General features: G+C 40.7%; 3 protein-coding genes across 3 annotated transcripts; all 3 read right to left on the bottom strand.

The window, feature by feature from the left end:
* Positions 1–20,021: 20,021 nt before the first annotated feature.
* On the bottom strand, positions 20,022–27,647 carry LOC143521112 (uncharacterized). The gene is made up of 5 exons (XM_077013677.1): positions 27,629–27,647; positions 27,469–27,534; positions 27,338–27,373; positions 26,971–27,240; positions 20,022–26,881 (listed from the first exon to the last, which is right to left on the bottom strand). Exons 1-5 carry the CDS (start codon positions 27,645–27,647, stop codon positions 26,160–26,162), a joined length of 1,113 nt encoding a protein of 370 aa, XP_076869792.1. The 3' UTR covers positions 20,022–26,159.
* Positions 27,648–47,214: 19,567 nt separating this feature from the next.
* Positions 47,215–190,292, bottom strand: ppp1r16b (protein phosphatase 1, regulatory subunit 16B). The gene is made up of 11 exons (XM_077013718.1): positions 190,152–190,292; positions 150,073–150,438; positions 116,054–116,124; positions 86,999–87,144; positions 86,824–86,927; positions 76,857–76,981; positions 54,442–54,567; positions 54,210–54,285; positions 53,876–54,005; positions 52,425–52,563; positions 47,215–48,355 (listed from the first exon to the last, which is right to left on the bottom strand). The coding sequence occupies exons 2-11, from the start codon at positions 150,332–150,334 to the stop codon at positions 47,936–47,938; spliced, it is 1,599 nt and encodes a 532-aa protein (XP_076869833.1). The 5' UTR covers positions 150,335–150,438; positions 190,152–190,292; the 3' UTR covers positions 47,215–47,935.
* A 64,713-nt stretch (positions 190,293–255,005) lies between these two features.
* LOC143521111 (uncharacterized) lies at positions 255,006–267,330 on the bottom strand. The gene is made up of 9 exons (XM_077013676.1): positions 267,267–267,330; positions 265,449–265,488; positions 263,570–263,662; positions 263,334–263,384; positions 262,254–263,079; positions 260,517–261,035; positions 255,683–260,402; positions 255,376–255,438; positions 255,006–255,080 (listed from the first exon to the last, which is right to left on the bottom strand). Exons 3-9 carry the CDS (start codon positions 263,660–263,662, stop codon positions 255,041–255,043), a joined length of 6,312 nt encoding a protein of 2,103 aa, XP_076869791.1. The 5' UTR covers positions 265,449–265,488; positions 267,267–267,330; the 3' UTR covers positions 255,006–255,040.
* Positions 267,331–288,358: the final 21,028 nt, after the last annotated feature.

The raw sequence follows: 288,358 nt of genomic DNA, 5'->3' as shown, positions 1-288,358 counted from the left end.
CTGTGACACAGCCTGCTTGCCTGTGTCTCTCAGCTCGCCCCCCTTTTGATATCCTGTAACTGTGTGTGTGCGACTTCTGCTTCATGCTGTGTGCAGTCTAACAGGAAGTTGACTTCCTCTCCCCCTTTTCCTGAAATCACATTCAGGACTGTGTTTCAGAAACTTCTAAGAATGGTACGTTTTAATCAGCAACTGCCAAGTCCACGGCCTGTGCCAATGCCTGTTTTAGTTTAATGTATTGTCTTTCTCTGTAGTGGCAAAATACTATAAATTTAATAAACTAGGTATTAAAAGATTTAAATTAGCTCACTCTTCAGAAAGTTAGTTGTTACCCAATGCCTTGCTGTACTCTGTAAAAAATTATTTTTGACTTTGTAAATATAATTAAGTTCATTTAAGTACTATCTAAAAGAATAATATATTCCCGGCTGGTGACTTAAGAATCTCACATAAAATTATATACAATACTTTGTGTTTCTTTATAATAGTTTGTCTTCAAATACATTTGTATATTTTAGTCTAAATAGCAAAGTAAACCATAAACATTTTGTAGTTAAATACACTGAAATTATGAGTAAACATTACTTAAATATATACTTTGTTAAATTTACTTGCTGTTTCTACGTGGAAAAACATTTCTAAGTTTTTTTTTTTTTTTTTTTTTTTTTTTTTTTTAGTAAACCATACTCCAAATTTTTCAGTGTACTGGCTCTCCTTATCATGCTTACCTACTCCTTTCCCATGTGACCAGTGTGTGAAGCTAATGAGATGTGTGGAGTGGCTGAATCTCCCATCATGTACCAGCACTGCTGGGCATGTCTCAGCTTTACAGGGGTTGCAGCACCCCCAGGCCCCAGTAGCTGTTCCTCAAATTCCTCCCCATGAATTGGATCCCCTCCTGTGTCATAAAACAATATAACATGAAGTGGGTCGGGTGGCAGGACATTCAATCAAAGTGATCCGGCTTCCAGGAAATGAACTGGGAGTGGACGCCCCTCGCGGTTCATGAGTGAGGCTTCAGGAGACCCCTGCAGATAGCAACCGTGGAGGCCAGTCTGTGGACATCAGGTGTCTGCTGTCTGTGAACAGTGCATTTGTAATGTCTCTTCCACAGGTTAACAGGTGCAGTCTTTGATCTCAGGAACCTGTGTTTAGTGGCCTGCTGGCCACATTGTACAGTCATTTGAACAGTTCTGTGCAGACTTTGATATTCTCCAGCCAGAAATGATAGTCTTTGAGTACCGCCAGTGAGGGACAACATAGGGTTTGCCGTAGCTTTGCTGTCCAAGTTCTCATCAGGGCCCCGCCATTGCCCTGGTGCTGCTGAAGGGTTTGGTGCTGGACCTCTGACCTCTGGCCCTCCTTCATCCTACGGTTTTGTGGGGACTCTCCTTCGCCAATGACTCTCCTGAACACAAAGAGAAAGCATCCACCCCACCTGCCACAACGAAGTTGCCAGGATCACTGTGACCTTCCTTGCCCCTTCCCAAAACCCCTTCCTCTAAAATTTAGGTTAGACCCATACTGTTGATACTACTGCATAAAATAATACACTTAGGGGACATATTGAGGTCTCTGGGGCGGACCCCTGCTCTGAGGACTGTTGTAGTGCAACAACATGCTCAGAGACATTTCATCTCTGCCCAGCTTCAAGAAGAGTCTCAAAACCTTCCTGTTTAAATCTGCTTTTAATTAAGAAACTCCAACTCTGTTCTAATTGCCATCTTATTTACTTTATTGCAATATTTTCTATTATTTTATAATTTGTCACTTTATTACATTATTTTATTAGGTTTGATTCCTTTTTATCTTTAATTTCTTTTAACATTTTCTTTTTGTCTTTTCTCTTTACTCCCTTTTAATGTTTCTTTTATTATTTTTTTTTATTCTATAAAACACTTAGAGTTGCATGTATGCATGAAAGGTGCTATACAAATACAGATTATTATTATTAATTGTTCCCTAGTCACTTTAACTGGCATCAGGTTCCTCATATTGAACTGACAACTCACAGACCCATTCCAAAAATTAGAAAAACATGGAAACATTGATTAATATCCAAAAAACTACTTTCATGGATTATATATTCAGGGCCCGCAGTGTAAACGATTTCAAGTATTCATTTTTATTATGTTTATTTATTATTATTATTATTACCCCTCCTCTAAGTCTCCCAGAGCCAAGCTCTTTCCTGCTGACAGCTTGTCCAGTTTAGCTAGCCAACTGCCTCCTCCCTCACTGAGAGGGGGAAGTTGGTCAGACAGGGCAGTGACATCAGTCAATGGCAGAGACTAATATTCTCCAAGGCCAGTGGGCCTGTGCACAAATGGCATGTTTAAAACTTCCTATAATTTTGATTCACTTTTCCTAGATCTAGTGCCCTGGTACGGGCCTACAGACTCATCAACTCAGAACACTCTAGTGCAAAATGCTGGAGTGAGAGAAGCTGTTCTGTGACATTACGTCATTCTTCTCTGGCTTCTATCAGTTCCTCTACTAGGGAGACACTTCCTGATTTCAAACCATTGCCCCGCATTGTTTCTCTCTCCGACATGTTACCTTCACTCTCTTCACTTACCCCTGTGTGTGTGCTATATATAACTAACTCCATCCAAGTTCCTTCTAAAACGCAGTTAACACTTTTTACCCCACGGCACGAGTTCCCTTTTTCTAGCCTTAAGTATTAATATCTAGTATCAAGGGGCGGCTCGCGCTTTTTAAACTCAACGACGTCGGTTTTATCTATTAGGACAGTTTTTACTATTACATTAATTCCTGAATAAATTCCTTTTGCTGCACGTTTATGTGTCTCAGATCTAAATCTTTTCCGCGTTTGATAATTTTGCGAGTTAAACGTGCGCACTTTTAACCAGTCGGTCTATTTTCCGAAGATGTAACGATTCTTGGTTAGGAGGCGGATGCAAATACACGAATGAAATGTAACTTTTAGAGCGGCGGGAATGCTTGTCTAAGCACACTGTCCTCACGCGACAGGTGCACGCGCGGCGAGGCACTTTTTCTCAAGACGTCCAACTAAGATTGATTACTTTTACTAAATACAGAGGAAGGACAAAACCAAGGCATAACTACAAAAAACAATCCTCATTTCAACACCCACTTACAATTCAAAACTAGAACACCTCAGACAAAGAACAGACTACGCTATTTGTTTAACAACGAAGGAAGAAATTGAACAGATGACTCAGCCAATATATAGATGGGATACAGAGAAACCACTAACATTTAACAGGACAAACCCAACAACCAATTAAAATATAAAAGACCGTCAGCATATCAAACCCAACTAATCAACACAATAAACGACACACGCACTAATTGACAACCAGACTTGATTTATGATCCCTAAGGTGTAGTCTGAGACCAAAGCAAACTACAACGTAGACGAAAAGAACTCATACGAACGCCAGACCAACGAATGAAAACACTTAACCAAACACAATATGTGAACCTCAAAGGTATAGTCAGACTAGGGGAAGGCCTGAAACGTAGACGACACTCAAACAATGACAATATATGAATAAAACAGACTTAATTTATACACGAAACATGAGGGAAGGGCAATAACACGACAACACTACACAAACATGGCATGAAATAATTCACACAGTACAACTACATAAACTGATGAAGGGAAACTTAAACCAACGCACATAATCAAGTACACAAATCAATCAACTTAGATGCATAGACATCACATTAACAGAGAACGATACCGGAGTCACAAGGACTCATGGGAAGCAGCGCTGTCCCCCATTGGACCGACGCCTCAATATCAAAATATACAACACTAATAGTTGAAATTAGCCATAATCTCCGAATCGTCAGAACACATATTTCAACGCTACGGTTATACTTAAACTATGATCGTGAATGCCAGACACCTGCTCTAGTGCTACAGTTGTGATCAAATTTATTCAACACCCAATGCTGCGAAGGGTTTTATGGAATTCAGTGCACATTTGTAATTGTGTTCATAATGAAATCTTACAAGGACTTGTTAAAGAACTAAATGCAACTAAGATAGCATCAATTTTTTTTGTCATAAAGTATTAAATGGCCTTTTTGTGATTTCTTCATTGACACAATTATTCAACCCCTTTACGACTACCACTCCTAAGAACAGAGGTTCATTCCAGTGTTTTCCATCAGGTATTGAAAACATCTGTGGATGTCAACAAGCAGCAATCAAGCATGATAAGCACTAATTAGGCAGATTTAAAAGGACTGTGATACTCAGCTCCTTCTAGACATCTACTGGTGTGTTTCCAAGCATGGTGAAGGCAAGAGAATGGTCCCAGAAGACAAGAGAAGAGGTTATTGCTCTTCACAAGAATGGCAATGGATATAAAAAGATTGCGAAGTTGTTAAATATTCCAAGAGACACTATCGGAAGTATCATTCGCAAGTTCAAGTTAAAGGGCACAGTGGAAACGTTACCTAGTCGTGGCAGAAAGAAGATCCTGACCGCGACTGCTGTGCGCTACCTGAAGCGTAATGTGGAGAAAAATCCCCGCGTGACTGCTAAGGAACTGAAAAAAGACCTGTCAGATGTGGGCACTGAAGTTTCAGCTCAGACAATAAGGCGCGCACTGCATAACGAAGACCTCCATGCCAGAACGCCCAGACGCACCCCCTTGCTGACTCCAAAGAACAAGAAAAGTCGACTGCAGTATGCCAAAAGTCATGTGGACAAGCCACAAAGGTTTTGGAACAGTGTACTGTGGTCAGATGAAACTAAATTAGAACTGTTTGGGACAATGGACCAGCGCTATGTTTGGAGAAGGAAGAACCAGGCTTATGAACAAAAGAACACCTTGCCTACTGTGAAGCATGGCGGGGGGTCAATTATGCTTTGGGGCTGTTTTGCTTCCAATGGTACAGGAAAGCTTCAACGTGTGCAGGGTACCATGAATTCCCTTCAGTACCAGGAGATCTTGGAGGAAAATGTGATGGAGTCAGTCACAAACCTGCGGCTTGGGAGATGTTGGACCTTCCAACAGGACAATGATCCGAAGCACACATCCAAGTCCACTAGAGCATGGTTGAACATGAAAGGCTGGAACATTCTAGAGTGGCCATCACAATCACCAGACTTAAATCCAATTGAGAACCTCTGGTGGGACCTAAAGAAGGCAGTTGCAGTGCGCAAGCCTAAGAATGTGACTGAACTGGAGGCTTTTGCCCATGAAGAATGGGCTAAGATACCCATAGGTCGCTGCAAGACACTTGTGTCAAGCTATGCTTCACGCTTGAAAGCTGTCATAACTGGAAAAGGATGTTGTACTAAGTACTAAAAAATAATGTCACTAGGGGGTTGAATAAAACTGATAATGATGTGAGCACAGTAAAGACATTTGTGGTTATTCCATCATAAAAATTATGTTATGTTTGTCAAATTTATAAGTGCCTCTTTGATATAATTGTAAATAAGATGACTGAAATGATCAAAATCAATGTCAAACTGGCCAAAACACTTTATTTCAGTGGGGGTTGAATAAATTTGATCACAACTGTACACCTGTTTAACTTAACAATTCAGTAAGCGATTGGCTAAGGCAGCATTATGATAGCCAATCAGAGCCAGTGTTTTTACATGCGCGCCGAAGCACGCCAGTGACACGACACAAACGGAGAAGAGGCCGAAATGGCATCAGGTGCAAGCCGAAGAAAATTTAGCATTTTCAAGGCGATATAAACATTATTTAAGAAAATACTTGAAGTTCCTGAATGTCTACCAGACTGGATATTTGATTTATTTAATTAAGAATAGAGGTTTTATTGTTGTTAACTTCTGTTGTGAACAAACCAGTTGTCTCAGGTTGAGAGAATTTAATTTAATTTGATAGATGTAAATGCACTTTATATAGTGTAACTGTTTACTTTTGCTTTTTTTTTTTTTTTATACAAAGATTTGGTATTTTAAAGGATTTTTATCCTGCACTGGTTTGTGGATGTGCAATAAATATCAAAAGTTAAACACCTTTCTGATCTACTCATTTCAACTGACTGTAAAAACTGCTTTTTCAAAAACATCCTTATTTATTGGCATATAACCTTCTTTTAACTGTAACGCAAATAGTTACTTTCCCTGGTAACGAGTTACTTTTATTATAGAGTAATTCAGTTACTACCTCAGTTACTTTTTTGAACAAGTAGTGAGTAACTATAACTAATTACTTCTTAAAAGTAACGTTCCCAACACTGCTCTTTAGCCACTTTCGCAAAAGATGCGTCGGAAACGTCTAACTCTTGAAATATTGAACATGGAACAGAAATACTTTGGATTTTTTTAAATGGATTTTTTCCATGAAACATATCTGCCTACAAATGGGGAAAGTTTGAAGGGATTTTGAGATGGTCAATCTAAATTTTGGTTGATTTGACATGGAATGACCCTAGTCCATATGGAGTTGGAGCAGTAAAGGAAGCATTGAGCATAATTTTCGACATCACAAGTTCCACAAATACCTATACGGAAGGACATTTGTGCTTCTGACAGATCACAAACCTCTGTTGACAATATTAGGTCCAAAGTCTGCAGTACCAACACTTGCAGCTCTGCGTATTCAACGCTGGGCCTTAATCCTCTTGGTAAATAATTATGACATCCAGTATAGACGTTCCAGTGATCACGCAAATGCTGACACATTATCACGTCTTCCTTATGAACGGCACACGCATTATGACATGGATGACAAGGGAGTATTCTGTGTTTCACATGTGGATGAGTTGCCTGTCTCTCCCAAGGATATAGCAGAGGAGATTAGACTTGATCCAATCCTTTCCAAAGTTCTGGACCTGACGTTGTCAGGCTGGCCAAAGTACGTACCAAACCCAGACCTGAAACCCTTCTACATGAGAAAGGACCAATTATCCATGGACCAGGGATGTGTTCTCTCGGGGTCAAGGGACATCATTCTGCCGAAATTCAGTAAACGACTGAATGAATGTTGTCTGATATTCATGAGGGACACCCTGGCATAACATGTATGAAGGCATTAGCCAGAAGTTTCTTATGGTGGATTAGATCAGGAGATTGAGACCTACGTTGGCCAGTGCACAGCGTGCGAGATCACTCTTAAGAAGCCTGCCGTAGCACCTCTCCATCCATCGCCGTGGGAAAGGATACATGTCGATTTTGCTGAAATCAACAAACAGCACTACCTGGTGGTCGTTGATGTCTATTCCAAATGGTTAGATGTTCTACCCACACAGTTGACAACTGCAGAAAAGACAGCTAACCTGCTGAGAAACCTCTTTGCAGCCTATGGTTTACCCAAAGTGCTGGTATCGGACAATGGTCTGCCTTTTACATCTAGGAACTTTGAGCAGTTTCTCAAGAGAAATGGTATTCACCATGTACTTACACCACCTTATCACCCTGCATCAAACATGCAGCAGATCGAGCTGTACAGACATTCAAGAAAGCCTAGACACGACTCGAGGCTCAATCAGTGCTACCCCGCAACGGCTTGCTCAATTTCTGTTCACATACAGGAATATGCCTCACACACTCACCGAACACACCCCAGCCAAACTGTTTTTCAACAGACAACCATGCACGCACCTATCACTACTGAAGCCTGGTCTGTCTCAAGTTGTAGCCAAGTATCAGTTGCAGCAGAAGAAGACTCATGAAAAGTGGACAAGGCCTCTCTGGATGTTTAATCTGGGAGAGAGGGTGTTAGAGATTTCAGACATCCAAAAAACCTGTGGGTTCCAGGGACAATTCAAGAGACCTCTGATTTATGATGTACAAGTTGGACATCGCAAAGTCAAAGAGCATGAGTAGTATATATCCTACACTACCTGTCAAACACCTTTTTGAGTGATTTATGACCCTTGATTTATGACTCCTTGAGTGACACGTTTGATTGACAGGTCACCCCCCCTCACCACAGGGGCAAGTCTGGGGTGGGGGCATCCCCCACAGATCACACCCCTACGTCATCCGTTGGCATATAGATGTTGCATATAGTATTTAAACTGGCATGGTGGTTTATATGGCTACCTCTTAAAAATGTCTGCTGCGTGTGTGAATCAGGCTCTTTTTAGAGATTCAACAGTTACGCCAATGGTTAGTTCTAGTGGTGAGGCCAATTTGTTTTTAGTGCCAAGGAAGAGACAGTATGTCAAAGCATTTGGTCAAATGCGTCGCGAACACTTTAGGGATGTTAAAATTAATCTATTTGATTCTCTGGCTTATGACGTTTGTGGGGTGGTCAAAGAGGATCACCGCTTACCTGAATGTGTGTTAAAAGAAACACAACTCCACGTCGTGAGCACACAACATCAAGAAAAGGTCAACATGCAGGCCCGCGTGTTTGAGGATTTTCATCCAGCAGACCAGCCGGATGCCGGTGAGCGCGTGTGGTATAGAAACTACAGAGGCCAGGGCCTTGAATATACGCCGATCGACGCCGGTCGTAGAGTTGTGGACTACAGCTATGATGAATCAGCTATGAACAACACAGGACCGGACAATAGTATGTTGGATCTTGGATATGTGAATATGACCTCCCCATCGGATAAGGTGATGGATTCGCTGTGTGACTGGCTGGCGTCGTTGGTTATCAGCGATGTGGATGAGCAAGTTGAGGCTCCTGAAGACACAACCATGCCTGAACAGCCCGATGATGTTGACAGCCGAGTGTGTACTACGGCGTTGAAACTGATAAAGTCTGCCATTGTTGTAATTCTGCAACACATCATAGATCGCAAGTTAAAGGAAATGTGCCTCGGTTGTGAGGTGAATCACCCCAGCCAGCGTCGACACACGTGCCTATTTGAGCCGGATATCTTCTTTTTTGAAAAATACTATAAAGATATAACACAAGCATTGTTCATACCCGAGTTAAGAGAAGCCATAGCGGGTCTTCTAAAGTGTTTTGGAATACAGCTGCCTCTTCAAAAAGTGCAAGGATATGCTGAAACCGTTGTCTGTGAATTGCGGTGTGAGCCGTACATTGTGGAAAAGCTGCAGGAGCTAAGGGGAAGTCTGGTTGATCAAACATCCGAAAAATTCGTCTCTGACGCTATTGACTGTTGGGAAAGTGGTTCAAAGACTCATAGTACTGTTTAAGTCGAAAATGGGTCTGGCTTGTGTGCGCCAGAGTTTGTCAGAACGTGTGATGAATGATCATGTGTACTACGAATTGACACATTTGTTGTATAATTGTATTGGTGATAGTGTGGATGATTTTACACTTTTTAATAACATGAACGCTGATGATGTTAAACGTTTACAAAATTTCAAGAATCAAATGAATGTTGTCAAAACAACAACGGCGCATGATTGGCGTCATTTGGCTCAGTTATGTGTAGATTCTAACGAAACGCCCCATGTGTCTATTAGCAAATTGTTGGTTCTCATGCCTAAGAGCGACCATGTGCTTTGCCTGTGTACATATATAATAGACATTTGTGTGGTAAAACTTTCAACAAAGAAACAGATTAATGTTTGCAAGGTGGTTGATACACTTGTTGAATATCTAGTTGAGAAAAATGTTGGTGTGTGTGGAATTTCTAGATTTCATTGATGCGTTGTAACCTTTTTGAATAAAACATCCGACCAAACAAATCTTGAGGGTCATTATATTCATCAATGCTTTCTATCAACATGGCAGACCTTATGAGAGCTGCTTATTACACGCTGTCTAATTCTGGTGGTAGAAATCGTTTGAAACGGGGTGTTTTAGAGAATACCGGAGTGCGTCTGTCTGATCAACAGGTTTCAGACTGGTTAGCAGGCGAGGATGCATACACGCTCCACAAACCCATACGACACAACTATAAAAGAAACAGGGTTATAGTATATGGTATTGACGCTCAATTCCAAGCCGATCTTGTTGATATGAGCGCTTATTCTAGGGAAAACAACGGTTATAAATATACAGTGGGTTGCAAAAGTATTCATACCCCTTGAACTTTTTCATATTTTGTCACATTACAACCATAAACATAAATATATTTCACTGGAATTTAATGTGAAAGACCAACACAAAGTGGTATACAATTGTGAAGTGGAAGGAAAATTATACATTTTTTACAAATAAAAAACTAATAAGTGTGACGTGCAAAAGTATTCAGCCCCATTTTCCCTGAGTGCAACCAATTGCATTCAGAAGTTGCCTGATGACTGCTAATGACTCAAAAGGGTCCACCTGTGTGTAATCTAATCTCAGTACAAATACAGCTGCTCCGTGACGGCCTCAGATGTTGGTTAAGAGAATATTGGGGAGCAAACAGCATCATGAAGTCCAAAGAACACACCAGACAAGTTAGGAATATGGTTTTGGTGAAGTTTAAAGCAGGCTTAGGTTATAAAAAGATTTCCCAAGCTTTGAACATCTCATGGAGCACTGTTCAATCCATCATCCGGAAATGGAAAGAGTATGGCACCACAGTAAACCTGCCAAGACAAGGCCGTCCACCTAAACTTACAGGCCTAACAAGGAGATCACTGATCAGAGAGGCAGCCAAGAGGCCCATGGTGACTCTGGATGAAATGCAGAGAGCCACAGCTCAGGTGGGGGAACCTGTCCACAGGACAACAATTAGTCGTGCACTACACAAATGTGGTCTTTATGGAAGAGTGGCAAGGAGAAAGCCATTGTTAAAAGAAAACCATAAGAAGTCCCGTTTGCAGTTTGCCAGAAGCCATGTTGAGGACACAGCAAACATGTGGAAGAATGTGCTTTGGTCAGACGAGACCAAAATTGAACTTTTTGGCCACAATGCAAAACGCTATGTGTGGCGGAGAAATAACACTGCACATCACTCTGAAAACACCATCCCCACTGTCAAATATGGTGGTGGCAGCATCATGCTCTGGGGGTGCTTCTCTTCAGCAGGGACCGGGAAGTTGGTCAAAGTTGATGGGAAGATGGATGGAGCCAAACACAGGGCAATCTTGGAAGAAAACCTGTTGGAGTCAGCAAAAGATTTGAGACTGGGGCGGAGGTTCACTTTCCAGCAGGACAACGACCCTAAACATAAAGCCAGAGCTACAATGGAGTGGTTTAAAAAAAAGAATATTCATGTGTTAGAATGGCCCAGTCAAAGTCCAGACCTAAACCCAATTGAGAATTTGTGGCAAGATCTCAAAACTGCTGTTCACAAACGCTCTCCATCTAATCTGACTGAGCTTGAGCTGTTTTGCAAGGAGGAATGGGCAAGAATTTCAGTCACTAGATGTGCAAAGCTGGTGGAGACATACCCTAAAAGACTTGCAGCTGTAATTGCAGCAAAAGGTGGCTCCACAAAGTATTGACTCAGGGGGGCTGAATAATTTTGCACATCGCACTTTTCAGTTTTTTATTTGTAAAAAAAAATGTTGATTCATGTATAATTTTCCTTCCACTTCACAATTGTAGAGATTTTCCACCTGTCTAAAAATGTTCCCCCCTACAGAAGCTGGTCTCTTGCACTCACTGAAATGAATCAAAGCTTGTTTTAATTATTAGTGAATACATGTTTCACTCACACCAGTTGTGGATCCTCAGTGTGTACAGTAAGTTAAATATGGCAGGGGAACGGATCTAGACAAGCTATTCTACCTATCTGAAAATGTTCCCCCCCTACAGAAGCTGGTCTCTTGCACTCACTGAAATGAATCAAAGCTTGTTTTAATGATCAGTAAATAATTGTTCCCCCCCTAGAACCTCGTCTATTATATGAACTTAATAAATCCGAAATAAGGACATGTTTTTTCCTTTATGAGAATAATCTCGAAGTAATATTACATAGCCGCGTGTAAACGTTTCATTCACTTAAGTTGGCTAACGTTTACCAATATTAAAATCCATACGTGTCTCCTTTAACATGTTTGTTGTTGTCAGTAAAACGCGCAAATCACGCCGTTAGCTTTTTGGTTGCAATAGTCAAAATTATAATAAGGAAATACCCGCATAAATCTCTGTCAAAGCAGATTTCGTAATAAACCGCATCTTGTTCTGTTTCGGCTTCCGTAGTTTCAGGAATCTGTCGCTCGCTGAATTTTTTCGTGAACGCGCGCGGCCGCGAGCACAAGAAACATGAATTGGAGGGGGAACTGAATCGGACACAACACCTGTTTCAGCGGGATTTTTAGAAATTTATTCAGAATGGCCATACCTCTGATCAAATCGGGTTTTAATATAGCCAAACCACATCTAAAAACAGCAGCTAAAAACATTGTAAGCGACGTTGTCAGTAACGGTCTGACGCGTATGATGGCGCATAATCAAGATGGATCAGGCATGTAAGAGGCGTGGCCGCCCGGCTAAGAAAACCAAGCGTAAGGTGAAAAAACATAGTGTCGAAAAGAAAGAGTAGGCCTAAGGGGAGACAGTCAACAACACCATCCTGTAGAAAGGCTGTTAACACCATTTTCTGATCATGGCCCTACTTCATCGCATGTCTGAAGAGTGTATTAAATCAGAATTGGATTTGTTTACAGTACCTTTAACACAAACAGCTATCGAGAAAAACACCTATATCGAAATTCCGCCTCTCTCTGCAATTTCTGACACCGCGCCATTGGAGTTTTTTATAGCGGGGCACGGTGAAGATTATGTGGATCTAAATAACACTGTATTGTACCTCCGGCTTAAAATCACAAAACCTGAAGAGATATTGATGATGGAGCCGCTGTGGGGTTGATAAACTATCCAGGAGCTACAATATTTTTGCAGGTTGACGTGTTGGTAGGCGACAGGCTGGTATCGCAGAGTTCGAGTACTTACCCATACCGCTGCATGATAGATTGTCTGGCTAACTATGGTCGCTACACCCTGGAAACAGTGTTCTCTGCAGGACTTTTTTTATCTGGACACCGCCGGACATATGGATGAAACAGACCCTGCTGGGGCCAATCTTGGATTGACAAAGAGGGCCGCATTCACAAATGCTAGTAATGTGGTGGAACTATTGACACCGATTCATAGCGACATATTTTTTCAGGAGAAATTGATGTTGAATGGCGTAGATATAAAAATACGCATGCCACGAAGTAAAGATGATTTCTGTCTAATGCGGCATGATGCACTAGCATACAAAGTAAACATTTTCACAGCATCATTATTTGTCAAAAAAGTATCGGTGTCACCAGCTGTGTGGATGGGTCATGCTCAGGCATTGTTGTCAACAACTGCCAAATACCCTATTGACAGAGTATGTCTAAAAAAATTTTCAATACGCGTGTTTCTAACCAGGAAAATTTGTTTTTGGGGACTCTACCAAAGTCTATGATAATAGCGATGGTTGATAATGATGCGTTCACTGGTGCTTATAATAAAAACCCTTTCGCATTTAAACATTACAACTTGGAATTTCTTGCCGTCTATTTAGACGGTCAACAATTTTCAGCTAAACCACATCAGCCCGATTACCGTACCGGTTCCGCCGTTTGCGAATTCTTTCGGCTGGCACTTGCGTCAGGAAGACATCTGAAAAACCAAGCACTGCCTATTGATAGACAGGAATTCCTACAGGGGTACACTCTGTATGCATTTAATCTAACACCTGATGAAGAGTGTGGTCAACACGTGTCTTTGGTCAAATCGGGTAATATCAGGCTGGAGACTCGTTTCAGAGAACCGCTCCCACACACTGTACATTTGGTTGTGTATGCAGTTTTTGATAGCATCATTGAAGTATCGAACCGTAGGCAGGTTTTAGTGGATTTTTACTGATGAATACTTTAGAGCTGTCAGCTGTAATTGTCAGGGTTGGACCCAGGCACGTGCCTCCTGCCGCCACTAGGCGGAGCCCGCGAGCTGGTACCAGGGGTAATCGAGCCCGATAGATTACACCTGTTGGGCTGCCTATTTAAAGCAGGTGACTTCAGCAACGCATTGCTGAAGTTGTCTGTAGTCACGCACTCTCACAGCCTAAGCCAAGTTCTCTCTTCTTCTTACTACGATCTCGTTGCTCTCTTTCTCTCGTTTTCCCCTGAGTGTTCTCAGGTTGGTTTTGTTTCTTTTTTGTCTTCTCCCTCTGTTCTTCGTCGGTTGTCCTCCAGTGTTCTGGTTGACAGTCTGACAGGTAACCTGGTAAGAAGCCGCTGGTCTTGTACCAAAGCTTCGTCTTTTATTTTGTGTATTTTTCTCCTCTCCTTCTGACACGTTGAGGTTTCTCCGTGTGTTTTTCGTTTTCCTGTTTTTTTCCCTTATTAGACGCGTTGTATTTCTTCCGCGTGTTTTTCGTTTGTTTACTTACCTGTACACGTCGAGTTCCTCCGTGTTATCCTTCTGTTGTTACCCTTGAGTTTTATTTTCGTTTTTTCCCGCATCTGCGGAGGTTTCAGTTGGCTGTCTTTTTGCCGTTTTATTTTTGGTTAGCGTTTGGGTTCTCACCACGTTTAAACCAACGCGTCACCGCCGTGATCGGCGGCAACGCGTTACAGAACAACTTCAGCCTATTATGGACCCAGCTAACCCTGACGCCGACGACATGCGAAACGCCCTTGCCATACAAGGGCAGACTATTGGCAGGCATGAGCAGGCGTTGCAGGAAATTCACACTCAGCTCCAGGCTATCGCTCTCGCTGTCCAAAAGCCTGATCCGCCTGCTGCGGCTCCCAGCCCTCTGGTTTCCCCCGGGGCTGTTGGGCTGCCTGCTGACTCTCGTGCTGAGCCCGCATTGCCCGCTCCGGCGCGTTATAACGGGGATCCCAACGAGTGTAGGGGGTTTTTGTTACAGTGTTCTCTTATCTTTGAACAACAACCGTCCCGTTTTCCCACCGAACGTGCTAGAGTGGCTTATGTTATGGCGTTACTCTCGGGGAAAGCGTTACGGTGGGCTACACCGGTATGGGAGAACCAGCCGGAGCTCTGTTCCTCATACGAACGGTTTTCTCGGGCTATGCGGCAGGCGTTTTTTCATCCTGCTTCAGGGGGTATGGTCGCTTCTAGGCTGTTACGTTTGCGACAGGGCAGGTCTACCGTGGCGGAATACTCTCTGGACTTCCGCACACTGGCGGCAGAAAGTAATTGGGGTTCGGAGGCGCTGGGGGCCGTTTACATAGAAGGCTTGAGCGAAGAGATCAAGGACGAACTGTCCCTCAGGGAGCCTCCTAGCGGTCTGGACGACGCTATAGACCTCACCATTAAAATAGATAATCGGTTGAGGGACCGTAAACAACACCGCCGTTTGTTCACTTCGCCCAGTGTTAAGGCAGTATCCCCTGTGCGTAAGACCACACACGAGGAGGGCGCGTCATCGGAACAGCCCATGCAATTAGGGCACACTCGTCTCTCCCGTCAGGAAAGACAAAGCCGCATACGAGAGGGCAAGTGTCTTTATTGCGGCAGAGCTAACCACCGTATCGCCGAGTGTCCTGAGTTACAGGGAAAAGGGCAGACCCGTCGGTGAACGGGGTTGCACCGACGGGTCATGGCACTTATTTCCCCGCATGTGGACTGATGCCTCATGTAGTGGTGTCATGGAGAGGTTCTGAGGAACATCGGGTCCTGGCTCTCGTTGACTCAGGGGCCTCTGGTAATTTCATAGACACCGCTCTCGTAGCCTCACTCTCCATACCTCTGGTTCCTCTAGAAAAGCCCATCTCTGTGTCCGCTGTGGACGGTAGGCTGCTCACTTCCGGGGACATAACCCACCAAACCGTTCCTCTGAACATTTCTATAGGGAACCACCACGAAACACTCACCCCCTATGTCATCGCTGCACCCAAACTACAGCTGATCCTAGGGTTTCCCTGGCTCCAACGCCACAACCCCGACGTAGATTGGCTTAATCTGTCCATTAACCGATGGAGTAAGGTCTGTGAACAGTCGTGCTTGGCGCCCCACCGCAGCAAAACCGGGGAGAGCCAAGAAAAGATAGCGTTCATAGAAAAGGTTCCTGCTGTCTACCACGACCTCAAAGACGTTTTTAGCAAACGCAAAGCAGGCTTCCTACCCCCGCATAGAGCCTGCGATATCGCTATCAACCTCCTGCCCGGTACTACTCCCCCTAGGGGGCGTTTGTTTTCCCTAGCTTTGCCTGAACGCAAGGCTATGGAGACCTACATACAGGAGGCGCTCGCGGCTGGTACTATTCGTCCCTCTACCTCTCCCGCCGGGGCTGGATTTTTCTTTGTGGGGAAAAAAGATGGGGGTCTCCGCCCTTGCATCGATTACAGGGGGCTTAACAAGATCACCATCAAAGACCGCCACCCCTTGCCTCTCATGTCCTCTGCCTTCGAGGCCCTTCAACGGGCGACGGTCTTCACTAAGCTAGATCTGAGAAGTGCGTACAACCTGTTGCGTGTCAGGGAGGGCGACGAGTGGAAAACCGCCTTCAACACGCCCTCCGGGCATTACGAGTACTTAGTCATGCCGTTTGGTCTCATGAACGCACCCGCCGCTTTTCAGCGGTTTGTTAACGGCGTCCTTAGGGAGGCTTTGGATAACTACGCCTACGTCTACCTAGACGACATTTTAATATATAGCCGTACTGTCCAAGAGCATCAGCAACACGTACGCCGCGTGCTCCAATTGCTGCTCGAGAATCACCTCTATGTTAAATTAGAGAAGTCCCTGTTCCACGTCGCCGAAGTAGCTTTCTTGGGGTTCATCATTGCCAACGGTAAACTGGCAATGGAACCCGCCAAGATTAAAGCTGTGTCTCAATGGCCCGTGCCCACGTCCGTGCGTTTGGTCCAACGCTTCCTGGGGTTTGCCAATTTCTACAGGCGCTTTATTAGAAATTTTGGCTCCCTCGCGGCTCCGCTCTCTGCTCTCACTAGCAAAAAACTGGGGAAGTTCACATGGACTCCAGAAGCCCAGAAAGCGTTCGAGACCCTTAAGGGCCTTTTTACTAGTGCTCCTGTACTGCGGGTTCCTGACCCTGAGCTTCCCTTCGTTGTTGAGACTGACGCTTCTGATCTGGGTGTTGGGGCTGTTCTCTCGCAGCGGGTCGGGGTTCCTCCTAAGCTGCATCCCTGTGCTTACTTTTCACACCGGTTCACCCCCACGGAAAGACGGTACGACGTAGGGGACAAAGAACTCCTGGCCGTTAAAATGGCCTTAGAGGAGTGGCGACACTGGCTGGAGGGGGCTCGCCATCCTTTCCTGGTCTGGTCGGACCACAAAAACCTGACCTATCTCCAGCAGGCCAAGCGCCTCAATGCCAGACAGGCCAGATGGGCCCTGTTTTTCAGTCGTTTCGACTTCACTCTGTCGTATCGTCCTGGCTCAAAAAACACCAAGCCTGACGCTTTGTCCCGACAGTGGGAGCCACCTCTCGTCGACAGTCCCCCTGAGACCGTGCTTCCCCCGGGAGTCGTTGTCGCACCTATCCGGTGGGGTATTGAGAAAGCAGTACAGGATGAACTCGCTAACGAACCCGGCCCTAGCGGTGTTCCTCCTGGCTGTCTCTATGTGCCCTCGACCGTCCGGCGTAAGGTCCTCTTATGGGGACACACCGAACGGTATGCGGCGCACCCCGGTGCTAGGCGGACCGCCGAGCTCATAAAAAGGAGGTTTTGGTGGCCTGCGATGGATCAGGAGATCCGTGACTTCGTGGCTTCCTGCGAGGTGTGCACCAGGAGTAAGGCCCCTCATAACAAGCCCAGGGGGCTGTTGCGCCCTTTGCCTATTCCCTCCAGACCATGGTCCCATATCTCCCTAGACTTCATCACCGGTCTTCCATCTTCCAAAGGGCTGACCACCATTCTCGTGATTGTAGACAGGTTCTCTAAGTACAGCAAATTCATCGGCCTGCCTAAGCTACCCTCCGCCCGAGAAACTGCGTCTCTATTACTGGTTCATGTAGTCCGTAACTACGGATTTCCTCAGGACGTGGTGTCCGACAGAGGACCTCAGTTCGCCAGTAGCTTCTGGAAGGCCTTTTTGACCCTCCTCGGTGCCTCCGCCAGCCTCTCATCGGGTTTCCACCCCCAGTCTAACGGTCAGACCGAGCGAGTCAACCAGGACCTGGAGCAGACACTCAGGTGCCTGGCGTCCTCTAACCCCGCGTCCTGGGCCGACCACCTGTTGTGGGCCGAGTACGCCCACAACACGCTATGGCATTCCGCTCTGGGTATGTCGCCCTTTGAATGTTTGTTTGGGTATGCGCCTCCCCTGTTCGCTGATCACGAGCAGGCCGTAGCTGTGCCTTCTGCTGTGGCTCAGTTTCGGCGCTGTCGCAAGGCTTGGTCGCGTGCTCGCTCGGCCCTGTTGAAGGCCTCCTCCGCCTATTGCCGCAGCGCCGACAAGCATCGTCTCCCTGCGCTGTCCTTCCGTCCTGGTCAGCGGGTGTGGTTGGCGGCGGGTAACTTACCGGTGCGGGGCGGCACCAAGAAGCTGGCTCCTCGCTTCCTGGGCCCATTCAAAGTCGACCGTCGCATCAACCCGGTCACCTACCGTTTGGTTCTCCCTCCGTCCATGCGTGTCCACCCGGTGTTTCACGTGTCCCATCTCCGGCCTTACTTATGTGGTTCTTCTCCCGCCCCGGCTCCTCCTGCGCCGCGTATGGTTGGTGGTGGTCCTGTTTACACGGTGCGGCGTCTTTTGGACGTCCGTCGGGTCCGGGGGCGGGATCAATTCCTGGTGGACTGGGAGGGTTACGGTCCTGAGGAGCGGTCTTGGGTTCCCAGGGCACGCATCCTGGATCCTTCCCTGATCGCGGCCTTCTACCGCGACAGGGCTGTTGCCCTGGGCCCGCGGGGTCTCGGGCCTAGAGGGGGGGGTTCTGTCAGGGTTGGACCCAGGCACGTGCCTCCTGCCGCCACTAGGCGGAGCCCGCGAGCTGGTACCAGGGGTAATCGAGCCCGATAGATTACACCTGTTGGGCTGCCTATTTAAAGCAGGTGACTTCAGCAACGCATTGCTGAAGTTGTCTGTAGTCACGCACTCTCACAGCCTAAGCCAAGTTCTCTCTTCTTCTTACTACGATCTCGTTGCTCTCTTTCTCTCGTTTTCCCCTGAGTGTTCTCAGGTTGGTTTTGTTTCTTTTTTGTCTTCTCCCTCTGTTCTTCGTCGGTTGTCCTCCAGTGTTCTGGTTGACAGTCTGACAGGTAACCTGGTAAGAAGCCGCTGGTCTTGTACCAAAGCTTCGTCTTTTATTTTGTGTATTTTTCTCCTCTCCTTCTGACACGTTGAGGTTTCTCCGTGTGTTTTTCGTTTTCCTGTTTTTTTCCCTTATTAGACGCGTTGTATTTCTTCCGCGTGTTTTTCGTTTGTTTACTTACCTGTACACGTCGAGTTCCTCCGTGTTATCCTTCTGTTGTTACCCTTGAGTTTTATTTTCGTTTTTTCCCGCATCTGCGGAGGTTTCAGTTGGCTGTCTTTTTGCCGTTTTATTTTTGGTTAGCGTTTGGGTTCTCACCACGTTTAAACCAACGCGTCACCGCCGTGATCGGCGGCAACGCGTTACAGTAATGGGTAAAGTGGCTATCAACACACATTTTCTTGGCGTGTTAGCATGTGACCAATTACCACCGAATGTCATAAGGAAATTACCGGCTATGGTGATTATTAATACACACCCGTCTGATCTTCCTGGTGAACACTGGCTTGCTGTCTACATAAGCGAAGATCGTGTGGGATGTTTTTTTGACAGTTTTGGAAACGCACCCGACTATGACAAATTCCCTAAAATGATTGGCAATTTTCTTAAAACAACATGCACGACAACGTTGTATTCTACCAGACAAGTACAAGACTTTACATCAACCACATGTGGCCAACACTGTGTGTTTTTTCTAAACCACATGGCTAGACGATGCAGTTATGAAGAGGTGATGGCCAAATCTAGTTTTAATTTGGTACAAAATTATTATATGGTTTCAAACTTTGTGAAACGTTTGTTTCCATGTATTTGTAAGAACAGAAGGTTTTTGTGTGTGCAGCATGTTCAAAAAGGTTCCATGTTTATTGTGTAACACAAGACCACTGTTATGTAAGATGTCAAATAAAAACAAAGATTTAAACATTAACTTATTTATTTGTTTATTTAGAAACACAACAATAATAAACAATTGACAATTTAACAATGTGCATCATTCATCATGTAAACAATAATCAAATAAAATAAAATAAAAATAAATAACATTTCAGAAGTTTAACCAAACACTTCTATTTAGAAGGGGTGAAACAAATTTGGGGGTTTCAACACTCTTCACAGATGGTTGTAAAACATCTCTTGATGGTGTCGCATAGTCGGCAGGCTTTTTCAACAAATACATTTTCTGCCTGACATGCTTGTTTGGTATGGTGGAAAGAGGGATGTTTAAAACAGCAAAAGCCTTTAGAAACTCCCCCCACCCCAATGGTCTGCGATCATCGCTAACATTATGTGGTCCGGTGACACTTTTCACCAAGTCCAGTATGTGTGACCCCGGGACAGCTCGTCCATTTAAGACAAATTCGCCTGATTCGTTCCAGGAAGACACCTCTTTTGATTTAGACATTTTATTTAAAACATACTGAACATTCCGTCTGCTTCGTGACGGTACATTTTTTAGAACATCGTCGATTATTGAACGTTTGTCACCCGTCTGAACAACAACACACGTTTCTTTATTAACAACATCCGCAGGCAGTAATGACAATGTTAATGTGTTGGTCTCCATATCACCATGTTTAACAATGGATAAGTATCTCTGTAACACAGTTGTGTAAAGTTTGGCCTTCTCATGGGCGTCAAGATCCCTCCTGGCCAAAATATTTCTAATCGACATGTCCAAGTCATTTTCTACAAATTGTCTGATAGACCCCTGGTTGTTCTCGCTCTTTAACTTATCCAACTGGTGTTGTGGCACCAAAAACATTTTTTCAGCGAACTCCATCTCTCCAGCTTATTTGGCAGTTATCAAACTTGTTATAAACGGTAAAGCAACGCTCAACAACGGTAGAAGAAAACCCCCTTTCTGATTAATTATTTTCTTTTTCCGTGAAACACCAACCTTTTTATCAGCGATAAATTTTATTTCAGACCTCTTCTTCTTTAGGCTGCAATATTGCGTTGATGTGAGAGGTATTGTACCATTAACTACGTTAAGAGCGAACTCGCTCAGTGTTAAAATTAGCTAATTAGACGCCGTTTGTAAAATAACGCGTCTCTGTGCCGGTTTGGCTTTAAATAAAAGTTTAAGAAGTGGCAGGTTTCTATGTAGTCTGTCTGACATGTTTACACTACTGGCGTTGTCTCTGAATGTAAACAACAGGCATGTTTGAAAGCAAATCTGTTCTGAGACGGAAGTTTTCATGGGTCTTTGCTTTATAATCAATTAAAAGGTGACCGAACGGATTACTTACGGCATTTTAAAAACACTCCATGAAAAATTTGGTATTGCCCGGATACCTCTGTCTACCCAACACACAAACCTGATTGTTGTCTCTAGGATTTTTAAATAATATGAGGTAGTTTGTGTTCAAACTGATTGTCCTGCTAGACTTTCTTTGAAAAAACAAATTTTGCAATAGGTAAATGGCACTTAAATTACGATGATGCACATACTGTGTAAACACTTTTTCCACCTCGGCATTATTACTAGCATCTTTCATAACGTCATCAATTATTAACAAATTATTTTTGTTAACTGGTAGAAGTGTATCATCACATAGCGATGTTGGTATCCCTTGAACAAAGACAATATTTCTTATCTTTAACATTTCATCATAAAGGGGTTGCCAGCAGTCATAAATGTACACTATATTTTCTATTTTGTTTGAAGCCAACTCATCAGCACGCTCAATCAACTGTTTAACAAAAAATGTTTTTCCCGAATTTGATGGCCCACTTATTACACATGAAAACGGGTGTTGTAATCTAAAATCAAACCCATCAACACCTATTACGCTGCCGCAGCGACCGACATGGCTATCTTTAGTACCCATAAGGTAGCGTTGAAAAATCAGACAACAGAACGCGTTTGTTGTATACAACTTTAAAACGTTTCACCACTGACTTGTTTTTCAGTGTGAGGTTCTTTTTATTTCACACAATGCCGTCTGCACAAGCAAGTATGTGATAGTTACTGTCACGATTCACCACATAATGATCAACAAGGTCAATCAATGTGTCAAGTCTGATAACCTTTGAGTTTTCAGAATTGAGTGTGATGCCTTTTGCTTTCATGCATGTTTTACCACCTGCTGTAAGATAACCATGTCTTCGGACCGCCCGAGCAGAACTCTGTAATGTAATCGCCGCCGCCGATCTCGTCGGTCAAATCGCCTAAATAAGGCCCCAGAGGGGGTTCCCAATCACCTTCGCGAGAAACAAATATTACGCTGTCAGTGTCGCTGTACAGCAATCTGTCACCCAATCTATCCATTAGATTATAGTTCTAAACGGCATGTGCCGTTGTAAAGGCACCGAGGAACACATTAATGTCGCGTGTCAGACAACTGTTTCCGGCGGAATAGCACCACTGAATCAAAGCAGCTGTGTCGGATACAAATGAAAAGTGTTTGATGTCCTAACCATCACCAAAGATGTGTTGTGAAAACTGTTCAGGGTCCGTCAACACTTCAGACACTGGCAAGTTTTCCCTCATTGAAAAGCGCCCCCACAGGCTGTTTAACAACAATTTGTTAATAGAACGATGCGCCGGGTTAAGACATATCTTGTCAGGGTTCATCTGGATCTTTTCTTTTTCAAAATAATCCCTGATGTACTCAGCCCTGTCTTCCTCTGTGACCACATGCGCGGAGTAGCCACTGGCCTCCTGCTTGTACTGTAAAAAGGTCTTTACATACTCGCAGAACAATGTCTCCGAACTGTCTGGGAAATGCCACACCTCGTGGATTTTTGCAACCACATACCCTTTCTCAACAGCCTTCATCAGATCAATACTGACCCATGTCCCTGTGATGGATCTCTCTTCATCACTATGCGTGCATGACTGGAGCTGGTTTTCCTGCTCTGCGCATAGGCGACATAGTGGAAACATCAACTTCCCATTACAGCGGTATGGTAAAACAGGGTGTAGGAGTTTTCTTGGAGGATATACTGTAGCCTTGACCAAACCATAGTATTCCTCAAGAGGTCGAAAGTCTTTGAAAAATATTTCGGGATGCCCTACAGGGTATTTCTTTCGGGCTTGGCAGAATGGATATAGACTGGTGAAGTCCAAATATCTAATTTTCTCACCAGCCTTTGCTTTGTAGTGTAAATTATACGCATTTGTTCGACCACCAAAGAGCGCATCTCTTGGCTTAAGTCTTTCGGGCGCGGAGTAGTTGGACATGAAAGCCGCAACACCCGGATCACACCTCTTAGTCGCGGTCCATTGGCATTCCCACATAACCTCCACTTCTAAACCATATGCGTGAACAAGTGTCTCTACCTTGGTGTCAAACTGTTTCCGCAAATCACCATACAACACCTTTGACATAGGATGTACCTGGTTTGGATTGTAACGACATTTGTGACCATGATGCATACATCCGTTAAATTCGAAGACTTTTCGCACACCATCTTTTTCATAATACCTGTCCACATAATATGCGCCAAACTTCATTTCCCCATGGGTTAGGGCGTGGTGCACATCAACATCTCTCACACACCTGACATACTCAAGCCATTCGATAGACGCGTTAGAGAATGTCTTGTGTTGATTAACGTACGCATTGTTGTGTGTCAGCGCTAGCGTGTCTTTGGGTAAAAAATGTGTCTTGTACACGGCCATACAGCATGATGCCAATGTCGTGTAATTAAACGGGTCCAGTTTTGTACACTGGATGAACTCGTCGCGATACTTGATGCACGCTTCCCGCAGTAAAACAACATCGTTCCTGCCGTAAACATACAACTCCTTTTTAAAGTCAAACACGCCATCAGAGACCGTGTTGTACCATTCGTCAAACTCTTTTCTGTCTTTGTCACTCATTGTGTCATATCCGTAAAAACTCTTTCCAGGGTATGGGCCCACATAGTTCTCATTTTGTTTTAAATTGAATTTGTGTGGGAAATGTCCTTTGTCAGAACATGTTAGATTAAAGGCTGCTGTGGTTTAACCAGACACATCGGTATGAAAGAATATGAGTCTATGTAGCGCTGTTTGTATGCTTCATCATACATGGAAATCAGTCTACACCCCATCATAGTGATTTTCACAGCAATCCCCACTCTAGAAAAATATTCCAATAACAGGAAATTGTCAAAACCGGCCGCATTGTGCGCCAGCCATGTGTAACCCACATATTTTGGGTTTCTAAACTTTTTGATGAGGCGGTCTATGCAGTCAGACCCTTCTGCTGTGAATTCAACACCGTCAAATGTGATAGCACAGACAAAATTTGCCTCGTGCTTCCCGTTTTCAAAACGTGTCTCAAAGTCAAAAAATATGTAAGAGTCGCTAGGCTCTTTAAATTTGCTCGGCTGTATGTAACACTGATGAATGGTGTCTGATATTAAATCTTCACCGCAATGAACACAACGGCCCGACACACACTTGTGGGGTTTAGGCTTTGTTAAACTAATGTGATAACGTCGTCCACATTTTTTGCAATACTTAGTTACATTGCATGAAGATGCCATCGCGTCTGCGATAGACAGTTGTTTCGGTTTCTTATGTTGTTCATAACAATATACGGACTTACAGTAACGTGAACAGTCGTCACAATATTTAACTTGTCTGGGGTATTTGTGGCACATCACATCGTGACACACATCACAACTACATTTACAGCTGTGATCTCTGGCGTTGGTGAATCCCTTATAACAAAACCTACAAACATACGGAACACCCATGAACGCTTTTAAATTTTTTACTAAGTAATAATGACCGTCATGGAGGTACAGGAACATTGTCTTGGTGTGGGGTTTGTCATTTGTTTGATATTTCTCCAAGTCACCCGAAGGAGACTTGTGGAAAACAACTATTTTAACACCATACTTGTTTTCAAAACGCCCAATGTCACCAAACCCAACTCTATGGTCACGTGTATAGCCAATGCTTGTCAGTATCTGTTCAGCTATAGATTCTAAAGTGTTGTGTGGTGCGTGTGGGTTTAGAAAAAGAGCCACGCAGATTGCAAAACACATGTTATTTGACACGTTTGTTGGGCAGAAAAGATTTAGTCTGTTCTTCTTGATCACCTGATCGTGTACCAGGTCGCGCAGCTTGCGACGAACACCACCGTTTTTACCCATGGCTATCGAAACCGTCAACACCAAACTATCGTCCGTTTTAATGCAATTGTTACTCTGCATAACCCGTTCAATAGCATCTGAAAACTGATCTACGCTATAACCATCTCTTGAAGACAACACTGCGTTTACGTCAGATGTTAAACTACTCCCCCTTAGGGTAATGTCTATAACGCCGCCATCGTCAGCCAGCGTCCTGGAGAATGCCACAATTTCTGACAACACATTGTGTATATAGGCAGCATATGACGCCAGGTCTGTGGTTGGGGCGTTGTGTAAATTCAGCGACCTGTGTAACACAATGCTGTTAAACCTAATTCTAGGCACAACTGTATAATCATTTACAACACCGCCAACTCTCACCAATTCTGTTATGTTACCCGCAGACAAACCAAAGTTAGGTGCTGTCGGGTCAAGTGTTGGACGGCCTTTGACCTGCACACCACACCCCGTCTGTTCTGTGTTTATGTGTTGTGTGTTATTTTGCATGTCGCTTTCTAGGGTCGTTATAGCAGACATATACTCGTCATTAAGACATTGTATTTGATCGCTTAGTGACAAATGATCCCACACTTCATACACGGGATCATTACACAATAAATCAGGCGATTGACTGACATCGTCACCATCACACCTATATCGTTTTGCTGGCTGTGTTAACCAATTATCTAATGTGGTTTGTAAAAGACTGTGCACATTGCTGACATTAGTGGTTACATCGTCTTGTTGGTTATTAACAAGTTCATCAATAGCTGTCTCATACTCGTCGTTTAGACATCGCATTTGATCGTTTAGAGACAACTGTCCCCATGCATCAAATACATCACTATCGCGCTGATTGTTGTTTGACCCCCAACACCTTTTAGATGCCATGACTGTTTAGCCCCCCGCAAAACAAATTGTTTTACCACAAAGATTTTAAATAACGCCAGTACTTTCGAGCTTGTGCTGATGAGTTGATTTATTTAACACGCGTCCTGAACAATGCTAAAGATACTTTTCTGAAAACAACAAATGTGTAAGCCCCCAGGTATATATCAATATAAATTATACTGTTATCTGGTAGAAGAGGGACCAGCAACAGGTAGCAACGAGGGTAATTTGAGTTGTAAAAACCGATTCAAATTAAACATCAGGTCTACCACTTTTTTACTGTGCGTAACATGGTCCTTACACATTTCATGAATTTCTTTAATTAAAATAGAATTATCTGTATTGTCTTTACACAAACCCCCAATACGTTCAACCTGTTTCAAAACATCAACCCTATCGTTTACAACACATTGTCTGCGTTGCACGTCTTTGTGCAAAGCCTCAATACGCGCAACCTGCCTCTGAATAACGTTATCGCGTCTGCGGTTTAGAGCGGCCTGTCTGCGTTGCTCGATGGAGATTCTCGTGATCTCCTGCGACATCTGTCTCACCAATGTTGTGAGTTCCCCAGCATTGTCAGAATTAACATATTGCCCAACCTGATATTGCCACTCATGCTCCTGGTTGGGTTTTAGTTCATCCCAAACGTCTCTTGACCCTGGCAAGGCAGCATCTAGTCCATCATCCCATACGGCTGTGAAGACGGCGCTTAGTCCATTATCCGGTGCAGCACCAGTGACGGCATTTAGACCACAATCGTCTGGCAAAACAGCAACAATGTCGTCCGCCTTTAGTGTAAAACTGGTATCGTTCCATGTCTTTAGTAACTCGTCAGACCAGGCAATGACCCCCAGATCAGGATCAGAGCCGACCTCATACACTGACAGATCGCTGTTGCACAAATCTGTGAAAAGATTTCAAGTTATTAGACAAGCGTGCATACAACACAGTGTTATGATCAACACGATAGTGATTTAATTTGTGTTTCATTACCGATTGTTTTGTAGTTGTCTTCCAACCTAAACCGCTTTCTACATGAGCCGTCGGAGCCAAAATTAACGCGTTTTCCACGTGAATCAGAACCTCTAGGGTCTCTTGGGACGACCCCAGGACCGCTTGTTAAACACGGGTTAAATGTCGTAGACGCGTGACGGATGTCACCGGTCGCGATGTCCTTGGGGTATGCGGCCGATGTGCTGGGGACAGCATCGAACCCCGGCGGCGTTAAGAGGTTAGTTGCTTCAACCAACCGCGTCAGCCCCACTACAGAACACACACAAACACACAAATTAGAAGTCGTTGTGTTACACACACACAGTTATGACACAGTTACCCCAATATTAATGGTCAAGTAACTCACCAAGAGGGTTCAAATACCCAGACGTGTTCACAGTTTCTGTAGAAATGTGTGAAATAAAATTGCTTAACAACAACAACAACAACAAACAACAACTAACATTAAAAGACAAATAAAAATAAGAAGAAACATACTGTCACAAAGTTGTGATAATCTTTCAATACTTCTAACGGCCTGTATTGTTTCACGCTCTGGTGTACCTACACAACAAAATCCCTGTTAAGCAAGAAAATGATTACAGCACTGAATTCTTACTATAAATAGGTAAAAGTCTGTAATACAAAACATACTTACTGAGAATGTGGGATTCCATTGTCCAAAATAGTGTCTGAACGGAGTTTTGTCACACTGAGGGTCTTGTCACACTGAGGGTCGTGGGGGCCGTCTATATATACCATTTTAAAGAACAACGCCTCTTAGCATCTACATATTTAAATGTCTCGTGTCTGATTGACTAAACTGTGTGACATAGACGTCAAGGCGTCATGCGCCAACAGGTGAGGTGTGACAGGGGGTGTGAGCTGTAGGGGGACGCACCCCAGACTTCCCCTTGTGGGGGGTGGCCTGTCAATCAAATGTGTCACTCAAAGGTGTCATAAATCAAGGGAGGTGGAGATGGGTAGGACAAGCCCAGACTTGCCCTTGTGGGGGGGGGGGGGGGGGGGGGGGGGGGTGACCTGTCAATCAAACGTGTCACTCAAGGGGTCATAAATCAAGGGTCATAAATCACTCAAAAAGGTGTTTGACAGGTAGTGTAGGATATATACTACTAGCATGTGGATGGCCTGCGCGCATCCAAGGCACCCTGTCCAAGTAGAGAAGAAGACAGAGTTCCTTGACTACGCAATCACATCTGAAGATCAAGCAGAAAGCGCTGAACCTGCAGATGTTTCTGCTAATCCATCCCAGGAAGTTCAGCCTGAGTGTCGCTATCCTGAAAGACAACGTAGGGCACCAACAAGACTGAATCTGTGAAAGTTGAGGAGTGAAAAAATCAAAAGTAAATAAGGTTATACTGTTACTGGTATGTTCATGAAGTTCTAGTATGTAAAGGTACAGTATAAGAGTACATTTAAGTTTAGAAAATGTGTTACCAAGATCTAGTAGTTGGTCTAGAATGGGTTATTATTTAGAAGGGAGAAGTGTAGTAGTTCAGAGTAGTAGAATAACTATGGTTGAGGCTGTCTACTATAGTGATTACGGTACTGTGCGTGTTCACAGCAGTGTGTATGTGAGAGCGTCCGAAGTAAAGCAGTTAAGTTGGGATCTCTGTCTCTGATAATTTTCTCAAGAGCAAGTATCCTGTAGCGATACTACAATATCAAGGCTATAAATAGAGCAAACAATTAATCTTTCACATGTTATTCAAAACCATGGCAAACAAGCAGAGAAAATGAAACATTCTGTCAAGTCAACTGAGCCAAATGGTAGACAAAGTAGACAAAAGTATACTGTTTTCAAAAGCTCGAGGAAGTTCCTCAAATTCAGAAAAAGCTAAACAAAATGGGATGATATTGCCAAGAATATCAGTGCATGTAGTGGAAGTAAGAGATCAGGCGTAGCATGTGGCATCATTTCTCTAGTCAAGCCATACTTAAGGGTGCAGAAAGGAGAGGGCTAAGACTGGTGGAGGTCAAATGTGCCCTTCCTATAGAGTAGGAGAAGACACTGGGGATACTGGGCCCCACAGCTACTGAAGGGATACCAGGGGGTATAATGTGTCTCTGGGTGTGTTTCCATCTAGCCTGCCTGAACCTACATACCCAAGACAACCTTCATGTAGCAGCAGTCCTGAGGCATCTCCAGGGCCTTCCTGAGCTCAGGCCAGAGAGAGAGAGCTTCACCTGAAACACTTGCACCACAAAATACCTGCAGAAACCCACCTGTGGCATAAAATCAGAAGGCTATTATCAGTAACTGCACCGTGGGGCTTAGTTCTAAATTTCTCCTCGTTCCTCTAGTTGGCACCTCCTGCACAAGTTCAAGGAGGGCCATGATCTCCCCCCTACGCAGCCGGAATCTGTCACATAGCACATAATCTGGAAGATCTAGGGGGTTCGTATTTAAACGCTGTTCTGCATTTAGGAGAACTACATGGTTTCGTGGATTAGCCTACATCGTCTTCTTAAATTATGTTTTCTATTCAAAGCCAATTCTCTTTGAAGAGTTGCCATGTTCATCACACAAGCACAATTGCTAGCCTTAATCCAAGTTACTTATATATGCTACTGATTAATCAATCAATTTGATTGGTTAAGTTAAAACAAGCTTAATAGGCCAACTTCTAGCCATTTCTTATTAACTGTGAAAGTTTGAAATGCTATTAACGATGATGAACCGAAAGATCTCATTAAATATTGGGAACATATCAGCTAATGCTAAATCATTCAAAGTAGTACATTTGATTTTTGTTGACAATGTGGTATATGCGATGTAATTACTTCAAAAGAAAATACTAGGCTAATTATACACAAATGTTATGCTGTGCTTAAAACCAGTGCAAGTGAAATTATGCAACCTTTGTCCTTTTTAAGGTAGAACTGCACGTGAGCTGCAAGTTAAGAAATACTTAGGGAGTTACGCATTCTTAAGTTTCTTATTCTTAAGTTACGGACGACTATAAGTATGACGCAAGTTATGAAGAGTTTCGGGAAACACTCGGAAATGTAAGAATATTCGTAAGTATGAGGTTACGAAGTATTTAGAGTTACAAACGTTTTGGGAAATGCAGCCCTGCTTAGCAACCCTTCACTCACGTTTTCTCTGGCACTGCTTTCCAGGGTTCCCACACCTCGGTTAACATCAAATTCAAGGACCTTTCAATGACTTTCCAGGACCAACTTCCTCAAATTCAAGGACTGCACCTGGCACCATTTACCTACTGTTACCCCTGAATATGTTGTCAAAAAACAATGTTAATTCAATGCAAATTCAAAAAACCGAATGCCATTTCAAGCCATGCATCCTGAAATGTTCTGTGCATGACGTTAAGCACTGATTAAACGAAAACTTAATTCACACACAACATGTCTGGCAATTAACCCTTCGGTTTTGTTGACCTCACGTTTTTTACTTTAGTGTTCCCGGTCTTCAGAGACCGGTCTGTTTTAACACACAAAAAAAAATTTCACCACCTTGCAAACATAGGCATAACGTGTGTGTGTCTGTAGGTGTGTGTGTAGGTGTGTGTGTGTGTGTGTCTGTGTGTGTAGGTGTGTGTGTGTGAGTGAGTGTGTGTGTGTGTGTGCGTGTCTGTGTGTGTTTAGGTGTGTGTGTGTCTGTGTGTGTGTGTGTTTAGGTGTGTGAGTGAGTGAGAGTGTGTGTCTGTGTGTGTGTGTGTGTGTGCACGCGCGCATGTGAATTCATGCACATGAGTGGCATGTCACACTCAGATCAGTGTGCCTTGCAAACATAGGCATAACGTGTGTGTGTCTGTGTCTGTAGGTGTGTGTGTATGTGTGTCTGTGTGTGTAGGTGTGTGTGTGTGTGTGTGAATTCATGCACATGAGTGGCATGTCACACTCAGATCAGAGGGGCCTTGCAAACATAGGCATAACGTGTGTGTGTGTCTGTGTGTGTAGGTGTGTGTGTATATGTGTGTGTCTGTGTGTGTGTAGGTGTGTGTGTGTGAGCGAGCGAGTGAGTGAGTGAGTGAGCGAGTGAGTGTCTGTGTGTATAGGTGTGTGTGTGTGTGTGTCTGTGTGTGTTTAGGTGTGTGTGTGTGTTTAGGTGTCTGTATAGGTGTGTGTGTGTGAGAGAGCGAGTGTGTGTGTGTGTGTGTGTAGGTGTGTGTCTGTGGGGGTGTGTGTGTGTAGGTGTGTGTCTGTGTGTGTAGATGTGTGTTTGTCTGTGTGTGTAGGTGTGTGTGTAGGTGTGAGTGTGTATGGGGATGTTTTCTGTCTCATAGATGAATATATTCTGAATACCCATTCACTTCCTGTGACGGTCACGCTTGACCGGCAACAACACAGATGTAAAACATTGGTTTAAAACACTCAAAAGTCAATGAAAAAGATGATCATCACTTTTATATGTTCCAGTGCATAGTGTGGAGGATGGCATAAGGCCTTGTAGCAATCAGATGTAAAACACAATATTTATGAGTGGTTTAAGTTGTAAATCGGTCAGATTTGACCCGAACACGACAGGAGGGTTAAGCAGTGTACCTGTGAGAAGGTGACATTCACGTAAAGTGGCTACACATACGTTAACTACCTACAGGAAACACTAGCTTTCGGTGCTGAACAAACAAATTTCTCTATAGGAGAATGACCAAACTTTTGCAAAGTAAGTCAGCATAGGCCCTATAGAATCAATATAATTTTAAATGAACTTGTGCTGACACGTTGACAGTAGACAAATAATGATAATAATACACATATGCATATACACATACAGTACATACATAAAACAGAGGAGCAAAGCCATATAATGAGATTAGATTAGAGAAATCTGGTGTAAGATGATTCTTGCATTTTTCAAGTTTTTTAATATACTTAATGATTCTTAATTAATTCAATCATTAAGAGAAAAGAAGGCTTTTAACCACTCCACTTACTGTAGTGAATGTGGTATTTTGCTAAAAGTACGACTACATTTATGGCATCAGAGAAATCCGAACTTTTCCGAAGTTTTCTGCATAAAGTAAAATGGTATCAAAAGAAAGAATGTTAAGTTTGAGATTAATTGAGTTTCTAGTGTCCATGCAAAAACTTTGTGAATATTGACATGAAAAAACTAATGCTCCTGGAATTCATCTTCTGACTTACAAAAGGCACATGAATCCACATCAAGTTTATATCTTCTTTCAAGAAACATGGCTACAGGATATATCTTATTTATTATTTTGAAATGAGTCTCTTTTACTTTAGAAGATATGGGCCATTTGACAAGCCATTGTGGTTTTATAATTTGTATTAGGATGTTTCTTTAAAGAATCTCATTCATTCAACTCTGAATATAAAATTACATTTTTGATTAATTGAATTAATGCTAAAGGAATCACTTTGCAGACTTTCTTAAAATATTTACAATAACTATCATATCAGATCATATTTTTCAACAAAGGATGAGAAATTTAAAACATTATGACAATCTTTTTCATAGCAATCATTTGTAAATATTGACTTCCCACCAACTATGCCCTATTATTCCTTGACTGCGGCACCAACAAGACTGAATCTGTGAAAGTTGAGGAGTGAAAAAATCAAAAGTAAATAAGGTTATACTGTTACTGGTATGTTCATGAAGTTCTAGTATGTAAAGGTACAGTATAAGAGTACATTTAAGTTTCGAAAATGTGTTACCAAGATCTAGTAGTTGGTCTAGAATGGGTTATTATTTAATAATAATAATAATAATAATAATAATCTTTATTTGTATAGCACCTTTCATACATACATGTAACTCAAAGTGCTTTACAGTATAAATAAAAGAAACATTAAAAGGAGATAAGACAAAGACAAAAAGACAAGAAAATTTTAAAAGAAATTAAAGATAAAAATATTAAAATAACATAAAAAGTAAAAAGTGAAGTAAGTAAGATAATAAAAAGTAAAGTAAATAAGATAAGAAACTCTATCTTAATAGTTTTAACTAAAAGCGGATCTAAACAGGAATGTTTTGAGACTGCTCTTAAAACTATGCAGGGATGAAATGCCTCTGAGCTCTTCAGGAAGAGAATTCCAGAGCTTTGGGCCATAGTGGCTAAAAGCACCCTCGCCAATCTTTAATCGGCTTTTAGGAATCACCAGTAGATTACTGTTTGAAGACCTGAGAGACCTGACTGGAACATATCTAACCATCATTTCACTTAGGTAAAGAGGGGCAAGACCATGAAGACACTTAAAAACCATGACTAGAACCTTAAAATCTATTCTAAAGCTGACAGGTAACCAGTGCAGTGAGTGGAGTGCAGGTGTAATATGATCTCTCTTTCTCCTGCGGGTCAGAACCCTTGCAGCCGCGTTCTGAACTCGCTGTAGGTGCGAAATAGAGCTCTTTGGAAGAGCAGATAGAACAGCGTTACAATAATCTAGCCTTGATGTGATAAATGCATGGACAAGTTTTTCACTGTCAGCAGGAGAGAGCATATCTCGGACCTTAGCGATGTTTCGAAGATGAAAGTAAGCTGTCTTGCATGTAGTCATGATGTGTGATTTGAAGCTGAGCTCATTATCAAAGGTGACGCCCAGGTTCTTAACACATTGTCTGGCTTTCAGATTCATTTGATTTAAATAAGTCTGGACATCATTCCTTTGTGAATCACTGCCAAGAACAAGAACCTCTGTCTTCTGTTTATTTAACTGCAGAAAATTGTCAGACATCCATGTCTGTATATCATCTATGCAGTCAAACAGTGAGCAAATTGATTTTAGGGCTTTAGGTTCTAGCGAGATATAAAGTTGAGTGTCATCTGCATATTGATGATAACTAATACCATGTTTATTAATGATGTGTGGTAATGGAAGCATATATAGGTTGAATAGTAACGGCCCAAGAATTGATCCTTGGGGGACACCACAAGTTATTTTTTGACGTGTGGAGGAAGAGGTACCTAATGCTACATAGTAATCACGCCCAGTTAGGTACGATCTAAACCAGTCTAAGACTAAGCCACTAAGGCCTACCCAGCTCTGTAGTCGATCAAGAAGTATTTCATGATCAACGGTGTCAAAAGCGGCGCTTAAATCTAGCAGAAAAAGGACTGAGAGTTTGCCTGCATCCTTATTCAATCTCAAGTCATTTACTACCTTAACTAGGGCTGTTTCAGTGCTGTGGAGAGCTCTGAAACCAGATTGAAAAGTGTCATTTATTTGATTTACTTTGACATAGTCATTCAACTGGATTGACACTACTTTTTCAATGATTTTGCTAAGAAAGGAAAGGTTAGATATAGGTCGATAATTATTAAGAATTGTGGGATCAAGATTTCTGTTCTTTAACAGTGGTTTAACCATTGCAGTTTTAAAAATTTTAGGGAATTCACCCAATTGCAGAGACTGATTAACAATCGTTAGAACTTCATTTGCTAATGAGCTCAGAACCTGCTTGAAAAAGCTTGTTGGTAAAGGGTCCAGTTCACAAGTAGAGGATTTTAGTGATGAAATCACATCAAGTAGTGTTACCATGTCAACTTCTTGGAAATAAGACATATTAAAGTTAGGCTGAGTAACTGATATAAGGGTTGATGGTCTATTAGTGCTTGTTGCTATGTTCTGCCGTATACTAGTAATCTTGTCCTTAAAAAATATAGCAAACTCCTCACATTTTTCAACTGAAACAGTCTCAGGGAAGCCACAGGAGGTGGGGTTTACTAGCTGATCTATGCTTCTGAACAAGACAGCTGAGTTATTATTGGATGAATTGATTAAGGTAGAGAAATAGTTTTTCCTTGCTGATTTCACTTCACTGTTGTAATTCTGCAATGTTGTTTTATAAATATGAAAATGTACTTGCAATTTTGACTTTCGCCAACGTCTCTCAGCCTGCCTACAATCTTGCCTAAATTTTACAATAGATGGAGTGTTTCTCCAGGGCATCTTAATTTTACCAGAGATTATTTTAGTTACCTTTGGTGCCACAGCATCAATACAGTTCCTAACTCTGTGTGTGAATGTTTCAACTAGCTCATTCCCATTTTCTGAGAGGGGAGGGAGGGACTGTATCATGTCTGTGAAGGCCACGGCACTGCCAGCACTGAGATAACGCTTGGTTATTGTGCGCTTTTCACTGAGTGTTCTAGTAGATAATGACATGTTGAAAAATACACCAAAATGGTCAGAGATTGCAACATCAGTAATTTCAGTATTATTAACCTCTATACGTTTAGAAATGACCAAATCTAAAATGTGGCCATGCTTATGAGTTGGGCCTGATACATGCTGTATGAGATCAAAAGAGTTAAGCATCCTCATGAATTCTGAAGTGATTGGATTTGTGGATATATCCATGTGAATATTAAAATCCCCAGCAATTAAAACATAATCAAAATCAATTAAAATCCTTGAAAGCATTTCTTCAAAATCTTCAAGAAAATCTGCATGTAGTCTGGGAGGATGATAGATAACAATCAAAAGAACTGAATAAGTACTGTTGAGTTGTACTGCCAGATATTCAAACGTAGGATGTTCCCCTAATGAGATCTGCTTACATCGGAATGCTTTATGGTAAAAACATGCAACACCACCACCTCTCTTATTTACTCTGGAGACATTAAAATAGTTAAAGTCGGGAGGTGAAGCTTCATTTAGCACTATTGCTCCATTGCTATCAAGCCAAGTCTCTGTTAGAAAAAGAAAGTCCAGACAGTAATCTTCAATTAATTTAGCTATTATAAAAGACTTGTTTGTGAGTGAGCGGACATTTAGTAAGGAGACTTTGAAGACTTGATGTGTTTGATCAGCATCGCTTACATCACTTGTGCATTTCACTGGGATCAAATTTTGTTTGTTACAATGTTTTGTACCCTTATGTTTTCTTCTGATTACATTTTTATTTAGACTCTGAGAGCCATGCCACCGGCTATTTAAAATAACTGGAATGTAGCACTGACTAGGAGCATGGGTTCCAGTGTGTCAGACCTGAGAATTCACTGAGTGTGCAGGAGAAGTGGGTGAGTTCCTGCAAGACAGCAGACTGTAGTGTTGCAGAACCTCTTCAATCTCCTGGAGTTTACCTCTGAGACTGTGGACAGATTCTCTGACAGGAGATGGTGGGCTCCTTTGACTGACATTACTGACGTTACTGCTGGCGGTTGGGTGCAGATTCCGCATGTGAGTGATTCCATACATTAGATTGTCCACAAGCATTTGAGTCCCAGCCCTGTTAGGGTGAAGCTGATCAGGTTTAAAAAGCTCAGGACGCCTCCAAAAAATGTTGAAATTGTCAATGAAGTTTACCTTCCGATGTGCACAGGCTGTAGTGAGCCAGCTGTTTAGAGCCAGCAGTCTGGTAAAGTGACCACTGCCTCGACGTGCAGTTGGTATCGGTCCAGAAATGAACACTTCACACCGGGAAAACTCCAGAATGTCGAGCAGATGGTTAAAATCCTGTTTCAGTATCTCAGACTGTTGTTTGTAAACATCGCTAGAGCCGACATGTACAATCAGTCTTTCCGTAGCTGGATGGTCATGCAATATGTGTGGAATCATGGGTATCACTTCACAGACAGTAACACGAGGAAAGCAAAAGGCCTTAATACTGTTGCTCCATACATCTCTGATGACTGAGTCCCCGATTAGCAGCGTTTTGGGCTGTGGCGGTGTTCCTCGTCTTCTTTCACCGTTAATGCCTCGGCGGCTAACATGGTTACCACCCCGATGGCCAACATGGTTACCACCCCGATGGCCAGCATGGTTACCACCCCGATGGCCAACATGGTTACCACCCCGATGGCCAACATGGTTACCACCCCGATGGCCAACATGGTTAGCATCCCGATGGCTAACCCTCTTAGCATGCTTGTTAGCATGCTGCTGGCTAACACAGTTGGCAGCCTGGTGGTTGGTCCGCGAATGGCCAGAGTTATTTGCAAGCTTAGCAGCCAGACTGGAGTCGGATCTCTGATGCTGATTGGGGTGCGTTTGATGTCCTTGATGTCCTGGAGAGGGAGGCAGTATGTTGTGATGAGACTGCTCAGTTTCTGCTACTTCAGTTGAGGCAAGAGCTTCATATCTGTTATCGAGAAGAATGTTCTGTTCTGAAGATTGCTGCTTGCCGCCGCTGCTGTGCTGGTTTCTGCTACGTTCCTTCCCCCGAACAAGAGTCCAGCCCTTATCATTGTTGTTGTTAACAGGATTAGGAGTTGAGGCCAAGATGAGCTTAGGCTTTGCCCCCAGTACATCCCAGCGACAATGGAGAGAAACGTCTCTTTCTTTGCCAGTCACAGGGACGGTTTTGTCAGCGGTTTGTGTGGCAAGAATCGAGTCCAGATATTCTTCCTCCTCCCTTATAGAATGTAAGGTATGGATTCTTTCCTGAAGTTCTGCAACCCTCTGAGACAGTTTGATACACTCAGAGCAAATAGATGATGTGGAAGCATGAGGCATAATCGCAAAAGCACCGGGCACAAGGCTCAAATATCCAAGTTAAAAATCCAAAGTGCAAAAATAACACCCAATAAGTTCTGGCAGGTATTTCACAGCTGAGAACAATATCAGCTGCTGATAAAACAGTGCACAAAAACCACTCACAAGGATGAGGCGCAAAAAACAGTTCACTCGCAGTGTCGGACTGTCGGAATGTAAAAAATGCTAAATAATCCTTTATAGATGAATGTAAAAAAGCTTACCAAGTGAAGTAACGAGTAATGGATCCTTTTAACTTGTAAAAATAACTTGAACTTGTAGATAGAACTCAAATAAATGAAAGGACAAGCAGAGCTGACAGAAAAGCGTCTGTACAGGAGGAAAGCAGGAAGTACTAGACCAAGTAGAAGGGAGAAGTGTAGTAGTTCAGAGTAGTAGAATAACTATGGTTGAGGCTGTCTACTATAGTGATTACGGTACTGTGCGTGTTCACAGCAGTGTGTATGTGAGAGCGTCCGAAGTAAAGCAGTTAAGTTGGGATCTCTGTCTCTGATAATTTTCTCAAGAGCAAGTATCCTGTAGCGATACTACAATATCAAGGCTATAAATAGAGCAAACAATTAACCTTTCACATGTTATTCAAAACCATGGCAAACAAGCAGAGAAAATGAAACATTCTGTCAAGTCAACTGAGCCAAATGGTAGACAAAGTAGACAAAAGTATACTGTTTTCAAAAGCTCGAGGAAGTTCCTCAAATTCAGAAAAAGCTAAACGAAATGGGACGATATTGCCAAGAATATCAGTGCATGTAGTGGAAGTAAGAGATCAGGCATAGCATGTGGCATCATTTCTCTAGTCAAGCCATACTTAAGGGTGCAGAAAGGAGAGGGCTAAGACTGGTGGAGGTCAAATGTGCCCTTCCTATAGAGTAGGAGAAGACACTGGGGATACTGGGCCCCACAGCTACTGAAGGGATACCAGGGGGTATAATGAGTCTCTTTTACTTTAGAAGATATGGGCCATTTGACAAGCCATTGTGGTTTTATAATTTTTATTAGGATGTTTCTTTAAAGAATCTCATTCATTCAACTCTGAATATAAAATTACATTTTTGATTAATTGAATTAATGCTAAAGGAATCACTTTGCAGACTTTCTTAAAATATTTACAATAACTATCATATCAGATCATATTTTTCAACAAAGGATGAGAAATTTAAAACATTATGACAATCTTTTTCATAGCAATCATTTGTAAATATTGACTTCCCACCAACTTTGCCCTATTATTCCTTGACTGCGGTCTTCATCCATATGAAATTTCAAACCCCCCAAAATATTCAAGGACCTTCAAGAACGGCTTTTATGCCTGTTTTCAAAAACTTTCCAGGGCCTTGAACTTACTTTTTCAGATTCACAAACTTTCAAGGATTTCAAGGACCCGTGGGAACCCTGGCTTTCTCTGGTTTAAATGTCGCCTACAGCAACGAAGACAACAGATATCCAGGGAATTTTCAATTTCAGCAGTGATGGGTCAAAAACATTGTGAAAGACACTGTGTGCGCTGAGACCAATAAATTCTCAACTTGCACACAAACATGAAGCAGAACTACAAAAAGCTGTGATAATGGCACATGAGGCCTTGGAGCCAAGCAAAGATGAACACAAATGAATGCACATCTCAAAAGCCACACAAGAAAATGAAGTCATAAACAGGATGTTTTTTCATAAACTATCCAAAGTGTTCTCTTGGTGGCACGGTTAACAGCATGAGAACTGTCCCACCAAAGTTGGAGACTGAACAACACTGGAATAGCATATCTGAGAAGGAGGCATCACACATCAACAATGCTCAGTGTTTATCAAACCTAAGAGCAGACCACAGCAACGTCCCTCAACAGGATCCAGTTACCATCATGCTAGCAGACATTCAAGATAGAGTCTCAAGTATGAGGAGTTGGACAGCTCCAGGCCCTGACTTGATGAACACCTACTGGCCAAAGAAGCAACATGCACTCCATGAGTGGTTGGGAGTGCAAAATGAACCAGCTACTAACAAATGGAACCCACCATGACTGGTTAACCAAAGGCTGGAGAGTCCTGATCCTGAAGGATTCCCAAAAGTGGCATTTCCATTAAACTATTGATAACCTGCCAATGCATAACAGAAGCTCCAGTCAGGTATCACTGCAGCTACGACGAGTAGGCACATACTCAATACACGAGTGGCACCCAGAAAAATATTGGCAAGAACATCAGAGGAGCCAAAAAAAACTCATTCTAAAAAAAAAAAAAGTAATGATGCAAAAAAAGTAATAATGAACAAACGAACAGTTTTTGTGTATCCTGAGAACATATGGAGTTGTGTAAACAAATAACAAAATTGACTTTTAAATTAATTTTGATATGAATATGAAACACAATATTTATGTGAGCAAAATATACAATTTATTCAAAATGTTTTAAAACAGCAGTGAATATGCCCTATAATTATAAAATTAGTAAATGACATTTTTAACCATCTGTAAAGCATAAAAAGTTGCATAAAGAATAAACCACTCCCTTTTCTGTTCATATTACTGCAACATGTATTATTATTATCATTATTATCACCACAACCAACAACAATAATAATAAAATTATAAATCTTTGTTTTACATTAGTTGAGGCAGTATTACAAATTTAAGAGCATTTACTCCAAGGCATTAGTCATTGACTATTCATCGTCTTCCTGTGTCCATTCTTTTAACTAGCTTGAAAAATACAAGACTTCAAGAAACTATTAATTACGGGTAGTTAAATTAATATGTAAAATACATACAAACAAACATTTTAAACATACAAACAAAAAATTTGTTATTTCTAAGTGCTTTTTGGGGTACCAAAAGGCCTCAAAACAAAATAGAAAACATGTAAAACACAAAAATGTATAATAATATATTACAAATTATAATATAATAAACTAAGATAAAAATGATTACTAAAATTATAAAGTGTCTCACACTGAAAGCAACACTGTCTATTGCAATTTTACTGAGAACAAAATGACACACCAATTCACATCTTTTTGAATTTGCATGAATAGGATACAATGTTAAGGTATAGATGGAATGACTTCAACATTACCAAACTAATACTGACATATTAGTCAGTATTATATTAGAGACATATCTCTGAAGGTCTGCTATACTCTACATATTTATCACCTGGAAGACTCTTTATGACGCAGTGAGAAAGTAAGACATTTAAAAAAGGTACAGATTTTAGGTGCCCGATGTGCATATTTATAATCAACATATGGTGAGAATACATTTATTATCCATTGGCTGGATATGATGTAGGTTTACAAACAACTGTTAATTTGGCTTTATGGGAACTACATATACATAACCTAATTTCAAACAAAGACACATTTTATCTATGCATTACATTTCCTTCGTTTTGGACCTTAAAAATCATAAGACCATAATAAAGTGCTACTTTAACCCTATCATACAGAAAAAGCAGTATAGTTTCTTTAGGAACAGGAACTTCTAATGTTTGTTAACTTATTACTTGTACAAGATGGTCTTAAAACTCACAAACTATATTTGAGTTGTAGACTTTGGAAACTAAATACTATCATAGAAATGCTATGTAAAATCAGTTTTGTCAAAGGATTCTTTGTCAAATTGATTCGTGAATCTACCATGCCATTTGGTTTTCAACCATTGATATAGTAAATAATATTCCTGCTAGAAGAGATGTCTGTTAACAACAGATTTATACATAAATAAATATTCTACAAAACATAGTATAATTGGCTGTCATATTTATTATAAATTATCTTATAAGCAAAATTGAAATTAATAAATGTGGAACATGCACCAGTCCAAAACTTGAACATAAAAACCTAATTTGTATAGATCAACAGAGAAGCTGTCATCTCTTCCCTTTTTCAGTGTTTTACCAATTTCAGTTTACCTCATAATACTGTAGGATTTTTTACAGAAAAGAAATTCTCAAATGAGAAATTTGAGCATGTCATCCTTCTTTATTTCAATGTCCTCTTCATTCATTAAAAGAAGTCCAGACAATAACCAGGCACATTTTCTTCAAATTTTCTTCTTACCTCAGAGCCTCTACAAATGAAACCAAAACATCCTGGATGTTCAACTTCTAATACACCCTCACTGGTTAGACATGTAGTTCTGTTGATGTAAATAGCCTTAAGCATTGTATGTTATTATAACCGCACAAAGGAGCTGGTGGAAAGGTAAATTAAACCTCATATATGAACTTTGTCCCAGTGAGAACATTAACATTTAATAACATTTAAATAAATAATTAATAATTAAGTTCACACATTGAGGTAAAATTTCTGAAATCTGAATTTCAATGCCAAATAATATATAGCCATTCAATAAACATTTTTTCATAGATAAATGTTCCATTTCATATTTCTCAATATGTCCAATATCAGAGAGACACCAGTTCTGCATGTTGAACATTTCTCTACCTAAAAAACATATATATACAATGCAGAGGTGAACATTCCAGGTTTAGAAAGTACAATTTTACAAGTACAAGTACAAATTTACTCAGGCTTCCTGGATTGTGTTGATTCCACTAATTTTACCTAGCAGGCACTAATGAGAAAATCCAGCAAGCTTGAGTAAAATCCTGGCAAGGAGTTTTACTTTCTGAACCTGGAATGTCCACCTCTCATTCAATGCTACATTGTGCTGCATTTGGATTAGCCATCTAACTCAAAACAGTGGCAGAGAACAAGAACACAGGCAGTTCTTGAAGTTGATGTGTACAAAGCAGTAAAATGGGCAAGCAAAAGTATCAAAGCAATTTAGGCAAGGGCCAAATTGAGAAGACTGGGTTAGAGCCCAAAATGGCTCCTGAGGGGTGATTCCACTGGTTAATACCTACCCAAATTGGTCAAAGCAAGGACAGGTACTGAACCCACAATAAGGTCATGGGTGTCAAATGCTCACTTTAGATTGGGAGTGAATCCTTATGATCTAATGCCACAAATGAGCTACTATAGCATGACGGATTGCAGCTGCTACTAGCTCGCCAACCCAATGGAGGATGGGTTCCCTTTTGAGTTTTGGTACCCCCAGGACGTCTTCCTAACACCACCTATAGTTTTTCTTGCCATTGTCGCCACCGGATTGCTCATTAGCAATCTGGACCCGGGTGTTTGTAAAGTTGCTTTGTGACAACATATGTAGAAATCACTATATTAATAAATGTGGCTTACATTTTGACTTACTGACTAACCAGAGCAAAGGCCAAGCAGTAGATAAAAAGCAAAACTGCAAGCTACATTGAATTGTCACCTGGTTATATTCTATTGAGACTGTGTCTTGCTCTTAGTTTTCTAAATAAAGCCCATAAAATCTGTTAAAACACAATGTCAAAGTAGATTATGGTAATATCAACACCAATCCTTGAAACAAGGGCTTAGTGAATATGAGGCCTGATAATTAATAAGACCATTACTGACCATAATCTGAGAATATTTTAATTTGAATCAGACTACAATACACTGAATGAATCCACTCCTTCAGGCTTTAGTTTAGTAAAAAGAGATGTTCAAAAGTCACAAAATACAAGTCTAAGTCTTGACTTGGCATGACATGAGTCTTTAGGCTGGATTCCAAGTTAAGGCACAAGTCTTCTAGCTAGAGTACAAGTCAAGCCTCAATAACTGGATAAGCTTAGGTACTATGATGGGGCCAGTTTCCAATCATTTATTTAGTGTTTGAACTGCGGGATGTGTCTGAGACTCCATTATCAATTTAAGCAAACTATTACATATAGCTACTATTGCTGCATTTATTGACAATTTACCAGAATTAATAAACTTTGTTTTACCTGTAAATCCAGAAGGAAATGATCATATAACTGAGCATGTTGAGAATTCATTTAGGCTAACTTTAGACAAGTTGCTCCACTGCTACCAAAATGAATTAGTGAGATGAGAAAAATGACTAGCGCTTTGGTACAATGGTTTTGAAAAAATAAATGGCAAAATACATTACAGGTATTTAAAGCTATATGAAAAGATCACCAAGTTGAATAGGAACATGCACTCATGTCAGCAAAATCACTGTACTTATCACCTCTAACAGAACCACGATTCATATTTAATACTGTACCAAAACTAACTAGGACTCAAAATGAAATTGGATTCCTTAACCTGCATGAATATAGAAGAAGATTTTGTATGAAGCTTAAATGACAAGATTGACAATATAAAAAAAAAAATTGTATTGTTCTTGATTTGGGTGCAGAGCCTGGGGTCCCAGGTCATACTTTTCTGGTAATCTTGATGTGTTGACAGTGTTGTCCAGCCATTTTATGCTTTCATTTGGGTTCATGTCAATGATCTGGGATCTGCAATGTCTTTAGCCCTCCCTTTATAGTTATGCTGCTTCGTATGCAGATACCTGCCAAATCTGCATGATGACTTTTGGCATATTTACTGAATATGGACTTGTCATGTGCTATTCTTTACAGTTCTAACAGCATCTTTCGGTTTTATTTGCATGTTAGAGTGGAGATGATGCCAGTACTAGACCTGCTCATCTCTAACAAAGCATATAAGATGACAGAAAATGTGCTGGTGCTGCCAGAAGACAAAATGTCTAGAAGACAGAAAATGTCCTGGTGCTGCCATATCCATCCACTCATCCCATGTATTCTACTAGATGCAGAAACAGCTTACCCACCATAAACCCAGAGTGGCTAACTCCCACATCTAGACTGAAGAGGCTACTTGCAGTAAACATAATTTAGTGGACTGTTCATTAGCTGGGCTTTGCCAAGGAGTCTGATGAATCACCCCCTGGCCCAATATGCACACTGTTTACCTGAGGTAGAGGTGGCACCAGGACATTTTATGAGAAGATCATAAACCAATGAAGGTATTCATGTAGAACTTACTGTGGCATGTTCCACCTACCTAACACTGCAGACCAAGTACATCCTTTCATGACCACAATAGCTCTAATGTTGTGGCATCTTTTAATAGGTTAATGCAACTGGCTACACTACACACTGTTTAGGAGTTGTGATGAACATACTGAAAATTTGGTGTTGGTCTCCAAATTCCATTGAATCTCAATCCAGTCACTCTGAGATGTGCTGGAAAAACAAATCCGATTCATGGAGGCCCCAACCTGCAATTTACAACACTTGGATCTGTGTAAGGTCTGTATAAAGGATATTCAGGTCTTGTTGTGGTGTGTAGAGTCCATGACAAGTCAGAGCTGTTATGGTGACCCAAGAAAGACCTACACAATATTAGGTGGGTGATCTTAATGTTATTGCTTATCAGTATGTGTGTGTGTCCATCCATATATATATATATTGTGTGTGTGTGTGTGTGTGTGTGTGTATATATGTGTATATAGTAGAATGCGAAAGTTTGGGCACCCTTGTTAATTTTCCTGATTTACCTTTATAGATCATTGAATGTTTGGATAAAAAATTCAGTTAAATATATCATATAGGGGACAAACACAGTGTTGCATTTCCAACATCCGGACCAGTTGAGTACCCCTGATCTAGGGAGTTTTTCCTTGCCACTGTCGCCTTTGGCTTGCTCATTAGGGATTTGGACTCATAGTATTGTTAACATTGTAAATCCTGTAAAGCGCTTTGTGACAACATGTGTTGTGAAAAGCGCTATACAAATATATTTGATTTGATATTTGAGAAGTGAAGTTAACTTTATATGATTTACAGAAAGTGTGCAATAATTGTCTTAACAAAAATAGGCAGGTGCATAAGTTTGGGCAATGTTGTCATTTTATTGATTTCAAAACCTTTAAAACTAATTATTGGAACTCAAATTTGGTTTGGTAAGTTCAGTGACCCTTGACCTCCATACACAGGTGACTCCAATTATGAGAAAGGGTAGTTAAGGGTGGCAATTGTATGTTTTTCTCCTCTTTGCATCTTCTGTGAAGAGTCGCAGCATGGGAGATTCAAAACAACTTTCAAATGACCTGAAAACAAAGATTGTTCACAGTCATGGTTTAGGGGAAGGATACAGAAAGCTATGTCAGAGATTTCAGCTTTCAGTCTCCAGTGTGAGAAACATTGTGAGAAAATGGAAGAAGACAGGTACAGTTCAAGTCAAGGCTTAAAGTGGCAGACCAAGCAAAATCTTGAATAAACAGAAGCGAAGGATGTTGAGAACAGTCAGAGTAAACCCACAGACCAGCACCAAAGACCTACAACATCATCTTGCTGCTGATGGAGTCACTGTGCATCGTTCAACTATCCGGCACACTTTACACAAGGAGATGCTGTGTGGAAGAGTGATGCAGAGGAAGCATTTTCTCCACCCACATCACAAACAGAGCTGCTTGAGGTGCTAAAGCACATTTGGACGAGCCAGCTTCATTTTGGAGGAAGGTGCTGTGGATTGATGAAACTAAAATAAAGTTATTTGGCCATATCAAGGGCCGTTATGCATGAAGGAAAAAGAACACATCACTCCAAGAAAAAACACCTGCTACCTACAGTAAAATTTGGTGGTAATTCCATAATTCTGTGGGGCTGTGTGGCCAGTACAGGGACTGGGAATTTTGTTAAAGTTGAGGGACGCATGGATTCCAGTCAATATCAGCAGATTCTGGAGACCAATGTCCAGGAATCAGTGACGAAGCTGAAGCTGCACCAGGGCTGGATCTTCTAACAGGACAACAACCCTAAACACTGCTCAACATCTACTAAGACATTCATGCAGAGGAACAAGTATAACATTCTGGAATGGCCATCTCAGTCCCCAGACCTGAATATTATTGAAAATCTGTGGTGTCGCTTAAAGAAAGCTGTCCATGCTCGGAAACCATCAAACCTGAATGAACTAGAGATGTTTTGTAAAGAAGAATGGTCTAAAATACCTTCACCTACAATCCAGACACTCATTAGTGTAAGCTATAGGAAGCATTTAGAGGCTGTTATTTTTGCGAAAGGAGGATCTTTAAAATATAAAGTTAAGGGTTTTTTTTTTTGGGTGCCCAAACTTATGCACCCGTTTTTATTTAGACAATTATTGCACACTTTCTGTAAATCATATAAACTTCACAAATATCACTGTGTTTGTCCCCTATATGATATATTTAACTGAATTTTTTTATCCAAACATTCAATGATTTATAAAGGTAACTCAGGAAATTTAACAAGGGTGCCCAAACTTCCGCATCCCACTGTATATGTGTGTGTGACAATCGACATCTAAACAATTACAAAAATATAAGCAAATAAATTATTCACCCGTATCTATTCAATCTGTGTTGGAAGGTGAGGGGTTAAGTGGAAGCCTGTGAGCCTGTGTCTCCCCCTATTAGGACTGTGATGCCCGCTGTTCGTTTACAGAAAGCCAGGCCGTTATAATTCAGTGCAATACCAGTTTCAAATGACAGTAAAATTGACCAATCATATCTTCCCTCTTAGTGGGCGGGCTTAACTGTATGATAATTTCTGCCCGCTGTGGCGACGCTAGCTGTCATTAGCGTACCACCACTAGCTAGTTTCGATTCAGTCCTTTGATGTCCTCATGCGCATTGTTTACATATTCCACTTCCGAGGAACACGGAGCTGTGAACCTTATTTTGTTGGAATCATATTTAGCTTAAGAAGTTATCTAGTACAGATATTATTGTTTATTGCGGTTTTAAATCTGTATTGTCATCTCAATTTATTATTATTTTTTATTGCAGTTAATTAGGAGAGGAAACAATTTTTTTTCGGGGGAGTGGGCCCAGATATAATGGTCACGGTTCGCTACTGATATATATATATATATATATATATATATATAACATATATATAAAACTTTTATATATATATAAAATTTATGTATTTTTTATTGCTTAGAATTATATACAAATGTGCATCACAGTGTAGCACATTTGTATGTAATTTTAAGGATATTATATATCAGGGGTGGCCAACCCGTCATAGACCAAGAGCCACTTTTCTTACTGTGTTACGGCAAAGAGCCACATCGTACATGGGCGAGTGTAATCTGTTGAGCGGCGGGGGGGGGGGGGGGGGGGGGGGGGGGGTGTGGCGAGTGTAAATTATTAGCTGTGAAGACAGTCAAATGCGTGTTTTCCACTACGCCAGTTTTAAAAGTATTAGCGGCTCGCTAGGCTTGTAAACTAACCGCGCACCACGAAAATGTAGCAGTGTGTCGCCCCGTTTGTGCAGGTGAGCCCGCGGACCGGCTGGGGAGCCGCATGAAACCAGGCAAAGAGCCGCATGCGGCTCGCGAGCCGCGGGTTGGCCACCCCTGTTATATATATATATATATATATATATATATATATATGAATGGCAGCATGCTTGTGGATAAACTTTGCTACAGAAAGTGCAGTACAGTTTTTAATAAATCAAATATTTTGTGTGGTCTTATATTCTTATTTTTTAGTAGTCTGTGCCATTTACATAATTTTAAGACCTACATGTCTTATCAGCTGGGGGTTGGTTCAGCTCTTAATTCATTTCAGCTGTTCTACAGTGTCCATTCAGTACACTACTCCATGATGATATGGCCCACCTATGAGATGCAGCAACATCCATGACTGTTGGTCTCTTCCTCCTCCACTGGTTGCTTGAGTTTGAGGAGAGGGGGGTCTCCACTAGCAAGAGTGAAATAAACTGTGTTGCCATTGGAGGAAACAACTGGCATGCTGTCCTGAGTCTTTTTTGCTGCAATGGATCCATTGCTAATGTGACCATTAAAAATGGGATGATTAAGCAGCTTGGCTGCAGCTCGCTGCTTCTTGAGTTCAGAGAGTGTCTGTGCACGATCCCTTGGCCAAGAGTCCTTAGAGGTAGTCAAACTGGACTCAGAGGTCAAGGAGTTACCATTAGAAGTGGGTGAAGCTGTAAAGTAGGTTGTGGCTGAGACAGTGTCAGTCTGTTGTGCCCCATCTTTTAAGATATTAGATGCCTTGTGCCAGTTCACAGTCTTCACCTACAAAAACAAAAGATGGTAAATGAGAAGATATAACAGCAGAGAAAGGCCAACATAATAAAAGATAATACATTTCAGAATGAATAGGAATAGTGAACGAGAATAGTGAGCAATGCATATAGCAGCAACAATATATAACAATAATAATGCTTTGGCTAAATAACCAAATGGTCATGGTCTGGTGGATAGGGAACCGGTCTTGTGACTAAAGGGTCATGAGTTTGATTCCCAGGCCTGACGTCATGATTGAGGTGCCCTTGAGCAAGGCACCTAACCCCAACTGTGCGCCGGTCTAGGGCTGCCCACTACTCTGGGCCACCACAGCTCCCTAGATTAATCACTAGGGATTACTAGGGGTGTGTGTGTGTGTGTGTGTGTGTGTGTGTGTGTGTGTGTGTGTGTGGTATCACTGCACAGATGGGTAAATGCGGAGGACAAATTTCAATTGGGTTGAAAATCACAATTGACAAATATGGCACATTTACATTTAGACTGATTCAGATGCAACAGAAAAGCAACAAGAGTTTTTGTGGAAGAAAACTGCAAGCATCACTGTCTGAAACGTTAGATTTTTTGGAGTTGGGTTAAGGGTCAAGAAACTAATCAATCTCCTAGCACTAAGAAAAACAGATACATTCATTATTATATAAAACTATGAACACTTAGTTTTCCTGATGATGTGGGCATAATTATAAAAGTGCTCTCTGATACATTTTTGGACTTAATTGTTGAACAAGTTCATTCAAGGTGTTGCATGCTGGACACTTGTAGATATTAAAGTCTGATTTTTTTTGTTGGAAATTAACCAAAATGCTGTGGTTAATTTCAGATTTGTTTTTAGTCAGCAGAAGTGAAATGATTTCTAACAAATGTTCATTTAATTTTCATTACGTTTGCTCAACTGTAAAAAGACCTTTACCGAAAGTCTCACCATTTGACAGCATCATGCCTGGTCCTGCCCCCAGTTGTCAGCCATGTTTATGATAAACCTCTGACAAAGCAGGCTATTGTTTATAGCAAGGAACTTTATAAAGTTGGTCAAGTATATTATATAACCTGAACAGGTCCATTTGAAAAATAAGCTCCCTTACATTCTTACCAACTATATTTTGGATACTTTATTAATTTTTTATGCAACAAACTTAAGTGCAGTGACAGGATGATAGCACATGCACCCCAGTTTACCATAAAACCCATGAACTCCTGGATGAACTCCTTTATCTAAGGGGGCACATTAATTACCAAATGCTAAACTAAACAATAGAGGTATATTCAACCAAGGATTTTCATAGTTGAATCTGAATCGTCAGATATTCCCTTTAGTCGACTAATTTACCGTCAGTGCGCAGTGCGTATATCGAACTCTCAGATAAGCACTGTGCAAATTGTCAAAAATATTTTAAATAAAATATGCCTGCCTGAAAATATAAAAAAATTGCCACACAACAGCAAAAAAAAGGTTCAAGTAATGGGGTTTAAAAAGCAAACAATAACAAAAAATGTTTATAGGTCTACTCGCCGAGACACACCGCAACGAGATGACACGACCGAAACGACAAACGGCAAAAATGACCGAAACGCCTTACGCGTTTTAAATGGTATGCCATATTGGTTGTTGTCATGCGAAATGAAATACGTTGATGACATAACTTGCACTTTACTTTGTTTGATGCGTGTTCAGCTCCGCTCATTTGGATTGTGCAACTGCAGGGTGTGATTTATTAATGTGTAGTAAGGAAGATGCCTATTGTTAATGCGCACACATCATTTAAAAATATTTATTAACAGAAATTTGACAAAATGCTTTATATAACGAAAACAAAGACATTACATGTAACAACTAATGCTTAGCAACATCCTTGGGCACCCCCATGCAGTTAGAATGGTACATTCGACTATGACGTTCATAGTCGACTAGGGGGTATATTCGACTATAGTTGCATCAGCGACTATTGCAGGTCACCCCTACTAAATAAGTACATTTTCAACCTAGACTTAAAGATTGAGACTGTGTCAGTCCTGGACGCATTCTGGAAGGTTATTCCATAGTTGGGGGTTTGGCTAATATTTAAAGTGTCATCTGTGCCCAACGATAGCATATATAATGTAAATAATAGTGGTCACAGGATGAAGTTTTGCAGACTCCTTATATCACTTTTGTGCATTTGGAGGAAATATTATTATTATTATTATTAATAATAATAATAATAATAATCTTTATTTGTATAGCATCTTTCATACATACATGCAACTCAAAGTGGGTTACAGTATAAATAAAAAGAAACATTAAAAGGAGATAAGACAAAAAGAAAATGTTAAAAGAAATTAAAGATAAAAATATTAAAATAACATAAAAAGTAAAAAAGTAAATATAAAAAGGAAACAAACACAAAATAATGAAATAAGGTGACACATTATAAAATAATAGACAACATAATGTAATAAAGTAAATAAGATTGAGTTTCTTAACTAAAAGCAGATCTAAACAGGAATGTTTTGAGACTGTTCTTGAAACTATGCAGGGAAGAAATGCCTCTGAGCTCTTCAGGAAGAGAATTCCAAAAGCACCCTCTCCAATCTTTAATCAGCTTTGAGGAATCACCAGTAGATTACTGTTTGAAGACCTGAGAGACCTGACTGGAACATATCTAACCATAATTTCACTGAGGTAAAGAGGGGCAAGACCATGAAGACATTTAAAAACCATGACTAGAACCTTAAAATCTATTTTAAAGCTGACAGGTAACCAGTGCAGTGAGTGGAGTGCAGGTGTAATATGATCTCTCTTTCTCCTGCGGGTCAGAACCCTTGCAGCCGCATTCTGAACTCTCTGTAGGTGCAAAATAGAGCTCTTTGGAAGAGCAGATAGAACAGCATTACAATAATCTAGCCTTGATGTGATAAAAGCATGGACAAGTTTTTCACTCTCAGCAGGAGAGAGCATATCTTGGACCTTAGCGATGTTTCGAAGGTGAAAGTAAGCTGTCTTGCATGTAGTCATGATGTGTGATTTGAAGCTGAGCTCATTATCAAAGGTGACGCCCAGGTTCTTAACACATTGTCTGGCATTCAGATTCATTTGATTTAAATAAGTCTGGACATCATTCCTTTGTGAATCACTGCCAAGAACAAGAACCTATGTCTTCTGTTTATTTAACTGCAGAAAATTGTCAGACATCCATGTCTGTATATCATCTATGCAGTCAAACAGTGAGCAAATTGATTTTAGGGTTTAAGGTTCTAATGAAATATAAAGTTGAGAGTCATCTGCATACTGATGATAACTAATACCATGTTTATTAATGATATGTGGTAACGGAAGCATATATAGGTTGAATAGTAACAGCCCAAGAATTGATCCTTGGGGGACGCCACAAGTTATTTTTTGACATGTGGAGGAAGAGGTACCTAATGTTACATAGTAATCACGCCCAGTTAGGTATGATCTAAACCAGTCTAAGACTAAGCTACTAAGGCCTACCCAGCTCTGTAGTCGATCAAGAAGTATTTCATGATCAACGGTGTCAAAAGTGGTGCTTAAATTTAGCAGAAAAAGGACTCAAGTCATTTACTACCTTAACTAGGGCTGTTTCAGTGCTGTGGAGAGCTCTGAAACCAGATTGAAAAGTGTCATTTATTTGATTTACTTGAGTTTTCTGGTAATCTGAAATGTTGATGCTGTCATCCAGCCATGTCATGCATTCAATCTAGTTGTGATAATGACTTGGGTTGAAAGCAATGGCTCAGTGAGCCCTCATGTCTTGCCAGTGGTCAGCTCAGCACTTTTTGTTTGTGTTTTTATTCTGTGTTCCACGTCTGTTATGTTTTTGTGTCACAGGTGGGGTGTGACTATCATATTTGTTTGTCAGTCATTACAGTTGCATCTTCTATCATTTGTAAGTGAACTTATGTTCATTTTCATTTCATCACTTTTCAACTGGAGATTTGTTTGTTTCCTTTCTTTTCTATTCTATGGCCGTGACTCCAAAAAAAAGATTCCCCCCCCCCCAAAAAAATATCAAAACATCTCAAAGAAACAACTCAGAAAGCAAAGAGCCAAACAACTCACCATGTTGCTGTTTTCCTGATCAGACTCCTTCTCTCTCTCCTCTTCTTCTCGTCCACCTCGCCATACAATAGCTTCTGTTTCATACTCTTTCCGGTACAAGTTGTGTCTGTCTGACAGACTAGCCCTCCTCACCACCTTCCTATACATGTGTGCACATACACACACATGCATGCACATAGAATAAAAATCACACATGTACACAGAAAGTGTTTAAAAACCTTTGGATTTAACTGGATCTCATCAAGTTCTAATAATAAATGTCAATTTAACAAAGAACTTAGGCTTTTTACTGAAAACATTTTTCTATATGAATCAAAACCAAAACTGTAGATTTCTTGAAAAGAGGGTTCAATTGCCCAAGTGCAATATGACTCAATCCATAGACACTGCTGTCTTCATCAAAATGTCTGCGCACTGCAAATCAAATCTATGATCATGGTTTTGCTAGATCCTTGCAAAAAATGGGTCCTAATATGCATTATTAGCAACATTTAACTCTTTTGTGTGTGTGATCACATAGCTTAAATGTTAAACATAAACTAAAAATAACTAGGGGACACTAGTTAGGGATACTAGTGGCTCTGAGCTGTGCATCATTTAAAAAAAACAAATGAAATTTCTCAACATTCTCAAATTCCTTACTGCAATGTTTTTTCAAATCATTTTTTACCATTCATAAAAACGCATGACTAAAAATATGGAAAGGAAAGATGTGGCTGTGTCATACAGGCTTTATCCATAAGTTGACAAAGTTCTTTGTCATCCAAAGTTATTGCTTTGGGATTAATGATGAGCAATGGTCAATGTAATAATTAAGCAGCATCACATGAGAGGCAGTGCTTTTATACCATCAACATGGCAATGAATCGTTTGTAGGCATGAGACTTCAAACCGAATAGCATTATTTCATTGCTGCCACAACTGGCAATGCAAAGAAATATGTCATTGTTGCAATGCCCATTAGTATTAAAAATGTTGTGCCACTGGGAACAAAATCATTAATTCTTCTTTTTAAGGATCTTCCAGTAATATCTTTATCTGACACATTTTTGTGTGATGCATGATTCTACTTGCATCTGCTTTTACTGTTTCTCTGTTTTTTTCCTCTCACTTCTGTCCCATATGTACGAGTGAAGTAATTCCTTTGATACATAAAAGACATGGGAATTATGTGGTTTTGTTTTTGCGTCATCAGTTCATGCTAGCTAGGTAACATAAGCTTGCAAAATGAGCAATTCTCTAGGAAATATTTATGCAGGAAATATTAATGCATAATCTAGTTTAAAAAAAAACTTTACAAGAGGATCACAATATCTTCCTTGCTTTTCCCCCTCACCATATCTCTTCCTTTCTTTAATAATGTTGGTAATGTGATTTTGGCCAAGATGCAACACAAAGAGCAATTACAGTGCACCTAAGCAGGGGTGTACTAGATATCAATCAAAATGTACCCGCGGCTGCCTGCACTACTTGTGCGACGACAAAGCGAGGTCTTGTGCTTCAGCTGTGATTTCATGATAATGTCATGTTTGTGCTTCAAGTCCAGAAGATGATTCCTGAAGTCTTCATCTTCACAAAGGTCTATTGATACATTTAACATACACAAATGTAAGCATTTCTCTCTTTAGTGCCTTTTAATATGAATATCAAATATCTATATGAATTCATATATTTCATATTAATATTTATCTATATGAGCAAATGTGTGAGGAAAATGACAAAAGTAGATCAGTAGATCAGTAAACTGCAGGACAGGAGAAACAGGAGAAACACTCCTCTTCATACCTATAGGTGTTTCATCCATGTAGGTTTTGGCATTTAGATTGGATCCATGAGACACCAACAGCTCTGCTACGTGCATCTACAGACAAGGAAAAAAATGCACAAAGAAAGAGTGAGTGTGTGGGTTGGGACACTTTAAGAACATTTTAACTTTTAAAGAATGTTTTATTATTATGGGTAAGAGAATAGTTTGGGTAAGAGAATAATTTGAATGGTGGTTTGAGTTGTTGAGTACTTGTCCCCAGCAAGCTGCGGCGTGTAACGGCTGCCACCCGTCAGAGTCTCTTAAGTCCATCAGCGCTCCTCCCTCCAGTAGCAGCTCCAATGCCTCCATGTAACCATTAGCTGCTGCAATATGCAGCTTAAAAAATTAAAATAAAAAAACAAAAAAAAATTGTTAACAAAAAATAACTTACTGGACTTTCATATTCAACATCTGACAACTGGAAAGAGAAAAATACATTGATAATAAAAATCTGCAACATCTAAATACATTTCATAAAACATTTTCATTTATAACAACTGCAATCCATTTTGTAATTTGACCATCAAATTAACTAAAATGTAAAATATCTAGCTAGTGTTTTCTTTTATAGTATTAATATTCTAAACCCTAATTTTAAGTAAAACTACCTCCAAATGCATATTTTTTTGGTTTAATAGAAAGTGAGTGAAACTACAATGACTACAACTTCTTCCTCTGGGCACACTGCTCATTAGCACTGTGATCTCTCTGCCTTTTCGTCAGCATCACATCTGGCATAGTAAAGCTGCTGCTTCAACATCACTCAGTGGAATGCCAGAACTCCATAGAAATCCAATAGAAATTCTCATATTAGACCTATATATTGCAAATAATCACAACAATCTAACCAAAATTAGTGTATTTTCAGCTGAATCTAAACATGTATTGTGGCACAATATGCAGGTTAACTCAGCCCATGGAGGAGCCGTTGCCGCGCACTGCGGCCCCGGCCTGTAGTCATGCTGCTGTTTAACGGTGTCTATTACCTCCCCCGTTCCAGTCAGACTAACCTGCTAAGCGCGCGGACTGATCCTGTAAACACATGAACGAGTTGGACCGGGCCGCGGACTGGGCCAGCTGATGCGGGCTGACGGTATGCAGCGGACAAAAAACAACTTGTCCCAGAAAATCCGGGCCAGACTATAAAAACATACAGCAGCTGCGTCACTTATTAATACAAGGAGTCACCAACTGGAAAAGCCTTGTCCATACTAATGACACATTAATGATATCTCCCTGTTTGTATCCCAAGAGTGACAAGTCAAGAGAGAGACGCCAGTTGCACACTGACACTGCTGAGGGTCTAACTCCTCATGTGATCCATCCGCCACACGGTTCACACTACTGAAACGTGAAAAAATAAGTCCGTATTGCCGTAAAGATGGGGCAGTCTAAGCCAGGGTCTAAACAAACTACGAAAATGTAAAGGTGGCGCTGAAAAGCTGAGAGAGAAAAAAAGAAAAGCTGTAGAGGTTACTCACTGAATGAACAATGTAGGTTTCAGTAGTTTTCCAGTTGTTTTTCCCCTGTATATTTTGTCAGGGTCAAGTTGTTAATTTTGTTAGTTATTTTGTTATGCCACTATGTGGCTTTGTAATCATATCATTGCTGGAAGTAATATTGTCCATATGACAATAAAAGCTGTCATATACACTACGTGCCATGTATAGATTCATATGCAGTATATATATATATATATATATATATATATATATATATATATATATATATATATATATATATATATATATATATTAGGGCTGGGTATTGAATCAAATCCCAAGAATCGATCCGATTCTGAAGATTAAGAATCGATTTATTTCGATTTAATCCGATTTAATCGATTCGATCCAATTTGGGGTTTAGTGTTATTAAAAATGTATTTGAGCTGTTTCCTGACTGTGTACAGAAGCAACATGTTAAAACTAGTATTATATCGATATTAATCAGCAAATAGTTACTGGTAGTTGGTAGTTACTGATGGCTGGAAGACTGGTGAAAAGGGTAATCATAAATCTACCTTCAAGAAAGGTAATCCAGGACAATAAACAGAGGACATATTTGAGGTGTCTATATCTGCAACAGTGGACTCCTACTGGGACACTAACCAGTGCATTATTATTATGATTGAAATAATTAAGAATTCACCCAAAAGCTGTTGCTACCAAATGCATTTTTATTTTAAAAGTGCTCACACTTAATAAACTGAAAGTATAAAATGTAAACGTGTATTTTTCTTTAGAGTGAGAATATAAGAACAGAACTGTCACGTTACGGTCCCCGACCCCTCCCTTTGGGCCTGTGTTTACGTCATCTGCGTCTAATCGTCTGTGGATCTCCGTGGGTGCGGGTGTGTCTCGTGATAATCCGTCTCACCTGTGGCTCGTCTCGTCATCACGTGGGGTTTGTGTGGTTTGTCTATTTAATGTGCGTTCGCGCAGCGTCCTGTGCTCGTCGTTGTTTGAGTCATACATGTTCTATGTAAACGTGTTTTATGTGCGCTGTCTGTGGTAAATGTAATAAACGTAACGTTTTGGAAAGTGCAAAGGATTCGGTCTCGTCCATTGCCTTGCGCCCGTTACAAGAACATTTAAAACTTTAAACTGTAAAAACACTGGGTAAACTGTCAGTGACACGGACTAACTGTAAATAGTCACTGTCACTGGATAAATTGTCCTTCTGTTTTTAGATTTCCAATTTGACTATCGTCGTTACCGGCACTGTCCGACGCCATGTTGTTTTACAGTTAGTTAGACCGAGCGCGCCGGCGTGAATTCAGTGACGAGGCGGGGGTAAAAGTTCACTAAAAAAAATCGATCTTTGGATATACGAATCGATTATCAGATCATTATATGCGAATCGATTCTGAATCGGAAAATTGATTTTTTCAACACAGGCCTATACACACACACACACACACACACACACACACACACATATATATATATATATATATATATATATATATATATATATATATATATATATATATATATATATATATATATAAAATGTAGTGGGCCTGTCACGGTACAGCGCCCCTCTACTGGTCGCCCCCGTCTACAGCGGCAGCTTGTCCTGTGGGTGTGGTGTTGTGTTCGTCCCTCAGGTGGGCGGAGCCCGCGATCATGGTCGTTTGTTCATCTATATATGTCTTGTCTTTGTACCAGTTGACCGCTGGTTATTATATCCTTAATTCGGATCAGTTCACGGGTTTTGGTTTGTGCACTTTACATATTAAACCATCCTTTTTCCCTGAGACTCGCCGTGATCGCTTCCATTTATTTTTATTCACCCTGCCCGTCACAGGGCCAGTCTGTCAGGAACTCCTGGGCCACTTTTTCTCCCCAGTCCGCCCCTGTCCCTGACCTCAGGGTCAAAGTCAAAAGTCAAATGTATTTATATAGCTCTTTTTACAATACATGTTGTCACAAAGCAGCTTTACAATCGTAAGAAAGAACGATTGAGCCCTATTAGGGTTAGAGCCCTATTAATTTATTTTATATTTTAATTCTATTATTTTATATAATCTTGGAATGTTTCATTAGAATGACATTTTCCACTTAAAATCAGCTCAATAACTAAACATTATTAGTGCATACACCTCAGTGATCCACAGAAAAATTGTTTGATCCTGCACTGACTGTAGCTGGCCCATGGACAACAGTGGGAATTTTACATTTCTGATACTACGTAAATCTGAGCTAGATGACAGATATGTGTGGCCAGTCAGAACAAATCTGAAGTACAAAAAAGAAAGGACAAAAGGAAAAGACAGGAAGATCATAGACAGGGCTCTCAAGTCTCACGCAATGAGCGTGTGACACACGCATTTGACCGTCTTCACACGCTCACACGCCACACTTCCGATTTCACACGGCGAGAAAAAAAAATCTAGTTTATTTACCTCCGATCCATATCTATGTCGCCCTCCACTGGCGATCGATCGCAATCAGTGATGTCAGTAACTCTAATCTTACCACTTTTTTCGGTAACGAGTAATATAACGCGCTATTTCCAGTCCAGTAATCAGATTAAAGTTTCTTATCCAAATAACTGTGCGTTACTATTTATATTTTCCCTAGTAAAATATATATTTTTGCTTTCTTCTTGGCTCAGTTCTACTTTTGCGTCTGACCGTAGCGCTCGACTCCGCACGCTGCGCGCGACCCTGTGAGAGCGCGAGCGCGTTTTTACACGTCATTCTGTGCAGTGTCCTCCCGTAACGATATGTGGTAGTGTAAAGAAACACCCCTCAAAAACAGGGGAAGGAACATTTACCTGACCAATTTTAATGTTGCTTTGTGTTCCACGTTTGAAAAGTGCTGGAATTTTGACTAACGTCGCCTATTTTAAAATGCTTGAAATTGTAATGGTATTTCGTTTCACAAGCTGTCTGACTGAACTGGGGTGGGTTTCCCGAAACGTTCGTAGCGCTAAGTACTTCTTAACCTCGTACGTTTCATACGAGGTTACGAAGTACTTGGCGCTACGAACGTTTCGGGAAACCCACCCCAGTTCGCTTGTATTACGTTTACAAATAAATTTACAAATAATACCGCGCAGCTACACAAACGTAATGTCAGGAGATACTGTAGCGACTACTACTCCTCACAGCGAGTCTTGCCCTTGAAGTGACACTGGGGGGCGGCGACTGCGAGCACCAGGGTTGCGTTATCAATAAAGTTTCCCTCCTCGGGATTTTTGGATTAAGCAGTTTCTGCCTCGGTTACCGAACCTGCTTCAATACATTGTTACTGTTAAAAATGCACTTCCAATAAAGTGAGTATTGGAAAAATTTATTTTGCTGCTGAATGTAACTACTAAAGTAACTTGTAATCTAACGTAGTTACTTTTAAAATCAAGTAATATGTAACGTAACTAAGTTACTTTTAAAAGGAGTAATCAGTAATCAGATTACTTTCTCAAGGTAACAGCCATCACTGATCGCAATATACAAACCCCCACCCCGCTCAACAACTTACGTTCGCCACTCCCCCGTCAACAACTCTCACACTGACATGAATCCAAAACTTGAGAGCCCTGATCATAGAGGTGAAAGATTATATGAAAAGGTTTTTAAAAGAGAGAAGGGACAGCTGGGTTTGACTCTGGTGAGCCCAGACATGAGGGTAAGTAAACCTCAAATGCTAACGTTGTAGCACCATATAGTTTAAGACCCAATACGTTTGCTGTGAAGAGACCTAACTCTTAATCCCTGACTGAAACACAAGAGCAGCACAGGTGCAAAAATACAGCAGAGACAGGGAGAATTGAGAATTTCCCTGCCATGTCACAGTAAATTTGTGGTTTTTGCTACAGTTTCATTACAATATTTTGTCTCGTTCAATAAGACTAACTAATTTCTTCTAATGACTTTATGCCCCATGGCATGTATGTCAACTGGCCTGCTTCTATGAAATAACATTTTACTATGTGTGACCTACAAGAATGCTTCAAGTACCAGCAGATAATTTGAAATTGTTTCATCACTTATGTACATATATGTTCTGTGGAATATTATTCTTAGACACCAAAATGAAATAACATAGCAGTCTTTTTTAGTGATGAATTAGGAATATTTTTTTTTCTTTTTTGCATCTAGACCTGTTGACTGCTCAGACAGTTCAAACCCTTTGAGGTATACCCATCAGCAAATAACCTAGAACTTCTCATGTGAAGATACACGAAGAAGAAAGTTTTCATGAATTGCTTTAGTTCAGGTATCAAACCTTTGAAGAATAAAACACATAATTCATATTGTGTCTATTCCAGGGATGTCTGAAATCTTTTCTGAGCAGTATTGCTATTTTTCTTTTGTATGTTTGAATTCATAAGTCATTTTTATTTTGTCTTTATTACCTTACTTATAGAGTTAACTCAATTCCATTTAAAAACACACATTCCAAGCACAGCATTACAACATTAGCATGTGTATAATTAGTATTTTCTTGTAATTACATCGCATATACCACATTAAGCATCAATAAAATCAAATGTACTACCTTGAATTATTTAGCATTAGTTGGTATGTTCCCAATGTTGAATTAAATCATCATGGTGGAGTTGATAGCATTTCAAACTTTGACAATTAAGGTATTCTTTGCAAATAAATGACTACAAGTGGGCCTATTAAGCTTGTTTTCACTTCACCAATCAAATTGACCGATTAACCCATAGCACCTATAAGTAATCTACAGGGGTTGGACAATGAAACACCTGTCATTTTAGTGTGGGAGGTTTCATGGCTAAAATGGACCAGCCTGGTGGTCAATCTTCATTAATTGCACATTGCACCAGTAAGAGTAGAGTGTGAAGTTTCAATTAGCAGGGTAAGAGCACATTTTTGCTCAAAATATTGCAATTCACACAACAATATGGGTGAAATATCAGAGTTCAAAAGAGGACACATTTTTGGTGAATGTCTTGCTGGTGCATCTGTGACCAAGATAGCAGGTCTTTCTGATGTATCAAGAGTCACAGTATCCAGGGTAATGTCAGAATATCACCAAGAAGGACAAACCACATTCAACAAGATTAACTGTGGACGCAAGAGGAAGCTGTCTGAAAGGGATTTTTGGGTGCTAACCCATATTTTATCCAAAAAACATAAAACCACGGCTGCCCAAATCACAGCAGAATAAAATGTGCACCTCAACTCTCGTTTCCACCAAAACTGTCCGTCAGGAGCTCCACAGGGTCAACATCAATGGTGCAAGGAGCGCAAATCTTGGGCTGTGGACAATGTGGATCATGTATTGTTCTCTGGTGAATCCACCTTTCTTGTTCTCCCCACATCCGGGAGAGTTACGGTGTGGAGAAGCCCCAAAGAAGCGAACCACCCAGATTGTTGACCAGAGTGAAGCATGGGGGTGGATCAGTGATGGTTTGGGCTGCCATATTTGTGTGGCAATGATGCTTTCGTTTTTGATTTATTTAATTTTTATTCTTTTTTGTATGTTATTACATCGGAAATGTTTTGAAATTAACTCCCCAAAGCTTAGTGAAAAATGTGCCGCTTGAGATTAGCTGGTTGTGGGAGGAAAGGCTTATGTATATATAGACATGTTTATTTTTTTGGGGGGTTCCCCTTAATCGGTTGCACGTAGGGCGCTAATTGATGTAACACCATTCTTATCCATCGAGTGTTTTCCCGGGTTTTCGTCACTCGGACGGCGAACCTTGTATGGGTAGGCACGACGATTTCTCTCTCTTCAGAGTTGTTCTTTGGGGACTTTAGTATTAAAACCGCAGTAAAACCTTGGTTGCCAAAAACACTAACGAACCATTGTTAACTTTGTTAGTGGGGTTTTCTTTGAGTTTACTGCATACGCGGTACTCTGTGCACAATTTTTGATCCTCATGTTTCTTTTCCTTTTCGTTAGGAGAGGAAGAGAGAACAACTAAGTCTGTGTGTGTCAATTGCACCTTATGTCTTGTACAGGTATGTTTTTATCTGCTGTTCATCATTAAATGTAAAATGTAAGATTAACTATATGCATCGATATTGCCGATCTGTAATGTCACTGTGCTGTTTAGCGTCGTGCTTTGTTAGCTTATCTACGCTCCCGCCTATTTTTTCTGCTGTTTATCTTGTGGTCATTCATTGTTCCGTATATCTGTATTGTCTTATTTTTTTATCCATCGAGTGTTTTCCCGGGTTTTCGTCACTCGGACGGCGAACAAGTATGGGAGAGGAAGAGAGAACAACTAAGTCTGTGTGTGTCAATTGCGCCTTATGTCTTGTACAGGCACAAATAAACGGTGAGGCAATTGAGATCTCCAACTCGATGTGGCCTTCTTCCGTAATTGAGTTCCAAGCTCGTTGACATCTGCTACATTTGCGCGTCACTGCCAAGGACTACCGAACCATTCTGGAGGACCATGTGCATCCAATGGTTCAAACATTGTATCCTGAAGGCGGTGTCGTGTATCAGGATGACAATACACACAGCAGTCCCAAGATCTAAATATTATTGAGCCACTTTGGGGTGTTTTGGAGGAGTCAGGAAACGTTTTCGTCCACCAGCATTATGTAGTGACCTGGCCACTATCCTGCAAGAAGAATGGCTTAAAATCCATGACCACTGTGCAGGACTTGTATATCATTTCCAAGACAAATTGATGTTGTATTGACCGCAAAAGGAGGCCCTACACCATGCTAATAAATTATTGTTGCCTAAAACCAGGTGTTTCAGTTTCATTGTCCAACCCCTGTAGAATAAGGCTACCAATTATAAGTTTGTGATGAACATGGTGGCTCTCCAAAGAATTCTGGTTTTGAATAGAAGTTATAATTTAAGAAAAGAATGTAATCCACAAAGTTATCCAGTTTGTCTGAATGCAGCACAGCATTTAAAATTAACCCCCTAGTTCATCCAGATAATCTGCTGCATGACAGATACCCGCTACGTAGGGAGGAGATCATGACTCTCCTTGTACTAGTGCAGGAGCTGACTAGAGGAATCAGGAGAAATATTCCCCTTTTTTATGCTACAGGTGAGTTCCTGCAGTGTTGGTGATGCCCATGTACTAAGTAAAGCTGCCGTATCTAAAATGTGTGCATGCTGTTACTAAAGCACTGCTTCGCCATGTACCAACATATGTATAATTTCCGAGGACTAGGAATGCATTGCATGAAGCCAAAAATGCAAGTGCAAACATTCATGCAATTGCAAACATTCCTGGAGTTGTTGGTGCATTCTGATCTCTGTACACACTCCCAGCCTCTTGAGCCCTATCTGTATCTGCCATAAATGCTTCTTTGCATTTAATGTACAAGTCAAATGCAATCACCAAGACCTCTTTACGGATATTGTGGCCAAGTGGCTTTAATGAGAGGCGGTCGCACATATCTCTTGCTCTTGCACTCCCTTCCCAGGTTTTTGCTCAGCTTCTCTGTCTCATCTTAGTACCCTGACACTGCTGTACGAATTTGAACAAAGAAAATGGATTTGATTAGGTGGTCTCTCAATGCAATTGACACCATTTTTTTCCATGAGGAGTCATGGTGCGGGAGAACCCACATGTCCGGATGGACCGTTCTCATCTGGATATGTGTTTGACTCATGAGGGATGTGGCATAGTTTGTGTCTTGCGTCTCTCTCCCTGGAAGATGTTGAGGACGTGCTCTTATTTGGAACCTTAATCGCTGGGGTTCTGCTGATCGAATTAGGCACTGCCCTGCTGTATCAGGAAATTAAAAGAGTGGGGTCAGTTATGGAACGCCCACAAAAATTGCCCAACATGATTAATGCAATGGGTAGAGCTGTCAGAACGCAGACTGTGACTGTTGGGCAGTATTAATCTGCATTGTCGCCCAAACAAAATTCTCCCAGAAGGTCGTCGTATTGGTTACCTGCTCCTTCCCCACACAGAGACTGTCAGAGATGGTTCTCGCCTTCCACAACGAACTTTGACACAAGAACTTTGACACAAAGGCCTCTGGCTCCCCCCTCCCTATCTAAATGAATCACGCATCTCTCTGCTTGACTGTCTGTGTTATCAATGCTTGTATGTCCTATGGGGATTTTTTGCGTGCACACAGACTGTTGTCCTGTTGTGAGAATAATCTGTGGTCATATTTTTTGTCTCCTAGTGTTTATCTCTCAATGTTACTCCCCCACCCTGTGGAGCTGGCACCGGGTCTTAGATGTAGCGGCTGCGGATCCCGGTGCTTTAACACTGGGCCCCAGGGAACAATATTTCATGCCTTGTACTTGTACAATATATGACAATAAAGTCTTTCGGATTCTGAGTAATCATGACTCCATCAGGGCCAATTCTGGAGTGTCAGATGGCTAATATTTGTAGGAACAAAGAAACTTAAAGGTGAAGCGAAACTTAATGTTTTGCTAGCATTTTAGTATTAATTAACTGCTTAGCAGAGGTGGAAAGAGTACTGAAAAATTGTAATTGAGTAAAAGTATCATTACTTTGCCTAAAATCTACTCAGAGTAAAAGTAAAATTACCCATCTCAAAATTTACTCGAGTAAAAGTACAAAATTACTTCATTTAAAATGTAATTTGAGTAAAAGTTAGTTACTTTCAGTTATTTAATGCATGGATTAATCATGAACCAAATTCAGCACAAGTTGTTTTAATTGATTTCAAAGTGTATTTAAGTGCACATCCACACTTGCAAAAAGATCAACTGGGCTCAGGAACATACTTCCTCACAGCACAAGGACAGTCACAACCTGTACCATAAAGTGCAAACAATTTTCAGTCCTATTGTCCAACGGACAACACTATGATAAGAATAAAGAAATTTAAATGACAAATTATTCAAAAAACAAAATGCACATAAAATTAAGTGCCCACAAGATGCCACAAATCAAACTAAAATGCACAGGATCCCACATCAAAAATTAAAAAATGCTCATAGGATCCCACAATTTAAAAGTAAGTGCTCGCAGGATCCAACTATTCAAAATACAGTGTCCACCGGATCCCACTATTCACAATAAAATGCCCACAGGTTGCCACAACTCAAAATAAAATATAAAATGACCACAGGATCCCACATCTCAAAATAAAACAAAATGCGCACAGGATTCCACTATCTAAAACGCACACAGGATCCAACTATTCAAAATACAGTGCCCACAGGATTCAACTTTTCACAATAAAATGTCCACAGGATCTCACAGAACCTGATAGATAGAAGATTTAAAGATAGAACAATCTCATCCTTTTGGAAAAAAAGTGCACCAGATTATGACCTGATTATGAGACAATGGAAAGGGCGCGCGCAAGGCAAGGCCATGCAATTGGCCTTCAGTTCTGGGACTCAGAAGTTTAAATTTCTGCCCTTATTTAATTTCTCACCATCAATATTTTTTTATTCAGTAATGTGAGGGCGTTCAAATGTAGTGAAGTAAAACTACTTGGGTCAAAATGTACTCAAGTAAAAGTAAAAATTACATATTTCAAAAACTACTCAGAAAATTACAAATTACTCATAAAAAGTATTCAATTACAGTAATGTGAGTAAATGTTATTAGTTACTTTCCACCCCTGCTGCTTAGCATGTAAGAGCCTCTTAGAGACAATAGTGTTAACGGATATATTATGTGGGAGAAATAAACAAGATGCCTGAAAGACTGTGGAGGAGCAGAAGTGAAGAGGCCACAGTGGCCTTGAGAAGAACAGGATGAGCCCATTCAGTACAAGATGAAAGGTAAGCAGTGTTTAGATAAGCAGGTAAGCAATTACAGAGGAACAGGTGGGTTTCAATGGAGAGCAGCGAAGGTGGGGGAGTTATCAAAACTTAGAGAGAAATAGAAACTTGGAGAGAGAAAGAGTATGAAAGGGAGGACATCGCCCAGCACGGGATCTTTTTGCTCGGACGCTGCTGAGATCCACTTGGGGTAGAGTTCTATGCAACTAGCACCAGTGCACTGGAGAGTATGTACATTGGCTATTTTGTACTCACGTATATTCCATATAAATTGATCTAAAAGAACTTTTGATGTTAAGACTTTGCTTGGGTAACTCAGTCAAAACCAATTGGTTCATCCGGGCAGTGTTAGGGCCTATCTGGGTCAGGAGATAGATATGGTAGATATGAACAGCAATAAAAAAAAAGTAAAACTGCGTAAAAATGTGATGCAGTCGAAAAATTTGGGTGCGCCTAACTTTTGTGCTGGTGCACCGAAGAAAAAAAGTTATGCTCACCAGTGCAAAAAGTTTTTATTTAAAAAAAATAAAAATAAAAAAAAACATTCACTTTCCTGAAAAATTATTCAGGCCAGTCTCCTGAAACCAGTAGCTCTACTGTTGGTGTCCCACCAAGACCTCAATTTCACCAAGATGTTCATCCTCAACCTTTTCCAATGGCTTCCAGAGCCCTCCTATAGACTGGGTTGATACCTTTGTGATACCATGGGACACCTTCCCAGAGGAACTGATGCAGTCATTGGAGAGTGGAAAATGACCTAGGCCAAGAATGAGAAGGGAAATGGTCCGGATTGTGGTACGTGAGATGATGGAAAGGAGTTCTTGCATAAATAGAAGAAACTCTATTGAAGTTGCAAAAAAGATGGTTGCAAAATATCCTGAATATTTACAAGAGGGAGAAATGGTTGGGCCAGGGTATCACTCTAGTCAAGCAATTGCAAAATAGGGTAGAAAAAGAAAAGTGAACTATGACTCCAAAATAAGAAAATGAAAGCATCCTCCTGATCAGTCGGACACACACAAAGTCCCTCGAGAACAGAGAGCACCAATCCAGGACACTCATGGGTGCATTAAATGGGATACAAAATTCTTGCCCCTTAGAGAGACTCCAGAGAGTCAGAAATCGAAGAAGCTGATTTCATCGCAAACCAATGTAAAATTCACAGGAGATCACACTTCCGGGTTGCAAGTACGCTGTGCGCGTTTTGGCTGCCGCTTTGCTCCAGAGTCTAGCCTTATTTTATCTTATTCTGTTTAACATACTTTTATTCTTCTTTAGTAATATTTTAGTTCAATTTTTATCATTTAGTATTACTTTATTCCTACCTGTCGTGTCAATTCTGTGTCTGCGTGCTGAGCCCTGGATCACCTGCTCGTCTTGTGCTGTACATACTCTGATTCAGGTCTAACACGAGCTTTCTCGCTTCATAACTGCCTGGCATTAACCTACTCCATGTAAGTAAGTCTCCACTCTCTTGCATGTTGTGTTAAATTCCTCCGTGCGTCCTGATAAGTGGATACAACTACTTTATCATGTCGTGCAGCAGCTGTGACTTGTAGGCTAACGTGGTTTATTAACGTGGCTGATCAGGGTGTGTCTGCTGTAGTGAGCTGTTTGTGGTGATCATTGCAGTGTGCTTGCTGGTGTTCAGCCGTGTAGCTCCTCACTGGTTTAACTGTGAACCTAAAGCTCTTCTGTCATGCACAATGACCGTCTCTTATACTGCCTGCAAACTTCTACAACTGAACAGCAGATACTCTAGTCTACCTTCTGCAGTGTACCGGAACTGTGTAAGCTTGGGTATAAGACGCCGCCCACGCTATATACATCGTGGATTCCGTCACAACACACCAACCTTGAACTATTACACCGCTAACACTGGATCTATTCCGTATGTTCTAAACATGGGACATTGTCGTTCGAAAACACACTGCTTAGTGGACCATTCTCTACTATTGAAAGTACCCAGACTCCAAGACTCATCTCTCATTCAGGACTCGGACATGTCTACAAAATTTAGTCTATTTAATGTGCGCTCCCTTAATAACAAATCAGCTTACATATCAAGGGCATCAAGGACAATAACATTGACTTTTGTCTAATAACAAACTTGGCAACAGCCAGGTGAATAAGTGACACTGAATGAAACCACGCCTCCTGGGTTTCAGTACATCGATAAACCGCGTACCACTGGACGTGGAGGTGGACTGGCTGTGTTCTATTGTTCTGCATACAGGGTCCATTCAATATCTGTGCAGTCAACATCATTTGAATGTATTGCTTTAAAAGTTGTTGGGTTAAAACCTCTACTGATCTTACTGGTTTATCGTCCACCTAAACTGAATTCTGTTAATAATTTTATAACTGAGTTCTCGGAGTTACTTGTTTCACTTAGTACCCTTTTTCCTTCAATGCTGATACTGGGTGATTTTAACATTCACATTGACTCTGTCAAATGTTTTTACTCTGCAGACTTTCTTAATCTTTTACATTGCTTCGATCTCACTCAACATGTTGCGACTGCCACAACATATTTTAGACCTTGTTTGTACCACATCATGTGTCTGTCCCTCCAATCTGCATGTAAAGGATTTACATATTTCTGATCATGATGCAATCCTTTTTGATTTGTCACTGTCTCCATTCTCCAAAAGAAAGTTAAGCTCAAGAACTATTTCTTTCATAAAAATAAAAAATATCAGTCCTTCTGATTTTATGAACACACTAGACCAATTCCTAGCTCCACAGTTCATATCATCACCAGAAGATTTAGTTAACCATTATAATAGCATCGTCGCTGACACACTGGACTTGCATGCCCCTATAAAAAAACGGGTTGTGTGTTTTCGCCACCCTGCCCCCTGGTATACTTCTGATCTCAGGTTACTGAAGTCAAAAGGCCGTCAACTTGAGCGCCTTTGTAGGAAGACTAAGCTATCAGTACACGCAGTTGCATATAAAGAGCACATTTTGAAATACAAAACTGCTCTAAATAAGGCTAAGGCAGACTTTCATTCTTTGAACATTAGCAGCTGTCAAAGAAATCCAAGAGCCTTATTTTCCACTATTAACAAACTTTTGTAGCCTGCAAACAGTTTTCCCCTTACATATTCTTCAGCCCTCTGCAATGATTTCATGTTGTTCTTTAATGAAAAGGTAAAGAAGATAAACTCTGAGTTTAAACACGACATATTATCAGAATTTCCAGAATCAAGTGCAACAGTTGCAAATCCGCTATCCACTTTCAATCCTGTTGATAATGACTTTACAACTAAACTAATTATGGGTTCTAGAGCAACTACCTGCACCTTGGACCCACTGCCCATCGCCCTGGTTAAAGCTTGTCAGTCATCACTTTCTCATCTTTTCATGGACATAATAAATACTTCTCTTACGTCAGGTTTTGTTCCCCCCAGCTTAAAATTGTCTGTCATTACACCCGTTTTGAAGAAGCCAGGTCTTGCCCCTGATGACTTTAATAACTATCGACCAATATCAAATCTCCCTTTCATCAGCAAATTAGTTGAACGTACTGTTTCTGTCCAACTGAAGGAACATCTGAGTGCAAACAAACTGTTTGAACAGTTTCAGTCTGGCTTTAGAGCAAATCACAGCACCAAAACTGCTCTTTTGAGGGTACTCAATGATCTCTTTCTGGCAGCTGATTCTGGTCAAGTGAACATTCTAGTTCTACTAGATCACCTGCACAAACGGGGCGACACACTGCTACATTTCCGTGGTGCGCGGTTAGTTTACAAGCCTAGCGAGCCGCTAATACTCTTAAAACCGGCGTAGTGGAAAACACGCATTTGACCGTCTTCACAGCTAATAATTTACACTCGCCACCCCCCCGCTCAACAGATTACACTCGCCCATGTATGATGTGGCTCTTTACCGTAACACAGTAAGAAAAGTGGCTCTTGGTCTATGACGGTTTGGCCACCCCTGTACTAGATCTTACAGCAGCATTTGTCTGCCATGATATACTCCTGCACAGACTTGAGACATCAACCGGGGTGACTGGTACAGCTCTTAACTGGTTTAGATCATATCTTACCAACAGACAGCAGTTTGTATCACTGGGTAAGTTCAGATCTGGCACCACAACACTGTCCTATGGTGTTATTTCAGCAAGACTTGATTATTGTAACTATGTCCTGGTTGGGCTCCCATCCAAAAGTCTAAAGAAGTTACAGTACGTGCAGAATTCAGCAGCAAGAGTTCTCACACACACTAGGTCATGGGAACACATAACCCCAAAGCTGAAAGAATTGCATTGGCTCCCAGTTCAATATCGCATTCAATACAAAACTCTTGTCTTGGTTTTTAAATGTTTGAATGGTTTAGCACCTGAGTATCTCTCTAGTCTGCTGTCCAGATACTGTCCCTCTCGCTCTCTCTAGTCTGCTGTCCAGATACTGTCCCTCTCGCTCTCTCTAGTCTGTCCAGATACTGTCCTTCTCGCTCTCTCTAGTCTGTCCAGATACTGTCCCTCTCGCTCTCTCTAGTCTGTCCAGATACTGTCCCTCTCGCTCTCTCTAGTCTGCTGTCCAGATACTGTCCCTCTCGCTCTCTCTAGTCTGCTGTCCAGATACTGTCCCTCTCGCTCTCTCTAGTCTGTCCAGATACTGTCCTTCTCGCTCTCTCTAGTCTGTCCAGATACTGTCCCTCTCGCTCTCTCTAGTCTGCTGTCCAGATACTGTCCCTCTCGCTCTCTCTAGTCTGCTGTCCAGATACTGTCCCTCTCGCTCTCTCTAGTCTGCTGTCCAGATACTGTCCCTCTCGCTCTCTCTAGTCTGTCCAGAGACTGTCCCTCTCGCTCTCTCTAGTCTGTCCAGATACTGTCCTTCTCGCTCTCTCTAGTCTGCTGTCCAGATACTGTCCCTCTCGCTCTCTCTAGTCTGTCCAGATACTGTCCTTCTCGCTCTCTCTAGTCTGTCCAGATACTGTCCCTCTCGCTCTCTCTAGTCTGCTGTCCAGATACTGTCCCTCTCGCTCTCTCTAGTCTGCTGTCCAGATACTGTCCCTCTCGCTCTCTCTAGTCTGCTGTCCAGATACTGTCCCTCTCGCTCTCTCTAGTCTGCTGTCCAGATACTGTCCCTCTCGCTCTCTCTAGTCTGCTGTCCAGATACTGCCCCTCTCGCTCTCTCTAGTCTGCTGTCCAGATACTGTCCCTCTCGCTCTCTCTAGTCTGCTGTCCAGATACTGTCCTTCTCGCTCTCTCTAGTCTGTCCAGATACTGTCCCTCTCGCTCTCTCTAGTCTGTCCAGATACTGTCCTTCTCGCTCTCTCTAGTCTGTCCAGATACTGTCCTTCTCTCTCTCTAGTCTGTCCAGATACTGTCCTTCTCGCTCTCTCTAGTCTGTCCAGATACTGTCCCTCTCGCACTCTCTAGTCTGTCCAGATACTGTCCTTCTCACTCTCTCTAGTCTGTCCAGATACTGTCCTTCTCGCTCTCTCTAGTCTGTACGGTCAAAGAGCTTTCAGTGTTCATGGTGCAAAATTATGGAACTCTATCACTTTGTATCTCCGCACTTGCCTATCAATTAATGTTTTTAAGAAGCACTTAAAAACTTATCTTTTTGAGATTGCTTATATGAATTCTTAATTTATTTTATTTGTAATGTATTTTATTGATTTAATTTATTTAACATGTGCCATGTCTTAAGTTATGTACACCATGTAAAGTGTCCTTGAGTATCCTGAAAGGAACTCATAAATAAAATTATTATTATTATTATTATTATTATTATTATTATTCTACACAGAGCATAATGAAGTCAACCAGGGGTAAACATATTTAAAACTTCATGGATTATTGGCCATTTTGTACTTGGCATGGCTATCCATTTTAGGGAACTTACTGGAATTGGGCTTTAAAAAAACTTGAATCTGAAGGCAAAATGGCTCATTAATTATATGAATACTGTTTGTGTGAACAGGAACAAAAGGTTTCTACAGGCTGTAACGAAATTTAAAGTGATGAGGGGAGAGCTGATTGGTTGCTCTGAAGACATCAAAGTGATGGTGCTGCTCCTTTTGTCCTACTTTAATGAGAAGGAAGATGTGATGTTGTGCCAGGCAGGGGTACGATAACAAAAGGGCCGTCAGCGAATCACAATCAGAATCCGAAAAAGCACAGAGAAAACTGTCCAGGGTCAATATGCGGTAGAGCAGGGGTGCCCAATGCGTTGATCACAATCTACTGGTCGATCACGAAGGAAGTGAGGGTAGATTGCATGACATTAAAATGTAGGGGGGCACTGAGTGTCGTCTTTTGATTGATATGCAGGGTTACCAATCTGACGTCTGAACTTCTGACAACCTACGCATGCGTGTTAAACTGCGCTAACTTGTTACTTTGCTGCGTATTTAAACTAAATACAACAAAGGGTATAAAAATGAGTGCCATAGCTGGTCTGAGTAAGAAGCCTAAAACTTACCACTTCCATACAGAATGGGAGGAGGATTTGTTTTTCCACTATGTCATATTCATTATATTTCTATGTCATATTCTAAGTGTGTCTGTCAGTGTGCTGTTGCTATTCCAAAGAAGGGAAATGTGGAGCGGCATTTTCGGACTGTTCATAAAAACTTTGACATTGACTTTCCTCCGAAAAGTGAGCTAAAAAGGAGAAAGGTGAAAGAACTAAAATCCCAGTTGTCCGGACACCAGTCATTTTTCTTACATCTGAACACAAAAGCGAAGGCAGCCACTGAAGCATCATTTCGGGTGTTACTTAATTGTTAAGCACAAGAAGTCCTTCCAAGACGGAGAGATGATAAAAGAGGCATTTGTTGAAGCCGCTAATTCCTTGTTCCGAGACTTTAAAAACAAATCTGAAATATAATCTTCAATCAAAGCTCTCCAGCTATCAAGGAATACAGTCACATGGCGCTCTGAAGCCATGACTGAGGATTTGACGCAGCAACTTTGGAAGGATATTGCGGACTGCGAGTGTTTCTCGCTACAATTAGCGATACTTAAAAATACTTTATAAATATAAATAAATAAAATACTTTATTTATCCTAAAAGGAAAAGGGGAAAAGTAAAGAAAGAATACACAATATAAAATAGCAACTAGACTTGCACTTCCTGAAGGAAATACTATAGAAATAGATGGCCCGTGGGCCACTTTAGGCCCGCGGGCCGCTATTTGAGTATGGGGGCACTAGAGTGTAATGTGTGTAGAGGTTTGCATGTGTTCAGCTGTGTATGGTGTGTGGTAATGTATGCTGTGTGTATGAAGGTGTGTAGTGTGTATAGTGTGATGTGCATGAAGGTGTGTATTGTGTGTATGACAACACCTCCTTAGGTATGCATGTGTCAGTGTGGTGTGAGTGTGAGAGATGCATGTGTGTGTGTGAGGAGTGTGCATGAGAGAAGTGTGTGTGTGTGTGTGTGTGTGTGTGTGTGTGTGTGTGTGTGTGTGTGGTGTTTGTGAGAGAGTTGTATGTATGTGTGTCAGTTTTCTGTGCCTAGTGCCAAACAAATGCTCATAACTCTAAAAGTAATGGATCAAATGATTAGTTATCTCGGCGTGCCAGAAAGAACAAGTGTCTCTCCCATTTAAAATTTAAATGGAGCTTCTAGGTGAAGGATTTTACAGCAGTTTATCCAGGAGATTTTTTATCATTTTTCATGACGGCACACACTCTAACTGGCAGTTTTAATTTGAAATTCTGAATATTCCACCATTCATTTTAATGGGGGGGGGTTTAAATTTTTAAACTTAAACTCATTAAAATCTATAAATCCTATCGACTCAAAAATCTTTTCAAGCCCTATAATAATAATAACTAAAAAAACAGAATGTTTATTGTAGGTAGATCATTTTCATTTGGTCATCTTACAAGTAGCTCGCAAGATGAAAAGGTGTGGGCACCTCTGCGGTAGAGTATGAAGAAACCAGGCAGACAAACCAGACGGGATAGGCAGAGAAGTAATCCAAAGACAAAACGCTGGTAAGAATGCAGGTAGACAACAGAATATATACTTGGTATGAAGACAATCAAAGATAGCTGTCAATACTTCGCAAAGTCTGTGAGTTGTGCAGGGTTTATATACAGATGACAATTTGTATTAAGGCAATCTTGATCTACAGAAGTGTAGTCTTCTGTGGACAGAGACGTGACACGTTTTGAATGTTACACTTGCTTCTTGAGTAATCTGGCATAGAGTTTTGAATTCTCCATTATTGAATTTGAATTCTCCATTATTGTTTTTCAAAAATGTTCCTAGAAATTGGTGAGGTACATTTTGACAAATATTGTGGGGGCCCATCTGTATCCAAGATTCGAAGAGTATATTTCGAAGAGGATTAATTCATGTTTTAATATGGAAATGTATCAAACATATAAACAATAAGGTTTACATTTATTCAGAAAACAAATAACCCCTTAATTATTAAGACATTTCTAGGATGAAAGACATTCCAGCCATATCCATTTTTCTTTTCTGTTTATCCGTTTCTCTCTGTTTCTATCTTTACTGTTTCTCTGTTTCTTACTTACTTTTCTGTTTATTAACCTCATTCCTAACCAGGGTCAATTCATTTCCAGTAAGACAATCACTAGTGTCACTTGCTCCCCATTATAATTTTAATGAAGTACAGTCCCTGACATAAGTTCTGTCGCTTTTCCATGTTGTGGAAACAAAAGCTTATAACCTGACTTTAAATTCATCGATTGGTTTTCGAAATGACTCATATGAAAGCTGAAACCCTCCCAAATGAGATTTAATTTACGAAAATAAATTTGCTTTACTCCAGAAATATTGATCATTTAATGAACACAGAAAGGTTGTGGTGCTTGCGGTTTGGATTGTTGCCTTGTCTAAGGTGGCCACTGACAGTGTATGATATTCCGATGACTGAAGTTGAGAGGCTAGAAAGGATTGTTAATAAGGCTGTAAGAAAATGGCTTGGGGTTCCACATTGTCTTAGTAGTGTGGCATGGTTTGGGAGAGGAGTGCTAGAATTGCCACTAACAAGCTTAGTTGAGGAGTTTAAATGTGCCAAGGTAGGCAGAGAAATGTTTTTAATAGGGTCGAAAGATGCACTGATCAAAGCAGCGGCACCAGTGACACGTACAGGAAGAAAGTGGCAGCAACTCAGGCAGCAAAGAGGGCATTGGAGCATAGAGATGTTGTAGGGCAGGTGCAAAATGGGAGGGCAGGACTAGGGTCAGGTGATACATGGAGAGCATTCACCAAGGCCACATCACCCAAGAGAAGGCAAATGGTGACTGGTTTTATTTGAGAGCAGGAGGAGGAAGTAAGATGGGCAAAAGCTGCAGGACAGAGTAAGCAGGGTCAGTGGATGAAATGGGAAAGTGTAGAGAAGAGGAGAATCACCTGGCGAGAGTTGTGGGCATTGGATGCAAGTCGTATAAAGTTTCTGGTGGGAGCTACTTATGATGTGCTTTCAACTCCACAAAACCCTGGGCAGTGGTTAGGTGAGAATCCAACTTGTAAGCTATGTGCAGGAAGTGGTACATTGAAGCACATCCTGTCAGCATGCAAGGTCAGTTTGTCACAGGGACGTTATACATGGAGGCATAATCAGGTACTCAAATCATTGGCAGGTGCACTTGATAAGAAGCGGTTGGAAGTTAATGACATGCCAGTTGCTAGTTCCAATAGAGTAATTAGGTTTGTGTGTGAGGGGGAGCATAGCAAGGAGCCAGCACAGTTTTCAAAAGTTTGTGGTAAGTGGGCTGATGAAAGATATTGGAAGCTGTTGGTTGATGTAGGCTGTAAATTGCAGGTCCCAGAGTGTATTGTAGTCACAAACTTGAGGCCAGATGTGTTGTATTCTGAAAGTAAGCGGATAGTGTATTTCATAGAGCTAACTGTTCCATTTGAAGATGAAGTTGATGCAGCATATGAAAGGAAAAGGTTGAAGTATGCAGATTTGGTGGCTGAGGTAAGAGAGCGGGGCTGGCAAGCACATATTAGACCTGTAGAGGTAGGGGCTAGGGTTTTGTGGTGAAGTCTGCCACAAGACTACTGGCTGAGTTTGGATTTAGAGGCTGTGTGATGAGAGTGATGAGAGGCAGTGTTAAAGGAGTTGTCAGCGGTAGCTGAGAGATCTAGTCAGTGGGTGTGGCTAAGAAGGGCTGAGGTTAGGTGGGGTAAGGATAGTACTTGAAAAGATAAATTGTTTGGTGTGATATTGGTAGCAGGGTTGTTGGTAATTTTGTGATGGGCTACATTGTGAGCTTGGAGGGGGGTGGGTCTGGGACGCCAGACTCCACTGATGAGCCTTCTGGAGGTGTTGGGGGCTCAATTCATCGAAACACCAACGAAGGGAGGTGCCTTCCTGATGACCCCAAGGAAAAGCTTGCAAGGTATTGTGTGTGTCCTTGTCACTTTGTGTTGAAGGTCAGTCCAGCTTTGTTTGGTGGTCTGAGTACTTGGCAGTTGAGGCAATGGACCATGAACATAGTGCGCTGTGCTTCTGGATCCTTGTCAAGCCAGTATCAGATTGTAGCTGCTGCTGTGTTCTGTTCAAGCAACTAGTGTGTGCATAGGGTGTGTGAAATCTATCTTGTCTTCTTAGTAGTACTGGGTAGTTGAGACGATGGGTCATGAGCATAGTAGTAGGTATCATTAGATCATAGTCGTTGGTTGGTTAATACATCCTAGTTAAGCCCGTTGCATGACTCCAGATGTTAGGTGCAGGATTTTATCATCTTCCTGTATTATGTTACTTGGTAATGTATACTATTCTCAGATTATTTTAAAAGGTATTTCAGTACAGTACCTCATATGTAGCTTTTCTTTTTTTAATTGCTAAATTTGTGGACAGTTTATTTACCAGAAATGTGTAAAATGTAACCCAAACATCTATGAAAGGTGTGGAGTTTAATTGAAAGGTATATGTAGGTGTCCTATCAATGTTCCTGTAATGTATAGAAATAAAATGTAAAAGACTAACAAAAAGTAGAACTGGCAAGAAAAAATCAGTTAAAGCTGTTAAATCAGTTGAAGCTTCTACAGATGATTCTAAATCATGTTACTTTTATATCTTTCAGTTAAATTAAATTGGATTCCATTTAAAATACAAGCGATGAATGTAAATATTACTGGAACAATACATTCAACATTAAACTTTAGCACTGTGATTATGCCAATTTAGCAAATATATAGCTGCTGCGCAATTTACAGGTTGTTCTGTAAAAATGTTCACATGCTTTTTTTCAACCGCAGACCTTTTCAACCACAGCTTTCAGTTTTTTTTTAAACAATGTACCAGTGCAAACATGTACTAATCAGCCACACAAGTTTGAGGCTTTAGTATATTCAAGAATGCATATTGGTCAATGTGTAATTTCAAAACAATTTAAATATCTATTTAGAATTGTATATGCATACTATGGCAGCAAGTGTCATTTTGGAGATTAATGCCTGACCCAATACACACAACCTGCTTATTTACCAGAGTAGCTCCCTGTGAGTCAGGCTGATTGATGTCCTTTCCGTCATGTAGAAGATTCTGGATATCTCCAACCATCTTCCTCTCTGCTGCTGCTCGAGTTTCATTTATCATGTCTTGGGTAATTCCTGCCATTTATAAGGAAGACAAAATAGTAAGCATTAAATGGAGCTCTCCACATACACTCCTATTTCAATAAATAAATTGTAGTTCTACTGCTTTAACTAGAATTGGGCAAAATACCTAAATTCCTGGGAAGGTGTTGTTGCATCGACTTTTCCCAGAATTGTCCTTTTAATAAACTAGCATTATTAAGAAAGCCTGTACAGGCTAGTTTAAATAAATTTCGCTCGTATCTCTGTAATATTGCCGTTGTCGCCTACATTTCAAGACTGTGATTCTCTTTTCTGCCAGCGGGTGTCGCAAAGATTTGTATGTCATTTAATATTTAGTATAAATAAAGAGCAATAGTTTTCAAAACAAAATTAAACTAAGTGTGTGTAAAGAAAAATGTAAATGCGTACCTTTGCGAACAGTGTAAAAGATAAGATTATAGCATGGGCTATAATTATTCACAATAGCGTTCATGAGGCAATGCGAGCTATAAATGAAGTTGGGGCGGCTACAAAGTTTGAGTGAAAACACAGCAACACAGTTTGCTTGAAATCTCGGTTTGGGTGATCGATCAGCAACGCAGTTTGCTTGAAAACTCGATTTGGGTGATCGAACAGCAACACAGTTTGCTTGAAAACTCGATTTGGGTGATCGAACAGCAACACAGTTTGCTTGAAATCTTGGAAATCTCAGGCTAAAGAGGGAAGGGAGGCACCCGTTGTTGGCCTGTAGCGGTGTTCTACAACCTCCTAAACCTGGCTGTAATAAATACACAAATATTGTTTAAACAGTGCATGAACACTAACCAGAGCGACGGAGGTTTATTCTCGAGTTCACAATTCAAAACATAAAGGGAACTTAACTTGAGCTTGGGAAACGAAACTTATGCAATATAAGCTAAAGAGAATGTAAATCGCAGAATGGTGATAACGCTGCTTGTGAACCTCCATACTTTGATGGAAACATCTTCAAACAACTGTATTATATCGCCAGTGGTTGGTGAAGTAGTAACTCATTGAATCATAGATGTGGATCAGAGGTAAATAAACTAGATTTTTTTCAGCGTGAGAAATCGGAAGTGTGGCATGAGAGCGTGTGAAGACGGTCAAATGCGTGTGTCTCACGCTCATTGCGTGAGAGTTGGCAAACCTGTGTTATGTTCACCATAGCCTGCAATTCACTAACATACACAACTTTTAGACATTAAAACTTGAAATGGCGTAACATTCATTGAGTATACAAATAAACTTGCTTTGGCTTGGTGTCCGGGCTTCACGTTTGGTACTTTGAGTATTGAACAAGCGCAGTCTGCTGCATTAGCAAGACAAAAGACGTGAACGCTTCACAGTGGGGGGTGCGGGCCAGTGGGTTAGTGGTGTGCCGTATGAACTAGATGTTAATCTAGTGACATATATGCCAACAGAATAACACAAACAAATAAGCAAACTATTACACTAACCAAGAAACTAAACTAAAACAATATTTTGTATTTATCTTTTCGCACAAACCAGGAAATGCAATATGAAACTAAACAAAACTGACAATGGGGAAGCTACTGAAAACAAGGTCACAAGGACCTGATTCTAAAAGGTTATTTTGTCACATTAATTCATTAACATTTTGACGTTACGTGCAAATGTCACCATTATGAATATTTTGTTTGGGCGGCTCATTCTTTTTTTTTTGCAAAACGCCATCTAGTGTTAATGATGTGTCAGTACCAGCTTTCTTGTGTAAAGACTCAGCGGTCTTTTGACCGTCAGAGGTGTGCTTTAAGTAGGTGAAAACAACATGGCGCTAGTAGTAGGTGGTGTAAGCGGTCAAATGATCGGCCCTCTGTGCTTCTAGGTATAAGTATGTAAATGAGGCGCAGCACTTCTAGCGTTAATTATTTGAAAAGGGTGAAACTGAAAAGTACAGTAAAGCATTAACCTGATTGTATGCTTAGCTACACGTTTATAATAAACAAGCGTTCTCTCTAATTACAGAGACCAGTATATGTATAGTTCACATTCTAAGAAATGGGATTTAACGCAGTCATCAATTTAGCAATTTAGCTGACACTGTCAACAATATTACGAAACAAATATATTAACATATACTGATATAGATTTATGAATAAACAGAAAATATATGTTGATACATACAGAGGACGCCACCAACGAGCAGGATGAAAACAGATCTGAAGTGGATGAACTGGAAATGGCTGACTTCTCTATCATGTGCTATAGCAAACATGTGCTGAGGTACGGAGCCCGTAAGGTGACATCATGTAAAAAATATAATAACGAGTGGCCACGCCTTATTAACGCATGGAAATGACTTATTAACGCATGGGAACGAGATATTTAAGGCGTGGGAAGGAGATCATTAACGTGTGGGAACGAGATAATTAACGTGCGGGAACGACTTGTTATGAGATAATTAAGTATTACTTTATATAAAGCCAGGTTTACCTTCCTTGGGCAGTCAGTTAGCAAACATCCCTGGGAGTTGCTTGCTTTGCTGTGAAAAAAAAAACTTTGTTGTGAAAGGCAATTAGTATCTCGTTCCCACGCCCTAATGATCTCGTTCCCATGCGTTAATTATCTCGTTCCCACACCTTAAATATCTCGTTCCCATGCATTAATAAGTCGTTCCCACAAGTTAATAAGGCGTGGCCACACCTTATTGTTTTTTTTATATGATGTCACCTTACGGGCTCCGTACTGAGGTCAACTTCCTGTATGTCCTCAGTTTTAACAGAAAACAGAAACAGACATATTCTAAGACTCACCACAAGATGGTGCTATTCACTAGGATGAAAACATTAAAGGTTATATTGAACTTGTAACACCACACTCAACTTCACTTCCACTTTGATCTCCACTTTTTTTTTACTTTTCCATCTTTACTGGGAAAGATCTGAGTGATGAGCCCTAAAGGCCATTCATGCCTCTAGAGTGCCTGATATCAGGTCTAACCTAAAGGTGCTGGCTAAACATCAATACTCCAAGATAGTTATACACGATGGCACCAATGATGTGGGGTTGAGACAGTCAGAGATTACTAAAGATAACGTTAAAGAAGTGTGTGAGATGATGTTTTATGCTCGGGCTGCATTCCACTTTGGCATGGCACTGAAACCTACAGCAGGTTATGGGCATTACACTGCTGGATGTCTAAATGGTGCTCGAAAACACAGTGTGTTATATAGACAACTGGACATGTTTTGAGAGCAGGCCTGGCATTTTGAAGCAGGACGACATTCACCCCTCTTGAATACTACTGGTGCTGCTCTCATTTCAAGTAACATATCCACTAGGTTTAAACATTAACGGAATTCATAACAAACCAGATAAATAAAAAAATTCCTATCCCATCTACATGCATATTGATTTTCAGTCGTCTACATACAGCCGTTCGTGAGAAATCTTTCACTTTCGCGAGAAAGTCCGTTTAAAAGGCAGGTTTACTAACATTGCTAAAATTCATATACTAGCAAAGCTTCAATATCACACTCCAAAACAGTAAAAAAAAAAAAACGGTAAATACCTTTATTTGCTTGCTTACTTAATTATAAACAATTGCATAATCCTCTCCTTTGCTGAGAACAACAAAACTTCTCGAACTATCAGCGATATTGCAGCGTTGTGTTATGTCATCTGTCTAATCTTGAATTCCATCATTTTTACTGGATCCGAGTTAGGTGGTGACTTTGAATGACTTTTCTCACCTCTGCCTGGCGAGGTGTGAAAGGGGGACCTAAGATATGCTAACCTAAGATAGGCTAAGCTAAGCTAAGCTCTCCAGAACACATGCGATTGACTGTTTGGTTAAACTGATGCAGTCATTCATTATTTTGTTAGCTGATATTTTGATCATAGAAAAAAAAGGCTCCACGGAGCTTATGTCGTGTTGTTTGGGTACTGCATTGAACTGGAAGTTAGCATGAACAACAGCTACGAAGATCTACAAAGGACTCGTTTGTGTTTGTGAGTATGAATAAACAATTGTGCACAAGAGAATTCATACTAAATATCACTAAATTTTAGATGATGAACAGTATTAGAGCATTTAAGTACTGTAGTACTTCCTCTACATCGTTTAAGGTCTTAACAAGCATGGTTAGCTTAACTAGCCTCTTAGACTCTTGGACATCTCTTGTCCATATTATTATTATTATATTACTTTCATGTTATATTATAAATTCATTTGGAATTTTCTGGTCTTTCCGTAAGATGTCCCAACATTGTTGTTTTTTTATTTTAGCAAAAAAATAAAAATAATAATTGTTGCATGTTTTTGATGATGGGCCAATGTCTTGGATCAGGGTGTGCCATATTTGGACAAGGGTGTGGTACTATGGACATTCTTTGGGACATTTAATGTGCAATGTTGTGTATCTTCAATACTTGCATTGTACAGTCCCTGACATAAGTTCTGTCGCTAAATCGATACGATTGGTTATAGAAATGACTCATATGAAAGCTGAAACTCTCCCAAATGAGATTTCATTTACAAAAATTTATTTGCTTTACTGCAGAAATACTGATCATTTAATTAACACAGAAAGGTCAGATTTTGGCAGATTTTTTGTGCTATTAAATACGGCTCTAATAGCACCACAACGTCATTCACCAGTGTTATGTGTCACGGTGAGGCGGCCCCCTACCGGCCGCCTCCGTCCACAGCGGCTGTTGTTGTTGTTGTTTTGTGACGTCATGTGCGTCCCTCAGGTGGGCGGAGCCCGTGATCCGTCTCACCTGAGGGTCGTTTGTTTGCCTATATATGTCTTGTCTTTGTACCAGTTGACAGCTGGTCATTATATCCTGAATTTGGAGATATTGCACGGGTTTTTGGTTTGCACACTTTCTATTAAACCATCCTTTTTCCCTGAGACTTGGCGTGATCGCTTCCTTTTAGTTGCTCACCCCTGCCCGTCACATTATGAAGCATATATTTGTATATGAAGTGAAATATGTTTGATTTTCACCTTACTTTCTGTGGGCGACAACTTTTGTCTTGCCAAAATCTGACCTTTCTGTGTTCATTAAATGATAAATATTTCTGCAGTAAAGCAACTTTATTTTTGTAAATTAAATCTCATTTCGAAAACCAATCGATGAATTTAAAGTCAGGTTATAGGCTTTTGATTCCACAACATGGATAAGCGACAGAACTTATGTCAGGGACTGTAAGTGCTCAATATTTTTTATTTTGTCAGACCCTATTGAATCAGAGATGATATAATAGAAAAAAAAAATCCACATCACCATATACACACTATACATCCCCAAAATCAAAACTGCTTATTTGTTTTCAACTGTCTACTTCAAATTGAGCCCTGAATGATAATTTTCCTATATGTACAACTACTGTTAAAGTATACTAGTACAAGAGGCTCAAAAATGTCTCAAAATGGGCTGAAAATGGTCTCTGCACAAAGGGGTTTTCATTCTTTTGAAAATCTCATTCTCACTGTTTCAAATTTATCTTCAACTAAGAAAGCGACACAGTCGTTTATGTTAATTACAATTTACCATCCTACTGGTTCCTGGAGTTTTTTTTTTTTTTGCAGGAGTTTTCGAACTTCCTGTCTCATTTAGTGCTATCAGCTGATGATTATAGTTGGCGACTTTAATATCCACTTTGAAAATCTACACAACACTTTTATCATAAACTTTCAAGCAATTCAATAGATATCACTCAATGTGGTGGGTCCTACGCATAATTCTAGTCATACTTTAGACTTGGTCTTATTTGGTATTGACATATCCAGTTTAGCAGTACTTTCTCAGAGTGAGGCTGTTTCTGACCAGAGCCTCATAACGTATGAGTTGTGTTTGAACGATGGTATTCATCAGCCGCCTTGCTACCAAATTATGCAAACTATGGAATCTATTACCATAGCTGCACTCATTGATGCCTTTAGCGGATCACCACTTCCATCCGTCTTTCTCGCCAACATTCGCTTCCTGGAGAACAAATTGGATTTTCTACAGCTGTATCTAACCACAAATCGAGAGATGAGGAACTGCTATGCAATAATTCTGACAGAGACATGGCTTAACTCATCAATCCAGGACAACGCTGTTAGCATCGAGGTGCTAACTACTTTCTGTGCTGATAGGAGCTGCACTCTCAGCAGTAAATCTCGAGGCGGAGGTTTGTGTATCTACATAAATGATAACTGGTGCAGGAATGCTAAGTCTATCTCAAGCCATTGTTCACTGGACATCGAGTTCATGACTAATCTGCACACCATTCTATCTGCCAAGGGAGATTAACCTAGTTTCCATCACTGCTGTTTATGTGCCTCCTGATGCAAATACTAAGGACGCCATGAGTGTTCTCTACCGTACCATCAGTCAGCTGCAGTGAGCCCACCCTGAAGGCTTTTTCCTTGTTGCTGGGGATTTCAACCAGGCGAATATTAAGACAGTTCTTCCAAACTTCCACCAGCATGTGGACTGTGCAACCAGAGGTATGAGATCACTAGATCTGGCTTATACCAACCTGAATGCTTTCAAAGCAGCCCCCCGCCCCCACCTCAGCCTAATGAGCAAGCCAAAGGCGACAGTGACGAGGAAAAACTCCCTATGATGGTGGGGATTAGGAAGAAACCTCGGGAGGACCAAGACTTAAAAGGGAACCCATCCTCCGTTAGCATAAGTCCGTGGTCGCAGGGTGGTTCTACAGTTCCAACATTAGCACAGTAGAGAGCATTCTGATCAGCTGCATCTCTGTGTGGTGTGGAAGCTGCAGTGCCTCTGACTGGAAGAATGTGAGGAGAGTGATGAGGACAGCGGAGAAGATCATCAGGTCTTCTCTTCAACCTATCCAGGACCTCGCACCAGTGCGCTGCATATTCCGAGCACTCAACATCATCGGAGACCCCTCACATCCTCACTGTGAACTATTCTCGCTGCTGGCTTCTGGCAAAAGATTCAGGAGTATTCAGTGCAGGACCACCAGGTTTTGCCACAGCTTTTCCCCCCAAACCATCAGACTGTTGAACTCGACACCTTGGACGAGGGCAGGCAATGGCTGAGCTACATGCCATCTGTGCACTACTACCGGACTACCTGATAACACTGTCACTTTACTGATATTTATTTGTGCTGCTATTCTATTTTATTTGTATATACATATAGACAGGCCCGTTGACAGTCTTGCTGGGGCCCAGGACAAGAAAGTTTCATGTGCCCCCCCCCCCCCCCCCCAACCATTACATAATGTGATGAAGCGATTTATTTCGAGTATATGCATACATTTTTAACTTAATCAAGTTTAACGTGCTGGGAAATATTAAACTGGACCTTTAAAGTTACGTACAAGTGCTTGAATTCCACCTTATAAAGGTGTATGAACCCTGCAAAGCATGCGCAGATGAGTTTCTCCGCTGGCTTGCCTTTTACCGGTAATAAGTAAACGCACATGGTATGATAACCGTGCATTTTAATACCGTGGTATACCGTGAAACTGGTTACCGCTGCAACCCTAGTGATCAAACACACTTGTGTTTGAATGCATGTTCACCCCCACATGAATGAAATATTACACAGTTTTGCCAAGACTCTTCAAGAGTTGGAACTATACTCAATTTCTGAATTCCTACTAGCGTATAACTGATGATTTAAAAAAAATCTGTTACATAAAAAATAATGTCAAACTGATATGCAGTTTGGTCCGAAATCCTCAATATGTAATGGGTAATGTAATATAGACACCTGCCCATTCATGATTGAGGCTCCAATTTAAGTTTTAATCAACATTAGAATAGGAAAATCAAGTGATCTAAGTGACTTTGAATGAGGCTTGGTCATCGTTGCTACACTAGTTGGGGTCAGTATAAAAAAAAAACCTGCCAATGTTGAAAAGTTTGTGTCAAGAGAATGGTATGGCTGAGGAAAACATCCAATGAAGAATCCAGAATGATTCTGATGAACAGGCAATGCACAAGCAAACTGCATCCAAATACAATGCTGGAACATCGATTACCATGTCTGAATGCACAACTTATTGTTCCTTAGCACGGATGGGCTTTAACCCATGCAATAGTGCCCCTAGCAATCCCGTCGCCGGGCAAAATCTGTTTATCCACAAAAAATAATAAATATCGCAGACAATTTTTAAAACACAAACACAACACATTGTATTTTTTAGAACTAGTAAAACGTCCTGCATACCGATTTTCAGCCATGTACACGCAACTGTTTGCGAGAAATCCCGTTCTGAACACACCGTGTTTACAACATGTGGTTTACACATGCTACTTGACTCACCCTTTAAATTGCCCTTTAAAAAGTCTACGTAAAGTAAGATGACCATGTTTTGTCGCCTAAAATTCACTTACTATCAAAACATCCGTATCACACTTTCAAACAGCATATGGAATGTTGGTAAATACCTTTATTTGCTTGCTCACAACATCTTTATATAAACGTGTAATCCTCTTCTTTGCTGCGAACAACAAACAATTCTCGACCTATCAGCGACATCGCAGCGTCGTTTTACCTTATATGTTCTTGAATTGCAAAGCAGCATCTGTTAACTTTTGAATTCCGTAGTTTTTATTGGTCTGGGGGGTGGTGGTTTTGAATGTACTGTAGTATTTTCCTCAGCATCGTTTAGCCTCTTGGCATGGTTATCTTAGCCAGTGGCGTAACAGCTAATTCTGGGCCTTGTACACTCTCAATATCAGTGGGCCCCTATAAATGCCAGTAAAAGAGGCACATGAGCAAAATGGGCCCCTCTCCCTACTGGGGCCCTGGGTAGTCAGGTCCACTTTGCCCCCCACTACCACGCCCATGCCTTAGCTAGCCTCTTGGAAGCTGTATCATCTTTTGGCCAATTAATAATGAAGCTATAGGTAATTAACTTTCTGGATTTTCTGTGAGATATTATTTTGTTTTAGTAAAAAAAAAATGTTGCATGCTCTTGATGTATAGTGGTCAACGTCTTGGATAAGGGTGTGGCACGTTTGGATAAAGGCGTGGCACTTTGAAGAGGCCTTGGACACCATGTGGACATTACTGTGGATTTCTTGAGTACTTTCATGTACAAGCTCAATATTATTTCTTTTATCAAACAACACCCTGCTGTATCAGAAAAAAACAGAGCATGACAGATTTTACATCACCAGTATACATTTACACTTTAAATCTCCAAAATCAAAACCTTTTTTTTGGAGGTGGAGCACAGGTGTGATAAATGTTTTCTTGGCAACCTTTTGGCACTCTGATATCATTGATGGATGTTTGGCATTGTTGCCAACCAACTTGATCCCTTCTTGGCAGCTGTTCACCCTAAGGCATGAGGACACTTTCAGCAGGCCAATGCATCATGCCAGAAAACTTGCATTGTCATGGACTAGCTTCAGAAGCAGGTTTTCCTTTTCTGGTCTTCACAGTCTCCAGGACTCAATCCAATAGAGCATCTCTCAGATGAATCTATAGCATATCAGTACCTCCATGTAATTTAAGGCAATTGCAAGAAGCAATCCTGTTCACATAGGCAAAGACTACTGTGGAACAATTTCAAAACCTAGTGGAATCTATACCATGATGAACTCCTGCGATTCTGAAAATCCAAGGAGGTTTAACATGATGAGGTTTAACACTGATACTAGATGGGTGTCTGCAATAAACTGGCCATTCGTTGAATATGTATATCTAATACACAAACAGATATAAATATGACTCACCTGATATTTAATTTGTACAGTATTTCGTATAAATAATGTTAATGAATAAAACATAAGATAATCCTTTAATAATGCCGCAACAGGGAAATTTGCAACATGAAATTAGAAATAAAACAATATGACTTGTTGTGATTGAGGCTGCTAGAAGTTACTACAATTTTATCTCACCTCGATTGGCCATGGCTGTTTCAATGATGTCAAGTGTGGGATCATCTTCACAAAGGTCATAGGGCATGTTACCATCAGAATTGACAGCTAGTAGGTCAGCACCACTGCAGAGAAGATAAGATTTGCAAATAATGACATTTTGCCCACCCACCCACCCACCTATTTATACACTCACTGTTGGATGAGGATCTTGACAAGCCCAGTATGTCCACATGTAGCTGCAGCATGAAGTGGTGTCCACAGCTCATTATCCTGAGCATTAACACTTGCACCTCGAACCAACAACAGCTGAACCATCTCTTCATAGTTATCTATACAACACTGGGGTAGTATAGGAAGAACAAGAGAGAGAATGTGCGTCAAAGAGAAGCATACAAGCATAACAACATACTATACCTTTCTTGACAAAATCAGATATATGGCTGGATGGTGGGTCCAAAAATATCTACTTTAAAAGGTCTATGGGTCTGTGGGACCCATTTTTAAAAAATCAGCACACTTGTTTTTTTTTCAAACTGAGATTCATTGGTCCTTGGCTCATTTTCCGTGAGCAACATAAATCAGAAAATATTTTCAATAACCCCCCCCCCCCCCCCTTCACATGTGTATTACATACAGGGTCCACTGACCCCCCCCCCCCCCCCCCCCCCCCCCCGTACACCCCCCTTCACATGTGTATTACATACAGGGTCCACTGACTCCCCCCGTACACCCCCCTTCACATGTGTATTACATACAGGGTCCAGGGTCCACTGACCCCCCCCACACCCCCCTTCACATGTGTATTACATATAGGGGTGACCTGCAATAGTCGCTGATTCGACTATAGTCGACTATACCCCCTAGTCGACTATGAACGTCATAGTCGAATGTACCATTCTAACTGCGTGGAGGTGCCCAAGGATGCAGCTAAGCATTAGTTGTTACATGAAATGTCTTTGTTTTCGTTATATATAGCCTTTTGTCAAATAAAATCATCCTAATTTCTGTTAATAAATATTTAAAAATGGTGTTTGCGCATTAACAATAGGCATCTTCCTTACTACACATTAATAAATCACACCCTGCAGTTGCACAATCCAAACGAGCGGAGCTGAACACGCAGAATACGCAGCATCTACCGAGATTATATTGGCTACTAAAAAACTTCAAAAGTATTTTGAAAAAGATAAAGATGAGTAAAGTGCAAGTTATGTCATCAACGTCTTTCATTTCGCACGACAACAACCAACATGGCATACCATTTAAAACGCGTAAGGCGAAAAAAACCCAGTTCAGTCGTTTGGGTCGTGTCATCTCGTCTCTCGCGGTGCGTCTCGGCAAGTAAACCTATAAACATTTTTTGTTGTTTGCTTTTAAACACCGTTATTTGAACCTTTCCTTATATTTTTTTGCTGTTGTGTGTCAATTTTTTTATATTTTCAGGCAGGCATATTTTATTTAAAATATTTTTGACATTTTGCACAGTGCCTGTCTGACAGTTCGATATGCGCAATGCGCACTGACGGTTAATGTTCTCTAACGTTTCATAAAAAATAAGTAAATAAATAAAAGCTGAATAAAGCCAACCTATCGTATTTATTCATTTATCTGAGTGTTTTAGGTTTTTACTTTGAAGAGGAAAAAAGTCCTGAATGAGAACGGGATCCCGTTTAAGATGCTCTAAATAAAAAATAAATAAATAAACCCGATTCGACTATTAGTCGACTAAAGGCAAAAGCTGACGAATCAGATTCGACTATGAAAATCCTTAGTTGAATACACCCCTAAGTTACATACAGGGTCCACTGACCCCCCCGTACACCCCCCTTCACATGTGTATTTCATACAGGGTCCACTGACCCCCCCGTACACCCCCCTTCACATGTGTATTACATTTTGAGGTGTATTTCTTTACACTACCACATATCGTTACGGACAACACTGCACAGAATGACGTGAACTCTCACAGGTTCGTGCGGAGTCGAGTGCTACGGTCAGACGCAAAAGTATAACTGAGCCAAGAAGAAAGCAAAAACATATATTTTTACTAAGGAAATTAAAAATAGTAACGCACAGTTACTTGGATAAGTAACTTTAATCTGATTACTTGACTGGAAATAGTAACTCGTTATATTACTCGTTACTGAAAACCGTGTATTAGAGTAACGTGTTACTGACATCACTGTCCATAACATACTGCAAATAGTGTCTCATGGCTCAACACAGCTATAAATTATTTTTCTAAACGCTTCCATTCCCTCTCCCCCTCCACTCCATGTTTAAATTTTAGTATAATCACCGTTGTAATTATCTTAGTCACCATTTTATACCCTCTACTTTCCCCGCTCCATGCACATGATTATTCACTTTCGAACAGCATGGAGGGGATGCAGGCAAAAGGCATGAAAGAAACAAAAAAAAAAACTTCAATGCCTGGTGACTGACTGAAGAGATGAGGCGCTCAGCCTCAGTAGCAGAAATGAAGTCCTGCGATTCGCCCTTATATGTGATATAAAGTCGAGCTGGGTAAAACATGCCATATTTGACCCCGTCCATTGAACGAAGTTTCCTTCTGATTGAATTGAAGGCTGCTCTCGTCATGCTAGAAGAGGTGAGCCGCGGACGATTCCTTGCCTCTTTGAGAATCCGAGCATAGTCCTCAAAATAGTGCAACCTAACTATTATTCTCCCGAGCCCAAAAAATCCAGACCTACATCCCATTGACAATCTGTAGCAAGACTTGAAAATTACTTCTTCAATGATGCTCTCCATTCTATCTGACTTGGCTTGAGCTATTTTGCCAATAAGAATGGGTAAGATTTCCCGCCCCCAGATGTGCAAAGCTGGTAGAGATTTGCACAAAGGATTTACAGCTGTAATTGCAGCAAAATGTGGTCCTACAAAGTGTTGACTCAGGGGGGGCTGAATACAAATGCACACGACACTTTCTACATTTATATTTGAAATTGAAGACGAAGTATAATTTTCTTTTCACTTCAGAATTTGCCACTTTGTGTTGGTCTATCACATAACATCCCGATAAAATATCTGTGATGCGAGGATGAGGGAGGATGCCAAGACCGAGGTGTAGTTTACACTCAGAATGTTTATTCGAATAGTGTGTTTAGCGCTTAATGATGAACAGGCACAATATTGACACATTAAATACATAAATGAGGAACAAGTGCAAAACAACAATAACGAGCCAGGTAACAGGTCAAAAGATGAACACACACACACACACACAGAACCACAGCCACAAACACACACACACACACAGGCAGCCCCGAGGGAGGAGTAAGTGGCAGGCCATGGGCCATAATGTGTCATACAGTAAAATGTATTCATATCTTTTCAATTTTTCCACATTTATTCACCAGTAGAGTACTCCTGAGCCCAAACTGAAATGATACATCTATACTCTTTGAAGCATTCCAGGTACTAATGTCACTCTTATCTATTGTTATTTTGGTTTGCAATCTAGCTAGTTTAAGATTAAGTACATTTCAGTTTAGGGGAATCCTTCAGTGTTGTCCAGAATGCATCAAGATGGATTTGTATTTACTAATACAAATACATAAAAGCGTGATTTGAATGCGTCACCAAGATTAACTTGTATTGTGTTACACTTGTATTGAGCACTGAAGACTTCATCACTCATCACAGTTTTCATCACTAAAGTTGCATGTAAATTTCAGGTGTTAATAAAATTTATATGATAGCTTGCCAGACATAATATGAATGCATTTACGCCACTGTGTACTGCAGTGAAAGTGCTGGGTAGAGACAACAGCATGCCGTTTGTATATCTGGTAGAACAGAGAGATTGAGCGAGCAAAGACAAAGACGAAGGAAAAAACACAAAGCGATGTATTTAGGGTGGACATGGCTACTGTACACTGTAGCCACAATAAGTAAGATAGGGCACTTGCAGTTTGCACTTGCTCAGAAGTGCAATAAGTATGCTACCAGCATTTAAAAAAATCTTTAATGCGATTATAATCAATTCAAATTGTTAAACAGTATAGTCCACATAATGCAGTATTTGGTCTCTAACACGGGTGTTTTATGTACCCCAGCTTACGAGATTTAATAATAAATAAATAGGAAACAACAAAACAAGGAAAAACAACATTAGTAATACATAAACTAGAAAAAAACAATGAAAAACCACCAAAAAATACAGGATTTTATAAAAGGTAAACAACAAACAAAAATTGTAGACTTTGTTTAGAAGCATGCAAGCAAAGCATGGAGCAGCCAGGGCTCAATAGGCCTGTCTCAACCCCCCTCCCCACCCAAGAGCAAATCAAGCAAAGGCTATTTTTCTTTAACTTTTGCCATTCTCTGTGAACCAATCACAAAATGGCATTTACAGTGGGGTGCAAAATATAACATATAGGGGACAAACACAGTGATATTTTAGAAGTGAAATGAAGTTTATATGATTTACAGAAAGTGTGCAATAATTGTCTAAACAAAAATAGGCAGTTTGGGCACTGTTGTCATTTTATTGATTTCAAAACCTTTAGAACTAATTATTTGAACTCAAATTTGGTTTGGTATGGTCAGTGACCCTTGACCTCCATTCACAGGTGACTACAATTATGAGAAAGGGTAGTTAAGGGTGGCAATTGTAAGTTTTTCTCCTCTTTGCATCTTCTCTGAAGAGTCACAGCATGGGAGATTCAAAACCACTTTCAAATGACCTGAAAACAAAGATTGTTCACAGTCATGGTTTAGGGGAAGGATACAGAAAGCTATGTCAGATATTTCAGCTTTCAGTCTCCAGTGTGAGAAACATTGTGAGAAAATGGAAGAAGACAGGTACAGTTCAAGTCAAGGCTTAAAGTGGCAGACCAAGCAAAATCTTGAATAAACAGAAGCGAAGGATGTTGAGAACAGTCAGAGTCAACCCACAGACCAGCACCAAAGACCTACAACATCATCTTGCTGCTGATGGAGTCACTGTGCATCGTTCAACTATCCGGCGCACTTTACACAAGAAGATGCTGTGTGGAAGAGTGATGCAGAGGAAGACTTTTCTCCGCCCACATCACAAACAGAGCTGCTTGAGGTGCTGAAGCACATTTGGACGAGCCAGCTTCATTTTGGAGTAAGATGCTGTGGGTTGATGAAACTAAAATAGTTATTTGGCCATAACAAGGGCCATTATGCATGGAGGAAAAAGAACACAGCACTTCAAGAAAAACACCTGCTACCTACAGTAAAATTTGGTGGTGGTTCCATCATGCTGTGGGGCTGTGTGGCCAGTACAGGGACTGGGAATCTTGTTAAAGTTGAGGGACGCATGGATTCCAATCAATATCAGCAGATTCTGGAGACCAATGTCCAGGAATCAGTGAAGAAGCTGAAGCTGCACCAGGGCTGGATCTTCCAACAGGACAACGGCCCTAAACACTGCTTAACATCTACCAAGACCCTAAACACTGCTCAACATCTACCAAGACCCTAAACACTGCTCAACATCTACTAAGGCATTCATGCAGAGGAACAAGTACAACGTTCTGGAATGGCCATCTCAGTCCCCAGACCTGAATATTATTGAAAATCTGTGGTGTCACTTAAAGAGAGATGTCCATGCTCGGAAACCATCAAACCTGAACGAACTAGAGATGTTTTGTAAGCCACAATCCAGACTCTCATTAGAAGCTATAGGAAGCGTTTAGAGGCTGTTATTTTTGTGAAAGGAGGATATACTAAATAAGGGTTTTTAAGGGGGTTTTTTTTCGCATCCCACTGTATGTTTTTAAGGCGTTCAAAACAGCGTTTGCTGGCGCTGTAAACGCTCTAAACAGTGTTTCTGAGCATAACTTGGGGCAAAAGTGCAACTTTTGAAGAATGAACTGAAAACTCATATTTTGTTTCAAAACAGTGTTTGGATGTGATAACAAGCTGTTTTATCATGTTTGTAATGTTACACATGCATTTCCAAACAAGTAGTAAGTCTTGCATTAAGGCGTTCAAAACAGCGTTTGCTGGCGCTGTAAGCGCTCTAAACAGTGTTTCTGAGCATAACTTGGGGCAAAAGTGCAACTTTTGAAGAATGAACTGAAAACTCATATTTTGTTTCAAAACAGTGTTTGGATGTGATAACAAGCTGTTTTATCATGTTTGTAATGTTACACATGCATTTCCAAACAAGTAGTAAGTCTTGCATTAAGGCGTTCAAAACAGCGTTTGCTGGCGCTGTAAGCGCTCTAAACAGTGTTTCTGAGCATAACTTGGGGCAAAAGTGCAATTTTTGAAGAATGAACTGAAAACTCATATTTTGTTTCAAAACAGTGTTTGGATGTGATAACAAGCTGTTTTATCATGTTTGTAATGTTACACATGCATTTCCAAACAAGTAGTAAGTCTTGCATTAAGGCGTTCAAAACAGCGTTTGCTGGCGCTGTAAGCGCTCTAAACAGTGTTTCTGAGCATAACTTGGGGCAAAAGTGCAACTTTTGAAGAATGAACTGAAAACTCATATTTTGTTTCAAAACAGTGTTTGGATGTGATAACAAGCTGTTTTATCATGTTTGTAATGTTACACATGCATTTCCAAACAAGTAGTAAGTCTTGCATTAAATGTAAAGTAATTTCTTTGCCTATTTCAGGTTGGCTCTTTGCATCATATAACTGGCAGGCTGCATTGTGCAGCTCAGCTAGGCAGATGGGTTCCAACCTGCTGCAAACAGGAATGGTAGCTTCATTTAATTCAAAATCTATATCTCAGAAACAACTGCTTCAATCTTCATGCAACTGGACCCAATGACAGACTATGTGATTTTGAGATCACGTCAATGCTGGCCAACACTGTTCAATGAGGGCGCTACAACATGGAAAAAACTCTCTCGGCAACTGTTGGTCACATCAAGCCAAAACATTACATGCACCATCATGGGCTCCACTGTGTCAGTGACAGAATTGACACCTCTGGTCAGTGATGATATCATTATATTAAAAAAAATAATAAAAATAAAACACATGGCCACCATTAGCCAATTAAAAGTCATGAACCATTTGACAGGCTTAATATTGACCAATTACCACGAAACTCGACTGGCGGTCGCACCAGGAGCTCTTGCTCCTGCACTCCCAGTACCTTGTCTCAGTACTCTGACGCTGATCTTTGAATTTCAAACTAGAAGTATGGAATTGATTAAGTGGTCTCTCTATGCAATGAATACTATTTTTTTCCACGAGGAGTCATGGGATGGGGGAACCCACATGTCTGGACATTCTCAGCTGGATATGTGTTTGACTCGTGGCCGACTCCCTGGAAGACATTGAGGACGTATCTATTTGGAACTTTCATCGCTGGGTTTCTGCTGATTGGATTAGACCAGGGATGGGCAACTTCCATGATAAAGAGGGCCAAAATTTTTTCTGCACTATTATTGGAGGGCCACATGACCACGCACTTCAAATAATTGGATATGAAAGACACTACAAATTATTCTCAATAAGAACACATTTCAAATGAATTCAGATCTGTATGTTTATTGCACCAACATACATCTATTTTCTGCCTATAAATGCATTAACATGTCCTTAATAAGCAACAAAGACAATTGCTTAATAAAAAAGTGCAAAAAGGAATTTGAACTCCTTCATATCAAAGAACTGTAAAGAGCAGTCATGGCCTGGTGGTAGGGAACTGGTCTTGTGACCGGAGGGTCGTGGGTTCAATTCCCAGACCTGAGGCCATGACTGAGGTGTCCTTGAGCAAGGCACTTAACCCCAACTGCTCCCCGGGCGCCGGGCTAGGGCTGTGATCCACAGCCCCCTAGTAATCACTAGTGTGTGTGTGTGTGTTCTAACTGCACAGATGGGTTAAAAGCAGAGGACAAATTTCGATTGCGGTGTAAAAATCACAATTGACAAAATACGGCACTTTTTTTTTACGCGTAGCGCGCTGCGGAGCGAGGAGGCAGACACAAACGCTGAGAAGAGCGAGGTTTAATAAGGGGAATTCCATAGGCGAAGTCGTTTGTACAGGCACGGGTCAAAACGGGAGAGCCGTCCAAGTGGTCAACAGGACAGGCAGGAGTCGTAACAGGAGAGTCATTCACAACGGAGAAACACAACGGAGACGGAAAATACCAGAACAGCAATGACAGATAATCCACAAAACCGAACAAACCACAAATAACCGACAACGGGTGAAACACAGAGATACAAGTACACAGGACTAAACTACACACAACTGAACACAATGACGACACGGGCGTGGCAGACAGAGGGAAACCAGCGCAACAGACATGCAGGGCGGGATAATGGATTACCCATAATGCTGTCTACTGTGACTCACTTCGCTCTCTGAATAAAGAAAACTTGAACATGGTGACCCCGAGATTTGAACATTGTGACGCTATGCTGCTAGTGCGAGGAGAAAACTTGATGGAAACTTGTGTAATTTTTGAAGGGGTATGTATGGACTCTATCGTATCTTCAAGCCAAATATCCAGCTAAGTATCTCTGTAAGAGTAAAGCATGGCACAGCACTACAAACATCAGACCCAAGTCGACTGGAACTCCAGAGATGCTTAGTCAATACCGTTTGTGGCGCAAAGAAGTTGAACGAATTGTTAATGGTCCCCTCCACGAGGAACATGATGAAGTTAAGCTAAACCATGTATTTATATGGGCTGGTGCACAAGTTGAACGGCTTGTTGAAGCTAAGCAAGCCGAAGACCCTGCATGTAAAGTTGCTTCGGTAGATGAGCTGCTAAACTGCCTTGATGGAATCCTCACACACTCGACACACTTTCGCGAGGCAAGAGAGGACTTTTACAATGCAAAGCAGACCACTGGTGAGAATACTACCGCATTTTACAGTCGCATTCTTGACCTACACAAACAGGCTGACTTTCCTGAGGGCTCTGATTTCCTCATTGTAGACAAATTAATTCATGGCTGCACTAATGTTGAATGCAAACGAAAGCTAATGACTAAAGAAAAAACAGTCACAGTAAAAACGTGCTTGGACACGTTACGGCGATACGAGTCTGTGGATGCAACATACTCCCACGATCCATTGCGCAGATCTCAGCAGCGGGGAGGTAAGCCGAAAACAAAGCAGCCAGCAACTGATCCCCGTTCTGCCCACCGTGAGTTTAAGCCTGCAACAGGTGACTCAAACAGGGAATGCAGATGGTGTGGTGGACAAATTCATGCTCGTGACAAATGTCCAGCTCAAGATGTTAAATGCAACTTCTGCAAAAAACCAGGACACTTTGAAAAAGTGTGTAGGCTTAAAAAATCAGTAAAAACCACTAACGCAGTTCAAGTAGCAGACACTGACCTAAGTGCAGAGGAAGATGCATGTGACTATGCCTATGACATAAGTACGGTTCAACCCACCAAATGTTCATGCACGTGAGGTAATAGCCGATGTCACTTTCCACACCACAGGCGACCATTGCATACAAGGAAAGGTTGATACTGGAGCAATGACAACATGTATGCCGACTTCACTCTTGCCTAAATTGAACATCACAAAGGACTCCCTACTTTCCGCTAACATTCGACTGCGTAGTGTTACTGGAGCAAGCATACCAGTCAGTGGTAAAATCAAAACAAAAGTCACATGCAATGGCATCACCCGCACTGTCGAAATTATCATTACAAACGAGGGTACAGAGCTTATACTAGGGCTCGAGTTTTGCAAGCAATTCAAACTTGTCCAAATATCCAGTGTGTGCATTCAGAGAAACATTAATGTTGAGGCTGTGCATGTTACAGAGGAGTCTGAGATGGACTATGAGTCTCTCCAAAGGAAATGGCGACGTCACTTACCCCTGGGAAAGGAGACAGGCGATCCCCTGGAGGATTTGAAATGCATATTTCCTGAAATGATTGATGGTTCAGTCGGTTTATTTGATGGCGAAGCAGAGCTGGAGTTGACACCAGGTTCCATACCCGTACAACTCCCTCCACGTGCGGTCCCGGTGAGCGTACTACCCAGGCTCAAGGATGAATTGGATCGCATGGAGGCAGAAGGAATCATACGCCCATGCCCAGAAACAACCAGCTGGGTTCACAACTTGGTGATAGTCATAAAAAAGAATGGTGACATCCGGGTGTGCCTCAACCCCAAGAATTTAAACAAATGCTTAGTGCGGAACATTCATTACACTGCTTCATGGGAAGATGCCCAAAACACATTCAAGAAAATACTTCTCAACCCTCGATGCTAAAAGTGGCTACTGGACACAGAAGCTGAGCCCAGAAAGTCAGCCATTGACCGCATTCAACACCCCATTTAAGAAATACTGCTTTGTTCGCTTACCACTTGGCTTATCCGTATCATCAGAAATCTTCTGTGCCCAAATGGACAAAGCTCTGGCTGGAGTCCCAGGCACATTTCCTTGTGCAGATGATGTCAAAATCCAGGGCTCCACAGAAGAGCGTCATGACATCCACCTTCTTGAGACAGTGAGCCGAGCTAAGGCTGCTGGGATTAAATTCAACCCGGACAAGTGTCAGGTGAAAAAGACACAAATTGAGTACTTCGGAAGAATCATTTCCCCAGATGGCGTGGAACCTTGCCCCAAAAAGGTGAAGGCCATCCTACAGCTTGGCGCTCCAGACAACAAACAGGAACTACAGAGCTTCCTGGGGTCAGTCAATTTCATGTCCAATTTCATCCCAAATCTGGCCCAGAAAACAGTCAGCATGCGTGGCCTCCTGAAAAAAGATGTTCGCTACACCTGGACTGCTGAAATGCAAACCGAGTTTGACAGTGTCAAAGCAGGGATCTCACAAGCAATGAAGCTTACACATTTTGATCCGGTCAAACAGGTGGTGATCGAGACAGATGCATCCCTCAAAGGGCTTGGGGCAGTGCTCCTACAAGATGGACGCCCAGTGAAGTTCTTAAGCAAGTCACTGACCGCAACTGAGAGTGAGTATTCCAACATAGAAAGAGAACTCTTGGCAGTGCTCTTTGCATGTGAGAAGCTGCATGTGTATGTGTTTGGAAGACATGTCGACATTCACACTGATCACAAGCCACTGGAATCCATTTTCAATAAACCAATCAGCCTGGCTCCACCACGCTTGCAGAGAATGCTTCTGAGACTCCGCACTTACAATATTCATGTTCAATACGTTGGTGCCAAACATGTCCCTCTGGCTGACACATTGTCCAGGCTGGTCAAACCTGGCTCAGACCCGACAATTCCGGGCTTGGATGTCAGCATCGCCCAGGTCCTCAGGATAAGGCATACATGCCTGGCAAACTTGCAGGAGGAAACCAAGTGTGATCCTGTGCTCTGCAGATTAGGTCAGCTGATCAGCAATGGGTGGCCTGATAGTATACAAGAACTGCCAGATACATTACAATGTTACTGGTGTTTCCGTGACGAGCTCTCATGCACTGACGGCCTCATAATGAAGGGTAGCCGAGTAATTGTCCCATCAACAATGAGGTCAGACACGCTACAGCGCTTACATGATGGCCACCAAGGCATATCTGCCACGCTCCAGCGAGCCCGACGTTCAGTTTACTGGCCAAAGATGCAGGATGACATCACTGATCTTGTCAATCGCTGCATTGAGTGCCAAATACATGGTGCAAAGAAACCCCGCCCACCAGAAAGGCAAATATCCACGACCAGACCCATGGAGGTTCTGGGTTGTGACCTTATGGACTTCCAAGGCCAGCCTATCCTGGTGTCCATTGACTATCTTTCTGGCTATGTCTTCATAGACCCACTACGAAGCAGCACCACCAATGTTGTAACTGCCCGCTTAAACGACAACTTCAGGCGATTCGGCCTACCTGAGAAGATAATATCTGACAATGGTCCATGTTTTCGGTCCGAACAGTTCCAGAAGTTTTGTGAGCTGTTTGAGATTCACCACACCACCACCAGCCCTTATCACCACCAAAGTAATGGCAGAGTCGAACGTGCAATCCAAACTGTGCGTAACATTCTCAAGAAGTGTAAGACTGATAATGACATCACACTAGCCATCCTGGCCTATCTCGACACCCCAATCAGTGCTGACCTGCCATCGCCAGCCGAGTTATTCCTCAACAGACGAATAAACACTCGGCTCGGTCAGCCACTTGACTCCACTCACCTCACTGAGGAACAGAAGCTCAACCTCACAGACAAGAGAGCCCATTTGAAACCTCAACATGCACCACAGGTACACTACACGCCACAACAGCCTATCTGGTACACCGAGGACTGCTCATCAGAGTGGAAAGCAGGCTACATAGACATTGCCGACAAACATCCAGACTCCTACTGGATCATCACACAAACGGGCAGTCGACTTAGGCGCAACCAACGTGACCTCAAGGCTTGATATCCACTCAGGCCACGAGCAGCGGCACTCCATCATGCAGAGCTCAGCTTCCCTAACAGTGGTGATGATGCCCCACCTGCCACCACTGATGGTGAGGTGATCAATCAGGCTGCCACCAAGTCCACTCCACAAGCAGCAATGCCTGATGACCCTACAGTCAACATCCCGGTCTCCTTGAAACCAGTGCCTCCAGAAAAACCATCACCAGTAAAGAGGCGATCTGGTCGGGAGGCCAAGTCAACAAAAGACCCCAACTTCGTGTACACTGTGTACAAAGGCAGGTGCTGAAGACCTAGCCTACAGTAAGACATGTCCTGGGACCTCTGTCTTACAAGTGTATGTTTGTCAAAAAAAAAAAAGACAGATTGTTGTGTTGCATATGTTCACAATATTTTGTACTTGTACTCACCTCACTGTGGACTCTTTAAGAGTAATCCCAGCCAGCTGAAGTCAATGTGGAACATTCCATTTTTGTTTTTTGTTTTTTTTTGCTGTTGTTGCATGCTCATGTTCTGCATTGTTGACATGTTTGAAATGTTTGAAGAGCTCTGAAGCACCACTTAAAAAGGGGCATGTTGTAATAGTTAATACCTTGTATAACCCTTGTATATGCTGCCACCTTCTGGTAGGTTTATGTTTTGACACAGGGTTACCCATAATGCTGTCTACTGTGACTCACTTCGCTCTCTGAATAAAGAAAACTTGAACAAACGTAATTTCCCAAATTTTGGATCAATAAAGGTATTCATTCAACTTTGCAATTACAAGGGTTTACATAAACACTGCCCTATCCATAACTTCCAAGATCTCTGTCAATACACACACACAAACAAACACACACACCTACCTACAGGCTTCTCAAAAACTCTGCTCTAGCAATATGCACCCATACCTCAGTGACACACACACACACACACACACACACACACACACACACACACACACACACACACACACACACACAAAAACTTACATATCAGCACATGAGATGTAATTCTATGATCTGAATCATCTGAATCATTTTGGGCATTTACTGTCTTATAGGCGTTCTAACTGGATATTGACATTTAAAAATACAGTTAATGGGTTGTGATGATCAAAGGTACTCACTCCTAAAACCTATTCTTCAACCCTACTCCTCACTTCTTATAAGGTCCCTTGGTCCCATGTATGTGCTTGAACCAGTAATAGCCACTTGAGGCTTATTTTTTGGACTTATTTTTGTAACTAATTTTGACATTTCCTTCCCACCATAGTAGAATTATAATGCATTTTTCAACAGCATCTTTTAAAAATAATCAACAACTTTCATTATGTATATTCTCTCCTTTAATCAGTTTTCCTTTGAATATTTTTATTTTCAACCTGTGACTATCATCATCTTGAAGCTAGACCATATAAAAGCCTTTGAGCTTTTTTTTTTTTTTACTAATTTATAACTCTATGTTTGTCACGGTAACTGCTCCGGACCCTTCCCTGTGGGTGTGTCGTTACGTTGTCTGCGTGTCGTTAGGTCCATGTTTGTACTTCCGTGGGCGTGGGTCGTCTGTGAGCGTGTTCGTTTGTTACACCTGTGCCTTGTCTCGAGATCACGAGGGTGTGTGTTAGTCTGCTATATAATGTGCGTTCGCGCGATGTCGTGTGCTCGTATTTATCTTGGTTTGCACGTCGTGTGTGTGTTTATGTTACTCGTACAAATAAAAGCAAGTAATGTTGGCTACTGCAGACTGGATCCGTGTCTCATCCTTCCGCCCACTCCCCGCGTTACAGAAAGATGAGCCGACAACGAGACACAATGCCAGGCTACAAGGCGAAGCCCAAAAAGGGGAAGAAGCCCAGCAAGCAGCACCACCGCTCTTCTTCCTTCCCCCCCGCGCCGCGAAGCCCCGCCGACATTGGCGCAGCTCGAGCTGTACCTGGTCTGTGCGTCCCTGCTACGACAGGCAAGGGTGCACCACAACCCCGAGGCGGCGGAGAAGCTCCGCCAAGAGGCGGTGCGACTTTGGGAGACGTACCACCCCCCTTCTTCCAGGGAGCTTTCACCCCTGCGGGTGAGCTCCTTTGCGCTCGGCGGTGTGGAGAAGATCCCAGAGAACGAGTTTGGAGAGGGGGATTCCGAGGCAGAGGACTCGGACGAGGAGGAGGGCTACCCTCCGTCGGTGGGCGAAGCGTCCACTGTGGACTACTGCGGAGGAGTGGACCCGGCTCCCTCGGTCTGCTCCGCCCCCACGGTGGACTATGGGGAGGGCGAAGAGGAGGGGCTGGACTACCCTCCCTCCGTAGGCTCTGCTTCTGCAGACGACCTTAGTGAGGGCGAAGGGGACTATCCACCCTCCTTATATTCCGCTCCCACCGTCTACTACGGAGAGGACGAGGAAGAGTGCTACCCTCCGTCCGTGTGCTCCGCCCCCACCATTGACTACAGTGGGGAAGAGGAGGAGGAAGAGGAGGAAGAGCGCTACCCTCCATCCGTGTACTCGGGTGTCTCCGAGGGCACGGACAGCGATCCCGGCACTGAGGAGGAGGGCAGTCCGTCCCTATCTGAGCGTTCTGCCGGGACCGTCAAGGGGTGGAACCGCTCAGAGGGAGGCGCTTCCTCTTATCGCTCCGAGGGGAGTGCGATGGACTGCTCCCGGGGTGGCAGCCCGGAGCTGCCCATGAGCTGGAGCCAGGGCAGCGAGGCAGCGACCGAGATGGAGGTGGACGCTCCCGCTGTCTACTCCAGAGGGTGGTCGCGAGGCGAAGCGGGCGTATCGAGTGGCCAGTCGGATGAGGAGTCAGACCAAGGCGCGGCACCAGGCGCGTCAGCCCAGCGCGCGGCACCAGGCACGTAACCATACTGCACCGGGAGGTGGCTTCGCGGCAAATGCGGGAAGGGTCCTGTTCGCTGCAGCGCCTGCAGCTCCCCTGCTCTCTCCTCTCATCGCCCTACTCATGGCGCGTAGCTTGGCGCCTGTTTCATGTCCGTCTGTCCCTGTTTTCGTGTTTGTTCCCGTATGTTTGCCTAATCCCCTTTTCCCGTTCGTGCCCATGTTTGTGCAAGTACCTGTATGTGTATTCGTGACTGTACCGTTTTGTGTATCTAACGTGTTTTCCCCTGTCCTCCCAGGGAGGGTGTACTAGAGCCGTTCGTGGCGGCTCCCGCCGTCGGGGGTGACGGCTCTCGGAGGCTCAGGGTCCCTGAGGCTCCGGACCTGCCCGTTGGTGCTGGTTCGGGGCTTTCCAGCTGCGCGGGACGCTCCGGGAGTAGCGAGCCCCTGGCGGAGGGTTCTGTCACGGTGACGGCTCCGGACCCTTCCCTGTGGGTGTGTCGTTATGTTGTCTGCGTGTCGTTAGGTCCATGTTTGTACTTCCGTGGGCGTGGGTCGTCTGTGAGCGTGTTCGTTTGTTACACCTGTGCCTTGTCTCGAGGTCACGTGGGTATGTGTATTCACCTATTTAATGTGCGTTCGCGCAGTGTCTAGTGCTCGTCTTTGTCTAAAGTTTCGTGTCTGCACGAGTGTGTGTTTATCACTGCTTGCGGTCCACCCGGAGCTTACGTGTGTGTGAGAGAGAATAAAACTCTAAATGTTCAACGTTGACGTCGTGGTGCCTGCCTCCTACACCCGCCGTCACACTTCCTTAAATTGTGCTACCTGCACTCTAGACTCAGTTCCCTAAAAGTTATTAAAAGAGGTATTACCAGCTGTTACTGAACCTCTTCTAACTATAGTTAACTCATCCATTACAATAGGTCACATGCCCAAATCATGTAAATTAGCAGTTATTAAACCTCTAATCAAGAAACCAAATCTTGATCCGACTGTGCTATCTAATTATAGACCCATTTCGAACACATCATTTATCATAGAAAAAGCTGTTGCCCAGCAATTATGCCTATATCTGCATAGGAATCACATATATGAAAAGTTCCAATCTGGTTTTAGGCCCCATCACAGTACTGAAACAGCATTAGTCAAAGTAACAAATGATCTCCTCCTTGCTTCAGATCAAGGCTATCACTTATCACTGTTAGTATCACTGTTAGTGCTTCTTGATCTTAGTGCAGCTTTTGACACAATTGATCATAGGATCTTGCTAAAGCGGTTAGAATGCTGGGTTGGCGTCTCAGGCACAGCCCTTTCATGGATTAACTCTTACTTAACAAATTGCCATCATTTCGTAGAGCTCAATAATATTCCATCCAAACATACAAAAGTTAAATATGGGGTCCCACAAGGCTCCATTTTAGGACCACTATTATTTACATTATATATGCTACCATTGGGCACAGTTATAAACAAACATGGTGTCAATTTTCACTGCTATGCAGATGACACTCAACTTTACATATCAGCCAAACCTGATGACAAACACAGTTTAGGAAACATTGAGGCCTGTGTAAGAGATATTAAATGCTGGATATCTCTAAACTTCCTCCAACTTAATGAGGACAAAACAGAAGTTCTCCTCCTGGGCCCTAAGGCCTCAAGACAGAAAATTCCAGATCTAATGCTTAATCTCGCAGACTACCCCATTACACCTGGCACAGTAGCCAAAAACCGAGGCGTCATACTCGACTCCGACCTATCATTTGATAAATGCATAGATAATACTACTAGGATAGCTTTTCTACATCTCCGCAACATTGCCAAGTTAAGAAATGCATTATCACAGGATGATGCAGAAAAATTGGTGCACGCCTTTGTTGGCTCTAGATTAGACTACTGTAACTCACTACTGTCAGGATGTTCAAATAGGAATCTAAATAAACTTCAAATAGTTCAAAATGCCGCAGCTAGAGTTCTGACCAGAACTAGAAAATTTCAGCATATTAGACCAGTCCTATCAGCCCTGCATTGACTCCCAGTTAAATTCCGTATTGATTTTAAAATTCTATTATTAACTTATAAAGCACTGCATGGGCTTGCTCCTGAATACCTCCGGGAACTTATTTCCTACTATGAACCCCCACGTCCACTAAGATCACAGGGTGCTGGTATTCTGCCCCTGCTTGTGTGTGTAGCTACTAGCTCGGCAGATAGACAACAGTTTCTCAAGAAAAGCCGGATGCCGAAGTTCTCTTCAAAAGCTTTACTCAAGACTCACTGTAAAACTATAAAGCAGACATACAAAATATATCTTAGTTACCTTCGTTTCCTTAGTGCAATTGTGTGACACTGTACATTAATGGGAACTGAACTGTTAGCTTTTCTATGGAAAAACCCATATATATGCTAGCGGTTAGCATTTACAGTTAACTGAAGGAATATATAACTTATTTTCGTTCCTTAACCAAGGTTTACATCAGTAATCTCAGTATAAAGTTATACAACAATTAAACACAATAATACTCACAGGCAAATTAGGCCGTAAGGTGAACATCGAAAAGTCCTTCAGAAAAGAAATTCCGCTCCGCGCTATCCGAACCAAACACGCTTCAGCTCATAAAAAAGAACGAGTTATGTTGAGGTTTAAAAAAAAGTTTCGCCGCTCAAAATACAGTACTTATTTTGTTCGCAGCATTTAATGGAAGGACTAGTGCCTGGTAGGCGTAATAACACTTTGGCTCTTGAGAGGTGCCACGGTTGAGACGTCACCAGAACGGACCAATCGGATAGCTGGTATGTCAGCTGAGCTAGTAAACAGAAGCAGACGTCGTTGTAGCAGCGCATTGATCCAGCTGTACCGAAGAAGAGGAAATCTCGTCCGAAAGTGTTCAAAAAAAGAAATCTTCGAAACATAAGATTTGTTACATGCATATATCGTCTGTTAAACATGAGGAAATACAGAATTTCACCAGCACAAGGTGGAATACTTTTCGAAATAGTCTTCGGCAGTGGCTAAAGTTGCGGGGCGAGTGCAGAGACGTAGCAGAAAGTTTCAAACACTTTTGAACTGCATTTGAAGAAATTCCCGATGATGCGGGTTTACATCCCACATGTAACGGAGGATTATTGACCAGCGAGAGATCGGAAGAACTAAACGGCGTCTCGTGCGAGAAACGGAGAGGGGAGATGACCAACAGGACCCCCAAACTACTGGGACTACTCCGACCAGGAAACTTCGGTCCAGATCAAGCCTGTCCATCTCGAGCTCTGGCCCTGTTCTTCCTGCCATCTGCATCATTTGCAAGAAAGGCTGCAAATTTGTCGTCGCGGGTGGCAGACGCCATAAAGAAGCTTTGACAAAAACACAGACTTTAACTGCAGGTAAGACTGTGTATCACCCTCTTCCCCCACCACACAGTAGGTAGTCTATGCAAATGCATCCCATCCCCCAACACACACACACACACACACACACACACACACACACACACACACACACACAGATGTTGGGAGAAGTTGAATGACTATGTAGCCTACACTGCTACACAATCCTTGTATTTGTCTAATTCTAATTTCAATGTATGTCTGAATTGCCATAATGTGATGTGTGTGGGTGTAAAATTACTTTCCAATACATAACATCCCTATGCCTATAATACCCCCCCCATTGTTTTGAGATCTTTGATATAGAATGAAGCACACTTTGACTTTAATGGGGTACTGGGTATGTTTGTATAAATGTCATAGCATGCCTGATGTTATTATGCCACTGAATACCTGTTTAGAATTGTGGCTCCTCAGCCTGATCCCCTGTCTGGTCAACACACTGCTTTACAGCAGCAAGCCCATCCCCCGGTCCATTCCCCCACCCCCCACTGCCTCTCTCACACTTGAACACTTGGGACTGTCCCTGTGTGTTGCTGGGCGGCCCCAGCAACCAGACTTGTCTCTAGAGGTGTGTCCTGCCTGTGCTGTACATCTGTGTGCACAAGAAATCTTTTTTTGGGTGCAACACCTAGCACCATTTTTACAACACCACACCACCAGGAAAAATTAAGTCTTCATTTTTTTTGCCTGCCTATTTATTCATCCTTTGTTGTTTTCTTTTGTATAAGGCAAGTTGCAGGAAGCTGTTGAAGTGAAGGATGACCAGAGCATCCTCATTCACATCAAGGACACAGACTGGAAGATGGAAACCTTCAAGTGACATGATGACAAGAAATCCAGCCCCTCATTCTGTTCTACATGTCACACACTGTGTGTGTGTGTGTGTGTGTGTGTGTGTGTGTGTGTGTGTGATTTTACCTCTATTCTATTTGTCATTCCTTTTATTATGGTTATGTATATACGTATATAAGTTTATGCCAGTTTTGATAGTTTTTTTATGTGTTGTCAGTGAATAAATGAATACCTGAAGGGTCCTTATTGATAATTATTGATAATTACAATTATTTCCATTTATTTATAAAAATGACAACATGAGAAGGTAACCTTATCATCCACTTGCTCCAGTTGTTTGTTCTATAAAGCACTGCTTGGAATTCATTTAGCCCCTGTTACAAACACATGGATGGCTATCAATAATTATTGGAATTATTTCCATTAATTGATCAACTGACAACATGAAAGGTCACTTGCATAATTGTGATTTGTGCTGTAAATAAAACACTATTTAGTATTAATTTGGCCCAATTCAGAAATACATGAATGAGGATTATGATAATGCTCATTCATCTATTTCTGAGGGCCAAATAAATACTAAATAGTGCGTTATTGTATATAAAGTGGGCATAAAATAATATTAATCAACGATATTGTTGATAATTATTTTATGCCCACTATAAAATTATATTTTGGGAGATTTCTTTCTGTAGGTTATATTTGACAGCACTAGGCAGGTTGTCATTTTTTCCCGTTTGTTGTCGTAAATCGGTTACGTGATTGGTTTAGCGCAGTCACGCGGTGTCTTTTGACGTCAAAATCGTCATTCAGCGTGAGGAAAATAGTTCTTCAGAAAACGTCTCGGTTCAAACAAAGTACAGGATTCTGTGACGCGAAACTTTTTTGGTAAGTGCAATATAACTTGATCATTTTTATCAGCTAACGAGCATGTAGAGCTCAATAATATTCCATCCAAACGTACAAAAGTTAAATATGGGGTCCCGCAAGGCTCCATTCTAGGACCACTATTATTTACATTATATATGCTACCATTGGGCACAGTTATAAACAAACATGGTGTCAATTTTCACTGCTATGCAGATGACACTCAACTTTACATATCAGCCAAACCTGATGACAAACTCAGTTAAAGAAAAATTGAGGCCTGTGTAAGAGATATTAAATGCTGGATGTCTCTAAACTTCCTCCAACTTAATGAGGACAAAACAGAAGTTCTCCTTCTGGGCCCTAAGGCCTCAAAACTGAACAGGATTCAGTGACTTCCTGCTTTCCTCCTGTACAGACGCTTTTCTGTCAGCTCTGCCTGTCCTTTCATTTATTTGAGTTATATCTACAAGTTCAAGTTATTTTTACAAGTTAAAAGGATCCATTACTCGTTACTTCACTTGGTAAGCTTTTTTACATTCATCTATAAAGGATTATTTAGCATTTTTTACATTCCGACAGTCCGACACTGCGAGTGAACTGTTTTTTGCGCCTCATCCTTGTGAGTGGTTTTTGTGCACTGTTTTATCAGCAGCTGATATTGTTTTCAGCTGTGAAATACCTGCCAGAACTTATTGGGTGTTATTTTTGCACTTTGGATTTTTAACTTGGATATTTGAGCCTTGTGCCCGGTGCTTTTGCGATTATGGCTCATGCTTCCACATCATCTATTTGCTCTGAGTGTATCAAACTGTCTCAGAGGGTTGCAGAACTTCAGGAAAGAATCCATACCTTACATTCTATAAGGGAGGAGGAAGAATATCTGGACTCGATTCTTGCCACACAAACCGCTGACAAAACCGTCCCTGTGACTGGCAAAGAAAGAGACGTTTCTCTCCATTGTCGCTGGGATGTACTGGGGGCAAAGCCTAAGCTCATCTTGGCCTCAACTCCTAATCCTGTTAACAACAACAATGATAAGGGCTGGACTCTTGTTCGGGGGAAGGAACGTAGCAGAAACCAGCACAGCAGCGGCGGCAAGCAGCAATCTTCAGAACAGAACATTCTTCTCGATAACAGATATGAAGCTCTTGCCTCAACTGAAGTAGCAGAAACTGAGCAGTCTCATCACAACATACTGCCTCCCTCTCCAGGACATCAAGGACATCAAACGCACCCCAATCAGCATCAGAGATCCGACTCCAGTCTGGCTGCTAAGCTTGCAAATAACTCTGGCCATTCGCGGACCAACCACCAGGCTGCCAACTGTGTTAGCCAGCAGCATGCTAACAAGCATGCTAAGAGGGTTAGCCATCGGGATGCTAACCATGTTGGCCATCGGGGTGGTAACCATGTTGGCCATCGGTGTGGTAACCATGTTGGCCATCGGGGTGGTAACCATGTTGGCCATCGGGGTGGTAACCATGTTGGCCATCGGGGTGGTAACCATGCTGGCCATCGGGGTGGTAACCAAGCTGGCCATCGGGATGCTAACCATGTTGGCCATCGGGATGCTAACCATGTTGGCCATCGGGATGCTAACCATGTTAGCCGCCGAGGCATTAATGGTGAAAGAAGACGAGGAACACCGCCACAGCCCAAAACGCTGCTAATTGGGGACTCAGTCATCAGAGATGTATGGAGCAACAGTATTAAGGCCTTTTGCTTTCCTCGTGTTACTGTCTGTGAAGTGATACCCATGATTCCACACATATTGCATGACCATCCAGCTACGGAAAGACTGATTGTACATGTCGGCTCTAGCGATGTTTACAAACAACAGTCTGAGATACTGAAACAGGATTTTAACCATCTGCTCGACATTCTGGAGTTTTCCCGGTGTGAAGTGTTCATTTCTGGACCGATACCAACTGCACGTCGAGGCAGTGGTCACTTTACCAGACTGCTGGCTCTAAACAGCTGGCTCACTACAGCCTGTGCACATCGGAAGGTAAACTTCATTGACAATTTCAACATTTTTTGGAGGCGTCCTGAGCTTTTTAAACCTGATCAGCTTCACCCTAACAGGGCTGGGACTCAAATGCTTGTGGATAATCTAATGTATGGAATCACTCACATGCGGAACCTGCACCCAACCGCCAGCAGTAACGTCAGTAATGTCAGTCAAAGGAGCCCACCATCTCCTGTCAGAGAATCTGTCCACAGTCTCAGAGGTAAACTCCAGGAGATTGAAGAGGTTCTGCAACACTACAGTCTGCTGTCTTGCAGGAACTCACCCACTTCTCCTGCACACTCAGTGAATTCTCAGGTCTGACACACTGGAACCCATGCTCCTAGTCAGTGCTACATTCCAGTTATTTTAAATAGCCGGTGGCATGGCTCTCAGAATCGAAATAAAAATGTAATCAGAAGAAAACATAAGGGTACAAAACATTGTAACAAACAAAATTTGATCCCAGTGAAATGCACAAGTGATGTAAGCGATGCTGATCAAACACATCAAGTCTTCAAAGTCTCCTTACTAAACGTCCGCTCACTCACAAACAAGTCTTTTATAATAGCTAAATTAATTGAAGATTACTGTCTGGACTTTCTTTTTCTAACAGAGACTTGGCTTGATAGCAATGGAGCAATAGTGCTAAATGAAGCTTCACCTCCCGACTTTACCTATTTTAATGTCTCCAGGGTAAATAAGAGAGGTGGTGGTGTTGCATGTTTTTACCATAAAGCATTCCGATGTAAGCAGATCTCATTAGGGGAACATCCTACGTTTGAATATCTGGCAGTACAACTCAACAGTACTTATTCAGTTCTTTTGATTGTTATCTATCATCCTCCCAGACTACATGCAGATTTTCTTGAAGATTTTGAAGAAATGCTTTCAAGGATTTTAATGGATTTTGATTATGTTTTAATTGCTGGGGATTTTAATATTCACATGGATATATCCACAAATCCAATCACTTCAGAATTCATGAGGATGCTTAACTCTTTTGATCTCATACAGCATGTATCAGGCCCAACTCATAAGCATGGCCACATTTTAGATTTGGTCATTTCTAAACGTATAGAGGTTAATAATACTGAAATTACTGATGTTGCAATCTCTGACCATTTTGGTGTATTTTTCAACATGTCATTATCTACTAGAACACTCAGTGAAAAGCGCACAATAACCAAGCGTTATCTCAGTGCTGGCAGTGCCGTGGCCTTCACAGACATGATACAGTCCCTCCCTCCCCTCTCAGAAAATGGGAATGAGCTAGTTGAAACATTCACATACAGAGTTAGGAACTGTATTGATGCTGTGGCACCAAAGGTAACTAAAATAATCTCTGGTAAAATTAAGATGCCCTGGAGAAACATTCCATCTATTGTAAAATTTAGGCAAGATTGTAGGCAGGCTGAGAGACGTTGGCGAAAGTCAAAATTGCAAGTACATTTTGATATTTATAAAACAACATTGCAGAATTACAACAGTGAAGTGAAATCAGCAAGGAAAAACTATTTCTCTACCTTAATCAATTCATCCAATAATAACTCAGCTGTCTTGTTCAGAAGCATAGATCAGCTAGTAAACCCCACCTCCTGTGGCTTCCCTGAGACTGTTTCAGTTGAAAAATGTGAGGAGTTTGCTATATTTTTTAGGGACAAGATTACTAGTATAAGGCAGAACATAGCAACAAGCACTAATAGACCATCAACCCTTATATCAGTTACTCAACCTAACTTTAATATGTCTTATTTCCAAGAAGTTGACATGGTAACACTACTTGATGTGATTTCATCACTAAAATCCTCTACTTGTGAACTGGACCCTTTACCAACAAGCTTTTTCAAGCAGGTTCTGAGCTCATTAGCAAATGAAGTTCTAACGATTGTTAATCAGTCTCTGCAATTGGGTGAATTCCCTAAAATTTTTAAAACTGCAATGGTTAAACCACTATTAAAGAACAGAAATCTTGATCCCACAATTCTTAATAATTATCGACCTATATCTAACCTTTCCTTTCTTAGCAAAATCATTGAAAAAGTAGTGTCAATCCAGTTGAATGACTATGTAAAAGTAAATCAAATAAATGACATACTTCAATCTGGTTTCAGAGCTCTCCACAGCACTGAAACAGCCCTAGTTAAGGTAGTAAATGACTTGAGATTGAATAAGGATGCAGGCAAACTCTCAGTCCTTTTTCTGCTAGATTTAAGTGCCGCTTTTGACACCGTTGATCATGAAATACTTCTTGATCGACTACAGAGCTGGGTAGGCCTTAGTGGCTTAGTCTTAGACTGGTTTAGATCGTACCTAACTGGGCGTGATTACTATGTAGCATTAGGTACCTCTTCCTCCACACGTCAAAAAATAACTTGTGGAGTCCCCCAAGGATCAATTCTTGGGCCGTTACTATTCAACCTATATATGCTTCCGTTACCACACATCATTAATAAACATGGTATTAGTTATCATCAATATGCAGATGACACTCAACTTTATATTTCGCTAGAACCTAAAGCCCTAAAATCAATTTGCTCACTGTTTGACTGCATAGATGATATACAGACATGGATGTCTGACAATTTTCTGCAATTAAATAAACAGAAGACAGAGGTTCTTGTTCTTGGCAGTGATTCACAAAGGAATGATGTCCAGACTTATTTAAATCAAATGAATCTGAAAGCCAGACAATGTGTTAAGAACCTGGGCGTCACCTTTGATAATGAGCTCAGCTTCAAATCACACATCATGACTACATGCAAGACAGCTTACTTTCATCTTCGAAACATCGCTAAGGTCCGAGATATGCTCTCTCCTGCTGACAGTGAAAAACTTGTCCATGCATTTATCACATCAAGGCTAGATTATTGTAACGCTGTTCTATCTGCTCTTCCAAAGAGCTCTATTTCGCACCTACAGCGAGTTCAGAACGCGGCTGCAAGGGTTCTGACCCGCAGGAGAAAGAGAGATCATATTACACCTGCACTCCACTCACTGCACTGGTTACCTGTCAGCTTTAGAATAGATTTTAAGGTTCTAGTCATGGTTTTTAAATGTCTTCATGGTCTTGCCCCTCTTTACCTAAGTGAAATGATTGTTAGATATGTTCCAGTCAGGTCTCTCAGGTCTTCAAACAGTAATCTACTGGTGATTCCTAAAAGCCGATTAAAGATTGGCGAGGGTGCTTTTAGCCACTATGGCCCAAAGCTCTGGAATTCTCTTCCTGAAGAGCTCAGAGGCATTTCATCCCTGCATAGTTTTAAGAGCAGTCTCAAAACATTCCTGTTTAGATCCGCTTTTAGTTAAGAAACTCTTATCTTAATAGTTTTATCTTATTTAATTTACTTTTTATTATCTTAGTTCACTTTTTACTTTTTATGTTATTTTAATATTTTTATCTTTAATTTCTTTTAACATTTTCTTTTTGTCTTTGTCTTATCTCCTTTTAATGTTTCTTTTATTTATACTGTAAAGCACTTTGAGTTACATGTATGTATGAAAGGTGCTATACAAATAAAGATTATTATTATTATTATTATTATTATAAAACAGACAATTCCAGATCTAATGCTTAATCTCGCAGGCTACCCCATTACACCTGGCACAGTAGCCAAAAACCTAGGCGTCATACTTGACTCTGACCTATCATTTGATAAATACATAGATAATACTACTAGGATAGCTTTTCTACATCTCCGCAACATTGCTAAGTTAAGAAATGCATTATCACAGGACGATGCGGAAAAATTGGTGCACGCCTTTGTTAGCTCTAGATTAGACTACTGCAATGCACTACTGTCAGGATGTTCAAATAGGAATCTAAATAAACTTCAAATAGTTCAAAATGCCGCAGCCAGGGTTCTGTCCAGAACTAGAAAATTTCAGCATATCAGTCCAGTCCTATCAGCCCTGCATTGGCTCCCAGTTAAATTCCGTATTGACTTTAAAATTCTTTTATTAACTTATAAAGCATTGCACGGGCTTGCTCCTGAGTACCTTCAGGAACTTATTTCCTATTACGAACCCCCACGCCCACTAAGATCACAGGGTGCTGGTCTTTTATTAGTTCCAAAAATTAATAAGGTAACAGCAGGGGGAAGAGCCTTTTCTTGTAAGGCCCCCCAGCTTTGGAATAATCTTCCTAAATGTGTCCGGGACTCCGACACAGTCACAATCTTTAAGTCTAGGTTGAAAACCCACTTATTTAGTTAGCTAGGTTGAAAACCCACTTATTTAATTAATATCCCCCCTTAGATAAAGGTACAGATCCAGGGGTTCACAGGCGAAGGGTTTTATAGTATACTGGGGCGCTGGTGCTGTCGTCCTGTCACTGCTTGTGGTCACTCAAGTTTGTTGACAGTGCAGTGGACGGATGCCATTGTCTCAGAATGCCCCCAAGCCTATGTTACCTTCTGGTTCTGCCTTTTTAGCTAGGCTGTAATAATTTAACTAAATGCCGGAGTTGCTGCCACACTCCGGAAATGTTTATAATTTCACCTGTCCTGTATATGTCCTCATACAGAGCTAATTTTCCCTGTTTCATTTCTCCACATGGCTGCCCGCCTGCTTGAGGAAAAATGAGATGAGGAGACCAGCGATCCATCCTGGGCCAGCCACCTCCTGCCTAACCGGATGCATACATCATGATGGACATTATTACATATTTTTCCTTTTCTTTCTCTTCTTTCTGTCTAAATTGTTGTTGTTGTCATGGTGACCGGTGTCGGCCAGAGGAGGATGGGTTCCCCCCCTGAGTCTTGGTTCCTCTCAAGGTTTCTTCCTCATGCAAAAAACTAGGGAGTTTTTCCTTGCCACTGTCGCCTTTGGCTTGCTCACTGGGGGCTAGGACTCGGCACTTGTAAAGCTGCTTTGTGACAACAACTGTTGTAAAAAGCGCTATATAAATAAAATTTGATTGATGTAGTTCGGAGATCGCGGAGCGGATCAGAACGAAAACGGGGTTCACCTTACGGCCTAAATGTTTTCCTGGCCATATAACGCAGAGAAAGAACTGTGACTGTTTAGTTCCTTCATACAACCTGAACTAACTACGGGAACACTGAAGGCTCAAATGAATGTTACTGCAACAAGTTCTGACCACTAGAGGTCCCCAATGTTTCCCTATGTTAATTACAGAACATCACAGCTGGTCTTTTATTAGTTCAACAAATTAATAAGGTAACAGCAGGGGGAAGAGCCTTTTCTTGTAAGGCCCCCCAGCTTTGGAACAACCTTCCAAAATGCGTCCGGGACTCTGACACAGTCACAATATTTAAGTCTAGGTTGAAAACCCACCTATTTGGTTTAGCGTTTGATAATTAATATTCCACCTTAGATAAAGGTACAGATCCAGGGGTTCATAGACGAAGGGTTTTATGGTAGACTGGGGCGCTGGTGCTGTCGTCCTGTCACTGCTCGTGGTCACTCAAGTTTGTTGACAGTGCAGTGGATGGATACCATTGTCTCAGAATGCCCCCAAGTCTATGTTACCTTCTGGTCCTGCCTTTTTTTTTTTTAGCTAGACTGTAATAATTTAACTTAATGCCAGAGTTGCTGCCACACTCCAGAAATGTATATGATTTCATCTGTCCTGTATATGTCCCCGTACAGCGCTAATTCTCCCTGTTTTATGTTCTCCACATGGCTGCCCGCCTGCTCGTGGAAAAATGAGATGAGGAGAGACAAGCGATCCATCCTGTGCCAGCCACCTACTGCCTGACCGGACAAGCCTACAGCAAGATGGACATTATTACATCTTTTGCTTTTCTTTATTTCTTTGTTTAAATTGTTGTTGTTGTCATGGTGACCGGTGTCGGCCAGAGGAGGATGGGTTCCCCCCCTGAGTCTTGGTTCCTGTCAAGGTTTCTTCCTCATGCAAAAAAAAAACTAGGGAGTTTTTCCTTGCCACTGTCGCCCTTGGCTTGCTCACTGGGGGCTAGGGGGCTCACTGGGGGACTCCTATTAATTCAAAAAAACTTGCATAGCTGATGAAGGACCTTTTTCTGTGCACTTCACTACAATTTAATGTATATAGACGTTAAAGTGGACAGCACCAATTCAGCATTACAACACCAGATGCCCAAGAACAGGTCACAAACGTAAAAAAGTGGACAGCACCTGGGCCTGGCATGGTCTGTGCCTACTAACGAAAGAAATATAACAGCTTTGAAGGTAGCTATAAAAGTGCACAGGCAGGCGTGACGCAAATGCAGGTTTTAGAATAGCCTATTTATTTAAATAAACACACCAGAACACTAAACAGAAGCAAAGAACAAAGTACGGAAAAATACTTGGAGGACGGGTTAATAAAGAGATAATGACTAAATGACTAAAAGTAATAAACACGAATGCATTACAAAACATACATAACGAAGTAAACGTGATAAACAATATACAAAACAGCTGAAATAACAGGGAGAAAGGGAAGCTAACTGAGCTAACTAAGAAACACACTAAGGCAGGGACAAACCGAAGTACAGCGACAGAGAATAAATAGAAATTGCGAAGAAACAGACAAACACTACAAACTAATGCAACACGAACCAGAAACAAAGAAAGCGAGGCCAACAGAGCAAAATCTAGGTAACAAGGGAGAACAGGGCTGGGCAAAAGATCAACTTACAGACAATGACAACGAAGAACAGCACGAAAGGGAATAAATACACAGAAATGCCAAGACACAACAAGATACAGGTGAGAACAATAATAAAGGTACAGGGAGACACGTTACATGGGAGAGACTGACAATGGGGAAACATATTATCTAAAATTTGAACACTCCTATTTTAAAAGTATTAAAATTGTTTTAATTTAAACTCTCTCATGCTAAATTTGGCAGCAGACAGATTCATTTTCACAGTACATAAATATGTAACACGACATGACAACTTTTTTTTAAGGAGTTATATAACAGACTATTAATAATGTTGTAGTTATTCGTTATTGGCATAGCCCAAAATGTTACAGACCCATTTGGATGATCCAAAGTATTTCTATAACATCCCAGTTCAAATAGATATGTAAGTAATGTCTGAGTTCTAGGACTTACCTGGTGCATTGCAGTGAGACCATCTTCATTACAGAGATCAGGATTTATGTTGTTTTTAAGTAGGTATCTCACTGTAAGCAAGAGAAAGAGATTATCAAGAACAAAAGCAATATAGGTCTTTTTTTCAAATGTTCTCAAATGTCACAGCAGATATTTGTTGTTTTAACTGATTTAATGATCATAATTATTTTTGTTGCTTCTCATACATATATCCTTATGGTTGTTTGATTAATGCAATGCCATTACTAACCACAACAATCCTGGGCAACACAATCTTCTTATACACACTGATTTTGTAAATAACATCATTTTGTATCTGCACCAGCTCTTGGCTTTTGTGATCCAAATAAGCCTTTCACTGTCTCTGTGCATTTGAACACATCTCATATATGAGCAGAAATATCACTTTCCAATTATTCTTTTTTCCTTACTGAAATGAGTTTTTTCTCCCGAGGAGCAAGTAAAAATGATTTTCTTCCCTATTTAATGTGAATCAGGAACAAGATGCCAGGCAGAGAGTGTTCTTTGTGCACAGGACATTTATTTAAACACAGGTATCAGTGGCTATACCGTGACTCCTCGCAGAGAAGATTCCCTTGCTGACTGGCTAGACTTCCCCCTAATTACTAGTCTATTATAGCTTCATGGGGAGTGAGCTAGCCAAATGTGTATCCCTTAGTCGTCACTGACATTGTTAGGTGTTGTTTGTCTTAACATAAAACGAAACAGATAAACTGCTACTCTGCCCTCCTCGGCATCTCGTATTAAGCCTCGCATCATATGCACACTGCTGGGTCCCAAGGACGCAGACCAAGGAGACCACCACTTCTTCAGAACAGGCAATTTGCAAATGCTCATCTGGACAAAGAAGAATTTGAGTCTTTGTTTTATGGTCACATGAAACAAAAATGTAATTGTTTGGTTACAATTATGTATCCTTTAGCATAACAAAGTAGAAGCCTTCAACCCTAAGAACATCATCCCCACTGGCAAATGATGTGGATGTGTTTTTCAGCCAGTGGTCTAGGGAACCTCATCACAGTAAATGGCCCCATGAAAAAAGCAATACATCAAGGACAACAACAGTCTGCAGAAAAACAGTGGACATTACAGCATGACAACAACCCAAAACACACAGCAAAAGTGGTGAAGAAATGGTTTTGTAGTGACTTAAATCCAATTGCGAATCTGTGGAGAGAGCTAAAGATCAGGGTTATAATAAGGAGATTGTCCAACCTGAAAGATGTATAACATGCAAAAAGCTGGTAAGCAATTATAGGAAGCCTTTGATTGGTGTAATAGACAATAAGCCTTTCTATTTATTATAGAGAAGGGTATAAATACATTTGGACATGCCAATTTCTGTTCAAATGTACCGAGCCCCGGAGGGTACATGGGTAAACGTTTTACCATTCAAGCGCACGTTTTCTGTAATTCTGTAATTCATTCTCACGTTTTGTTTTAATCATGCACACGTTTTTATTAGTGGTGGGACTTTAATGCGTTAATTTCGATTAATTAATTACAGGGAAATTAACTAACTAAAAAAATTTACGCATTTTAACGTATGAGACACTTTTGCACCGTGGAATGTTTCTCAGTGCACGAGTTCCAGACATACAGATTATATGGACGCACAATAAGATCATGACGGAGATGACTGAAGAGGCCACGCGGGTGGATGGGAAATTTAAATATAAGAAACTTCCAGATGGAAGTATAAACAAAAATAATGTTATTTGCACTTTATGTAGGAAGGAGTTTGCTTATCACAGGAGCACTTCCACCCTTCGTTACCACCTCAACACAAAACATGTTGGGGCTAACGCGCAGGTCAGTAATAATAATTTAGCTGCTAAATGTATTCCTAGTACGAGCAAACAGTGTCGCCAGTCAACACTCGACCACATGTCGGGGTTCAAATTAAGAAACAAAATGTCAAAGTCCAAGTTAGACAAATTGACCAATTCACTGGCGAGATGGATTGCTGTGGACTGTAGACCGCTCTCTGTGGTCGAAGGCTTAAGTAAGACGCGGCGAGTTTAAAAGGTTCGCGTGAGGTGGGCGAAGTCGCACGCGAAAGTCACTCGTGAAAGTATAATCCAGGCTTTACAAGATGCGCTGCAAATTGCGTCAGTTAATGCAAGTTACGAACTGCCATCCAGAAAGGATTGGGTTCGATTCCCAGACAAGCCATGACTGAAGTGCCCTTGAGCAAGGCACCTAACCCCAACTGCAAGGGTGTTAGGAGCGGGTTTGAGATGGGGGGACGGACGGACGACGACACACGACACATTTGCTATCAAATCAAAGCCCACCCTATCCTCTAAAATATTTATATAAACTGATTCCACTGTAGGTAAGGTAGTTAATCACTGTATGTATAGCAGTGGGGAACCGTCAGGGCCCTCTACACCCTCTCAGAGGGCCTAAAATATTCTTAAAACATTATATATATATAATTATCCAATTTTATTTGATCTACTTACTGTTTTACAATCGACATCTAAACAATTACAAAAATATAAGCAAATAAGTTATTCACCCGTGTCTATTCAATCTGTGTTTGAAGGTGAAGGGTTAAGTGGAAGCCTGTGAGCCTGTGTCTCCCCCTATCAGGACTGTGATGCCCGCTGTTCGTTTACAGAGGGCCTGGCAGTTATAATTCAGCGCAATACCAGTTTCAAATGACAGTAAAATTGACCAATCATATCTTCCCTCTTAGTGGGCGGGCTTAACTGTGTGATAATTTCCGCCCGCTGTGGCGATGCTAGCTGTCGTTAGCACCACCGCTAGCTAGTTTTGATTCAGTCCTTTGACGTCCTCATTTACATATTCCGCTTCCGAGAACCACGGAGCTGTGAAAACTTATTTTGTTTGGAAACTTATTTTCCTTAACAAGGTATCTAGTACAAATGTTATTATTTATTGCGTTTCTAAAGCTATACTGTCGTCTCGGTTTTTTCTTTATTGCAGTTTATTAGGAGAGGAAAAAAATTTTCCGGGAGGGGGGTTAGGGCCCAGGTTTAATGGTCACGGTTCGCTACTGATGTATAGTGACATAGAACATTTGTGGAATTACGGTAAATTGCAAATAATAAACAAAATACAACATGATACTGTTGTCCACAAACTTTAAATAAATTATGCATGCAATGTATGGATTATATTCAGATATAACCAAAAAACTTCTCTCTGCCTCAGAGGATGAAACATGGACTACTAAAAGCAACCAGAGCTTCCACTTGCCCAAATAATCCATGTACCTGTGAAGGCAAAGCACGAATGATCTCGGCAGCTTCTGCACTGTTACTGTATCTTTGTACCAGTACTCTCCTAATAAGGTGATACATTATATTTAAAATAATATAACAACAGGTTTGATTATTATTATTTCTAAACTCTGTTGTATACTTAAACTATTTCCACTTAAAAAAAAAAAAACTCAGGAGTGTTGTGTCCTGTGGTTTTATTTTTTTCTTTGGTGGCATGCTGAAATGAAATGACAAAAAATGCATGTTAAGGTTTGCTGACTAGACAAGACTAACATTAATGTTAGACAGTAAGGCATGTGTCCCAAACAGCACACTCTGGAAGATTACATATTGCACTACTGAAAGCACTTCAAACCATGGTGTCCTTTTATTTATTCATTTGTTTAATTTTTATATTTTATTTTTTACACATTAAGTGTAGTAGCAGTCTGCAGTTTGGGACGTGGCCAGAGAGTAATGTAACTTTACGTTTCAGAGAGCTTTCTGACAAGCGTTAATATAAACATTAGCTAACCCAAACCCTCCTAGTCTGTTAACAGCACGTTACAATAAAGCTGTTTTATTGTCATATATATGGTCATATGGTTGGCTATTCATTGCTCTTATCACTGACCTCGCATTTAACGCTGGCGCAAACTACCGACGCTCCAGCGAGGCGAGAGCTCGGGTCAGTGAAGCTATGAGTGCGGGATATTTCTGAACATCTCAACACAAGCCTTAAGAAAGCGAAAGACCCAGAGAGCGCCTGACAAGTTGCTACCAACAAACACAGCGCTGCCAAACCCGCTTTTAGAAAAAAAGTTTTTAAAACAGTTTCCTCTTTTTCTGTGGTTTAATTTTTGGGTGGGACAAATCTACCTGTTTCTGATATTGGGTGGCCAACTGTGCCATTGAAACAGCCGATTTCGGAAGTGCTCTGTTTGCTTATTAAGTCAATATGATAATTAAAATATATATATAGATGTAAATCTCCCGAACCCCCGCACCACAAAAAAAAACTACTCGGATCTAAACGATTCGCGAAGGTCACCCTTTTCAACTTCAAAACGGCAAATTTTGCCGAAAGGTGACAGATTTTTATGCCTGTTTAAATCCCATAGAGTTTCGCTAACAGGTTTGGCGGCAAACCAGCCGGTATTTAGGTGACTGGCGCATGCGCGGACAAACATCAGGTCACGTCAATTGATATCACTGCTAGCGACATGTAAATAAATCTAATTTAATGAATTTTAGGAGAAAGACCTGTACATAACACACATTCAAAAACGTCTAGGCAGTTGGATGAGGGTTCGAAAATTTAATACCTCGTCAGATGAAGCTTAATACTTTTTAATGGCCTTAATTTTGGCCAACAGAATTTACTACCTTTTAATACTTTTTACAACCCCACGGACACCCTGTGAAAATGTGTGCATGATTAAAACAAAACGTGAGCATGAATTACAGAAAACGTGCACTCGAATGGTAAAACGTTCCCTCGTTTAAATATTTTATTTACCCATGTCCCCTCCGGGGCTACGTACAAATGTAAATACAAGCTGAGAAAACATTTTTTCCATATGATGCCATCAAATTATGTTCTGGGAGTTATGAAACTGTCATTTCCAGTAAAAAAAACTTGCCATGTGTATAAATAATTTGGTGTTTCACTGTATATTTATGAAGCCAGTACATTTGTACAACAAACCCATGCCTATCTTTTATATAGAGAATATAAGGCATTAAGCTAGGTAATGCAATAAAACCAAGAATTAACAACGAACACTGGTTAACACTGTAAGGCAGGGGTGCACAACATACCGCGGGCAAATGGCCCGCGGGCGCCTCCGTTGCGGCCCGCCGGTTGATAAATAATTTGGCCTGCCTTCTGGCTTCATGCCCCCCCCCCCCCAAGCAATTTAAACTCGCCACCCCCCCCACACACAATTTCAACTCGCGCCCTTCGAGCAGCTTTATATTTACAATGCAACGGTAGCCCGCGAAGTCACTACATCGCACACAAGCGGCGACGTAATCCAGGGTATCTGCACATTTTTAAATCTCAAATTCAATGACTTTTAAGACCTTCTTAATACCTCTCACAAGAAAAAAAATAATACTATTACCGGGGATGCAGGTGTGTTCCACATCGTTGACGGGGGGGTGTTGGCGAACGAAAATTGTTGACGTTGTTGAGGCCGTATACTCCAACGCTAGGAATCTAGCACTAGGACCCTGGAGCGGTTATTTTCTGCATTAGCGCTAGATTTGGCAAAGTTCACATCCCGCCAGAACAACTGAACAACACACACTTATAATAATTTAATGCCTCCCCTCATAAAATTCCAGACATTTTAAGACCTTTTTAGGCCTTGAATATGGAAAACTAAATTTAAGACATTTTAAGACTTTTTAAGGACCCACGGGTACCCTGGTAATCGCAGTGGCTCCGCCCGTGCGCGAGGGCGTCGCACGCTGTCGATTCGCAAGGTCTTGCACCAGTTAAACTTAATTAAGTTAAATATTTATACATATAGTCGAAATAATTCGAAATAATTCGCTTTTTTATTCACATTATTTAATGGTTGTTTATTTTGAGAACGCCCAATCTTAACGTCTTCACGTTCTCTCATGTTTCGTCCTGGAATTACAAGAGGTTCGTATTTGTTAACGTAATACAGGAGAACTGGGGTGGGTTTCCCGAAACGTTTGTAGCGCTAAGTACTTCGTAACCTCGTATGAAACGTATGAGGTTAAGAAGTACTTAGCGCTAAGAACGTTTCGGGAAACTCACCCCTGTTCAGTCAGACAGATATTTGTTGTGAAACGAAGTCATTACAATTTCAAGCATTTTCAAGTACTTTAGCCTAAATTCCAGCACTTTTCAAACCTTTATTACTTTATTCATTTAATGTACAGGACATGTTTTCTTTGAAGGAAGTTTGTTTTTTATCTGTTTGCTTGTTGAAAAATGTTTTCACTTGAAATGACTGACATCCATAAGAAAATATTGCTTTATTCAGTTAAGCATTAAATAATAATGTATATTTTAAATTTAATAATAATTAAATTTAGACTATCATGGAAAAGCAGCCTTATTGAATATAAGCATGCCCTCCATACGGCAAAGTCCTTATACTTATCGGCCTTAATAGAAAAACATAAAAACAATTCAGGACTCCTTTTTAAAACAGTTTCCAGCCTTACGAGGAGTCATGAACAAAACAATTCTCTTATTCCACTAGAGTGTAGCAGTAACAATTTTATGAAATTCTTTAATGATAAGATTGATAAAATTAGGGAAAACATTAGTAGTGCTATCTCAGAGCCTGTCAACATGCCAATGCACCTTGACAGCTGTCTGGTCAGCTCTGATGCCCTGTTAAGAGTCCTTCTCCCCAATTGGTCGTGAGGAGCTTATTTCACTGGTGAAATCTGCTAAACCCTCCACATGCATACTAGATGCTGTACCAACACATCTACTTAAAGAATTACTGCACAGCAATGTAGAACCGTTGCTTACTATAATAAATTATTCTCTGAGCCTGGGCTACGTTCCCAGTTCATTTAAACTTGCAGTCATCAAGCCGCTAATTAAAAAACCTGGTCTTAACCCCCAAGAACTGTCCAACTATAGGCCAATTTCTAATCTATCATTCATATCCAAAATTTTAGAGAAAGTAGTTTCTTCACAACTCTCTTCCTTCTTACAGACAGAACATGTCAGAGTTATTTCAGTCTGGATTTAGAGCTCATCACAGCACTGAAACAGCACTAACTAAAGTACTGAATGATCTCTTAATATCCTCTGATAAAGGACACATTTCGTTTCTCATACTGCTAGACCTCAGTGCTGCTTTTGATACCATTGATCATAATATTCTACTTAATAGACTGGAGACACTCATTGGCATAAGAGGTCAAGCACTCTCCTGGTTCAGGTCCTACCTGACAGATCGTTACCAATTTGTGCTAGTAAATAACGAATGCTCTGAGCATTCTAAAGTAAAGTATGGTGTCCCACAAGGATCTGTACTGGGCCCCATATTATTCTCATTATATATGCTACCACTGGGCATCATTCGTAGGCATGGTATTAGCTTCCATTGCTACGCAGATGATACTCAGTTGTATATATCTTCTAATCCAGATGATACCACCACAACTCTCAAGATTGAGAACTGCGTCCAGGATATTAAAAACTGGATGGCGTCTAATTTTCTTAAACTAAATTCTGACAAGACTGAGGTACTGATTCTTGGGCCTAAAGCTGTTAGAAGCAATTGGGCTGATATTCCCCTTACCCTAGATGGTTTTTCAGTAACACCAAAATCTACTGCAAAAAGTTTAGGTGTCACTATTGATTCTGATCTTTCATTTGACACACATGTATGCAATGTCACTAAGGCTGCCTTTTTCCATTTACGTAATATCGCCAAGCTGAGACACTTACTTTCGTTAGCTGATGCAGAGAAGCTAGTTCATGCTTTTGTCTCGTCGAGATTGGACTACTGTAATAGTCTTCTAATTGGATGATCTAAACAGTCCATAAAGAAGCTACAACTTGTACAAAATGCCGCAGCTAGAGTCCTAACCAAGGCTAGGAAATTCGATCATATTAGTCCCACTCTCGCCGCACTACACTGGCTGCCGATTAAATATCGCATTGAATTTAAAGTTTTCCTGTTAACCTAGTTCCAAAAATTAGTAAAACTACAGCCGGAGGCAGAGCTTTCTCTTTTAAAGCCCCTCAATTATGGAATAGCCTTCCAGCTCAAATCCGAGATTCTGACACAGTTCCAATCTTTAAATCTAGACTTAAGACTCACCTGTTTAGTCAAGCCTTCAGCTAAAATTCCCCTTGTAAGGTGTAGGGGCTTGGGGGCCCCCAGACGTTGAGATTTCTGGTGATCTGAGATGTTGATGCTGTCATCCAGCTGTGTCTTGGCATCACTCTATTTGTGACTATGACTTGACTGGAAAGCAATGTCTCAGTGAGCCCTCATGCCTGTGGTCACCTCTGAACCCCTCCCTTTAGTTATGCTGCTATAGATTAGTCTGCCGGAGCCACATGCTCATCACTGGCACGTGAGCTACGTACATTTAAATCAATGGTGGTTTAAATTCATGTCCACTCAGTCTGTATTGTCTATCTTCTTGCATGGCTCTACCCAAGACGATTGGATACAGGCACCTGCAGGCACCTGGGGGATGGTCTGGCTGCTGGTGGATGTGCTGATGCCGGGGTTCACCTGGGGAGTAACACTGCAGTCGGAGCCTACAAAACCAGCATCACTGCTCCGACACGGAATGAAAGCCTGGCATTCATCAACAGACATTTACAGTGACAATATCAAAACCCAGAACTTTCAATTCTACCTTTTACCTAGTCTGATTGTGTGAATTGTGTGTGACTTGTGTATTTGTGTGTTAACGGGCCGCCCAATGATAAGATAAGATAAGCCTTTATTAGTCCAATGGAGGATGGGTTCCCTTTTGAGTCTTGGTTCTCCCGAGGTTTCTTCCTATTCCCTACCATCATAGGGAGTTTTCCTCGCCACTGTCGCCTGTGGCTTGCTCATTAGGGTTCTGGTCCCATAGTATTGTTAACCTTGTAAATCCTGTAAAGCTGCTTTGCAACAACTTGAGTTGTTAAAAGCGCTATACAAATAAACTTTGATTGATTGATTGATTGATAATATACACTGTGTTAGGTCTTGGTTCAATAGGCTATGTGCAATCATTTCAATATGTTTTAATAAACATTGAACCAGTCCGGCCCTCGGCTTGTAGCAAATTTGGTTTTTTGGCCCTCGGTGTATTTGACTTTGACATCCCTGCCCTAGTGTGTACTGTGCTAACTGGTGTGTATTCATTCCACAGGCTAAATGCAGAGCAAGAGAGAATCAATAAAAAGTACTTCTTTATCCTTTATCAACGATCGACACACATAAATGCCATCTTATAAGTTGGATGCTGAAAACTTTTGGGCACCCCTGCTGTAAAACGTCCACCTACAGTAAAGCCTCTTCTGCCAAATATGCCTCTCTTCCTCATATGAAACTGAAGCTGAAAATACATAGTGTTAGTGGAATAATACCAGTGCAGGGAGGGGACAACAGATGATTCCACAAAGATAAATGACATATCAACAAACAGAAACAGGAAGCAGAACCACACCCTATCACTTTATCTCATCACAAAGAGGAGAATGATTGGGGGGGGGGGGGGGGGGGGGGGTGTTTATAAAGTGATCACAAACAATACTGTTCATCAAGGGAAATTATGAGGATGCCATTCTCGTACATTTACATTTATGGCATTTGGCAGACGCCCTTATCCAGAGCGACTTACATTTTTATCTCATTTTTATACAAGTGAGCAATTGAGGGTTAAGGGCCTTGCTCAGGGGCACCTCAGTCATGGCCTCAGGTCTGGGGATCGAACCCACGACCCTCCGGTCACAAGACCAGTTCCCTAACCACCAGGCCATGACTGCCTCTTAGGCAGGCAGACATGCAGGAACTAGTAGCAATTGTACTTCCTACTACTTCAAATTCATTGAAATTAGGAACACTACCTATACATTAGAACCCCGGAACTCGACGCAAATTCGTTTCGGAAGGAGCGTCGAGAAGCGATGCAGTCGAGTTCCGAATCAATTTTCCCCATAAGAAATAACTGAAAATGGATTAATCTGTTTTCAACCATCAAATTGAATTCCAATTCATCACACGAATGCCTTTTTCATACTTCTCTATGATCGCCTTTTTCAACTCCATTGTTGTTCTTTCCGTTTTCCTCTTCTGCTTTTCTGGGACCCATGTTTTTTGTCTAAAACACTACAAAAACAACAAAAATACAGCAAAAGCTTGGAGCACAGTCTCAAAATGGTTTAAATCCCATTGAACAACAATGGCAACTAAAGGCTCAGTTATACTTTCACGAGTAATCGTAGTGCTAATAATGTGATCAAAAAGCTAATTATATCTAATCATGTCGAGTATATGTATAAATATTAGGGGTGGGCATAGATAAATTTTTTTAGTCTAGATTAATCTCACTGAAATCTTGAAATTAATCTAGATTAAAATGGCTCATATGCGTGCTACCCAAGTAATGACTAAAAGTCAGTTTTTGAGATAGGGTTTCTTAATACAGAGGGTGCATTAGACCAGGGGCTCATCTCCTGTTTCCAAAATGCATCAATGACTGCTTGAGGAAGCTGTTCTACTTTGATACTTGAAGAAAAAAATCATGCTCAATAAAATGTAGGCTACTCGTATTCAATGGTTTATTCAGTTAAACATGAATTTGTAAGCCTACATACTGTACATTATACAGGAGGAGTAAGTGACAGGGTCAACAGAAAGAGCTTTAAGCTTGCGGATAGCTATAAGTATCTGTTGGCTGTGTTTATGGATCTCAGTGGTTTGTTGTTCAAAGCTGAGTCTATTGACCAATATGAGTCCAAGGTATTTGAACTATTTCTATGGTTTCACTGTCTATATAGATGGGATTATGAATTGTGTGTGTATGTGATCTGGGGTTGGTAATTACCAATTCTTTGGTTTTACTGATGTTGAGCTGGAGATAGTTGTTTGTGCACCAGTGTGTGAGATGAGAAATGGAGTATTGGTATGCTGAGATAGTTATTGTCATTGAGGAGTGCAAGTATATGTAACTGTGTAAAAACAGAGTGAGAGGCGGGCCTAAGTGCCGGCTCACGCTGACAGAGGGATAGGCAACGCCTATAATCAGTGTGAGAGACATACGCAGTAGAAAATAAACTCAAAACAATGCAGATAATTCAATGCGTAAGAAACACAACAGAGCAAATAGAGCTCAGGAAAAAAGAGAACCAAAAAACGCGGAAAATTCAACATGTGCAAAATGAAACTTAACCGAAGAGACACAGGAAAGAAAAATACTAAAGGCTACAGAAAGGATGCGGAAAAACAATGCATAAAGCTAAACTGAGAATGACAGAGGAAGTAACTGGCAGCTGGCAAAAGACGTCACAGTAAAATAAAACCCTTCCCAAAATAAAGGCAAAACGGATAGGAAGAAAACAGTAGGGGGAAAACTTGATTGGATAGAAAGCAACACAGGAGATAGAGACTCGAATAAGTGAAAGACAAGCAGAGAGAAAGGTGGCGAGACACCTTGCAAACGAACGCAACAACCGAGAAGGCAGGGATAGGCTGAAAGTGTGACAGCATAACCAAAATGATTCACTGCTGATTACGCCGATTAAGTCTGGGACTGACTCGGTTGCCTCCAGTGACGGCTGGGGGATCGGCATCCGAGCCTGCCCTGACAGTATAATGCTTTCATCAGAGAATTTGAAATATGTGGTAATGTGTGAGACTTACACAGTCATTGTTGTGAAGAGTAAAAAGGCTTAGGGCACACCCCTGTGGGGCACCTGTGTTGATAGTGGTGAGTGATGAGACTGTATCTAGTCTGACGGATTGGGGTCGGTCACTGAGGAAATTGTGAATACAGTGAATGAGGGCTGGAGAGATGTGCATGTGTGAAGTGTATTAATCATCAGGTGACGCTGAATGGTATTAAAGGCAGAACTGAAATCAATGAAGAGAAGTCTGGTATAGTTGCCGGGTGTTTCCAGATGCCACAGCATCCTCCGTCCCCCTCTTAACCTTGTAGGCAAACTGATGTTTGTCAGTATATATATACAATGTATATATATATTCCTCACTGAACTTTGCTCACTCTGTCTCTCTTCTCTGTCTCTCTTCTCCCTCTAACTTTAGATTTCTCGCTATCCAGAAACATGTCCATTAACTGTACGCAAATGTACACGCACTCGTAAACACACCGCACTTTATTTATTACATATTAATCCATCCATAAAATCCCATAAATAACACAAGGAATAGCTCAGGAACAATACAACGCACGTAACATCTCAACATGCATGTCACTCCGAACTCAACTCCTTTTATATTATATTCTATCTGTCTCTATGGAAGCACTTCTCTCTATCTTTCTAACAAATAACTCTGTTTACATTCCATCCCATACACAGCAGAAAATATTCAAGCATGTGCTCACTCGTATCATATCATTGATAAATACTATTAATCCATATCCCACTATATGTCCTCACTCAAATTTATAACCTGGAACATACGAGGTATCGGCACACAAATAAAGCAAACCAAGGTACTAAATCAGACATTTGCTTACTACAAAAAACACATCCATCAGAAACAAATCACCACAAGTTCAGGTCATCACAATACACCAAAATATTCTCAGCCTACTATAACTCCAGACAAAGAGGAGTATCAGTATTAATAAGCAAAAATGTACCTTTTACACATAACACCTCCATATTAGACCGAGAAGGAAGATATTATAATCAACATAAACATCAGCAATACCCCCTTAACAATAGCTAGCTTATATGCCCCCAATACTGATAACCCATCCTTCTTTCACAAATTTTTGGTGACTTTAATTTAACCCTCGACCCACATATAGACAGATTAACCAGTTCACACAATACACGTAACTGGCAGTCCACAGACATCATAAAACAATACATGTCGGACTTAGGGCTCAGTGATGGTTGGCGCCTCAAAAACCTGAACGCTAAAGAATTTTCTTTTTATTTATCAGTATACCACTCGCACTCTCGCATTGACTATCTCTTAACCAGCAAATCTATTATATCCAGTCTATCTGAAATAAAATATCACCCGATAATTAGCGACCATGCTCCAGTATCACTTACATGGAACATAAATCCAATATATAAAACTTTCAACTGGCGACTAAATATCTCCTTACTCAGAGGTCCAGAGTTTGACAGCTATATTAAAAAAGAGTGGGCATCTTTCCTAGAAACAAATGACTCTCCAGAAACCCCACCAACACTACTTTGGGAAACTGGGAAGGCAGTGTTAAGAGGCAAAATTATCTCTTACTCTTCTTATAAGAAGAAAGATTTAGAAAATGAGACTAATCTACAACCAAAAATTGGGGAGCTATCAAATGAAATTATAAAAAAACCCAACAGAAAAAATAAAAATAAAAAGAGTTAAAAGAATGCAAATCACAATATAATGAATTAATAAATAAGAAGACTCAATTTTTAATACAACGATTAAGACAGGAACAATTTGAATACTAAATCAGGTAAATTCCTAGCTAACCAATTAAAGTATAACAAAGAAAAAACTACAATTGCATTAATCAAAGATGAAAATGGACTAATCAGGCAAACAACAAATGAAATGAATGAAGTAATTTGGAAGTATTATAAAAATCTATACTCACTACAACACGATCCGGACCCAATGGATATCCATACTTTCCTCAATAATATAAACCTTCCAAAACTAACGGAAGAACAAAAAGGCACACTAGAAAAAACAATAACTACAGAAGAACTCCATAAAGCCCTCAGAAAGATGCCTAATAACAAAGCACCAGGACCAGATGGCTTCCCCGTTGAATTTTATAAGCACTTCTGGACAATATTTACTCCAATATTTATTAGTTTAATAGCCGAAATTAAACACAACAAGAGATTACCAACAGAAATGAATACAGCTACAATATCTCTCCATCTTAAACCCAACAAAGATCCTACCTTACCAAACAATTACCTTCCACTGTCACTAATTAATGCAGACAAAAAGATAATAAGACTTTAGCTGCCAGATTGGAAACGGTTATTCCATTCCTCATTCATCTGGACCAGACTGGCTTCATCAAAGGCAGACACTCCAACACCAACATGCGCAGACTACTCAACTTGATACATTACACGACAATCCATAAGTCCGAAACCGCAATAGTCACTCTAGATCAGGGGTGGCCAACCTGTCATAGACCAAGAGCCACTTTTCTTACTGCGTTACGGCAAAGAGCCACATCGTACATGGGCGAGTGTAATCTGTTGAGCGGGGGGTGGCGAGTGTAAATTATTAGCTGTGAAGACAGTCAAATGCGTGTTTTCCACTACGCCGGTTTTAAAAGTATTAGCGGCTCGCTAGGCTTGTAAACTAACCGCGCACCACGAAAATGTAGCAGTGTGTCGCCCCGTTTGTGCAGGTGAGCCCGTGGACCGGCTGGGGAGCCGCATTAAACCAGGCAAAGAGCCGCATGCGGCTCGCGAGCCGCGGGTTGGCCACCCCTGCTCTAGATGCTGAGAAGGCTTTCGATAAGGTCAATTGGAAATTCCTTTTCAGTACACTACATAAGCTAGGTTTTGGAGAATCATTTATTGACTGGATCAAAACGTTGTATACTGCACCCAAAGCCACAGTAAATACTAACGGTCTAATATCACAGAATTTCACACTACACAGAGGGACCAGGCATGGATGCCCACTCTCTCCTTTATTATTTTCAATTTTCATAGAACCATTAGCAGCAGCCATACGTCAATACCCAAATATCAAAGGTATCCACACCCACGCCACAGAATATAAAATCACATGTGGACACACAAAAGTCAAAGTCAAAGTTAACTTTATTATCCCAGAAGGGAAATTCAAATGGTCATGGTGCATATGGTACAAACAACATAAACAGGGTAAAAATAAAAATACCACACACACACACATACACAGTACTACAGTGTCAAGTCCCTTGCTGAGAACTGTGTCTTTCATTAACCATTCTAATTGCAGAAGGAACGAATGACTTACTGAACCTAGTCGTTCTTATTTTCCTTTGTAGTAGCCTCCCCGTACCACGTTGACTTAACTGGAATCTATTATGTAAAGGGTGGGTAGTGTCTGCAATAATACTTCCAGCCTTGTGTAGTATGATATCTTGAAACAGCTGGGCAGCTGATGTTTGATTGCACCCAATTATCCTACTAGCTGTTTTAATAATGCGTTGCAATTTATCCTGGTCTTGTTTACGCATGCTACCAAAGACACAGACCAGACCAAAGGACAAGACACACTGAAGTACAGACTTGTAAAATAGCTCTAAAATATGAGTGTCAACATTAAAACTACGCAATTTTCTTAAGAAAAACATTCTTTGTTGAAGCTTCTTCACCTTAAAAGCGGCACATTTGTCGAATCTCAACTGATCATCAATTTCAACCCCTAAATATTTGTAAGTGTTAACTCTCTTTATCGGTGTATTGTTGATGACAGTGTTTGGTGCTTCTTCTGCACTATGTCTAAAGTCGATAACCATTTCTTTTGTTTTGCTTGCGTTAACATTAAGGAAATTGTCAGAGCACCATTTTATGAAGCTCTTCACTTCCTCTTCAAAGCTGGTCATTGACAACTCCCCTGCTTTCAAGAACCCCACCAGGGCAGTGTCATCTGCATACTTAAAATAAGAGTGTGTAGTTGTAAGAGCACGACACTCATTGGTATAAAGTGTATAGAGTATGGGAGACAGCACACACCCTTGGGGAGCACCTGTGTTAATGACCTTAGGGGATGAGATGGCCTGATTAAATCTAACCTGCTGAGTACGATTTAACAGGAAGTTATTAATCCATATGATGAGCCTTGGGTTAACACCTAACTTGACCAGTTTGTCCACCAGTAGGTGGGGTTGGATGGTATTGAATGCGCTGCTGAAATCAATAAAAACAATCTTTACAAAGCTGTAAGGCTCCTCTAGATGTTCAAATATGCTGTTTGTCATGGTTAGCAGTGCATCCTCCACTCCCCGCCTTGGCTGGTATGCAAACTGGAGAGGGTCCAAAGATGGTGCTACCTCACTAAGCAGATGTTTCAGTATGATTTTCTCTAACTTTACTTCACTTAACTTTAACCCACTACTCACATCCATCAACAATGATATTCAACGATGGATGAACCTACCCCTATCCCTCATTGGCAGAATATCCACAATCAAAATGAAAATACTACCTACATTAAACTATCTTTTCTCAGTGATCCCGATCCAACCCCCACCTACCTGGTTTACAGCCTTGGATGCAATCATCTCCAAATTCTATTGGAAAAACAAACCACCTAGAATTAAATTAGCTACATTACAAAAACAAAAAACCCAGGGAGGCCTAGAAGCTCCAAAGTTTCAGCAATATTATTCAGCAAATCAATTACAGTACATAATTAAATGGATCAAACCACATGAAGCAGATGAAATATGGAGAGACATACAACAAACACTTATTAATGACATACAAATCTCAGACTTACCATTTATTAGTATAGCACTCAAACGTCACCCCTGTTTCAAAAACCCAATGATATCATCAACTCTGACAGCTTGGTGGAAACTTCACAATAACACAAATACTATAACTGCGCCCACAATAAACTCACCTATATGGCACAACCCCGATTTTCCCGCCACAAAAAAAACACCAAAACTACAAAAATGGAAAAAAAAGGTATCACACATTTACACCATATCATACACAATAATAATCTGGCAACTATCTCACATCTATCCCTGAATTATAGCATTGAAAGAAGCCATTTTTGGAATACCTCCAACTAAGATCCATATTCAACTCAATAATCAAAGATAAAGCAATACTCGAACCGAGTCCAGTAATATCAGAATTCCTTAACATCTCTTCTTCAGACGAAACTCTGAGTAAAGTATATAGATTCCTAACTAGATCAAACAGTCACCATCCCTAGTAAAAAATGGGAAGATCTCTCAATTACCGCCAATGGATAAACATTATGAAAAAGATATTCACCATGACTAACAACACTAACCTTCACTTGATACAATATAAAGTAATTCATAGGGTACACTACACTAAGCAGAGATTAAATAAAATGGGACTAGTAGATTCAGAAATCTGCATACATTGCTCACTAAACACCCCTGACAGTTACATACATGCTTTATGGGACTGCTCACCGATCAAACACTTCTGGCAGCTTATCATAACTCGCCTAACTCCAATACTCAAACAGAACATCTTGCAATCACCATCACTCTGTCTTCTTGGCGACACTTCAACAATAAACCTTAACAAAGAGAAATGCAAAGCACTTTTAGTGGTGCTAACCATCGCTAAAAAAACAATTCTCACTAATTGGAAATCAAGGGAAAAAATCACCATCAGTCAATGGGAAAACTCACTCATAGAACACATAGAAATGGAAAAAATATCAGCATCTCTCAAAAACAAGGGACAAGATTACTAGTATAAGGCAGAACATAGCAACAAGCACTAATAGACTATCAACCCTTATATCAGTTACTCAGCCTAACTTTAATGTCTTATTTCCAAGAAGTTGACATGGTAACACTACTTGATGTGATTTCATCACTAAAATCCTCTACATGTGAACTGGACCCTTTACCAACATGTTTTTTCAAGCAGATTCTGAACTCATTAGTTAATGAAGTTCTAAAGATTGTTGATCAGTCTCGGCAACTGGGAGAATTCCATAATATTCTTAAAACTGCTATGGTTAAACCACTAACTTGATCCCACTGTTCTCAATAACTATCTACCTATATCTAACCTTTCCTTTCTTAGCAAAATCACTGAAAAAGTTGTGTCAATCCAGTTGAATGATTATGTCAAAGTAAATCAGATAAATTACACTTCAGAGTCTGATTTCAGAGTTCTCCACAGCACTGAAATAGCACTAGTTAAGGTAGTAAATGACCTGAGATTGAATAAGGATGCAGGCAAACTCTCAGTCCTTTTTCTGCTAGATTTAAGCGCCGCTTTTGACACCATTGATCATGAAATACTTCTTGATGGACTACTAAGACTTAGAGGCTTAGTCTTAAGACTGTTTTAGATCGTACCTAACTGGGCATGATTACTATGTTGCATTAGGTACCTCTTCCTCCACACGTCAAAAAATAACTTGTGGCGTCCCCCAAGGATAAATTCTTGGGCCGTTATTGTTCAACCTATATATGCTTCCGTTACCACATATCATTAACAAACATGGTATTGGTTATCATCAGTATGCAGATGACACTCAACTTTATATTTCTCTAGAACCTAAAGCCCTAAAATCAATTTGCTCACTGTTTGACTGCATAGGTGATATACAGACATGCATGTCTGAAAATTTTCTGCAATTAAATAAAGAGAAGACAGGTTCTTCTTCTTGGTAGTGATTCACAAAGGAATGATGTCCAGACTTATTTAAATCAAATGAATCTGAATGCCAAACTATGTGTTAAGAACCTGGGTGTCACCTCTGATAATGAGCTCAGCTTCAAATCACACATCATGACTACATGCAAGACAGCATTTTCACCTTCGAAACATTGCTAAGGTCCGAGATATGTTCTCTCCTGCTGACAGTGAAAAACTTGTCCATGCATTTATCACATCAAGGCTAGATTATTGTAACGCTGTTCTATTTGCTCTTCCAAAGAGCTCTATTTCTCACCTACAGCGAGTTCAGAATGCTGCTGCAAGGGTTCTGACCCGCAAGAGAAAGAGAGATCATATTACACCTGCACTCCACTCACTGCACTGGTTACCTGTCAGCTTTAGAATAGATTTTAAGATTCTACTCATGGTTTTTAAATGTCTTCATGGTCTTGCTCCTCTATACCTCAATGAAATGATGATTAGATATGTTCCAGTCAGGTCTCTCAGGTCTTCAAACAGTAATCTACTGGTGATTCCTAAAAGCCGATTAAAGACCGGCGAGGGTGCTTTTAGCCACTATGGCCCAAAGCTCTGGAATTCTCTTCCTGAAGAGCTCAGAGGCATTTCATCCCTGCACAGCTTCCTGTTTAGATCTGCTAAGAAACTAACTCTGTTCTAATTATTTTAAGTTTTCCAGATTATTATTATCTTATTTACTTTACTTTTTTACATTATTTTATTTAGTTACATTTTATGTTATTTTAATATTTATTTTATTACATTATTATTATTATTTTATAATTTGTCATTATTTTATTATGTTTGTTTCCTTTTTATCTTTAATTTCTTTTAACATTTTCTTTTTGTCTTATCTTTGCTTCCTTTTAATGTTTCTTTTTATTTATTCTGTAAAGCACTTTGAGTTGCATGTATGTATGTATGTATGTAGACTCTATAGTCCGACACGTGAAAGTCGCGATTCCTGTAGGGGCACCAGCGGTTACAGTCAGCTGTTTACCGGGAGCCAGAGCGCCGGACATTAGTGGCAACCTTAGACTGTTAGCCCATAGGAGATTCTTTAGGATAGTTATACATGTAGGGGCCAACGATATACGTCTGCGGCAGTCAGAGGTGACTAAGGCTAATGTTAAAGAGGTGGTTAAATTAGCCCAGACGATGTCCGATGCCGTAATCTGCTCTAGTCCCATCCCAATGCGGCGCGGCGATGAGCAATACAGCAGGCTCACGTCGCTAAACCGCTGGATGTCCAAGTGGTGCTCCGACAATCAAGTGGGCTTTATTAATAATTGGAAAGAGTTCGAGGGCAAGCCTGGTCTTTTAGGCAGGGACGGTGTCCACCCCACCCGGGATGGCGCTGCCCTGTTATCTTGCAGCATAGCCCGTAGTCTGTTAGTTAGTGGGCAGTGTAGTACTAGGAGCTGCTGACTAACCAGAGTCGCGACCAGGCCGCAGACTAACGGGCTAAACCGTCTGTCTGCGAGCTGCTTAGAGGCGTCACCAAGATCCCATAGGATTAAGACTGTGTCTGTGCCCCGGGTTAAATTAAATCATAAGAAAATAGTCCGTCCTAAGTTTTTAACTAATATTTAAACTTCACATCCAATTATTACCTATATGACCGATCTGAAAATTGGATTAATTAATATTCGATCACTCAACTCTAAAGCAGTTTTTATGAATGAACTTATAACTGACCAGAAAATTGATATTCTATGTCTAACTGAAACGTGGATTCAATCTGGTGACTATTTATCTCTAAACGAAGCCACTCCTGTGGGATATAGTTATATACATAAACCTAGATTGTCAGGCAGAGGAGGAGGAATATGTATATCGTGATTGTTTAGAAATTCATCAGAAATACTTGGATATCTTTAATTCATTTGAGATGCTGTCTATTAATGTAATTAGTCCATCTGAAAATAAAAGTTCATTTTCCCTAACAAATGTATATAGACCACCAGGGCCTTACTCAGATTTCTTAAAAGATTTCACAGATTTTACAGCAAATTTAGCAGTTAGTAGTGACAAAATAATAATGGTAGGAGACTTTAACATACATTTTGATAATGCGGAGGATCCACTGACAAGGGCTTTTACTTCTATATTGAACTCTGTTGGCATTACACAAAACGTTGTAGGACCCACACACTATCAAAATCATACCCTAGATTTAATCTTAACGTTGGGTATTGACGTAGATCAGGGGTCACCAACCTTTTTGAAGTTGGGAGCTACTTCTTGGATACCAATTATTGCGGAGGGCTACCAGAAAGAAAGTTGTTGAGCGGGGGGGGGGGGGGGGGGGGGGGGGGGGGGGGGGGGGCGCGAACGAAAGTTGTTGAGGGGAGGTGGGGGGGGGGGGATTGGGTTTATGTGCGCGTGTTACAATCGCTACAATCCGGGGACAAAACCGGGGACAATCGCTAATAGCAGCAAAAACATAAACGATGCAGCGCTTTGGTGCAGGGCAATATAGTGAGCTGTTTTTAAAACAAGCCCGCGGGCGACTCATAACGTCCTCGCGGGCACCACGTTGGTGACCCCTGACGTAAATAATATAAATATACTCCCGCAAACCGTAGCTATCTCTGATCACTATTTAGTCAAATTTGAGATTCATCTTAACATAAATACCCGCTCATCTCCTCGGCAGTGTATAAAGCGCTCGATAAATTCATTAACAGCAACACAGTTTATTGAAGCCCTCCCTGATTTAACTGCTCTAGCCCGCTCGCCATCCTATCCAGGAGAGTTAGATAGTCTAACCAACTGCATAGAGAATAATTGACTACATCATTGACTACATCATTGACATCATTTGCATCATTGACTACAAACGGGCACTCGCTAAAGCACGCTCAGCATACCTAGCCTCACTGATAGAGAAAAATAAAAACAATCCTAGATTTCTTTTTAATACTATTTCCAAACTTACAAAAAATCAAGCAGGCGCAGAACCTCAGATTCCAGTAAACCTCACTAGTAATGTATTTATACATTTTTTTGATAATAAAATAGAGAATATTAGACAAAATATAAAACCTTTTATTAGTAATACAACTGGTATGTCATCTGGTTTGGTTGACATCGATTTAAATCGCATACTGAAAGAAAAAATTGATGCTTTTCATCCACTCCCACAATCAGAATTAGAGAAAATAATTTCTTCCTTAAATTGTGCTACCTGCACACTAGACTCGGTTCCATCAAAGTTATTAAAAGAGGTATTACCAGCGGTAACTGAACCTCTTCTAACTATAGTTAACTCATCCATTACAATAGGTCACATGCCCAAATAATGTAAATTAGCAGTTATTAAACCTCTGATTAAGAAACCAAATCTTGATCCTACTGTACTATCTAATTATAGACCTATTTCAAACACATCATTTATATCTAAGATCATAGAAAAAGCTGTTGCCCAGCAATTATGCCTATATCTGCATAGGTATCACATATTTGAAAAGTTCCAATCTGGTTTTAGGCCCCATCACAGTACTGAAACAGCATTAGTTAAAGTAACAAATGACCTCCTCCTTGCTTCAGATCAAGGTTATGTATCGCTGTTAGTGCTTCTTGATCTTAGTGCAGCTTTCGACACAATTGATCATAGGATCTTGCTAGAAAGGTTAGAACGCTGGGTTGGAGTCTCTGGCACACCCCTTTCATGGTTTCATTCTTACTTAACAAATCGCTATCAGTTTGTAGAGCTCAATAATATTCCATCCAAACGTACAAAAGTTAAATATGGGGTCCCGCAAGGCTCCATTCTAGGACCACTATTATTTACATTATATATGCTACCATTGGGCACAGTTATAAACAAACATGGTGTCAATTTTCACTGCTATGCAGATGACACTCAACTTTACATATCAGCCAAACCTGATGACAAACTCAGTTTAAGAAAAATTGAGGCCTGTGTAAAAGATATTAAATGCTGGATGTCTCTAAACTTCCTCCAACTTAATGAGGACAAAACAGAAGTTCTCCTTCTGGGCCCTAAGGCCTCAAAACAGAAAATTCCAGATCTAATGCTTAATCTCGCAGGCTACCCCATTACACCTGGCACAGTAGCCAAAAACCTAGGCGTCATACTCGACTCTGACCTATCATTTGATAAATACATAGATAATACTACTAGGATAGCTTTTCTACATCTCCGTAACATTGCTAAATTAAGAAATGCATTATCACAGGATGATGCGGAAAAATTGGTGCACGCCTTTGTTAGCTCTAGATTAGACTAGGGATGTCCCGATCCAGCTTTTTGAACTTCCGATCCGATACCGATATTTATTTGCACTTCCGATCCGATACCGATATCGGCCGATACCGATACCGGCCTATCCGAGCATGTATTAAAGTTTAAAGTTATTTAGCCAACTTACTTTGTTGTCAAACTCATGTTGAAAAGCGTTTTACTCTTGATAAGTAGCCAGCTGAATTAGGTGTGTTTGAATAATACACAATGGTTGGTAAGGAGAAACTGACCTGTTTATTTAGCAATTAATAAACTCAAAATAGACAAAATATTAAATAACAAACAGAAATAGCATCAGTAAACCAAGGATTAAAAAGCCACAAGCAAATAATATTGTAAATTATATTTAAAAAAAAACACACAACCTGAGTGGAAAATAGTCTATTATTATCAATCAATCAATCAATCAAATTTTATTTATATAGCGCTTTTTACAACAGTTGTTGTCACAAAGCAGCTTTACAAGTGCCGAGTCCTAGCCCCCAGTGAGCAAGCCAAGGGCGACAGTGGCAAGGAAAAACTCCCTAGTTTTTTGCATGAGGAAGAAACCTTGAGAGGAACCAAGACTCAGGGGGGGAACCCATCCTCCTCTGGCCGTATTATTAACATTAACATCCATCAGTGCTCTTGAACAAGTGTAAACCAAAGCTTAAAAAAAAATCCGTGCACATATCGTAAACGAATTAAAAGCAAAATGCCTTCTACTCCACACTTTGCTGCTCCATCCTCATCTATACACTCCCTTCAATTCAAACGTTTCTGCCAGTGTTAGTTGTGTAGGACCTTTCTTTTTGTCTTCGGTTTTCATTAGAAACTCATCATGTTGTTTATGGTGGTATTTCGCTAAATGCTTGATTAGATTGGTGGTATTAAAAGTTCTTACAGCTTTACCACAATGCTTGACTTTACTGTGGCATATGTTGCACTCTACCTCTTCGTCTTTGTCATCCTTTAAGGTAAAATAACCCCACACAACTGACCGATAACTTCAAATTTACACGGCGGTCCGCGATGCCACGGAGCTAAATTGGGGCAGAAACTACGCTTGTGTGCTGAAGGTGTGCTGGAAAATGCGGACCGGATTACTCTCACTAGCAAAAACTGGAATGGATTATCTAAATGGGTGCGCTGGAAAACCGGGATCGGACTTAAAAAAAAACTGGATCGGGAGTCTGGATCGGCATTTTCTCGTGTCTGCCGATCCGATACCAATACGTATTTTTTGCTAATATCGGCGGCCGATCTGATCCAAATATCGGATCGGGACAACCCTAGATTAGACTACTGCAATGCACTACTGTCAGGATGTTCAAATAGGAATCTAAATAAACTTCAAATAGTTCAAAATGCCGCAGCCAGGGTTCTGACCAGAACTAGAAAATTTCAGCATATCAGTCCAGTCCTATCAGCCCTGCATTGGCTCCCAGTTAAATTCCGTATTGACTTTAAAATTCTTTTATTAACTTATAAAGCATTGCACGGGCTTGCTCCTGAGTACCTTCAGGAACTTATTTCCTATTACGAACCCCCACGCCCACTAAGATCACAGGGTGCTGGTCTTTTATTAGTTCCAAAAATTAATAAGGTAACAGCAGGGGGAACAGCCTTTTCTTGTAAGGCCCCCCAGCTTTGGAATAATCTTCCTAAATGCGTCCGGGACTCCGACACAGTCACAATCTTTAAGTCTAGGTTGAAAACCCACTTATTTAGTTTAGCGTTTGATAATTAATATCCCCCCTTAGATAAAAGTACAGATCCAGGGGTTCATAGACGAAGGGTTTTATGGTAGACTGGGGCGCTGGTGCTGTCGTCCTGTCACTGCTCGTGGTCACTCAAGTTTGTTGACAGTGCAGTGGACGGATGCCATTGTCTCAGAATGACCCCAAGCCTATGTTACCTTCTGGTTCTGCCTTTTTAGCAAGGCTGTAATAATTTAACTAAATGCCGGAGTTGCTGCCACACTCCGGAAATGTTTATAATTTTACCTGTCCTGTATATGTCCTCATACAGAGCTAATTTTCCCTGTTTCATTTCTCCACATGGCTGCCCGCCTGCTTGAGGAATAATGAGATGAGGAGACCAGCGATCCATCCTGAGCCAGCCACCTCCTGCCTAACCGGATGCATACATCATGATGGACATTATTACATATTTTTCCTTTTCTTTCTCTTCTTTCTGTCTAAATTGTTGTTGTTGTTGTCATGGTGACCGGTGTCGGCCAGAGGAGGATGGGTTCCCCCCCTGAGTCTTGGTTCCTCTCAAGGTTTCTTCCTCATGCAAAAAAACTAGGGAGTTTTTCCTTGCCACTGTCGCCCTTGGCTTGCTCACTGGGGGCTAGGACTCGGCACTTGTAAAGCTGCTTTGTGACAACAACTGTTGTAAAAAGCGCTATATAAATAAAATTTGATTGATTGATTGATTGTATGAAAGGTGCTATACAAATAAAGATTATTATTATTATTATTATTATTATATTCATGATGCTGAATTCTTGTTCTAATTTGTCTTCATATTTGAGTTTAGCCTTGATAATGTCATTTTTTATTTCCCAGTTAATGTCTTTACGTGTGAGCCAATCCTACCTCAGAAAAGCCACCCGTTTTTCTCTCATTCCAAGCTTGATTTGTTTGGTGATCCAGGGTTTGAAGTTTGGAAATCTTCTGACAGTCTTTGTTGGTATTATCATATCAAAACAGAATTTTATATAATCCATGATGACAGAGACCTTTTCCTCCAAATCACCTGTAGGAGCCAAAATGACTTTCATGTTGTTTCTCACCATTTCCTGTTTAAGTGTGACTGACTGAGAGAGTGAGTGAGGAAGTGAGGTGATCTTGGCCACAGGTGGGTTTGTCCCCACCTAGAGGAAGACTGTGATATTGAAGGTGGAGCCCAGGGGGAAGGCCTTAGGGCTGAGAGGGCAAACAGTCTTTTGACCATGTGGACCTCGTGGACCATGTGGAGTGAGGGGAAGTGTGTGGATTGTGCTTACTGGACTGCATTACAGCTACACTCTCACAGTAATGTCTTTATTGTAATCCATCATTATCTGTAATAAATGGGCAAACAAAAAACATCAACTTCTCCTCATCATTCACCTGCACGTGTCAAGACAATTCCAGCTCAGTCACCAATAGTAGCCAAAAAAGGAACAAAGCTACTACAATAATATTACAGCACCCTTAAAGATGTTCCAGTCTGCGCATGCAAAGCAGCCTTGCAGCTGTGCAATGGCGTCCTCTGGCCACTGTTTTGTGGATCTCAGGCTTCTCCCATGTCAGTGTCCGTCTGTAGAGCATAAGTAGAGTGATGACGTTCTGATCACCTAGACCTAGTGGCGGGTGAGCCCAGAAAACTTTTTGTGTTGTTAATATTCCCATAACACAGGTCCAGTGTGTTCCTCCTCCTTGTTGGAAAATCCACATATTGTTAGAAGGAGGTTATTATACCTTCGAGCCTGCAGCTGTTGAAGTTGCCCATGATAAACACCGGTGCATCTGAATATTTCTCCTGCATGTTGCTAGCGGTGCTAGCAATTTGCTCAGCTACTGTTGTGTCGTTCGCTCTGGGTGGGGTGTAAACCCAGCTGATGACCAGGTTAGGGAATTCCCTTGGGAGGTGGAAGGGTCGCATGGACAGAGTCAGCATTTCCAGGTTAGGTGTGCATACCTGGCCATGAACTTTGATGTTGTTAAACCATCTGTTGTTGACATATATGCAAACCCCTCCACCACGCTCCTTTCATGAGTCTCTTGTCCAGTCCGCCCTGAAAATATTAAAGTTGTTAAGATATACCCCAGTATCCGGAACGGCCTGTTCAACCAGGTCTCTGTCAGGGCTAGGATACTGGCTTCTCTGTAGGACCTTTCCATCCTGCATTTGGCATGGAGTATATTGCCTTTATTCTGGAGGGATCGCATGTTGGCCATGATCATGGAGGATAGTGGGGGTCTAAAGGGCTGTCTCCTCAGCCGGGTGTGAACACCTCCCCTCCTGTCTTTCATCCTCCACCGAATTTCTGGTTGGAGAGGTACCGATGGTTTCATCCTGCTCGGCATGAACATGGAGTTGTAGCAGATCTTCCCGGGTGTAGGCAAGTCCGCTATTGCTGGGTTGCTCAGATAGTAGCGCCCAGCTTTCACTAGCAAAGATCCATATCATGATGATAAGGATCGAGATTGTATTAAACACCTTACTCCTCATTGTGGTGTTTGTTAATACTACTTCTAAAGACCATTACCAAGACTACACTTGACACTGACTGACAAACTAAGTAGAAAGTAACAAGTTCACGCATGGAGACACAGAGGCACACGAGTGTACAGACAGCGTCGTTGCGGCTGAGCATGCGCCGAATTAACATGACTGTGTTTGTCATGTCTCAGCCGGATTTATTTGTTGGTCATGTCTCCTTGTTGGTCACGTTTCTGATTACTCCGGTAAACTGACCCTGGGCCGTGTACAAGATTCTGCTCATGGATTTTCCATTAATAAATCTCATTCTTCTCAGCATATGCTTCGGTTTCCTGATCGCTCCTCATTACAGACAGCAGTATCTCTACTAGGTTGAATTTTTGTTATTTATCTGCTAAACATTTTTTGTTTATTTATACATTTAATTTATAGGTGGGTCATTCCAAGATTTTGGTACATTTCCTGTCCCACCACTTAAAATTAAAATGTACACTACCGTTCATAAGTTTGGGCTCACTTAAAATTTTCTTATTTTTGAAAGAAAAGCAGTTTTTTTCAATTTAGCTAACATTAAATGCATAAAAAATACACTCTATACATTATTAATGTGGTAAATGACTATTCTAGCTGTAAACATCTGGTTTTTAATGCAATATCTACATAGATGTATGGAGACCCAATTCCAACAACTATCACTCCAGTGTTCTAATGGTACATTGTGTTTGCTAACTCTGTAAGGAGGCTATTGGATATTTAGAAAACCCTTGAAAACCCTTGTGCAAGTAGGTTAGGACAGCTGAAAACTGATTAGAGAAGCTATAAAACTGACCTTCTTTTGAGCTAGTTGAGAATCTGGAGCATTACAATTGTTGGTTCGATTAAACTCACAAAATGGACAGAAAAAAACAACTTTCAATTGAAACTCGACAGTCTATTCTTGTTCTGAGAAATGAAGTCTATTCCATGCGAGACATTGCCAAGAAACTGAAGATTTCCTACAATGGTGTGTACTACTCCCTTCAGAGGAGAGCACAGACAGGCTCTAACCAGAGTAGAAGGAGAAGTGGAAGGCCCCGCTGCACAACTGAGCAAGAAGACAAGTACATTAGAGTCTCCAGTTTGAGAAATCGATGCCTCACAGGTCCTCAACTGGCAGCTTCATTAAATAGTACCCGCAAAACGCCAGTGTCAACGTCTACAGTGAAGAGGTGACTCTGGAATGCTGGCCTTCAGGGCAGAGTGGCAAAGAAAAAGCCATATCTGGCTAATAAAAGAAAAAGATTAATATGGGCAAAAGAACACAGACATTGGACAGAGGAAGATTGGAAAAAAGTGTTATAGACATGAATCAAAGTTTGAGGTGTTTTGATCACACAGACGAACATTTGTGAGACACAGAACAGCTGAAAAGATGCTGGAAGAGTGCCTGACACCATCTGTCAAACATGGTGGAGGTAATGTGATGGTCTGGGGTTGCTTTGGTGCTGGTAAAGTGGGAGATTTGAACAAGGTAAAAGGGATTTTGAATAAGAAATGCTATCACTCCATTTTGCAACACCATGCCATACCCTGTGGACAGCGCTTGATTGGAGCCAATTTCATCCTGCAACAGGACAATGACCCAAAGCACACCTCCAAATTATGCACAAACTATTTAGAGAAGAAGCAGGCAGCTGGTGTTTTATCGGTAATGGAGTGGCCAGCGCAGTCACCAGATCTCAACCCCATTGAGCTGTTGTGGGAGCAGCTTGACCGTATGGTACGAAAAAAGTGCCCATTAACCCAATCAAACTTGTGGGAGCGGCTTCTGGAAGCATGGAGTGAAATTTCTCCAGATTACCTCAGCAAATTAACAGCTAGAATGCCAAAGGTCTGCAATGCTGTAATTGCTGCTAAGGGAGCATTCTTTGACGAAAGCAAAGTTTAAAGTAGAAAATTATTTAAAATAAAAAAAAAAACATTATTTCTACCTCGTCAATGTCTGGACTATATTTCTATTCATTTTGCAACTCATTTGATAAATAAAAGTATGAGATTTCAGGGAAAACACAAAATTGTCTAGGTGACCCCAAACTTTTGAACGGTAGTGTACATGTCCAAAATATCTAAATGTCAATTTTTTTTAACAATGCACTTGTTATAAGACAAACTGTAAAATTTGGTGGAAAAATATGCTCCTTAGATATTATTCAAAAGACCGAATACCTTTGGACCACCTCAAAAAATGGCAGTTTTCTCTTGTCCCACACATTGGGTGACCAACTCCTTTGCCAAATTCAACATTTAAAATAAGCTCTAAATAAATAGCTTCCTCTTGAATATTGTTGAAATGCATCTCCTTTACTTATGAAAACAACTTCTGTCCCAGCCATACTCCAGTTCACGCGCAGACGCTGTCTTTCAGGTTTGTTGGCGTTTTATTTGAACAAAACATAATACATTGTATTGCATGTCACAGTTTTTACACTATTAATTTGTGTCCCACAACATGCACACAGCCCCGTTACCATAAGGAATTTTATCTGGCAGAGAAAGAGTTTTAAATATTTGTGTACTGGCACAAAAGAAGTTGCATCACAAGGACATTTCCTGCCCAAATGGCAAGACCAATGGTAAGTGCTCTAACAATTTTCAAGGTTTTTTCCCAAATATGTTTGTCCAAGTTGTGTGTGTCACTCAATGAATGCAACCCTGTTCCTCAAATTGTAAGACTAATATTGAGTAGTCAAAATGTACTTTATATACTTATATAACCATATTTGTCCTTGATCTTGTATACATAGCTAAATTTTACAGTTAGCATCTGTTCCTGGGGTAGACCACAACTTAGCCTAAATTTGCAACCCTGTTAGTCGCAACCCTGTTACTGCATACCAATTACATCTAAAAAAAAAAAAAAAAAACTGCCTCCATACCTGAGCTTGACAAATCAACCTTTTTGATAGTATATAACCTGTAGCTAATGAATATATAACGAAAAATGATCAAATTGAAGATAAAATTTTCAGAAGTGACCAACCCTGAATGTTTATTTTGATGTTTACATATTTCACCTGTATTTTGTATCCTGGTTACATGCTTCTACAAGACAATTCCTAGAAGATGGTCTGGCTTGCCAGTTGATGTGCCGATGCCATGGATGAATGTGCCAATGCCGCCAATGGATGCGCAGACTCCTACCTGAAGTCGGTCCTCCCGAGGTTTCTTCCTAATCCCTGCTTAGGGAGTTTTTCCCTTGCCACTGTCGCTCCTGGCTAGCTCATTAGGGATCTGGACCTATGCAAATGTAAATCTGCTTTGTGAAAATATTTGTTGTAAAAAGTGCTATATAAATAAATTTGACTTGACTGTTTTTGCTTCTGTTTGTATTGAACTGGATACAAGCATGTTAGGCTCTTTAAACCATCAAATGTTTTTTTTCCTTTTGCTTTTGTCTTAATCCTACAAGATGCTTTCAGACTTCCTGTATCTCTCGCCTCTGAAAATGTGAGAAATTCGAAATGAATGGTTGATTTTGAAATATAATAAAGGAGCGCCCTTCATCAACAGAAGAGGTGGGGAAGAAAGTTGGACATGGCTTATTTATTTAAGTATTCATCTATTCAGAAATGGTCAATAAATTGCTGTTCTACAATGCTAACAGAAGTAATAAGTTAGAGAAATGTTAAATCCTTCTTAGGCTACTCACACTTTCCAACAGTCATGGTCTGGTTAGGGAACTGGTCTTGTGACCGGAGGGTTCCGAGTTTGAGCCATAGACCATGACTACAGTTCCCATAAAGCACTTAAGCGCCAGGCTAGGGCTTTCCGCTGCTCTGGTCACGTGTGTTCCACAGCCCCCTAGAGGTCAGTAGTGTGTATTTGTTTGTTCTTACAGATAGGTGCACAGATGGGTGTATCGGACCAATTCCGATTGGGGTGAAAATCACAACTGGCAAGAATATATGCAATATGAAAAGACAAGAACTGCAGAAAAGCAAATAAACCCCCTCAATAACCCCTTCTCAATCACGTCCCCACAGTACCAAGAAACATTTGTTAATTTCACAGGACATAGCAGAACATAGTATTTAACACAACAGTGTAGTCACTGAACACTATTTTCTTAAGTGAAATGCATCCCACAAACCCTAATATAAAGTGCTGTCATGCAGGACACTCCCTGCATTGCTGCCTTTTAACACAGTAGATTTATTCCATTACTCCTTTATTACATTTAAATACAATGTCATATTTTACATTTCAGGTCAATATTTTAGTGGTAGAAAAACTGCATAATCGCAAAACTGAAAAATGAATTTTTGGGGGGTGTCTGTATGGTGGTGCTTACAATGATGCTTAAGGAGACTAGAGCAAGCCATTAACTCCAGCTAGTTCTTCTATTCTATGATTCCTGTAAATGTGGTGAGTCCGACATGTTTTGCTAAACATTCCATTCAATCTAATAAATTAAATACATAATCAATAGGTGATTTGAATGTGCCAGAAATGAGTCTACTCTAATTGCCATGAGTAAAAAAAAAAAAAAAGGGTAATAGATTCTCTCTCTCTCTGGATGTGTGGTTGTGTGTATGTCACTGTCTCATTCTACCAAATGCTCACTTCAGTTTCTGCCCAAAAAGTCCTTTGGACAGTTAAAGAGAACATTTCCATTCTTTAGCATTTGAGTTTAATTTAGACCTAACTGCCCAAGTTTGGTGGCTTGTGAAAAGTATGTTTGTAGAAGACGAGAAAGGAAAGCTTCTAAAATAAATATCAGGCCAGATAAGGAAGAAGGGGAAATGCCTTAGTAGTTACAGGATGTTAACTTGTCTGCTGCTTTAACTGCTATCAACCACCACCCTATGCTGGATTGTCATCTGCATTAGCAAATGTCAGTGGGCAGCATAACATATTAAGCTTTTACTCAAGACCAGTTGATGAGTTCTGTTCTTAATCCTTTTGTCTGACTCAGATAACACAGTGACCTATGTCTTCTTGTGTCTACCAGAAGTAACAGCACATAAATGATGAATCCACTGACCACTGTAGTATGAAGTAATTGTAGAGAGCCTATCCATCGCCCCAGGTCACACAGAGCTTTGTACCCTCAAGGACAGTTTTACAACCAGAGTGTGGGGATGGCTTGATGAGTTATTTTATAGCTAGTCTGTTTGATACTTTTTTGGACAATATCTAATCATATATTGGGACCAGACCATTACAGTGATATGGTCTCTGTTAAAGATTCCTGCTTGCTGACAGAGCAGGACCGATTTGTAGGAGTGGGTAATATATATTTTTTTAAGTGACATACCATTTAATTTTGTTGTAAGTAAATATGATGACAATAAGATATAAATAAAATAAGAGTATAATGTCATGAAAAACACAGCTAAAATGAGAATAAATAAGAACAAGATATTGCTAAACAAAATCAGACAGGTGCACAATATATTTACAGAGTACAGTCAGAGATTATGTCAAAGAAAGAGCAAGCTGGAAATTCTCTTTTAGGAATGAGAAGGAGAGACTGATGCATAGAAAAAGACTTTTGGGCCTGCAATTAAAAAAATTCAACAGTGCAGAAACTCCTAGACTGGTGTACAGAGTGCATATGTTAGGAGGACAGAGTGTGATACATATTTGTTTTATATGCAGATCTGACAATCAGTGAAATATAAAAAGAACTATATTGTCCTGCTATATGTCAGAAACTTACTAGCTGCATTCTGAACATTCTGCAACTACTTGAAAACAGACAAGAAACCCATACAGGATGTACTTGTACCAAAACTGCAGCACACCATGCCCTAAAGACAACCTTATCCCCATCGTTTGTGTGTGACTATTGATATCTCATTCTGTGTCAAAACAGCTTTCAGGTCAGCAATCCTGGGCAGTCATGACCAGCTGATGGACACAATGGGAGTGCACACTTATGATCCGACAGGAGAGGCTTCTACAATTCAAAATCCTGCTGATTTCATGGAAGGCTTTACCTTTCTCTACTGAGAATGGCCATTATTGGTCAGTTGCTCTTACACTGTTCCTTACAAAGACCTAACAAAGTCTCAACTTCACAGATATCAAGTTATTTGTTAAATTACTTTTCTTTATCTACACCGATGAAATGGTGTGCTCTGACCAGGCTAGTGTCTCAACATGAAACAAAGTCTCAGTACCACAGGGATGGAGTTGAAATCCTTACTCCTCAATTTTAAGACTGACTAGATGGTAATAAGTCATTATGGTCAACGCATACTCTATATCAGGGGTGCCCACAAGTTTTCAGTTTGCGAGCTACTTATATGATGACCAAGTCAGAAAGATCTACCGGGGGGTTGTGAGTTGTGAGGTGGCGAACGTCATTTGTTGCGCGGATTGCAGATTGGCTACTGTGAATGAGGAGTGAATGTCAATCAAAATACAACCGTCAGTGCAGATGTGCGATTCATCTACTACTTTTTAATGTGACGCAATCTACGCACATTCCTTCGCGATCGACCGGTCGATCAACGTAATGAGCACCCCTGCTCTATATGCTACATATCACATATTTATGTATTTATACTGTTATTTTGGAATGTATGGTTATTTACATGCTATCAGCTCAAATACTTATAAAATCCTACATTGTTCAGATTACCTAGACATTTTTTTACAGTAAATCTTTACTTGATTAACTATACTATTTCTATTGTCAGTAGTAAAAAAAGGCAATTCTGACGATTTGAAATTCAAATCCATTTTGCTTATGCAGATGAAGAAAATGGGTATGATTAATTGCAGACATTTTTCAAAATCTTGATGTTTAGATTGCTTAAATGATGGAATAGCAGACAGGCCATACCTGATATTCTGGTGTTATATATCAACCCACTGGATATATCAACTGTGTGGCCATGTATACACAATACATTCAGACTGTAGCTAAAAGTGGCTGACTTCCTGGTTTAATATTGTTTCTTTTCTTTGTTCAATAATATATTTAGTCCCCATTATGTTCACTATTTCAATATTTACTTATCTCTTTGACACTGATTTACCTGCAATTATTTTATTGTACTGACAAATGCAACATTGTGTTTTTTGTAGAATTTGTCTTATCTGTCTTATATATAAAAAGTTTTAGTATTAGTATAAGGTATTGTACAGATAAGACTCACTAACACGTTATAGTAGACAAATCTATAAACATGCTAATCTAGCTTTTAATTTAATGCATCAATATTCTTACCTTCCTCCAGGTCATTTCTTGCCGAGGCCTCTAACAATGCCACATTTGCTGCAAACAACACCCGTTTATGAGCTGCACTTCCATGGTGTCCATTTCCACGTCTCCGGTCAGTCTTGCGCTTCCTGTTGTGCATCTCCTTCTCATAGATGGCCCATCGTTTCAGCTGTTGGGTGCGACGCTTCTGAGCTGCTCGCAGTCGCTCCAGACTTGGTGCCTTATCAAGTTGCTGCAGCTCATTTAACAGCTCAAGGTGATTGGTCATGATGAGTTATAATTTGGGGCCACAGATGCAATGATGGCAGAAAAAAAAAAAATTAACCTAGCAAAGGCTGCTCCTGCACGGAGGATTCCCCCATTATATGTTACCTGCAAGAACAGAGAGAGTAATTGTAACTTTTTAAGGGGCGAGTGTGGAGCTGCAGGATGGATCAGGAAATGTGTCATGCATTAGTTCATATACCAGTTCATAAACATCAGCATTATAGCATTGAAGTGCTTAAGGTTCAATATACAATACAATTCGTAACATTCCAAGGCCTTTAAAAGTACATAAAAGATACAGCTACTAAGACTTGAGCACATTTGCTGTGTGAATGAGGACTTCCACCAGAGAGGTACAAACATATGTTAATATTTAAAAATATTTATATACATATTCAAAACTACTTTCCTAAAGATCATTCCTTTGGTCAAGTTTTACCAGTTCGGAGAGTGGACACATTGACCAGTCTACTGTTAAGATAATAAGAATTCCTTTGCTCCTGACTTATCATTCCACAAATAAAACAGTGGATAGTATTCTTAAACAATTCAGATAAGAACTGTTCTGTAGTCTCCAAACATTCTAGTTGTGCTACATTATTAACACAGGAACTACTGCAGTAACTGCTGCAAAAGAGTGCCATCACACATTCCTCCTCATGTGGAAGAATGTGATCCACCGTACATTAATTAAAATTTCAAATTAATTTAATTTTCTTTAGTCATGATGTCATCCTTTAACAAACCATTAATGTCCAAAATCACACCAAATTACTCTCATTCATTCGTGCATTGTTTGTGCTGGTTTGTAGTATTAAAAGAAACATCTATGCTATCGTTTTTAGAGGGGATATGTATATATGTTTATGTAAGCCCAGGCTGGAAAGGCCAGGGCTCTTCTACATTAATGTAATTGTGTGTTTGTGTGGGTGTGCATGTGTGAGTGTGTTTTGTGCAGCTGATCCCCAGACAAAGCAAGCCAGACAAAGACGAGCACGAAACATTTCGACACACATTAAATACCTTTGAAACAAATGAGACCCAAGTGTTGATGAGACAAGGCACAGGTGAGATGAACACGTGAGCACATTGGACCACACCCAAAAGAAAGACATACATGGACATGAACAACGTGGACTACACATGCACACGCCCAAAGGGTTGTACCGTGAGAGTATAATTGTAAAAAAAAAAAAAGTAATCCCAGTGAGCTGCGATAACCAACATCTTACACAATTGTAAGATTAGCAGCCATTGCCATAAGACATATTGGAAATTATGTTCAATTACATGCATATGTAGTCCTGTCACTACCCAGTACATCGAATGGGTACTCTCAGTCCACGTTATTAACCCACTATTGCTTGTGAATTGATCAAATTTACCCACCGCTTCATAAATTTACTCGCATTTAGCCAGTAACGGTGCCAATTTCCCACCCTGTTCAAGCCTGACTTAAGATTTAGGAAAGAAGATTGTCTTTTTTTCAATGGCAGTTCTAGGCCTCTCCAGTTTTCAATGGGTGGATTCAACGGGTGAAAGTGATTTTTCTGTAGACTGTGTAATTTATTACATTAGTCTTGATAGTCTATGCTTAAATATGCGATGTACTCTGGATTTCTTTTCTGGCAGAAAATGCAAATTATCCCAGTCACCATCTTGTGCAACAAGTGTCTTTGCTTAATACTTTAAAAAACTCCTTTATGTAGGTGTTGAAATCAGGATATAGAGTGAAGGTCTTGAGACCTCCCAGTAGTGATGTCAGTAACATGTTACTTAGTAACGCGTTACTCTAATCTTACCACTTTTTTCAGTAACAAATAATATAACGAGTTACTATTTCCAGTCCAGTAATCAGATTAAAGTTACTTATCCAAGTAACTGTGCGTTACTATTTTTATTTTCCTTAGTAAAAATATATATTTTTATATACTTCTGCGTCTGACAGTAGCGCTCGACTCCGCACGTTGCGCGTGAACTTGTGAGAGCGCAAGCATTCACGTCATTCTGTGCAGTGTTCTCCGTAACGATATGTGGTAGTGTAAAAAAACACCCCTCAAAAACAGAGAAAGGAACATTTACCAGACATTTTAATGTTGCATTGTGTTCCAAGTTTTTTCGTTTCACAACAAATTGCTGTCTGACTGAATAATTTGCTTGTATTACATTTACAAACATATTTACAAATAATACCACAGCAACACAAACGTAATGTCAGGAGATATATTATTTAAATGTCAGGAAATATATTGTTACTGTTAAAAATGCACTTCCAATAGAGTATTGGAAAAACTCATTTTGCTGCTAAATGTAACTAATAAAGTAACTTGCAATCTAGCGTAGTTACTTTTAAAATCAAATAATATGAAACGTAACTAAGTTACTTTTTAAAGGAGCAATCAGTAATTAGTAATCATATTACTTTTTCAAGGTAACTAAGCCATCACTGCCTCCCAGTAATGCAAGAGAGAAGAAGCGACTTATGGCACAGCTGCTCCCAAAGCTCTTCAGACACCTGAACTCTTTCTCCAGATAGCACTTTGATTTTCCTGTATGATTACCATTATCATCGATTGTGCAGTGTAGCACTGCTGGTGTGCTCACCTCTGGAACATACCCGTCAAGCAGACCCTCCAGAAAGTCGCGATGTTGCGATTTGCAACTTCAACGCAACTTCAAGCAAACCCCGCGAATTCAGGGCGGTGTTGCAACTTCAGCCAATCACCGCAACTTTCCCGCAAATTTGACCAATCACTGATGTCGTATTGATGTGACGTCGACAAACTTCCGCCTTACTTCCGTAAATACGTTCAAGAGGAGCAGACTGAAAGCAGCATGAGCGACGAAAATAACGGCAAAAAGATCAGGAAAAGCAGTATCCCGGTACACTACATGAAAGCGGGGGTAAACTGTCCAGATCCGACCCGCGAATTGATTATCTATGGCCCCCTGGATGATATTTAACTACTATTAGAACCGGCCCGCAGGCCACAGCCGCCCGATGGTGTTTTGCACGCACAAACACTACATTCCCCACAATGCAACCGTAGCCTGCGAAGTCACTGCAACGCACGCAAGCGGCGAGGGTCTGAGATAAAGTTTATAAGTTTAAACTTTAAACTGAGATAAAGTTTATTTATCTCTGATCCATATCTATGAGTTACTAGTTCGCTCTGGCGCCAACCACTGGCGATCGATCTCGATATAATACTTAATTTGTGTCCATTTTACAGGCCGCCCGGTAACAACTTACGTTTGCTAACCCCGCCCCCCGTCAACAATTAATGTTCGCCACCCCCTCCAGGTTCAAATCTCACTCCAAGCGATCTTGAAAAGTTGGCAACCCTGATTAAATAGGTAAATAGATAATTAAAACGGACTACTAAATAGAGGAAACCATACAACATTTACTCCCTATTGTAATGTACTCACAAAAAAGCAAAAACACACCGCAACTTCCATCGCAATTTTTTTGAAAAACACCCGCAACATCAAACATTTTAGCCCGCAACAATCACAAAAAAGGCCCGCGAAATCCTGGTGGGACTGGTCAAGTGTCCCGTTTTGGCCGGGAAAGTCTGTCCCAGTCTGTCCCAGCGTCATCCCGTATTTTTATTTTCCCGTATTTTTTCCGTATTTTCAGTTTTCAATTTTTATTTTTACTGCAGGTGGCAGTTCTTGCGAGGCTAGTGACAGAATTCTGTTTGGCACGGCACATGAATGCTTTAAAAAAAATTAAAATTGAAAACTCGCGGGTTTAGTCACATTTGTAGTTCAAAACATATTTGGGGTGTTTTTTCTTCACTTTTTGCCACTCCAAAGATGTTTTCATCTCTCCTACAGCCTCGATTGCAGCTATATGCAAATAACCGATTATACAAATTAGGCGATGACATCATATATGGGAAATGTCCCGTATTTTTAAATACAAAACTTGACAGGTATGCTCTGGAAGCCTCTCACAAGAAATCCACAATTTTGCATGGCAGTCAATACAATGACCAATGATATAATTACATTTGGAAAATTAGAAAATTATATAAGTTGTCGGTTATTGCTTTTGATATGTTCGTGAAGTTAAAGCTCTCTATGCTCCTGTGTATCTAGTTTTTGTATATCTCCTTATCGTTCATAAGTTCCTATTGCCCCGTCACCTTGTTTGGTAGTCTTTGTCATTTGTTAGTCCTTATGGTTTATTTGTGTTAGTTTGGTTTCATGTTTAGGATTATTAGGGGTGTCATGATTTCGATATTTAATTGAAATTATGTCACGATCTTGAGCCTCGAAGTCAAAAAGAGGATCGACGATCCCTCCCTCTAAGCTACGCAAGCACCCACACTACTAGTAAAGCCTGGTTTATACTTGACGCGTCGCGAGGGTCCGCACGCCAAAAATGACAATCGCGGTGGCTCCGCCCGTGCGCGAGAGCCTCGCGTGCTGGCGATTCACGAGGTCGTGCACCTCTTGAATTTTGTAACTTTGTGTGGGCCGTGCTTCAGCGCAATGAACCAAGTCATGTTTGCTGGGCTCATACACCTTCACAAGGTGGAATTAAAGCACTTGTACGTCACTTTCAAGGTCCATTTCAATAATTCCCAGCACGTTAAACTTCATTTAAATATTTATACATATACTCGTAATGATTCAAAATAATTCGCTTTTTCATCACATTATTTAATGATTGTTTATTTTCAAAACGCCCAATCTTAACGTCTTCACGTTCTCTCATGTTTCCTCCTGGAATTACAAGAGGCTCGTATTTGTTAACATGATACAAGAGAACTGTTCAGTCAAACAGCTATTTGTTGTGAAACGAAGTAGTTATAATTTCAAGCATTTTCAAGTACTTTCGCCTAAATTCCAGCAAGTATAAACGCCTCCGCCAGGTGTGCGGAGTCGTGCGCTAAGGTCACTAAAGTATAAGGTTGCATCTTACAACTAAAGTGTGGCCCTCCATGTATGAAGACACTAAAGAAATTGTTTAAAAAAAATTTGTATAGAGTTTAGTTTGTTAAGGCTCTATTTGTTCTAATATTTTGTACATGACTGTTCCTGTATTTTTTTTTTATTTATTTTATGTTGCACATTGCTGTTTTAATAGTGCACATTGCTGCTACCAAAAAAGCCACTAGATAGCAGGTACCCACTGTGACCTCTCATTTTTGTTGTTATTATTATTTGTTTGTTTTTGTTGTTTTCCACTGAGAACAAGATTGTTACATTTATCCTAATTAAATTATTTAAATTTGACCATTAGTGCCTAATGTGGTGTATTACAGATCACAATTATCATTTTGCATCACTTATATCAAACCCACCTTTTGAAATAAGATATTGTAAATTCGATTAATCAAACCAACGCAGAGCACGTGTGAAGTTATGTTAGTGGTCCGCACAATGAAAAAAAAGGCTATATTTTATTATATATATATATATATTTATATATATTTATATATTTTTTTTTTCTTCCGGTTATCAGAATGACATACATTTATTGTGTCAAGCTAATTTCCATGACTTTTCCAAAACATTTGAGTATTTTTATTTTTCCAAAACTTATCCAGGCCTGGAAATAGCTATTTTCAAATTCCATAACTTTTCCAGGTACAAATTGCACCATTGGATAAAACACTGTAAAACTGTCTTTTAAATTAACTGTAATTTTCTCTTGCATCCAAGTTCCAACTTGTGCTAGGTTGTGTTAAAACTATTAATCTCTTCAATTTGTAAAAATTGGTGATACCCAAATTAAAATTTGCTAAATAATAAAATGTTCTAAATCTCTCCAGATCAAAGTTTTCATAATGGCCACCGGGAAGCGGGAATATTGACAGGATATTTTCAGAATATGCAGCAGTATGATTGGCTTCAAAATGCATGAAATATAAAAAAAAAATAACTACATGTACTGATTTAGTTATCAAGCAGGATAACTTGTGAGCTTAATAGGGGCATTTAATTTGCTTTGCGTATTTGCAGCACGTTCAGCCTGATAGTGTGCTACATCATCAGATTGCTTCCGTTGGCGGTGCTACTTAAGGCAGGAAATGGAAACAAATGTTTATTGAATTCTACTGCCCAAGCTTATCATCGTCATCGAGGAAAGATTTATCATGAAACAAATCAATATTGTTTTATCAACCAGCACTATTTAAGGTTCAATTAAAAATGCTCTTATTCACTCAATATTTCCACCCAACTTCTCCAATTTAGGCTCATTTTGATGGGGTTTCTTTGCTTTTTTGTTGTTTGTACATGTACACACACATACAACAGAGTGCAAATCTTGCTTGCTAAAAACGAGGGACGTTCTGAACCAGGAATTCTACCAAACATTGAAGTAAAAGATGATGCCCCAAAGGAACTTTTACCAAAGAAAAGGAGCTGTGTCCGTTGTCAGGAAGTACATAGGGTTTTAAAGGTCAGACGTGGACCAGTCACTTACTGCAAATGCTGTTGAGCTAAAGTGGTCGCGGCTTGTGGTAACAAGAACAATCTGCTACATCACCCATAAAGCTCAATATTTGAATATATCTAGCTTATACTTGACGCGTCGCAACTGCCGCAAGGGTCCACGTGGCAAAAATGACACAGTCGTGGTGGCTCCCCTGTCGCTTTGCGAGCTCGTGTACCTCTCGATTTTTGTAACTTTGTGCGTCCGCTCTTCAGCACTGTTTTGCACCAACATATGTTTGCAGGGTCCATACACCTTTACAAGGTGGAATTCAAGCACTTGTATGGAACTTTCAAGGTCCATTTTCAATATTTTCCAGCACCTTCAGCTTAATTAAGTTACCGTATTTTCCAGACTATAAGCCGCTACTTTTTTCCTCCACGCTTTGAACCATGTGGCTTATAATGAGGTGTGGCTTTTCTGTAGATTTTTCTTCACCCATCAGGGGTTTATCAGGTGATAGGTCAAAGTTGTAAATCAAAGAAGTGCTCATTTTCATTTAACACATGCAAGCAGCAGGCACGACAAAGAATCAATAAATTCCACAGAAGCTGAGGTTTGTACTTGGACACTTTTTCACACTGAATCACAGTACAAAACGTTTAAAACATAAGATGAACAGTTTTTAAAAGTACTGTATTAACAGTGAAAATTATGATCTGCAACACTACTGTCTCTGCTAGACTTACGAAGGGTAAAAAAAAAGAAATCAATAAAAATAAAAAGTATGTTGCCTCTGTAAATACGTTAGAATAAGGAATAGATACTGGAAAACAAAACACCCGATTTAACCATGGTATTTGCCGATGCAAAAAGGCTAGAGTCGATGCACCGTAAATTCGCCCGCTTTACAAGAAGCACTGCTGCGTCAGCTGATGCAAGTTACGAACTGCCGTCCAGAAATACAATGTCAAAGAAAATCCAGCAGCTGTATGATGAGGAAAGGGAAGTAAAACAGGTTATTGTGAAGAGCGCCACAAATGTGGCTCTGACTGGGGATCACTGGACCTCTGTTAGCAACAAGAATGATCTTGGTGTGACAGCTCATATTATAGATGATGAATGGAAGATCCAGTCATTTGCTTTGAGCATGCAGAAGACCACTTCTAGGCACTATGGAGATGCCTGTGGCAGAGGCCTGGGAAATTAAAGAAAGTCTACCATCTAAAATGGTATTAAAAACATCTTATGATTTACTTCAGTTCTTCTTATTCTTCCAGTATCCTGAGCAAAGCTCCCAAAAGTAAAGATTTTTGGTCAGAATTTCCAGTGTTCTGAAAACTGTTTGCTCTGTTTTCTGCACTCTATTGGTCTGTGTAGATGTTGAAGATGTTGAAGTTTATGCTTATGTTCATTGATTCATTCATCATTCAAACTTAAATTAATATTTCTCATGTTAAATATTGAAATGCGATTAAAATTCGATTAATTTCGATTAATTAATTACAAAGCTTTTAATTAATTCAATTTTTTTTATCGCATCCCACCCCTAATTAAAACAAGTAATTTTACTGTGAATTGGCCACAAGAGGTCTCTAAACCAACAAACAAAACATGGAAGTTTCTGGGTCCATAACAGGATAATTAAAGTCTAGCTCATATTTATGCATAGAAACGTAAATCGATAATATAATCTGTTGCGTCTTTAAACTTTGTAGGTGCGGCTTATACTGAGGTGTGCTCTATAGAAATAATTTGCTTTTTATCACATTAAAAGAGATGGCACCGTCTGTCAGTATTCGACCACTGTTATTATTTATTTGTTTAAATACTATGTTATTTAATTAAAGGTGAGATATTTGGGATTTTTAGCACAATACAGCCATTGACAAATAGCACTGTCTACTTTATGTCTAAATACCTTTGTTAACAAACTGGTGTGCAATTTATAATGTGTAGCTGGTTCACATAAGTTGTATAAACCTACAGTTTTGATGTCTGAAAAATGTTTTAAATAAAAGGTTTGCAACTGTCATGTCATGCTTCATTCACTACTTTAGTGCTACCATTTGAAAACTGATCATGTGGGGCCATGCAAATCTGTATTACATGTAATACTTAGGTGGAGACATTTTTCTGCAGTAATTCTTTTCGCAGTCAATGCAGTTAACACATGCATGCGCCAAATACTGTGAAACCGATATAATTTTGAAAAATACTGTCATATAGAATGTTGGTCATACCGCCCAGCAATAGTTCCATCCTCATCTTGTGTCTTCGCCACTCCATTTTCCTTGCATTTTGCTTTCGTTTTGCCCACAAGGACATGGGTTTCTGTCACGATTGGCTCCTCCTTGGCATAGCCATTCCCACAATGATGTCTACATGTGCTCCTTGTTTTGGTTTTTTTCCTGGTTTTGTTTGCTCCGTTCCTGATTTTGTGACATGTGCTTCTGCATGTTTTCTGCCTCTGTTTGATTCCCCTCTTTTAATGTAGTCACCTGTGTCTTGTTAGTCCTTGTTTGTTTGTGTATTTTATCCATTTGCTTCGTATGTATGGATGTTGCTGCTTTTACTAGTGGTCATGCCTTATGGTTTACCTATTCAGTGTTCATGTGCAGTTTTGCCTTTGTTTTGTAATCCTTGTTTTTTGTCTGTGCTCCTTAGTTACCATAAAATCCTCTCCTGCACATCACACCTGCCTAAACACTACACAAACATTTGTAATAGTACTGAACTATGAGAGTAAATCTTACACCATACCTTAAACTTCTGATTGACCATTTTGGTAGTTTACAAGTGACTTCATAAGTTGATGAGTTATATTTCCGCTTCACATGGCCCCGTTTGCAAAACCGTTTTCATCCTTTCACCACAGCATGCTGCATTTGCCAACAAATATATGCACATAAACCCATAAGCAGACATTAGCAAGGCTCACCACTTCCTGTGTTAATCTAAAAGACATCACAAAGAACAATGTTTACCTGCCAAGGAATGGAAAATTCTGAGTATGCATGCACATACAACTACAAAAACAAAAAAAAGTTTCAGTTCTTTTTTATCAGTATTGGTCCTAATTTAAATAAAGAGTTGCCAAATATTAATGATGGAAAAGTCAATTATATATTTAATAATATTAATACAATGTTTCTTGGAGGAGTAAGTGAAAGTGAGGTCATTGAAGTAGTAAAACAAAAGTACAAATAATTGGTATATAAATAATTGAAATCGGAATACTGTTTAAAAAAAGATCTAAAATGTAAAAGACTTGTATATTATCTACTCCTTGATTATGCCTTATTTGTCATATTGTTCAGAAATATGGAGAAATGCAAATAAAACAAGTATTGCACTATTAGTTAAGTTACAAAAAAAGCTATTAGGCTTATTAATAATAATTATTAATAATAAGTAACACCTTAAAATTTGGACATTGTTTCTAGTATTTTTATGTATACAATGTATAAAACATTGAATATAGTTAAGAGAGAGTGAATATAATTTACCAGGTTTTCTAATCTTTGAACATGCTAAAGCAGGGATGTCAAAGTCAAATACACCGAGGGCCAAAAAACCAAATTTGCTACAAGCCGAGGGCCGGACTGGTTCAATGTTTATTAAAACATATTGAAATGATTGCACATAGCCTATTGAACCAAGACCTAACACAGTGTATATTATTTAATGCTTAAATGAATAAAGCAATATTTTCTTATGGATCTGTCAGTAATTTCAAGTGAAAACATTTTTCAACAAGCAAACAGATAAAAAACAAACTTCCTTCAAAGAAAACATGTCCTGTACATTAAATGAATAAAGTAATAAAGGTTTGAAAAGTGCTGGAATTTAGGCTAAAGTACTTGAAAATGCTTGAAATTGTAACGACTTCGTTTCACAACAAATATCTGTCTGACTGAACAGGGCTGAGTTTCCCGAAACGTTCTTAGCGCTAAGTACTTCTTAACTTCTTAACCATTTTCACCGCGCAGACCCTCGCCGCTTGTGTGCGCTGCAGTGACTTCGCGGGCTACCGTTGCATTGTGGGGAATGTAGTGTTTGTGCGTGCAAAACACCATCGGGCGGCTGTGGCCTGCGGGCCGGTTCTAATAGTAATTAAATATCATCCAGGGGGCCATAGATAATCAATTCGCGGGCCGGATCCGGCACATGTGTGCTAAAGAGAAAAGTAAAGTCAAATTAGATGCATTTCAGTTAATGGTGTGAAACTATGGAACAAGTTGAAAGATGTGTTCAAATTATGTTTTTGGTAAGCTTAAAAAGAGACTTAAAAAGTAAAATTATAAAAGGTTGTACTGTTATAACGGTTGTACTGCGTTTCTAACGGCAACAGAGTAGCAGCGACCGGAAAGTTGTTAGCAAGCGCTAACACAAAAAAAACCGATACATACAACTGACAGACAGACAGACAGACGGTTAAGGACAACATATTATTATTATTATTATTATTATTATTAAGCGCCTTTCAGGACACTTTCCAGGAGATTAGAAAACATGCAACACATACAGTAACAAAACAACACATAAACAAAACAAACAGACAAAAGGTCATTGGGAGTAAGCAATATTGTCACGGTCACAGCTCCGGACCCTTCCCTGTGGGCGTGTCATTATGTCGTCTGTGTGCAGTTATGTCCATGTTTGTAGTTCCGTGGGTGTGGGTTGTTTGTGAGCGTGTTCGTAGTCGCACCTGTGCCTTGTCTCGAGATCACGAGGGTATGTGTTAATCACCTATAAAATGTGCGTTCGCACAATGTCTTGTGCTCGTCTTTGTCTAAAGTTTTGTGCCTGTGTGAGAGGTGTGTTTTCTGTTTGCACCCAGCACAGAGCTTCACGTGTTTGTTTTGTCATATTAAACGTTACGTGTTGCACATTTCGACGTTTGTCGTGCTTCATATTTCGAGCGTCACAGAAAGACGAGCCTTACAATGCCAGGGTACACATCAGCACACAAAAAGGGCAAGAAGAAGGCCAAACGACATCATACCTCTTCCCCTGCGCGTCGCCGCGAGGTACAAGACCCGGATGAGAGGATGCAGCAGGACCCCATCTGTGCGAGCTTGCTGCGTAAAGCCAAAGCGGCCGAGACCGAGGATGAGGCAGAGTGCTTCCGACTGGCCCCATGCAGGGTAAGGAGCGAGAGGCACGGAGCTCCACCCCTGGCATACCCTGCAGAAGGGACCTTCCCCCCAGCAGACCTGGAGGAGACTGGGCCGTTCTACTTAGGCACCAGTGAGTGGGTCTTCGCCCCCCCGAGGTCGAGTTTGGGAGCAGGGAGTCCGAGGAGGAGGAGAGTGCCTTCCAGTCCGAAGACTCCGAGGAGAAGATGGAGAAAGGTGCCAGCTCTGCTCCGTTCGAGCACTCCGCTCCCCTCGTGACCGAGGAAGCCAGCCCTCTACCCTCCGTAGGTGCTGAGGCAGGCGCGCTACAGAGAAGGCGAGGGTGAAGACATCAGTCCCCCTTCCTCCTTATACTCGGCGCCCACCTTGTATTACGGAGGAGACGATCCAGACGTCAGGCCCCTCCCTCCGTTCACTCAGCACCTATGGTGTATTACGGAGGAGACGATCTCGACGTCAGTTCTTCCCCGTTCGTCTGCTCAGATTCCATCAGAGATGACAGCGAGGAGGAACTCGACGTCAGCCCTCCGCTGTCCGTGTGTGCTCCCCTTGCCAAATCCGACAGCGAGGGCGAGGAAGCGCTTGGCTCTTTCCCCTCTGTGCGGTCAGAAGCGACCTTGCATACGGAGAAAGGGGAGAGACCGGAGGACGAAGCGCGGTCGGGCTCTGAGGCGAGCCAGATGGACTGCTCGCCTTGCATCTCCACGGAGGAAGCGATATCGCGGAGCCCAGGAGCCTCGGAGGATGAGGAGGAGGGGATGGAGACGTCAGGGGGCGAGGAGGTGCTACCCCGGCGAGCGGAGGAGATCCGAGGCCCAAGGGTGTGTTTCGGGTTGCCCTCAGAGGCACCTCGTACCCCGGCCAGTGAACGGCATCAAGCAAAACCCCCACCAACGCCCATGAAGAAGCCAGAAGCACCCAAAGCAGAGCCAGCGGGTGCACGGTTGCCTGGAGCACCCAGCAGCGCTGCGCGCGGAAGGACCGGGTCCGCAGAACAGTGCCGCCTGCAGCCCTGGGATGGTTTGCGCATCTGGCCGCTCTCCTGCAAGCGGGGAGAGCAATCTCCTGGTTGCCCATGCCTGTGTGTTTGTCCGTTCCGTTATGTATCCCTAACCCCCTATTCCCTTTTGTGCCCCTTGTGTTGAATGTTCCAGTGTGTGTGATCGTCCACGTGCCCGTGTTTAATGTATTCTCCCCTCTCTTCCCAGGGAGGGTGTTCTAGAGCTGTTCGCGGCAGTTCCCACCATCGGGGGAGACTGCTTTCGGAGGCTCGTGATCCCGGCGGCTCCGGACCTGCCCGTCGGTATAGGTTCGGGGCTTTCCAACTGTGCGGGACGCTCCGGGAGTAGCGAGCCCCTGGTGATGGGCTCTTTCACGGTCACAGCTCCGGACCCTTTCCTGTGGGCGTGTCATTATGTCGTCTGCGTGCAGATATGTCCATGTTTGTAGTTCCGTGGGTGTGGGTTGTTTGTGAGCGTGTTCGTAGTCGCACCTGTGCCTTGTCTCGAGATCACGAGGGTCTGTGTTAATCATCTATAAAATGTGCGTTCGCGCAATGTCTTGTGCTCGTCTTTGTCTAAAGTTTCGTGCCTGTGTGAGAGGTGCGTTTTCTGTTTGCACTGAGCACGGAGCTTCACGTTTTTGTTTTGTCCCATTAAACGTTACGTGTTGCACAGTTCGACGTTCGTCGTGCCTCATATTTCGAGCGTCACAGATATTGAACAGGTGAGTTTTTTAAGTCGTGTTTTGAAAAGAGGGAGTGAATCCCCTGGGGCACACCAGAAGAAACCAGAGAGGACCGAGACCTGAAGGATTTAAGTTGTATGAACTGTGTGCGGCCAGAGAGATAAGAGTGAAACCAGTTGAGTGTGATATGGTTAATGCCTATGGAAGATAATCTATTTAAAAGGATGGTGTGGGAAATGGTGTCAAAAGCTGCAGTCAGATCAAGGAGAATCAATATGGAGAAAGAATTAGAGTCAGCTGTCATAAGGAGGTCATTTGTGATTTTAATAAGAGCAGTTTCAGTGCTGTGGAGGGGGCGAAAACCAGACTGGAATTTTTCATATAGGTGATTTAGGGACAGATAAGAGTTGAGTTGGGTCGCAACAATTTTTTCCAGTATTTTGGAGAGGAAGGGGAGGTTAGAAATGGGGCGGAGGTTATAAAAGTTATTGGGATCCAAGCCGGAGATACAGGACTTGACTAAGACCCAAAAATGAAAAAAACGGTTTCCAACGGCCATTCTCCAAGTAGAACTTACTTCCCTACCCAGCTAAGTAGAACTTACTTCCCTACTGACCAAACCATTGAGACTGTGTCTGTTAACCGTGGCAGATATAGGAATAACAGGGCGAGATGTTTTAAAAAACTAATTAAAATGTAATTAAATAATCAACATGAAGTGAGCAGCAATATAGCTAAGGCTAGGACTTCTAAACATTAGATCACTTGCATCAAAAGCTGTGATAGTAAACAAAATAATCTCAGATAACAGACTAAATGCACTCTGTTTAATAGATACATGGGCTAGAGTAGACGAATATGTAAGTTTTAATGAAGCAGCTCCTCCTGGATACAGTTATGTTCATCAGCCCCGTATCACAGGGCGTGGAGGTGGAGTAGCCACAATATATGACACAGATATAGGTTTTACTGTAAAACCAAATCACCTCTATTAACTCATTCGAAGCTTTGATAGGTGAAATAGGCAATAATCTCATAGGCAATAAAACAAAGCTTAAACTAGTGACCATCTATCGACCACTGGGTCCTTACTCAGAATTTCTTAAGGAATTTGCTGAGTCCATCCATCCATCCATCCATCCATCCATCCATCCATCCATCTACCGCTTATCCGGAGCTGGGTTGCGGAGGTAGCAGTCTAAGCAGGGAAACCCAAACCTCCCTCTCCCCAGACACCTCAGCCAGCTCCACGGGTGGAACACCGAGACGTTCCCAGGCCAGTCGAGAGACATAGTCTCGCCAATGTGTCCTGGGTCTTCCTCGGGGCCCCGGGGGACATGCCTGGAACACCTCCCTAGGAAGGCGTCCAGGGGGCATCCGAAACCGGTGCCCAAGCCACCTCAACTGACTCCTCTCAATGTGGAGGAGCAGCGGTTCTACACCGAGCTCCTCCCGAGTGACCGCGCTTCTCACCCTATCTCCATGGGTGCGCCCAGCCACTCTGCGGAGTAAACTCATTTCGGCCGCTTGTATCCGCGATCTCGTTCTTTCGGTCATTACCCAAAGCTCATGACCATAGGTGAGAGTAGGAACGTAAATCAACCGGTAAATCAAGAGCTTCGCCTTTTGGCTCAGCTCCTTCTTCACCACAACGGACCGGTACAGCGACCGCATTACTGCGGAAGCTGCACCAATCCATCTGTCGATCTCACGCTCCATTCTTCCCTCACTCATGAACAAGATCCCGAGATATTTAAACTCCTCCACTTGAGGCAAGACTTCTCCACCCACCTGAAGGGAGCAAACTACCCTTTTCAGGTCGAGAACCATGGCCACGGATTTAGAGGTGCTGATTCTCATCCCAGCTGCTTCACACTCGGCTGCAAACCGCCCCAATGCACGCTGAAGGTCCTGGCCTGAAGCTGCCAACAGAACAACATCATCTGCAAATAGCAGAGATGAAATCATGTGGCCTCCAAACAGGACTCCCTCCGACCCTTGGCTGCGCCTTGAGATCCTGTCCATAAAAATTATGAACAGGACCGGTGACAAGGAGCAGCCCTGACAGAGTCCAACATGCACCGGAAACAGGTCCGACTTACTGCCGGCCATGCGAACCAAACTCCTGCTCCGATCATACAGAGACCGGACAGCCCTTAGTAGAGGACCCCCGATTCCATACTCCTGGAGCACCCCCCACGAATACCACGAGGAATGTGAAAACCACATTGTTCCTCTTGGATCCGAGGTTCGACTATCAGCCGAACTCTCCTTTCCAGTACCCTAGAGTAGACCTTACCAGGAAGGCTAAGAAGTGTGATACCCCGATAATTGAGGCACACTCTCCGGTCCACTTTTTAAAAAAGCGGAACCACCACCCCAGTCTGCCACTCCAGAGGAACTGTCCCAGATTGCCATGCGATGTTGCAGAGGCGTGTCAACCAAGACAACCCCACCACTTCCAGAGACTTAAGATTAGGGTTGTCCCGATCCGATATTTAGATCGGATCGGCCGCCGATATTAGCAAAAAATACATATCGGTATCGGATCGGCAGGCACGAGAAAATGCCGATCCAGACTCCCGATCCAGTTTTTTTTTTTTTTAAGTCCGATCCGGGTTTTCCAGCGCACCCATTTGGATAATCCATTCCAGTTTTTGCTGTGGTTTTGCCAGTGAGAGTAAAATCCGGTCCGCATTTTCCAGCACACCTTCAGCACACGAGCATAGCGTCTCCCCAATTTAGCTCCGCGGCATCTCCTAACCATTAGGACCGCCGTGTAAATTTGAAGTTTTCGGTAAAAATGTCAGTTGTGTGGGATTATTTTACCTTAAAGGATGACAAAGATGAAGAGGTAGAGTGCAACATATGCCACAGTAAAGTCAAGCGTGGTGGTAAAGCTGTAAGAACTTTTAATACTACCAATCTAAACAAGCATTTAGCGAAATACCACCATAAACAACACATGACGAGTTTCTAAATAAAACCGAAGACAAAAAGAAAGGTCCTACACAACTACAGAGGTGGGTAGAGTTAGGGCTGTCGCGGTGAAAGAATTTCCCCTGCGGTTATTTATGGTGGCTCAACACCGCGATATGCGGTATGACCAGTGTTGCCATAGTTACTTTGAAACAGTAATCCGACTACTGACTACTGACTACTTCTTTAAAAAGTAATTCAGTTAAGTTACTGACTACTTGCTTTTAAAAGTAACTAAGTTAGATTACTTTTAGTTACTTTCAGCAGAGGCTGATCCCCCGCCCCTATAACATGAAAATGACTACCAGTTCTGCCAATACTCACTTTATTGACATGTATTTTAACCGGAACATCAAAAATGACACTGGCATTTGTAAACTTTTTCTTGAAATAGGCTTACATGTTTTTTAAATAAATAAATAAGACAGTCTCTGTTCAACTCCGCCCACTTACAGGGTTGCCAACTCTCACGCATTGAGACACACGCATTTGACTGTCTTCACACGCTTACACGCCACACTTCCGATATCTCACGCCGAAAAAAAATCTAGTTTATTTAACTCTGATCCACATCTATGATTCAATGAGTTACTAGTTCGATCTGGCGCCAACCACCGGCGATCGATCGATCGCGATATAATACTGAATTTAGTCCATTTTACACCCCGCCCAGTAACAATTTACGTTCGCCGCCAAGCCCCGGTTTTTTATTTCAGGTTTGACGTTGTGTTTTTGAAAGTAGGCAGCACTCTGTCGCCAGGACAGAGTGTACAACGGACCTTAATATTGTCTTCCTTAGCCGAAATAAAATCAAAATAATGCCTGTATTTCCAGCTGCTAAAGGCGAACCTCTCCTTACGTCTGACTTTGGCGCCGCAGAGCAGAGATGACGTAACCGCGTAAGAAACGTGTAGCCAAAAAATAAGAATGAATAAATATAACCTACGTTCCCCCGAAATGCAGAAATAGTAACGCACGATGCTTTAGATAAGTAACTTTAATCTGACTACTAGTTTTTAAATAGTAGTTGCGTTAGACTACTCGTTACTGAAAAAAGTAGTCCGACTACAGTAACGCGTTACTAAGTAACGCGTTACCGGCATCACTGGGTATGACGCGATATGCATCATTTGTCGTCTAAAATCTTAAGTTTAGAGCTATATAATTGTTTTATTGTTTTTATTGTAAAGGGGTTCTTATTGTTTTTAAATTGCAAAGAAGACACAGTTTTAAGAGCAGTTAAATGTGTTTATTGTCAAATAGAGAACACAGAAGTCAAATGAGATGCAGTAAGAACCCATGCTCTTTCACTTTCTTAAAAGTGTAGGGTAAATATTTTAAACGAGATTTTAAAGACAAAAAGAGAATTTAATAAATAAATCAATAAAACAAAATCTTTCCTTAACCAGAAGAATAACGTCTCAGCTTAAACCTGAGTTGTCACGTCCCTGTTGCGCGATAAGAAAACCAACATATTCACCTTATGTGGTTTCAGTGAGGAGCGGAAAGGGCTCACAATATTCCCGGCAGTAGAGATGCATGAGTACCGATACTGGTATCGGGTATTTGCCCGATACCATGTCCATTTACCCGTACTCGTACTCGCAAACGAGGCTCCGATACCAACATCCGATACCTTTTTTCTAGTGGACGTAAACCACGTTATGCTAATGAGCAGACAATTCAACATGTCGGCGATCTGGAAGTACTTCACAATTAGTGATGACAACCCAAGCAAAGCAGACTGCAAACTGTGTTCTATTAAAATATCAAGAGGAGGTACTTCTGCGTCTTCCTACAACACGAGTAACCTGATAAAACATCTTAAAATGAAACACAAAACTCAGCACGACGAGTTCACTGCTATCAAACCACTGCATCAACCAACACTGCAGCAAACGCTAAGTAGACGAGAGAAAATGTCTACACACCACCCTAGATCTGTGAAGATAACAGAAGCTCTTAGCCAGTTTATTGTTCTTGATGATCAACCATTTTCGGTCATTGAGAATCAGGGATTTCGGCACCTTCTTGATGTGTTAGAGCCCAAGTATGAAATTCCCAGCCGTTATCATATAACGGAGACCATTTTACCGAAGATGCACGAAAAGGTGCAAACGCATATCAAGAGCTTGTTGCATGATATTACAGCCTTCAGCTTTACTACGGACATTTGGAGCAGCAGCGTCTGTCCAATGTCTCTCATTAGCTTAACTGCACAGTGGATAGACGATAGTTTCATTCTTCAGAGAGTTGTACTGCACGCAAAGCAATTCCGTGGGTCACATACGGGCCAGGCAATAGCAAGCACATTTGAGGAAATGCTCAAGACTTGGGCCATTCCTAAAAGTTCTGTCCATGTCGTGGTGCGTGACAATGCCAGAAACATGATAAAGGCAATGGATGATGCTGGACTGCCTAGCCTTTCGTGCATTGCACACACACTCCAGCTGGCGGTAAACGAGGGTCTGCTTGCACAGCGCAGTGTCGCTGATGCGGTGGCAGTCGGGCGCAGAGTTGTTGGGCATTTCAAGCATTCGACTTTGGCGTATTACCGCTTAGAAGACATTCAGTTGCAGCTCAACCAGCCAATGAAACGTCTCCAACAAGATGTAAAAACACGGTGGAACAGCACATTCTATATGCTACAGTCCCTCATTGAGCAGAAACGGAAAGTGAGCGATTATTTAGCTCCGTGGCACACATTGTCACTGAAAGCAGAAACAGGCTCACAGCTAAACATGCAGAGATGCTTCTTTTCCTGAAGAAGAACCTGCCACTTACAGTTGTAAAAAAAGATTAGCTTTTAGTAAAATACTGTAAGTAAAAATACTGAAAATGTTGTTTTTTGTTGACATGGTGTTTGTGTAGGTAAAAAATGTTCAAATAAATTATAAATTATAGGCCATGCAGTTTTATGTTGGTTTTGTATTGATTTCATTGCACTATTTTACATTAATAACTATTACATAATGCTCCTGACTGCTTAATTCTATGTAAGTATCGGTATCGGCAAGTACAAAAATACACGTACTCGTACTCGGTTGGAAAAAAATGGTATTTATGCATCCCTACCCGGCAGTACTAAAAACTCGCTTTGATGGTGTGCTTGTTGCACAAATGCACATGTACTTGCGGGCGAGTTTGGAGAGCAGAGGAAATCTAGCCTCATTGACGCGCCACCAGGCGAGTGGATCTGCGTGGATTTGGCTTGAACCCGAAATGCTCCCAAACCGGCGAAGTCGCGTTTTGTTTTTTGACCAGAGCATCTGCCGTAGTTTCCATCTTTGAAAAAAGGAGACGGATTGTTGATCAGCTGCACCGGATGATAACAGGGGGTTGATGGGAAAATGACTTTAACTCTTGCACAGGCACTTTCCCCTCGCATGGGAAAAAACACCAATATTGCGGTTGTTGCGGTTAATTCCCGTACGTTGCGATTTTCTCGTCAATAGCGCGGTATTGCTATACTGCGGTTATCGCGACAGCCCTAGGTAGAGTATTCAACAATTTTACTCAAGTAAAAGTACAGTTACTTGAACCAAATGTTACTCAAGTAAAAGTAAAAGTATGCATCCCAAAAATTTACTTGAGAAAGTAAAAAAGTGCTTTGATTAAAAGCTACTCAAGTAGTGAGTAAATGCATGAGTACTGTCTCGTGTCAGTAAATTACATCATAGGAAATTAAAAGTCATAGTTTCCTGTAATTCAATGATAACAAAAATTATTTATTATAAATAAATATTATATATATAAATTATTTATTATAACAAATATGTATTTTTGTTTGTTCCTAATTATTAGACCTGTGTAACTTTGTGTTCCACAAAGGCACTAACTGATGAGACTGTCAGCCAATACATGTAGCTACAACTTGACACTAACTGAAACAATTTGTAGCAGACTTAATCATCATATATTGCTAGTGTGTACAATCAGTGTGAGAACTGGTTTTTAGTATTGCACTGCGTTACATTTAATAATTACATCATACAAACGTTATGCCTCAGAGATATAGCATTACACAAAATTATACATACAGCAAACTTATCGCATTGTGTTTCCTCATATTTGATGTTGAGTTCTTGTAGGCTGAAATGTCCACACGTTTGCACACAATTGGCAATGCCAAGGTTGCAAACTCTCACGCATTGAGCGTGAGACACACGCATTTGACTGTCTTCACACGCTTACACGCCACACATCAGATTTCTCACGCCGGAAAAAATCTAGTTTATTTACCTGAGTGAGTTACACACTTCCGGGTTGCAAGTACGCTGTGTGCGTTGGCTGCCGCTTTGCTCCGGTTAGCGTTTTGCTCTGACTTTTAATTTATAAGATTTATAGTTTGTAGTCTCTGTAAATCTTACATGAGATAGCATTGTTTTGTTTTATAATTGCATGTCTATCCGGCTTTCTGTGGATTAACGGAGCACTTTGGATCGTTTCTTTGTGGATCTCGGCTGTCTATTGCTACCCTGGATTACTACTTTCTGAACTGCTGTAATTCTCTCAGTGCTGTGGGTGTTATTCGCTGTGCTGTTACTCATACAGCTTCCCAGTACACCTGCCCTAACACGAGCTTTCCCTCTTCACCCCCCGCCCGACACTAACCTGCTTCACACGAGTAAGCCTCATCTCTCTCGTTTGTTGCAGTGTATGTTCTTCTTATGTTTTGATGAGTAGGTATAACATGACATTACGGTGGTGGTGATTAGTAAGCTAACGTGATGTAAAAAACTTGGCGTTGTATTGGTCAGTATGAGTTTTATAAGCCAGCGATTAGCATCTGTAGCTGCTCTGGGTGTCCTGGCTCTGATCGGAGTTGTTTATTGGGTTGTCAGTAACTCTGGAACGCTCCTACAATCCACTATGGCAATTACATATACTGCCAGTGCACTTTTGCAGTTTAAGGACAGGACATACCGTCTTCCTCTTGATGTATTTCAACACTGCTCGCAGCTGGAAATAGTTCGTCGTCCTCGGTATATTCATCGAAGCTCTCGCCCCAACCCAGCTATGAATTATCATACTGCTGGACATGGATTCATTCCCAGTATTTGGAGCTCAAGTCGCCATTCCGTTAAAATTCGACGTTCAGTTGGTCCCCTGTCTCTGCTGAAACTTCATAAAGTCTTAGATCAGTCTGATACAACTGGAAATCGGACTTCCCTCCCACTAAACATGGCACTATTTAATGACCGATCTGTGACTAATAAATGATTCGTGTTAAATGATTTTATACTTTCCAAAAACCTTGATCTTTTATTTCTGACTGAAACGTGGCAGCGTGACTCTGACTTTTCTTCCCTCATTGAGCTGTGTCCTGGTGGATATTCCTTCATCAGTCACCCTCGGTTGTCTGGTCGGGGAGGAGGTCTTGCTGCAGTGTTTCGGAACAGCCTCTCTTGTCCCTCAACAAGGGTCGGTCATTTTTCGTCGTTTGAACTGCAGATGATTAAAATTGGAAACAGGGATCCTTTATACTGTGCTGTGGTGTATCGTCCTCCCGCCCGCAATAATACGTTTTTAAAGGAATTTAGTGACTTTTTATCATCTACTATAAAGTTGTCCAGGCTGTTATTAGTTGGTGATTTCAACATCCACATTGATGATGAATCTGACCTCTTTGCCAGGGGTTTCATTAGCGTTATGGAGTCTTTTAATTTTACCCAGCATGTGTCTGGCCCCACACATGCTAAAGGACATACTCTGGACCTTGTGTTTACCCTGGGTGTAAATGTGGATTTTATTTATTCCAAAGACATTTTTATTTCTGATCATCACTGTATTCTTTTTAATTTGTCTTATTGTGTCACTGGATCCTCTGTTCGCCAGGTAGTTACCTCGCGCCTTTTAAATTCTTCTACTGCAGGAAAGTTTTCTGATAGGTTTATTTTAACTTTGGCTCCCAGTAATGATGTTAATAAGTTAACACATCTCTTTAATGAACATTGTCATTCCATTTTAAAACCAGATTAGCTCCTGCCTCTAAACCTTCACCCTGGATTATTGACAGTATCCGCTGTTTAAAGCGTGACTGTCGCAAAGTTGAGCGCCTTTGGAAGAAAACTCGTTTACACGTTCATTTGTTTCATTTAAAGGATCTTTTAGTTTCGTTTAATAATGCAGTTAAAGATGCAAGGGCGGTTTACTTCTCAAACCTGGTCGTAAAGATTAGAGGGAACCCTAAAGTGTTGTTTAACACAATTACCAATATTCTTACTTCTGCTCCACCCGATGTTCCAATCTCTTCAAATGAGGACTGTAATAATTTTCTTTCATTCCTGGTAGATAAGATCAGTAACATAAGATCTAATATTACTCCATCAGATTCCTCTCGGACTGTACCTGCTCCAACTCGGCCTGTTATGGATAGTTTTTCTCCAATTTCTTTAAGAGAACTAGAAAAACTAGTGGATTCAATGAATACTTCTTCTTGCTCTCTGGACATTCTTCCTACCACTTTGTTCAAAAATGTATTTCAACATATTAGCCCTTGTGTGTTGTTATTAATTAATACATCATTGATTTCTGGTCAAGTACCCGCCTATTGTAAGGATACTGTCATTTACCCGCTTTTAAAGAAACCCAAGCTCGACCCATCTATTTTTAATAGCTATAGACCTATCTCAAAATTGCCCTTTCTATCCAAAATCCTGGAAAAGGTTGTATCTAAGCAGCTGATATCATTTATGGACAGACACAACATCATTGACAAGTATCAGTCCGGGTTTCGTAGATCCCATTCTACAGAAACAGCACTTGTTAGAGTCTCCAGTGACATCTCGTCACATAGTGATGCAGGATAATGTTCTGTTCTGGTGTTGTTAGATCTCACCTCTGCTTTTGATACCGTTGACCATCAAATACTACTTGATAGATTGAGACATTGGGTAGGTTTATCTGGTTCTGCTTTGGAGTGGTTCACTTCATATTTATCTGGACGTTCCTTTTGTGTGGCCTCCTCTAGGTTTAGGTCTGCCCCAGCCTCCCTTGTTTGTGGTGTGCCTCAGGGTTCTGTCCTAGGGCCTTTGTTATTTTTGTTATATTTGCTTCCTTTGCAGCATATCCTGAGCTCTTTTGATGGCATTTCGTATCAATGTTATGCCGATGATATTCAGCTGTATATTTCTTTTAAGCCAGAAGATTTCTCTAAGATACAGTTGCTGATTAGTTGTTTAGCTTCTATCAAAAGTTGGATGGCAGATAATTTTCTACAGCTAAATGAGGAAAAGTCTGAAGTCCTGATCTGTGCCCCCGACAGATTTATACCCAAGATAATGGAAGCTCTTGGTCCCCTTGGCAAATTGGCTAATCCTGCTATTAGGAACCTTGGAGTAATTTTTGATTCGGCACTCTCCTTAGATACTCACATCAAATCTCTGGTTCACTCTTGTTTTTATCAATTACGGAACCTGGCTAAACTAAGTCCCATTGTATCACGTTCTGAGCTTGAAATTGCTATCCATGCTTTCATCTCCTCTCAGTTGGATTATTGTAATTCTTTATATACAGGTATTAGTAATAACTCCCTAGAGCGTCTCCAGGTTGTTCAGAATGCTGCTGCAAGGCTTCTAACTAAATCATCAAAATACCTTTACTCGCACAACTGCACTGGCTCCCCATTAAATTAAGAATACAATACAAGATTCTGGTCCTGACATACAAAAGTTTACATGGTCAAGCCCCAAGTTACATCAGTGAACTATTGCATGAGTATACTCCCCCTAGGTCTATGAGATCAGGTGATAAATTTTTACTGGCCATACCATGCACAAGATTGAAAACTAGAGGTGATAGAGCGTTTGCAACAGCATCTCCCCGTCTCTGGAACTCTATTCCTTTGCCTATAAGAACTGCAGATTCGGTGATGTCTTTAAAAAAAAGGTTAAAAACGTATCTTTTTAGGCTTGCATTTGTTTAGTTTTTTCTTATATTTTTTATATACATATAGATATTGTTTTACTATTGTTTTTTCTCTTTTATCCTGTAAAGCACCTTGTGATTTTTATCTTGAGAGGTGCTCTATAAATAAAATTTTGCTTACTTACTTTTACCTCTGATCCATATCTATGATTCAATGAGTTACTAGTTCGCTCTGGCGCCAACCACTGAGGATCGATCACGATATAATACTTAATTTGTGTCCATTTTACTTAACTTAATTTGTGTCCAAAAAGCTACTTGAGTAAATGTAACGGAGTAAGTGTAACGCGTTCCTACCCACCTCTGCACAACTAACACTGGCAGAAACGTTTGAATTGAAGGGAGTGTATAGATGGGGATGGAGCAGCAAAGTGTGGAGTAGAAGGCATTTTGCTTTTAATTAGTTTATGATATGTGCACGGATTTTTTTTAAGTTTTGGTTTACACTTGTTCAAGAGCACTGATGGATGTTAATGTTAATAGACCATTAGTTAATAGACTATTTTCCACTCAGGTTGTGTGTTTTGCTACAATATTTGCACTTGTGGCTTTTTAATTCTTGGTTTGCTGATGCTATTTCTGTTTGTTATTTAATATTTTGTCTATTTTGAGTTTATTAATTGCTAAATAAACAGGTCAGTTTCACCAACCACTGTGTATTATTCAAACACACCTAATTCAGCTGGCTACTTGTTATCAAGAATAAAACGCTTTTCAACAGGAGTTTGACAACAAAGTAAGTTGGCTAAATAACTTTAAACTTTAATACATGCTCGGATAGGCTGGTATCGGTATCGGCCGATATTGGTATCGGATCGGAAGTGCAAATAAATATCGGTATCGGATCGGAACATCCCTACTTATGATACTCAGGACGAATCTCATCCACTCCCGCTGCCTTGCCGCTGGGGAGTTTGCGAACCACCTCAGTGACTTCGGCTTGGGTAATGGACGGGTCCACCACTGAGTCGTCAGTCTCCGCTTCCTCCATGGAAGACATGACAGAGGGATTTAGGAGATCCTCAAAGTATTCCTTCCACCGTGCGACAATATCCTCAGTCGAGGTCAACAGCTCCCCACCCGCACTGTAAACAGTGTTGACAGAGTACTGCTTATCCCTTCTGAGGTGCCGGACGGTTTGCCAGAATTTCTTTGAGGCCGACCGATAGTCCTCCTCCATGGCCTCACCAAACTCTTCCCAGCTCCGAGTTTTTGCTTCTGCCATTGCCTGAGCCGCCGCACGCCTGGCCTGCCGATACCCATCAGCTGCCTTGGGAGTCCCAGTGGTCAACATGGCCCGATAGGACTCCTTCTTCAGCTTGACGGCATCCCGTACTTCCAGTGTCCACCATCTGGTACGGGGATTGCCGCCGCGACAGGCACCAGTGATCTTGCGGCCACAACTCAGTACAGCAGCTTCAACGATAGAGTTGGAGAACATGGTACACTCAGACTCCATGTCCCCCGACTCCCTCAAAAGCTGGGAAAAGCTTTCCCAGAGGTGGCAGTTGTAGACCTCCCTGACAGAGTGCTCAGCCAGAAGTTCCCAGCAGACCCTCACCATACGTTTGGGTCTTCCAGGTCTGTCCAGCCCCTTCCTCTGCCAGCGGATCCAACTTACCACCAGGTAGTGATCAGTTGACAGCTCAGCCCCTCTCTTTACCCGAGTGTCCAAAACATAGGGCCGGAGATCAGCTGAAACGACAACAAAGTCGATCATCGACCTCCGACCTAAGGTGTCCTGGTGCCAGGTGCACTTGTGGACATCCCTATGTTCGACATGGTGTTCGTTATGAACAAACCATGACTAGCACAGAAGTCCAATAACAAAACACCACTCTGGTTCAGATCAGGGAGGCCGTTCCTCCCAGTCACGCCCCTCCTGGTGTCACTGTCATTGCCCACGTGAGCGTTGAAGTCCCCCAGTAGAACAATGGAGTCCCCCATTGGAGCACTTCTTAGTACCCCTCCCAGGGACTCCAAGAAGGCTGAATACTCTGTGCTGCTATTTGGTCCATAGGCACAAACAACGGCCAGAGCCCTGCTCCAAACCCGAAGGCGAAGACAGGCAACCCTCTCGTTCACCGGGGTAAACTCCAACACATAACGACTAAGCTGGGGAGCTATGAGAACGCCCACCCCAGCCCTCCGCCGTTCACCATGAGCAACTCCAGAGAAATGAAGAGTCCAGCCCCTCTCAAGGAGCTGGGTTCCAGAGCTCATGCTGTGCGTAGCGGTGAGCCCAACTATCTCTAGATGGTACCGCTCAGCCTCCCGCACAAGCTCGGGCTCCTTTCCCCCTAGTGTGGTGACATTCCATGTCCCAACAGCTAGCTGCCCTGTCCAAGGATCAGGCCGCCGAGGTCCCCGCCTTCGGCTGCCACCTAATCCACACTGCACTGGCCCCCTACGATAGCCTCTGTGGGTGGTGAACCCACAGGAGGTTGAGCCCACGTCACCAGTTCGGGCTGAGCCCGGCCGGGCCCCATGGACAAAGGCCCGGCCACCATGCGCTCGCTTATTCGCTTACGAATTTGCTGAGTTTCTTTCAGAATTAGTCCTAACAATTGAAAGATTTGTAATTGTGGGTGATTTCAACATTCATTATGAAAATTAATCAGACCTACTGAAAACCGCATTCGATTCCATTCTAGACTCTAGGTATTCTAGGTATAGCCCAAAATTTGACAGGACCTACTCACCGCTGTAAACACCTTAGACTTAATACTTACGGGTTAAACATAAAACATTTGGCAATTATCCCCCAAAATGACACCATTTCAGATCATTCCCTACTGATATATGAAATAGCTTTATACAATTTACATCAGATGCGCCATATAAAAACCACACGCACCATCACATCCGACACCGCAGCAACATTTATAAACATACTACCAGAGCTACCGAGCACTATGCCACTGCAGCCCAATGAATTAGAACAGGCAACACAACAGTTTTATTCCACACTCAGCAATACCTTAGACAGTGTAGCTCCAGTTAAAACAAAATTAATTAGGGAGAAAAAGCTTGCACCATGGTATGACGACCACACTCGTCTTCTAAAACAGGCAGCTCGAGCAGCGGAGCGCAAATTGAGATCCACCTCACTAGAAGTGTTTAGAATCGCATGGAAAGACGCCGTAGTCAAATATTAACATGCCCTAATAAAAGCTAGAGCCTCATATTATTCGACACTAATAGAAAACAACAAAAATAACCCTTGATTTCTCTTCGCGACTGTATCAAAACTAACAAGAAATATCAATGACACTAATTCTAATACGGCACTTACACACACTAGTGATGAATTTTTAAACTTTTTAAATAATAAAATAGATATTATCCGACTACAGAGTCATAATACACCACAGCCTAACCTCCAATCCAACCCCAGTAGTATAGGTATTAGTAACTACGCATCTGATAATATTACTGAGCTAAATGGCTTCGATCCTATATCGCAAAAAGAGCTCACAACACTAATTCATTCGTCTAAGCCTACATCATGTATATTCGACCCAGTTCCAACCTGTCTATTCAAAGACCTACTCCCAGCTATTGCAGGGCCCTTACTTAATATGATTAACTGTTCCCTTAACCTAGGATATGTGCCCAAACAATTAAATTAATTAGACCCTTGAGGTTCATTTCTGGTCAGGCAGTGCACTTTATGTAAAAAAATATGTATATATATTCAGTTGAGGCACTAAAGGCACAAAAGGTTCAAAATAAATTGTATTGGCAAAATAATTTAATCACAGAACTAAATCACATGCTGAGATCAGCTGTGTGTGTGTGTGTGTGTGTGTGTGTGTGTGTGTGTGGTGTTTCATGTGAGCAATAGTTTTCAGTCAGTTCCAGAATTTGGCCACTAGATGGAGCCCCAGTACTACCATACTGATATCTTATTAATCTCAGAAATGAAATAGGACATTTTAGTGAATGAAAAGGTTCATTTCTGTTCAGGTAGTGCACTTTTTGTTATGAGATGTAATTGCAATGTTATAGAACTCATTGATCTGAATCATACAAGACCAATTACTTGTCTGTATTCTGCATAACAAGATTGCAGCAGGAGATTTTATGTTTTCTTAGGTTTTTGGGTACTGTAGCGCCCCCGAGAGGCCAATTTGAACCAAACTTGGCATACCTTAGAAGGACCTCAGGATATAAAAGGCTCTCAAATTGGGAGTTGATTGCATATACGGTTTATGAGTTATAGCAATATTGGTCATATATGGCATGGCCACAATGATATAATGGGAAAATGGACCAATCAGAAAAATAAAAAGCCAAAAACTTTTAAATCAGTTTTACCTACAGAGTGTACTGATTATGCTCATACCAATTTTGCCATAATTGGATCAAATTCCTAGGACTAGTTCGTAAAGAGCTATTTTCAAACCATTGATAAATGCGACAAAACTATGCATTTTTTAATAGGACTTGTAATTGCAAAGTTGTCAGGTGTACTGCAAGGAATAAAATGAATTAAGTTGCATGTTCTTAAGTGAAAATTTGGAGGAGTTATGCATGATTTTCAGAAAAATGTTTCAAAACTGCACAGCATGACACAGTCCTGAAATATGCACAGTGGTGATGTTTAATGTTGATTGGCAAATGGTAAGTCTGTCAAATGACCAATTCATTCAAAATAAAATTAATTGGCTCATGGCGGCCATGGTTTTTGAGTGACGATGCCATCATTGGGTGTCTTGATATAATTTGGGCCCCTGATGATGCCTGTAAAGTTTTGGCTTGATGTGACTAATGGTTTCTGTATGCAAATCTCAAAATGTTTTTGAGCAACTTTGAGAGACTCTAAGATTGTGGTGATCCGATGAAAAACCAGGGACTAGTATAAAAAAGTAGGTTTAGCATATTATGCAAATGAGCAAAAAATTTAGGTAGGCGGAGCTTAATGGTTGTATATTATAAGTCCTATTGAATTTAGCCAAGGAATCCATCAAAAGTGGAATTTTGTTTCTATGACTTACGGTGTGGGAGATATGGGCCAAAAAGTAACATGTTGTGCAATAGCGCCACCATCAGGCCAATGTGAGCCCTTTTAGGTGTATGTGGTCCCGTTGAACTCACGACCTGTTGTGCCAAGTTTGGTGTTTCAAGGCCTTACGGTCTAGGCTGCACAATATGTTTAGGTCAAAAAATGGGCAAAATAATAATAATAATAAGAAGAAGAAGAAGAAAGAAAAGCCGCACTTCGTATAGTCCGACCACATCCGTTTTCCTCTACCAAGCCTAATGACAAGCCTTCCCAGTAAGTAAAACCATTAAAGCATGGAATGAAGAGACTGATCTGGTGCTTCAGGACTGCTTTGCAAGTATGAACTGGGATGTGTTTAGAGCTGCTGCTCTAAGAGAAGACTCCAGTGTTGATTGGCACCCTGGGGTGCCGTCTGTCTTCATCGGGGGTGCCGTCAAAATATTCTGATGTGAAATAAAAAACTATAGTTTTAAAAATTGAAGTTATTATACGCTTTAAAAATCATAAAAATTTATTCCATATGACCAGATCTCAAGTTTGGTGGGCGTGAGCTGTTTTTCAGGCGGGGGCAGAGCCGGAGTGGCTAATCGGGAGATTCGGGAGGATTCCCAATGGGCCGGCTCAAGTCAATCTCTAGTTTGGGCCGATTAGGAGGGAAAAAAAATTTTGGGCCGGATTTTGACATGAATTTCCCGGGCTGAAAAAGTGGCCCACTCCGGCCCTGGGCAGGGGGGATTGGAATCTGTCGCGATGGTTAGTGTAGCAGCTGTGTGTGTGTGTGTGTGTGTGTGTGTGTGTGTGTGTGGTTGGGGAGCGGGCTGGCTAAAGTCTACCAAGCAACAGCGCGATCTATATTCTGATTGGTTCAACCTGTTATAATATACAACCGATGGATTGGCTGAATATGCTGCGGTGTGCGGCGATTATATTATTTAAAAAATAAATTAATAATAATAATATTCAAGCGTAAGAAATTCCATGTGTGGCGTGACAGCGTGTGAAATCGCTAAAATGCGTGAGTCTCGCACTCAAAACGTGCCTGCATATGACCCTTACCAAGGTCAGCACGTGATTACGCAGGTTTCCCACTGACTGTAAGTCACATTTATGTGCTCTCTGTCTTAAGAATCACTTTTTTTGTGTTATGTTGGCCTGGAGATGGTTGCAGAGAGTATGTTTTCAGGGTTGCCAACTCTCACGCATTGAGCGTGAGACACACGCATTTGACCGTTTTCACACGCTCTCACGCCACACTTCCGATATCTCACGCCAAAAAAAAATACTAGTTTATGTACCTCTGATCCACATCTATGATTCAATGAATTACTAGTTCGCTCTGGCGCCAACCACCCGCGATCGATAGATCGCGATATAATACTTAATTTGTGTCCATTTTACGTTCGCCACCCCCCCCCAAAAGCCTATGTTTTCAGCGCATTGTAAACTGGGGTGCCTTAAATTTTTGCATGCATATAAAGGGTGCCACAACTGAAAAAAGGTTGAGAAACGCTGATTTAGAGCACTATGCTTCTGGAGTAACTGTAAGTAAGTAAGTAAGTAAATATTTTTTTGTATAGCACTTTTCCAAGTGAGACTACAAAGTGCTGCACATAAAACATGAGAAATAAATGTTACACAAAAATCACAACAAACCAAAATCAAATAAACACAATTAAAACAGCACACCTACGCTTCCTACGCACACCTAGCTGTGCCCATCTGCAAAGGCTAAAGAGAACAAATGTGTTTTAAGCCTTTGTTTAAAAAGCTCTTTAGAACCAGATAGCCGAATATCCAGTGGAAGGTTATTCCAAAGCTTTGGAGCGCATACAGAAAAGGCGCAATCTCCCTTTCGTTTCAATTTAGTCCTAGGGACTACAAACAGCCCTTGATTAGAAGAACGCAATACCCTTCCATTTGAGTAAGCTGTTAAAAGATCAGACCCTCTGGACCCTCTCCACAAAGCGCTTGATAAGTTAAAACCAATATTTTAAACCGAATTCTATAAGCTACAGGCAGCCAGTGCAAAGTGGCCAGAACTGGAGTGATATGATCACGCTTCTTAGATCCAGTAAGCACTCGTGCTGCTGCATTCTGGAACCGCTGGAGCTGAGCAAGAATTTCACAACTGAGACAAGTGAACAACGCATTACAGTAATCCAATCGCGATGAAACAAAGGCATGAATAATTTTCTCTGTATCCTGAAATGACAGAAGATTTCTGAGCTTAACTATATTTCTCAACTGTAAATAACAAACCTGTAACAACTTCCTCACATGTAGAGAAAGTAGCATCAGAGTCAAAAATAACTCCTAGATTTCTCGGCTGTGTATTAATCTTTGTATGCAACCAACCCAATTCCTTCTTCAGGTTACTAGCCACAATTTGGGGACCTAGAATCAAAACCTCAGTTTTATTCTCATTTAGGCATAAAAAATTACAGGTCATCCAATCTTTTATAGACTGGACACACTCCAGTAAATTCTGAAGCTTTGTAAAATCATTTCTCTTTACTGAGAAATAAAGTTGCGTATCATCTGCATAAAAATGATAGGGAATATTAAAACGCTCAATAATTTTCCCCAGAGGAAGCATATATATTGAAAAAAGAATAGGACCAAGAATAGAACCTTGAGGGACTCCACAATTTATGTCAGAATAAGATTATTGACTATCACCAATTGATACCACAAATTTCCTGTTTGACAGATATGACTTGAACCAATCCAAGACCACCCCTGATAATCCTGCCCAATTTTGTAACCTATCTATTAAAATGTTGTGGTCAACCGTATCAAAAGCAGCAGTAATATCCAGTAGCACCAAAATAGAGACTTCACCTGCATCTGCATTCATCTGTATATCACTCAAAATCCAAATCAAAAATTTCTTCTAAATCCTGATTGAAACTTATCAAAAATACAGCTCTGGTCCAGTCTAGCCAAGAGCTGATTTGCAACAACCTTCTCCAAGATCTTGTTGCATCAACCACATGTTGAATAAAATTAAAAGAAAGCAACACATTTAAAAACTCCACAGCGTCTCTATCAGAGTCATTATCAATATGAAAATTAAAATCCCCAAGCAGCAAAACTTTGTCATTATTCACAACAAGAGAAAGAAAATCCACTAGCTCCGACAAAAAACTACTGTTATATTTGGGGGGACGATAAATCACAGCACAATAAATCTCGTATTCACCAAATATTCTAAAAGATAAAGCTTCAAAACTATTAAACGAACCCACAGGGGCGGCTAGACATTTAAAACGGTCATTATAGATCATAGCCAAACCCCCACCACGTCCTGACAGCCTTGTGGAGTTCAAGTATAAATAGTTCTGGGGGCATAAATCATTTAAACCAATTGTGTCCCCCAATTTTAACCAGGTCTCTACTAAAAACAAGAAGTCCAATTTATTAGACGAAATATAGTCTCTCATAACAAATGATTTGTTCGTCAGAGATCTAATATTCAGCAGAGCAATTTTACTCTCCAGATTAGGGTTCAAGTCCAAAGCGGAGTGACGAGGCAGTTCCCGCAAATTTCGTAGGTTAATCCCACCAACCTTAAACACGGGCTTCCCAAACCGTGTACAGGGTGGCTTCCTGGGGACAACAGAGTTTAACCAAACATACCTCTCCTCCAGTGATCGTCGAAGGAGAAATAAACTAGAATTCTTATCCATAGCATCAGGAAAATTGCGGCGATTTGGACTTTGCGTCGTACTTAGGCAATTATCCTGAGCACGCAACCGGAGTAGTCTGCCTCCTCTTTTCCCCCGTCTCCTTCGCCGTTGTTTTCGTCTTCCAACGTAGTAAGAGCAACAGGTATCCGACGCCGCCGGTAAAAACAAAGGTGGTGGTAAAAACGTACCATGAGACGGCTTCCCTTCATTAAAGCACACCAACATCTGGTTACGTATGTTCAATAAAGTTACTCGATCGTACGAGATGGGCACAGCATACGTTTGAACAAGTAAAAATACGCATAAAATAAAAACAATCCCGAGTAACCGGACGTCGCCACACACCGGCGCCATCTTGGGAATCTATGAGCCAGTTTAGCCGGTCTGGACATAACTGGGTTCATTAGCACCTGTACAGTAATGATTGTACCCACAAAGCACTGCAAGACATACTCCAAACAGAAACCTGGATATACTATGAAGTATGGTCCATGCTACGTGCTCAGGCAACTCTACAGATGATATTAGGGAGTTACAGTGACTATAACTTAGTTCACTGAGCACTCTAGTTTTATCTAGTCCTAACTACAAGTCATGGTCAGATGTGAACTTCGGTATAGCCAGTGTGTTTTTTTTTAATTTAAAATAATTAACACCCTTGGAGCCAGTGTGTCTTTGGACATAGATAATGTCATTTGCTGTGATTGATAATTAAAGTCTAGCTCTTATTTATGCATAGAAACGTAAATCGACAATATAATCTGTAGCGTCTTTATGCGGATAAATGAGGGGAGTCGGAATTCGACACAACACCGGCGATTACGTTGACGTCGGACCGTCGCGCCACTCACGACGCGTCAAGTATAAACCAGGCTTAACTCGCTATATAGCCAGAGATGCTGCCGTTAAATACGGTCGAAAAGAAAACATTTAGAAACATGCTGCAAAGATTTGACAAGCAGTATGAACTGCCAAAGAAAACCTATATCTCCCAAACTGCCATTCCAACCTTATATAATGAAGTGAAAGATGGCATTCTGAAGGAGATTAAAGACATCTTATTTTACTCTGCCACTACAGATGTGGTCAAGCTCAAATATGACCCCATACATGAGCTTTACAATACATTACAATACTGCAAACTGGTGTAATTGTATTATTATGCTACTATATTATTATTGTGGCACATTGTTTTACAGCTCCTTTGGGGAGCCCAGAAGCAAGAAAAAATTCTATAATGGCTCTTTAAAATTACAAGATCTGGGACAAAATATCATTCTGAAAATGTTGTTATCGTGACAGGCCTAGCCTATATAGTTATAGGAAGCGTGATTTTATATCTGTCTGTCTTTAAAGTCATATAATAGAACTAAATTCAGGATGGATCAGTTGTCCTACTTGGTGTGGTAGAGTACTGAGACAGAGAGAGAGAGAGAGGGGACCAAAAAGAGAGAGTGAGTTGGGGATTGTAAGTTTTTAGACATGTGATTTTTTTCTGGGTCAGTGTCTCCCCAGTTGATAGCATAAATCAGGCCAGCTATAGAAAGACACAATGACAGAAGTAAATTAAATGAATACTCTAACATCATCTCGAGTTCAAACACCTCACAACAATATACTAATTAATGGTTGTTTACACACTACTAACTTATAGTGGTGATTGGAAAGTAGGAGTGATGTATTCATAGTATTTTATTAGAAAATATAAATGTAACAATTTATATAACAGTTAAATCAACTTGCATAAATAATTCATAATGCATTCATAAATTTTAACCACAACATTTTGTGTGTGTTACATTAGGTTACACTTTGCATAAAGGCTCTATAATAACAAATAGCACCTTCATAAATGATAATAATAAAAAAAAAACACTTTCACACACTACACATACACAAACACACTTTCTACAAATCCCTGAATGCAGGAAAGGAGAAACACTACCAGTGAACTCAATATAAATGGATACTAAAAGTCTGTACATGGTAACCTCTAGTGAAGATGGCTTGAGAGCTTTTAAGCATTTTCTTGATGTAAAGCCTGAGAAGCACCATCCTACAGATATTCTCTTAACACTAGCTAAACGTGTCAAATCAGAACTGCTTCACATTTGACTCCAAATAGCCTACTACTCACAAGTAAGAGGACACTCTGTGTGTATTTTTGCAATACACTGGACTTGTTCCCTTACAATTTACGAGAATTATACCACCATCCATTATAAACCCACAGACTCTCGTTTTCATCTACAATACAATTCTTGCCTTTCAAAGGCCTCCAAACACTCCATTCCTTACCCGTAACGACTCAGACTTAAGCACATTTGTAGTAACAATGACAACTTCCTCCAGAAAAGTACAAAAATGTGTTAACATTTTAAAATCATGGTTTTCCCAAGGAAGTCATATGATAGTTTTGATTGTGTTTGACCTATTCAGAGAATGGATGCGCTGACCTATAAACATTTACATTTACATTTATGGCATTTGGCAGACGCCCTTATCCAGAGCGACTTACATTTTTATCTCATTTTTATACAAGTGAGCAATTGAGGGTTAAGGGCCTTGCTCAGGGGCACCTTAGTCATGGCATCAGGCCTGGGGATCGAACCCACGACCCTGCGGTCACAAGACCAGTTCCCTAACCACCAGGCCATGATATAAACAATCTGTTATTAAGACAAGTGGCTAATATTATACTTAAACACTCAAGGATCATCCAGGATAACATAGATAGTGTATCCCTGTTTATCTATCTCTTATAGATGAGACAAAACCATTAGCCATGCTAGTCAAGAATGAGATCATTGACCATTCAGATTTCAGCTGCGATACTGTAGCCTGCAACCGAGCTAGATATGCTACATGCTAGATATGCTACAATTCAGAAGCACTTGCACAGCTGATGAAGGACCCCTGTCTGAAACGTACCATTTCTCTGGAAATTTTGTGTACTTCAGTACAATTGTTTTAATTGCTATCTTATTGATCACAATCACTTTCATATATGGGTTTTATGAAAGTGTAATTTATGTTACTATATAACATTCATGCAAAGTGTAATCTGATGTAAACAGCATATTGTCCAATACAAAAGGTATAAAATTCCTGACAAAAGAATATCTTTCTGTCCATTCTGAAACAATAAAAAACAGCAATGTACATCAGCACTTTATTATTTGCAATTTACCTTGTTTTCACATACATCTCTTTACAGTAAAATGCAAGTTAGCACTCTTAATCGAACCACTGTATATACAACAGTTCTAAGCAAGTAATTTGATTAAATAAAAGGTGAGATAAAGTAGAGCTGTACTGGGGCTTTGAACTCTGAGTGTATTAACTTATTACATTCATGATCATTATACATCTTAGACTCTAACAGACTCTGCAGACATTTAGACTGAAACGGACTCATTGGAATCACATATGCCACCAAAGTTACTGTCAACAGACTCTATATTTTCAGTGTGCAATCCCTGAAATAAAAGATAAATGTACATACAGCACAATGTGGCTGGCCTGAGGTAACATTAGACAAAATAGCAAGCTAGTCCCCACTAGAGTATTGGTTAACTTCAAGGAACACTTTGTAAGAGTTGTCAAACTAAACAGGAACATACAAAAAATTCTAAACCAGAATTCTAGACGTGCTAGACTTTTCATTGGGGTGTTCCAGATGCCACTTTGCTGTTCATCAGCAAAAGTTTGTTGTTTGTGAAATATCATGCACCCAGCAACCCCCAACCAAAAATCACAGCAGTACTGAAACACCTGTACCCTGTGCCATTAATATTTTCGATTGTGATTCGGCAGACTTTGGTTTTATCTGGTTTTTACACTACACCAGTTTCTGTCTATCATAATCATTAAAACTCCCTTTACCTGTTTGCAAAAATATCAAAATTGGGGTGAACTTATATAGTCTGATCTTAGCAAATTATCTACACTTGCAATTTAAATTTTAGAAAAGCCACTAGAGAGATGGCTATTGTAGTCTTAAGCCTAAACTAGATAATATATTAGGAGCTATACTGCTATGAGAAACAAGGATCAACAATGGCTGCAGAGTGTTTAAACCAAGACCCTATATTACTGTGTTCATTGTGAACATAAGTTTTTAATAGCTTGAATGTTTGGAACATTTTGATGGAAGTAGTAGATACCCGTAAAGAATTATGGCGCCTTGCATTGTTTTGGTGAGAAGTTCACACCAGCCAGCAGGCAAATGTTAAAGATAAATGATCGAGTAAATTCAATCATCAACATGATTCTCACCAAATTGCATGTGTGTAAAAGCTTCCATGTATGTTAACTATAAGAAACCTCAATTATTCTCAGTCTCACTCAAAAATACAAGGAAAATACTGTACCATAGCATTCAGACTCCAGCAGCTTGTGAGTGTGAGCACATATACACATGGATGCACATGAGCACATATACACACAATCACAGTCTTTCCTTCTGTTCTACATTTGAGACCAGTCTACAAGATCACTTTCTGTATAAAATCACTTACTGTTTTAGGGCCTTCCAATATTGTGAAAATGCAATTAGAAATAAACTGCAGACAACCAATCACTGATAAACATGATTTCACACAAGGACCAAGGTACAGCAGATATGATCCATTAACTCAAACTAAAACTTTCTCGGTCACATGCAGTAAAAATGAACAATATCCTAAAATGCCCTATAACGTTCATTGGACTTACAAAATTCAAAAGCTCAAGAATGCTTACCTCCCTATATTTTAAAGCTTAATCACACACCTAGGTTTGATATGTGTTACATGGGAGTGTCTGTATGAGGACAGGGAGTGCATTTCAAACCATTTTCAAACCAATAATGGCATGTCTCCAAGATATCTAGAATTGAACAAGGCACTCACGTGCCACACATTCTTCAATAAATATTTACATGGACCTATTGTAAAGGAACCTATTACACTCCCTTAACATAAGGTACCCCTTTACATAAAGGACATAAGACATTTATCAATGTCTGTGACATGGTTTGGTCTACATACAAGCACCAGAGCACCCATTTCAAACAAGCTCAGCTCAGAATGGCTGGTTTGAGTCCTTGATCCTTTAAATGTTTTAAGTGTCACATTCTGTCACATTCAAATTTTAATCTGTTTAGTTTTACAAAACAATTTTAATAATCTTTACCTAAACTTCATACCTATGTTATCTTTGGAACTTTTTAGTAATACTGAAATCTGTATGTTTATTTTAATTACAGATCTCATCATATGTCTACACAACACTACTGAGCCACAGTAGATTTTCTTAACATCTGTACACGTGTTGATGAATTACTACAATAAACAATCAATACACCTTTAAAAAGGTAGTTCACAAGTCATGGGAGGCAGGATAATAAAAATTATTATTATTATTATGACTAACTATGTAATGAATATAAGGTGTACAGGGCAGTCATGGCCTGGCGGTTAGGGAACTGGTCTTGTGACCGGAGGGTCGTGGGTTCGATTCCCAGACAGGCCATGACTGAGGTGCCCTTGAGCAAGGCACCTAACCCCAACTGCTCCCCAAAGACATCAATCCCCTTGATCTAAACATGAGTATTTTAAGTATGGACCTCTAACCAGTAGTGGCCATTCAGTAAAAATTCAGAGCTAAATTCACAATGAGATGGCACATGTTGTGCAATTATTTTATGTTAAATGTTTGTTCTTTAATTAGGCCTCTAAATCTTGATTATCAGTAATGTAGCTGCTTACCTATTTAATCAACCATTAAAAGCAGAGGAGATAGCACAGGTGAAGTGGACTTTATGTACATAGTGTGCTAGACAAGGTTTCCAGAGAAACAGGATGTTTCCGATGATGGTTCTTTATCAACAGTGCAAGCAATGCGTTTCTAAACCTCTAGGAGGTTAAAAAAGTTCTGAAATGTCCTGTTAGTTAAAAAAAAAAAACTTTTTTTCTACATCTACATATTTAACTTCAATTCACTGCAGTTACTTCCTGAAATAATCTTATATCAAATGTGGATTTTATACAAAAAATGCAAGATAAAAATATTACTGAAGCCAAACATGTTTTAGGCCTAGCGATGTCACACCCATTTCCTGCATAACATCATTTCAACTAGGTTAGCATACATAAAGGTTTACAAAAGTACAACAAACAGCTGTTTTTGTGCCTGCATTTTTTGCCTACCCGTTTACTCATGGCTATCTCAGGAGATTTTTTTCGTGAAAGGAAGAAAAAAAAAAGTTTATACATAAATAATAGTAAAATTATCACAAGTAAGAGCAAGGAAATAATAGAATAATCAATGACGCTTGGTGCGACAGTTTCCAGTGAACTGGCCAGTTGCCAAGAGCGGTTACTGCCTATGCAAATGCTCCTGTGTTGTTAGTAGTGAAGTTAGTAAAATATAACTACGAAGAAAGACGTACAGCGCCCCAATTCAGAGACATGTATGTTTGCACATGTGGCGTGATTAAATCCCCTCAGCCTGCCAACAGCACCACGATGAAGTGCACATCCGCTATGTCTCAAGCACCGGGCTAAAGATCTTTACCATACTACATACCGAGATTAGGGAATCTGTGGTATTCTTTAATATATATTAACTTTAATATATTGCATTACTGTGAAAGTTGTCTAATTGACAACTAGATGTCTAGATGTTGTCTAGAACTGAAGCCAGCGTAGAAAAGCGAACTACTGTTGCAACATTTAGAGCACCATCAACTAGGTCAACATTTGATGTACACACAGTAAAGTAAGGAGCCACGTCCTTGCGTCGGAGAGAACATTTATTCTTAGTACCTAAAGTTGCAAATAAACAGAATCGCCTACTACTGTAACGCATTCTCGTCAGCCCACCGTTTCTGCATGTCATTGGCTTTAACAAAATGCCTAATAAAATAAATGGAGTTAATTTCCCTAACGCCATGGCAACGCATGACCAAAACCAGGGAACATATCTGATTTATGAGACAGGCTACTTACCCCAAATCTCCGAAGTAATTAGCCACAAACATCTGTATGTCATGCTAGCCTCGCACAGTACCCTTCTCTGCAGGACTGCCTTGAAGGATAAAGAAATTAGCGGTTTTGCTAACAGAACGCCGCTACGTACGACGTCAGTTCGAACGGGCGGGGCCACCAACTTGCCGTAAGAAGAGACAGGAAAACGCAAACACAAGTGTAAAAGATTAGATCTGAATTCCATTCCACAAGGTCCCTTAGCAGTGCCTAAGTATACTATTCCCTACTAATCACATGATGTGGATTAAGGGAACTGCAGTTTAAGTCCTTTCACTTTGGATACCCTGAAGGTCATCAAGAAGATGACATGCATGTTGTTTTTTTATGATGATGCTATTTCTCTTGAGACCTGGGTAATTAGACAATGTCTAATGTGTCTAGCCGTATCATTTATTTATTTTTACACGTGTAGACCCTATAGGTCACAAATAAAAGACTCACAAATAATACTACAGCGCCAGCCAGCAGGAAATCTTGATGAGAGGCAATGTTTGATGTGTGAACATTCATGTACATATGAAAAAGAAAAAAACTCCAAATTACTACTCCCTGTAGTTTAATGTTTACTTCAAACACAATATTTTTGCTCCATATAGTTTAAAATCTCCCTTAAACTTGCTGAATTTTTTGGGTAGTCCACTTTACAGGAAGCTATTAATCCAACTGGAATACATTTCTGGTCAATCTAATATGTATTTCTGCATAGAATATGTGACAGAAAATCTCTACTATCTCAAACATATTCAGTATAACCTGTCCACTTAATCCCCCTCTATTTTCTACATACATTAATAACCTGTATATTCGCAGTTATACTGTCACAATGGTTAGATATTTTCACAAAAATAGCAGGCCTCCTATTTATGTATACGGTTGAGATGTAGTTTAATAGAAGCTGTTTAACTGTGGTATGTTTTCAGAAAAGCATACTCAAAATATGATTTAAAAATGATATATCCTATTCAGAATAAAAGCCTAAAAATCCAGTCTTTAAAATGTGTTTTAGCACTCACATTTGGCAAGTACATATATCCTATAGTGTCTCCATCTTTGTGACACTACTTTGCTGCTGTAAAAGTAACATTATCAAGAAAAAGTTCAAACTGGTTTGGCTGTATTAACTAATCAGGAAACTTCGCTAGAAGAAGGGAGCCATCTTTGCTGTGAATTTATTTTGGGTATGTTGCATGTTGTGTTTGGTGGTTAACATGTTTGCCTCTCAGCAGTCGGGTTTAGATCCCTATCTGAGTGTAGTTTCCAAGTTCTCCCTGTGTCTGTGTGGGTTTCCTCTGGGGTCTCTGATTTCCTCCTACAATCTAAAAATATGGAGGTTAGGTAAATTGACTGTCCCTATAAAATTCTCAGTGTGATTGTGTTTGTCTCTCCTTATTCAATAAACAGTTGTCTGAGTGTCTGAGTGCAAAAATGTGTGTGTGTGTGTGTGTGTGTGTGTGTGTGTGTAACAGTGGTGGATGGTGCTCTGTTCTGGGTGTTCTCCTCTCTCCCCTTCCCCCAGGGTGCGCTTGTTTTCTGTACAGAGTATGCTGTGCACAACTGGCTGCTGCTTTTTGCCTGTATTTGCCTGTATGTGAATGTCCATAAAAGTGTGTACCTATGCTAATTGTAAAGCAACCTTGGGTTCTTGAAAGGTGCTATATAAATCAAAAGTTTAATTCATTCAGCCCATAAAGGAGCAGGCTAACACTAGGACTGCCAACGCCACAAAAATCTGTGTGGTTTTGGAGAAGCAACTAATGAAGCAGAAATAGATTAATTAATTTATATTTTTCATTTTCCAGTAGCTAACTTCAGTCAGGATAGTTGAGCAAGATACCACCACTACTTCTTCCTACTTCATATTAGAAGGTTAGTTTCTGTGAAAATACACTAGTGCCCCCTGATGGAATTTAAAGAACTTGACCTCACTTAATCTATGCGTCCTTTGATAATGCTATTATAAGTATAAAAAATTATGTTCAGAAACATGTGCTTAATCAGGCTATAACAAAACATTATGCTTTCTTGACAAAAATCCAACTATTGTTTTTTTTTTTCAGATCAATCATATTCCATGGTACAATTGTGCTGTCTTTCTTTAGGTGTAGCCCAAAGTAACACCTGCACATTCAATTTCCCCAGAATGTGCATATGCTCCTTCTGCGGCTCACACCACTACATTCCGCTCTGAGCCCTGTTTCAGATAGCAGGTTTTAGAAGCTCTGAGCCTAAACCTAAACTGTGGGTTGACTAAGTCTGAGTTGTCAACCTGAATGTTTTCAGTTTCAGAACAGGTGATAACAGAAGTTTATTTAACCATAAGGTGCATTTATGAGGAGATAAGTCCTCATCAGTGGAACACAGATAATATAATTTACCATGATAACAAGAGAAAATGGTTAAATCTTCCTACTTTGCCCCAGTGGAGATGAAAATATTAATGACTTCTTATGATTAATATGATCCTGTGATTAATAAACAAAAGCAACATAATCACAACAGCACAATAATTGGAGTGACACAAAATTGCTGACTGTGAATATTAATTGAATAAAAGAAAGGTTTTTTTTGAGTGCATCTTGAAGTTTTATCTTCTTTCTTTGAGAAAGGCACAGTAACTCAAATAACTCAAACTCAAATAACGCCACTAATGTTAGCTAAGAACAGGCAACTGAGGCTACAATTTATACACACTCATCAAAATTGGACAATAGAAGATTGGAAAATGTTGCCTGGTCTGAGGAGTTCCAACTTCTGCTGCAACATTCAGATGGTAGGTGGTGGTGTGGTGGATATATTTAGGGTTCACACACACATAGTGTGGGAACCCTATGTAATTGTTAGGGTTTTTTAGGGTTCACACACACATAGTGTGGGAACCCTATTGTAATTGTTAGGATTTTTAGGGTTCACACACACATAGTGTGGGAACCCTATTGTAATTGTTAGGATTTTTCTTTCTTATTATTCTTTGTCCCATTTTTTGACCTAAAACGCATTGTGCAGCCTAGACCGTAATGCCTAGAAACCCCAAACTTGGCAAAAAGGTTCAGTTACCTCCAAGGACCAGATTCCCATACAGGGACCCAAATTGGCCTGATGGTGGCGCTATAGCAGACCATTTTGACTTTTTGTCCATATCTCCTACACCGTAGGTCCTAGAACCAAAATTCCAGTTCCTATAGATTCCTTGACTAAATTCAATAGGACAATTAATATACAACCATTAAGCTCCGCCCACTTAGATTTCGAGTTAATTTGCATAATGTGCAAAATCACACACATTTTTGAGCGCGAACTAGTCCCTGGATTTTTCACATACATGCACATATGTGGTATCAAAACGTTCAGAAGAGTCTGAACTTTAAAATGTATCCAACAAAAATGCTAATTTCTTCACTACCTAGTCAGTATAAGCCAATAAAATGAGGGGGCGTAAATTCAATAGTAAATTTTGCGCATATGGAGCTCTAACTTAAGAAAACTTGCATGTAATGAGATGGCACTTCACAGACAGCTTCCCTGTGAGGGTCTGGGGCAGCTCGCAGAGGTTGCCATACCTCACCTGCTAGGGGGCGCTATAACATGCAAAAATTTGCCCCATGCACTCAGATTGGCCGATCCACATGAAACTTGACAGACATCATCTATGGGCTTCTGGAAACCAGGTCCTAAAGCAGACATGCCATACTTCCAAAATGGCTGACGTAATCGGCCAATCAGTGATCGGCACGCGTTTGACAGGCTTACCATTGGTCGATCTGCACGAAACCTCTTGGGTGTGGACAAGTGCACGCCCCCTATGACATAATCCAGCCGGGTGTCGATTGGCCACTGGGGGGCGCTATTGCAAAAAAAGCAAGTGTATCCCCTACATAATTCCACTTGGGAACATGCAATTGGACTCTTTTGATTCCTTGCAGTAGTGCGAACAACTTTCCCATTACATGTCCTATTAAAAAATGCACAGTTTATTTACAGTTAATAATAGTTTGAAATCATCACTTTTCATACTCCTCCTAGGATTTTCATACTATCATGTCAAGCAAAGTCTTATAATACTCTACAGAGTGTGAAATCAAAAAACAATCCAAAGATTTTGGATTTGAGGACACTTATACCTGCTAAATATTTTTTTTATGGACAGCATCGATACATATAATATTCATATTCTTAAAGCTCTTTCATATTTTACCCAATTCTGACCAAAATGCACAAGCCCATTCAGAATCCCATCCTGAACAAATTTGTCAAGTTTAATCTAAATCGGTTATCGTATGGCTCTACAGTGCAGTATTATATACAATGCATAAGAATGCATGTAAAGTCCCTCTGTCACCTTCTCCTTCTCACACGCACGCAGCCTGAAACTCACACTCTCAGTCTCTCTCACACTCTCACCCACATTCCCCCTCCCATCTCTGTGCCCTAAGTAAACATTGCTCTGGCTACCTAGATCTCTCTGTGTCTATGAACCAGGCACACACACATACAGGCGCAAGCAGGCCTTCCTATAGCATTCACAATGACACTTCCCTAGCCATACCCACCCATATCTCAGTGACTAACACATGCTCATACAAACTGATATTTGGCTTCTTTTTTGTCTCTCTCTCTCACACAAACACACAGACACACACACCTTTATACCTATATGTATGTATAGTTTCTATGTATATTTATGTATGTATGTATTAGTATATGTTGTCATAGTTTGAATACATATACTACCACACACACACACACACACACACACACACACTTCTACCTAAATGTATGTATAGTTTGTATGCATATCTATAGTATATGTATAGTATATGTCAGTCATACCAGTGATGTCAGTCATATCAGACATGCCAGTCCAGTCATGTCAGTTATATCAGTCATGTTCTGCCAGTCATGTAAGTCATGTCATGCCAATCATTTCAGTCCAGTCATATCAGTCATTTCAGTCCAGTCATATCAGTCATTTCAGTCAAATCATCAAATCATTACAGTCATGCCAGTTATGTCAGTCATATCAGTCATGTTAATTTTGTTCGCCATGGCAGTGATGTCATTCCAGTCATGCCAGTCATGTCAGTCATGTAATGCCAGGCTTTGCAGACTACATTCATACTTTGAATACATGGGCAGTCATGTTAGGCATGCTAGGTGTGTAAAGAGTGAATTAACAAAGCATAGTCTCTGGCTCCCTCAATCTCTCTCTGTCGGTGATATACAGGCCCAATCATGTATAGACACATGCAGGCCTTCCTATATTGTTCACATAGATGCAGCCCTAGCCAGATGTGCTGTTTCTGTGTCTCCCTTTCTGACACATGCAGATGTCATTACACACTATCTGTAGAGCACACACTGGCCAAACCCAAACAGCTTCTTTTCACTTTTAGGTCTAAAGGACCTTTTGGGCTTCCTTTTGCTTATTGTGTGTGTGAACCCGCCTATCGCCGCTTGCGGCTATATTTAGGGTTCACACACACATAGTGTGGGAACCCTATTGTAATTGCTGGTATTTTTCTTATTTTTCTTCTTATTCTTTTGCCCATTTTTTGACATAAAATGCATCGTGCAGCCTAGACCGTAATGCCTAGAAAACCCAATCTTGGCAAAAAGGTTCAGTTAACTCCAAGGACCAGATTCCCATACAGGGACCCAAATTGGCCTGATGGTGGCGCTATAGCAGACCATATTGACTTTTTGTCCATATCTCCTACACCGTAGGTCCTAGAACCAAAATTCCAGTTCCTATGCATTCCTTGACTAAATTCAATAGGACAATTAATATACAACCATTAAGCTCCGCCCACTTAGATTTCGAGTTAATTTGCATAATGTGCAAAATCACACACATCTTTGAGCGTGAACTAGTCCCTGGATTTTTCACAGACATGCACATATGTGGTATCAAAACGTTCAGAAGAGTCTGAACTTTAAAATGTATCCAACAAAAATGCTAATTTCTTCACTACCTAGTCAGTATAAGCCAATCAAATGAGGGGGCGTAAATTCAATAGTAAATTTTGCACATATGGAGCTCTAACTTAAGAAAACTTGCATGTAATGAGATGGCACTTCACAGACAGCTTCCCTGTGAGGGTCTGGGGCAGCTCGCAGAGGTTGCCATACCTCACCTGCTAGGGGGCGCTATAACTTGCAAAAATTTGCCCCATGCACTCAGATTGGCCGATCCACATGAAACTTGGCAGACATCATCTATGGGCCTCTGGGAACCAGGTCCTAAAGCAGACATGCCATACTTCCAAAATGGCTGACGTAATCGGCCAATCAGTGATCGGCACGCGTTTGACAGGCTTACCATTGGTCGATCTGCACAAAACCTCTTGGGTGTGGACAAGTGCACGCCCCCTATGACATAATCCAGCCGGGTGTCGATTGGCCACTGGGGGGCGCTATTGCAAAAAAAGCAAGTGTATCCCCTACATAATTCCACTTGGGAACATGCAATTGGACTCTTTTGATTCCTTGCAGTAGTGCGAACAACTTTCCCATTACATGTCCTATTAAAAAATGCACAGTTTATTTACAGTTAATAATAGTTTGAAATCATCACTTTTCATACTCCTCCTAGGATTTTCATACTATCATGTCAAGCAAAGTCTTATAATACTCTACAGAGTGTGAAATCAAAAAACAATCCAAAGATTTTGGATTTGAGGACACTTATACCTGCTAAATATTTTTTTAATGGACAGCATCGATACATATAATATTCATATTCTTAAAGCTCTTTCATATTTTACCCAATTCTGACCAAAATGCACAAGCCCATTCAGAATCCCATCCTGAACAAATTTGTCAAGTTTCATCTAAATCGGTTATCGTATGGCTCTACAGTGCAGTATTATATACAATGCATAAGAATGCATGTAAAGTCCCTCTGTCACCTTCTCCTTCTCACACGCACGCAAGCTGAAACTCACACTCTCAGTCTCTCTCACACTCTCACCCACATTCCCCCTCCCATCTCTGTGCCCTAAGTAAACATTGCTCTGGCTACCTAGATCTCTCTGTGTCTATTAACCAGGCACACACACATACAGGCGCAAGCAGGCCTTCCTAACTGATATTTGGCTTCTTTTTTGTCTCTCTCTCTCACACAAACACACAGACACACACACCTTTATACCTATATGTATGTATAGTTTCTATGTATACTTATGTATGTATGTATTAGTATATGTTGTCATAGTTTGAGTACATACACTACCACACACACACACACACACACACTTCTACCTAAATGTATGTATAGTTTGTATGCATATCTGTCCAGTCATAACAGTCATGTCAGTCCAGTCATGTCAGTCATTTCAGTCCAGTCATATCAGTCATGTCAGTCCAGTCATGTCAGACATAAGTCATGTCAGTCATATCAGTCATGTTACTTTTGTTCATCATGCCAGTCATGTCATTTCAGTCATATCAGTTATGTCAGTCATGCCAGTCATGTCAGTCATGTTATGGCAGGCTTTGCAGACTACATTCATACTTTGAATACACGGGCAGTCATGTTAGGCGTGCAAGGTGTGCAAGGAGTGAATTAACAAAGCATAGTCTCTGGCTCCCTCAATCTCTCTCTGTTGGTGATATACAGGCCCAATCATGTATGGACACATGCAGGCCTTCCTATATTGTTCACATAGATGCAGCCCTAGCCAGATGTGCTATTTCTGTGTCTCCCTTTCTGACACACGCAGATGTCATCACACACTATCTGTAGAGCACACACTGGCCAAACCCAAACAGCTTCTTTTCACTTTTAGGTCTAAAGGACCTTTTGGGCTTCCTTTTGCCTATTGAGGCCAAAATATGCCTATTTGTGTGTGAACCCGCCAATCGCCGCTTGCGGCTATATTTAGGGTTCACACACGTAGTGTGGGAAACCTATTGTAATTGCTCGAATTTTTCTTTTTTTAGGGTTCACACACGTAGTGTGGGAAACCTATTGTAATTGCTCGAATTTTTCTTTTTTCTTCTTATTATTATTTTTCTCCGCATAAAACGCATACTGCAGCCTAGACCGTAAGGCCCAGAGACACCAAACTTGGCAGAATGGTGTAGTCTCTTTGCGAGACCGTGCTAAAGTACAGAGACCCACATTGGCCTGATGGTGGCGCTATAGCGCACCATTTTGCGTTTTGGTCCATATCTCCCAAACCGTAGGGCCTAGAAACAAAATTCCACTTCTGATGGATTCCTTGGTTCAAGCCAAACAAAAAAGCCTCAAGAACCATTAAGCTCCGCCTACTTAGATTTTTTGCTAATTTGCATAATATGCAAAACCTACTTTTTTATACTAGTCCCTGGTTTTTCATCCGATCACCACAAGCTTGGTATCAAAATGTTCAGAAGAATCTCATTATCAATATTCCTGGAAAAAATTGTGACATTTGCATACAGTGTCGTTGTGACATGTCAATCAATAGCTCTGGGGCGTGGCCAAATTTACTTAAACAGCTATATCTCAGCAACGCTTTGACGGATCTTCATAAAATTTTAACAGTTGTTAGGGCACATGACTCCGAGGTCATAGGTCAAAGCTGGCCACGATTGTCCAATAGGGGGCGCTATAACATGGGAAAAACTGTTTCTCAGAAACCATTAGTCACATCAAGCCAAAACTTTACAGGCATCATCAGGGGCCCAAGTGATATCAAGACACACAATGATGACATCATCACTCAAAAAACATGGCCGCCATGAGCCAATTAATTTTTATTTGAATTAATTGGCCATTTGACAGACTTACCATTGGCCAATCAACATGAAACCTCACCACTGTGCATATCTCAGGACTATGTGTCATGCTGTGCAGTTTTAAAACATTTGGCCACTAGGTGGCGCTATTTGTGAAAATCATGCATAACTCCTCCAAATTTTCACTTAGGAACATGCAACTTGTTTCTTTTTATTCCTTGCAGTAGACCTGACAACTTTGCAATTACAAGTCCTATTAAAAAATGCATACTTTTGTCACATTCATCAATTGTTTGAAAATAGCTCTTTAAGAACTAGTCCTAGGAATTTGATCCAATGATGGCAAAAATGGCATAGGCATAATCTGTAGACACTGTAGTTAACTACATATGGAAAAAATGTTGCATTTTTATTTGTCTGATTGGTCAATTTTTCCATTATATCCTTCTGGCCATGCCATAAATGACCTTTATTGCTATAACTCATAAACCATGTAAGTGATCAACTCCCAATTTGAAAGGCTTTTATACACTGAGGTCCCTGTGAGGTATGCCAAGTTTGGTTCAAATTGGCCTGTCGGAGGCGCTACAGTACCCAAAAACCTGAGAAATCATAAAAACTCACGCAGCAATCTTGTTATGCAGAATACAGACAAGTAATGGGGCTTGTATGATTCAGATCAATGAGGTCTATAACATTGCAATTACATCTCATAACAAAAAGTGCACTGCCTGACCAGAAATGAACCTTTTAATTCACCAAAATGTCATTGCATTACTGAGATTAATGAGATATCAGTATGATAGTACTTGGGCTCCATCTAGTGGCCAAACACCGGAACTGACTGAAAACTATTTCTCACATGAAACACCACACAAACACACACAAAGCTGATCTCAGCATGTGATTTAGTTCTGTGATCTGAATAATTTTGCCAATACATATTATTTTGATCCTTTTGGGCCTTTAGTGCCCCAATTGAACCTTTTTTTGCACATTGATTTATTTGTGCATTTTTTCCACTCAAACAGCTTCTTTTCACATTTTGGGGTCTAAAGGACCTTTTGGGCCTCTGCCTATTGAGGCCAAGAAGCCTATTCGTGTGTGAACCCGCCAATTGCCGCTTGCGGCTATATTCTTCTTATTATTATTTTTCTCCGCATAAAACGCATACTGCAGCCTAGACCGTAAGGCCCAGAGACACCAAACTTGGCAGAATGGTGTAGTCTCTTTGCGAGACCGTGCTAAAGTACAGAGACCCACATTGGCCTGATGGTGGCGCTATAGCGCACCATTTTGCGTTTTGGTCCATATCTCCCAAACCGTAGGGCCTAGAAACAAAATTCCACTTCTGATGGATTCCTTGGTTCAAGCCAAACAAAAAAGCCTCAAGAACCATTAAGCTCCGCCTACTTAGATTTTTTGCTAATTTGCATAATATGCAAAACCTACTTTTTTATACTAGTCCCTGGTTTTTCATCCGATCACCACAAGCTTGGTATCAAAATGTTCAGAAGAATCTCATTATCAATATTCCTGGAAAAAATTGTGACATTTGCATACAGTGTCGTTGTAACATGTCAATCAATAGCTCTGGGGCGTGGCCAAATTTACTTAAACAGCTATATCTCAGCAACGCTTTGACGGATCTTCATAAAATTTTAACAGTTGTTAGGGCACATGACTCCGAGGTCATAGGTCAAAGCTGGCCACGATTGTCCAATAGGGGGCGCTATAACATGGGAAAAACTGTTTCTCAGAAACCATTAGTCACATCAAGCCAAAACTTTACAGGCATCATCAGGGGCCCAAGTGATATCAAGACACACAATGATGACATCATCACTCAAAAAACATGGCCGCCATGAGCCAATTAATTTTTATTTGAATTAATTGGCCATTTGACAGACTTACCATTGGCCAATCAACATGAAACCTCACCACTGTGCATATCTCAGGACTATGTGTCATGCTGTGCAGTTTTAAAACATTTGGCCACTAGGTGGCGCTATTTGTGAAAATCATGCATAACTCCTCCAAATTTTCACTTAGGAACATGCCACTTGTTTCTTTTTATTCCTTGCAGTAGACCTGACAACTTTGCAATTACAAGTCCTATTAAAAAATGCATAATTTTGTCACATTCATCAATTGTTTGAAAATAGCTCTTTAAGAACTAGTCCTAGGAATTTGATCCAATGATGGCGAAAATGGCATAGGCATAATCTGTAGACACTGTAGTTAACTACATATGGAAAAAATGTTGCATTTTTATTTGTCTGATTGGTCAATTTTTCCATTATATCCTTCTGGCCATGCCATAAATGACCTTTATTGCTATAACTCATAAACCATGTAAGTGATCAACTCCCAATTTGAAAGGCTTTTATACACTGAGGTCCCTGTGAGGTATGCCAAGTTTGGTTCAAATTGGCCTGTCGGAGGCGCTACAGTACCCAAAAACCTGAGAAATCATAAAAACTCACGCAGCAATCTTGTTATGCAGAATACAGACAAGTAATGGGGCTTGTATGATTCAGATCAATGAGGTCTATAACATTGCAATTACATCTCATAACAAAAAGTGCACTGCCTGACCAGAAATGAACCTTTTAATTCACCAAAATGTCATTGCATTACTGAGATTAATGAGATATCAGTATGATAGTACTTGGGCTCCATCTAGTGGCCAAACACCGGAACTGACTGAAAACTATTTCTCACATGAAACACCACACAAACACACACAAAGCTGATCTCAGCATGTGATTTAGTTCTGTGATCTGAATAATTTTGCCAATACATATTATTTTGATCCTTTTGGGCCTTTAGTGCCCCAATTGAACCTTTTTTTGCACATTGATTTATTTGTGCATTTTTTCCACTCAAACAGCTTCTTTTCACATTTTGGGGTCTAAAGGACCTTTTGGGCCTCTGCCTATTGAGGCCAAGAAGCCTATTCGTGTGTGAACCCGCCAATTGCCGCTTGCGGCTATATTTAGGGTTCACACACACATAGTGTGGGAACCCTATTGTAATTGTTAGCGTTTTTCTTATTATTATTATTCTTTTGCCCATTTTGCTGTCTATAAATGATACTGCAGCCTAAACCGTAAGGCCTAGACACACCAAACTTGCCAAACTTGTTCTCTAGGTCAAAAGGACCACACTCACTTATAGGGACCCACATCGGCCTGATGGTGGCGCTATAGCACACTATGTGACATTTTGGCCCATATCTCCCATACCATAAGTCATAGAAACAAAATTCCACTTCCTATGCATTCCTTGGCTCAATTCAATAGGACATTTCATATACAACTATGAAGCTCCGCCTACTTAGATTTTTTGCTAATTTGCATAATATGCTAAACCTACTTTTGCCTACTACTCCTTGGTTTTTCATCTGATCACCACAATCTTGGTATCAAACTACTCAGAAGAATCTCATTATCAAAACCTATCGCCAACATTGTGACATTTCCATACAGCCTGGCTGTCACATGTCAATCAATAGCTCTGAGGCGTGGCCAAATTTACTTCAGCAGCTATATCTCAACAATGCTTTGACCAATCTTCATGAAAATTTATCAGTTGTTAGGACACATGACTCGGAGGTCACAGGTCAAAGCAGGCCACGATTGTCCAATAGGGGGCGCTATAACATGGGAAAAACTGTTTCTCAGAAACCATTAGTCACATCAAGCCAAAACTTTACAGGCATCATCATGGGGTCAAGTGGTATCAAGACACACAATGATGACCTCATCACTCAAAAAACATGGCCGCCATAAGCCAATTAATTTTAATTTTAATTAATTGGCCATTTGACCTACTTACCATAGGTACATACACATGAAACTGACATGGTATGTTCATGTACACACCCTCTAAGACATACCCATGTTGGAAGGGAATTGCACCACTAGGTGGCGCTATACTAGAAAATCCAGAATTTCTCCTACATATTTTCACTTATCAAGTAATGCTTGCACTCATATGATTGTATGCAGAATTCCTAGCAACTTTGTAATTACATGTGCTTTGCAAAAATGTACCACTTTTTCACTATTATCAAATATATATAACTTGCCATTTTCATACTAGTCCTAGCATTTTAACTCCATCACCTTAAATCACACCTTGTAATACTCAGCAGACTCTGAAATGCTAAGATTAGCGAAAAAATCCTAAGTTTTTGACAAATTAATATTTTTCATATGCATCACAATGCTACCATCATAACACATCAAATTCCCAGTTCAATAACTACGCCATAGTATGTCTGATTGTTATGGAAATTGAAATCCACATTCACATGACCATTGTGGTGCGATGTGCCAATTTTGAGCCAAATCCGTCCACAAACAGCTCTACAGTGAATATTTTCATTTTCCATACAAAGCAGTGGAGGGAGGCAGAGACAGCTGCTAAGCCACACACGCACGTGCCTTTCTCACACACTCTACCCCCCCCTCCTCCACTCCCCTCACACTCCCCCTTGCTTCCAACACTTTACAACCCATGGGCTCTACCTCCCCCCCCTCTCTTTTACATGCACTTACAAAAACACAGGCCTCTGTAGCTTTCACACTGCCCTTGCCATACCTACCCATTTCTCTATGAGTAACCCAGATACAAACACACAAACTGACGTTTAGCTTCTGTTTTTGAAAACACACTCTCACACACACACACACACACACACACACACACACACACACACACACACACACACACACACTTCTACCTAAATGTATGTATAGTTTGTATGCATATTTATAGTATATGTATAGTATATGTCAGTCATGCCAGCAATGTCAGTCGTATCAGTCATATCAGGCATGCCATGCCAGTCATTTCAGTCCAGTCATATCAGTCATATCAGTCATGTCAGTCATATAAGTCAAATAATCAAATCATTACAGTCATGCCAGTTATGTCAGTCAAATCAGTCATGTTAGTCCACATTCATACTTTGAATACACGGACAGTCATGTTAGGCATGCAAGGTGTGCAAGGAGTGAATTAACAAAGCATAGTCTCTGGCTCCCTCAATCTCTCTCTGTCGGTAATATACAGGCCCAATTATGTATAGACACATGCAGGCCTTCCTATACTGTTCACATAGATGCAGCCCTAGCCAGATGTGCTATTTCTGTGTCTCATTTTCTGACACAAGCAGATGTCAGTCATGTCAGTCCAGTCATGTCAGACATAAGTCGTGTCAGTCATATCAGTCATGTCATGCCAGTCATGTGACTCATATCAGTCATGTCATTACAGTCATGCTAGTCATGTCACTCATTCCAGTCATGCCAGTTGTCAGTCATATCAGTTATGTTATTTTTGTTCATCATGCCAGTGAAGTCATTCCAGTCATATCAGTTATGTCAGTCATGCCAGTCATGTCAGTCATGTTATGGCAGGCTTTGCAGACTACGTTCATACTTTGAATACACGGACAGTCATGTTAGGCGTGCAAGGAGTGAATTAACAAAGCATAGTCTCTGGCTCCCTGAATCTCTGTCGGTAATATACAGGCCCAATCATGTATAGACACCTGCAGGCCTTCCTATATTGTTCACATAGATGCAGCCCTAGCCAGATGTGCTATTTCTGTGTCTCCCTTTCTGACACACGCAGATGTCATCACAAACTATCTGTAGAGTACACACTGGCCAAACCCAAACAGCTTCTTTTCACTTTTATTTTCCAATATCTTTCACACTGTAGGGCCTAGAAACAAAATTCTACTTCTATTGTATTCCTTGGATCAAGCCAAGATGTACTGCTTACATCAAAAAACATACAAACACACATACACACAATGCTAATCACAGCATGTGATTTACTTCTGATCTGAATCATTTTGCCAATTTTTTGGGCTTTTTTGCCTTTTCATGTGTGAACCCGCAATTGCCGCTTGCGGCTATATTTAGGGTTCACACACATAGTGTGGGAACCCTATTGTAATTGTTAGGATTTTTCTTTCTTCTTCTTCTTCTTATTATTATTATTCTTTTGCCCATTTTTTGACCTAAAACGCATTGTGCAGCCTAGACCGTAAGGCCTAGAAACACCAAACTTGGCAAATTGATAATGTATGGTCCAAGGACCAGACTCAAGTACAGAGACCCACATTGGCCTGATGGTGGCGCTATAGCACACCATTTTGTCGTTTGGTCCATATCTCCCAATCCGTAAGTCATAGAAACAAAATTCCACTTTTTATGGATTCCTTGGCAAAATTCAATAGGACTATTCATATACAACCATTAAGCTCCGCCTACTTAGATTTTTTGCTAATTTGCATAATATGCAAAACCTATTTTTTTATACTAGTCCCTGGTTTTTCATCTGATCACCACAATCTTGGTGTCAAAACATTCACAAGAATCTCATTATCAAGGAATATCAACAAAACTGTGACATTGGTATACAGTCTGGTTGTCACATGTCAATCAATAGCTCTGAGGCGTGGCCAAATTGACTTCAGCAGCTATATCTCAGCAATGCTTTGACCAATCTTCATGAAAATTTATCAGTTGTTAGGGCATATGACTCGGAGGTCACAGGTCAAAGCTGGCCATGATTGTCCAATAGGGGGCGCTATAACATGGGAAAAACTGTTTCTCAGAAACCATTAGTCACATCAAGCCAAGACTTTACAGGCATCATCAGGGGCCCAAGTGGTATCAAGGCACACAATGATGACATCATCACTCAAAAAACATGGCCGCCATGAGCTAATAAATTTTACTTTGAATTAATTGGCCATTTGACAAACTTACCATAGGTACATACACATGAAACTGACATGGTATGTTCATGTACACACCCTCTAAGACATACTCATGTTAGAAGGGAATTGCACCACTAGGTGGCGCTATACTAGAAAATCCAGAATTTCTCCTACATATTTTCACTTATCAAGAAATGCTTGCACTCATATGATTGTATGCAGAATTCCTAGCAACTTTCTAATTACATGTGCTTTGCAAAAATGTACCACTTTTTCACTATTATCAAATATATATAACTTGTCATTTTCATACTAGTCCTAGCATTTTAACTCCAACACCTTTAAATCACACCTTGTAATACTTAGCAGACTCTGAAATGCTAAGATTAGGGAGAAAATCCTAAGGTTTTCACAAATTAATATTTTTCATATGCATCACAATGCTACCATCGTAACACATCAAATTCACAGTTCAATAACTACGCCATAGTATGTCTGATTGTTATGAAAATTGACATCCATATTCACATGACCATTGATGTGCTGTTTGCCAAGTTTGAGCCAAATCCGTCCACAAACAGCTCTACAGTGAATATTTTCATTTTCCATACTGAGCTGTGCAGGGAGAAGACGAGAACTGCTCAGCCCACACGCACGTGCCATTCTCGCACACGCTGCCCCCCTCCTCCACTCCCCCATCCTTCTAACATTTTACAACCCTTGGGCTCTCCCTCCTCCCTCTCTCTCTTTCACATGCACTCACAAAAACAAAGGCCTCTCTGGCTTATAGGTTTTACATACACACTAATTCTAGCCATTACTACCAATTACCCAGTGACTAATATACAGATATTTAGCTTCTTTTTTCCACACACCCTCACACATGACTTCCTATATGCTTCATATATACATTTCTCTAGCCATTTCCAACACACTAACTGATATTTAGCTTCATTTTTCCATCCACACTCTCAACTCATGCCCTCTATACATCCTGAAATGACATAAGAGAGGACAGACATATGTAATTCACATTTCACACACAACCTCTATATAACTGCATGCTTTACTTATCATCAAAGTCTTAGATACACATTCCTAGTGGCCTCCCTACTATGGGCACAACAGTGAGAACATGTCAGAGTAGGGATGAGAACATCATGAACAGGCAAAGATAAGAATATTTGTGTTATTTTATTGTATAGTAAGCCATCACTCTTTGGTTTGTTTGAGATTCACATGTGACAGATTTTGTCAGCTAAATGAAAAGGGTTAAAGAGTGGTGTTTACATGTGGGGCATTAACAAGAGCTCTCCTGCTGCTATGTTCACAACTTCTGACAAATTCAGCCAAAGGTATATTTTTTTAGGGTTCACACACGTAGTGTGGGAAACCTATTGTAATTGCTCGGATTTTTCTTTTTCTTCTTATTAGGGTTCACACACGTAGTGTGGGAAACCTATTGTAATTGCTCGAATTTTTCTTCTTTTTTTTTCTTCTTATTAGGGTTCACACACATAGTGTGGGAACCCTATTGTAATTGTTAGGATTTTTCTTTCTTCTTATTATTATTATTCTTTTGCCCATTTTTTGACCTAAAACGCATTGTGCAGCCTAGACCGTAAGGCCTAGAAACACCAAACTTGGCAAATTGATAATGTATGGTCCAAGGACCAGACTCAAGTACAGAGACCCACATTGGCCTGATGGTGGCGCTATAGCACACCATTTTGTCGTTTGGTCCATATCTCCCAATCCGTAAGTCATAGAAACAAAATTCCACTTTTTATGGATTCCTTGGCAAAATTCAATAGGACTATTCATATACAACCATTAAGCTCCGCCTACTTAGATTTTTTGCTAATTTGCATAATATGCAAAACCTATTTTTTTATACTAGTCCCTGGTTTTTTATCTGATCACCACAATCTTGGTGTCAAAATATTCACAAGAATCTCATTGTCAATGAATATCAACAAAACTGTGACATTGGTATACAGTCTGACTGTCACATGTCAATCAATAGCTCTGAGGCGTGGCTAAATTGACTTCAGCAGCTATATCTCAGCAATGCTTTGACCAATCTTCATGAAAATTTATCAGTTGTTAGGGCACATGACTCAGAGGTCACAGGTCAAAGCTGGCCATGATTGTTCAATAGGGGGCGCTATAACATGGGAAAAACGGTTTCTCAGAAACCATTAGTCACATCAAGCCAAAACTTTACAGCCATCATCAGGGGCCCAAGTGGTATCAAGGCACACAATGATGACATCATCACTCAAAAAACATGGCCGCCATATGCCAATTAATTTTAATTTGAATTAATTGGCCATTTGACAGACTTACCATAGGTACATACACATGAAACTGACATGGTATGTTCATGTACACACCCTCTAAGACATACTCATGTTAGAAGGGAATTGCACCACTAGGTGGCGCTATACTAGAAAATCCAGAATTTCTCCTACATATTTTCACTTATCAAGAAATGCTTGCACTCATATGATTGTATGCAGAATTCCTAGCAACTTTGTAATTACATGTGCTTTGCAAAAATGTACCACTTTTTCACTATTATCAAATATATATAACTTGTCATTTTCATACTAGTCCTAGCATTTTAACTCCATCACCTTTAAATCACACCTTGTAATACTCAGCAGACTCTGAAATGCTAAGATTAGGGAGAAAATCCTAAGGTTTTCACAAATTAATATTTTTCATATGCATCACAATGCTACCATCGTAACACATCAAATTCACAGTTCAATAACTACGCCATAGTATGTCTGATTGTTATGAAAATTGACATCCACATTCACATGACCATTGTGGTGTGATGTGCCAATTTTGAGCCAAATCCGTCCACAAACAGCTCTACAGTGAATATTTTCATTTTCCATACTGAGCTGTGCAGGGAGAAGACGAGAGCTGCTCAGCCCACACGCACGTGCCATTCTCGCACACGCTGCCCCCCCCTCCTCCACTCCCCCACCCTTCTAACACTTTACAACCCTTGGGCTCTCCCTCCTCCCTCTCTTTCACATGCACTCACAAAAACAAAGGCCTCTCTGGCCTATAGGTTTTACATACACACTAATTCTAGCCATTACTACCAATTACCCAGTGACTAATATACAGATATTTAGCTTCTTTTTTTCCACACACCCTCACACAGGACTTCCTATATGCTTCATATATACATTTCTCTAGCCATTTCCAACACACTAACTGATATTTAGCTTCACTTTTCCATCCACACTCTCAACTCATGCCCTCTATACATCCTGAAATGACATAAGAGAGGACAGAGATATGTAATTCACATTTCACACACAACCTCTATATAACTGCATGCTTTACTTATCATCAAAGTCTTGTTATATACACATTCCTAGTGGCCTCCCTACTATGGGCACAACAGTGAGAACATGTCAGAGTAGGGATGAGAACATCATGAACAGGCAAAGATAAGAATATTTGTGTTATTTTATTGTATAGTAAGCCATCACTCTTTGGTTTGTTTGAGGTTCACATGTGACAGATTTTGTCAGCTAAATGAAAAGGGTTAAAGAGTGGGGTTTACATGTGGGGCATTAACAAGAGCTCTCCTGCTGCTATGTTCACAACTTCTGACAAATTCAGCCAAAGGTATATTTATTTGAGTAGGCCCCTGGGTCAGTGTGTCAGTGCTTTTAACCTAATCTCAGCATTTGATTTAGTTGTATGGTCTGAATCATTTTGCTAATATCTTCCACACTGTATGGCCTAGAAACAAAATTCTACTTCAGCTGTATTCCTTTGCTCAAGCTAACCAAAAAAGCCTCAAGAAGCCCTTACTGCATACATGAAAAAACACACAAACACACACATACAAAGCTAATCACAGCATTTGATTAACTTCTATGATCTGAATCATTTTGCCAATACATTTTATTTTGATCTTTTGGGCCTTTATTGCCTCAGTTGAATAAGACACGCACGTTTGCCATTCTCACACACGCTGCCCCCCTCCTCCACTCCCCCATGCTTCTAACACTTTACAACCCTTGGGCTCTCCCTCCTCCCTCTCTCTCTTTCTCATGCACTCACAAAAACAAAGGCCTCTCTGGCCTATAGGTTTCACATACACACTAATTCTAGCCATTACTACCAATTACCCAGTGACTAATATACAGATATTTAACTTCTTTTTTTCCACACACCCTCACACAGGACTTCCTATATGCTACATATATACATTTCTCTAGCCATTTCCAACACACTATCTGATATTTAGCTTCATTTTTCCATCCACACTCTCAACACATGCCCTCTATACATCCTGAAATGACATAAGAGAGGACAGAGACATGTAATTCACATTTCACACACAACCTCTAAATAACTGCATGCTTTACTTATCATCAAAGTCTTGTTAGATACACATTCCTAGTGGCCTCCCTACTAAGGGCACAACAGTGAGAACATGTCAGAGTAGGGATGAGAACATCATGAACAGGCAAAGATAAGAATATTTGTTATTTTATTGTATACTAAGCCATCACTCTTTGGTTTGTTTGAGATTCACATGTGACAGATTTTGTCAGCTAAATGAAAAGGGTTAAAGAGTGGGGTTTACATGTGGGGCATTAAGAAGAGCTCTCCTGCTGCTATGATCACAACTTCAGTCAAATTCAGCCAAAGGTATATTTATTTGACTAGGCCCCTGGGTCAGTGCTTTTAACCTAATCTCAGCATTTGATTTAGTTGTATGGTCTGAATTATTTTGCATATATCTTCCACACTGTATGGCCTAGAAACAAAATTCTACTTCAGCTGTATTCATTGGCTCAAGCCAACCAACAAAGCCCTTAATGCATACATGAAAAAACACACAAACACACACAGACAAAGCTAATCACAGCATTTGATTAACTTCTATGATCTGAATCCTTTTGCCAATACATTTTGTTTTGATCTTTTGGGCCTTTATTGCCCCAGTTGAATAATTTTTTGCAAATTACATTATCTGTCCATTTTTTGGACTGAAGTAGCTTCATATCACTTGTTGGTCTAAAAGACCCTTTGGGCTTTTTTGCCTTTTTTTGTGTGAACCCGCCAATCGCCGCTTGCGGCTATATTTAGGGTTCACACACATAGTGTGGGAACCCTATTGTAATTGCTCGAGTTTTTCTTATTATTATTATTTTTCAGGCTGTAAAACGCATACTGCAGCCTAGACCGTAAGGCCCAGAAACACCAAACTTGGCAGACAGGTGCACCAGAGGTGCAATGAGGGAAACCCAGACAATGACCCACATTGGCCTGATGGTGGCGCTATAGCGCAGCATTTTGTGTTTTGGTCCATATCTCCTACACCGTAGGTCATAGAAACGAAATTCCACTTCTGATGGATTCCTTGGCTCAAACCAAACAAAAAAGCCTCAAGGACCCTTTAGCTCCGCCCACTTAGATTTCGAGTTAATTTGCATAATGTGCAAAATCGCACACATCTTTGAGCCCAAACTTGTCCCTGGATTTTTCACATACATGCACATATGTGGTATCAAAACGTTCAGAAGAGTCTGAACTTTAAAATCTATCCAGCAAAAATGCTAATTTCATCACTACCTAGTCAGTATAAGCCAATCAAATGAGAGGGTGTAAACTCAATAGTAAATTTTGCGCAAATGAAGCTCTAACTGCAGAAAACTTGCATGCAATGAGATGACACTTCACAGACAGCTTCCCTCTGAGGGTCTGGGGCAGCTCGCAGAGGTTGCCATACCTCACCTGCTAGGGGGCGCTATAACATGCAAAAATTTGCCCCATGCACTCAGATTGGCCGATCCACATGAAACTTGGCAGACATCATCTATGGGCCTCTGGGAACCAGGTCCTAAAACAGACATGCCATACTTCCAAAATGGCTGACGTAATCGGCCAATCAGTGATCGGCACGCGTTTGACAGGCTTACCATTGGTCGATCTGCACGAAACCTCTTGGGTGTGGAAAAGTGCACACCCCCTATGACATAATCCAGCCGGGTGTCGATTGGCCACTGGGGGGCGCTATTGCAAATAAAGCAAGTATATCCCCTACATAATTCCACTTGGGAACATGCAATTAGACTCTTTTGATTCCTTGCAGTAGTGCGAACAACTTTCCCATTACATGTCCTATTAAAAAATGCACAGTTTATTTACAGTTATTAATAGTTTGAAATCATCACTTTTCATACTCCTCCTAGGATTTTCATACTATCATGTCAAGCAAAGTCTTATAATACTCTACAGAGTGTGAAATCAAAAAACAATCCAAAGATTTTGGATTTGAGGACACTTATACCTGCTAAATATTTTTTTAATGGACAGCATCGATACATATAATATTCATATTCTTAAAGCTCTTTCATATTTTACCCAATTCTGACCAAAATGCACAAGCCCATTCAGAATCCCATCCTGAACAAATTTGTCAAGTTTCATCTAAATCGGTTATCGTATGGCTCTACAGTGCAGTATTATATACAATGCATAAAAATGCATGTAAAGTCCCTCTGTCACCTTCTCCTTCTCACACGCACGCAAGCTGAAACTCACACTCTCAGTCTCTCTCACACTCTCACCCACATTCCCCCTCCCATCTCTGTGCCCTGAGTAAACATTGCTCTGGCTACCTAGATCTCTCTGTGTCTATTAACCAGGCACACACACATACAGGCGCAAGCAGGCCTTCCTATAGCATTCACAATGACACTTCCCTAGCCATACCCACCCATATCTCAGTGACTAACACATGCTCATACAAACTGACATTTGGCTTCTTTTTTGTCTCTCTCTCACACAAACACACAGACACACACACCTTTATACCTATATTTCTTTCTTATTATTCTTTGTCCCATTTTTTGACCTAAAACATATTGTGCAGCCTAGACCGTAATGCCTAGAAACCCCAAACTTGGCAAAAAGGTTCAGTTAACTCCAAGGACCAGATTCCCATACAGGGACCCAAATTGGCCTGATGGTGGCGCTATAGCAGACCATATTGACTTTTTGTCCATATCTCCTACACCGTAAGTCCTAGAACCAAAATTCCAGTTCCTATACATTCCTTGACTAAATTCAATAGGACAATTAATATACAACCATTAAGCTCCGCCCACTTAGATTTCGAGTTAATTTGCATAATGTGCAAAATCACACACATCTTTGAGCGCGAACTAGTCCCTGGATTTTTCACATACATGCACATATGTGGTATCAAAACGTTCAGAAGAGTCTGAACTTTAAAATGTATCCAACAAAAATGCTAATTTCTTCACTACCTAGTCAGTATAAGCCAATCAAATGAGGGGGCGTAAATTCAATAGTAAATTTTGCGCATATGGAGCTCTAACTTAAGAAAACTTGCATGTAATGAGATGGCACTTCACAGACAGCTTCCCTGTGAGGGTGCTAGGGCAGCTTGCAGAGGTTGCCATACCTCACCTGCTAGGGGCGCTATAACATGCAAAAATTTGCCCCATGCACTCAGATTGGCCGATCCACATGAAACTTGGCAGACATCATCTATGGGCCTCTGGGAACCAGGTCCTAAAGCAGACACTCCATACTTCCAAAATGGCTGACGTAATCGGCCAATCAGTGATCGGCACGCGTTTGACAGGCTTACCATTGGTCGATCTGCACGAAACCTCTTGGGTGTGGACAAGTGCACGCCCCCAATGACATAATCCAGCCAGGTGTCGATTGGCCACTGGGGGGCGCTATTGCACAAAAAGCAAGTGTATCCCCTACATAATTCCACTTGGGAACATGCAATTGGACTCTTTTGATTCCTTGCAGTAGTGCGAACAACTTTCCCATTACATGTCCTATTAAAAAATGCACAGTTTATTTACAGTTAATAATAGTTTGAAATCATCACTTTTCATACTCCTCCTAGGATTTTCATACTATCATGTCAAGCAAAGTCTTATAATACTCTACAGAGTGTGAAATCAAAAAACAATCCAAAGATTTTGGATTTGAGGACACTTATACCTGCTAAATATTTTTTTAATGGACAGCATCGATACATATAATATTCATATTCTTAAAGCTCTTTCATATTTTACCCAATTCTGACCAAAATGCACAAGCCCATTCAGAATCCCATCCTGAACAAATTTGTCAAGTTTCATCTAAATCGGTTATCGTATGGCTCTACAGTGCAGTATTATATACAATGCATAAGAATGCATGTAAAGTCCCTCTGTCACCTTCTCCTTCTCACACGCACGCAAGCTGAAACTCACACTCTCAGTCTCTCTCACACTCTCACCCACATTCCCCCTCCCATCTCTGTGCCCTAAGTAAACATTGCTCTGGCTACCTAGATCTCTCTGTGTCTATTAACCAGGCACACACACATACAGGCACAAGCAGGCCTTCCTATAGCATTCACAATTGACACTTCCCTAGCCATACCCACCCATATCTCAGTGACTAACACATGCTTATACAAACTGATATTTGGCTTCTTTTTTGTCTCTCTCTCACACAAACACAGACACACACACCTTTATACCTATATGTATGTATAGTTTCTATGTATACTTATGTATGTATGTATTAGTATATGTTGTCATAGTTTGAATACATATACTACCACACACACACACACACACACACACACACACACACACACACACACACACACTTCTACCTAAATGTATGTATAGTTTGTATGCATATCTATAGTATATGTATAGTATATGTCAGTCATACCAGTGATGTCAGTCATATCAGACATGCCAGTCCAGTCATGTCAGTTATATCAGTCATGTCAGTGATGCCAGTCATGTTCTGCCAGTCATGTAAGTCATGTCAGTCATATCAGTCATGTCAGTCCAGTCATGTCAGTCAAATCTTCAAATCATTACAGTCATGCCAGTTATGTCAGTCATATCAGTCATGTTAATTTTGTTCGTCATGCCAGTGATGTCATTCCAGTCATGCCAGTCATATCAGTTATGTCAGTAATGCCAGTCATGTCAGTCATGCCAGGCTTTGCAGACTACATTCATACTTTGAATACACAGGCAGTCATGTTAGGCGTGCTACGTGTACAAGGAGTGAATTAACTAAGCATAGTCTCTGGCTCCCTCAATCTCTCTCTGTCAGTAATATACAGGCCCAATCATGTATAGACAAGTGCAGGCCTTCCTATACTGTTCACATAGATGCAGCCATAGCCAGATGTGCTATTTTTGTGTCTCCCTTTCTGACACACACAGATGTCATCACACTCTACATCTGTAGAGCACACACTGGCCAAACCCAAACAGCTTTTTTTTCACTTTTAGGTCTAAAGGACCTTTTGGGCTTCCTTTTGCCTATTGAGGCCAAAATGCCTATTGGTGTGTGAACCCGCCAATCGCCGCTTGCGGCTATATTTAGGGTTCACACACGTAGTGTGGGAAACCTATTGTTATTGTTAGGATTTTTCTTCTTTCTTTCTTTCTTATTATTATAATTTTTCTCCGCATAAAACGCATACTGCAGCCTAGACCGTAAGGCCCAGGGAGACCAAACTTGGCAGACTGGTGTAGTCTGTTTGCGGGACCGTGCTTAAGTACAGACACCCAAATTGGCCTGATGGTGGCGCTATAGCGCAGCATTTTGCGTTTGGGTTCATATCTCCCACCCCGTAGGTCCTAGAAACAAAATTCCACTTCAGGTGCATTCCTTGGCTCCAGACAAACAAAAAAGCCTCAAGAACCATTAAGCTCCGCCTACTTAGATTTTTTGCTAATTTGCATAATATGCAAAACCTACTTTTTCCTACTACTCCTTGGTTTTTCATCGGATCACCACAACCTTGGTGTCAAAATATTCAGGAGAATCTCATTATCAATGTTGCTTAAAAACATTTTGAGATTTGCATACAGTCTGGTTGTCACATGTCAATCAATAGATCCAAGGCGTGGCCAAATTTACTTAAACAGCCATATCTCAGCAACGCTTTGACGGATCTTCATAAAATTTTAACAGTTGTTAGGGCACATGACTCCGAGGTCATAGGTCAAAGCTGGCCTCGATTGTCCAATAGGGGGCGCTATAACATGGGAAAAACTGTATCTCAGAAACCATAAGTCACATCAAGCCAAAACTTTACAGGCATCATCAGGGGCCCAAGTGATATCAAGACACACAATGATGACATCATCACTCAAAAAACATGGCCGCCATGAGCCAATTAATTTTTATTTGAAATAATTGGCCATTTGACAGACTTACCATTGGCCAAACAACATGAAACCTCACCACTGTGCATATCTCAGGACTATGTGTCATGCTGTGCAGTTTTAAAACGTTTGGCCACTAGGTGGCGCTATTTGTGAAAATCATGCATAACTCCTCCAAATTTTCACTTAGGAACATGCAACTTGTTTCTTTTTATTCCTTGCAGTAGACCTGACAACTTTGCAATTACAAGTCCTGTTAAAAAATGCATACTTTTGTCACATTCATCAATTGTTTGAAAATAGCTCTTTAGAAACTAGTCATAGGAATTTGATCCAATTATGGCAAAATTGCTATGAGCATAATCAGTAGACTCTGTAGGTAAAAAGGGATTAAAAAAATTTTGGATTTTTATTTTTCTGATTGGTCTATTTTCCCATTATATCATTGTGGCCATGCCATATATGACCTATATTGCTATAACTCATGAACCATGTATGCAATCAACTCCCAATTTGAAAGGCTTTTATATCCTGAAGTCCTTGTGAGGCATGCCAAGTTTTGTTCAAATTGGCCTGTCGGGGGCGCTACAGTACCCCAAAACCTAAGAAAACATAAAAACTCATGCTGCAATCTTGTTATGCAGAATACAGACAAGTAATTGGTCTTGTATGATCCAGATCAATAAGTTCTATAACATTGCAATTGCATCTTATAACAAAAAGTGCACTGCCTGACCAGAAATGAACCTTTTAATTCACCAAAATGTCATATTGCATTACTGAGATTAATGAGATATCAGTATGGTAGTACTTGGGCTCCATCTAGTGGCCATACATTAAAACGGACTGAAAACTATTGCTCACATGAAACACCACACAAACACACACAAAGCTGATCTCAGCATGTGATTTAGTTCTGTGATCTGAATCATTTTGCCAATACACATTATTTTGATCCTTTTTGGCCTTTAGTGCCTCAACTGAATCTTTTTTTTTACATAAAGTACACAGCCTGACCAGAAATGAACCTTTTAATTCACCAAAATGTCATATTGCATTACTGAGATTAATGAGATATCAGTATGGTAGTACTTCGCCTCCATCTAGTGCCCATATTCCGGAACTGACTAAAAACTATTACATCAAACACCACACAAACACACACACACAAAGCTGATCTCAGCATGTGATTTAGTTCTGTGATCTGAATCATTTTGCCAATACACATTATTTTGATCCTTTTGGGCCTTTAGTGCCCCAATTGAACATTTTTTTGCACATTGATTTTTCTGTGCATTTTTTCCACTCAAACAGCTTCTTTTGGGTCTAAAGATCCTATTGGGTCTATTGCCTATTGAAGCCAAGTGGCCTATTCGTGTGTGAACCCGCCAATTGCCGCTTGCGGCTATATTTCTTTCTTATTATTATTCTTTGTCCCATTTTTTGACCTAAAACGTATTGTGCAGCCTAGACCGTAATGCCTAGAAACCCCAAACTTGGCAAAAAGGTTCAGTTACCTCCAAGGACCAGATTCCCATACAGGGACCCAAATTGGCCTGATGGTGGCGCTATAGCGGACCATATTGACTTTTTGTCCATATCTCCTACACCGTAGGTCCTAGAACCAAAATTCCAGTTCCTATACATTCCTTGACTAAATTCAATAGGACAATTAATATACAACCATTAAGCTCCGCCCACTTAGATTTCGAGTTAATTTGCATAATGTGCAAAATCACACACATCTTTGAGCGCGAACTAGTCCCTGGATTTTTCACATACATGCACATATGTGGTATCAAAACGTTCAGAAGAGTCTGAACTTTAAAACGTATCCAACAAAAATGCTAATTTCTTCACTACCTAGTCAGTATAAGCCAATCAAATGAGGGGGCGTAAATTCAATAGTAAATTTTGCGCATATGGAGCTCTAACTTAAGAAAACTTGCATGTAATGAGATGGCACTTCACAGACAGCTTCCCTGTGAGGGTCTGGGGCAGCTCGCAGAGGTTGCCATACCTCACCTGCTAGGGGGCGCTATAACATGCAAAAATTTGCCCCATGCACTCAGATTGGCCGATCCACATGAAACTTGACAGACATCATCTATGGGCCTCTGGAAACCAGGTCCTAAAGCAGACATGCCATACTTCCAAAATGGCTGACGTAATCGGCCAATCAGTGATCGGCACGCGTTTGACAGGCTTACCATTGGTCGATCTGCACGAAACCTCTTGGGTGTGGACAAGTGCACGCCCCCTATGACATAATCCAGCCGGGTGTCGATTGGCCACTGGGGGGCGCTATTGCAAAAAAAGCAAGTGTATCCCCTACATAATTCCACTTGGGAACATGCAATTGGACTCTTTTGATTCCTTGCAGTAGTGCGAACAACTTTCCCATTACATGTCCTATTAAAAAATGCACAGTTTATTTACAGGTAATAATAGTTTGAAATCATCACTTTTCATACTCCTCCTAGGATTTTCATACTATCATGTCAAGCAAAGTCTTATAATACTCTACAGAGTGTGAAATCAAAAAACAATCCAAAGATTTTGGATTTGAGGACACTTATACCTGCTAAATATTTTTTTAATGGACAGCATCGATACATATAATATTCATATTCTTAAAGCTCTTTCATATTTTACCCAATTCTGACCAAAATGCACAAGCCCATTCAGAATCCCATCCTGAACAAATTTGTCAAGTTTCATCTAAATCGGTTATCGTATGGCTCTACAGTGCAGTATTATATACAATGCATAAGAATGCATGTAAAGTCCCTCTGTCACCTTCTCCTTCTCACACGCACGCAAGCTGAAACTCACACTCTCAGTCTCTCTCACACTCTCACCCACATTCCCCCTCCCATCTCTGTGCCCTAAGTAAACATTGCTCTGGCTACCTAGATCTCTCTGTGTCTATTAACCAGGCACACACACATACAGGAGCAAGCAGGCCTTCCTATAGCATTCACAATGACACTTCCCTAGCCATACCCACCCATATCTCAGTGACTAACACATGCTTATACAAACTGATATTTGGCTTCTTTTTGTCTCTCTCTCACACAAACACACAGACACACACACCTTTATACCTATATGTATGTATAGTTTCTATGTATACTTATGTATGTATGTATTAGTATATGTTGTCATAGTTTGAGTACATACACTACCACACACACACACACACACACACACACACACACACTTCTACCTAAATGTATGTATAGTTTGTATGCATATCTGTCCAGTCATAACAGTCATGTCAGTCTAGTCATGTCAGTCATTTCAGTCCAGTCATATCAGTCATGTCAGTCCAGTCATGTCAGACATAAGTCATGTCAGTCATATCAGTCATGTCATTACAGTCATGCCAGGCATGTCACTCATTCCAGTTATGTCAGTCATATCAGTCATGTTACTTTTGTTCATCATGCCAGTGATGTCATTTCAGTCATGCCAGTCATATCAGTTATGTCAGTCATGCCAGTCATGTAATGCCAGGCTTTGCAGACTACATTCATACTTTGAATACACGGGCAGTCATGTTAGGCGTGCTAGGTGTACAAGGAGTGAAATAACAAAGCATAGTCTCTGGGGTCCTCAATCTCTCTCTGTCAGTAATATAGAGGCCCAATCATGTATAGACAAGTGCAGGCCTTCCTATGCTGTTCACATAGATGCAGCCCTAGCCAGATGTGCTGTTTCTGTGTCTCCCTTTCTGACACATGCAGATGTCATTACACACTATCTGTAGAGCACACACTGGCCAAACCCAAACAGCTTCTTTTCACTTTTAGGTCTAAAGGACCTTTTGGGCTTCCTTTTGCCTATTGAGGCCAAAATGCCTATTGGTGTGTGAACCCGCCAATCGCCGCTTGCGGCTATATTTAGGGTTCACACACATAGTGTGGGAAACCTATTGTTATTGTTAGGATTTTTCTTCTTTCTTATTATTAGGGGTCCAAGCACCAGCGGTGCTGGAACCCTATTGTAATTGTTCTGATTAGGGGTCCAAGCACCAGCGGTGCTGGAACCCTATTGGTTTTGTTCCGATTATTATTAGGGTTCACACACGTAGTGTGGGAAACCTATTGTAATTGCTGAGATTTTTCTTATTATTATTATTATTATTTTTCCCCCTGTAAAACGCATACTGCAGCCTAGACCGTAAGGCCCAGAAAGACCAAACTTGCCAGCAAGGTGCAGCAGGTGTGCAATGAGAGAAATAGAGACAGGGAGCCACATTGGCCTGATGGTGGCGCTATAGCGCACCATTTTGCGTTTTGGTCCATATCTCCCAAACCGTAGGGCCTAGAAACAAAATTCCACTTCTGATGGATTCCTTGGCTCAAGACAAACAAAAAAGCCTCAAGAACCATTAAGCTCCGCCTACTTAGATTTTTTGCTAATTTGCATAATATGCAAAACCTACTTTTTTGTACTAGTCCCTGGTTTTTCATCCGATCACCACAACCTTGGTGTCAAAAGATTCAGAAGAATCTCCTTATCAAAGTTGCTTAAAAACATTTTGAGATTTGCATACAGTCTGGTTGTCACATGTCAATCAATAGCTCCAAGGCGTGGCCAAATTTACTTAAACAGCCATATCTCAGCAACGCTTTGACCGATCTTCATAAAATTTTAACAGTTGTTAGGGCACATGACTCCGAGGTCATAGGTCAAAGCTGGCCACGATTGTCCAATAGGGGGCGCTATAACATGGGAAAAACTGTATCTCAGAAACCATTAGTCACATCAAGCCAAAACTTTACAGGCATCATCAGGGGCCCAAGTGATATCAAGACACACAATGATGACATCATCACTCAAAAAACATGGCCGCCATGAGCCAATTAATTTTTATTTGAATTAATTGGCCATTTGACAGACTTACCATTGGCCAAACAACATGAAACCTCACCACTGTGCATATCTCAGGACTATGTGTCATGCTGTGCAGTTTTGAAACATTTGGCCACTAGGTGGCGCTATTTGTGAAAATCATGCATAACTCCTCCAAATTTTCACTTAGGAACATGCAACTTGTTTCTTTTTATTCCTTGCAGTAGACCTGACAACTTTGCAATTACAAATCCTATTAAAAAATGCATACTTTTGTCACATTCATCAATTGTTTGAAAATAGCTCTTTAAGAACTAGTCATAGGAATTTGATCCAATTATGGCAAAATTGCTATGAGCATAATCAGTAGACTCTGTAGGTAAAAAGTGATTAAAAAAATTTTGGATTTTTATTTTTCTGATTGGTCCATTTTCCCATTATATCATTGTGGCCATGACATATATGACCTATATTGCTATAACTCATAAACCATGTATGCAATCAACTCCCAATTTGAAAGGCTTTTATATCCTGAAGTCCTTGTGAGGCATGCCAAGTTTGGTTCAAATTGGCCTGTTGGGGGCGCTACAGTACCCAAAAAACTAAGAAAACATAAAAACTCATGCTGCAATCTTGTTATGCAGAATACAGACAAGTAATTGGTCTTGTATGATCCAGATCAATAAGTTATATAACATTGCAATTGCATCTTATAACAAAAAGTGCACTGCCTGACCAGAAATGAACCTTTTAATTCACCAAAATGTCATATTGCATTACTGAGATTAATGAGATATCAGTATGGTAGTACTTGGGCTCCATCTAGTGGCCATACATTGAAACGAACTGAAAACTATTGCTCACATGAAACACCACACAAAAACACACACAAAGCTGATCTCAGCATGTGATTTAGTTCTGTGATTTGAATCATTTTGCCAATACAAATTATTTTGATCCTTTTGGGCCTTTAGTGCCCCAATTGAAAATTTTTTTGCACATTGATTTATTTGTGCATTTTTTCCACTCAAACAGCTTCTTTTGGGTCTAAAGAACCTATTGGGTCTATTGCCTATTGAAGCCAAGTGGCCTATTTGTGTGTGAACCCGACAATTGCCGCTTGCGGCTATATTTATTATTATTATTTTTCTCCGGATAAAACGCATACTGCAGCCTAAACCGTAAGGCCCAGGAAGACCAAACTTGGCAGACTGGTGTAGTCTGTTTGCGGGACCGTGCTAAAGTACAGAGACCCACATTGGCCTGATGGTGGCGCTATAGCGCAGCATTTTGCGTTTTGGTCCATATCTCCCACCCCGTAGGTCGTAGAAACAAAATTCCACTTCAGGTGCATTCCTTGGCTCCAGACAAACAAAAAAGCCTCAAGAACCATTAAGCTCCGCCTACTTAGATTTTTTGCTAATTTGCATAATATGCAAAACCTACTTTTTCATACTAGTCCCTGGTTTTTCATCTGATCACCACAATCTTGGTGTCAAAATATTCACAAGAATCTCATTATCAAGGAACATCAACAAAACTGTGACATTGGCATACAGTCTGGTTGTCACATGTCAATCAATAGCTCTGAGGCGTGGCCAAATTTACTTCAGCAGCTATATCTCAGCAATGCTTTGACCTATCTTTATGAAAATTTATCAGTTGTTAGGGCACATGACTCAGAGGTCACAGGTCAAAGCTGGTCACGATTGTCCAATAGGGGGCGCTATAACATGGGGAAATTTGTTTCTCAGAAACCATTAGTCACATCAAGCCCAAACTTTACAGGCATCATCAGGGGCCCAAGTGGTATCAAGTCACACAATGATGACCTCATCACTCAAAAAACATGGCCGCCATGAGCCAATTAATTTTTATTTGAATTAATTGGCCATTTGACAGACTTACCATTGGCCAATCAACATGAAACCTCACCACTGTGCATATCCCAGGACTATGTGTCATACTGTGCAGTGTTGAAACATTTGGCCACTAGGTGGCGCTGTTTTTGAAAATCATGCATAACTCCTCCAAATTTTCACTTAGGAACACGCAACTTGATTCTTTTTATTCCTTGCAGTAGACCTGACAACTTTCCAATTACAAGTCTTATTAAAAAATGCATACTTTTGTCACATTCATCAATTGTTTGAAAATAGCTCTTTAAGAACTAGTCCTAGGAATTTGATCTGATGATGGCAAATGTGGCATAGGCATAATCTGTAGACACTGTAGTTAACTAAATAAGGAAAAAATGTTGCATTTTTATTTGTCTGATTGGTCAATTTTTCCATTATATCCTTCTGGCCATGCCATAAATGACCTTTATTGCTATAACTCATAAACCATGTAAGTGATCAACTCCCAATTTGAAAGGCTTTTATAGACTGAGGTCCTTGTGAGGTAGGCCAAGTGTGGTTCAAATTGGCCTGTCGGAGGCGCTACAGTACCCAAAAACCTGAGAAATCATAAAAACTCACGCAGCAATCTTGTTATGCAGAATACAGACAAGTAATGGGGCTTGTATGATTCAGATCAATGAGGTCTATAACATTGCAATTATATCTCATAACAAAAAGTGCACTGCCTGACCAGAAATGAACCTTTTAATTCACCAAAATGTCATTGCATTACTGAGATTAATGAGATATCAGTATGGTAGTACTTGGGCTCCATCTAGTGGCCAAACACCAGAACTGACTGAAAACTATTGCTCACATGAAACACCACACAAACACACACAAAGCTGATCTCAGCATGTGATTTAGTTCTGTGATCTGAATCATTTTGCCAATACACATTATTTTGATCCTTTTGGGCCTTTAGTGCCTCAGTTGAATTGAATGTTTTGTCACATTGATTTATTTGTGCATTTTTTCCACTCAAACAGCTTCTATTCACTTTTGGATCTAAAGGACCTATTGGGCTTCTTTTTGCCTATTGAGGCCAAGAGGCCAATTTGTTGGTCTAAAAGACCCTTTGGGCTTTTTTGCCTTTTTTTGTGTGAACCCGCCAATCGCCGCTTGCGGCTATATTTCTTATTATTATTATTTTTCCCCCTGTAAAACGCATACTGCAGCCTAGACCGTAAGGCCCAGAAAGACCAAACTTGCCAGCAAGGTGCAGCAGGTGTGCAATGAGAGAAATAGAGACAGGGACCCACATTGGCCTGATGGTGGCGCTATAGCGCACCATTTTGCGTTTTGGTCCATATCTCCCAAACCGTAGGGCCTAGAAACAAAATTCCACTTCTGATGGATTCCTTGGCTCAAGCCAAACAAAAAAGCCTCAAGAACCATTAAGCTCCGCCTACTTAGATTTTTTGCTAATTTGCATAATATGCAAAACCTACTTTTTTATACTAGTCCCTGGTTTTTTATCGGATCACCACAACCTTGGTGTCAAAATATTCAGGAGAATCTCATTATCAAAGTTGCTTAAAAACATTTTGAGATTTGCATATAGTCTGGCTGTCACATGTCAATCAATAGCTCCGAGGCGTGGCCAAATTTACTTAAACAGCCATATCTCAGCAACGCTTTGACCGATCTTTATAAAATTTTAACAGTTGTTAGGGCATATGACTCCGAGGTCACAGGTCAAAGCTGGCCACGATTGTCCAATAGGGGGCGCTATAACATGGGAAAAACTGTTTCTCAGAAACCATTAGTCACATCAAGCCAAAACTTTACAGGCATCATCAGGGGCCCAAGTGATATCAAGACACACAATGATGACATCATCACTCAAAAAACATGGCCGCCATGAGCCAATTAATTTTTATTTGAATTAATTGGCCATTTGACAGACTTACCATTGGCCAAACAACATGAAACCTCACCAGTGTGCATATCTCAGGACTATGTGTCATGCTGTGCAGTTTTAAAACATTTGGCCACTAGGTGGCGCTATTTGTGAAAATCATGCATAACTCCTCCAAATTTTCACTTAGGAACATGCAACTTGTTTATTTTTATTCCTTGCAGTAGACCTGACAACTTTGCAATTACAAGTCCTATTAAAAAATGCATACTTTTGTCACATTCATCAATTGTTTGAAAATAGCTATTTACAAACTAGTCATAGGAATTTGATCCAATTATGGAAAAATTGCTATAAGCATAATCAGTAGACTCTGTAGGTAAAAAGTGATTAAAAGAATTTTGGATTTTTATTTTTCTGATTGGTCCATTTACCCATTATATCATTGTGGCCATGCCATTTATGACCTATATTGCTATAACTCATAAACCATGTATGCAATCAACTCCCAATTTGAATGGCTTTTATATCCTGAAGTCCTTGTGAGGTATGCCAAGTTTGGTTCAAATTGGCCTGTCGGGGGCGCTACAGTACCCAAAAACCTAAGAAAACATAAAAACTCATGCTGCAATCTTGTTATGCAGAATACAGACAATTAATTGGTCTTGTATGATCCAGATCAATAAGTTCTATAACATTGCAATTACATCTTATAACAAAAAGTGCACTGCCTGACCGGAAATGAACCTTTTAATTCACCAAAATGTCATTGCATTACTGAGATTAATGAGATATCAGTATGGTAGTACTCCATCTAGTGGCCAAACACCGAAACTGACTGAAAACTATTGCTCACATGAAATACCACACAAACACACACAAAGCTGATCTCAGCATGTGATTTAGTTCTGTGATCTGACTCAATTTCCCAATACACATTATTTTGATCCTTTTGGGCCTTTAGTGCCCCAATTGAACCTTTTTTTGCACATTAATTTATTTGTGCATTTTTTTCCACTCAAACAGCTTCTTTTCACATTTAGGGTCTAAAGGACCTTTTGGGCCTCTGCCTATTGAGGCCAAGAGGCCTATTCGTGTGTGAACCCGCCAATTGCCGCTTGCGGCTATATTTATTATTATTATTCTTCTTTTTCTGCCTTAAAACGCGTCGTGCAGCCTAAACCGTAAGTCCTACAGACTTCTCCTTTGGCCAACTTGTAGTACTCCTCTCCGCTACTCAGGCGCAACACGCCAGCCCGATCCGACCATAGGTGGCGCTATAGCGCACAAAAACGCATGAAAAAGTTTACACAGGTGTTTCTCCTACACCGTATGTCCTAGAGATAAAATTCAAACTGCATCTGATCAGGCATGAGCTCATCTAAAAAAAGTTCCATTGAAGCTATATGCTCCGCCCCTTACATGTCGAGCTAATTTGCATAATATGCAAATTTGCACACATTTTTGAGCGCGTACTAGTCCCTGGATTTTTCACATACATGCACATATGTGATATCCAGGCGCTCAGAAGAGTCTGAACTTTAATTATTATGGAGCCAAAGTGCACATTTCTGCACATGGGCGTGGCCACATGCATCACAAGTCAAGCGTAGAAAATTCCTTCGCCAAAAATCCACATATTCTGCTATATCTCAGGCATTCTTTCACGTATTCATACCAAATTTCACACACATGTACCTACTGGGTGTCTAGACCTGCACATGCATTTTGGCAGACATGCACATCTAGGTGGCGCTATAACGGCCAAAAAACTCTCCTGCCCACACCGATTGGCCAAATAACTCCAAACTTGGTACGCATCATCAATATGCACCTATGACACAGGTCCTTGACCTGCACCATCATATGTCCAATATGGCCGCCGCTATCGACCAATCAGCTTTCAGTACACCTTTCACAAGCTTTTCATATGCCAATTTTTTTTCTGCCTTAAAACGCGTTGTGCAGCCTAAACCGTAAGACCTACAGACTTCTCCTTTGGCCAACTTGTAGTACTCCTCTCCGCTACTCAGGTGCAACACGCCAGCACGATCCGCCCATAGGTGGCGCTACAGCGCACACAAACGCATGAAAAAGTTTACACAGGTGTTTCTCCTAAACCGTATGTCCTAGAGACAAAATGTAAACTTCACCTGATCAGGCATGTGCTCATCTAAAAAAAGTTCCATTGAAGCCATATGCTCCGCCCCTTACATGTTGAGCTAATTTGCATAATATGCAAATTTGCACAAATTTTTGAGCGCGTACTAGTCCCTGGATTTTTCACATACATGCACATATGTGGTATCCAGGCGCTCACAAGAGTCTGAACTTTAATAGTTATGGAGCCAAAGTGCACATTTCTGCACATGGGCGTGGCCACATGCATCACAAGTCAAGCGTAGAAAATTTCTTCGCCAAAAATCCACATATTCTGCTGTATCTCAGGCATACTTTCATGTATTCACTCCAAATTTTACACACATGTACCTATTGGGTGTCTAGACCGGTACATACATTTTGGCAGACATGCACACCTAGGTGGCGCTATAACGGCCAAAAAACTCTCCTGCCCACACCGATTGGCCAAATAACTCCAAACTTGGTACGCATCATCTATATGCACCTATGACACAGGTCCTTGACCTGCACCATCATATGTCCAATATGGCCGCCGCTATCGACCAATCAGCTTTCAGTACACCTTTCACAAGCTTATCATATGCCAATCAACATGAAACTCACATATTATGTTCATCTACACACCCTCTAAGACATACTCAAGTATGACGGGAATTGCACCACTAGGTGGCGCTATACTAGAATTTCCTGAATTACCCCTACATCTTTCTTACACATGCACACACATGCAATGGCCTACCTATAGGTTTCATATACACATTGCTTCACCCATACCTACCCAGTGATTACACACACATGCTTACGCATCTCAGGTGTGCCAGATGGTGCCCATACCCTGTGCTTGGACCCCGTAATTGCCGCTTGCGGCTATATTTATTATTATTATTAGGGGTCCAAGCACCAGCGGTGCTGGAACCCTATTGTAATTGTTCTGATTATTATTATTATTATTATTATTATTATTCTTTTTCTCCGCTAAAACGCGTCGTGCAGCCTAAACCGTAAGTCCTACAGACTTCTCCTTTGGCCAACTTGTAGTACTCCTCTCCGCTACTCAGGCGCAACACGCCAGCCCGATCCGACCATAGGTGGCGCTATAGCGCACAAAATCGCATGAAAAAGTTTACACAGGTGTTTCTCCTACACCGTATGTCCTAGAGATAAAATTCAAACTGCATCTGATCAGGCATGAGCTCATCTAAAAAAAGTTCCATTGAAGCTATATGCTCCGCCCCTTACATGTCGAGCTAATTTGCATAATATGCAAATACACACACATTTTTGAGCACGTACTAGTCCCTGGATTTTTCACATACATGCACATATGTGGTATCCAGGCGCTCACAAGAGTCTGAACTTTAATTGTTATGGAGCCAAAGTGCACATTTCTGCACATGGGCGTGGCCACATGCCTCACAAGTCAAAGGTCGAAAAATCCTTCGCCAAAAATCCACATATTCTGCTGTATCTCAGGCATGCTTTGACAGATTCACACCAAATTTCACACACATGTACCTATTGGGTGTCTAGACCGGCACATACATTTTGGCAGACATGCACACCTAGGTGGCGCTATAACGGCCAAAAAACTCTCCTGCCCACACCGATTGGCCAAATAACTCCAAACTTGGTACGCATCATCTATATGCACCTATGACACAGGTCCTTGACCTGCACCATCAAATGTCCAATATGGCCGCCGCTATCGACCAATCAGCTTTCAGTACACCTTTCACAAGCTTATCATATGCCAATCAACATGAAACTCACATATTATGTTCATCTACACACCCTCTAATACATATCAAAGTATGACGGGAATTGCACCACTAGGTGGCGCTATACTAGAAATTCCTGAATTACTCCTACATGCTTTCATGTAGAAGGACAATCATGATCTCATATGATTCTATGCAAAATCATTAACAACTTTGTAATTGCAAGTGCTTTGCAAAAAAGTACAGATTTTTGTGTATAATCCAATACATATAATTTACACTTTTCATACTAGTCCTAGGATTTTCACTCCATCACCTCAAATCACATATTATAATATCCAGCAGCATGTGAAATACAAAACTGGTGGAACAAATTCTAAGATTCTTGCAATTTAATATTTTTCATATGCATCACAATGGTACCGTCATGACATATGAACTGCATATTTCAAAAACTCCCCTATATAATGTCTGATTGTTATGAAAATGGACAGACACATTCAGAAGACCACTGAGGTGATATCTGCCAAGTTTGTGCCAAATCCATGCACAAATGGTTGTACTGTGAATATTTTCATTTTCTATGCTGAACATGCATGCAGATCAAAGGTCATTCTTTTCCTCAAAAGAGTTAGAGTTGAGCCTGTAATCCAGTCAGACCCATTAGCTCAATGGGTAGAGCAATGTGCTCCCAGCCACAATGCACGTGGACAACGGGGGTTCGAATCCCACGTTGGGCAGTATTCCACCATAAGTTTAAAAAGCTGCCATTTTGATTCTGTTTTTTGAGCAGGTACTTCATTCACGAACGTGCTTCATATACTTTCATGTACATTTCATAAAGCTTTACATAATGTTGTGCCAGTGCGTGCAAAATCTTGCCAAACCTCAGCTTGGACCCCGTAATCGCCGCTTGCGGCTATATTTATTATTATTATTATTCTTTTTCTCCGCTAAAACGCGTCGTGCAGCCTAAACCGTAAGTCCTACAGACTTCTCCTTTGGCCAACTTGTAGTACTCCTCTCCGCTACTCAGGCGCAACACGCCAGCCCGATCCGACCATAGGTGGCGCTATAGCGCACAAAATCGCATGAAAAAGTTTACACAGGTGTTTCTCCTACACCGTATGTCCTAGAGATAAAATTCAAACTGCATCTGATCAGGCATGAGCTCATCTAAAAAAAGTTCCATTGAAGCTATATGCTCCGCCCCTTACATGTCGAGCTAATTTGCATAATATGCAAATACGCACACATTTTTGAGCGCGTACTAGTCCCTGGATTTTTCACATACATGCACATATGTGGTATCTAGGTGTTCAGAAGAGTCTGAACTTTAATAGTTATGGAGCCAAAGTGCACATTTCTGCACATGGGCGTGGCCACATGCATCAGAAGTCAAGCGTCGAAAATTCCTTCGCCAAAAATCCACATATTCTGCTGTATCTCAGGCATACTTTCATGTATTCACTCCAAATTTCACACACATGTACCTATTGGGTGTCTAGACCGGCACATACATTTTGGCAGACATGCACACCTAGGTGGCGCTATAACGGCCAAAAAACTCTCCTGCCCACACCGATTGGCCAAATAACTCCAAACTTGGTACGCATCATCTATATGCACCTATGACTAGGGTTGCAGCGGTAACCGGTTTCACGGTATACCACGGTATTAAAATGCACGGTTATCATACCGTGTGCGTTTGCTTATTACCGGTAAAAAGCAAGCCAGCGGAGAAACTGACCCGCGCATGCGCAACTCCGCTCCGGTTCAGCTACTCGGCACACAGCAGTGAGAATGGCAGAAAGTGCATCAGACTTAACACATTTTTTAACAAAAAAAAAAAAGCTAAACTAAAATCAGTGGCGAAAATGACGTAATTGCGGTGGCTCCGCCCGTGCGCGAGGGTCTCGCGCGCTGTCGATTCGCGAGGTCGTGCACCTTTCGAATTTTGTAACTTTGCGCGCGCTGCGCCTCAGCGCAATGAACAAAGTCATGTTTGCAGGATTCATACACGTTTAAAAGGTGGAATTAAAACACTTGTACGTCACTTTAAAGGTCCGTTTCAATATTTCCCAGCACCTTCAACTTAATTAAGTTAAATATTTATACATATACTCGAAATAATTTCGCTTTTTCATCACATTATTTAATGGTTGTTTATTTCCAAAACGCCCAATCTTAACGTCTTCACGTTCTCTCATGTTTCGTCCTGGAATTAAAAGAGGCTCGTATTTGTTAACGTAAGACAAAAGAACTGTGCGGAGTCGCGCGCTACGGTCACTAGTGAAAGTATAAACCTAGCTTTTTATGGTCCTTGCTTTCACTGGATGTAAAAGACGCCATTAATTTACATGCGTTCAAATTCTAACGTGCCTGTTTTTGATATGTTAAAACCAGACTCGGTGTGAAAGCCTTAAAATAGAAATCTCTATTGTGATGATGTCAGAAATAAATCCTCTCTTCCTGCAGTATCTGGTTATATTCCAACTTGGCAGTACAACGAACGTTTACAACAGTTGTTGATCAGGCACTGACCCAGGCTGAGTTTATCAGATATTAAATAATTTAAACTTAAATAATTGTACTGAAATCCATGATTTAGGTTTCTCTAATTTTGCAGTATTTATATAAACATGTGTACAGCTTTTTTTAAAGGACACATTTTGTATACAATAGTTCCAGGTTTCTACAATAAATAGTTAATTGAACAAAAATAACTTGTTGTAATTTCTTTAAGGGTCAGTGTATCTTTTAATAATATACAAACTAACTGTGATACCGTGATAACCGTGATACCGCGGTATTTTCTGAGACGGTTATCATACCGTGAAAATCTCATACCGTTGCAACCCTACCTATGACACAGGTCCTTGACCTGCACCATCATATGTCCAATATGGCCGCCGCTATCGACCAATCAGCTTTCAGTACACCTTTCACAAGCTTATCATATGCCAATTAACAGGAAACTCACATATTATGTTCATCTACACACCCTCTAATACATATCAAAGTATGACGGGAATTGCACCACTAGGTGGCGCTATACTAGAAATTCCTGAATTACTCCTACATGCTTTCATGTAGAAGGACAATCATGATCTCATATGATTCTATGCAAAATCACTAACAACTTTGTAATTGCAAGTGCTTTGCAAAAAAGTACAGATTTTTGTGTATAATCCAATACATATAATTTACACTTTTCATACTAGTCCTAGGATTTTCACTCCATCACCTCAAATCACATATTATAATATCCAGCAGCATGTGAAATACAAAACTGGTGGAACAAATTCTAAGATTCTTGCAATTTAATATTTTTCATATGCATCACAATGGTACCGTCATGACATATGAACTGCATATTTCAAAAACTCCCCTATATAATGTCTGATTGTTATGAAAATGGACAGACACATTCAGAAGACCACTGAGGTGATATCTGCCAAGTTTGTGCCAAATCCATCCACAAATGGTTGTACTGTGAATATTTTCATTTTCTATGCTGAACATGCATGCAGACCAAAGGTCATTCTTTTCCTCAAAAGAGTTAGAGTTGAGCCTGTAATCCAGTCAGACCCATTAGCTCAATGGGTAAAGCAATGTGCTCCCAGCCACAATGCACCTGGACAACAGGGGTTCGAATCCCACGTTGGGCAGTATTCCACCATAAGTTTAAAAAGCTGCCATTTAGATTCTGTTTTTTGAGCAGGTACTTCATTCACGAACGTGCTTCATATACTTTCATGTACATTTCATAAAGCTTTACATAATGTTGTGCCAGTGGGTGCAAAATCTTGCCAAACCTCAGCTTGGACCCCGTAATTGCCGCTTGCGGCTATATTTAGGGGTCCAAGCACCAGCGGTGCTGGAACCCTATTGTATTTGTTCTGATTATTAGGGGTCCAAGCACCAGCGGTGCTGGAACCCTATTGTAATTGTTCTGATTATTAGGGGTCCAAGCACCAGCGGTGCTGGAACCCTATTGTAATTGTTCTGATTATTATTATTAGGGGTCCAAGCACCAGTGGTGCTGGAACCCTATTGTATTTGTTCCGATTATTATTATTAGGGGTCCAAGCACTGAAGGTGCTGGAACCCTATTGTAATTGTTCCGATTATTAGGGGTCCAAGCACCAGCGGTGCTGGAACCCTATTGTAATTGTTCCGATTATTATTATTAGGGGTCCAAGCACCAGCGGTGCTGGAACCCTATTGTAATTGTTCTGATTATTATTATTATTATTATTATTATTATTATTCTTTTTCTCCGCTAAAACGCGTCGTGCAGCCTAAACCGTAAGTCCTACAGACTTCTCCTTTGGCCAACTTGTAGTACTCCTCTCCGCTACTCAGGCGCAACACGCCAGCCCGATCCGACCATAGGTGGCGCTATAGCGCACAAAATCGCATGAAAAAGTTTACACAGGTGTTTCTCCTAAACCGTATGTCCTAGAGACAAAATGTAAACTTCATCTGATCAGGCATGTGCTCATCTAAAAAAAGTTCCATTGAAGCCATATGCTCCGCCCCTTACATGTCGAGCTAATTTGCATAATATGCAAATACGCACACATTTTTGAGCGCGAACTAGTCCCTGGATTTTTCACATACATGCACATATGTGATATCCAGGCGTTCAGAAGAGTCTGAACTTTAATTGTTATGGAGCCAAAGTGCACATTTCTGCACATGGGCGTGGCCACATGCATCAGAAGTCAAGCGTAGAAAATTCCTTCGCCAAAAATCCACATATTCTGCTGTATCTCAGGCATACTTTCATGTATTCACTCCAAATTTCACACACATGTACCTATTGGGTGTCTAGACCGGCACACACATTTTGGCAGACATGCACACCTAGGTGGCGCTATAACGGCCAAAAAACTCTCCTGCCCACACCGATTGGCCAAATAACTCCAAACTTGGTACGCATCATCTATATGCACCTATGACACAGGTCCTTGACCTGCACCATCATATGTCCAATATGGCCGCCGCTATCGACCAATCAGCTTTCAGTACACCTTTCACAAGCTTATCATATGCCAATTAACATGAAACTCACATATTATGTTCAACTACACACCCTCTAATACATATCAAAGTATGACGGGAATTGCACCACTAGGTGGCGCTATACTAGAAATTCCTGAATTACTCCTACATGCTTTCATGTAGAAGGACAATCATGATCTCATATGATTCTATGCAAAATCACTAACAACTTTGTAATTGCAAGTGCTTTGCAAAAAAGTACAGATTTTTGTGTATAATCCAATACATATAATTTACACTTTTCATACTAGTCCTAGGATTTACCCTCCATCACCTCAAATCACATATTATAATATCCAGCAGCATGTGAAATACAAAACTGGTGGAACAAATTCTAAGATTCTTGCAATTTAATATTTTTCATATGCATCACAATGGTACCGTCATGACATATGAACTGCATATTTCAAAAACTCCCCTATATAATGTCTGATTGTTATGAAAATGAACAGACACATTCAGAAGACCACTGAGGTGATATCTGCCAAGTTTGTGCCAAATCCATCCACAAATGGTTGTACTGTGAATATTTTCATTTTCTATGCTGAACATGCATGCAGACCAAAGGTCATTCTTTTCCTCAAAAGAGTTAGAGTTGAGCCTGTAATCCAGTCAGACCCATTAGCTCAATGGGTAGAGCAATGTGCTCCCAGCCACAATGCACGTGGACAACGGGGGTTCGAATCCCACGTTGGGCAGTATTCCACCATAAGTTTAAAAAGCTGCCATTTCGATTCTGTTTTTTGAGCAGGTACTTCATTCACGAACGTGCTTCATATACTTTCATGTACATTTCATAAAGCTTTACATAATGTTGTGCCAGTGGGTGCAAAATCTTGCCAAACCTCAGCTTGGACCCCGTAATCGCCGCTTGCGGCTATATTTATTATTATTATTCTTTTTCTCCGCTAAAACGCGTTGTGCAGCCTAAACCGTAAGACCTACAGACTTCTCCTTTGGCCAACTTGTAGTACTCCTCTCCGCTACTCAGGCGCAACACGCCAGCCCGATCCGACCATAGGTGGCGCTATAGCGCACAAAATCGCATGAAAAAGTTTACACAGGTGTTTCTCCTACACCGTATGTCCTAGAGATAAAATTCAAACTGCATCTGATCAGGCATGAGCTCATCTAAAAAAAGTTCCATTGAAGCTATATGCTCCGCCCCTTACATGTCGAGCTAATTTGCATAATATGCAAATACCCACACATATTTGAGCGCGTACTAGTCCCTGGATTTTTCACATACATGCACATATGTGGTATCCAGGCGCTCACAAGAGTCTGAACTTTAATTGTTATGGAGCCAAAGTGCACATTTCTGCACATGGGCGTGGCCACATGCATCACAAGTCAAGCGTAGAAAATTCCTTCGCCAAAAATCCACATATTCTGCTGTATCTCAGGCATACTTTCATGTATTCACTCCAAATTTCACACACATGTACCTATTGGGTGTCTAGACCGGCACATACATTTTGGCAGACATGCACACCTAGGTGGCGCTATAACGGCCAAAAAACTCTCCTGCCCACACCGATTGGCCAAATAACTCCAAACTTGGTACGCATCATCTATATGCACCTATGACACAGGTCCTTGACCTGCACCATCATATGTCCAATATGGCCGCCGCTATCGACCAATCAGCTTTCAGTACACCTTTCACAAGCTTATCATATGCCAATCAACATGAAACTCACATATTATGTTCATCTACACACCCTCTAATACATATCAAAGTATGACGGGAATTGCACCACTAGGTGGCGCTATACTCGAAATTCCTGAATTACTCCTACATGCTTTCATGTAGAAGGACAATCATGATCTCATATGATTCTATGCAAAATCACTAACAACTTTGTAATTGCAAGTGCTTTGCAAAAAAGTACAGATTTTTGTGTATAATCCAATACATATAATTTACACTTTTCATACTAGTCCTAGGATTTTCACTCCATCACCTCAAATCACATATTATAATATCCAGCAGCATGTGAAATACAAAACTGGTGGAACAAATTCTAAGATTCTTGCAATTTAATATTTTTCATATGCATCACAATGGTACCGTCATGACATATGAACTGCATATTTCAAAAACTCCCCTATATAATGTCTGATTGTTATGAAAATGGACAGACACATTCAGAAGACCACTGAGGTGATATCTGCCAAGTTTGTGCCAAATCCATCCACAAATTTTTGTACTGTGAATATTTTCATTTTCTATGCTGAACATGCATGCAGACCAAAGGTCATTCTTTTCCTCAAAAGAGTTAGAGTTGAGCCTGTAATCCAGTCAGACCCATTAGCTCAATGGGTAGAGCAATGTGCTCTCAGCCACAATGCACGTGGACAGCGGGGGTTCGAATCCCACGTTGGGCAGTATTCCACCATAAGTTTAAAAAGCTGCCATTTAGATTCTGTTTTTTGAGCAGGTACTTCATTCACGAACGTGCTTCATATACTTTCATGTACATTTCATAAAGCTTTACATAATGTTGTGCCAGTGGGTGCAAAATCTTGCCAAACCTCAGCTTGGACCCCGTAATTGCCGCTTGCGGCTATATTTAGGGGTCCAAGCACTGAAGGTGCTGGAACCCTATTGTAATTGTTCCGATTATTATTATTATTCTTCTTTTTCTGCCCTAAAACGCGTTGTGCAGACCAAACCGTAACACCTACAGACTTCTCCTTTGGCCAACTTGTAGTACTCCTCTCCGCTACTCAGGCGCAACACGCCAGCCCGATCCGCCCATAGGTGGCGCTATAGAGCGCAAAAAATTGTCACGCCTACACCGTATGTCATAAACAAAAAATTCCAATTGCATCTGATCAGTCATCTTCCATTCTACAAAAAATATATTTGAACCCATAAGCTCCGCCCCTTACATGTCGAGCTAATTTGCATAATATGCAAATTTGCACACATTTTTGAGCGCGTACTAGTCCCTGGATTTTTCACATACATGCACATATGTGGTATCCAGGCGCTCACAAGAGTCTGAACTTTAATTGTTATGGAGCCAAAGTGCACATTTCTGCACATGGGCGTGGCCACATGCATCACAAGTCAAGCGTCGAAAATTCCTTCGCCAAAAATCCACATATTCTGCTGTATCTCAGGCATACTTTCATGTATTCACTCCAAATTTCACACACATGTACCTATTGGGTGTCTAGACCTGCACATGCATTTTGGCAGACATGCACACCTAGGTGGCGCTATAACGGCCAAAAAACTCTCCTGCCCACACCGATTGGCCAAATAACTCCAAACTTGGTACGCATCATCTATATGCACCTATGACACAGGTCCTTGATCTGCACCATCATATGTCCAATATGGCCGCCGCTATCGACCAATCAGCTTTCAGTACACCTTTCACAAGCTTTTCATATGCCAATTTTTTTTCTGCCTTAAAACGCGTTGTGCAGCCTAAACCGTAAGACCTACAGACTTCTCCTTTGGCCAACTTGTAGTACTCCTCTCCGCTACTCAGGCGCAACGCGCCAGCCCGATCCGACCATAGGTGGCGCTATAGCGCACAAAAACGCATGAAAAAGTTTAAACTGGTGTTTCTCCTAAACCGTATGTCCTAGAGACAAAATGTAAACTTCACCTGATCAGGCATGTGCTCATCTAAAAAAAGTTCCATTGAAGCCATATGCTCCGCCCCTTACATGTCGAGCTAATTTGCATAATATGCAAATTTGCACAAATTTTTGAGCGCGTACTAGTCCCTGGATTTTTCACATACATGCACATATGTGGTTTCCAGGCGCTCACAAGAGTCTGAACTTTAATTGTTATGGAGCCAAAGTGCACATTTCTGCACATGGGCGTGGCCACATGCATCACAAGTCAAGCGTAGAAAATTCCTTCGCCAAAAATCCACATATTCTGCTGTATCTCAGGCATACTTTCATGTATTCACTCCAAATTTCACACACATGTACCTATTGGGTGTCTAGACCGGTACATACATTTTGGCAGACATGCACACCTAGGTGGCGCTATAACGGCCAAAAAACTCTCCTGCCCACACCGATTGGCCAAATAACTCCAAACTTGGTACGCATCATCTATATGCACCTATGACACAGGTCCTTGACCTGCACCATCATATGTCCAATATGGCCGCCGCTATCGACCAATCAGCTTTCAGTTCACATTTCACAAGCTTATCATAAGCCAATCAACATGAAACTCACATATTATGTTCATCTACACACCCTCTAAGACATACTCAAGTATGACGGGAATTGCACCACTAGGTGGCGCTATACTAGAATTTCCTGAATTACCCCTACATCTTTCTTACACATGCACACACATGCAATGGCCTACCTATAGGTTTCATATACACAATGCTTCACCCATACCTACCCAGTGATTACACACACATGCTTACGCATCTCAGGCGTGCCAGATGCTGCCCATACCCTGTGCTTGGACCCCGTAATTGCCGCTTGCGGCTATATTTAGGGGTCCAAGCACCACCGGTGCTGGAACCCTATTGTAATTGTTCCGATTTTTATTATTATTATTATTATTATTATTATTATTATTATTATTATTATTTTTTTTCTGCCTTAAAACGCATCGTGCAGCCTAAACCGTAAGACCTACAGACTTCTCCTTTGGCCAACTTGTAGTACTCCTCTCCGCTACTCAGGCGCAACACGCCAGCCCGATACGACCCTAGGTGGCGCTATAGCGCACACAAACGCATGAAAAAGTTTACACAGGTGTTTCTCCTACACCGTATGTCCTAGAGACAAAATGTAAACTGCATATGATCAGGCATGAGCTCATCTAAATAAAGTTCCATTGAAGCCATATGCTCCGCCCCTTACATGTCGAGCTAATTTGCATAATATGCAAATTTGCACACATTTTTGAGCGCGTACTAGTCCCTGGATTTTTCACATACATGCACATATGTGGTATCCATGCGTTCAGAAGAGTCTGAACTTTAATTGTTATGGAGCCAAAGTGCACATTTCTGCACATGGGCGTGGCCACATGCATCAGAAGTCAAGCGTAGAAAATTCCTTCGCCAAAAATCCACATATTCTGCTATATCTCAGGCATTCTTTCACGTATTCATACCAAATTTCACACACATGTACCTACTGGGTGTCTAGACCTGCACATGCATTTTGGCAGACATGCACATCTAGGTGGCGCTATAACGGCCAAAAAACTCTCCTGCCCACACCGATTGGCCAAATAACTCCAAACTTGGTACGCATCATCTATATGCACCTATGACACAGGTCCTTGACCTGCACCATCATATGTCCAATATGGCCGCCGCTATCGACCAATCAGCTTTCAGTTCACATTTCACAAGCTTATCATAAGCCAATCAACATGAAACTCACATATTATGTTCATCTACACACCCTCTAAGACATACTCAAGTATGACGGGAATTGCACCACTAGGTGGCGCTATACTAGAATTTCCTGAATTACCCCTACATCTTTCTTACACATGCACACACATGCAATGGCCTACCTATAGGTTTCATATACACATTGCTTCACCGATACCTACCCAGTGATTACACACACATGCTTACGCATCTCAGGCGTGCCAGATGGTGCCCATACCCTGTGCTTGGACCCCGTAATTGCCGCTTGCGGCTATATTTATTATTATTTTTCTCCGCATAAAACGCATACTGCAGCCTAAACCGTAAGGCCCAGGGAGACCAAACTTGGCAGACTGGTGTAGTCTGTTTGCGGGACCGTGCTAAAGTACAGAGACCCACATTGGCCTGATGGTGGCGCTATAGCGCAGCATTTTGCGTTTTGGTCCATATCTCCCACCCCGTAGGTCGTAGAAACAAAATTCCACTTCAGGTGCATTCCTTGGCTCCAGACAAACAAAAAAGCCTCAAGAACCATTAAGCTCCGCCTACTTAGATTTTTTGCTAATTTGCATAATATGCAAAACCTACTTTTTTATACTAGTCCCTGGTTTTTCATCTGATCACCACAATCTTGGTGTCAAAATATTCACAAGAATCTCATTATCAAGGAATATCAACAAAACTGTGACATTGGTATACAGTCTGGTTGTCACATGTCAATCAATAGCTCTGAGGCGTGGCCAAATTGACTTCAGCAGCTATATCTCAGCAATGCTTTGACCTATCTTTATTATTATTATTAGGGGTCCAAGCACCACCGGTGCTGGAACCCTATTGTAATTGTTCCGATTTTTATTATTATTATTATTATTATTATTATTATTATTTTTTTTCTGCCTTAAAACGCATCGTGCAGCCTAAACCGTAAGACCTACAGACTTCTCCTTTGGCCAACTTGTAGTACTCCTCTCCGCTACTCAGGCGCAACACGCCAGCCCGATACGACCCTAGGTGGCGCTATAGCGCACACAAACGCATGAAAAAGTTTACACAGGTGTTTCTCCTACACCGTATGTCCTAGAGACAAAATGTAAACTGCATATGATCAGGCATGAGCTCATCTAAATAAAGTTCCATTGAAGCCATATGCTCCGCCCCTTACATGTCGAGCTAATTTGCATAATATGCAAATTTGCACACATTTTTGAGCGCGTACTAGTCCCTGGATTTTTCACATACATGCACATATGTGGTATCCATGCGTTCAGAAGAGTCTGAACTTTAATTGTTATGGAGCCAAAGTGCACATTTCTGCACATGGGCGTGGCCACATGCATCACAAGTCAAGCGTAGAAAATTCCTTCGCCAAAAATCCACATATTCTGCTATATCTCAGGCATTCTTTCACGTATTCATACCAAATTTCACACACATGTACCTACTGGGTGTCTAGACCTGCACATGCATTTTGGCAGACATGCACATCTAGGTGGCGCTATAACGGCCAAAAAACTCTCCTGCCCACACCGATTGGCCAAATAACTCCAAACTTGGTACGCATCATCTATATGCACCTATGACACAGGTCCTTGACCTGCACCATCATATGTCCAATATGGCCACCGCTATCGACCAATCAGCTTTCAGTACACCTTTCACAAGCTTTTCATATGCCAATTTTTTTTCTGCCTTAAAACTCGTTGTGCAGCCTAAACCGTAAGACCTACAGACTTCTCCTTTGGCCAACTTGTAGTACTCCTCTCCGCTACTCAGGCGCAACACGCGAGCCCGATCCGACCATAGGTGGCGCTATAGCGCACAAAAACGCATGAAAAAGTTTAAACTGGTGTTTCTCCTAAACCGTATGTCCTAGAGACAAAATGTAAACTTCACCTGATCAGGCATGTGCTCATCTAAAAAAAGTTCCATTGAAGCCATATGCTCCGCCCCTTACATGTCGAGCTAATTTGCATAATATGCAAATTTGCACACATTTTTGAGCGCGTACTAGTCCCTGGATTTTTCACATACATGCACATATGTGGTATCCAGGCGCTCACAAGAGTCTGAACTTTAATTGTTATGGAGCCAAAGTGCACATTTCTGCACATGGGCGTGGCCACATGCATCACAAGTCAAGCGTAGAAAATTTCTTCGCCAAAAATCCACATATTCTGCTGTATCTCAGGCATACTTTCATGTATTCACTCCAAATTTCACACACATGTACCTATTGGGTGTCTAGTCCGGTACATACATTTTGGCAGACATGCACACCTAGGTGGCGCTATAACGGCCAAAAAACTCTCCTGCCCACACCGATTGGCCAAATAACTCCAAACTTGGTACGCATCATCTATATGCACCTATGACACAGGTCCTTGACCTGCACCATCATATGTCCAATATGGCCGCCGCTATCGACCAATCAGCTTTCAGTTCACATTTCACAAGCTTATCATAAGCCAATCAACATGAAACTCACATATTATGTTCATCTACACACCCTCTAAGACATACTCAAGTATGACGGGAATTGCACCACTAGGTGGCGCTATACTAGAATTTCCTGAATTACCCCTACATCTTTCTTACACATGCACACACATGCAATGGCCTACCTATAGGTTTCATATACACATTGCTTCACCCATACCTACCCAGTGATTACACACACATGCTTACGCATCTCAGGCGTGCCAGATGGTGCCCATACCCTGTGCTTGGACCCCGTAATTGCCGCTTGCGGCTATATTTAGGGGTCCAAGCACCAGCGGTGCTGGAACCCTATTGTATTTGTTCCGATTATTATTATTATTATTATTATTATTATTATTCTTTTTCTCCGCTAAAACGCGTTGTACAGCCTAAACCGTAAGACCTACAGACTTCTCCTTTGGCCAACTTGTAGTACTCCTCTCCGCTACTCAGGCGCAACACGCCAGCCCGATACGACCCTAGGTGGCGCTATAGCGCACACAAACGCATGAAAAAGTTTAAACAGGTGTTTCTCCTAAACCGTATGTCCTAGAGATAAAATTCAAACTGCATCTGATCAGGCATGTGCTCATCTAAAAAAAGTTCCATTGAAGCCATATGCTCCGCCCCTTACATGTCGAGCTAATTTGCATAATATGCAAATACGCACACATTTTTGAGCGCGTACTAGTCCCTGGATTTTTCACATACATGCACATATGTGGTATCCATGCGTTCAGAAGAGTCTGAACTTTAATTGTTATGGAGCCAAAGTGCACATTTCTGCACATGGGCGTGGCCACATGCATCAGAAGTCAAGCGTAGAAAATTCCTTCGCCAAAAATCCACATATTCTGCTGTATCTCAGGCATACTTTCATGTATTCACTCCAAATTTCACACACATGTACCTATTGGGTGTCTAGACCGGCACATACATTTTGGCAGACATGCACACCTAGGTGGCGCTATAACGGCCAAAAAACTCTCCTGCCCACACCGATTGGCCAAATAACTCCAAACTTGGTACGCATCATCTATATGCACCTATGACACAGGTCCTTGACCTGCACCATCATATGTCCAATATGGCCGCCGCTATCGACCAATCAACTTTCAGTACACCTTTCACAAGCTTATCATATGCCAATTAACATGAAACTCACATATTATGTTCATCTACACACCCTCTAATACATATCAAAGTATGACGGGAATTGCACCACTAGGTGGCGCTATACTAGAAATTCCTGAATTACTCCTACATGCTTTCATGTAGAAGGACAATCATGATCTCATATGATTCTATGCAAAATCATTAACAACTTTGTAATTGCAAGTGCTTTGCAAAAAAGTACAGATTTTTGTGTATAATCCAATACATATAATTTACACTTTTCATACTAGTCCTAGGATTTTCACTCCATCACCTCAAATCACATATTATAATATCCAGCAGCATGTGAAATACAAAACTGGTGGAACAAATTCTAAGATTCTTGCAATTTAATATTTTTCATATGCATCACAATGGTACCGTCATGACATATGAACTGCATATTTCAAAAACTCCCCTATATAATGTCTGATTTGTTATGAAAATGGACAGACACATTCAGAAGACCACTGAGGTGATATCTGCCAAGTTTGTGCCAAATCCATCCACAAATGCTTGTACTGTGAATATTTTCATTTTCTATGCTGAACATGCATGCAGACCAAAGGTCATTCTTTTCCTCAAAAGAGTTAGAGTTGAGCCTGTAATCCAGTCAGACCCATTAGCTCAATGGGTAGAGCAATGTGCTCCCAGCCACAATGCACGTGGACAACGGGGGTTCGAATCCCACGTTGGGCAGTATTCCACCATAAGTTTAAAAAGCTGCCATTTCGATTCTGTTTTTTGAGCAGGTACTTCATTCACGAACGTGCTTCATATACTTTCATGTACATTTCATAAAGCTTTACATAATGTTGTGCCAGTGGGTGCAAAATCTTGCCAAACCTCAGCTTGGACCCCGTAATCGCCGCTTGCGGCTATATTTATTAGGGTTCACACACATAGTGTGGGAAACCTATTGTTATTGCTCGGATTTTTCTTTCTTATTATTATTATTATTTTTCTCCGCATAAAACGCATACTGCAGCCTAAACCGTAAGGCGCAGGGAGACCAAACTTGGCAGACTGGTGTAGTCTGTTTGCGGGACCGTGCTTAAGTACAGACACCCAAATTGGCCTCATGGTGGCGCTATAGCGCAGCATTTTGCGTTTGGATTCATATCTCCCACCCCGTAGGTCCTAGACACAAAATTCCACTTCAGGTGCATTCCTTGGCTCCAGACAAACAAAAAAGCCTCAAGAACCATTAAGCTCCGCCTACTTAGATTTTTTGCTAATTTGCATAATATGCAAAACCTACTTTTTTATACTAGTCCCTGGTTTTTCATCTGATCACCACAATCTTGGTGTCAAAATATTCACAAGAATCTCATTATCAAGGAACATCAACAAAACTGTGACATTGGTATACCGTCTGGTTGTCACATGTCAATCAATAGCTCTGAGGCGTGGCCAAATTGACTTCAGCAGCTATATCTCAGCAATGCTTTGACCTATCTTTATGAAAATTTATCAGTTGTTAGGGCACATGACTCAGAGGTCACAGGTCAAAGCTGGCCAGGATTGTCCAATAGGGGGCGCTATAACATGGGGAAATTTGTTTCTCAGAAACCATTAGTCACATCAAGCCCAAACTTTACAGGCATCATCAGGGGCCCAAGTGGTATCAAGGCACACAATGATGACCTCATCACTCAAAAAACATGGCCGCCATGAGCCAATTAATTTTTATTTGAATTAATTGGCCATTTGACAGACTTACCATTGGCCAATCAACATGAAACCTCATCACTGTACATATCCCAGGACACATGTGACTATGTGTTGAAACATTTGGCCACTAGGTGGCGCTATTTGTGAAAATCATACATAACTCCTCCAAATTTTCACTTAGGAACATGCAACTTGTTTCATTTTATACCTTGCAGTAGACCTGACAACTTTGCAATTACAAGTCCTATTAAAAAATGCATACTTTTGTCACATTCATCAATTGTTTGAAAATAGCTCTTTAAGAACTAGTCCTAGGAATTTGATCCAATGATGGCAAAAATGGCATAGGCATAATCTGTAGACACTGTAGTTAACTAAATAAGGAAAAAATGTTGCATTTTTATTTGTCTGATTGGTCAATTTTTCCATTATATCCTTCTGGCCATGCCATAAATGACCTTTATTGCTATAACTCATAAACCATGTAAGTGATCAACTCCCAATTTGAAAGGCTTTTATAGACTGAGGTCCTTGTGAGGTAGGCCAAGTGTGGTTCAAATTGGCCTGTCGGAGGCGCTACAGTACCCAAAAACCTGAGAAATCATAAAAACTCACGCAGCAATCTTGTTATGCAGAATACAGACAAGTAATGGGGCTTGTATGATTCAGATCAATGAGGTCTATAACATTGCAATTACATCTCATAACAAAAAGTGCACTGCCTGACCAGAAATGAACCTTTTAATTCACCAAAATGTCATTGCATTACTGAGATTAATGAGATATCAGTATGATAGTACTTGGGCTCCATCTAGTGGCCAAACACCGAAACTGACTGAAAACAATTGCTCACCACACAAACGCACACAAAGCTGACCTCAGCATGTGATTTAGTTCTGTGATCTGAATCATTTTGCCAATACACATTATTTTGATCCTTTTGGGCCTTTAGTGCCTCAGTTGAATTGAATGTTTTGTCACATTGATTTACTTATGCATTTTTTCCACTCAAACAGCTTCTATTCACTTTTGGGTCTAAAGGACCTATTGGGCTTCTTTTTGCCTATTGAGGCCAAGAGGCCAATTTGTTTGTCTAAAAGACCCTTGGGCTTTTTTGCCTTTTTTTGTGTGAACCCGCCAATCGCCGCTTGCGGCTATATTTAGGGTTCACACACACATAGTGTGGGAACCCTATTGTAATTGCTGGTATTTTTCTTATTTTTCTTATTCTTTGTCCCATTTTTTGACCTAAAACGCATTGTGCAGCCTAGACCGTAATGCCTAGAAACCCCAAACTTGGCAAAAAGGTTCAGTTAACTCCAAGGACCAGATTCCCATACACGGACCCAAATTGGCCTGATGGTGGCGCTATAGCAGACCACATTGACTTTTTGTCCATATCTCCTACACCGTAGGTCCTAGAACCAAAATTCCAGTTCCTATACATTCCTTGACTAAATTCAATAGGACAATTAATATACAACCATTAAGCTCCGCCCACTTAGATTTCGAGTTAATTTGCATAATGTGCAAAATCACACACATTTTTGAGCGCGAACTAGTCCCTGGATTTTTCACATACATGCACATATGTGGTATCAAAACGTTCAGAAGAGTCTGAACTTTAAAATGTATCCAACAAAAATGCTAATTTCTTCACTACCTAGTCAGTATAAGCCAATCAAATGAGGGGGCGTAAATTCAATAGTAAATTTTGCGCATATGGAGCTCTAACTTAAGAAAACTTGCATGTAATGAGATGGCACTTCACAGACAGCTTCCCTGTGAGGGTCTGGGGCAGCTCGCAGAGGTTGCCATACCTCACCTGCTAGGGGGCGCTATAACATGCAAAAATTTGCCCCATGCACTCAGATTGGCCGATCCACATGAAACTTGGCAAACATCATCTATGGGCCTCTGGGAACCAGGTCCTAAAGCAGACACGCCATACTTCCAAAATGGCTGACGTAATCGGCCAATCAGTGATCGGCACGCGTTTGACAGGCTTACCATGGGTCGATCTGCACGAAATCTCTTGGGTGTGGACAAGTGCACGCCCCCTATGACATAATCCAGCCGGGTGTCGATTGGCCACTGGGGGGCGCTATTGCAAAAAAAGCAAGTATATCCCCTACATAATTCCACTTGGGAACATGCAATTGCACTCTTTTGATTCCTTGCAGTAGTGCAAACAACTTTCCCATTACATGTCCTATTAAAAAATGCACAGTTTATTTACAGTTAATAATAGTTTGAAATCATCACTTTTCATACTGCTCCTAGGATTTTCATACTATCATGTCAAGCAAAGTCTTATAATACTCTACAGAGTGTGAAATCAAAAAACAATCCAAAGATTTTGGATTTTAGGACACTTATACCTGCTAAATATTTTTTTAATAGACAGCATCGATACATATAATATTCATATTCTTGAAGCTCTTTCATATTTTATCCAATTCTGACCAAAATGCACAAGCACATTCAGAATCCCATCTTGAACAAATTTGTCAAGTTTCATCTAAATCGGTTATCGTATGGCTCTACAGTGCAGTATTATATACAATGCATAAAAATGCATGTGAAGTCCCTCTGTCACCTTCTCCTTCTCACACGCACGCAGCCTGAAACTCACACACTCAGTCTCTCTCACACTCTCACCCACATTCCCCCTCCCATCTCTGTGCCCTAAGTAAACATTGCTCTGGCTACCTAGATCTCTCTGTGTCTATTAACCAGGCACACACACATACAGGCGCAAGCAGGCCTTCCTATAGCATTCACAATGACACTTCCCTAGCCATACCCACCCATATCCCAGTGACTAACACATGCTCATACAAACTGATATTTGGCTTCTTTTTTGTCTCTCTCTCACACAAACACACAGACACACACACCTTTATACCTATATGTATGTAGTTTCTATGTATACTTATGTATGTATGTATTAGTATATGTTGTCATAGTTTGAGTACATAGACTACCACACACACACACACACACACACACACACACACACTTCTACCTAAATGTATGTATAGTTTGTACGCATATCTATAGTATATGTATAGTATATGTCAGTCATGCCAGTGATGTCAGTCATATCAGAAATGCCAGTCATGTCAGTTACATCAGTCATGCCAGTCATTTCAGTCCAGTCATATCAGTCATTTCAGTCCAGTCATATCCGTCATGTCAGTCAAATCATCAAATCATTACAGTCATGCCAGTTATGTCAGTCATGCCAGTCATGTCAGTCATGTAATGCCAGGCTTTGCAGACTACATTCATACATTGAATACACGGGCAGTCATGTTAGGCGTGCTAGGTGTACAAGGAGTGAAATAACAAAACATAGTCTCTGGCTCCCTCAATCTCTCTCTGTCAGTAATATAGAGGCCCAATCATGTATAGACAAGTGCAGGCCTTCCTTTACTGTTCACATAGATGCAGCCATAGCCAGATGTGCTATTTTTGTGTCTCCCTTTCTGACACACGCAGATGTCATCACACTCTACATCTGTAGAGCACACACTGGCCAAACCCAAACAGCTTCTTTTCACTTTTAGGTCTAAAGGACCTTTTGGGCTTCCTTTTGCCTATTGAGGCCAAAATGCCTATTGGTGTGTGAACCCGCCAATCGCCGCTTGCGGCTATATTTATTATTATTATTCTTTTTCTCCGCTAAAACGCGTTGTGCAGCCTAAACCGTAAGACCTACAGACTTCTCCTTTGGCCAACTTGTAGTACTCCTCTCCGCTACTCAGGCGCAACACGCCAGCCCGATCCGACCATAGGTGGCGCTATAGCGCACAAAATCGCATGAAAAAGTTTACACAGGTGTTTCTCCTACACCGTATGTCCTAGAGATAAAATTCAAACTGCATCTGATCAGGCATGAGCTCATCTAAAAAAAGTTCCATTGAAGCTATATGCTCCGCCCCTTACATGTCGAGCTAATTTGCATAATATGCAAATACCCACACATTTTTGAGCGCGTACTAGTCCCTGGATTTTTCACATACATGCACATATGTGGTATCCAGGCGCTCACAAGAGTCTGAACTTTAATAGTTATGGAGCCAAAGTGCACATTTCTGCACATGGGCGTGGCCACATGCATCAGAAGTCAAGCGTCGAAAATTCCTTCGCCAAAAATCCACATATTCTGCTGTATCTCAGGCATACTTTCATGTATTCACTCCAAATTTCACACACATGTACCTATTGGGTGTCTAGACCGGCACATACATTTTGGCAGACATGCACACCTAGGTGGCGCTATAACGGCCAAAAAACTCTCCTGCCCACACCGATTGGCCAAATAACTCCAAACTTGGTACGCATCATCTATATGCACCTATGACACAGGTCCTTGACCTGCACCATCATATGTCCAATATGGCCACCGCTATCGACCAATCAGCTTTCAGTACACCTTTCACAAGCCTATCATATGCCAATCAACATGAAACTCACATATTATGTTCATCTACACACCCTCTAATACATATCAAAGTATGACGGGAATTGCACCACTAGGTGGCGCTATACTAAAAATTCCTGAATTACTCCTACATGCTTTCATGTAGAAGGACAATCATGATCTCATATGATTCTATGCAAAATCACTAACAACTTTGTAATTGCAAGTGCTTTGCAAAAAAGTACAGATTTTTGTGTATAATCCAATACATATAATTTACACTTTTCATACTAGTCCTAGGATTTTCACTCCATCACCTCAAATCACATATTATAATATCCAGCAGCATGTGAAATACAAAACTGGTGGAACAAATTCTAAGATTCTTGCAATTTAATATTTTTCATATGCATCACAATGGTACCGTCATGACATATGAACTGCATATTTCAAAAACTCCCCTATATAATGTCTGATTGTTATGAAAATGGACAGACACATTCAGAAGACCACTGAGGTGATATCTGCCAAGTTTGTGCCAAATCCATCCACAAATGGTTGTACTGTGAATATTTTCATTTTCTATGCTGAACATGCATGCAGATCAAAGGTCATTCTTTTCCTCAAAAGAGTTAGAGTTGAGCCTGTAATCCAGTCAGACCCATTAGCTCAATGGGTAGAGCAATGTGCTCCCAGCCACAATGCACGTGGACAACGGGGGTTCGAATCCCATGTTGGGCAGTATTCTACCATAAGTTTAAAAAGCTGCCATTTAGATTCTGTTTTTTGAGCAGGTACTTCATTCACGAACGTGCTTCATATACTTTCATGTACATTTCATAAAGCTTTACATAATGTTGTGCCAGTGGGTGCAAAATCTTGCCAAACCTCAGCTTGGACCCCGTAATTGCCGCTTGCGGCTATATTTAGGGGTCCAAGCACTGAAGGTGCTGGAACCCTATTGTAATTGTTCCGATTATTAGGGTTCACACACACATAGTGTGGGAACCCTATTGTAATTGTTAGAATTTTTCTTATTATTATTATTATTATTCTTTTTCCCATTTTGCTGTCTATAAATCATTCTGCAGCCTAAACCGTAAGGCCTAGACACACCAAACTTGCCAAACTTGTTCTCTAGGTCAAAAGGACCACACTCACTTATAGGGACCCACATCGGCCTGATGGTGGCGCTATAGCACACTATGTGACTTTTTGGCCCATATCTCCCATACCATAAGTCATAGAAACAAAATTCCACTTCCTATGCATTCCTTGGCTCAATTCAATAGGACATTTCATATACAACTATGAAGCTCCGCCTACTTAGATTTTTTGCTAATTTGCATAATATGCAAAACCTACTTTTGTCTACTACTCCTTGGTTTTTCGTCTGATCACCACAGTCTTGGTATCAAACTACTCAGAAGAATCTCATTATCAAAACCCATCGCCAACATTGTGACATTTCCATACAGCCTGGCTGTCACATGTTAATCAATAGCTCTGAGGCGTGGCCAAATTTACTTCAGCAGCTATATCTCAGCAATGCTTTGACCAATCTTCATGAAAATATATCAGTTGTTAGGACACATGACTCAGAGGTCACAGGTCAAAGCAGGCCACGATTGTCCAATAGGGGGCGCTATAACATGGGAAAAACTGTTTCTCAGAAACCATTAGTCACATCAAACCAAAACTTTACAGGCATCATCATGGGGTCAAGTGGTATCAAGACACACAATGATGACCTCATCACTCAAAAAACATGGCCGCCATAAGCCAATTAATTTTAATTTTAATTAATTGGCCATTTGACCTACTTACCATAGGTACATACACATGAAACTGACATGGTATGTTCATGTACACACCCTCTAAGACATACCCATGTTGGAAGGGAATTGCACCACTAGGTGGCGCTATACTAGAAAATCCAGAATTTCTCCTACATATTTTCACTTATCAAGTAATGCTTGCACTCATATGATTGTATGCAGAATTCCTAGCAACTTTGTAATTACATGTGCTTTGCAAAAATGTACCACTTTTTCACTATTATCAAATATATATAACTTGCCATTTTCATACTAGTCCTAGCATTTTAACTCCATCACCTTAAATCACACCTTGTAATACTCAGCAGACTCTGAAATGCTAAGATTAGCGAAAAAATCCTACGTTTTTGACAAATTAATATTTTTCATATGCATCACAATGCTACCATCATAACACATCAAATTCCCAGTTCAATAACTACGCCATAGTATGTCTGATTGTTATGGAAATTGAAATCCACATTCACATGACCATTGTGGTGCGATGTGCCAATTTTGAGCCAAATCCGTCCACAAACAGCTCTACAGTGAATATTTTCATTTTCCATACAAAGCAGTGGAGGGAGAAGTAGACACACACGCACGTGCCTTTCTCACAGGCTGCCCCCCCCTCCTCCACTCCCCTCACACTCCCCCATGCTTCCAACACTTTACAACCCATGGGCTCTACCTCCCCCCTCCTCTCTCTCTTTCACATGCACTTACAAAAACACAGGCCTCTGTAGCTTTCACACTGCCCTTGCCATACCTACCCATTTCTCTATGAGTAACCCAGATACAAACACACAAACTGACGTTTAGCTTCTGTTTTTGAAAACACACACTTTCTCTCTCTCTCTCTCTCTCTCTCTCTCTCTCTCTCTCTCTCTCACACACACACACACACTCACACACACACACACACACACACACACACACACACACACACACAGATATTTAACTTTTTTCTCCATACACATTCACACACAGGACTACAATTATGCTTCATATACACAGTTCTCTAGCCATTTCCAACACACTAACTGATGTTTAGCTTATTTTTGTCATCCAAAGACACACTAAGATAATCTCAGCAAGTGATTTAGATCTATTATCTGAATTGTTTTGCCATTACAATGCTTTGTGACCTTTTGGGCCTTGGTGACTCATATGCCAGTTAAATGGACACTGATACTTCAGAGCACGCTACATGTATTCAAATCCAAGGTTAATTATTTACTCTAAACAATGCTCATATCCTATATGGCCCATGGGCCCCTGCATATCTTCTTGGGATTCAAGACATTTGACATTGGGTGACTTTATTTGCTTAATGTGATTAATGTCAGAACATACACTACCACAAACACACACACACACACACACACACACACACACACACACACACACACACACACACACACACACACACTAAGATAATCTCAGCAAGTGATTTACATCTATTATCTGAATTGTTTTGACATTACAATGTTTTGTGACCTTTTGGGCCTTGGTGACTCATAAACCAGTTAAATGGACACTGATACTTCAGAGCACGCTACATGTTTTCAAATCCAAGGTTAATTATTTACTCTAAACAATGCTCATATCCTATATGGCCCATGGGCCCCTGCATATCTTCTTGAGATTCAAGACATTTGACATTGGGTGACTTTGGGTGACTTTTTGCTTAATGTCAGAACATGAAATAAGAAAATTACTTAAAACATAATACATTTTCAAATAGTGGATTTTATTGCATTTTCTTTGAGACCACTTTTCTGCACTCATTCAATTTTGGATCTTAGGCCACTTATACCTGCTAAATATTTTTTAAATGGACAGCATCGATACATATAATATTCATATTTTTGAAGCTCTTTCATATTTTATCCAATTCTGACAAAAATGCACAAACCCATTCACAATCTCATCCTGAACAAATTTGCCATGTTTCATCCAAATCCAAAGTCTCTTTCACACTCTCACCCACATTCCCCCTCCCATCTCTGTGCCCTAAGTAAACATTGCTCTGGCTACCTAGATCTCTCTGTGTTTCTCTCTCACACAAACACACACACACACACACACACACACACACACACACACACACACACACACACACACACACACACACACACACACACACACACACACACACACCTATATACCTACATGTATGTATAGTTTCTATGTATGCTTATGTATGTATATGTATTAGTATATCTTGTCATAGTTTGAGTACATACACTACCACACACACACACACACACACACACACACATGCCTACTTATAGGTTTAAAATACACACTGCCCTAGCCATGTATACCCATTACTCTTTGACTAAAACACACACACACACACACACACACACACACACACACACACACACACACACACACACACACACACACACACAGATATTTAACATTTTTCTCCAGAAGCATCTTGTCGCGTGTCTTCCATGAATCTTGAGGGATGGTGGGTCAAGCCGAGCCGTACTTGAAGTGCGAAGGGCTCGAGGTGCGGATCGACTCTTGACCATTGCCATTGCCATATTCAAATAAAAGATTATTCACTTTAAACAATGCTCATATTCTATATGTCCCGTGGGCCTCTGCATATCTTCATGAGATTCAAGACATTTAACATTGGGCGACTTTATTTACTTAATGTGATTAATGTCAGAACTTGAAATAAGAAAATTTATTAAAACATAAAATGTTTTCAATGTAAATAGTGGATTTTATTGCATTGTTTTTGAGACCACCTTTCTGCACTCATTCAAGAATAATCTCCATTAGAATAATATAAATCTTCCTTTAATAATCAGCTGGAGTGCCCTATACTGAGTCACAGCAATTAAAATCTATGTCATCTGTCAATGCAATATAAAGTTTTCAATATGTGGTGAAGTGAACACACAAGCTATTCAACATCACATGTGAGTTAACACTGTGATGATACATACAGTTTCAGAATGGATATTAATTGATGTAATAATTAAGTAACATTTGTAGCAGTAAATTCTTCTGTCTTTGAATGGAGCACTTCAAGGTAGTTGAGGAGGGGCCACAGGATTCTTAGGGAGAGCAGTCTTCTTAGGGTGTGGATGTTGATGGTCATCTTAAATTAAGCAGAGATGAGAGAGCATACATCTCAGAACACCTCTGCCTGCTGACTCACGTGGTTTGAGGACCCAGGCATTTATGCCATCAGCACTAGATGCATTTTGTGAACCAACTCTCCTGAAAGATATGAGGACATCAAACACAGACATGGTTATGTACAGCTATCATGGTAGGTTAACTGAATTGATAAATCTGTTTGTCTAGAAAATGAGCACAGAACATGTCAATCTTACCTAATAGTGTAGCAGATACATGTGGATTACAGTTCTGTCCATTTTGTAAACTGTGATTCAGTGTAAGCCAGTCTACATGTTTGATGTCATATCCTTGGTAGATGACAACTTATTACTGTAGCATAAAGGCTCTTGTGAATCAACTCTTCTGAAAGATACATCAGACAAGTACATCAAACACAGACATGGTTATGTACAGCTATCATGGTAGGTTAACTGAATTGATAAATCTGTTTGTCTATAAAATGAGCGCAGAACATGTAAATCTTACCTGATAGTGCAGCAGATACACCTGAATCACAGATGTGTCCACATGTTTGATGTCATATCCTTGGTAGATGACAACTTGTTACTGTAGCATAAAAGCTCTTGTGAGTCAACTCTCCTGAAAGATACATCAGACAAGTACATCAAACACAGACATGGCTAATGTGCAGCTGTCGTGGTAGATTAACTGCACTGACAAATCTGTTTGTCTAGAAAATGAACGCAGAACATGTCAATCTTACCTAATAGTGCAGCAGATACACCTGGATCACAGATCTGTCCATTCTGGTAAACTGTGATTCAGTGCAAGCAAGTCCACATGTTTGATATCATATCCTTGGTAGATGACTTGTTGCTGTAGCACAAGGCTCTTGGAAGATAACAAGTTCTTGCAGTAACATCATCTTAAATCCAGGATTTTTGGTTTAGCACAAGGCTCTTGGATGATAACAAGTTTTTGCAGTAACATCATCTTAAATCCAGAATTTTTGGTTTAGCACAAGGCTCTTGGAAGATAACAAGTTCTTGCAGTAACATCATCTTAAATCCAGGATTTTTGTTTGGCCATGATTAGATGTGAATTTCTCAGACAAGGTTGTCAATTCATAAGATGATGAGTCCTTACATACATGGAGTAATATCTCCGACCATATCTGCTACCTGTTTGAAAATCTGATATGTGTCTTTGATATAGTCCATAAATGTGAGATGTGATCAATTCATTGACAGAATGTGCTACTGATTTTGTTTTTTTATATGAATGATTTTTATCATAAAATAAAAATAACATAACCTAAAATCAATGCTGTGAACCAGTAAATAGGACAGCTTGAGCTCCTTAATCCCTTCAAACATAAACTAAAATAAAATCAAATAAAAATTCACATAACTTAATGAGACACCTTAAGGTCCCTTCCCACAGGGGGTCGTCCAAGTTATTCTACCCCCCTGTATCCCCCTCCCCCCGAATTATGGACTTTTTTTTGTAATACCTATTACTTCTTATTATTGCTTAGTTGTTATTCTTGTACCTCTTATTAAAAGTTATTCGACTGTATAGCTGTTAAGTACCTGAAACTGAACATTAATAAAAACAGGTCAATACAAGACACTCATGGCAACTGAAATATGTTGGCATCACAGAAACTCTTATATCTTCTGTAGAAATATCTTTGATATATATATGATCAATCAATGTGCCATATTCAGAGGTTGCTTCTCTTACAAGTTGAGTAAACCCATGGAGTTGCATAGTATTGCTAATTGTATTTGTTACAAAAAGATTTTCATTGAAATCTCCCATGATAACTTTTCCTCCTGGGTAATTGTTAATATGAGAAATTAAATTTAGAAGATTATGTTGGAATCTTACCAGACTGTATGAAGGGGGTCTGTACAGAACTGCCACTGTTGTATTGAGCTTTGGTAGGATGACCTGTAGGCACTCAATATTCATACATGGTAAATTGACAACTTGACAATCAGTACGCTGTTTATAATATACACCAACACCACCATGTTGTTGCTCTTTCAGGTCAGCAAATATTGCCTGACTAGTGTCATATGAATGACATCTTGGGTGATTACAAAATGAAAATTCAGACAGTTCTATGTCAGCATTACAATAATGTGACTTTAACCAGGTTTCTGTTAGACAAATCATGTCAGCGTCCATGTACCTTTGATCATGTCTTACATCTTCCATATGGCATGTTAGTCCTTCAATGTTGTGCAGAAGAATCTTGTATGAAACTGGAGATGGTGATACTTCTTTCACTGGTTCAATAAATAAAGGCATGTTTTGTAATGACTCCTCAATGTCTGCTTTTGCATAAATAGCACTCTCTTTGAAGTCTTTTATCTTAAGGCCTTCCAAAGATGTTACACGGCTTAATGCTACATATGCTTGTCCTGCTGCAAATATCTTTTTAAGTGAAACAACTGCCTTTTCCACAGTAAGACCTTGTACTTTGTGAACAGTGCAAGCCCAGGCTAATTTCAGGGGAAACTGACGGCGCATTCCACCACTTTTTGTCACCCTTTCTTCCTCTGGTACAATTGGTGTGGCTTTTTCAAATCCTGGTTTTAAACAAGGATGTTTTGCTCTTAATTTATGTCCTATTCTTTCATTTTCAAATGTGACATATATTTTGGCTGGAAAGTCATCTTCAGAATCAAAACACACTTCAGCAACTGTACCAAATGCACCGTTTACAAGTCCGTCTGTCACATCAATGTTTTTAAGAAGCATAACACGAGCATTTACAGCGATATGAAGAGATTCTGGTAAAGACGTGTGGGTAGTATGAACATGATGTCCATGCATTTTTTCCAGCCGACCTGTTTTTGCAACCCTTTCAAAGTCCTGTGCATGAATGATACTAATATCTGCACATACGTTCTTCAACATGTTTGCATTGTGAAGATCCACTTCAGCATTTGTGGCATAAATATACAGAGCAGTACTGTCCAGTTCATCACCTGTTTCACATAGTTTCAACATGTTCACATCATGTTCTGACAAATTATCTTGTCTTTTGCGTTGTCTTAACCGACTGAGTAACTGAGCAAACTCCATGTTTTTTTGTCTCATGATTTGTGACAGCTCAACCAAGGCAAAGTGGTTCTGCCATAGATTTACACCTTTAGGTTCAGTGTATAGAGACTTTCCTTTCACAGGAGAAAGTTGATAGAAATCTCCAACTGCAATTATAGACACATTTCCAAAAGCAGAATAATCCCCTGGTTGTTTAATTTGTCTCAATCTGCCATGGATGTAGGCTAACAGTTTATGATCAACCATTGAGATTTCATCAATAATGACTATTTGTAGATTTCCCAATTTAGCTCTCAGTGAATTTATTTTCTCATCTCCGAGCGGTTGATAAGGCAGCGTTACGTCAGTTCCTATAGAGAAACAGTTGTGTATTGTTGCAGCGTCTATGTTAAATGCGCTTACACCAGTTGGAGCTGTTATTAACACATGCGTCTCATCTGGATTATCTGACAATCGTGACAGGATGCGACATGATTCGTAGTATATTGCTTTGATTAACATGGATTTTCCAACACCACCTGGACCACATATAAATACATGAAATGGCTGAGGGTTTTTACCAAGTGTCTTTTCTAAACACCAATGTCGAATTTTGTAAAATATTTCAGACTGTTGTTCGTTCAGTGAACGAAGCACGTACATTGCTTCCTCTTTTCGCATACCTTGCTCTTTTCGTATAGCACAGCGTGGTTCAGTTGGTAATAAATCAGGTATGTCAGCAGCAGAAATATTTTGCTCTGTTTCATCAGTAGCATTTTCTTTTCTGTGAAGACATTCTAAACGTTCACGTTCATTCTCTGGACAGATCTCTGCCCAAGCATCTTCCACTGGACCGTTTCTCTTTAACTGTTCTTCAGCTTCATCTATTGTGTCAGCGTCTTTCTCGAAAAATGACATATTTAAGTCTACTATTGTTTTGACTGATTGGACTTCTTCATCAGAATATTTGACAAACCCAGTCTTATAAAAATCCTCATAAGTGTTGAAAGTTGGTGGCTTGAGTTGACAATCCAAATAATGAGGCAAAAACAATTGCAAAATACTTTGATAATGCTTCTCTGGATGTTTTGTGGGTGAAAAGCGAGCGTATCGCACAACAGCAGCTTCTGTACGTGTCCGTTTCTTTATAAATCCTAAGTTTTTGTCCAACTTTATGGCATCACGAGCTGAACTTTCTGATTTTGACAATATTCTGTATTCTGATGTGAAACTGGCTAAACACATCTGGGAAAATTCTTCTGTTTTGGGTCTACATTTGTATCTGTCTGTGATGCTGTTCATCCATATATTTTGATTATCGTCATTGTCATATTCAGCTCGCGTTTGTATTACGTGAAGTGGAAGACTCATTCTCACTACATTGTCACCGGTGGGAATAAACTGCACTTTGCGAGATGCTTCTTTCAGTTTCATGTTTGTAAGACGATATACACTTTCCTGAGCGGAAACCTCTCGATTGTGCAAAAATACACTGCCGACTTTCCGTAAAGCCTGTTTAGCGTCAACATTGCCTTGTTCTGTGGCTTCTTTCTGAGTACGTGACAAAAGCAATCCCATCTCTCTCTCAGCTTTGGAAATGTAAGAGATGATATACACAATGCAGGAATATGCATCAACTACAAACTGAATGTCCATATTTGCATTCCAACAACGCAAAAGATCTCTGTTGTATTGGTTTACCCATATGTCACCTGGTTTTCTCTTTAGGACAAAAGTAGTTTTTCGGGACATTCGTATGTAAGCAGCTTCAAATATTTCTTGACTTATACCAATTGAAGCAAATAACTCCTCAGTAGAGTTAAAGATGGCATCTGTGTTCAATAAAGCATCCTTTACTTTTTTCATAATCGCTTCTGCTACATCCCTTTCCATTGAAGGCATGTTATTACCAGTGACTAATTGCACATAATTGGCATTTTTATCATCAGTGTCTTTTTCAGTGTTTTCAATTTTACGTCTTGAGATAAATGTTCTGGTACTTGGAGGGCGTGGAAAGTTGAACCGACAAGCTGTCCCCCTTTTTTTGCATGATTTGGAATGCCTTTTGCTGTGTTGTTGTACACTGGAAACAATTTCGTGCATTTCTTTGTCATCCTCCGATGGCTTTTCACATGTCACATAATGATCTACAAATGACACAACTTCATCATCATCATTTTTGTCAACTTGAGGTGCATCTTTGACCCAAAACAAGCAGTGAGTGTGAGGTGAGCCACGCTGTTGAAATTCAACTCTGTAAAAGTAATCAACAATTTCCCCAATCGGTTGGGCTTCAGACATGATCACATCTTTAAGGAAGGAGTGGAATCGATGTTCAAACATCCTGGCTGCTGTGACAGGGTTAGTTTTTAATAGAGCACATCTTTCTGACCAGTCTAGATCATCAGTAGAAGTTTCTCTCCCCTCTTGTTTGAGAATGGTTTTTAATAATTCTGGCCAACGCAGATCAGCAGATGAAAATGAGCAAAACCATGTGGGAATACCCAGTTGTCGTACCATTGCAAACAGGTCTTTTTGAACACTTTGCCAGAAAGGAGGTGTGCCACGAATAGGTCTTAAGAATTTATACCCTTCATCAAAATTAAAAATGTTTTGTAAGGCTTCTCTGTTTGTCAACATTTCTGAGGTAATCAAAGGTTTGTTGTGTGTATCATGTCCTTTTCTCAATGCAATAGACACATTTGATATGATCTGATTTAACTCAGACAAATATTGACCATAAAAAATATAGTCCAAGTTCTTTGCAAAACGTCCGTCTGCGTTGAGTATTCTGGTGTTCAAGTATCTGCTCAGTGTAAGTTTCTCTTTTCTGTGGTCATGAAAAGTACCCACACCATTTGGAAATAGAACTGGAAAACACTTCGCCTCATTTGAATGATCGTTCAAGAGCCTTACAGGATTATTACCTTCTGCAGGTGCCACAGACATTATGCCATCAAAGTGCTGATCCAATAGCTCTTGTGCAATATCAACAGGTTGTAAACAGGTATCCATAAACATACCGTGCTGTTGTCTGTCGTGCAAGGTTTCATCTATATCCACATCTTCAGATTCATTATTGTCCTCAATGTTTTCCTCATCAACATGCTGTGTACATGTGTCATCAGGCTCTTGTGTTTCATGTTCAGTTTTATTTAGTGGATTTACCCAGTCATCATTAAACTCCACATCTCTGTAAAAGTCATTATGTTCTTTTAGGTAAAATAAAGCATCCTTTATCTTTTCTGAATTTACAAATTTGTACTCATAGTGCCCCTTGTAAGTCAATTTCCGCTTTAGTTTTATGCGAATCATAAAATCTACATTTTCTGATCTTGGTAGGACTTCAGTCACGTCAGTAATGTTAGATGGAACACACACAACAGGTCCATGAACACCATTCTGTCCACCTTTTGGTAAAGACACAAGTCTCATGAATGGAATATTCATCCCAATCAGATGTTGTTCAAGTGAGTTTAGATTCTGTAGTTCAGCAGGAATTGGTTCTAGTGCAAGATTGTTCATAACACTTTCTTCTGGCATTTTCCCATTAAGAATCTTTCTGTGACATGTGTAGCAAATCCACAGTGATCCAGCAGGGCCAGTTTTAATGTTGCACTCTTGATCACAGACACGAATACATTTATGTAAGTATGTTTCAGTAATACATCTCTCTGCTATGGATGGAACCATCTGGGCTTTGTTGAGATATGTATCTTTTTTGCATTTTATGACTTGATGTTTGAACAGTGTCCGATGGCATACTGAACACACATATTCAGGACCTGTACTTATTTTCTTTTTGAATTCTTCAAATACATAGTTAATGTCTTTCTGTTTATTTTTTTCTGCCATGTGCCTTTCTTTACTTCTGATTTTCATAGCATTAGCATAGCAGTTGTCAGTTTTATATCTCTCTAGAGTACATTGTTTCTTAGCTGCTTGATGCTGTGGATCAGTATGATAAGCTTCAAAACTCTGTCTTTTTATAGCCTCTCTGTGATGTTCATTTGTAGAATATTTATTAATACTGAATTGTTTTACATGTTCCCTGTGTTCCATGTCTGTGGCATATTTGTTTACACTTGCTTGTTTAACTTTTCCTCTGTGTTCCATATCAGTTGCATATTTGTTTACACTTACTTGTTTAACTTTTCCTCTGTGTTCCATATCAGTTGCATATTTGTTTACACTTACTTGTTTAACTTTTCCTCTGTGTTCCATGTCAGTAGCATATTTGTTCACACTTGCTTGTTTAATTTTTTCTCTGTGTTCCATGTCAGTAGCATATTTCTTTATGCTTATGTTTTTCTTGTGTTCTTTGTATTGCACATTAGTTGCGTATTGAACACTGCTCCGTGTTTTCACATGTTCTCTGTATATTTCATTTTCACGGTATCGTTTCAGCATTCTCTGAGTCTTTTCCTCAGTTTTCTTTTTTCCCCTTTGTTGTTTGATTCTCTGTTTCTGAAGTTCAGAACGACTCAACGTAGTTTCTGATTTTCGGTCACACCCCAGTAAGCACAATGCGGCGCAAGTCTCTCCATCAGGCACTTTAACACATGTGACTACTTCATAATGAAACTCGCTACAAAGTTTGAGATAAATTCCCGCATCTTGATTGCAGGTGCTACACGATGAATATTTTAGCCAGGAATTTCTAGTGTATGTAAAAATATCCATAGCTAAAAGATTAGCTGCTGCTTGTATTTCAACTTCAGTGGCCCATGTTCCTACGTATTTCATTCGCGAAGTAGTAATGTAATTTGCAACAGAAGAATACCCTTGGCGAAGACAATTAATGTATTTAGATTGGTTTCCTTCTATATGTGCAGTCACAGCTCGCCGGATTTTTATGTGCTCTTTCTCGCTTCCGCTAATTGCGAATGCCAGTGATCTAAAAAAGCAGTTTCCGTCACCGACGATAGCTTGAGTTTGACAAGGTTCACCCATGGGCACAGGCACAGTTACGTCTACACGAGCATGATCGATATACACAATGTTATGTCTTAAACACAAGGTCTTCTGCTGTTTTACTGTCAGTGGACAAAACTGAAAGTTTTCATGGTGTGTATCGCCGATCAGCACGTCACTGTCATTTCTCACGGATATATCGGCATGGTTCACATGTTTTATTCGTTTTTCGACATGCAAGTCTGGTCCTCCTTTAATATGGGAATTATTTTCAGCTGCTTTACGTTTACTTTGCTCGTTTCCTTTGCTACAGTGTTGTGAACTATCAAATGCATCACCTTTATTGATTTCATGTTCATTTGTGTTACGATTTAGTTTTTGCACACTGCTGTAGAGCTCTCGGTCTGCAGTGACAGTCAGACCACCTTTCGGTTTCCTGTTCTGGCTTTGTGTTTCACTCAACACACCTTTAACAAGCCCACTTCTGCCGCTATTCACATGCTTAGCTGAAAGGTTTGTGTCTATGCTATATTCGCTAACATTTTCGTATGTCAGTGCGTCGATATATAGCAATTCTCTGTTGCATGCTCCGTCATCTCCTGTTGTACTTTCACAAACATCTGTAGTTCCAGATAAATGGTTACATTTAAAGTTTTCCGTCATCACAATTATGTCATTTACAGTGACGACAACACCCGTTATTTCAAACGGCATTCCTTCTGCATATAATGAGAGACCAAGTATTGTTACATGGTTTAGAAGAGACTGCATAGTAGCATGGTACGCCACTAAACTTTTACCTGAGTTTGTATCTTCACCATGTGCGTTACGTGAATGCGAGTCAATAAGTACATACCACGAATCCTGTTTAATCATACAACATGTGTTGAATTTTACTGTGAATAAACAAGCATCAAATCGGGAGAAAACTTTGACCAACGCTTCATCATGTGACATGTAGACATTTTGCATTTCTCCATACTCGTGAACACCAAATTGACCTACAAACATTTCATCACTATAGTTTAAATCAAAAGTGCGAGTATGAAACTCAAGTTGTGTAGGCAAGTCTGCAATAAACAGGTAACCAGAAGGATCATGAATTCTTCCTTCATCTCTAAACATGCTGTACAGTTTATCCCCATTCAGGAGGATGCCATCCAGGTCAGCTGTAGTCCATGTCAGCACATTCTTCACTTTGGACATCATTATTGCCGTTACACTGTTAGCTACACACTGCTTATTACCATTAATTCCAAACTTGGGATGTCCTTGATGAAAAGAGCCCCTCAACATCTTGACCTTGGGAGAGTTAACACAAACATTTACAGTAGTACCACAAACCAGTGGGACAGGTTTATGAAATACGGTTGATGCAGGTATTTGACAAGCCATTGGGGCAGGTATTTGACAAGCCATTGGGGCAGGTATTTGACAAGCCATTGGGGCAAGGTGTTCATGAGCTTTTTTTTGAAGAGGTAGCACAACCTCAGGTATTTGATGAGCTTTTTTTTGAAGAGGTAGCACAACCTCAGGTATTTGATGAGCTTTTTTTTGAAGAGGTAGCACAACCCCTGAAGATCGGTTCTTGCATCTCCCATCAACACAAGCATTACCAGCCGGCACCTAATGAAAAAAAGATACAGAAAGAGAGGGAGAAACAATTCAGCTAAAATAACCAACTTGAAGGAATGTTTGGATGACCAATACTCAATGTAGAAGCATAACAAATGCACAAGTAACTGCTAGAAACTGCTTGAATCAGTTACAACTTATTCAGTAAAATCTAAAAGTGTGCAAACCAATCTGTTGCTCCTCCATTCTAAACCTAACTTATCAAATTTTATTTTGCAAAAACAAAGAATTTCAGGCACCACCACCTTAGGAGACACCTCTGGATCAAGTACACCATCACCCACAGCAGCTGGCATCTAAAAAACAAAACATGTATTCATATATTTGTTAATAGCTTATACTGCATCAAACTGACATTAACCTTACCAATTATGATTACATACATGCACAATAGTTCTAATTTCTGTATAAAGTTGGTATCCTTACCATGTTAACCTCCTATGTTTAAATATGTTAGCAACAATCATTTTGGCTAACTCACTTGATGGTCAACTGGTACTACACAGGCAGCACTCTGCAAAGCCTTTCGTCTTTTTGCTGCTGCCGAACGCAGAGAAGCTTTTGTTCGTGGCATCTGAAAAGGGATACAATTACACATGCCTAGATGAGCATTAAACATTTATGCACATGAAAATCAGTTACAGATATGCTCAACATATTGAGAGGATTATGACACGTATACAAACAAAATGTTTACGACTATGCATGTTTTAAGTCCGCTTTTGAATTTACCTTCCCTCGAACACACACACACATCATTACTAGTATTGCTGTAAGCACTGCTAGTGTGGCACTTTGCTCAAAGTATATTAAATAGTATAAACATGATATACTAAGCAGCACATCACCACTTGCTTTATTATTAGCACAACAGCTGGATGATTTGGTTTTGTGCCCTTGTGCTTTACCATTTAACAGATGTAAAACAGATTAATGTTCCCAGTACTATTCTGTACTGATGTGCCATATCAGAACATACATACAAATACTGTTCAAAAAACATTCCACCACTACCATACATATATACTGTACTAGAACGACATTTTAGCTACATGGTTAAAATTATGTTTGTGTGTGAGAAGAATGTTCATCCAGCAGGTCTTCATCCAAGACATTCTTGCTTCATCCATGGCACATCAGCTGTGTGATTCTGCTGTGTGTACTCAACATGTGCTTTACCACTTAACAACTGTTGTACATCAGACACAAAGAACCTTCTTAGCCTAAACAAAATAAATTGGACTGCTTTTCTGTAATGCCATACTTAAATACAAATATAAAGAACAAATGACTATATATTCATAAACTTTCTAAGAGAAGCAAATATGCATAATTTTGCAAAAGACGCTTCTGTAGTGCCTATCATGTACTTGGTAACATACACAACACATTAAAAAAAGACTAAAGAGTAAACATTTCTAATACCACATTTTTTACACATCTTAACTAAGATAACATCACCTGTTAGCAATGGAATAGGTCAAACATTTTCGCTGAACACTACGCACATCAGCAAATACATTACTAAAAAATATGTATTGCAATATGACATTTTAACAGTGTGTCTAAAGTTTTTTATAGTTTAAATTAAGCCAATGTGCTGATGTTTATTAACCTTTACATTCTGATCTATTAACGGTGAGTGGCCATTAAGTACAGCAGTATACCATCACTTACTCAAAAGTTAACAAAATTAGACTTTTAAATTACGTAGTTAAATTTGTGTGTAATGCATCTTCATCCAGCAGTTCTTCATCCAAGACATTCTTGCTTCATCCTTGGCACATCAGCTGTGTGATTCTGCTGTGTGTACTCAACATGTGCTTTACCACTTAACAGCTGTTGTACATCAGACACAATTAACCTTTTTACTCAGAGTAAAAACTAAGCATCCATGTTGTTTAATGATATTTGATTTACTTTAAGTACACATTACTGTGAAAATTGTACCTAATAGTTGCCTTTGTTTCAACAGTGTCCCAACACAGCACTGTTTAAAGAAATCCTAGCTACAATAGGACGATTACAACTCTACATCAGTGTCACTTCATATGCTCAATGATATTGCATAAAGTACAACAGTGACACTATGGACCACAGAGCTGAAGCAATTACTCTTAATTAAAATTATTTTCACTGCATGTTTTATATCTATACATCAAAATATGAATGCGTTGTTAGGATCAAATTACTCACTCAATAAATTATACTATAAATTATATAGTATATATATTATAAATTATATATTTATATACTCTTGGATATAATAAAATGTGTGTAAAGCTACATTTCTAGAAGTATACAGCTACAATAATTAACCATATATGGTAATACACAAACATAATACATAGGTTACATACCTTTTACTTCTTCCAATATTCTTTCACAAACAGGACATTTCTGAAAATTCAGAGGCAATGCGTATAATGATCAGTTATAAAGCAACAAGTGTACCTACGTGCACAATTGTAACTGTATGGACTAAATTAAGATTTCTGTACATAACTCAAATACTTCTTCCTGTCATATGCCATACATGTCAATACTTCTGTCATTTATCCATTGCATACATTCTAGCGTATGAACACGTAATTTAAAAGCAAGTACAAGTGCTCTTCACACTACACACTTTTTAGGCATATGCACAAACACTGACCACTCACCCTTGCACTTTATACACTAAACCATGTTAGCTAACATTTTATACCAAACCTAACAATTATTTTTGATATTGCTATGAACTCGTACACTTCTTTAAACCAGCCTTTGTACTTTCACTAACAAATTAATGTAGATGATTTTAGACAGCTGAAACATTTTAGAAAATGTCCTTACAAAACAAAAACATACACACAGCATGACTAAACCATTCCTACAAACCCCAACATGGTAACTGTTGAGCAAACAAACTTTTCAAATAAATTCACTGGATGTTGAAACATTACTCCTTAGCTACTGGCATAGCCTTAATGTAGTCATGTCTAAGTATATATTAAAAATAACTGCCTACAGTATACTACACAAACTACACAAATTGTCTCAGGAAGTACTTCATACTTTTTGCCATATTAGCGAACATTTTAAACAAAACCAAAATTACTTTTACAATATGAAGTTATGCATTTCATTAAACCAGCATAAATATTTTGCCTGAAACATTAATAACTGCATGTGATTTTCAGACATCTGAAAGCTGGAATAGATTTAGAACATGCAAATCACTTAAAAATCAAACTATGTAAAGCAACGCTCCAGCCAGCACAATACATGGATAGACTGTTTTACGTATTTACATATTTTACCTCCTATGCACGTCAGTGTTCATTGTACTGAAAATGTATTGCTGCTACTTAACGTAACGGACATTCACATCCTGCCCCATGTAGATAGTTAGCTTAGCTACAACATGTTTAGCGTGCGCCATCTTGGTTGACGTTATAACTATAACTCAGCAACTTGAGATGCTGTGACTCAGCAACACAGCGATTACGACACTTGCAAAAACAATGGCTATTTTAGCAACAAAAACACTTATTCACATATATACGTTGCCTTCACTACGGTGACGTTACTTTTCGATAAACGTTTTTATGCATTAAATATACACCTTCATTAGGACACATGCGCAAAACATTACACGAAACGAAATAACCCGCTTCTAATTGAAGTACATGCAACCTGAAATGATTAGTTTTGTTGACTTTTGTAAATGTAAACATACTGTATATTTTTTATTGCACGACAGTTATCACTATTTAGGAGGCCGTCTGAACAACTGGCACTAGTTTTCACAATGGCGAACTCGCTAGTTTCATAAGTACTCAACTACGTGAATGGAGCATGTTAAATCATTACTATATAACCTGACACGTACTTTCTAACATCTGCTTTCATTATTTCTTTAGATCATTGTCTCCGTCACTAAAACTAAACGGTTTACTTCATCACAAACAATGGAATTACTCTTAACAATTTCAACAAAACTTTTCAGACAATGCTCAAATCTGACACGCTACCTTGATAAACCACGCGGACGGAGCCTGTTAAAGCATTTAAATATATACTTTTTAAATTTAGTTCATTTTGTCCCTTAATACATTTTATCTAAACACAGTTCGTTTAATCGCAAACACGACACATTTTTACAAAACTCTCAAATCTTAAATTAGCATACTTACAGCGCGCAGGATATATCGGACTACCTCACCAACGACAAGAAGATACTAGCAGGTTTCCCACCCCCACCGTGCTCAGGCTGCGTGCTGGACGTGGGCGTTCCTTACCGTACAGGTCACAGGTGGAGTAATCAATCTGATGATTCTTTTAGGATCCTTCGTTTTTATTTGACATGCCTTTTCCTGTTACATACAATATATACCTCAAAAACATTTGCTATTTTCACATTTATCATGAATTCTGTGTTTAGTTTAATATGTACATTTCTCATGCTATCCAGTCACAGAGTGAACTATATCATTGCGTTTACACGGTAATCGATTGCACTTCTTATGAAGACCCGAGTAGGCTACATACAAACTTTCTTGGCATGAAAAGCTTGGGACTGTTAAATTCAACGTCGTTTCTAAACTGTAACATTATGAACACTAAAACGAATCCATATATAAATACAATATATACATTGAAAATTAAATATTACTTTGTTAAAATCGTATCAGATCATCTCAGACATTTATGTTGACTATAAAAAAGTAAGATTAATGTTTTGCTCATCTGAATAATTATTACATACTTGACAGAAGCAAACAGAAATAGGCTATTGTAACAATAACCAGAAATATCTGAAACACTACAACCCATGGGCTCTCCCTCCCCATCTCTCTCCTTCACATGCACTCACAAAAACAAAGGCCTCTCTGGCCTATAGGTTTCACATACACACTAATTCTAGCCATTACTACCAATTACCCAGTGACTAATATACAGATATTTAGCTTCTTTTTTTCCCACACACCCTCACACAGGACTTCCTATATGCTTCATATACACATTTCTCTAGCCACTTCCAACACACTAACTGATATTTAGCTTCATTTTTTCCATCCACACTCTCAACACATGCCCTCTATACATCCTGACATGACATGAGAGGACAGAGATATGTAATTCACATTTCACACACAACCTCTATATAACTGCATGCTTTACTTATCATCAAAGTCTTGTTAGATACACATTCCTAGTGGCCTCCCTACTATGGGCACAACAGTGAGAACATGTCAGAGTAGGGATGAGAACATCATGAACAGGCAAAGATAAGAATATTTGTGTTATTTTATTGTATAGTAAGCCATCACTCTTTGGTTTGTTTGAGATTCACATGTGACAGATTTTGTCAGCTAAATGAAAAGGGTTAAAGAGTGGTGTTTAGATGTGGGGCACTAACCAGATCTCTCCTGCTGCTATGTTCACAACTTCTGACAAATTCAGCCAAAGGTATATTTGTCTAGGCCCCTGAGTCAGTGTGTCAGTGCTTTTAAGCTAATCTCAGCATGTGATTTAGTTGTATGATCTGAATCATTTTGCCAATATCTTCCACACTGTATGGCCTAGAAACAAAATTCTTCTTCTGTTCTTGGCTCAAGCCAAGATATACTGCTTACATCAACACACAAACACACATACACACAAAGCTAATCACAGCATGTGATTTACTTGTATCTGAATCATTTTGCCAATTGTTTGAGCTTTTTTGCCTTTTCGTGTGTGAACCCGCAATCGCCGCTTGCGGCTATATTTAGGGGTCCAAGCACCACCGGTGCTGGAACCCTATTGTAATTGTTCCGATTTTTATTATTATTATTATTATTATTATTATTATTATTATTATTATTATTTTTTTTCTGCCTTAAAACGCATCGTGCAGCCTAAACCGTAAGACCTACAGACTTCTCCTTTGGCCAACTTGTAGTACTCCTCTCCGCTACTCAGGCGCAACACGCCAGCCCGATACGACCCTAGGTGGCGCTATAGCGCACAAAAACGCATGAAAAAGTTTAAACTGGTGTTTCTCCTAAACCGTATGTCCTAGAGACAAAATGTAAACTTCATCTGATCAGGCATGTGCTCATCTAAAAAAAGTTCCATTGAAGCCATATGCTCCGCCCCTTACATGTCGAGCTAATTTGCATAATATGCAAATTTGCACACATTTTTGAGCGCGTACTAGTCCCTGGATTTTTCACATACATGCACATATGTGGTATCCAGGCGCTCACAAGAGTCTGAACTTTAATTGTTATGGAGCCAAAGTGCACATTTCTGCACATGGGCGTGGCCACATGCATCACAAGTCAAGCGTAGAAAATTCCTTCGCCAAAAATCCACATATTCTGCTATATCTCAGGCATTCTTTCACGTATTCATACCAAATTTCACACACATGTACCTACTGGGTGTCTAGACCTGCACATGCATTTTGGCAGACATGCACATCTAGGTGGCGCTATAACGGCCAAAAAACTCTCCTGCCCACACCGATTGGCCAAATAACTCCAAACTTGGTACGCATCATCTATATGCACCTATGACACAGGTCCTTGACCTGCACCATCATATGTCCAATATGGCCGCCGCTATCGACCAATAAGCTTTCAGTACACCTTTCACAAGCTTTTCATATGCCAATTTTTTTTCTGCCTTAAAACTCGTTGTGCAGCCTAAACCGTAAGACCTACAGACTTCTCCTTTGGCCAACTTGTAGTACTCCTCTCCGCTACTCAGGCGCAACACGCCAGCCCGATCCGACCCTAGGTGGCGCTATAGCGCACAAAAACGCATGAAAAAGTTTAAACTGGTGTTTCTCCTAAACCGTATGTCCTAGAGACAAAATGTAAACTTCACCTGATCAGGCATGTGCTCATCTAAAAAAAGTTCCATTGAAGCCATATGCTCCGCCCCTTACATGTCGAGCTAATTTGCATAATATGCAAATTTGCACACATTTTTGAGCGCGTACTAGTCCCTGGATTTTTCACATACATGCACATATGTGGTATCCAGGCGCTCACAAGAGTCTGAACTTTAATTGTTATGGAGCCAAAGTGCACATTTCTGCACATGGGCGTGGCCACATGCATCACAAGTCAAGCGTAGAAAATTTCTTCGCCAAAAATCCACATATTCTGCTGTATCTCAGGCATACTTTCATGTATTCACTCCAAATTTCACACACATGTACCTATTAAGTGTCTAGACCGGTACATACATTTTGGCAGACATGCACACCTAGGTGGCGCTATAACGGCCAAAAAACTCTCCTGCCCACACCGATTGGCCAAATAACTCCAAACTTGGTACGCATCATCTATATGCACCTATGACACAGGTCCTTGACCTGCACCATCATATGTCCAATATGGCCGCCGCTATCGACCAATCAGCTTTCAGTTCACATTTCACAAGCTTATCATATGCCAATCAACATGAAACTCACATATTATGTTCATCTACACACTCTCTAAGACATGCTCAAGTATGACGGGAATTGCACCACTAGGTGGCGCTATACTAGAATTTCCTGAATTACTCCTACATCTTTCTTACACATGCACACACATGCAATGGCCTACCTATAGGTTTCATATACACATTGCTTCACCCATACCTACCCAGTGATTACACACACATGCTTACGCATCTCAGGCGTGCCAGATGGTGCCCATACCCTGCGCTTGGACCCCGTAATTGCCGCTTGCGGCTATATTTAGGGGTCCAAGCACCACCGGTGCTGGAACCCTATTGTAATTGTTCCGATTTTTATTATTATTATTATTATTATTATTATTTTTTTTCTGCCTTAAAACGCATCGTGCAGCCTAAACCGTAAGACCTACAGACTTCTCCTTTGGCCAACTTGTAGTACTCCTCTCCGCTACTCAGGCACAACACGCCAGCCCGATACGACCCTAGGTGGCGCTATAGCGCACACAAACGCATGAAAAAGTTTAAACAGGTGTTTCTCCTACACCGTATGTCCTAGAGACAAAATGTAAACTGCATATGATCAGGCATGAGCTCATCTAAATAAAGTTCCATTGAAGCCATATGCTCCGCCCCTTACATGTCGAGCTAATTTGCATAATATGCAAATTTGCACAAATTTTTGAGCGCGTACTAGTCCCTGGATTTTTCACATACATGCACATATGTGGTATCCAGGCGCTCACAAGAGTCTGAACTTTAATAGTTATGGAGCCAAAGTGCACATTTCTGCACATGGGCGTGGCCACATGCATCACAAGTCAAGCGTAGAAAATTCCTTCGCCAAAAATCCACATATTCTGCTATATCTCAGGCATTCTTTCACGTATTCATACCAAATTTCACACACATGTACCTACTGGGTGTCTAGACCTGCACATGCATTTTGGCAGACATGCACATCTAGGTGGCGCTATAACGGCCAAAAAACTCTCCTGCCCACACCGATTGGCCAAATAACTCCAAACTTGGTACGCATCATCAATATGCACCTATGACACAGGTCCTTGACCTGCACCATCATATGTCCAATATGGCCGCCGCTATCGACCAATCAGCTTTCAGTACACCTTTCACAAGCTTTTCATATGCCAATTTTTTTTCTGCCTTAAAACGCGTTGTGCAGCCTAAACCGTAAGACCTACAGACTTCTCCTTTGGCCAACTTGTACTACTCCTCTCCGCTACTCAGGTGCAACACGCCAGCACGATCCGCCCATAGGTGGCGCTACAGAGCACACAAACGCATGAAAAACTTTACACAGGTGTTTCTCCTAAACCGTATGTCCTAGAGACAAAATGTAAACTTCACCTGATCAGGCATGTGCTCATCTAAAAAAAGTTCCATTGAAGCCATATGCTCCGCCCCTTACATGTCGAGCTAATTTGCATAATATGCAAATTTGCACAAATTTTTGAGCGCGTACTAGTCCCTGGATTTTTCACATACATGCACATATGTGGTATCCAGGCGCTCACAAGAGTCTGAACTTTAATTGTTATGGAGCCAAAGTGCACATTTCTGCACATGGGCGTGGCCACATGCATCACAAGTCAAGCGTAGAAAATTCCTTCGCCAAAAATCCACATATTCTGCTGTATCTCAGGCATACTTTCATGTATTCACTCCAAATTTCACACACATGTACCTATTGGGTGTCTAGACCGGCACATACATTTTGGCAGACATGCACACCTAGGTGGCGCTATAACGGCCAAAAAACTCTCCTGCCCACACCGATTGGCCAAATAACTCCAAACTTGGTACGCATCATTTATATGCACCTATGACACAGGTCCTTGACCTGCACCATCATATGTCCAATATGGCCGCCGCTATCGACCAATCAGCTTTCAGTACACATTTCACAAGCTTATCATATGCCAATCAACATGAAACTCACATATTATGTTCATCTACACACCCTCTAAGACATACTCAAGTATGACGGGAATTGCACCACTAGGTGGCGCTATACTAGAATTTCCTGAATTACCCCTACATCTTTCTTACACATGCACACACATGCACTGGCCTACCTATAGGTTTCATATACACATTGCTTCACCGATACCTACCCAGTGATTACACACACATGCTTACGCATCTCAGGCGTGCCAGATGGTGCCCATACCCTGTGCTTGGACCCCGTAATTGCCGCTTGCGGCTATATTTATTATTATTCTTCTTTTTCTGCCCTAAAACGCGTTGTGCAGACCAAACCGTAACACCTACAGACTTCTCCTTTGGCCAACTTGTAGTACTCCTCTCCGCTACTCAGGCGCAACACGCCAGCCCGATCCGACCATAGGTGGCGCTATAGAGCGCAAAAAATTGTCACGCCTACACCGTATGTCATAAACAAAAAATTCCAATTGCATCTGATCAGTCATCTTCCATTCTACAAAAAATACATTTGAACCCATAAGCTCCGCCCCTTACATGTCGAGCTAATTTGCATAATATGCAAATTTGCACACATTTTTGAGCGCGTACTAGTCCCTGGATTTTTCACATACATGCACATATGTGGTATCAAAACGTTCAGAAGAGTCTGAACTTTAAAAGTTATGGAGCCAAAGTGCACATTTCTGCACATGGGCGTGGCCACATGCATCACAAGTCAAGCGTCGAAAATTCCTTCGCCAAAAATCCACATATTCTGCTGTATCTCAGGCATACTTTCATGTATTCACTCCAAATTTCACACACATGTACCTATTGGGTGTCTAGACCTGCACATGCATTTTGGCAGACATGCACACCTAGGTGGCGCTATAACGGCCAAAAAACTCTCCTGCCCACACCGATTGGCCAAATAACTCCAAACTTGGTACGCATCATCTATATGCACCTATGACACAGGTCCTTGATCTGCACCATCATATGTCCAATATGGCCGCCGCTATCGACCAATCAGCTTTCAGTACACCTTTCACAAGCTTTTCATATGCCAATTTTTTTTCTGCCTTAAAACGCGTTGTGCAGCCTAAACCGTAAGACCTACAGACTTCTCCTTTGGCCAACTTGTAGTACTCCTCTCCGCTACTCAGGCGCAACACGCCAGCCCGATCCGACCATAGGTGGCGCTATAGCGCACAAAAACGCATGAAAAAGTTTAAACTGGTGTTTCTCCTAAACCGTATGTCCTAGAGACAAAATGTAAACTTCACCTGATCAGGCATGTGCTCATCTAAAAAAAGTTCCATTGAAGCCATATGCTCCGCCCCTTACATGTCGAGCTAATTTGCATAATATGCAAATTTGCACAAATTTTTGAGCGCGTACTAGTCCCTGGATTTTTCACATACATGCACATATGTGGTATCCAGGCGCTCACAAGAGTCTGAACTTTAATTGTTATGGAGCCAAAGTGCACATTTCTGCACATGGGTGTGGCCACATGCATCACAAGTCAAGCGTAGAAAATTCCTTCGCCAAAAATCCACATATTCTGCTGTATCTCAGGCATACTTTCATGTATTCACTCCAAATTTCACACACATGTACCTATTGGGTGTCTAGACCGGTACATACATTTTGGCAGACATGCACACCTAGGTGGCGCTATAACGGCCAAAAAACTCTCCTGCCCACACCGATTGGCCAAATAACTCCAAACTTGGTACGCATCATCTATATGCACCTATGACACAGGTCCTTGACCTGCACCATCATATGTCCAATATGGCCGCCGCTATCGACCAATCAGCTTTCAGTTCACATTTCACAAGCTTATCATAAGCCAATCAACATGAAACTCACATATTATGTTCATCTACACACCCTCTAAGACATACTCAAGTATGACGGGAATTGCACCACTAGGTGGCGCTATACTAGAATTTCCTGAATTACCCCTACATCTTTCTTACACATGCACACACATGCAATGGCCTACCTATAGGTTTCATATACACATTGCTTCACCCATACCTACCCAGTGATTACACACACATGCTTACGCATCTCAGGCGTGCCAGATGGTGCCCATACCCTGTGCTTGGACCCCGTAATTGCCGCTTGCGGCTATATTTATTATTATTATTATTCTTTTTCTCCGCTAAAACGCGTCGTGCAGCCTAAACCGTAAGTCCTACAGACTTCTCCTTTGGCCAACTTGTAGTACTTCTCTCCGCTACTCAGGCGCAACACGCCAGCCCGATCCGACCATAGGTGGCGCTATAGCGCACAAAATCGCATGAAAAAGTTTACACAGGTGTTTCTCCTACACCGTATGTCCTAGAGATAAAATTCAAACTGCATCTGATCAGGCATGAGCTCATCTAAAAAAAGTTCCATTGAAGCTATATGCTCCGCCCCTTACATGTCGAGCTAATTTGCATAATATGCAAATACGCACACATTTTTGAGCGCGTACAAGTCCCTGGATTTTTCACATACATGCACATATGTGGTATCTAGGTGTTCAGAAGAGTCTGAACTTTAATAGTTATGGAGCCAAAGTGCACATTTCTGCACATGGGCGTGGCCACATGCATCAGAAGTCAAGCGTCGAAAATTCCTTCGCCAAAAATCCACATATTCTGCTGTATCTCAGGCATACTTTCATGTATTCACTCCAAATTTCACACACATGTACCTATTGGGTGTCTAGACCGGCACATACATTTTGGCAGACATGCACACCTAGGTGGCGCTATAACGGCCAAAAAACTCTCCTGCCCACACCGATTGGCCAAATAACTCCAAACTTGGTACGCATCATCTATATGCACCTATGACACAGGTCCTTGACCTGCACCATCATATGTCCAATATGGCCGCCGCTATCGACCAATCAGCTTTCAGTACACCTTTCACAAGCTTATCATATGCCAATCAACATGAAACTCACATATTATGTTCATCTACACACCCTCTAATACATATCAAAGTATGACGGGAATTGCACCACTAGGTGGCGCTATACTAGAAATTCCTGAATTACTCCTACATGCTTTCATGTAGAAGGACAATCATGATCTCATATGATTCTATGCAAAATCACTAACAACTTTGTAATTGCAAGTGCTTTGCAAAAAAGTACAGATTTTTGTGTATAATCCAATACATATAATTTACACTTTTCATACCAATCCTAGGATTTTCACTCCATCACCTCAAATCACATATTATAATATCCAGCAGCATGTGAAATACAAAACTGGTGGAACAAATTCTAAGATTCTTGCAATTTAATATTTTTCATATGCATCACAATGGTACCGTCATGACATATGAACTGCATATTTCAAAAACTCCCCTATATAATGTCTGATTGTTATGAAAATGGACAGACACATTCAGAAGACCACTGAGGTGATATCTGTCAAGTTTGTGCCAAATCCATCCACAAATGGTTGTACTGTGAATATTTTCATTTTCTATGCTGAACATGCATGCAGATCAAAGGTCATTCTTTTCCTCAAAAGAGTTAGAGTTGAGCCTGTAATCCAGTCAGACCCATTAGCTCAATGGGTAGAGCAATGTGCTCCCAGCCACAATGCATGTGGACAACGGGGGTTCGAATCCCACATTGTGCAGTTTTCCACCATAAGTTTAAAAAGCTGCCATTTAGATTCTGTTTTTTGAGCAGGTACTTCATTCACGAACGTGCTTCATATACTTTCATGTACATTTCATAAAGCTTTACATAATGTTGTGCCAGTGGGTGCAAAATCTTGCCAAACCTCAGCTTGGACCCCGTAATTGCCGCTTGCGGCTATATTTAGGGGTCCAAGCACCACCGGTGCTGGAACCCTATTGTATTTGTTCCGATTTTTATTATTAGGGTTCACACACGTAGTGTGGGAAACCTATTGTTATTGTTAGGTTTTTTCTTCTTTCTTATTATTATTATTATTTTTCTCCGCATAAAACGCATACTGCAGCCTAAACCGTAAGGCCCAGGAAGACCAAACTTGGCAGACTGGTGTAGTCTGTTTGCGGGACCGTGCTAAAGTACAGAGACCCACATTGGCCTGATGGTGGCGCTATAGCGCAGCATTTTGCGTTTTGGTCCATATCTCCCACCCCGTAGGTCGTAGAAACAAAATTCCACTTCAGGTGCATTCCTTGGCTCCAGACAAACAAAAAAGCCTCAAGAACCATTAAGCTCCGCCTACTTAGATTTTTGCTAATTTGCATAATATGCAAAACCTACTTTTTCATACTAGTCCCTGGTTTTTCATCTGATCACCACAATCTTGGTGTCAAAATATTCACAAGAATCTCATTATCAAGTAACATCAACAAAACTGTGACATTGGTATACAGTCTGGTTGTCACATGTCAATCAATAGCTCTGAGGCGTGGCCAAATTGACTTCAGCAGCTATATCTCAGCAATGCTTTGACCTATCTTTATGAAAATTTATCAGTTGTTAGGGCACATGACTCAGAGGTCACAGGTCAAAGCTGGCCACGATTGTCCAATAGGGGGCGCTATAACATGGGGAAATTTGTTTCTCAGAAACCATTAGTCACATCAAGCCCAAATTTTACAGGCATCATCAGGGGCCCAAGTGGTATCAAGGCACACAATGATGACCTCATCACTCAAAAAACATGGCCGCCATGAGCCAATTAATTTTTATTTGAATTAATTGGCCATTTGACAGACTTACCATGGGCCAATCAACATGAAACCTCATCACTGTGCATATCCCAGGACTATGTGTCATACTGTGCAGTGTTGAAACATTTGGCCACTAGGTGGCGCTATTTGTGAAAATCATGCATAACTCCTCCAAATTTTCACTTAGGAACATGCAACTTGTTTCTTTTTATACCTTGCAGTAGACCTGACAACTTTGCAATTACAAGTCCTATTAAAAAATGCATACTTTTGTCACATTCATCAATTGTTTGAAAATAGCTCTTTAAGAACTAGTCCTAGGAATTTGATCCAATGATGGCAAAAATGGCATAGGCATAATCTGTAGACACTGTAGTTAACTAAATATGGAAAAAATGTTGCATTTTTATTTGTCTGATTGGTCAATTTTTCCATTATATCCTTCTGGCCATGCCATAAATGACCTTTATTGCTATAACTCATAAACCATGTAAGTGATCAACTCCCAATTTGAAAGGCTTTTATACACTGAGGCTTTTATCCTTGTGAGGTAGGCCAAGTTGGGTTCAAATTGGCCTGTCGGAGGCGCTACAGTACCCAAAAACCTGAGAAATCATAAAAACTCACGCAGCAATCTTGTTATGCAGAATACAGACAAGTAATGGGGCTTGTATGATTCAGATCAATGAGGTCTATAACATTGCAATTACATCTCATAACAAAAAGTGCACTGCCTGACCAGAAATGAACCTTTTAATTCACCAAAATGTCATTGCATTACTGAGATTAATGAGATTACAGTATGATAGTACTTGGGCTCCATCTAGTGGCCAAACACCGAAACTGACTGAAAACAATTGCTCACATGAAACACCACACAAACGCACACAAAGCTGATCTCAGCATGTGATTTAGTTCTGTGATCTGAATCATTTTGCCAATACACATTATTTTGATCCTTTTGGGCCTTTAGTGCCTCAATTGAATTGAATGTTTTGTCACATTGATTTACTTATGCATTTTTTCCACTCAAACAGCTTCTATTCACTTTTGGGTCTAAAGGACCTATTGGGCTTCTTTTTGCCTGTTGAGGCCAAGAGGCAAATTTGTTAGTCTAAAAGACCTTTTGGGCTTTTTTGCCTTTTTTTGTGTGAACCCGCCAATCGCCGCTTGCGGCTATATTTATTATTATTATTATTTTTTTTCTGCCTTAAAACGCATCGTGCAGCCTAAACCGTAAGACCTACAGACTTCTCCTTTGGCCAACTTGTAGTACTCCTCTCCGCTACTCAGGCGCAACACGCCAGCCCGATACGACCCTAGGTGGCGCTATAGCGCACACAAACGCATGAAAAAGTTTACACAGGTGTTTCTCCTACACCGTATGTCCTAGAGACAAAATGTAAACTGCATATGATCAGGCATGAGCTCATCTAAATAAAGTTCCATTGAAGCCATATGCTCCGCCCCTTACATGTCGAGCTAATTTGCATAATATGCAAATTTGCACAAATTTTTGAGCGCGTACTAGTCCCTGGATTTTTCACATACATGCACATATGTGGTATCCAGGCGCTCACAAGAGTCTGAACTTTAATAGTTATGGAGCCAAAGTGCACATTTCTGCACATGGGCGTGGCCACATGCATCACAAGTCAAGCGTAGAAAATTCCTTCGCCAAAAATCCACATATTCTGCTGTATCTCAGGCATACTTTCATGTATTCACTCCAAATTTCACACACATGTACCTATTGGGTGTCTAGACCGGCACATACATTTTGGAAGACATGCACACCTAGGTGGCGCTATAACGGCCAAAAAACTCTCCTGCCCACACCGATTGGCCAAATAACTCCAAACTTGGTACGCATCATCTATATGCACCTATGACACAGGTCCTTGACCTGCACCATCATATGTCCAATATGGCCGCCGCTATCGACCAATCAGCTTTCAGTACACCTTTCACAAGCTTTTCATATGCCAATTTTTTTTCTGCCTTAAAACGCGTTGTGCAGCCCAAACCGTAAGACCTACAGACTTCTCCTTTGGCCAACTTGTAGTACTCCTCTCCGCTACTCAGGTGCAACACGTCAGCACGATCCGCCCATAGGTGGCGCTACAGCGCACACAAACGCATGAAAAAGTTTACACAGGTGTTTCTCCTACACCGTATGTCCTAGAGATAAAATTCAAACTGCATCTGATCAGGCATGAGCTCATCTAAAAAAAGTTCCATTGAAGCCATATGCTCCGCCCCTTACATGTCGAGCTAATTTGCATAATATGCAAATTTGCACACATTTTTGAGCGCGTACTAGTCCCTGGATTTTTCACATATATGCACATATGTGGTATCCAGGCGCTCACAAGAGTCTGAACTTTAATTGTTATGGAGCCAAAGTGCACATTTCTGCACATGGGCGTGGCCACATGCATCACAAGTCAAGCGTAGAAAATTCCTTCGCCAAAAATCCACATCTTCTGCTGTATCTCAGGGATACTTTCATGTATTCACTCCAAATTTCACATACATGTACCTATTGGGTGTCTAGACCGGTACATACATTTTGGCAGACATGCACACCTAGGTGGCGCTATAATGGCCAAAAAACTCTCCTGCCCACACTGATTGGCCAAATAACTCCAAACTTGGTACGCATCATCTATATGCACCTATGACACAGGTCCTTGACCTGCACCATCATATGTCCAATATGGCCGCCGCTATCGACCAATCAGCTTTCAGTTCACATTTCACAAGCTTATCATATGCCAATCAACATGAAACTCACATATTATGTTCATCTACACACCCTCTAAGACATACTCAAGTATGACGGGAATTGCACCACTAGGTGGCGCTATACTAGAATTTCCTGAATTACCCCTACATCTTTCTTATACATGCACACACATGCAATGGCCTACCTATAGGTTTCATATACAATTGCTTCACCCATACCTACCCAGTGATTACACACACATGCTTACGCATCTCACGCGTGCCAGATGGTGCCCATACCCTGCGCTTGGACCCCGTAATTGCCGCTTGCGGCTATATTTATTATTATTATTCTTTTTCTCCGCTAAAACGCGTTGTGCAGCCTAAACCGTAAGACCTACAGACTTCTCCTTTGGCCAACTTGTAGTACTCCTCTCCGCTACTCAGGCGCAACACGCCAGCCCGATCCGACCATAGGTGGCGCTATAGCGCACACAAACGCATGAAAAAGTTTAAACAGGTGTTTCTCCTAAACCGTATGTCCTAGAGACAAAATGTAAACTTCATCTGATCAGGCATGTGCTCATCTAAAAAAAGTTCCATTGAAGCCATATGCTCCGCCCCTTACATGTGGAGCTAATTTGCATAATATGCAAATACGCACACATTTTTGAGCGCGTACTAGTCCCTGGATTTTTCACATACATGCACATATGTGGTATCCATGCGTTCAGAAGAGTCTGAACTTTAATTGTTATGGAGCCAAAGTGCACATTTCTGCACATGGGCGTGGCCACATGCATCAGAAGTCAAGCGTAGAAAATTCCTTCGCCAAAAATCCACATATTCTGCTGTATCTCAGGCATACTTTCATGTATTCACTCCAAATTTCACACACATGTACCTAGTGGGTGTCTAGACCGGCACATACATTTTGGCAGACATGCACACCTAGGTGGCGCTATAACGGCCAAAAAACTCTCCTGCCCACACCGATTGGCCAAATAACTCCAAACTTGGTACGCATCATCTATATGCACCTATGACACAGGTCCTTGACCTGCACCATCATATGTCCAATATGGCCGCCGCTATCGACCAATCAGCTTTCAGTACACCTTTCACAAGCTTATCATATGCCAATTAACAGGAAACTCACATATTATGTTCATCTACACACCCTCTAATACATATCAAAGTATGACGGGAATTGCACCACTAGGTGGCGCTATCCTAGAAATTCCTTAATTACTCCTACATGCTTTCATGTAGAAGGACAGTCATGATCTCATATGATTCTATGCAAAATCACTAACAACTTTGTAATTGCAAGTGCTTTGCAAAAAAGTACAGATTTTTGTGTATAATCCAATACATATAATTTACACTTTTCATACTAGTCCTAGGATTTTCACTCCATCACCTCAAATCACATATTATAATATCCAGCAGCATGTGAAATACAAAACTGGTGGAACAAATTCTAAGATTCTTGCAATTTAATATTTTTCATATGCATCACAATGGTACCGTCATGACATATGAACTGCATATTTCAAAAACTCCCCTATATAATGTCTGATTGTTATGAAAATGGACAGACACATTCAGAAGACCACTGAGGTGATATCTGCCAAGTTTGTGCCAAATCCATCCACAAATGGTTGTACTGTGAATATTTTCATTTTCTATGCTGAACATGCATGCAGATCAAAGGTCATTCTTTTCCTCAAAAGAGTTAGAGTTGAGCCTGTAATCCAGTCAGACCCATTAGCTCAATGGGTAGAGCAATGTGCTCCCAGCCGCAATGCACGTGGACAACGGGGGTTCGAATCCCACGTTGGGCAGTATTCCACCATAAGTTTAAAAAGCTGCCATTTTGATTCTGTTTTTTGAGCAGGTACTTCATTCACGAACGTGCTTCATATACTTTCATGTACATTTCATAAAGCTTTACATAATGTTGTGCCAGTGGGTGCAAAATCTTGCCAAACCTCAGCTTGGACCCCGTAATCGCCGCTTGCGGCTATATTTATTAGGGTTCACACACGTAGTGTGGGAAACCTATTGTTATTGTTAGGTTTTTTCTTCTTTCTTATTAGGGTTCACACACGTAGTGTGGGAAACCTATTGTAATTGCTCGAATTTTTCTTCTTTTTTTTTCTTCTTATTATTATTATTATTTTTCTCCGCATAAAACGCATACTGCAGCCTAAACCGTAAGGCCCAGGGAGACCAAACTTGGCAGACTGGTGTAGTCTGTTTGCGGGACCGTGCTAAAGTACAGAGACCCACATTGGCCTGATGGTGGCGCTATAGCGCAGCATTTTGCGTTTTGGTCCATATCTCCGACCCCGTAGGTCGTAGAAACAAAATTCCACTTCAGGTGCATTCCTTGGCTCCAGACAAACAAAAAAGCCTCAAGAACCATTAAGCTCCGCCTACTTAGATTTTTTGCTAATTTGCATAATATGCAAAACCTACTTTTTTATACTAGTCCCTGGTTTTTTATCTGATCACCACAATCTTGGTGTCAAAATATTCACAAGAATCTCATTATCAAGGAATATCAACAAAACTGTGACATTGGTATACAGTCTGGTTGTCACATGTCAATCAATAGCTCTGAGGCGTGGCCAAATTGACTTCAGCAGCTATATCTCAGCAATGCTTTGACCTATCTTTATGAAAATTTATCAGTTGTTAGGGCACATGACTCAGAGGCCACAGGTCAAAGCTGACCACGATTGTCCAATAGGGGGCGCTATAACATGGGGAAATTTGTTTCTCAGAAACCATTAGTCACACCAAGCCCAAACTTTACAGGCATCATCAGGGGCCCAAGTGGTATCAAGGCACACAATGATGACCTCATCACTCAAAAAACATGGCCGCCATGAGCCAATTAATTTTTATTTGAATTAATTGGCCATTTGACAGACTTACCATTGGCCAATCAACATGAAACCTCATCACTGTGCATATCCCAGGACTATGTGTCATACTGTGCAGTGTTGAAACATTTGGCCACTAGGTGGCGCTATTTGTGAAAATCATGCATAACTCCTCCAAATTTTCACTTAGGAACATTTAACTTGTTTCTTTTTATACCTTGCAGTAGACCTGACAACTTTGCAATTACAAGTCCTATTAAAAAACGCATACTTTTGTCACATTCATCAATTGTTTGAAAATAGCTCTTTAAGAACTAGTCCTAGGAATTTGATCCAATGATGGCAAAAATGGCATAGGCATAATCTGTAGACACTGTAGTTAACTAAATATGGAAAAAATGTTGCATTTTTATTTGTCTGATTGGTCAATTTTTCCATTATATCCTTCTGGCCATGCCATAAATGACCTTTATTGCTATAACTCATAAACCATGTAAGTGATCAACTCCCAGTTTGAAAGGCTTTTATACACTGAGGTCCTTGTGAGGTAGGCCAAGTTTGGTTCAAATTGGCCTGTCGGAGGCGCTACAGTACCCAAAAACCTGAGAAATCATAAAAACTCACGCAGCAATCTTGTTATGCAGAATACAGACAAGTAATGGGGCTTGTATGATTCAGATCAATGAGGTCTATAACATTGCAATTACATCTCATAACAAAAAGTGCACTGCCTGACCAGAAATGAACCTTTTAATTCACCAAAATGTCATTGCATTACTGAGATTGAGATATCAGTATGATAGTACTTGGGCTCCATCTAGTGGCCAAACACCGAAACTGACTGAAAACAATTGCCTACATGAAACACCACACAAACGCACACAAAGCTGATCTCAGCATGTGATTTAGTTCTGTGATCTGAATCATTTTGCCAATACACATTATTTTGATCCTTTTGGGCCTTTAGTGCCTCAGTTGAATTGAATGTTTTGTCACATTTATTTACTTATGCATTTTTTCCACTCAAACAGCTTCTATTCACTTTTGGGTCTAAAGGACCTATTGGGCTTCTTTTTGCCTATTGAGGCCAAGAGGCCAATTTGTTGGTCTAAAAGACCCTTTGGGCTTTTTTGCCTTTTTTTGTGTGAACCCGCCAATCGCCGCTTGCGGCTATATTTATTAGGGTTCACACACGTAGTGTGGGAAACCTATTGTAATTGCTCGGGTTTTTCTTATTATTATTATTTTTCTCCGCATAAAACGCATACTGCAGCCTAGACCGTAAGGCCCAGAAACACCAAAGTTGGCAGAATGGTGTAGTCTCTTTGCAGGACCACGCTTAAGTACAGAAGCCTAAATTGGCCTGATGGTGGCGCTATAGCGCAGTTTTTTGCATTTTGGCCCATATCTCCCACACCGTAGGTCCTAGAAAGAAAATTCCACTTCTGATGGATTCCTTGGCTCAAGCCAAAAACAATGGTACAAAAATTATTAAGCTCCGCCTACTTAGATTTTTTGCTAATTTGCATAATATGCAAAACCTACTTTTTTATACTAGTCCCTGGTTTTTCATCTGATCACCACAATCTTGGTGTCAAAATATTCACAAGAATCTCATTATCAAGGAACATCAACAAAACTGTGACATTGGTATACAGTCTGGTTGTCACATGTCAATCAATAGCTCTGAGGCGTGGCCAAATTTACTTCAGCAGCTATATCTCAGCAATGCTTTGACCTATCTTTATGAAAATTTATCAGTTGTTAGGGCACATGACTCAGAGGTCACAGGTCAAAGCTGGCCACGATTGTCCAATAGGGGGCGCTATAACATGGGGAAATTTGTTTCTCAGAAACCATTAGTCACATCAAGCCCAAACTTTACAGGCATCATCAGGGGCCCAAGTGGTATCAAGGCACACAATGATGACCTCATCACTCAAAAAACATGGCCGCCATGAGCCAATTAATTTTTATTTGAATTAATTGGCCATTTGACAGACTTACCATTGGCCAATCAACATGAAACCTCACCACTGTGCATATCCCAGGACTATGTGTCATACTGTGCAGTGTTGAAACATTTGGCCACTAGGTGGCGCTATTTGTAAAAATCATGCATAACTCCTTCAAATTTTCACTTAGGAACATGCAACTTGTTTCTTTTTATACCTTGCAGTAGACCTGACAACTTTGCAATTACAAGTCCTATTAAAAAATGCATACTTTTGTCACATTCATCAATTGTTTGAAAATAGCTCTTTAAAAACTAGTCCTAGGAATTTGATCTAATGATGGCAAAAATGGCATAGGCATAATCTGTAGACACTGTAGTTAACTAAATATGGAAAAAATGTTGCATTTTTATTTGTCTGATTGGTCAATTTTTCCATTATATCCTTCTGGCCATGCCATAAATGACCTTTATTGCTATAACTCATAAACCATGTAAGTGATCAACTCCCAATTTGAAAGGCTTTTATACACTGAGGTCCTTGTGAGGTAGGCCAAGTTTGGTTCAAATTGGCCTGTCGGAGGCGCTACAGTACCCAAAAACCTGAGAAATCAAAAAAACTCACGCAGCAATCTTGTTATGCAGAATGCAGACAAGTAATGGGGCTTGTATGATTCAGATCAATGAGGTCTATAACATTGCAAATACATCTCATAACAAAAAGTGCACTGCCTGACCAGAAATGAACCTTTTAATTCACCAAAATGTCATTGCATTACTGAGATTAATGAGATATCAGTATGATAGTACTTGGGCTCCATCTAGTGGCCAAACACCGAAACTGACTGAAAACAATTGCTCACATGAAACACCACACAAACGCACAGAAAGCTGATCTCAGCATGTGATTTAGTTCTGTGATCTGAATCATTTTGCCAATACACATTATTTTGATCCTTTTGGGCCTTTAGTGCCTCAGTTGAATAGAATGTTTTGTCACATTGATTTACTTATGCATTTTTTCCACTCAAACAGCTTCTATTCACTTTTGGGTCTAAAGGACCTATTGGGCTTCTTTTTGCCTATTGAGGCCAAGAGGCCAATTTGTTGGTCTAAAAGACCCTTTGGGCTTTTTTGCCTTTTTTTGTGTGAACCCGCCAATCGCCGCTTGCGGCTATATTTATTATTATTATTCTTTTTCTCCGCTAAAACGCGTCGTACAGCCTAAACCGTAAGTCCTACAGACTTCTCCTTTGGCCAACTTGTAGTACTCCTCTCCGCTACTCAGGCGCAACACGCCAGCCCGATCCGACCATAGGTGGCGCTATAGCGCACAAAATCGCTTGAAAAAGTTTACACAGGTGTTTCTCCTAAACCGTATGTCCTAGAGATAAAATTCAAACTGCATCTGATCAGGCATGAGCTCATCTAAAAAAAGTTCCATTGAAGCTATATGCTCCGCCCCTTACATGTCGAGCTAATTTGCATAATATGCAAATACGCACACAATTTTGAGCGCGTACTAGTCCCTGGATTTTTCATATACATGCACATATGTGGTATCCATGCGTTCAGAAGAGTCTGAACTTTAATTGTTATGGAGCCAAAGTGCACATTTCTGCACATGGGCGTGGCCACATGCATCAGAAGTCAAGCGTAGAAAATTCCTTCGCCAAAAATCCACATATTCTGCTGTATCTCAGGCATACTTTCATGTATTCACTCCAAATTTCACACACATGTACCTATTGGGTGTCTAGACCGGCACATACATTTTGGCAGACATGCACACCTAGGTGGCGCTATAACGGCCAAAAAACTCTCCTGCCCACACCGATTGGCCAAATAATTCAAAACTTGGTACGCATCATCTATATGCACCTATGACACAGGTCCTTGACCTGCACCATCATATGTCCAATATGGCCGCCGCTATCGACCAATCAGCTTTCAGTACACCTTTCACAAGCTTATCATATGCCAATTAACATGAAACTCACATATTATGTTCATCTACACACCCTCTAATACATATCAAAGTATGACGGGAATTGCACCACTAGGTGGCGCTATACTAGAAATTCCTGAATTACTCCTACATGCTTTCATGTAGAAGGACAATCATGATCTCATATGATTCTATGCAAAATCACTAACAACTTTGTAATTGCAAGTGCTTTGCAAAAAAGTACAGATTTTTGTGTATAATCCAATACATATAATTTACACTTTTCATACTAGTCCTAGGATTTTCACTCCATCACCTCAAATCACATATTATAATATCCAGCAGCATGTGAAATACAAAACTGGTGGAACAAATTCTAAGATTCTTGCAATTTAATATTTTTCATATGCATCACAATGGTACCGTCATGACATATGAACTGCATATTTCAAAAACTCCCCTATATAATGTCTGATTGTTATGAAAATGGACAGACACATTCAGAAGACCACTGAGGTGATATCTGCCAAGTTTGTGCCAAATCCATCCACAAATGGTTGTACTGTGAATATTTTCATTTTCTATGCTGAACATGCATGCAGATCAAAGGTCATTCTTTTCCTCAAAAGAGTTAGAGTTGAGCCTGTAATCCAGTCAGACCCATTAGCTCAATGGGTAGAGCAATGTGCTCCCAGCCACAATGCACGTGGACAACGGGGGTTCGAATCCCACGTTGGGCAGTATTCCACCATAAGTTTAAAAAGCTGCCATTTCGATTCTGTTTTTTGAGCAGGTACTTCATTCACGAACGTGCTTCATATACTTTCATGTACATTTCATAAAGCTTTACATAATGTTGTGCCAGTGGGTGCAAAATCTTGCCAAACCTCAGCTTGGACCCCGTAATTGCCGCTTGCGGCTATATTTATTATTATTCTTCTTTTTCTGCCCTAAAACGCGTTGTGCAGACCAAACCGTAACACCTACAGACTTCTCCTTTGGCCAACTTGTAGTACTCCTCTCCGCTACTCAGGCGCAACACGCCAGCCCGATCCGACCATAGGTGGCGCTATAGAGCGCAAAAAATTGTCACGCCTACACCGTATGTCATAAACAAAAAATTCCAATTGCATCTGATCAGTCATCTTCCATTCTACAAAAAATACATTTGAACCCATAAGCTCCGCCCCTTACATGTCGAGCTAATTTGCATAATATGCAAATTTGCACACATTTTTGAACGCGTACTAGTCCCTGGATTTTTCACATACATGCACATATGTGGTATCAAAACGTTCAGAAGAGTCTGAACTTTAAAAGTTATGGAGCCAAAGTGCACATTTCTGCACATGGGCGTGGCCACATGCATCACAAGTCATGCGTCGAAAATTCCTTCGCCAAAAATACACATATTCTGCTGTATCTCAGGCATACTTTCATGTATTCACTCCAAATTTCACACACATGTACCTATTGGGTGTCTAGACCTGCACATGCATTTTGGCAGACATGCACACCTAGGTGGCGCTATAACGGCCAAAAAACTCTCCTGCCCACACCGATTGGCCAAATAACTCCAAACTTGGTACGCATCATCTATATGCACCTATGACACAGGTCCTTGATCTGCACCATCATATGTCCAATATGGCCGCCGCTATCGACCAA

Source organism: Brachyhypopomus gauderio, chromosome 8, assembly GCF_052324685.1.
Source record: "Brachyhypopomus gauderio isolate BG-103 chromosome 8, BGAUD_0.2, whole genome shotgun sequence".
Lineage (NCBI taxonomy): Eukaryota > Metazoa > Chordata > Actinopteri > Gymnotiformes > Hypopomidae > Brachyhypopomus > Brachyhypopomus gauderio.
This window is presented reverse-complemented; position numbering and strand designations above follow the sequence as displayed.

What these genes read in the sequence shown, in the direction of transcription:
- LOC143521112 (XM_077013677.1), bottom strand. An exon ending in TGGGTATTTGAACCCTCTTG is followed by an intron (nt 27,241 to 27,337) that starts GTGAGTTACTTG and finishes TGTGTTCTGTAG; the next exon opens with TGGGGCTGACGCGGTTGGTT. An exon ending in AGACAACTACAAAACAATCG is followed by an intron (nt 26,882 to 26,970) that starts GTAATGAAACAC and finishes ATCTTTTCACAG; the next exon opens with ATTTGTGCAACAGCGATCTG.
- ppp1r16b (XM_077013718.1), bottom strand. Translation starts at nt 150,334, where the DNA reads ATGACCAATCACCTTGAGCTGTTAAATGAGCTGCAGCAACTTGATAAG. An exon ending in AGTAGTGCAGGCAGCCGCGG is followed by an intron (nt 52,564 to 53,875) that starts GTACATTTTGAT and finishes ACACATGTATAG; the next exon opens with GAAGGTGGTGAGGAGGGCTA. An exon ending in ATCAGGAAAACAGCAACATG is followed by an intron (nt 48,356 to 52,424) that starts GTGAGTTGTTTG and finishes TTGTTTTTGTAG; the next exon opens with GTGAAGACTGTGAACTGGCA.
- LOC143521111 (XM_077013676.1), bottom strand. Translation starts at nt 263,662, where the DNA reads ATGCCACGAACAAAAGCTTCTCTGCGTTCGGCAGCAGCAAAAAGACGA. An exon ending in TAGTACCAGTTGACCATCAA is followed by an intron (nt 263,385 to 263,569) that starts GTGAGTTAGCCA and finishes TTTGTTTTTTAG; the next exon opens with ATGCCAGCTGCTGTGGGTGA. An exon ending in GACCCCCTTCATACAGTCTG is followed by an intron (nt 255,081 to 255,375) that starts GTAAGATTCCAA and finishes ATTAATGTTCAG; the next exon opens with TTTCAGGTACTTAACAGCTA.